At 36.7% G+C, this 288,358-nt stretch overlaps 2 protein-coding genes across 7 annotated transcripts; one reads left to right on the top strand and one right to left on the bottom strand.

The window, feature by feature from the left end:
* Window positions 1-60,288: 60,288 nt before the first annotated feature.
* Window positions 60,289-266,547, bottom strand: PARP8 (poly(ADP-ribose) polymerase family member 8). 6 transcript variants are annotated; one of them, XM_030926745.1, is made up of 28 exons: window positions 266,378-266,547; window positions 265,260-265,361; window positions 264,296-264,350; window positions 169,932-169,969; window positions 162,306-162,395; window positions 161,676-161,746; window positions 160,131-160,208; window positions 158,797-158,891; window positions 138,205-138,265; window positions 137,686-137,776; window positions 127,995-128,061; window positions 126,276-126,281; window positions 121,893-122,018; window positions 120,805-121,369; window positions 119,182-119,232; window positions 118,981-119,076; window positions 98,111-98,203; window positions 91,773-91,898; window positions 90,706-90,771; window positions 88,115-88,182; window positions 86,281-86,329; window positions 85,033-85,145; window positions 84,693-84,765; window positions 83,080-83,149; window positions 74,020-74,093; window positions 72,827-72,896; window positions 71,859-71,943; window positions 60,289-64,859 (listed from the first exon to the last, which is right to left on the bottom strand). In XM_030926745.1, exons 2-28 carry the CDS (start codon window positions 265,348-265,350, stop codon window positions 64,757-64,759), a joined length of 2,571 nt encoding a protein of 856 aa, XP_030782605.1. In that variant the 5' UTR covers window positions 265,351-265,361; window positions 266,378-266,547; the 3' UTR covers window positions 60,289-64,756. The 6 variants fall into 6 exon arrangements, with proteins under 6 accessions (XP_030782605.1, XP_030782603.1, XP_010362706.1 ...); XM_030926743.1 differs by lacking the exon at window positions 266,378-266,547 and adding an exon at window positions 265,446-266,018; XM_010364404.2 differs by lacking the exon at window positions 126,276-126,281.
* On the top strand, window positions 264,476-266,171 carry LOC115896383. Its single transcript, XM_030926749.1, has one exon. It carries the CDS (start codon window positions 264,513-264,515, stop codon window positions 265,113-265,115), a length of 603 nt encoding a protein of 200 aa, XP_030782609.1. The 5' UTR covers window positions 264,476-264,512; the 3' UTR covers window positions 265,116-266,171.
* Window positions 266,548-288,358: the final 21,811 nt, after the last annotated feature.

Raw genomic sequence — 288,358 nt, 5'->3', positions numbered from 1 at the left:
TTTTTAAGCAGAATATTTTCCCTTATAAATATATGTATTTTTCATTTTCTTCAAAACACAAACATCGACTAAGTAACCAAAAATCGCAATACATTTTATCTCTCTTTTAAGTTTCAGAGCTCAATTATTTCCAGATTTTCTGCTTAATAAAGCTATTAAAATCATGTTTGTCTTACTAAGTTTTTGTTCATATTGATTTATTCTGATTTTGTCACATTTTATATTTTCTTCCCTGAGGTCATACATTTTAATAAAGATCTCTGCCAGGCTTTTCTGTTTTCTTTGGTTGTTTGGGGTTGAGGACCATTCATTTCTTTGAGCAATTGTTCTAGAAATTATGGTATCTGTTTTTAAAACCCTTATTTTTAGAGCCACATTATGATTTCACACGGGTCATGCACCAATTCAATACTTGTTTAATGGCTGTATAGATTAAATCTCTTTACCCTCATATAAAACATGAAGCAAAGTTCTTGTATTTTAAAAAATGAAGTGTGAGAAAATCATATACATGCCTTTTGTTAATAAGAAAAAAATTATTAAATGAGTTTTAGGAACATATCTTCACACACATTGATAGATAACTTTGATAACTTTCTCATGTTCTATTTTCTTCTACACTTTAATGGAAGGGAGGCGTTTCATAGAAATTGTTCAGATCTGCCAGAATTCTGTCTCCCTCATATTTTTACTCCCTTAGGCTTTGGTTTCCTTATCTATGAAATAGGAGCTATAATACATACACTGCAGATAGGCTATTCTGGAGATTTGGGATGATGCAGGGAAAATATCACATAGTCTGTTCTTAATAATTGTATTTAATAATATAATAATACTGCTGGATTCTTTGGTTTATATTGTTATTCATCCACAGGCTGCCCCATTGCTACATTGTTTTTGTTTTTCAGACTGGAATTCAAACTCTAGGCAAGGTTTTTTTCACTATATTTTCCTACATTTGGCTATAGATAGTGTATTTGTTTCATAAGGCTGCTGTAACAAAGTATCACAAACTGGGTGGCTTTTATAAACTGGGTGGGTTTTACAAACATGATTTTAATAACCTTATTAAGTAGAAAATCTGGAAATAAAGAAGAAGAAAATTATTATCTCACAGTTCTGTAGAAGTCCAAAATCAAACTATCAGCAGGGCCATGCTTCCTTTGAAATCTGGAGGGGAGAGAGCTTCCTTGCCTCTCCTTAGCCTTGGTGGTTGCTGGCACTCCTTGGTGTTCCGTGGCTGATGGCTGCAGTGCTGTAATCTCTGCCTCTGTCATCACACAGTGTTCTCCCCTTATATGTCTGTGTCTCTGGGTCTCTTTTCCTCTTCTCGGGACACCAATCATACTGGGTTAAGGGCTCATCCTACTCCAGTGTGACCTCATTTTATTTAACTCATTACATCCGCAGTCACCTTTCCAAATAAGGCCACGTCCTGAGGTACTGAACGTTAGGAGTCCAAGATGTCTTTTAGGGACACACAATTTGACTCATAATACATAATAATAAACCTAGCATATAAAATATTTAAGTTTTATGATTCCCATCTCTTATTTCAAGAAAACTTCTTTGCAAAGACTAAAGATTCATAACATGCATCCGGCTTTTTGTAATTCCTTCTGGAAAGTCTTTCCTCCCATAGGGGCATTTTCCCTAAAGTCTTAATTCCAATTTAAATGAAAATGACATTGTGACTTTGCAATCTGTTGCTGCTTCAGCAAGGTCAAGACTCTTTCTAATACAATGACTTCTTGCTAGTTGATTTGCTTATAAACTGTGTAGCAAATCACTTGACTTTTCTGAGGCCTATCAATTCATCATAATCATAATACAACTGTAAAAATCATGTTCATTGGCAGGTGAGCCTCTTAGGCATAAAGTCTCTTCAGTCATTGATTGTCCATTTTCTAAATTTGAATCAGACTATGATCTCTTATTTTTTTCTTAATTATCGATTATAATGTGACTTGTATGAGATGCTATAATCAAAATGCAGTAATTCAAGATTCAAAACCATAAACATTATGTATAGCCATAAATTTTATATCTTTACTTCATTTTCACCTCCAGCTACTATTCCTTCTTTTCTTTTATTTAAAATATAACTCCTTGGCAGAGTTGTCCATGCTATACCCAACACCTGCAGTTTCTCGCAATTTCTCTTCCCCTCCACGCCATTCTCCTGAATACACTCAAAGTTTTATCCCCATCAGTCCAGTAAAACTGTTCTCATCAAGATCATTTGAAAAAAAAAAAAACCCTGCATTTTGCTAAATCTAATGTTTATGTCTCAGTCCTCATAGTACTTTATCTAGTGTTATTTGGCATGATTGACTACTCTTGCTTCCTTGAAGTACATTTTCTCTTGGCTTCCAAGGCACAACATGTACCTTGATTACCTCCTACATTTTTGGTGACTCTTTCTCTGTCTTGTTTGCTGGGATTCCTTGTTTCCCCAAACTCTAAATATTGGAGTACCCAAGGTTTAGTCCTTGGAAGTCTTCTCTTTTCCATCTATACTAACTCCTTAAATGAAGTTATATCATTTTATGGCATTAATTATTATGTATATGGAAATGATGTTCAATGATTTTACCAGCCTGGATCTTTCACCATATATCCTGATATCTCCACTTGAATGTCCAAAGGCATCCAAATTTGACACATGCAAAACTGAATTACTAAACACCATTCCTGGGGGTGGGGCTACAGTGGGGAATCTTCCATTGCTATAATTTTTTCCCACTTCAGTTAAATAACGGACACTTACTGGAATACAATCAGCCCAACATCTTAGAGTCATTTTTTTCCCTTCTGTCATCCTCTGTATAAAGATTGTCACAATATTAATATAGAGTTGTCTCCATATAAATGCTGAAGTTGGATCCACTTTCAAAATATTTCTAGGTGTCTACCAACTTAATCACCACAATCAAGGCCAAAATCACCTCCAAATGCAATAATTAAGGTGGCCTCCCAACTAGTCTTCTTGCTTTTTCTTTGCCACACTGCCATATATTTTGAAGGCAACAGAAAAATTGATACTGTTGAAACAGAAGTCAAAATGATCCTGTTGAAACATAAGTCGTGTCATCTCCTTGCTTAAAAAAAAATTCCAATGACTCATTTATCTTAGTGTAAAAGCTCAAATCCTTACAAGATCATATACAATCTGTTACAAAGGTAACCGATTTGCGTTGCACCTCTAACCTTATCTCCTGTCCACTCCATCTTGTTCTCTTCAGAGTGGCCATGTTACCTCTTGGCTCTTCCTGGAACATTTCTGTCACAATCTTTCCTCAGGGCTTTTGCCACCTCTATTGCCTTTGCCTAGGACTCTCTTCACCTAGATACCAGATAAACTCCCAGGTAGAGCTCTGCCTGCTTCTTTCAAGTGCTTATTCAAGAAATCATGCTCTCAATTAGTTTTATCCTGGCACCCTATCTAAAATTTCACACACACATACACACACACACACACACACACACACACTCAATTATGTTACCTCTGAGTACTTATCACTATCAAACATACTATCTGTTTTACTCATTTATCTTTCATATTTTTTAATGTATGAGTTAGAAGATAAGTTCCATGAGAAGAGAGAATTTTTTCTTTTTAATTCATTACTATACCCCAGTACCAATCATAGTGTCTGGAATATAATGGTGGTCAAACATTTCTTTTGATCATTTATTTGCCACTGTGTTACCAGAATTTAGAATAGAACTTGATACATAGTAGATGCCTAGTAAATATTTTTGAATGAATGAATGAATTAATGAATGTCCTAAAATACCTGTATCATTGTCTCATTCTTGGAATCACTTGATAAATATTCATTAGACTATGAAAAAGTAGTTTTCAGGTCTTTAAAAATAATTTTCAATTGTTTTTAAATAATAATAATATCCTTAAAAGTTTTCTGAATATCTTTAAAAGCGATTTTAAGGTTTCCTTCCTATTATTTTGATTTGTCTCCAAAACTAGGATGACTTTTTTTCTAATTAATTGATACATTTAAAATTCAACTATCAAGAAAATTACTATAAAAGCTAAAATTGCCATATTCAAAGTCACTTGGAGATTGCAATATTACTTTGTGACGTTAAAAGAATAAAAAGTCACATAATTGTAGCTAAAAAAAATGAGATGTTTCAAGACCATCATCTAAAACAAGGTAAAGGAGATTTTCTCCTGAAGAATGTACCTGAAATAACATCACAATTTCTTCAGCAATATTCACTTTACCATTTCCAACCTTTCATTCGGTGCAATGGCATTTTAGGCATGATTATAGCAGCTGATATAAAGGTATAAAATGACAAAAAACTATGACTAAATTAAAATAAGTGATTATGTCTTTTCTTCCTTACTTAAAAATCTTATTTAAATAAAACAGTGAGTGCCTCAGGACATTTATATTCTACTTTACTGTATTTCTTATTATGGGAATAATAAAAAGTACAATAAGCATTGATAGGATTTGTCACTCCCTATACATAACATGAATGCACAAAATAGTCCATTGCTGAAATTCTTATTCTGGAAACATATCACTCTAAATGTTCACTAAACCCAAATCCTACTTACTATACCAAAGTAAGTTTATTTGGAGATGATTTATAAACAAGATACACATACTCTGTGATTAATGGATGTTACTGAATTTCTATCTTGAGACTTTAGTGCCATTATTGATATTTATTTAATGCGAATGTTCTAGTGTTCTCATTTTACAAATCTTTTTAGTTGGAAAAAGAGGAAAATAATAAAAGCATTCTCTAGTCAGGGAGGCATCTCTTTTGGTGTATTTTATATGTAAAACGGAAACAGTGATACCTAGAAAAAGGAAAAAATGCATGTTCAAAAAATGCCACATGAGTTTCTCAAGGCACACATGTTTCCAGTTGCAAAGCTAATAGCAGATCATTGTTTAACAACCAAAAAGAGCAGTGTAGAAATATATACAGTAACAATTAAAATTCTGTCTTCTCAGCCTTTGCCACCATTTCCATCTCTGCTATTCAACTTTCTCCTACAAAGCGAATGTAAACATTTTATTCTATACCTTTCTAGAACTTTTTCTATGTAGATATTTTACATATTTTTTAGTAAATGATTTTACACTATTTCACATGAAAGGTATTCTCAAACAATTCCTAAATCAAAAAAAGGAAATATTCAATAGACCTCAAGAAACCAAGTCAACCATATAATTAAGCAACTTCCATGTCGTAAACATCACTTTTCAGAAGAAGGCAACAGTGACACAGGGCAATTTTACCTGATAGCATCAGATTGTCAAAGATGACTTTTTTGACATAAACAGTAATATTCATGCTAAAGAATTGCATTGAGCAATCCATGAGAATCCCTGTAAAATAGTCATTACTTCAACAACCACAGAAGGCCAGGAGGCTCCACATTTATACCAGCTGCTTTAAAGATGGCATTTATCTTATCCTCTGTCATGGTCACCTCGTCATTGTGCAGAATGAGGGCTTAGTAGATGCAGGTAAGCTCGGAGATGGAGGCCATGGTGCAGGCAAGTCCAGAGTTGGTGCTGCCAGGCGGGTGAGGTGTTAGTTATCTACTGAAGTGAAGGTAAGTGAAGGTGTCACTCCAAGGCAGCCTTAGCATCCTCAGAAGGACAGAGCACCTTGGTGGCAGCTGAGAAAAGCCTATTTCTTGAGCTCTTGTTATAAACCAGGCTCTACACTCAATCTTTACAAACATTATCTTATTTAATTTTAACAACAATCCTAAAAAATAAGTACTGTTATTAATCCTGCCTTAGAAATTATTAGATAGGCTTACAGAGGTTAAACAACTTGCTCAAAGCAAAATAACAAGTGAAAAAGCTGAAACTCAAAAGTAGGTCTTTCTATTTTTAAAGTCTATTATTTTACTAGGATTTTTTTTTTTGGTACTTGACTATCATATTCTGCTCCCAAAACTTCTCAATTAATTATAGATATTTATTTCAATTAAATTATTTTTAGATGACTCGTTTATTTTGAATGAAGCCATTCATTAACACCGAGTTTCCTCAACATATTCTAAGAATTATATTAATTCCAATTAGCTTGTTGTAGCTTCCTGTGTACTGACTACATAAACCCATGTAGAACCAGGTAAAATATATACAAATGACCTGTGCAAAAACAGGAGAAAAGTTCACCACACTGTGTTCTTGGCATAGAGCTCACTCTAATTCTGATTAATCTTAGCAAAGTATAATGGTTAATTTTTTGTGTCAACTTGACTATGCTATAAAGTGCCCAGATTAAACATCATTTCTGGGTATATCTATGTGGGTGTTTTCAGATGACATTCACATTTGAGTCAGTGGACTCAGCAGATTGCCCTCCCCAGTGTGGGTGCACACTGAGGACCTGAATAGAACAAAAAGGTGGAGGAAGGAAGAATTTGCCCTTTTGTACTTCCTGCCTACCTACTTGAGCTGGAACATTGGTCTTTTCTTGTCTTTGGATTAAAATTTACACCCTTGACTCCTTTGTTTTATCAAGGTTTTTGGACTTCAACTGGAATTACACTGCCAACTTTCCTGGGTCACCAGCTTGTAGACAGCAGATCATGGTGCTTCTCACATAATCACGTAAGACAATTCCTCTAATAAATCTCTTCCTGTACATATATCCTATTAGTTCTGTTTCTCTGGAGAACCCTGACTGATATACCAAGCATAGATTATATATGAGGGCAAGGGTTGGGAGAATGAGACCTTTCCAAACCACCAGGTCTATAGAGGTCTAAAGCTTTCAGTGGTAGTTGCTAAAAATTGTCATGTGTTATAAAGCAATCTAGCCAAAAGAAATAACATATGTTTACACAAAAACATGTACAAAAGTGTTCATAACAGCAATAGTTATAAGAGCCAAAAAGTAGAAACAACCCAAATGTGCAGCAACTGATGCAGTGGTTATGTGTACAATGGAATATTATGTCATACATGAAACATAATAAAAGAAATGAAGTACTGATAAATGCTAAAGCATGGGTAAACTATGTGAAAAAAGCCGGTAACAAATGACCATATGTATTAGTCCATTTTCATGCTGCTGATAAAGACATACCCATACTCGAGACTGGGCAATTTACAAAAGAAATGGGTTTATAGGACTTACAGTTCCACCTGGCTGGGGAGGCCTCACAATCACAGCAGAAGGCAAAAGCCACGTCTCACATGGTGGCAGACAAGAAAAGAGAGCTTGTGCAGGAAAATTCCCCCTTATAATAACCATCAGATTTCATGAGACTTACTCATTATCACAAGAACAGCATGGGATAGACCTCCCCCCATGATTCAGTTACCTCCCTTCCACAACAGATTCAAGATGAGATTTGGGTGGGACACAGCCAAACCATATCACCATTTTTCTCTGATACCGTTTACATGAAATGTCCAGAAAAGAAAAATCTAGAGACAGAAAATAGATTGGCCGTTGCCAAGGGCTAAGGGGAGTGACTACTAATGGGCACAAGGTTTCTTTGGGGGTGATGAAAATATTCTAAAATTAGATTATGGGGATGGTGGCACAACTCTGCAGATACACTAAAAATGACTGAGCTGTATACTTGTCGGTCACCCCGCTAGACGATCAATAGACTGTGTGCTAGATGCTAACCGTGAAATAACTTTTCAGGGTACCTACAGGAGGTTTGCATAGCACAGCCAGTGCTCAGAAAACACATTCATGAATAGTCACTGAGTGACCTTAGAAGCCAATTTGACTCTCACTTGGCTTCTAGAATCGGCAAAGATGGTTCTTGATATGGTATCAGTTAGGCAGCCTAACAGAGCTGACTGGGGACCTTCAGTTCTCTTTATCTATTATTATTCTCCTATGATGTAAACTGTGGACTTGGTACTCAAAATATCCAGGTTTATTTATTTCAAAGTTGTATTTTATTCTGCTGTACTTGTCAAGTTTATTTTGAAACACAAAGTAAGCAATGACTCAACCGTTTTACAATATCAAGCAGACCCTGAGGGTAGGACATACAGAAAAGTCCTGGCTGCTGCCTGAATGATAATAGGAATTTCAGGAGGAAAAATAGAAACTAGGGGGGTGAAAATTGCGGTTATCCTATCGGAAAAAAAAAAGTTTGTGTGCTAGACTGACTTCATACATAAAGTTTACTAATCAATGAACAAATGACTATCATGCTTTCTTAAAATTTTTTTTTTTTGTGTATGTGGCATGGATACAGCCCAATTTTAAGGGTGGTAATAATAGAATTTCTTGGCTTTAGTTTTCATATGTCAAGAAAAAAATTGTATAAACTTCTTAGGACAAGGATTTAGTTTTTAAAGTGAGATTTAATGATACTACAGGAAAGATAAATTCTCCTTCAGTTTTTCTTCCCATTAGTATTCCACAAACCCTCCAGTGCTTTTACTCATCACTTCATCCATTCAATTTTGAACTCCTGGGGATCAGTGATCCTGTCTTTTAGAGCCTGAACAATTATCACAAATGCTTAGACAGTATTCAGAAGAAAGGGGCTCCTATTAAAGGTTACTGCCTTGTTAACTGATTAACTCATGCCATGGAACACCTATAAAAACAAATACTGTGAGCTCCAAATGAGTTTCTGTATTTGTTTATTTATTGCAAAAGAAACCTTCTTCAGAGTTATTTGTGATTCAAGTTTAAGACAGGGTATTAAAAAATAAGGTAAAGGAAGAATAGCTCAAATGCCTTTGAAGACTATGCTGTTAAATAAAAACTTTTTCATTTTCCATGAGATAAATAGTCACACTAAGCAATAAAAACACAGCAATAATGAGTTACTTAATGGTTCACCCTTTAACCAGATCTCTTTATTTAAATATTTTCTATTTTTAAACAAACAAGCAAAAAACAAAAAGGCTCATTGACCTCTTTTCTCTTTAAGCTAGAGTCTCTCCATCCTCTTGTCCACAAACTTTCCCAAATGCTGGCCAAATTACAATGTTCCCATTTTTCTCATCACCCTCATTATCACACCAAAGTAGTTCTTTCTAAGAGCTTCAGAATACAACTGGCATCTTCAAATCTCATATTATTTGACTTTTCAGCATTTATTTTTACTGTAGATTATTTCCTCATTTTCAAAATCCTCTTTTCAAAATACTCTCCTTTGGGCTTCCTTAACACTTTCTTCCCTTGTATATCTTTGGTTACTGAAAGTCTTCTTTGCAAGATTATTTTGCAGGCATTAAGTGTTGAAACATTCAGTACCTTAGATTATTTCATACACACCCACAGCTTTGGTTATCCTCTGCAGGCCAATGAGTCTTTCTCCAGTGTGGACTTAACTTTTTAGCTTTGAATCAGTACATGCAACTCTCTACCCAATACCTCCATGTGACTGGTTGTCTCCAAAGTTCTTCCTAAATATTTCTCAAATTTGTTCACTTCTAGCTTCCACTGTTACTGCCCAAATTCATACTGCCTACTTCTTTCTCTGGGACTACAACACTGCATTTCTTACTGGTTTCCACATACACTGTTGCCCTCTCCAAGCCTATCCTCCAAATTGCAGTGAGAATAATCTTTCCAACACAGTAAGTCTCATCATGTTAAGTCACTCCACCCTCTCCTCCACACCCATCAAAAACCCTTCCTGAGGTCTCAATGCCCAAAAAAAAAAAAAAAAAAAAAAAAATTATAGAGTCTGACTACATCTCTAGCCTCTTCCCAGTTCCTTCTCCTTTTGAGTAGCTGCACTCCAGCCAGACCTTTCTTTTGGTTACCTTGAATGCTGTGTTCCCTTCTACCAGTGGGTGTCTAAGCAGTCTATTGCCTCCGTCCTAATATCACCTTGGAGAAGTTTACTCCTTCATGTGTTCCTTCCTCATGGCAGTATTTCTTGACTTCTGCTGCATAACAAATTACAAAAGACATAGAGCATTACAACAAGACAAATTTATTATCTCACAGTTCCCTTGAGTCGGGACTCTGGTTAACTGAGGTTAACTGAGTCCTCTGCTCAGAGTCTCACCAGACTTAAAAAAATTTGTTGATACATGCAAACTTATCTAAGGCTCAAGATTCTATTTCAAGCTCATTCAGGTTGTTAGTGGAATTTATTTCCTTGTGGTTGTAGGGCTGAGGTGCTCATTTTCTTTCTGGTTTCCATCAATAGGTAAATGAATAAACAAATCACGATATATCCATAGAGTTGAATGTGATTCAGCAATAAAAGCAGTGCACTCTTAATGCACTCAATAATGTGAGTGAAATTCAAGCTAATTATTCTGAGTGGCAAAAGCCAAACAAAAAGGAATATATACTGTATGATTCTATCTTTATTGTCAGGGAGAAAAGGTAACATCTTTTCCTCACGCATCACGAAGTTCATGGCTGAGGCTCCTATAGCAAAAATGCAGGTTAGCAAGAGAAAAATCATACAAATTTATTTAATATAAATGGTATGTGGCATGGGAGCCTTGAGAAATGAAGACTCAGAGAAATAGGGAAATGTGTGTATTTTTTAGGCTTAGGTTTGATGAACAGTGGACAATTGTGCAAAAGTATGATTGGGCAAAGGGGCATGACCTAATGGTGATCAACTAGGGGGATCTTGGGCCTGTTTGTTCAGATTCTTCTTAGTATCTCTGTGTTTTCAAGGATAAGGGTATCTCTTTCCTCTGGATGAAATATAGGAATGGTATCTCTAGAATGAGAGTTTCATGACCTACTTTAGGAAAAGATCATCTGGGTTTTATGGCCTACTTCAGGGGAGGAAGGGCGGGCAGAAGTTGATTTTGTTGCTTTTGTTGCTTTTGTTGTTTTTCAAATGCCATCACGCCATATTTGCTTTTGCTTGTTTTTCAAATGCCAACACACCATATTTGGTGGTGGCATGTCCTAAGCCCCATCAATATAAACTTCGAGAAAATTTGATCTATCATGGCAAAAAGCAAATTGCTGGTTTCCTGGGAATGGGGCAGATAGGGGGAGGGAGAATGACAGACAGGCATGAGGAATCTTTTGGGAATAACGGGTGGGCTTCTGATCAAATTGTAAGTTTTAAATATATGCAGGCATGTGCAATGGCTCATGCCTGTAATATCAGTGCTTCTGGAAGCCAAGGAGTTGCTTGAGGCCAGGAGTTCAAGACCAGCCTGGGCAACATAGTGAGACCCCCATCTCTACAAAAAATATGCAAAATTAGCCAGGCTCAGTGGCATGCACCTGTAATCCCAACTCCTCAGGAGGCTAAGGTGGGAGGATCACTTGAGTTCAAGGCTGCAGTGAGTGATGATCATACCACTGAACTCCAGCCTGGGCAATAGAGCAAGACCTAAACTAAAAAAAGAAAAGTTGTAATTGAAAATAAATAAATCATTTCATGCAATTTGTTATACATCCAGTATAAAGCTATGAAGAAAAAGAAGAAGAAGAAGAAGAAGAAGAAGAAGAAGAAGAAGAAGAAGAAGAAGAAGAAGAAGAAGAAGAAGCAGCAGCAGCAGCAGCAGCAGCAGCAGCAGCAGCAGCAGCGGAAGAAGAGGAAGAAGAGAAGAAGAGAAGAAGAGAAGAAAAGAAGAAGAAGGAGGAGGAGGAGGAGGAGGAACACCATAGGTTGTTTCATATGTCTGAAATCATTGTGTTCTCTCACCTCCCTTGGTCAAAACCCCTGGGCTCCTTTTGAGTGGTTTCTCTAAGTTCCCCGGACATGATCTTGGAAGTATACTTTGTCAGATGACCAACCTTTAATTGAAATCCTAGGAAAAGCACTGGCAATTATTTAGTCCAAGGACAATTTTGAGAATTGATGAACAAGTTTTAATCTTGTATGGTAAACTTTCATCCCTACCGAAGAGATCTATTCATACAGGGCTTTACACCAAATGGCACCTTGAACTAAAAATAAGGAATGCCACAAAGCTTTGCTGAAGGTACCAGGGAAATTAAATTCAATTTGTAAAATATCTTTTTTTAGTGACCAATAAGTCAATTCAAACTAAGCTAAGGGTTTTTCAAGTATGCACCCAAGAAATTAATTTTCACTGAAATCAGTTATATGTTTTCTGAAATGACTGAGAGGAACAGAACTAGAAATGTTCATATGTCACCATAATACTGAACCAGAATCCATTTATTTGATTCAGGTGGTTCAAGTTTTTGTTCCTGACTTATTCCCCAGTGTTACAGTCAAAACAATGTCCATGGTTTGTAGGCATCTCAGTGTAGCTCTCACTGGATAATATCCTAGTATAGAAAAATTATTATAATTCCCCAACTTGCATGGAATAATTCTCTAATAAATGCAACTGATTAAATTCTAGTTAGAGTCACACTAGGCTTCCAAGTACCACAATTAGAGTAAGTTTCACCTCCCAAATCTGAAGAAAATACCTATATGAAAGAAAACTCTAGTTACTGTCAACCACATAAATGAAAGTGCTTGAATACCACAGCATGCATACAATTAGCTAATAAACTTCAACTCAATAATTACCTGAAATTAGGAAAGCATAAAAGAAAGAAACGAATGTGCTGCATAACAACTCCACATTTTTCCCTAAAAGCCTTGCTCTCCAGTGGTGACAGTCACAACATGTTTGGGAAAATGTTATTGGACCTCATGGAGTTAACAATATAGTGTGGCTTTCAGCTGGAAAGAGGGCTTTAAAGCAGTCCTAAGAATATGGTGGTAATTGTGTTCCACACCAGGGAAAAGAAGTAAAACAGCAAGATGTTGAAAATAATACATTTTAATGGAAAGAAACATAAAACAAACTTCACAATGGTGCCCTTTTAATGTACTCATGATAACTGTTAATTTTGAAAATGTAAGTGGACTGTTTATAACATATTCAGAGGTAGAAGGTAAAGGTTAAGAAGAAACTACTTTGGGATAATAGAAAGTATGGTACTAAATCTTAAAGCAATAGCTACTTAAAATCTTGTCATTTTCCAAATTTAGTCCATGACCTAGAAAACATTTAAACGGATTGTACTGCAAAGACTACATCTCCAATAAAGTCACATTTGAGGTACTGGGAGTTAGGACTCTACCCTATCATTTTGGAGGGACATGATTTCACCCATAACACATGGATTACATAAAAAGTAAGATTTAGTTGTTTTTTTTCACTTGAATGGTACCAGTAAAATTTGTCAACTGGCCATGAGATGGTAACATCTTTTCTTTTGGAACTAGATACTGCATTGTTTTAATGGTTTGAGTGGGAAGTAACCTGTACCTCCTGCAAACTTACTAATCTCTAACTCACCATTGATTCTGTACCTAATAAAGTACCTTCATGTTGTTCATGAAAAAAAAAAAAAAAAGCATTTAAATACACAATGTCAAGAAAGTCTTTTGATTTAATTTTCTGCTTGTTCCACAAGATCTTGGACTCATATAAATGGCAAAGAAACATCTTTATTCTATGGTTAACATTTTCATCTGTGTTTAAATGGCAGGACAATTATTATTATTATTATTATTATTATTATTATTATTATTATTTGTAACAGTGAGAATGTTGCTCAGAAGACAAAAGAGTTTGCCAATGTTTTACAGAATTTTCTATTCAGGTCAGGCTACTATAACAAATTACCATAGACTGGGTGGCTTATAAATGGCAGAAACTTAATTTTTTACAGTTCTGGAGGCTGAAAGTCTGAGACCAGGGTGCCAGCATGGTCAAGTTCTGGTGAGGATTCTCTTACTGGCTGCAGACTATGGACTTGTTGTGTCCTCATGTAATGCAGAGCAGAGAGAAGCAAACACTCTAGGGACTGTTATAAGGATACTAAACCCATTCATGACATATCTTCCCTCATAACCTCATCTAAGTCTAATCACCTCCCAAAGGCCCTACCTCCTAAAACTATCACAACGGGAGGAGTTTCAACATGTACATTTGGGGAGATTGTGAACATTCAGTCCATAACACAGTGACTAGAAAAAGGAGAAAGTTGTAGCACATTTACTAGAACATTTATGGAGAAATAAAAGTAGGGTAATACCATGGTTAACAGGATGGCTGTGAAGTCTGATGGTTCCAGGTTAAAAAATCTGTCATTAGCTAATTTTATGATCCTGAACAATTATCCAAGCTGACTTTGCCTCATTTTACTCCTCAATATATTGGTGATAATACTATATTCATGTAGATATGAGAATTAAATTGGAAAATATTCCTAAAAGCTCATAATAAGCCTCCATATGTAATTGCTCTTATTAATAAACAATGGATGAGAGGGTTTGGAAACTAAATTACTACATAAGTATGAGCCCAATATTATATTAATAAGAACTATAAGATTCAAAACTTGTAATGATACCCAAAAGGAAAACAATTTGGAAGTAGATCCCTTTCATTTCACAATTCTTTCTTTTTCTTTTTTTTTTTTTTTTTTTTTTTTTCAGACAGTCTAGCTCTGTCACCAGACTGGAGTGCGGTGGCACGATCTTGGCTCACTGCAACCTCTGTTCCTGGGTTTAAGTGATTCTCCTGCCTCAGCCTCCCGAGTAGCTGGGACTACAAGTGTGTGCCACCACGCCCAGCTAGTTTTTGTATTTTTAGTTATAGAAGGAGTTTCACCATGTTGGCCAGGATGGTCTTAATCTCTTGACCTCATGATCCACCCGCCTCAGCCTCCCAAAGTGCTGGGATTATAGGCATGAACCTGCCACATTTTTTTCTTAATCATAATAATTTCCTCAGGCAAAACATAAATCATTTTTACCTTGACAATGAATTTGAGGCAAGTCACTTGTATTCACTTTTCAAGTAAGACTTTTTAACTTTCTTATTTTTATCACTTTTTTCTAATCATAAGCATAGAAAGTGTAAAATCAGGTATTTGTAGAAATTGGTCTTCGATATAATGTTGTCCAACCCTTTCATTTTACTGCTAAGAAATTGCTATCTAGAAAAGTTAAGTGATTTTCTTAATGTTAGATATTGAGTTTCTAACCAAAGAAGACTTTTTGACTCTGAGTTCAACAGTTACTGAAGGGTGGTAACTCTTCAAAATAATACTAACATATATTATATTGAGTCACACAGTATTGAACTTCCAACTGTTTTTTAACTTAATTTTCTGCCAAGTAAGAAGATTCCATTGGATTTACTAATAGAAAATTAATTGCAGCACCAACACCTGATATCCTTTAAAATCTCCCCATCGAGCAAGAGCTAAAAAGTACCTACCTCATTGGCACATAAACAAGTATAAATTATCCTAAACAGGCATAAATTATCCCAAATTGAAATTTAAAACTAAACCATACTATATTTATTTAAAAAGTAAAGACACCCCTAAACTGATGGTATAACAAAATGAAATTAAGTTAATGCTGCAGCCCTTGGCTAAATTCATGTACTCGATCAACATGACAAACTCACTAAAAGATAAAGTAAGAGACGGGATCGTTTTTAAGGTAATCAGATCTCTCTACATTAAGTTCTCTTGAAGACAGCCAAACCCACAATGCCTTGCATTATTTGTTTGTTTTTTCACTGACCAAGAGATTAAAAAGAAACTGATGTAATTTCTATTGACAAGGTTTCTAATCATTCTCACAACTCTACTTTCCCAAGAGTTTTGAGAATAACAGCCAGAGGAACTCTTGAAATGATGAAATTTAAGTAGTAGCACCAATTTTGGGAAGGATCTGTCTTCTCTTGGGGGAAGAAGAAGGTAGGAAGGAATAGTCTGGTTCTTGTCAAAGATGTGCTTCTAGGATGGGTAAATTGTTGACATTCCAAACACTTTTCCTGGTGTTAGAGGAATTGCAGAGGGCAGGTATCAGCAGAGGGAGAAATCTGTAGACACTAATAGGAGGAAGAGGGTCAGAGGCAGGACCATAGTAGAGGGACAGAGTGAGCAAGTGACTAAGGCTCAGCTGGCCTTTGTCATAGCATTAACTGTGGGCCTACAGTGTGGAATGAGCTTACACAGACAAACCTGTTGGGGAAAACAAACAAACAAAAACTCTGTGTTGAATTGAGGGAAATGACTTGCATTTGTAAACCATAAGGCTGAAATGGTATTTAGCTTTACCAATGCTTGTTTGCTTTTATGTTTAGAGTTTGCCATTTGTCACATTTTATCTATAGATAAATTCACAGGAAATGCATAGTCCCATGCTAGTTTACAGAACAATAAAAATAAGCTGATTCTAGTTGTGTGTATTTTAGCTTTAAAAAATGAAGCCAAATGCATATTGGTCTTTGGACTGAAGACGTTTTTAGATAATTTCCTTATTAATTCAGTCTGATCATACTGCAGGCCTGCTGGAGCGATTGTTTTGTGACACTATTCCATGTCTTGCATCTGATTTTTTCTCATTTTGGCTTATTTCCTTATTTTGTGGGAGTAAACTTTCTTTAATTTTATTTTATTGTGGACATTTAACATTAGATTTGCCTTCTTAACAAATGTTTACATGAACTATACATTACTGTTGACTATAGATACCATGTCATGCAGCACATCTCTAGAACTGACTCATCTTGCTTGACTGAAACTTTGTGCCCACTGATTAGTAACTTCCCATTTCTCCCCTCCCTAGCCCTTGGCAACTACTTGAATGAATCTGACTATTTTAGATATCACATATACGTAGAATAAAACAGCACAGTATTTGTTTCTCTGAGACTGGCTTATTTCACTTAGCACAATGTTCTCAAGATTTATCCATACACTTGCCAGGCGCAGTGGCTCAATGCCAGAAATCTCAACAGTTTAGGAGTCTAGGGCAGGAGGATTGCTTGAGCCCAGGAGACTGAGACCAGTCTGGGCAACATAGTGAAACTTTGTCTCTACAAAAATTTTAAAAATTAGTTGAACATGGTAGCACATGCCTGCGGTCCCAGGTAGTTGGGAGTCTAAAGTGGGAGGACTGCTTGAATCCAGGAGGTAGGGGCTGCTGTGAGTTGTGATTGTACCACTGCACTTCAGCCTGGGCAAGAGAGTGAGATTCTGTTAGGAGAAGAAGAAGAAGGAGAAGAAGATGGAGAAGAAGAAGGAAGAGGAGGAGGAGGAGGAGAGAGGGGAGGAAGAGAGGAGGAAGAAGAAGGAGATGAGGAGGAAGAAGAGAAGATTTATTCATATTATTGAATATAACAGAACTTTCTTGTTTTTTGAGGCTGAATAGTATTCCATTCTATGTATATGCTACATTTTTCTTTATCCAGTCATCTGTCAATAGACATTCAGATTGTTTTCACATCTTGACTATTGTGTAAGGCAATGAACAAAAGAGTGCTAATATTCTTTGAGATCATTATTTCTATTCTTCTGGGTAAATGCACAGAAGCAGGATTGCTGGATCATATGGTAGTTCTATTTTCAACTTTTTGAGAAATCTCATACTGTTTTCCACAGGAGCTGCACCATTTTGCATTCCCACCAACAATATGCAAAAGTTCAAATTTATTCACATCATCACCCACTTGTTTTCTTTTAGTTTTTTGATAATAGCCATACTGACAGGGGTTAGGAGATATCTCATCATGGTTTTAATTTGCCTTTCCCTGATGATTAGTAATGTTAATGACTTTTCACATACCTCTTGGCTATTTGTACATCTTCTGATATGGTTTGGCTCTGTGTCCCCACCCAAATCTCATCTTGAATTGTAATCCCCACAGTCCCCATGTTTCAAGGGAGGGACATAGTGGGAGGTGACTGGATCACAGGAGCAGTTTCTCCCATGCTGTTCTTGTGATAGTGAGTGGGCTCTCATGGATCTGATAGTTTTATAAGCATTCAACAGTTCCTCCTTCACATGCTGTCTCTCAACTGCCACCATGTAGGACATGCCTGCTTTCCTTTCTACCATAATTGTAAGTGTCCTCAGGCCTCCCTAGCCATGTAGAAATGTAAGTCAATTAAACCTCTTTCCTTTATAAATTACCCAGCATCAGTAAGTTCTTTATATCAGTGTGAAAACAGACTAATGCATTTTCTTTGGACATGTCTATTCATTACCTTAGCTCATTAGAGGCATCACACATAATGATTTCAAAATATATTACAACGCTACAGTAATCAAAATAGTATGGTACTGGCATAAACGGTTGCATATATGGTCAACTGGTCTTTGACAAGGGTACCAAGAATATGCAGTGAGGAAAGCATAGTCTCATCAACAAATGGTGCTGAGGAAACTGCAAAAGAATATACATATAAAATAACGCACAGGCAAAAGAATAAAATTGAACCCTTATACAAAAATCAACTCAAAATGGATGAAAGACTTAAACATAAAACCTAAAACCTTCACAACACAGGTTTTGGCAATGATTTCATAGATAGGACACTGAAAGCATAGAAGACAAAAACAAAAATAACTAAGTGGGACGACACAAAACTAATAAGATTCTGCACAGCAAAGGAACCAATTGACATATGAAATGGGAGAAGATATTTGCAAACCATATATATGACAAGGAGTTAGTTTTCAAAATAAATAAGAAACTCCTACAACTGAATTACTTAAAAAATCAATAACTCAATTTTCGAAAGGAGCAAATCTTCAAATAGCTACTCATGAGAAACAGTACGTGGAAAGTTAGGTGTTTTTTAGACCATTATGGTCTCTACAGTTAACCCTTGAACACCACAGGTTTGAATGGCATGAGTCCCCTTATAAACATTTTTTTACATGAATATATTGGAAATTTTTTGGAGATTTGTGACAATTTGAAAAAACTTGCAAACTGCATTGCCTAAAAATACAGAAAAATAAAACGAGAAAATGTTATGTATGACATCAACATGTAAATTATACATAGCTATTAGTCTATTTTATCATTTACTACCATAAAATATGCACAGATCCATTACAAAAAGTTAAAATTTACTAAAACTTATGCACACAGACTGTACATGATGCCATTCAAAGTCAAGACAAATGTAAAGAAATGTAAAGATGGAGTATTATTAAATCGTAACTGTATAAAATTAACTGTAGTACATACTGTACTACTATAATAATTTTGTGGCCACCTCCTGTTGCTTTTGCCTTGAGCTCAAGTGTTGCCAAGTATCCTCTTAAAATGCCATGTTATGCTCATCATCTCCCTGTGAGCAGTTCATCTCCCCAGTAAAATGCAAATCACAGTAAAAAGTGATCTCTTGTGGTTCTGGTGTATTTTTCATGTATAGTGCAATACCATAAACATTGAATAACACCATAGGACCCATACGAAGTACCTCTAGTGATGCTAGAAGTGCTCCCAAGAAGCAGAGAAAAGTCATGATATTACTAGGAAAAGTTGGATTGCTTGATATGTACCATAGATAAGATTTGCAGCTGTGGTTGCCTGCCGTTGCAAATAGACAATTTATCTTGTAAACAAGCAACACAAACTTACAGTATGGATAAATACAATACAGTAATGTAATGTGTTTTCTCTTCCTTATGATTTTCTTAATAACACTTTCTTTTTTCTAGCCTATTTTAAGAATACAGTATATGATACGTATAACACACAAAATGTACTAATAGACAGTTTATGTTATGGGTAAGCCTTCCAGTCAACAGTAGGCTACTAGTAGTTAAGTTTTGGAGTAGTACAAAGTTATATGTGGATTTTCAAGTGCACAGGGTGTCAGCCTCCCAATCCCCTACGTTTTTCAAGGGTCAACTGTATTTTTTCTAGTTTCTTTTTTTAAAACTTCATTGAGGTATAACTGATATACAAAAAAACCCACTGCACATATAAAGTATTACATCTATTGAATAACATAAATCTATATAAAAGAAACAAGTAAATCACAAGATAAAATGACTCTTGAAAAACAAAAAATGTGTTACCCGTTAAAAAAATGTATATAATTTTTGAAGATAATACTGAAGATATATTTCAAAAAGTAAAACCAAAAACAGGTAGGTTGAAAATAGAAGAGTCCAAATACATGATATTAGAGGATCATTGTAAGATGTCCGGCACCCAAATAACAGGACTTTCAGAATAAAAAGAGAACATAGAAAATTTAGTAATGATTATAAAAATAATGACAAAAATAATAAATATTTCTGAAGTAAAAGGCAAAAGTTTCCATCTAGAATGAGCTCTCTGAGAGCCTAGCATCGTAAGTGAGAAATGACTCATACCAAGTCATGATATGATGACATTTCAGTTAATGGGAAAAAAGATCTTAAAGCTTCCAAAGAGAATAAAAGTATGTCCTGTATAAATGATCAAGAATCAAAATGACATTAGAATTCCCAGAAGTAACACAAGAAGCTAGAACATAGTAGAGTAAAGCCTTCAAATTTTTGAAAGAAAGTGAATCAAACTTGTAAATCTGTAAGTAACTGAGTTATCAGCTGGGTATAAAGTTAAAGAAATAAAATTTAAGATATTAATGGTCTTACCAGATAAATAACTTTGAGATATCTGCTGTAGTGTCTATAGTTAACAATACAGTGGTATGCACTTAAAAGTTGTTAAGAGAGCAGACCTCATGTTAAGGGCTCTTACCACAAAATAAATAAATTTAAGTTAAAAAGTAAAGGGACACAAGGAAACTTTGGAAATGATAGATGTGTTTATTGCCTTGATTGTGGTGATGGTATCCAGGTGTATACATATGTCCAAATATACATTAAATATGTGCAGTTGGTTTTTATTTGAAGCAGTGAAATGAAGGGAAAAAGAGCATTGCATGGAGGGACAAATTATTCATAAATTCATGCAGCTGAAATGAATATGAGTTATATATATATGTTGGGAGTGTGAGGAGCAGATGCAATGGGAAAACCAGGCTGATGAAAGAATAAGAGTTCCTTTGAGGCACTGTGGAAGATGGTTCAATGGGAGCCAGTTAATTGGGGTCCTTGAAGGCTGAGTTGCAGAATTTGAAACAAGTACAAAAGGCAGGGGGGAGCCATTAACAACTATGACTCATGGTGAACCTTGCATGTCATTGAGCAGGGAAGTAGGAACACCAGTGAAGTATCTTTTTCACATGGCAGATGAGAGGTGGTGACAGTGATAGTGAGGCTGGGAAATCTCAAACGAACTAGAAATGAAGGATGAAAGAAAGATATTGGGAAAAGCTCTTAGGAACTCTAGATGATAACTGCTAGGTGCTAGGCATCAGCCTATTACAGAAAGGTCACTTTCAAGTAAAGAGTAACATCAAAGAACCTAGGGCTTGTCTTTATGATTCTGGAATGTCTGCATGAAAAGTAGAGTGCTATTGAATTGTTCAAATATTTCTGTGGACAAGCATTTAAGGAAGATTTGGGAGATGGACAACATTACACACTTCTGATAACTGGTAGATTTATAATACTTATGTCAAAGGCCACCAGAAGAGAGAATACTTCATAGCTATAGAAGAGAAAATCCTTCCACATGCAGACAGAATCCTCAAATATGTCCTATGTTACCTAGCAAAGAAGTGATGCTGCAATTATTTCACTAGAAAAGTAGATGGGCAAGATCAATTCTTCAAAAGCTACCAGGTGGAAGAAAATTGATTGCCAGTATAGTCTTAGACATGGTTATTTTTCAATAATGCTTATTTTATGACAAATAAGACAAAATTGATAATAATTATGGACCCATACTGGTTTGACAACAACAACCAGATTTGAGGTTAGGCATACTCGAGTACAAAAAAAGGTGAACAACTAAAGTGAGATTTTTTTTTTTCTTGATTTTGTACATTTATAGATGTTCAGTCAAAAAACCTAATTCGGGTATAAACTGGTGCTTCTTAAAGTACATTTTTTTGCTCTGGCCAAGTCAAAGCTTTTCTCCTGAAGTTACAATGGTAATTCAATCAGACACAGTGTAATGACTAAATTAACATTTGGTGGGAATGTTAGGACCAGCATGTGAGTCCCCAGGGAAAATAACCCTCAGTTATTTATGGACCTAAGAGCAGGTGCTCAGTTTTATCTCCTCTGAAAGTCTGCTGTTTCAGCAATTTAGCATCTCTCGTCATCACAGCCGCAGGGAGTCGATTAGTGTGATATTGAGAAAAAAAAAAAAAGATGCCACCTACAGAATAATCAGTTCTATTTCTTTACTGGTTGGCAAGAGGGTAACTGCTACTTGTGCTACTTGTCCAGCTTCATGAAGGAGAGAGGACCAACTCACAATCGTTCTTTCTACCTGCCCTTTATCACACTCCTCTCTCCATGAGAACCAGAGAGAGTCTGGCTGGGTAAGCTGAAGCAGTCTGCTGCCTCAGGAGGAGTCTTTCTTACCTTGGGAAGTTTACAGCATGAAGTTTACAGCAGGAACTTGGAACTTTACAGCAGGAATTTACTTGGGAACTTTACAGCAGGAATGAACCTGAGAGTGGGTCACTGTGAAGGCCAGTTCTGGTAGACATGTTTAACAGGGGAAGTCAGATATTCATATTGCCCCAACTTTCTCTCCTATGAACCCCTCTATTGTTAAAGAATGCATCTAGTTCACTTTTTACATCACCCCAAAACCTTTCTTCTTGGGATTTATCTTTTTATTTAAAAAAAAACCTCAACATGATCATAGCATTCCTTAAAATCAGGCATGTGTGTCACCTCACTTTTAGGATTAAAATCAAAATTATTGTCATGGCCTAAAAGACCTCCATGATCCAGCCACTGGCTGATACTCTGTGCAGCCTCATCCCCATCATTCCCTTTGTAGATCACCCTGTTCTGCGCAGACAGCTTCTTTCTGTTACCCCAGTCCCCATGGTCCTTCCCACCCCAGTACCCTACAGGGGCTGTTTTCTCACTGGACAATGGCCTCCTCTCATTTCTACCTGGCTAATTCTTCCTCACCTTTTCAATCTGAGGTCATGCCACTTCCCACAGAGGACACATTTTACTGCCAAATTCAGATTAGATTCTACTTAATATACCCTCTGATACACTGTAGTTTTCCTCCATGACACTTAGCAAAATTGTTGTGACATAATACTTATTTGGTAGGTGGGGTTTTTTGTTTGTTTTTAATATCCCTCTCTCCTACACAGATGTAAGATCCATGGGACAGGAACAGCATGTTCTCTGTTACCACCAAATCTCAGCATGGTGCTGATACACAATTAATGCTCACTAGGTATTTGGTAAATGTAGGACTTCACCAAATGCTTTTATCCCCCACCAGGACCTGAAAGAGTAGTAATACTGTTAGTATCCAACATTTTGTCACAAGTAATATGTATCTTAGTAGGACTTCTAGAAAAATGAGTTTAAAACATCATCTAAACAGTAAGATTTGCAAAGACTGTACTAGGACTGAGTCCTGACTTCAAAAGTCAGCTCTGGTCAGTTGCAGCATGCTCATGCCTATAATCCCAACAATTCAATAGGCCAAGGAGGGAGGATCCCTTAAGGCCAGGAGTTCAAGACCATCCTGGGCTACGTAGTGAGACCCTGTCTCTACCAACAGTTTTTAAAAAATATTATCCAGGCACAGTGGCATGTGTCTGTAGTCCCAGCTACTCAGCAGGCTGAGGCAGGAGGATTGCTTGAGACCAGGAGTTTGAAGCTACAGTGAGCTATGATCACATCACTGCACCTTAGCCTAGGTGACAGGGCAGGACACTGTCTCAAAAAAGAAACAAACAAACAAACAAACAGTTCTGACAGCATTTCAGTGTTATGCATAGAATGCAAGGATAAAATTACTGCTGTTGAGAGTAAAGTCTACTGATTTTCAGTGAGGGGTTCAGGAAAGGTTTCGTGGAGCAGGTGAAGTTTTGATTAAAGCTTGAAAGATGACAAAGCTTAAAAAGGTATAAAACGGATGATAGAGTAGAGGTGACTCTAAGCAGGAAGGATGTCTGAAGTTAAGAAAGAAATTTTGCCCTGAGCACAAAGTTCCCATGGGGAGAACTAGGCAAACAACTGGAGCAGTTTGGGATGAGACTGCTGAGGACTTTTGATAGCATCCCGGGACTTCAGCATTGAAGAGGAATCAGGGTGCTAGTGGTCATATGGACTGAGCAGCAGAGTTGATGCAATGGAAATGGATACTCAAGAAGGGATTGATTGACAGTTGGAGGCAGAGGCTGCACCAGATCAGGTGGGCAACTCTTCATTGGAGAACAGATGTGGGAAGAAAATGGGAAGGGATTAGAAGCCCAAGCTGATCTGATAGATCATTGGCAGCCTCTCATGGAAGTGTCTGAAGAAATAGGAGTGCAGAAAAGGGAGTACAGAGGACTTGTTTGTCCACAGTTGAGGATGACTGAGCTGGCAAATGTAAGGCCACTGATGGGGCCTTTGGCCCTTGGTCCTTCCCTGCTCTGTAGCCCAAAGTTGCCCCCTCCACTTGCAGAGACCTGAAACTTCAGTAAAAACCAAAGACTGCAGCAACAGTCTAGTCTACCCACCTGCCATAATAATTAAAATTAATATGTTTCTAGGAGAGGGGGCCCAGAAGCTCAGGGCTCTAGCTGAAATAAATATAGGTATATAATTTCTCACACATTATGCTTCATTTATTTTAGAGAAAAGAATACTAGAATCCAGAGAGGTCAAGTGATTCATCTAAGACTGTACAAACTACTTATGGGTGGATCAAAAACTACAATATATGTGTAATGTTTTAAGTTATGGTTTCAATGATGAGTCTTTTAAAATTCTGCTTATTCTATGTGCTAGCAGGTTTGGAAGGCTAGAAAGTGAATTCAAAATCATTCGTTATTGATGCCTTATATTTTCCCCTGTTAATAGCCTTCTATGTTGCTGCAATATCTATGATTTGCTTGAATCAGTTCTATAGGTTAAGAACTAGTTGAAAGAGAGCAACAAGCAGTCATCATGGTTGGAAATAATCAATTCACCCCCTACCCTCCACCCCAACCTTTATTTGGGAACTCTATAAAGTCCTTTATATCAAGATAATGACTTCTTACTGTTTCTCTGTTACCTTAATGATGAGTTTATAGGGGATAATAAATACTAATTGACTGAGGAGGAGAAAACCACTCTGAAAACCCAGTGCTGGAAAACAGTTATAAATAGGAGTCCAGGCTGGTCCAAAGGCATGCTTCCCAGGGCCATGTACCTCAAGCAGACAATAGCAGCAGCAAATATAGTGTCAGTTAACCATCCCTCTTGATGACTGTGTGGGTTGAAGAATTACCTTGTGTGTGGAGAATAAAGAGCGAAGCTTGGGATATTTCAAGAACTTCTGAATTTATTTTGAGTCATTGTCATGGCCTGAGATTAGGTTATTATTACAGGATAGTGTCCTGACATGAAGTCCCACCTCCAGTTTGCCACAATAGACAGCATGTGGTCAGGGACTAGCTCACAGGTCTTGTCACTCACGGGTGTGACAAGAAGGGGAAGGCCTCACTAAAGGGCCTCTATTTCCTGACATAGTACTACCAGCTCTGAGAGGACACCTGGGCCCTGAAGAAAATGGCAGTGGCATGCCATTTTCATTCTGCCTGTTTTTGTTCTGACTTCTCTTGTCAAAATCCCAGATAAGTCCAAGTGCTCTAGATTTGGAGTCATAAAACCTGGGTTTCCTGCCACTGGCCAGCTGTTACTTTTAGCAAGAGGTGCTCCTTCTGCAAAATGGGCATAACAATATCTACCTCAGATATCAATTGTAAGGATTTAATGAGATAATGGGTAAAGAATGCTTACTCTGGGACCAGCAGCCTATGAAAACTAGATGTCACTAGGGTCACTTTGATGACAAGGAAACTGATGCTTTGAGCAACTAGCAAGTGCAGCATCTTGAATTCAAACCCACACCTCTCAGACTCCTACATCCATAGCCTTCACTGATACCCTACATTGCCTCCCCTGACACTCAATAACATTGTTTAAAAACCTCCACTCTTCTCCCAAAGGAATAACATTTACTGCATTTTATTCTCAGCATTCAATATAGTCCTTTTTTAAGGGGAAAAAAAATTAAATCACATTTATAAATGTTTCCAGCAGCATTCCTGATACCATTTTCGTATTCTAAAAGTGTCCTTCTTCCTACTTCTCTTTCCTTTCTCTGTCTCCCTGTCTTCCATCACCTACTAACCTAGTACACTTAGTGCTTAAGCTATCATTACATCTCCATATTTCTACAGAATGTATAGACATTGTGGTGCCAGCAAAAGAGTAATTCAAAAATATTGAACAACTCTGATTCTATAGTAGAAGTTGTAATATCGCAATTCATTTTCAAGCCTCATTCATGCCTTCAAATGGCACTTTAATGCACATACAAATTATATCACAGAAAATAAGTTTTCCAGTTTTTAAAGCACAATGGAGATAATCTCAAACACACTTTGTCTCCTTCAAGGTTTTCCTAGGGCTAGTGCTAAACCATCCTCCTAATTCCTTATAGGATAGCCTATAAGGAATTTTGTGTCTCCAGTAGAAATCTTGTGTCTGTAATTTTGTGCTTCCATTTTTTTTCTTTTGACTCCTCTCCCAAACTCAGATTTATGAAGAGCATAATGTTCCATTACCTGTCAAAGATTTAGGTGCATTAATTATCTTCCTTCTTCCACTGCTCTCACCAACTTTTCATTTTCCAGGCCTCTATTGGTGCACTGCTGCTGCTGGTCAGAGCTTCAGGAAGGTTTCCACACACGGGGCACCTGGAATACTTCAACAAACACAAATCAGATTTTTGACAACAACCAAATTGCTTCTTTCCAATGCTGAGCCACTGACATGGTACCAGAGGCATGTTTATAAAGGCTTTTGGGTCCCATACTTCATAGGGGAAAGATTCATTTCAGCACACTTCTTTTCAAATTCATAGTTTAAAAACAAAAAACAAAAAACAAAAACCCTGCTCTTTTGGAATTTTGCCTTAAGAAAGTTGCTCATTTGTCCTTCAGCTTATAAGAAAGATTGAAACAAATGTTGATTTATAATAAAACACATATAGACAAAAACTCTGAGCATAGGGAAAAACATAATGAATTATCTACGCCAAAATACTGTTTGTGAATGTTTTTGAAGGAGGAAGAGAACAAATGTAAGATAATCATAGCTTCACAAAAATACTGATTTCAGACCGAGAAAAAAATCACATGAATCATCTTGCTCAGATGCTTCATTTTATATGTGAGCAAATGAGGTCCTGAGAAGGTGACTGATTTAGCCAAGGCCACCTGGCCACTGAGTGACACTTATTTCAGAATAGTGCATCTGAATGCGAAACTACCACTGTGCTGTATTCTTTGGTTACTATTTGAAAGCAATTGCCCTGGAAATACAATCCCTTGCTCTTACACGATTGCAAGGTTCCTTAAGCCTAACTGATTATTAGTACTAAAGGGATCACTTTAATACTATTAGAGTTAGCTAATGTTCAGGGGCTCACTACATTCCTCATCTCATGGATGCAAATCTTTTTTTTTTTTTTTTTTTTTTTTTTTTGAGACAGAGTTTCATTCTTATTGCCCAGGCTGGAGTGCAGTAGTGCAATTTTGGCTCACTGCAACCTCCACCTTCTGGTTTCAAGTGATTCTCCTGCCTCAGCCTCCCTAGTAGCTGGGACTACAGGCGCCTGCCACCACGCCTGGCTAATTTTTGTATTTTTAGTAGAGACGGGCTTGCAACATGTTGGCCAGGATGGTCTCAAACTCCTGACCTCGTGATCTGCCTGCCTTGGCCTCCCAAAGTGCTGGGATTACAGGTGTGAGCCACTGTGCCCAGCCAGATCCAAATCTTATCCAGGTGTATCTTGAGGTCTCTAGGTAATACTCATTCATCAGTCTGTCAGCACCATTTTCCTTTTGTTATCTACTGACCTGATCCTCAAGGTCACTTCCAGGTGTTCTTGAACACTGCCACCACTCACTGTGCCCTCCGTTAGAGTACTGGTGGTTCCTCATTAAATACAAAACTACCTTCCTCCTCTTTAGGTCATAGGTGTACCTCTGTGACCTCAGGTTTCTAGTGTATCAATATCACACTTCTTTATCCCTCTCCTGACCCAGCTTTTCCTGCTTTCTTTTTACTTGGCAAACTCTATTGCTGTGACTACAATGTAACTGTTTATAGGATTGAGCTCCATGGAGAGATTTCCTGAGTGTTCTGGAATTTCTTCAATTACAGATTAACAGGAAAGAAAATCAAAATGACCCATCTTAAGTAGGATGTCTACTTCAGGTACAAAGGGATTCTATCATACAAAATATCTATAGGACACCTACCTCCAGGGAAAGAGAGTACATTTCAAAGAAGTGGAAATGGCCAGTAGGCCGAGCAGCTATCAGATGGACTTGTTATCTGCGGCAACCTCAATTCTTGCCTTCTCAGAAGAAAGAATTTGACTGAAAGGCATAAGGCCAAAGGAGAGACCAAAGCAAATTTTAGAGCAGGAATGAAAGTTTATTAAAAAAGCTTTAGGGCAGGAAGGAAAGAAAGTACACTTGGAGAGGGCCAAGTGGGGAACTTGAAAGACAGTGCGCAGTTGGACCTTTTAACTTGCAGTTTTACACCTCGGCATACTTCCGGGGTCTTGCTTTACTTCTACCCTGATTTTTCCTTTGGGGTTGGCTGTCTGCATGCACATACTTGAGCTCACTTTCCCAGCTCCTGAGATCTTATCAGGAAGCTGCTGATCACCGGTTTCAGGTGTTTCATCTGTTAGGAGCCTGCCTTTCCCTAGAACCAGCTGTGACCAATTATTATTTTAGAGAGACAGTTAACAACAGCCTAACTATCACCTGATAGTCGCCCGACATTCCTAATGTGTGCGTGTGGGGCGGGGGCAGCCCTCTCCTGCCCTGCTCATGTCTGACCTGCTACTTACCGTAACAGACTCATTGTGAGACACATATCTGGGTCAGATATGATGCCCATCCCAATTCCCTCCCTCTCTTTTTTGCTGCACGAAAACTTGCCCCTGTGATAATCAACAAATATAAATGAGTAGATGCCACCTATTTTTTCAACCTGTCAGATAATCCTGAACATCCACCAGTGAGCTGAATATGGGTTCAAGCTCACACCTTACTGCATAAATTAGCCTCTCAATATTTAAAATAATAATTGTACAGTTCACCCAGAAAATCTCATCCATTTAATAATTTGAATTTATAATAATAGAATAGTTTGCATGGTTTAGATCTCTTGAATATGGGAGAAAACACCCCAAGCCCATACTGACTGAATGTTAGGTAGTAAAAGGTAGCCTTCTGCCACACCTTCTCCACTCTTCAAAATTTACCTTAGAATTCTTGTCTTTGAACCACACATTTGAACCATAGCTCTTCTTCCTGTCCAAATACTTCAAATATCCAAGTGTAATTTTAAACACCAATGTGTAATTTCCTATAAATTAACTCTCTCATTTATTTACTGACAAAACATAGTAACTCATTTTTATAGTTCTAGAAAAGAGAAAATCTTCCCTTGATCTCCAAATTAGTCATCCATATAAATGGCATATTCCATTTTTTAATTGAATCAGACCTTTTTCAGTACCCCCAGCCCAGAAGACACACGCAGGGCTGTGCTGTTCCAGAACAGCAAAGCTCTCATCTAAGGTGCTTGGCTCTGGCTTTTGGGATAGGCTTTCTCAAGCCAAGTAGTTTCTCCAAGAGAAGAATAATTTGGAGAGAAATTCGACTCATTTGTTGTAAAACATGAAAATGCAATTATGTAATTTGCAATGAAAATGAGGCTTTCAATCTTTAAATTTAAATTGCTGAATCTCTTAAGTTGGTGCTTACATATTGCCTTATATATTTTGTATTTCCTGATATTATATCTCCTTTTCCAAGTGATGGCAGAGACCATGCATTAAACTCTTTACATCCTCCACAGCTATATTTATGTTACCTTCTGTATAGTAACATCAATTGCCTATTGACTTAAACGGGGCGTAAAGCACTTACATTTTAATTGCATTTTTTAGAATAAATTGAATCCTCCAACTGAACACTGAAGGGCATAAACACAATGCTATTTACCATTCTTTATTTTGTGGAGAGTATATTTTGATATATACTTTATAAAATATTAAACCTTCAGCTTTCTACTGAATCCAAAGTATTTTAAGTAAAATAGAAGACAAAATTATATCAGACCTAAAGTGTAAGTTGCAATCAGCAGTCCTAGGTTCTGTTGCCAGCTTCACTTGAATTTATCCCTTCCTCTGAAACAGTTTTCCCTAATTGGAACAATCTTCTCAAATGATAAGTGGAAGCACCCACTGAGAGATGCTGATCCAAGATTCTTCTGGGTAAAGCTATTAAGGTAAACACTTGGTAGATACTGTGTCACTCAAACTCTGTTTATCTGCTGACGGACATTCCCTTCTTGGGACTTTACTCATCACAGAGCAACCTGGACCAGGCCAACAGTCTATCAGCAAGAGTCAGAGGGAAAAGCCAATGTCTTCCCTATTGAATCTTTTATGTTGAAGAAGTTATTAAGATGCATCCATTTGCTCATTTTTTTCTGAGTGGAAGAGTGTCAGATAAGGGCCCAGTGTTGTTCTGCTGATCAGGAGCGGGAAAAATGAAGGGGCCATAACCACCAGGACGTCATTAAACCAAATGTATCCCCGATGTTTGAGGTGGATGTCAGTTGCAGATAAGGGGTCATCCTCCATCTTAGGCCACTAATAGAGACCTCTAAAATTTGCTTCTTGTCTTCATCCATTTGTAATATTTTCCAAGGATAGCTCTGACTCTTGGCACATTCCTTCTCTATAGAATAATTTTTTTTTGAAATTCTACGTATAAAGAAATCTACTCTTCAAGGACCAGTAAACATCCCATATTTTACATAGCATTTTCGTTAATTAAAAGAATTAAAGGAAACCCCTCCTATCTCAGCATTGCTTATTATGTGTTCTGTGAGAATAAACTATATTTCAAAGGACATCATAGTATAGCTGTGTATACACATGTCTAACGTTCCCAGTTAGAATGTAAACTCTCAGCAGGTGGGAACCAGGTCTTAGGTGGTTTTGTTTTCTCTTTGGTGTTTACTATAGAGTCTGATCCCCCTGTATTTAAGAAATAAATATTTCATACTTGCAAAATGTTAAACTGATGTAAAATACACAAATTTCACTAAGATTTTTAAGAATTAAAATGAATTAAAAACATGCAGGGCAAATTAGTGTTCTTTCAAAATCCCTTTCTATTATAATGCATTTATGCACAAATTTCTTATTTTCAGGAATCAAATAAAGTTCTTTCCCCTGGATTTTGAACCATAATAACATTTTTAATAGAGTAGATGGTTGGAGATAAGATTTATTTTCATAAAACTGAAATATTGCTTTGCAACATCTTCCGTGCTGTATGTAGCAGATAGAGCGAGAAATCTTGCTCCTATTTCATTCATATGAACATTATTGCCTTAACTTCTATAAATAGAAAAGCCAGGAGAGAATTTTTAACATAGGAAAAATAATTGCTCAGGAAATCTTGTGTAAATGGTCAATATGCAAATCATCTAGGAAGTATTAAAATAGCCATGTTCTTAGGACAGGAAAAACAAAGAGTAATCCAAAGAAAACAATCTGAAACCTTAAGGTATTATGTACTCAAAAAGTTAGGGGATTTGGAGAATTATTCAGAGGGGGAAAAAAAGTACTGTGCTTCCTTATCTGTGTCCTTAAATTCAACTTAATCTTACAGCCTTATTGGGTTACTTTAAAATTCCATTCTGCAGGTGATACTGGGGGCAAAGACCAGGAACCCAGGCTAGATAAAATAACCAGCAGAGAAGTATAGATCAACTGACTACTCCTACACCCCAACCCACACATCTGATAGAGGAAGTGTGTCTCCCATTTCCTCATCTGTTTATTCATTTACACCATTATTATAATGCCAGAGACACTGCTAGATATTGGGTATACACTGCTGAATGCAAAGACCCACCACCTACCCTAGTACAGCATTCCAGTTTTAGTGGAGCCAGACAAGCAATAAAGAAGCAAATGGACAACTATAAATAAAAACTGTGACTAGTTCAGGCCATGAGAGTATTTCTGCTTAAGAATGTATGGAGGGGTTCTATGTAAGGCAGTATGGTCACAGGAAGTTTTGTTGAGGAAGGCACAGTTAAGTTGTTGCCTGAAGAATTAAAGGAGTCAGACACATCGGTAATGATGGTTGGATGTGTTCCAGGAAGTGGTATAAAAACTTGGAGACGAGCTCAGTGTCTCTGGGGAACTGAAAGAGATAGTGGGCTGACGCATGGAGTCTGAGGATGTGATGCAGATCTAGGTGAGGTTACAGAGACAGAGAAGAAATTATGTAGGATTTGTCTAAGCCATGGTAAGTAGTATAGATTTTCTTTTTTTAAGCATAAGATGAAATAAGAAGTTATCAAAGATTTCAAGTAAGAGAATAACCTGATTCTGTTTATATTTTCAAAAGATTATTGATGCTGTTTTGCTGAGAACAGAAAGAGGGGAAGGAAGGATGCAGAAAGACATGTGGGAGGCTGTTGCGGTTGTCAAGGTCTAGGGGAGGAAGGAGGGTGGTTTGGGCAAAGAGACAGCCATGGGGCCAGAGAGAAATGGATGGACTTCAGATATATGTTGAAGGCAGAAGCAACAAGACTCAGTGATAGGTTCACTGTGAAGGGTAACAAAGAGATAAGAATAAAGGATTATGCTTAGGTTTTGGATTTGATAGTAATATCATTTTTACCAAGGTGGGGCAAACTAGATAAGGAAAGAGAAGGAGATTTTGAAGTGAGATTAAATGTCACTATGCTTTTAAAACTTAAATGTTCTTTTTTAAAAATAGGAGTGTTATACAGTCAAAATGCATGCAAAACTTCTATTTCTCTCTTTCATGCATGCATTTTCTCTCTTTCATACGCAGACACTTGAAAAAACTACAGACTTAGCACATTTTGAAACTCAATCTTCAACTGGTAGCAGGTAGTAAATGCAGTCACAATCTCTTGGATAGAAGTTTGCCCACTTTCTCAGTACATGGTTCCTGCTATGTTCTGAATGTTTGAGTCTCCCCAAAATGTATATATTGAAACCCTTATCGTAAAAGTGGTGGCATGGGAGGTAGGTGATTATGTTGTGAGGGAAGAGCTGTCATGAATGGGATTAGTGCCCTGACAAAGCAAGCCCCAGAGAGTTTGTTCCCCTTCTGTCATGTGAGCACACAGAAAGAAGGTGCCATCTATGAACTAGAAAGCAGACCCTTACCAGACACTTGATCTGCTGGTGCCTTGATCTTGGACCTCTCAGTTTTCAGAACTGTGAGAAAATAAAATTCTGTTGTTTATAAGCCACCCAGTCTATGGTATTTTGTTATAGCAGCCCAAGCAGACTAAGATGGTACCCTTGGTGTCTCAAAAAATATTTTCATGAGTGTGCATACACACATATACTGGAAACAATTTTATTTTGTTTCATCCTTAACCAATACCATTTACTAATGGGTTGCATGTGTGCACCTCTTGGGCACTGCACAGCTTCTCAAACCTGTAAACAGATTGGACACTGCCACCTTTCTTTCCTCTTTTACGTTGAATTCTGCAGGTTACTTGCCTTTTATCACAGCGTCCTGAAGAAAACTCAACTTTTCAAAGTTATTACATTATTAAGAGGAATGCAGTACAACTCAGTGATGCAACTGGGAATGTATTTAAGCTAATAATTTGCTTGTGTCTGACAGATATGGTCTTGCTTCCCTTGAAAATTTAAACTATTTGCTGTTCCCCTACGAGTTTCCTGAGATGCCCTGGGACCCCTTGGTGATAGTGTGGGAAATGCACCTCAGTGAGATGCTAGGAAAGCATGTAAAACTTAACCTATGTTCTTTGGCAAACAGCATTCAGGGACAACATTAGCATAGTCCAGATCTTTCCCTCAAATCAACTTCTCCTCACTCTATGGTACCAACTTCCCAAGATTATTTATTTCTCCCAAGTCATTTCCATTATAAATCTTCCATACTCATGAGCCTCCAGTGGATTCCGTTAGTCCTTTTGGATTTCAGTGCCAAATTTGGACTCTTGACTGGAGATCCTGCATCAACTGACCATCTTTGTCACCGTTCTCCCAACTCCCTGCTGTAATGCCCCATGAACACCTCACTTCAGCCCAGGAAGTCTTTTCTCCACTCTTTTTTGCACCTTTCTCCTCGAGAGCTTTTGCTATTTCTCATTGTGTAATCCTTCGTACCTTTCTACTACCTGTCAATGCTCCTTCAGTGCCTAAGAACCATTTCATCCACAGGCTTCTCTGAGAAAACTCTGGGTGCAGCGTACTCCACGCCATCAAGTGCCTGAGCATGGAGTTTCTTGCCAGACTGGCTGCATGTTCATCCTGTCTCTCCATGTATCAACAATACAGTCTTAAATTACCAAACTTCGTATGCTTCTGTTTCCTGAGCTGCAAAATAGGGAAGAATATTATGTACATCAGAGGGTTGTGGGAGGGTTAAATATTTCCTTACTGTGAAATACTTAGATCAGTGCTTGACCCAGAGGAAGCACTTGGTAACTGCTAAATAATGACTATTATAGTTGTTGTCTTCTTTATTTTAATTACAAATTAAATGTGCTTGTTTTTCTGTAACTAGAGTAAAAGGTCCTCCTCAAAGAACAGTTTCAAGTTCGGAAATTGAGCTTGACTGGAACAATAAATCATTTTTCTAGATGATTGTAAAATGATCATGTAAATAAGTGCATTACTTATGTGTACTCGTTTTTCTGTAACCACAGTAAAAGATCCCCTCAAAAATCAACATCACAGTGTTTCAAGTTCTGAAATTGAGCTTGAACTAGAAAAATAAATCATTTTTTGAGATGATTGTAAAATGATCATATTAATAAGTACATTATTTAATTAGCAATCTGAGTTTTATGTAAATGAAGTTTTCTCAAACTGACTTTTACCCATATTGTACACTAAAAACTTTTTTTAAAAAATGTTAACTTATCTACTTGGAAGCTTTCTAATATACTCATTTGCTCTCTTAAAGAGAGGCTACTGACTATAAGTTAAATTAGTTTTGACTCATCATTTTCAACACAAATATCCATCACCACTCAGTGACTCTGTCTAGTGACCTTCCCACCTGTGTCTCCTCTGCCATTTCTCTTCTCATCTTGTTTGCCTGAAACTATCACTTTCTTTTAGTCAGAGAGAGGAAGACCCAAGAGGCTATTTCATTTGTATCCTTACTTTCCAAGTAAGTGGTTTGTTTACCACCACAACATGTGGTGGCCTGAGAAGGCACCTAATTGGGCTTGGTGAAGGATAGAAGAATAAATTGGGACCAATGAAGCCACACATGATGGCTGAAACAATGACATCTGGGTTTATAAAGCAGAAATTTTACAATAACGGTTTCAAATTATCAGAGAAAAGTTTGCTTTTTTGTGTGTAGTTTGGTTCTGAAGATTTGATATTGCCAGTATATGAAGTACAGAAAAACAAGGTCTTTCCCTATTTTTACAGTATGGTGTTTTAAAATGGTAGGGATGGGGTGAGGCCCAGTTGTGAAGAATCCACTTGCACCAGGGCATGGTTGGTGCTCCATTTCATTGCTATACTTCCAAACATTTAGTTTGAAGGAAGGGTTCAGAAGCCCCCTATTTTCAAAATGTGAATCCACTACTTTAAAATGATGATGAGACAGAAATCACATCTTCAGTGATACATAATGGATTAAAAAAGCCAGACTAATGCAGGAGGCTGTGTTGTGTGGTTCTGTGCCTGCAGTAAGCGAGCATTTAGTATGCATATCCGTTCTTTGTGTATCCTTCCCGGATGTATTATGTAGCTAGTGCATGTAGAAGAGATCATTATGGTACTGATTATTTCCACATTAACATGGCTGTACAACAGATTGGCTGACATCACTACCTTTATTAGATGCTTAGCAGTGGTTAACTAACAGCAAGAACATGAGCGGTGCCCTTGGACATAGTGTCACAATGGGTTGCCACCACTTTACTGTAAAATCCACTTTTGATGGCTAATTTTATATGTATGTCAACTTGACTAGGCTATGATGCCCACTTGTTTGGTCAAATGCCAGTCTAGATGTTGCTGTGAAGGTATATTTTAGATGTGATTAGAATTTACATCATTAGACTTTAAGTAAAGCAGATTGCCCTCCAATCAGCTGAAGGCCTTAAAAGGTCCTTTGACAAGAGGATTTCTGCCTCAGTCTGTCTTTGGACTCGGGACTACAGTATCAGTTCTTCTTGAGGTCTCCAGCCTGCCAGCCTGCCTCGTACATTTTGGATTTGCCAGCCCTCACATTCATGTGAGCCAATTTCTTAAAAGAAATTGATCTCTCTCTCTCTCTCTCCACACACACACGCACACACAGACACACACGCATACAAGCACGCACACACACACACCCCTTATTGATTCTGTTTCTCTGTAAAGCCCTGACTTATATAACAGCAAACCTAGCTGACAGCTACTTTTAATCTAGCTTCTTCCTCTGATTAAGAGGGAATGTTTCTTTCCAAATATAGAAGCCAATAAACTGATGTGTTGTAAATGGCTTCCACTTGGGTTACTGCATTCCAAAATATTATTGTTATTACATAAATCAAAACAAATCAGAAGAGTAGCACTGAATGCACGGTGTCCTCCAGGATACCGAAGAGTGTTACTTCATACTAGGACAAAGGGAAAAGCTCTTCCAGGTTCCTGTGATAACACCACTCCTGCTACATCCCACATTTAAACATCCCAGTGTTTATATGGAGAGATAAATGAGACCCCACTAGACAACATCCATTGTTACTACCTAATGAGGATTTCACCAAAAACACAGGAAAGCAAAAGTCTTATTTGAAATTATTTGAAATTCTACTTCTCCAAAGCAAGAAATATTTTTCTCGTGACCTTTGCAATTGATGGAATATTCGGTTGGATACAACTCATCTTTTCATTCTCTAGATTGCATTTCCTTAGAATAGTGACCAAGAGGAGCAATGTGGAAAGAAAGGGTGATTCCTGACATATAGCAGCAGATTGGCCAAAGGAAGTTGGGAATTCTGTGAAAGAGAGGAGGAGTGAAAAGAGAAAATAAAACTGGGAAATCAAGATAAAGCTGTAAAAGGGAAGCAGTAATTTATTTCCATTCAAAATCTAGACATTTCTAAGAATTTGCAAAACTTGCAGTAGTTTCGTTTTGTTTTGTGTCCGATCAGCAATTGAGGCTGTATTTTTTCCTTTCAAAATAGAACCATCAGTGTTGTTATAGTCTTCAAACTATGCAAATAAATGGTTGGATGAATTTCATTTCACCAAGTAAGGGTTTATGCTGAAATTTACTTCAGGCAGAGAAGTTAGATTCATAACGATATGTCAAATTCTCCAGGCACTTGTGAGGAATTCTTACAGTGTAAAACTGCTCCCCACTGTTGTTTGTAGATAAGGACTTTTCAGAGTGGTCTGTGGATTTGAGAAATAAAGTAAATGGAAAATTTCTCCAAGTGGGGCATATTTCTGATGACTAAGATGAGTATATTATATCTATTCCAAGCTAAGTCAATAACGAATTGTTCCCAGATAAGCATACAAAAATGGGTTATATGTAACTTAGAACTGAAAGAGCTGACATTAATTAACTAATTTAGTTCACTATAGAACTGGTCCAAAGAAACAAACAAAAAACTCCCAAAATACCCCTCAAAATAACTGACTGTGATAGCATGACTTTCATCAAGTGATTTCATTAAGGTCACCAATAAATGCAGGACATGACGAACTCGTTCTAGTTTCTGTAGAACAGCAAACAGTGTGGATTCTGAATTCCATAGTGCTGTTTATCTTTCATGTTTTCTTGTTTTCATGATCCAAGTTAAAAAGCTGAGCACTCATTATATGAGAGGAAAATCAAACTATAGAGTAGGTCATGAATGTGGACAGAACTGGATTAGAAAGCACATTTTGAAAGAGACATCACTGTGACTGATGAGAAAAATCTCTTAAAATCTTTGTAAACCGTTTTTCATTGAAGATTTTTAAACCTTCTGATTTTGTTTTTAACAAAATTGTTATTGGTTTTAAAAGGGTCTCAAAAGCTAGGCGTTTAAATGGTAGCTTTCCTAATTCCAGAGAAACTGAATTTAAACAATAATTTACCTGGAATTTAAGTCAGCATAGAATGTCCCTGTTTTGCCTCCTTCCATGGTAAACCTATGTCAGTAGAACCATGCATTTTTCTTTATATTTTAAAACTATAAATATTTGAAAATGCTAGTGCTTTTCAAAGTATAATCAAAACTATAAAATGGAAGTGAAAATGGGTAGCCTTTCTCTCATGAAAATGGTAATTATAGCTTACCTGAAACTTATTTCACATGGAATACATAAGACGCTTATGACAAGAAAAGAGAGGGAGGAGGGAGCTAGATTCTTGGGGTAGAAGATGAAAAGTGGTCTAGAGATGAAAACAGACATGTTCTACCTAAGAGAATTGTTTCTCCAGGAAATACTTCCTCTTGTAAAAAGATATTCCTAGACCACTTCCTAGAACTGGAAAGAAACCCACTTTCCTGAATGTAAAGCAAGGAACCCAGGTGATGAGTCAAAATCCTTGCATTATGGTCATCTGTTTATCGCTAGTGAATCCACATGGGTTGTTCCACCTCTCTATGCCTCAGTTTTTTAAGTTGTCAAATGGAGAGAACATCTTGTCTAAATATTTTATTGAGTCGAGGAAAAGAAAACTGAGATGCTATACATGGAAGACTTCTTAAAGTAAAAAAACAAAAAACAAAAAACAAACTGCTTGATTGCAATATTTTATTGCTTTGATTCCTCTACTTCAATAGTTTTTTTTTTTTTAGATCTTGCAGGTTTTTTTTTTTTTTTTTTTTTTTTTTTTTTTTTTTTTTTTTTTTTTTCGTTCTCCATCTCAACAGCAAAGCAAACATTTCCTAAACTCCAGTGGAGAAAAGAAACCTCTTCTGACAAGCTCCTGAATTTGCTACTCAATCATGTTCTACCACATCAAAGTAAAATTGCTTTTGGAAGTTAGTGGCCCCATTAAAGAGAGTGCAGCCAAGTATTGGAGTGAGATTCCGGTCAGAGGGTTGTGTTCAAATGTTGAAGAAACACTGAACACAAATAGAGCATAGGAAAATTCTCTCCTAGTCCTTTTCACATAAGATCTGTGCATGATTTCCATCTCGAATTCATTAGAGGTCCTTCCTTAACTCACAAAGTACAGAACAACAACAACAAAAATCACATTGTCTTAGTAGGAATAACACATTTTCTTTTGAGGAGCCGATGCTCTTCTGTCAAGTTATGGCTGAAAGGGCTGTCAGGAATCACCTAAACAGGTGGTTTCAAAACTTTTTTTAATGCAAACTTTCTTTCATCAAATGAGGTCTTACTCTGAACATGGATACATAAGATGGCATAGAAGTGGCTCTGCTTAGTTGAATCAGGGGAGGATGAAGTTATCTGTTCAGTCACTTCACCTACCCACTGGAACTGTCACATTTTCAGAGTCCTAAAGCTCGCGGTATGCAGTTTTAAAATAACTCATCTTTTCTCTTGTTTTACAGACAAGGGATATTAACTTGTGTCCCTGGTAGAGGGACCAGAGCCCACACTTGCTAACTACATCTAGTGTTCTTTCTATTACACTAGCCCTTTTCCTTCATTTTCTTCCAGTGTCATATTCTGCTGAGCATAAAAGAGTTGGTTAAACCCCTGTGAGTGTGCTCCATGAGGGATCCTGTGGGAAGGAGAAGACTCTGGGTCTGTGAACAAAATAAAAGAAAAAGATGTAGTGTGTGCATCATAAATAAGATTCATTCATTCAAAGGCAAAATAGAGAAATAAGGAATTAAATGAGGGTAGAGGAAACAGCAGCAGTTCACCAACTTTTGGTAGCACTTTAACATGTTCTAAATTACTGAGGATTCAAAAAAGCCTTGGCTCTTGTGGGTTTTATTTTTTTATGTTTACCTAAGAAGAACATGACTGAAAAATTGTAACGTATTTGTTAATTTATTCATTTAAAAATCATGTCAATAAACTGTTATATATTAACATAAGTAAGGTATTTTAAAGAAAAATAATTATTTTCCAAATAAAAAGATAGTGAGAAGAGTGGCATTGTTTTACCTATTTGCAAATTTCTTTAATGCCTGACTGAGAAGAACACAGCTGGATTTTCATATCTGCTCTGCATTTGAGTTGATATGAATGAAATCAGTTGATTTGAGTTATCACACACCTTGCAGTCTCTGGAAAATGCCACAGTAGGTTCAAAAGAGCATGAGAGTACAAAAGACAAATAGCATCATAGTAGTATTATGTAAATAACTTTGACCCTACAGACTCCTGAAAGGTGTTCAGGGACCCAGACAGGTGCTTGGATCACACTTTGAGAACTATTGGTTTAGACAGACCAGATACACCATGGGGATAACAAATTAGATAAGAAGTAAGACAAAGATAGCGCTTTTCAGTCGATCTTTCAGCAGTGATGTCTCCAATTGGAAACTGATAAGAAGTATGAATCAAAGCCAACAACAACAAACACTAAAGTGGTATTCGAAACCCAAGGCAGCCCAATCAATTTGCTCTGGGAACTAAAAATATATAAATTGGCCATTTACTTTTAGACTGTGTAAGGAGAGTGAAGAGTAAGTATAAACTTTGTTTCAATTAAATAAACAAAAATAAACAAAAGGCAGAGTTTACTGCCACCACTCTACAACACATGTAGAAAGAAGCCGCAGTTCTAGGACAGGCAAAATTTCTAGAATTTCAACATGGAGTTCCTGAGTACAATATTGTAAGAAATCTATTTTACTTAGAGAGAAACGAAACTCTTTAAGAACCTTTGTAATTTGTTATAACATGTGGTCATTTTTATGTACTCCATACCAGGCTTGTAGAGTTTAAGATCATCTTTAGAGTGACTTGTAAGTGTTTCTACAGGGACACTCTGGACTGAATGTTAAACCTTCCACCACTATTTTCTTTCCTTTCAAAAATTTGCTGCATGCTGAGCCAATCCACTTGTCACCATGATCTCAAGTTTGTTTTGTATGCTCCCACATCCAGATTCTCAAAAGTGTACAAAGCCATGTGCCCACAAGACAATTTGAGGAGGTCCCCACAGGGGCACATGTTGTGAATGACTCAACCTGAGAATGCTGGCTCCATCCTTAAGCCCCTCCTGGCTTGGCTTCAGGCGCTTGATTCAGGAGAACAACCATGATGCATTTTTAAATGTGAAAATGTAGGCTTTATTTCTCTTTTCTTCTGAGTGAATGGCCAAGAGAATGATAAGAGCAATGATGCTGCATTAGAAATTCAACTCATGGAACCCTATGTAAGAAAGAGAATCAATCTTACTAAAGCAAACATATTTGTCAACTTTGCCTTTTCAATATACTGCAAATGATACATTCAAAGTATTACAAATAATACCTTGTTGAGGGAAAATTGATAAAAAGAAATAAAAAGGAAAGAAGAACGATATACAAGTAGAAATTGGAGAAACTGCATAGACAAAAATTTGCTTAAATGCATTTATTTCTTTTGGTTCTATCCACTCTATGAAACTCACTTCAGGCCAAAAGAAATATGAATGCATTTGAAGGTGAAAACAGATTATAATAGAAGTATCTCCTTGATTACTTTTGAAGCTTCAAGCCTCCACTATTTATTTTTATTATTTGAAAGTTATTGTGGCAGATACAACACTAACACTTGCAGAATCTGATAGAGACACCAACAGTGGAGTAATGCAATTGCATGCAAATAGAATGTCCCAACAATAAGAAAGTGTCAGGTGAATAATGACACATATCAGAATCCTGTTGGCATTTAGGGATTACTTTAATATGGAAAAATAATGAGGCAAACAGAAAAAAATACGTAGGTGAATGTTTCCTAGAGAAATACTGGTCTGGAAAATTTACATTAGCCTTTTCATTTTTCTAAACTAAAAATACATAGTGTAGTCTTACTGGAAAAAATTGTGTGCATATTTTTAATAGGAGGCTCTGGTTTGCCATGTAAATTACCCATCAGGGAACATAAGAAGAAAGGACTGGCTATAGAATTAAAATGACCTCAGTGGAAGCTGACACAACACAGAGGTGAGAATTTGTTGTGCTCTGTCATTGGAGTCCAATGATCAGTACCAGAGGACTGTCGCCTTTTGGGGTAGAGACTGGAGCAATGAAACCAGAGTGGTTTTTCTGTATGGTATTTACGCAACTGAGTATAAATATATTAAACCTGACTTGAGATTAAGGAAGCAGAGAACTTGTATTCTAATTCCTAGCTCAGTTGTTTTAGCCTGTGGCCTTGGGCAAGTCTATGAGCCTCCTTATCTTAGTGACATATGATGACAATAATAATGCACTCAAGAGCACCAAGTAAGACATAGGGATGTGAAGTCTTTCTTTTTGAGTTGCTGCCAATCTTCTGTCTTCTCTTTCTTCTACAAGGGTCAGGTGTTCTGTAGGCATCAGTTCAGTGCCATCATAGTTTGCACACCAATATTCACAAGTTTTTTTAAAGAACTTCAAGACTTTTGCCTAACAAAGACTTGTAACAAATAGGGTATTTGCTCAATAAATACAAAATAAACATACAGCCTACATATTTAAGATTCTGTCCACATATACATACAGACTCTTCAAGAGGTATAGAAAAGTCTGCATTAGTTGATTTTCAGAGAGAGTGGATCAATGTCTATCCAGAGACCTGGGGACATGATTGGGACTTGGTGTCAAACATTTTTTCTCCCATTCCTTCACCCCGACTCGTTCAGTTTCTGTTCTTTTCTTATACATTGTTTAACCTTCCTTTGGTTCCGGGAAGCTTTTCCCTTCTGTTTGCCAAATATGTTTATAACCCCCACCCACCCCTGCCTTGAGGGTGTGCGTGTGTGTGTGTGTGTGTGTTGTGTTGTGTGTGTGTGTGTTGGGGCAACATCTGTGTTCATCTTTCTTTTCATGTACTACTTATGAAGTTTCTCTTTTTCTTTTGCAACTATTTACATAGTTTCTATTCCCAACTTGCAAACAATACTTGTGCTTTGCTGTTTCTACTGTAAAGCATGAAACTCACTTGCCCTGGAGATACACAGTGGCCATAGATTTGCGTTTGGTCTGCACCAAAATTTGCCTTCTAGAGAATAGAATGCTTCTGGGGTTTTCTTCCCCACTAATTCTTGGCATGATTGAAGGCCAAGAAATTGGTCCCAAAGAAATTCTGTCTACTGAGTTTCCTGGCAAGTGACTCTGTGAAAAGTACACCCTGAGGAAACAAATCTCCTCTGCTGATACTTTCTTGTTTCATTGGTTTTAAACATCTTTCATACAGCTCAGAGACAGCAGCAGAGGGACTGCTGTGAGAAGTAGCCGAAGCTCTTTTACCCTGTAGTCTCCTCAATCTGGGCATAGCTTATAAAATAACACTGAAATTTATAAAGCCCTATAACATTTGATTTACTTTTAATCCACTCTTGGGTTGTGTAGTGATAAAAATTCAGGCAATGATAAGGCAATCTTCAATAAAACAATATTTTATGGCCAGAGAGCTAGCTCATGTAAGCCCTACTCTAAAATCACTTGGTTTGTAACTCCAGGGAACAACAACAAAGAACAGACACCAAGGTAACTCCCTCTTATGTATAATTCCCCTTCCTTAATTAATAAAAACTGTAAAAATGCAATTTTAGAGTATCTTCTAAATACTCAATATTACATAAGGTTTAGAAAAAAAAAAATTCACTTGCAAGTTACTACTACCATACTTTGAGTTTATTTCCTAACATGGTGAGCACATTATTTTGCATCTTGATTTTTTTTTACATAGTTTATCCCAGAAATCTCTTCCATATTTCTATGAAGTCTTTATATCTGTCATAATTAATATTAATATAACTTTTTATCTTACTTCAGCAATGAGATTTCCTTTTGTGACTCCATTTCTGAGTTACTCTAATTGATAAAGAGTTACGAGTTGTCTCTTCTTTACTTGATGCATTTAGCACAGAAGAATTGTTTTACTCAGTCTGTGGCTTTAGTGAAGGCTTAGAAGCACAAAAGGTGGGGCAAGGCCTGTAATCCCAGCACTTTGGGAGACTGAAGCGGGCAGATCATGAGGTCAGGAAATCAAGACCATCCTGGCTAACACAGTGAAACCCTGTCTTTACTAAAAGTACAAAAAATTAGCCAGGTGTGGTGGTGGGTGCCTGTAGTCCCAGCTCCTTGGGTAGCAGAGGCAGAAGAATGGCGTAAACCCAGGAGGCGGAGCTTGCAGTGAGCTGAGATCACTCCACTGCATTCCAGCCTGGGCCACAGTGCAAGACTCCATCTCAAAAAAAAAAAAAAAAATGGTGGGGTGAGGGGCCAGAGAACAAGTCATGGCAAGGAGCTCTAAAAGGTTTATTTCAATGCTATGCCTGCTACTAGGAATCTCTTCCTGGTGTCTCAAGATGGCAGCACCACACTAGTCCATTGGCATCTCGGAAATGTTCATAGAGTCCCCTGGCTTCCAAATAAGTGGTCATGACCTTGGTTCAGGTCTAATACAGACCACCGTTCTTAATACAGACTAACACTTGTCAGAGAAACCAAAGGAGCCATAACATGCACCTGTCTTCGAAATCTTGCATGAAATTGAATCAAGGTGCTTGAAACAAACCACTTCATTAATATTTCAGCAGAGCTACCTTCTGTTGCTGAGCTTGGAATGGTATGTCAAATAACATGATGCCTCAACCAATATCCTCAAATAGTCCAGATCACAGCATCACTCATCATTTATCATTCACGAAGGCTTGTCAGCTTGGCCATTCCCCTATGGTGCTAAAGCACATTGTTGAAAGCTCAGGCAAGTCTATTTCCCTGTCATCCCCATCATGAACTGAGGTGAATGCAGATGCATGCTTAGGAATTACTGATGTTAATCCATGTGGGAAGTAAATGTCACAGTCTCTTTTTATTGCATCAAGATCTTGTACTGGATTTAGGATATTTGGAAACATTGTCAAGTCTTTAACGCAGTCAGGAGTTCCTCTCCTAAAATCATAGTCAACAAATTTTCACTCCTGAGACGATATGCCAAAATTAATTTTAGATAGATAAAAGGGTAAAAAGTGAAAGAAAATGATAAAATCATTTTTTAAAATCTAAAAGAAAATATGGAAAAATGTTTATCTGATATTTGGAGAAGGACAGACTTTTGAAGCTTTATGTAAGGGAAAAATCACAAAGGATTTGACTTAAAAAGTTTATATATCAACATTATAATTGAAATTTAGGTCCATCAAAAAGCTGGTAAAATATTTGCACCAGTACGGCATTGTTAATAGTCTTAAACAATAAATAGGCAATGAAATAAAAAATAGTAATGATAATTCAATAGTTAGAAACATAACAATCTTAAGCAGAACATTTGTGAAATAATAAAAACAAAAATTCACAAAAATGAGAAATCAGTGGACTTCCACTTCTAGGAAGATGAAGTAGACCTACTTTCCCTATTTCTCTGCTAAGTACAGCTAAAAACCATTATCCATAAAACAAACATAAGAAGTCTATGAAAGGTGGACAAAATATGGCAGACTGGCTAGTGGCCTGGGATCTCAAGTGACAAAATAGCGGTGAGTTCTCTAGGATTTATTTATTTTTTTTCTTGTATATTCTGACTTGGGAGCTGAAAAAGCTAGTAACCTGGAAACATCAACAGACACAGACAAATGAAACCCAAACAAGAGTCTGTTCTCTATAGTCAAAGGACCAAGAAAGAGGCAGCTTAGCATGAAAGAGAAGTTTTAGATAATAATCACTCTATCCTTGACAAGCACACGCCACAGACCTTCTTGGGAGCCTATACTTCATTCTCATCTGGCAGACATGAAATAGTCTTTCTAATTCCTTTCTACTAGGCATCCAAGGATACCTAGTAGAGTCAGGGCTTCCATTACGGCCCAGGGATGGTGAGGACAACACCACTCCATGGTTTCAGTGAATATGAAAAGCAGTAACAAGGCACTCTAGCCCCTCTCAGCCAGGGAGGCATCCATGGAGGCCTAGTGTGAGCCAGAACTCCCCACTCATCCAACAGTAGCTAGAAGTCCACCTGCTCAAGTCTCTATGGAGACTGAGTGGGCAACCTGAATTTCTACCTGACTGGGCACTAAACAGGTAGCACCCCTCATTCTCCAGCCAAAGAGATGGTGGGGTGGGGTGGGGGGACAGCTAAAAGTAAAATAGGAGCTTTAGCTAAATCTAAAACCTTAAAATTTAACACCCAAAATGTCTGTTTCAATTAAAAATTATTTCTCACACAAGAACTAGGAATATCTCAGACTGAATGAAAAAAGACAGATGTCAACATCTACATGGTAGAGAGAGTAGAATTTTAAACAAGCAATTATAAAAATGCTTCACTGAGTACTTATGAACACGTTTGAAACAAATGAAGAAGTAGAAGCTGTCACAGAGAAATAGAAAGTCTTAGCAGAGAAATAGAAGATATTTTAAAAAGAACCAAAAGGAAATTTTAGACCTGAAATACAAAACTGAAGTAAAAAGGTTAACAGCAGAATGGAGGGCACAGAGGAAAGGATCAGTGAACTGAAAGGTAGAACAATAGGAAAGATCCAATCTGAATAACAGAGAAAATAACATGGAAAAATGAACAGTGCCTCAGGGACCTAAGAGACTATAAAAAAAGATGTCACATTCATATCACTGTGGGTCTCTGAAGAGAGAAAGAAGATGGCAGGGTTGAAAAAGTACTCAAAGAAATAATGGCTGAAAATCTCTCAATTTTGGCAAATGACATAAACCTACAGACACCAGAAGTGAAGTAAACCCAAAGAAATCCATACCGAGATACATCACAATTGAACTTCCGAAAAGCAAAGGCAAAAAGTCTTAAAAGCAGCTCAAGAGAAATGACACCTGATCTATAGGGAAAAAGCAATTTGAACGACAATGGACTTCTTATCAGGAGTCATGAAGCCACATGGAAGTAGCAAACATTTTCAAGTGCTGAAAAAAGGGAACTCTTAACCCAGAATCCTTGGATATCCACTGGAAACAATTCAGGAATGCAGGACATTCTCAGATAAAGGAAAACTAAGAGTTTGTCAACAGCAAACGTATCCTTCATTTTCTATTAATGCTTTTGCGCAAGCATTTCCAGATAGCATAACAACAGGTGGGGTTAGGGTGATGGTGGACACTCCCTCTGGAGTAGCAGTGCAAGTTTCCTGTACAACATGGGTCCATGAACCTTACAAAGTTGGCTTATGGTTGGACTTTAGAAAGGTCCATAACCTCCCAATATTGTATGCACAATTTGTTCCCCATGTGGATTTCTTTGAGGTGATAGTCAAATGCTTTCATTAGATTCTTGAGGGATCCAGGACCTAAAGATATTTAAACCATAGTAATATCCCCAATGATACAATGACTTACATTGATGCCATATGTTGAATTAACTGCTTTGAGAAGTTTTGTCTTCATTTGAGTTAAGATGGGACATGGTAGATAAGCTAAAATAAAGATACATTCATTTAAGAAGCTGGAAATTGTATCATTTAAATTCCTTATTAAGTATTATAGTGAGGAAGCTGAAATATAGTGGCATGGATAGCTGATGAAGAGCCAGTGAGGAAACCCCAGGGACAGGTGACTGAAAGGATTTAACAGCACAGAAATTGTATACATCAGAGTCCAGGAGGTGAAGCAGACCTCTTTACATGAACAGTCTATAGAAATCTTGAGTAAGGCTTTGTGTTTCCACAATGCATTGACCTAGGCATTTAAGTCAATCATATCTAAAGTTCAAATGGCAAGGAGGGCATCAAAATATTTTTTAAAATCTTTCAAAGCAGGTGGTGCCACAATCTCTGTGCTTCACAAATCCAAGTCATCATTATTGGCTACCACTCCTCCATAACCACAGGCAATAAGTCAAGTATTCCTTCCAGCAATTGGGGCTATAATGTAAACTTAGCAAAGCTTCCAGATTAACACAGTTGTAAAAACAAGGCTTCCTAATAACCTGTCATCTTCTTTCCCAATTTCTCTTTAATTTTAGTCTGTAGATGACATTCTTGTGGAGTTTTAGGTGACTGCCATATTGCAGCCATCTGGCAGCCTGTTTAAGAAGCACAACTCTGACATTATAAGATGATGCATCAGTGGTTAAAAACAAAACAAAAGGTGGTTGATGTTTACTGTAATAGAACCTCATAAAATCTGAGAGTACTAACTAATTAGTATTCATAAAAGCATCTTCAAACTGAAACATCCATTACCATTGAAAATCATTTTAGCTAGATAAAATATTTCCCCAAGTTGTTTCTTTGTGACACAAAATAAACAAAAAAAGTAGACATTCAATGATTATAAAATGCTTATTTTGCTTTTAGAACAGGCATATGATGAATATCAGGGTTTTTGTGTGTGCTTATGTAATTTCCTTGCTAGTAATTTTTCAATAATTCTGTACAACGTATCTCAACTCCTTAGGTTGGACATGAATTCTTTTGTAGTCTAAACCTGATCATCTTTTAATTTAATTCCCACAATACTCAGACAGTAATTTTATATCCTACTTGTGAGGAAATACTAAGTAGGGTCCTCCATACCTTTCTTATACCTTTCTCTTTTTTGTCTTTTTGTCTCGATTCATGTTTTCTGATATATGAATTGCTGTTGCTTGTTGTTGACCTGAAAATTTCTTCTTCAAAATTCAGATTTTCCTATGTTCTCAAACACACCAAGAATTTTTTTCTTCTGTGTTCCTGTAGTGCATATCCATTTAATCATGTATAATGTATATATATTATAGTAATCTGTACAACTATTGCACCCCATTTATCTATTTGCTCATTTAAATATGTGGAAGGGCAGGGTGTAGTGGCTCACACCTGTAATTCTAGCACTCTGAGAGGCAGAGGCAGGTGGATCACTTGAGGTCAGGAGTTTGAGACCAGCCTGGCCAACATGGCGAAACTCCATCTCTAATAAAAATACAGAAATTAGCCGGGCATGGTGGCTGCACCTGTAATCCCAGCTACTCGAGAGACTGAGGCAGGAGACTTGCTTGAACCTGGGAGGCAGAAGTTGCAGTGAGCCGAGATTGCATCCCTGCACTCCAGCCTGGGTGAAGAGTGAGAATGTCTCAAAAAGAAAAAAAATATTATATATATATATGTGTGTGTGTGTGGTAGACTCACAAATAAGCATGTGGTAAGACTCTGTTCTAAGGACAAGAAATAAGCAGTTATCTTAATCAGGGTCTAAAATAAAAAGTATTTTGAATATTTACAACAGAGGAGGTTTAAAGTGGAGTATTGGTAGTTCAGGTGATGGAGGAGACTAGAATCCAAACAGGGCCCATGGAAGCAGCCAGAAGTTAATAATAGGAAACCACCAGCACCCCAAGACTGGCGAAGCTGAAAGAGGAGATGCTGCAAGAGCCCAGGAGCTGGGGTCACTCTTCATAAACTGGAACCATGATTACCTGCCTAAGAAAGCTACTTGCTTATGAAAGCTACCTGAAACCATGCGGGAGAAAGAGCCTCTATTGGAGAGGCCATCATGGAACAAACTGAGGGAGAAATAGCCTGGCTGCTCCTTTCTCCTGTTCTTCAATCTATTAGTCCTTTCCATTGTTATTAGTTCATTTTTTTGCCCTCGATTAAAAGAGCCTGAGAAGTGTCATCTGTAGGTTTGTCTCCCACCATGGTACAGAGCACAACAGAGGAAGAGTGCAGCATGGGTCCTAAGGCAAAAATGCCCCGGATTGGAACTGTGGTGAAAAATCAGAAACATTTTCTCAGCCTTCACGAACAGTCTGAGCATTTCGTTCTATTTCATCTCTGTTTTCCTAACTCCTTTTGTGGCAGTTGCACATTATAAGTGGCAAATATACATCTTGATTACCTTAATAGATAAATGAAACAGGTACAAAATACATAATCATTTTGATCTCACGGTTCCCTCCACAACTCTGACAAACTGCTTCACAGGAAGACACTTTGAATGGCAGTTTCATCACATGATATCAAAAAAGCAGGACATAGCTTTCACTTCCTTCGTGGGCATTTTAGTTCTCTATACATATTGAATTTTCTCTGGTGTTTTGCTTTAGGCCTCATAAATCTGATATCCTTCCAAGGCTTCATAGTCCTGAGGATTATCAGTGTCACTGTATTCCAGGTGATGTAAATTGTTGTGACAATTTCCCGGTTTCATTCTGTTGTATTTTGTAGGACAGGGCCTGTCCCAACAGCCCTTCTTGCAGATGTTGCACTCAATGTTCTGTGAGAAGATCATTGGATTCACCTTGTGCAATCTGGGCATAAGATGGGCATTGGAATCAATCACAAGCTTTTCTGGAGCAGACATTTCCAAGATTCTGTTGAACTTGTTGGCAAACTCTCTAAGTGTTATGAGTAGCATTTACATTAGCAGCTGTTCCTCTTATTCCTATAAGGATTTTCTCCCGGGCCAATGTCTTTTTCTGAGCCATTCTAAATGCCAAAATTAGTTCAAAAAATGTGGATGGAGAGATTGTATGAACCCTCCTTACAAAGTGATTCAGTTCAATAAACATTTTGGCATGTGGATTCTGTGCTTGGAACTGTGCTGAGCAGAGGGTGAGGGAAACAAAATCACAGAGCAGTTAAAAATGTGAGCTTGAGTTGGATGGCTTTGATTCCACTGTTCACTGAATATGTAACCTAGGGCAAATTGCTATGTCTTTTTGCATTGGTCTTCTAATACATAAAAAGGGGATAATAATGGTATCAACCTAAAAGATTATTTTAAGTGTTAAATGAACTTAGCCATGTGGAATGATAAGAACAATACCTTGTGCATAGTGTTGGTCATCATCATCATCATCACCCTTAAAAGCACTGCAGAGTCTGCATACTGCTGAAGGGCAAGGATTGAGGTGCCTTTACCTTGGCATCCCCCCAGTGCCTAGCAGAGTACCTGGGCCACAGTAGCTGTTCCCATTTTTTAGAAGTATTCAGATGTAGTGAAATGCTTCAAATTGCTTACTATATCCTATTAGAACATGCCCTAATTTTCATCCCTGATTCATTCAATCAGGAGAAAAGAGCCCTTCACCCAGCATCCTGGCCTTTAGGCTGACTCCTGGATCTCTCATTCTCTGTCCACCTTCAGTTTGCATTTCAGAATAATTGCAGTTCAAGAGGAGAGTGGAGACAACAAGGGAAGCCACCAGTGATGAGAAAGGCAAATTCAAAGTAAATATAGTGTGCCAGAGTAGGATGACACAAATCCTGGCACCAAACAGGAATAGAATGAATGGAAACTATACCCTTTCCAAAAGCTTGCACACTTTAAGGGTTTCCACTCTCACGAAGGCTTTCAGGTAGGTCTAATTACTTAGAATGCCTGCCCCCTCCTTCCTCCAAGCATCCACATCCTAACTATCCTTTTTAGTCCAAGGATGTATTTCTCCTGGGGCCCACAGGAGTATTTTCAATACAGGACATAATTCCCTTATAGACATGAGTAGGTATTGCTTAGAGGCCTCCAAATTTAATCTTGTTTTCACTTAATTCATTTTTTCACTGGGTAACTAGTTCATTTATCAAGGTATATTGAGTGCCTTGTCTGTATCAGGCCCTGGGCTAAAGCACAAGACACAGGTGAATAACTCCAGCACTTTGATCTCACAAAACACAAAGAGACATCATTGTATAAACAGTTAAATTTGTGAGAAAACTTTAAGCAGAAGTATATATGAGTGCTGTGTGGGCAGAGAAGTAGGCATGCCTAAATATTTTTAATATAGACTTTTTTTGGCTACAAATCCAGTCTTTCTTAAATCCTAGCTTTCTCATTCTCTTAACATTCAATTAACTGGTCAGTTCAGTTTGCTCATTCAATAATTGTTTATTGAATTCTTGCTGTATGCTGACCTGTGCAGAAATCTAAAGTATAAATGATGTTTCCTTCCATGTAGGACTTTATAAAATATTAGGGAGATAAAATAAAAACTCACAAAGCCCCTCTAAACAATAGAGGTTATAGTTTAAAAAGAGTTCATGGAGGGGGCGGACCTTAGCTTGGGCCTGTGGGTATTTACAGGAGCCTGGTACCTGGAGGACAGAGGAAGAGGACCTTCTAAGCAAGGAAGATGACTCAGGGTCCTCCTGAGACTGAATAGGTTCATGCTGTATTGAGAGGACATACAGAAAAAAGAAAATCATTCAATTCAGGGAGTTGAGAAGGAGAGGTGATAGGAGATGAGGTTGGACTGATGGGAGGGATCAAATCATGTAGGGTTAAAAAAAATCTCAGAAAAAAACTGTATAATTAATTAGAGTATCTCATGCATACTCAGTGCCCAACACCCCATTCTACACCTGCCAGGAAAACAGAAGGCAAATAAGTGAATTACAGATTTTCTTTGACAAACTGAATACACTAGATAGTTCCATTGTGAAGAGAAGTTGCTATCTTGTAGCCTGAACATAATGTTTAACTTCTTGTCTTTGCCACCTTTATTAAATGTCAGCCGCTGTCACCGCCTTTAAACCTTTTCACGTCGATCTCTCGGTGGTTGTGGGATCTATTGGTGGTCACGTAGAAAATCGTGCTGGTTACTGGATTCCTAAGCTGTGCTCACATTGCTTGCCTTTTATCTGCAACTCTTAAGATGGTGACACCTTGTCAACAGTGTCACAACCCAATATGGGCCAACTTTTTACCTTGTCACCTTCCAGACTGATGTTTTTGAAAATATGTCAACATGATGCTTGCAGGGCAGTTGCGGAGGTGAGGGTGTGGGTAGAACTGTGGTTATAGTCATGCTGAGGAAAAAGCTTATTTGTACAGACAAATGAATCACATCACAGAAAAATAAATATGTAATTTTTTTGACTTGAATAGCTAGACAATTTCAAAGGAATAAAAGCAGCAGAGCTATGAAGACAACCAAGCAAATTACTAAGCATTTAAACAAAAATTGAGTATTTATACAAAGTAGCATGAAAAATAAGCATGGAATAGAGTCAGGGTTCATATGGGGCTTCTAAGTAGAGGGCTGAGAAGTGAATTTCTCTTGATACTCTTCTTGGTTTCAGAGGGCGCCGAGATTATCTCAGAGGCTTCCATATAGCTCCGTCTCTCTCCCTCTCACTGCTGTTTTTGACCTGGGCTTCCCTCCTCTGTTGCCTGTGTGAGGAATAAAATTCAGGCTTCTACCCTCTTTCCTGGTGCCCAGCTTCTCACCTCACATCAACAAAGGAAAATACATGGCTGCTCTTCTAGGGTTTTCAGAGGGGTTCTCCAATCATGCCCTCAGAAAACTCCAAAAGTTTTCTTCTCCAAGAAAACTTCAGCCTCTTGGGTTAGGGACCCCTTCACAAGACTCTTTCTTTTCTCACCTGCAGAAGAAAAAGTAGCCACACGGAGACCGAAATATCCATTTTAGTTAGTCTCTTGAGACTTTCTGTGGAAGCTAAAACAGGAAGTTTGAGCCAGTGCAGATGAGGGCAGGAGTCAGTGGAGACTGGAGGCCGTACAGCTCTCCAGGAAAGGAGTCTCAGGGTTTAGCTTCTCCTTTTGACTCTCACTTCTGTAGCCAACAAACATGTTACTCTCAACCAGGCCAGGCCAGGCTTTGCTGTGAGGAAGGCATCAGACAGCTGTATTTCCAAGGCAAAATAGGAAACATGAGTAACAATCAGGATCTCGGGTTGAGGTTTGACATTTTTCTTTTTTTCTGAGAGAGGATTTCCAGTTGTTATCTGCACAAAAGGCAGCCATTTTGCTGTACTCAATTTGTAAAACAGAGTTTAGATATATTATCTGTCCTCAGATTAGTTTGGTACCATTGGTGTGCAAGGGCAGAAATCACATAAGAATGTGATGATGGGATACAGCAATACTGCTTTGCCTACAGAGTTTTCAAATTACATTTTTGAAAGTTTATTCACTCCAACATACTTGCTGATAACATACTACTTACTTGGGGTGGTGGAGGACACCAGGAAATAAAAATATACAATTTCTTACCCATAGGAGCTTCCAGGCTTGTGCAAGAAATGCTGGTGCTGTTATTCACAGCAGATATCCCCCATACCCAAAATACGTTTGCCTTAATAGCTATGAGATTGCAAGGAAGAAAGATTATGCCTGGTGAGGGGCTTCAGACAGGAAGTTGGATTTCCTTTGAGATTTTAAGGAAGCAGAATTAAAATAAACTCTTCTGACAGTGAGAATAGGTAGAATGATTCAAATCAAAGGGAAACAGTGAGGAAAGGCATAGAATTAACAGAGTCTATATTTTGTAGATTTGCAATTAGTGGGAACCCTGGCTTGACTGAAAATAAAAGGTATATGAAGTGATTTTGTCACACATTTAAAAAAAAGATGGATAACAGTTTTGTTTCTTCATAGAGGGCTTACATACAAGGATGTATAGTCTATATAGCAATGACAGCTGCAGGATTTATTGTACGGGATAGTACCTTGACAAGGTCTTTAAAGCTCAGTGAGAGGTTTCCTTCCATGTACCTATCCTACAATATCATGCATCATACTGGATTGTAACTGCTTCTCATATATACTTTTTTATAGACTGAAGGTTCTTTTTAAGTAAAGAACTACTTATTGAAAGATGAACTTTTAGAGAACACTAGTTAGAGCTTGGTACATATCATGGACTAAAAAAGTCTTTTGAATAAATAACGGAAAATATCACAGCTGACAAATATTGTACCAGTCCAGGGAAATCAGGGGTATCTTGGATAGATACTTGACAGTTCCTGGGGGCTGAGTGGATGGGGAAGGCAAGGAAGTGGTTTTCAACCTGGTGACTTTGGATGGTAGTGCCTTGGACAGAAATAAGATAGTAAGAAATTGTCACTGCTATTTTGATGGGAAAATGTGCTAGCACACTCTTCCAAAAACACAAAATGCAAGCTAAAATAGCATATCTGATCTCTATAAATGAATGACATCAGGTAATTATAAAACAAAATCAATATGCTTATGAAACTTAATGTTTGTTTACACATATATTTTTTAAGCTTCCATATATTAAAAGGTAACCTGTGCATTTGTCAGATGTTTTCTGAGTGTCAATATGCAACTTAATATCTTACCTCAGGTCCAATGAACAACCAAACTATTTTACCCTAAAAATTTTAAGAAAACTCCCATAGAAAGAATGAAACAAAAGTGGTGGATCTGTTATTCATTAAATTGTTATAGCATTGGGCTCAATGGTAACTCTGCCCTGTTACTCCCTACAAATTATCCTGGTGGAGACATTATCAAAGAAGTGAAGAGACTGTGGCTTGGCTTCAGTTCAGTGTCTGGACTCACTCTGTCACTTCCTTCAATACTACTAACTGAAATGTCAAATGCTATTTAATTATAAAGTTTTAAAAAGTTAAACGCTGAATATTTAACAGGTTAAACTTACAGAATTAAGCATAACATTAACAGAGAAATTGTTAGTGGTGGTAGAATGTGTTCAGGAATGCATTTTTTTACGAAAAGACCCCTAGAAATAGTGATAGCTATAAATCAGTGCTCCAGGAGAACTACAAAATGTTTCAGGTATTTGGAGCAGAAAGAGATCTTTTATGGTTAGAAGAAAAGTACAAGTATTCATGTACTCAGGAGTACATGAACTTGACCTTGAATTATGGGTAGATTTGCAACAGGCAGCAACTCAAAGAAAAAGAATCCAAATAATACACTATGGAAAGCTATTCCACTCCTGAGCTACTGTTATTAGAACTAGAAAATTGACTGTGCTGTAAGCCTACAACTACTAAGAAATACGTATCCCAGAAGTTAACCAGGAAACACATAAATAATAGAAATGTTCCCAATTACAGGGTTGCAAAAATTAAGTTAGATGTCGACAGAGAAAAATGTGTAATAAAATTCAGGTTAGTTACAATTTATACTATGTTAGAAGAATTCAATTCCTTTGGAAGAAACTTTATTTTCCCATTGACTTATAGTTATAGATGTGCTTAATTCCATCACTGATTTATTTTTATTGGTAATGAATATTATTGTACTATAGCTTTAAGTAGCTATTTTTCTTGTCATGTATGTCATGTAGTTAATGACCTGTAAATGAACTCAAGTATGTTAGGGAAGCTCATTATTTAAGGTAATTATTTAGCAAAGCAATGATCCTTGGGTTATGCAAATTACTGACATTAAATTATAAATTTGCAAGTATCTAGTTTTATGTTTCATTCTGGGCCCTCAAAGCGACCTTCCAATCCAGGTATTGCTTGATCTAAAGTTAAAATGAAAATATATACTTCAAGAGTGAGAGACAGTGTAGATGTTGCCAACATTATGAGATTCCTACATTTTCCTGCAGGTGATAGAGCTGGAAATGATGCCCAGGATGATAGTGATGATGGTGACCAGAACAGTGATAGCCTTGGCTTAACATGTCCCCACCATGGGTATTTATTTAGATTTATGAATCTAGTATGTACCAATAGAAGACATATCTAAAGATTTTCAGCTTTAATGCCACTTTTTTCGAAGACTGTTTTTCTCAGATAGACATTTGTAATATTGTGTACATGTACACCCACTTAAGTCCCAAACATTTTGTCAGTACTGAAAATAATCTGTGCATGGTGGCATGGAGGAAGGGTAGCCAGCGGGGGAAAAACAGGCAAATCAATAAACATTTTCAACACTATGTGCTAAGTGAAATAGATGAACGATGGCCAGAGACTTGGAAAAGATCTAGAAGGACCATTTGGTCTAGACTGGGAATAAGTTGAGAGTCAAAAGAAGTACAAATTGGAAATGGTGACCGGGGCAGAAAGAAAAAGCAAGTGAGAGGTGGGAAGCAATGGGCTGTTCTTGGAACTGCCAAGAATTCAGTTGAGTTGCAATGCTGAGTGTTCGGTGGTGGTGGAAAACGAGGCTGGAAAGGGATGAGAAGGAAGCAGGGGCTTGACCATGAAGGGTTATGTGTGAAAGGTTTGGTGAGAAATTTTTACTGAGTGAGAAACTGGGAGATATTGAAGGGATTTTAAGCAAAGAAATTACAAAAGTGGATTTTCATTTCAGTAAGATCACTTTAGCTCCAGCATTAAGAGAGGGCAAAGGGTCAGAAGGAGGTAGAGCCAGTTATAGCCTATTTAGCCGGGGCCAAAGTACAGGAGGAAGTTCCTCTGTCTGTTAAGCTAACATTTTTGTTGCTGCATCTGAGCAATTTGGGACTGGATGTAGTGTCTATTTACTAACATACAGAGGCATTCAGTATTTTATCAACCATAAGTGTACTATGTGCTAGCTGAATTTGTTCTCGGCAAAGGGTACTGGATTCAGTCAAGGAAAGTCGCCTGAAGGATATTGCTATAACCTACATGAATGTTAGCAAAGGAAGTCACAGGAGAGAACGAGACTGATGAACACAAGACACTCAACAAGAAAAATTAACAAGGCTTAGCTATTGATTGGGGGATGGGATTGAGTGAAAGGGAAGGGGATAGGGATAATTTATCTTCTCACTTGGGCAAAAGGGTGGAAGGTGTGGCCATTCATTGGTTCAATGATAATAGTGCAAGAAGAGTAGAATGGTGGGGGTTGGGGACATTGGTTAGAGTTTGAGGAGTCCTTGGAGCATTCAGGAAGAGATGTTTGTTTGGAGGTATTTGATCACGTAATTTTGAAGCTAAAGGGAAAGATACAAATAAGAGCTGCAGATTTAAGAGTACTCAGACTACGGGTCAGAGTTGGAGCCATTCACAGTGGGTTGTGTCTTTCAAGTGGAGTGTAAAGAGTACAATGCGATCATCCTGGGTGGTGAGTCGTTTAAGTGTTACCCAGGCTAAAATACATCACACACACACACACACACACACACACACACACACACACACACACACACGATAGATCTTGGAAATAAATCACATTAAAACAGACCTGAGATTTACTGCACTACTGCAACCATTCTCTTACAGATCTCAGTATTTAGTAAGCCTGGTTTTACAGGTGTAGGGGAGATTTGTTCTCAAACATGTCTCCATGTGATTCAGAATACTCCTCTCTTCTTTCCCTTCACATGGCTGAATATGTGCTCAGACTTCTTAGTGTACAGCCAGCATAGCCAAGTCATTTGTATTCAGTCAGTCCTTCTCGGAATACTCAATGCTATGAGAGAATCTTAATCGATCTCCAATAAAAAATCAAGGGGGAAATTATTCTCAATTTATATTATTATAAATTGGATTTCATTTCCTACTGCTTCTTCCTAAATATTGTTTCTTATATCCATTCTTTTTCTCAGTTCTTCTTCTCTAATTCCTGTCAGAATTACTACAAGAGATACAGAATATCTCTTCTTGCTTTCTGCCTCCCTCTCAGAAATTCTTTCTGCATACAGCTGCCAACATGCTTCTAAAACCCCACTTTCATGTCACTCACCCAAGGGCTAACAATGATTTTTCCATTGCCAATTACATCAAGTGCAGACTTCTTTCCTTCCAAGCTCTCTAGAATAAAATCACACCCAGCCTATACAATGGTATTTCAGGTTTCCCTGACACAGCTCTTCAAGGCAGTCAGCACTCCCTCTTCATGGACTCTTCTCACTAGTCTCCTATAATTCTTACCTTTGCTGTGAGTTTTGCCAAGCTGGGATCTCAGCAGTAATACACCTGGTTTATTAGAAAGCTCAGAGATGAGACTGAGAATCCCTGAGGCTAGCTTCGGAGCATAGTGCCCTCTTTGGAAAGGATTAGCTTCTCATCCATGATACCAGGATACCTACTAAGTACATTGCACATTGTCTTATTTTTGAAGACAAAATAAGACAATCTACGTGAAAGTGCTTTCTAAATTATAAAGTGCTATATAAAGTAAAAACTGTTTAATCAAAACTTTTATCTATCTGAAAGTGAAGAATACATGATTTTTTAAACTATATATATGTTGGTTATCTTTGAAAAGATGTCTTCTTAGATCCACGTTACAAGTCATTGTTATTTAAAATAATTAAAAACAGGGACCCAGAAGTTGGGAACAGAAATAGAGGCCAAATAAATTCAGACACTTTAAGTAACTTTTAACATTGGACTTCCAATAAAGCAGCCTGTATAGTTTTTCAAAACACAGGTGATTTTATCAGGCTAGCCAGTGGTCATTCAAAGTGGGGGGACCGGGAAAGGTAAATTAAGTTAACTGAAGAGTTAGAACTATGCTCTGAGCAGCTTCCGTGAGGGAGACAGATAAGTGTCACAGGAGTAACAAATATCATTAAAAATTTTAAAAATCAGCAAAAAATTAAGTGCTTTCTAATATATGTATGATCAACAACAAAGTACGTGTCTTGATTCCAATCACTCTAGAAATACTTGTTAAGAGCCTAGGATGCATCTTGACAGTCAGCATAAGGCCAAGAGATTATTAGATTTTGTTTTAGAGTTGCGAAGTGTCTGGTGATTAAATGGAAATTAATAATATTAACATTACTCACTAGTACTAATTTAAGGATTCAAGATATTAAGGGTGTAGTTTTCGTTTCAGTGAATGCAATGGTTTGTTATTTCCCCCAAGTTTTGCTTGCATTTGTCTTTTCCATTCCGCATTGTTCATCTTGTACTCTTCTAGAATTATTTCCAAATGTGTCTGCTTTCTTTTCACAAAAAAATTGGAGGTTCCTTAAGGGCAAGACAAAATCTAATACTCTCTAGTCCTTATATTTACTGTCAAAAATGCATACTAGATTCCCAAGTATTTCTAGAGTAACTGAAATCAAGTCTAACAAAAGAAGTTTGCTATCTAAAGCTTCTCAATTATGAATATATCATGAGTTAAAAATTATTTTACTTATTGTAAGGATATACAGTAAGCTCCTCATAAATTTTTACTATTAATGGGTTTATAAGACCCTATTTATTTATGGACTAAGATCTTATTCAGTTAATAAGATGTATTTTATAAAAAGTGGTGCTTTAAAAACCATTTTCTGATTACTTATCAGGTCAAAAATGCTTAGAAAATTCAGGACAGTTCATTTGAAATGCTCCTTTAGATATTATGGCCAGATGTTACAAACTGACATACATACAAACATATAAGAATCTTTTGTTTCAATGTTATACTTCTTGACAGAATTTAAAATTAAAACGGCACTCATACAATCAATTTAAGTCATTGAAAGTACATGGGGAATACTGAAAAGACTTTCTTTTTTTCCCTCATTTTAAAAACAAAAAGGGCAACATCAATTTTAGAGTTTCTTGAGACCTTCAAATACATAGTCCCTAGAAGCAAGATTCATCAAGAGGAGAATCTAAAGCCTAACTGAGCTTTCAAAATACTGCCCACATATACCGTACTTGTTGAACAAATTCAGATTTATTGAAAGCAAACATTTACATTGGCTACAATGTTGGAACTATTACAAAGCTGGATAAAAGAGGCTTTAGTAGCAATAGAAAGCAAGAGCAATAAAAAGTGAATAGAGAAAATATTTGGCCTTACTGATCTCTTGGCAGTATTTACATTATGTACATATTGTTAAATATTTGTAATAATTCTAAGGCACCAAAGGCTAAATAGCAGTTTGCAATACTATTCTGTGCACAAAAATCAAGAAATTTATTGTAAAGAGGCTGTATAAGTTAAAGAAACATAGGCATATCTTAATGTTTACATAAAGGAGTAGCTGCATTTAAAAAAATCTCAAATGATACATTAAATATTGGGCAGATCGAAGATACTATTTTTAGAACATTAAATTATATTGACTATGTAAATAAGCACTATTTTTTACTGACCTCCTGGTAAATGTGTAATGTAATCTATTCATCAACACAGCTTTTTTCACACTCATAGATATGTTTTGTCTAAAAACTACTTGAAATTCTTCTGACCTACAAAAACTTATCCTAATATTTCATAATGTATACAAAATTCCCAAGAAGAATTTCCTGGGTAATAATATACATCAAATCTATATATAATCAGACAAAAATTTAGCAGGCATTAAATGCCAAAATGCTTGAATATTCAGTCTACCATTCCAGTGTAGCAGTTGGGTGTTTTCATCCTTTAACTTTTTAGAGTGGGAGATAGTGGCTTTAGGTAATGGACATAAAATTGGCCCACGTAGAAAATCAATCTCAAAATAAACTAATTAATTTTAAATTTTGCAACCCAAATTCTTTCAGATAACTCACTGGGTGTTAACCCTGACATTGTTACCAGTGATTGAAATATAAATGTTACCACATTGTCCAGAAGTAACTGGCAACATCTGTGTCCGGTATGGTCTTACTGTTGAATTATTTGATGACTTCTATTTGCAAAATTTTATTTGTTCCTGACATTGAAAACCCAATTTACCTTACCAACAGTCTATCATTTGTCTTGAGGTAGTGTTATAATAAAGAATTCAGCAAGACAATAGAACATCATAATGTTTGCAAAATGTGCTTCAAATGCCACCATGAAATCCATATTTATTTAGATGGTAGATGACCCAATGTTGAGTGGCCCCTTCGTGACATATTAAATTACTATCTGATGAAGTTATCCAGACTCTTTAATGAGGATGATGAATTTTTCATTAAAACTTTCTCAAAGCCCCATGCACTAAGGCAAGTTATAGTTTTAAAAATATTTTTATTATATAAAGTACTGCTAAAATTCTTTCAGTTAAAGATTCATAGACTTACATATTATAGATTTTCTTTCTTTTAGCAAAGGGGAGAAAAATGAAGGAATTTCTTCTCCAAACTTAAATTTTCAAAGAAAAATATTCAGAGCATTAACAATAGCTTGGGTTGGTGTTTTGTACTACACAGTATTTAACAGTAACTTTTAAAATGTGGCACTTTTAAAATTAAACTTTAAATTAAAAAAAAAAGTTTCAAACCCAACATATGACTGAGATTTACTGAGCAACGAGTATAAAATTTATTCCAACACAGTGCACTCGAAGATACCAAAAGTGTCTTACTATAATGCATTTTATAGTACTAGATTATGTGTATATTATTACTTTTTTCCATTCTCAAATGTTCGTTTTCTTCTCATTTTAATACAGTGAAAGAGAACATATTATTCATAGTAAAATGTTTACAAAATCAGCAACATAGGAAAAAGTAGAACGTATAAATTAATAACTTTCTTTCCCTACTTCAAGGATGAAAATAAATGACTGCCTTTGCTTAGTGGGTTACTATCTAAGTAGCAACAGCTACACAATTAATAAAACCATTACAAAGCATCGGTGAACAGATTTCAAATAATTATAAAAACACAATACAATATCAAATGTTTGAAATCATCAAATAAGTGAATAGATAATATTTTAACGAATGACTGAATCAAAGCATGATAACAGTGTTCAAATCTCTAAATTGTATGGACCTGCTTGGATTTTGGAAGCACATTTATATGTTGGTAGTAGTAATTGAAATTAGATTCTTTAGAAATACAGAAAATCATGTCTATCAGTTATTATAGTATCCCCAATTTCAAAAAGTTCAATTAAAAAATAAGATTGATTCTCCTTAGAATATTTGCTTACAAAGTTCTGAGACAATTGTTTGAAACAATATCTGTCATTCTGCATCATGATACAACTCAATTAACTGTCATAACAAGATATCTTACTTTATTATCATAAAAGATGCCTAGCATTAAACTATCAACTACTTCCTCAGAGAGGTGAACCTACTCTTATTCTTAAGTCAGCAGGAACAGTTTTTATTATGCCAATTTTCCTTAAACAGTCTTTCTTGAGTCCTACAAGTTACCCTTCCAGTTCAGACTCCAATACTATATTCTTTACAGATCACTCAAATGTTAAGTAAAACCATAATGGATTAGGTCAGTGGCTTTTAAATTATGCTGGAGGCACTCTACAGAGCTTATTGGAGGTGCCTCAGTGGTCCTAGTGGTCAAAAAGGTGGAGTTCCAAGATTCCGTCTCCCAAATCGTGGTATTAGATCTTCATGTTTGTCATGTATAGGCTGTCTAATGTATAGACTAATTTCAAAAAAATAATTCTGTTGCTTAAAAATGTTTTAACAACACAGTTAAAGTGATTTGGGAGACGTGCAGCATCTTGACAAAAAAAAAAAAAAAAAAAAAAAAAAAAGCAAGGTCCTCATGTCCCACAGTAGTCTTCAAATAAGTGGTCACAAAACACTGGATATGATATTGTATCTTTGCCCTACCCCACTACTATTATCCCTCAGCCTAGCCCAGAGTTCAGAGCCACAAGTCAAAACAGATCAATGTTTTAAGTAGATACTATCAAAATGATTAATATCCCAGCCACTTCAAGCCTACTTTTTCTTACAGAAATAAGTGGCATATCAATTATTTGCAATATAACAAAACAAATGATTAGAAAATACTTCCTAAACTGCAACCCTTAACAACATGTATGACCTTTTTCTCACCTTTTATGCCAGACAAAGGAAATAAACACAGCAGTTATCACATTATACTTGCAAATGACTACACATTTTTATTTTTTTTCTACATAAATTAAAATCAGATAGAGCCTTGATTCAGGGTTTGAATAGAGTGGCAGACTCACTAATTAAACTGCTTTCATGAATGGCCTTATTCCAAAGACAACATGTGGGAAAATAAACACTGTCAATTAAAACTTGATGAATAAGAACTCTAGGACTCAAAGAATAAGAAATGATCTTGATGAAATTATGAGTCTTGAAAAGGAAATGCTGAGAGCTGGTGTTACTGTTTTCTATAAACTTATTTGTTGTCTTTTAATATAAAAGAAGCATCAAAGTTTGTGTTCTTTCTCAATATGAAAAAAATAAGCAGAGGTATTAGATGAACAAATACAAAAATGCTGGTGTGGCATAAATAAAATGGTAAAATGTTTTCTTGTAGTAAATAAAAAATATATATGGTTTCTTTAAATTCTGAGGTCTTTCAAATACATAATCATTTGAATATAGATTCCGTCTACCAGGCCATGTATGTTCCCCAAATTATGACTTTTAGATAACATTTTAAAAGAGTTGAATTTCTTCAGACAAACTGAAAAATTGTCTGAAAATATTTTCAGTGAATGAATGGTGGTAAATTTGGCTCATATCTTGGTTTATGTTCAAATTTATTGCTTACTAAATATTATCTTCTTTCCATTAAATGAGGATAGAATTGTGAAGCTAAGCCATCTTTCTTGTCAAAACATACGTGTGAATATACACAAATATATTCACAACCACACATTTTGATGCATGAATCTATAGATGTGTATATTACATACTTTTTGGCAAAGCACTGCTTCTAAGACCTAATTGTTTTTGTATGAAGAAAAATAGAAGAATAGGGAACATCCCTTCCGAAACATTAGAATGCCCATACTGCTAATGATATAGCACATCAGAATGTGCAAACAGTATACTTATTTCAGAGTATCTGATTGATTTAGATGCCATTATAAAATGTTCTCAATTCTATTTTGGTAACCTAAAATGTCGGTATATAATACCAAATATCCAGTTAAAGAGTTTAATACAAAAATATCAGCACAAAACAGTTTTTTCAATCTGTTTATTGTGTGAGCAACCCAAACTTCAGTTTAAGTGCTGTTGAAATTTTATTACTAGATTCCATAACCCTACAATTGATAAATCTTATACCATTTTAGGTATTTAATGAGATACTTAGAAATACTAAGAAAAAAACCAGTATTCAAAGGGTTAATTTTGTTTATAATAGTAATAAATTATTTTATCATCTTCTTCAGTTCAAAATCCAGCTTTGAACCCGAGGAAGGCTTTCAAATCATGTTAATTAAATGGTGGTCCTTTAACCAGTAGCAGTTTGATTACCAATTACTCGGAGGATCTCTTTGTGAATGCCTCCTTCTTGTGTATTAATATTTGCATCTCCCACTTGGCCGTCTTCATAGCTGAAATACAAAACATAAAAATATAAAAACATTTTAAAAGATGGCAGCATTTAAAACAGCTTAGAAATGCTATTTGATACCTAAAATATAGCCCAAGAAAATAAAAAGCAAATTATACGGTTGTTTTTCAGGTGCATTTAACAACGTGTCCTCATTGTGAAACACAGAACAGCCCATTCTATGTCATGCCTAAATTTTCCCTTCTTGCATTTTTTTTTGTCCCCTCATAAAGCACTGTCTGAGTTGCAAGAAGTTTCTCAGTGTCTTTGGCATTGCAGGCATTTCCCACAGCAGCTGCTATGAAATCTACTATAAAAAAAAAATAACAGCTTCAACTTTATGTTGCTAAGATTCTGGACTTCTTAACTCTACTCCTACTTCAATCATTTCTTTACTTTCTGACTGACGACACTTCATTTTCTACCACTGCTTCTTTGCCATGCCTGCCTTCTAATAATTATTCAGCCACAATCAGTGCTGATCTTTTTTCTTATCACTGGTTGCACTATTTAGTCTGACTGTAACATATTCTTATTTATGCGGTACTTCACAGAAGAATGCAAGCCTGCTAAGTTTACTTTAGCAGTAGAAGGGAAAATATAATATTAAAGAACAGCAATTACTAAGTTCTTTAAAACTAAATAATTACATTTTAGATGGTAATTCATTTTTCTCAAATAAACTTACTTGGGAAATAAGAATTTCCTAAGAATGAATTTTCAAGCTTTCATGATCATATCCAGAGGCGAACAAGTGACAAATTATTTTTACTTCATAAAAATGGCTTCAAGACAGAAGCTTTAGAAAAGTGGTAATTACTTGAAAACAGATAACCAGGGATATAAGCACAACATCTCAAAGACTAATACTAGCCACTATCTTTTCCTGAAATAGCACAATATAGGAAAATGAAAAGATGACATACAGCAAAGAGAGCCAGGCTCCTTATGTAATCCACTGCTTAACCATCAAGTGATAACTGCATTTGTACCAAGTCTAAATTCTTAACTAAATGACCCAAGGTTGTCTATTTGGCTAATTCTTATTGCTGTTTTAGATATACTCAGCAAGTTTCAACTTACATATACATGGAAATGACACCTCGTGGTGAAACATCACCCTAAGAAAAAGAATGGGATATGTGGTACACAGCCCAATTACAAGTATTTTCTCAGGACAGTAAGTGCTCTGTTACTAAGATTAATTCTCAATCATTTTATTGCATCCTTTTCCTTGGCCTCTCATTTCAATGATGGTTTTATAAATGAATCACACTTCAGTTTTCTCTCTTCTCACGACATGCAAAATCAATTATTTCAGCCCCTTCCAAGTTTTAACTATCACACACATGCTAATTCCTAAAACTCTACCTTCGATCCTTAAATTTTTCTCTCTATATAACTTTCCTACAGATAACACAAATTCAGTATATTCAAAGTCCTTATTTTTTGACCCTGGGACTGCTACTTTTTATTCCATCCATATCTCAATTTGATGTACCAGCATCCAGGAACACAAAACCTTTAGTCATTCTTGGCTCTCTTTGTGCCTAAATCCAATTAATTACCAAGCTATCTTGCTTCCAGTTTCTTAAACTTTCTCTCTACCTGACGCCATTACCTTTGTTTAGGCCTCCATTGTCATTTGTCTAAATGATTGGTTTTCAAGTTGCAGGTTGTGTGTAACTAGTGGGTTTTGAAATTAATTTAGGTTGTCCAGACCAGCATGTTAAATGACTAATAGAATAGAATAGAATAGAATAGAATAGAATAGAATAGAATAGAATAGAATAGCGAACACTGACTTCACTACAGGTAGAAAGAATTATTTTTTTCTAAGTCACAATGTCAAACACATTTCTTTTTGTGGTGAGACAAACTGACCTAGAGTTGTTACAACATTATAACTGATCTCTCTGTCTCTACACTTATCCCCATCATCTCTCCTACAAGATCTATTCTCCACCCTGCAAAAGTGATAGAAAAATGACCACCATCTCACTTACAGAACAAAATCCAAGTTATTGGCAATATGAGTTCCTTCATCATTCAAATACAGACTTCCTCTCCAGTCATGCCCCATCACTCCCCCATCACTCTTTTCAGTCAGATGGAAGGGTTTGTCTACCCAAATATTATATGCACACTGACATTTAAAAAGCATTAGAAGTTAGTGGAGAAGACATGAGACTCAAATTATTTGAATAAAGGATAATAATTTAAGACTGAAAGAGCACAGAGGAAGAGAGAGAAGACAGCAAAAGTGGGAGTGAAGGCAAGAGTGAGAACTAGAGAGAGAGAAAGAGAGAGAAAGAGAAAGAAAGCATGTTTAAAAGTATTAAATAAAATGTATATTTTTCTACAGTCTAGGAAACCCACAAGGAATCACAACAGTTGTGGGTTGAATGACAAAATTGACCAAAGGCATTCAGGTGTTTTAAATTTAGTGCATATATAATAATCAAGAAAAATCAAACATCCATTTAATTTGGGCAACTGGCAAGGCTTAGATACATAAGTTGATAGTGGCATTAGGGCATTTCTTACAATAGAGTATACAGAACATGTCACAGTTATTTATGATTTAAGAGTAAAATTCTTTTATGTCTGGAAAACAACATAATTTAAAAGAAATAGAAAATGAATGATACCACTAGGGAGATGATACATTTGACTGGGTTTTGGTAGAATGAAAAATGAAAACGTCTAAAAGGAGACAAGAATTACTCATATTCCCAGGAGTGCAAAAAGATTACTAAAATTTTACTGAAAAATTAACCATTTGCTTTAAAAATAATAGAAACTAGGATAATAGATGAAATTTAGCTGCCCAGAAATTTCTTAGGTATGTCAGGACATTTCATAAATAAAAACTTTTGAAATTATTGACAACTTGATGGGAGGATCACTTGAGTCCAGGAGTTTGAGACCCATCTGAGTAATACAGCCAAGACCTCATCTCTACAAATTAAAAAAAAGGACAAGGCAGCCTGAGCTGTCCAAACACAGGATGAGCAGAATTCAGAGAAAAGACAGAATCATTTCAGACTGGGAGGTCAGGGGAGGTGCCAAGGAAAAGACTATGTTTGAATGAGCCTTGAAAAATAGGCTAATGGTCTAGGTGGTAAGAAGGTCAAATCATCTGGATTGACTGAGCAAAGGCACAATAGTGGGAAATATAACTCCAAGTTGTTTTTAAGAAACAGCTTGGACAACAATTTCACTTAATCAGTGGTTTGTGCATATAACTGAAGTAAGGTAGAAGGGACTCTATATGTTGGAGAATGCCATGTTTCTATTTAACTATCAGCCTGTCTGGGCAATGAATAATCAAAACACTGCTTTAGGGAGATGAATATGGTACAAATGGTATGATCTTAGGATTTTATACGCATAGGAATGTAGGTTGTACACCAAAAGATTAATCCTAGTTAACTCTAAATGGGGATAATATGGAAATTTTTCTTTTCTTTTTTTTTTTTTTTTTGCTTATCTTCAATTTCTGAATACTAAAGAGGTATATCACTAGTGTAATAATGGTAATGTTTAATAAATCTTGCATTGCACAAAGGAGGCTAAGAGTGATGAAGAAATTAGAAGCAGGGAGAACTAATAACCCTTTGATATACTCTGGGGGGACAGAATAATATATCCATGGGAATAAAGGCATTGGGACACAATTGTGAAAAGATAAACTTGGGAAGTGATGACTATGGTGAGCAAGGAAAAAGAAATGGAAAACTACAGCTCAGGTTTCGAGTCTCTTTGACGTATAAAGTTACTGCACAGATTGAAGAGGTGAGATGTTGGCAAGGGAATTTAAATAATGGGTTCTTATTTGCATATTGATTTTAAGGTATTAGCAGGCTTTTCGAGGGCAAATACTCATCAAACAGTTATAATGTTTGACTTTTTTCATTCCTACATTCATTCCTCACTTACTCATTCCTATATTCACATCTCCAGCCGTTTTAAAAATGGCTACCTAATTTCTACATACAGGTTTTAATGTCCTAGTGCACATGCGTTTCAAGGTTAGTCATGTAATCAAGTTTTACTCACAGTTTCTAGAAACTAGGAATTGGCTTGGATCTGTTCATAACATCTGAACTATTACATTTTGCCTGGAGCACTTACATTTAATTAAGTTTCTTCATTTTGGAATTCTCCAACAAAAATTTTTTGAACTTCTAATTCTCTTCTTCTTTTTTTTAAAAATTGTTATTTTCCTTCAAATTTTACTTTAATTTTTTTCTGATACACCAGCCTGTTCCCTAAAATTTCCCTCCAATTGTTCTCTCATTTTGTGCTGCTTACTTGCTGGAAAACATGTGATTAGCATACTATGTGACTGTTTTATCAGCTCAACCATGGGAATCAGATTAGCATGGGAGTTATTTTAATTTTCAATATTGTTACTTGATAATAGATTTTTTAAAAAGGTAACCATGTTAACTCATATCCTAGGCATTAGGCAAAGTTTCTAACATCCAGGATCACATAATGTATCACAAAAATTAAAAAGAACAGAAATTGAGTTTTTGTCTTATCTTCATTCTCATCTATTTATTCTTCTTCTAGGTGTTACCACGCATTAGGGAGGCTCACCACTAGTAGAACTCTGTGATCATATCTTTTATAGAGAAAGAAACTGATGGTTGTAATTAGAATGTACATTAATGAAACAGATTCTCCTTTTGATGTGTTTTGAATTTATCAATTTTCCTTAATGAGTCTGTTTTCTCCTGAGGGTACAGAAAGGATGAAATCTAATTTGTGTTCATAAAGCAATGAAAATGATCTTAATATGATAATATGAAATTTTTCCTTGGATTATTTAGGAAGTATACGAGTGTACTTCTCTTTTCTTCATATGATTTATCCTCAATTTTTGCCTATGAAATACAGAAATTATTTTCTCCAGTAAACATCCCCCCGCAACATGTATATCCCTACAGATAGGCTTTATGTATAATTTATCTAAAAGTTCAAAAGAAATAATACTTAAAATGGTACTGCCTATTAAAATATCTAAGGTTGTTTATTTAGCTTAATTTGAATGTTAGCAAGACACAGAAGGAGTAAATGAACTGATTAGATGACAGGCTAAGGAAAGGACTCTAGAGTTACTTTTCTGCCAAAATCTCAAGATTTCTCAATGAAATAACTTGGTGACTGAAGGTTTCTCTTTGGAAGGCCAACCATCTAACAGTGGATAACAAGACAGTTAAGAAAGAAAAGACAAAAAAAAGAATATTTTATAAGCCTTTCAGTGGCCAAGACCTGCCCTGTGCTAAATTAATCCTCATAATAAACTTTAAAGGCACTGTGTGCAGATAGCTTCTCTAGGAGCCCCCAGGATCCTCTTGGAGTCCTTCTCTGCCTTCATTCTGCCCCAGGAGCCTGACCTGTAAGAACTTTCTCAATAAGCTCCATTGTTCTCTAGCTTCTGGCAGGGTTTGGCCAGTGGGGCTTCCCAACAGGACTGCTTCCTGCCTGTGTCTTTTTGTACCTCAGAATGTATAACGTGCTAACAGATCCAGGTTACTACACTGGAACTGCGGTTTCCTTATAACCATATCCTTGTAAATAATCTAACTGGGGATGACCCAAAAATATTTTTCACGGGTCATTTGTTTCCTGTTTGGATTGTGACTGATACAGGTATACTATGATCATTTTACTGATGAAGCCTAGATGGGTTATACAACTAGTCAATATCGCCTTACTAATTACTATTCAGCCAGGATTCAAACTATCTGATCAAAAGCCGGCTCTTTCTACTATACTCACTGCTGCCTCACTGTTAAGAAAGAAATCTATAGCCAGTAAATATCTATCGTAAGAACCATCACAGTTTTCAAATCATCCAAAAGAAAACCAGGCAGCTCCTAAGTTTCACTGTGAATAGTCTCTCAACAAGGCAACAGATCCAATGCTGAATGCACAGGTTACTAGGGATATACAGTATACTGAAGCAATCTTAACAGTTCAAATTTTCAGCTTCTTTTAAGACTACATAAAGTACAAAACAGATATGCTCAACTCTTCCCTGAAATACTTTCTGTGACAAGATCATGGATAAGGTGGGAACAGCATGGGAAAAGGTTGGAAGCCAAGGGTAGCGTGAAAATTAGACTGGTCTATTGCACCCATTATTTAGGAGTGAAAAATAATGCTTTTATATTTTAATGCAACTCTTACGATACAGCTATGCCAAAAAAAAAAAAAAAAAAAAAAAAAAAAAAATCCCCACATCGATATGTACTGCATTGCCAGCTTGTATTATATGCAATGTAGACCAATCTTTTATAGGACAGACCTTTCCATTATTTGTATTCTTCATCCCAGTTCTAATTCTTTAAAATTAACAAAAGTATATGTGTGTATACATGAGTTTATACACATGTATACATATATACATACAGAGAGATGGCTAGAGAGACAGAGATAATGTTTTTCTTTCTTTTTTTTTTTTTTGAGACAGATTCTCCTTCTGTCACCCAGGCTGGAGTGTAGTGGTACTATCTTGGCTCACTGCAACCTTCATCTCTCAGGTTCAAGCGATTCTCCTGCCTCAGCCTCAGTAGCTAGGATTATAGGCATGCACCACCACACCCAGCTAATTTTTGTATTTTTAGTAGAGATAGGGTTTCACCATGTTAGCCAGGCTGGTCTCAAACTCCTGCCCTTAGGGGATCCACCTCCCTTGGCTTCCCAAAGTGCTGGAATTACAGGAGTGGGCCACTGCGCCCGGCCAAGAAGATGTTTTTTTAGTTGTAAGTTAACAGCTGTTTTTCATCAGCTCTTCTAAGTTAATAGCATTTAAAAATTATTTAGATTTTTTTAATGGCTTACTGAAAATAAAACAAAATACTAGTTGATGTTAAACTCAATTACCTGTTATATTTTGGCAGCTAAAGAGACCAAATGATAATTCAGTCACCACTAGCCCATTTGTGGCAAAGACAGTAATATACAAATTTGAGCATCCACTTACACGAAAAAGAATCGTGTGCAGACATGGTCAGTATTGGGGACAACCCATATCTCTCCATGTTTGTGCAGGTCGGGTGAGGTGATCACTGCAAGTAGAAGATAAAATTAAAGAACCACTTTATTCTAAAGAAATCCTAGTCCATTCTGGCTTAATATATCCCTTCTCTTTGAAATCTAAAGCAAAAATATAAGCACTAATGAACACATAAAAATTGTTTAAACTTACTGTCTATGAAGAAATATAGATAAAAACAGTGAAAGGCCATGTAACAACTTTCTAATTTGAATAACAACTGGTATAACAACAAAAAGGAACTCATTTAAGTATTATCAAAAGCTGACAGTCCTGACTTAAGAACTATGTAGACAGCAAGTTCATGTACTATATAACTACCATGTGTTGAAAACTTAAAAGACGGTTGACAGTAGCTACTAAAACTCCTAACATAAGAAGAAAAAAATGAATTTTTAGTCAAAGTCAGATTTTAAAGTAAGAATAAAGAAAAGTATATGATTTTGCAAATCACCCATCAATTTTTCTGTCCTAAGTACAAAATAATATAATAATTTCAGTGTAGGAACAGAAAGACCTAATAGGTTATATTCTCAGTGCTTGGTTTATCTTTCACATTTTTCATCGTGTCACATATTCAAATACCAACTTTAAGAGGAAGACAGCACATTAACTAAAGAGATAAGCATTACTTGATCAGAAAGATGTAATTACCATTCTGGAAACATCTGCCTGAAATAAAATATATCACTGTCTGAATTCTTGCCAATTCTGCAATTTGGTTTGAAACTTTATGATCTCTACTATACCCGTTTTTGCATTTGTGCCCTTTGAGATGATCACAAGGAATAATGCTTTCCCTATTCCACTGTAAGCACTCTGTAAATATACTAATATTCTTAATTATAGAAGAGCTAAGAACTAACACTATGAGGTTTGTAAAACTTTCAACTTACCTTCACATAAGGCTATGCATTTTAAGTTACGGCTTTGCAGGAATTGGGATTGCTGTCCTTTTTTCTGTGACTAAATTCCAAAAACAATTAACACTTAGAGTCAGAATGGAACACTTAGTGAAAAAAACTGTTCATCATCAAAAAGTAATAGTCACTGAGGTGGCTCCAGGAAAAGAAAAAAAAAAAAAAATGCCTATTTAGACTAGCATCAATTTCCTTGCACTCTCTTAATATCAAGCTATTTTTATTTAATTTCTGTACATAATCATTACTAAATCTGAGATGAGTGAACTGAAAAATGCTAAATTAGGGTTCAATAATCTCACAACATGGAATTAGAACTCAAATTTATTTTTACTAAAAGCTTGGGCTCTATTTTAAGGTAAACAAAACTAAATTTGCATGATCTTTTCCAACATCAAAATCAATTATTTCAGATCATCTACTCCAAAACCAACCCATTTTTTAATGGCATCATTTACTAGGTTACAGAGGTTTCAGAAACATCTCATGTAGAAAATCTGGGATGTTTTCATTTTCAGATATTAGATTAGTTATCCTCTTTTTAAAAAATTTAAAGTCACATTATTTATCAGATGAATTTTTAATTTTCCCAGAATATACTTGTTTTCTCTGAAACAACATGAGATTGATGGTCATTCTACTCTCTGCCCAGAATGTTCTTTCTCCTAGAGAGGCACATGGCTCAGGTACTCATCATCTGTAGGTCTTGACTCAAATGTCACCTTCTCAGAGTATCCTTTCCTGACCATCCTTTTTAACATTCATCCCAGGTCCCTCTTCCACCCGAGAGCATTAAATGTCTTATTTCCCTGGTTTATTTTTCTTCATAATATCTAGCATTCTATCTATCTAAATATGTATTGTATTTATTTATACCCCACAGTAGAATGTAGGCTCCAAGAGAGCTGGAATATGTGTCTACTTTTGGCCATCACTATACTGCCTAGGAGTATCTCTGGTACCATAGTGGGAGATAAATACATATTTGTTGAATAACTATTGTATAGAGGCAATTCAGTTATTGCATTTCAAAGTGAGTTTTATTCCTTTATAAGTAATGACCACATTAAATAATTTTGCAGATTTAAAAAGCCTATTTTTCCAAGCTCTGCTGGCTAATGAGGCCACAGTTCGCTAATCATAAGCAGTCACTAAAGTCACTACAACACCTGTGATGCACTGCTGCTTTTACTGCTTGAAGCTGGTTCGTCCTTGGCTGACACCTTCTGTTTCTTGTTCATCCCTGAAAACATCAGCAAAATAATAATTTAGGGACAAAGCTGTCTGATGCAGCTCAAAGTACAATCCACCTACTATGCAAAGTTCCATTCTAGGTAAAGGTTTGATCACATCAGGAGACAGTAACAAAGGGTTGTGCCCTTAGCACCTGAGGTGGAAGATCAGTGGGTTTTGGAGTCCTGGGAAAGTTATTATTATTATTATTATTATTATTATTATTATTATTATTATTATTTTGCATTGAAAGCAAGGATAGAAAATTCTTCTGCATAAAATTAATATAGTTTAAAAATTATTAAAACTTGATTTTAAAAGGCTTTTAGAACCTAACTGTCATTCCTACTATCTGGCTAGGAGAAGGAGAAAATAAAGGGTGGGAAATATGAACAATGTCAGAAAAATATATTTACATTACAAGTTAACTTTTCTGTTGTTATTTGTTGTTAAATTCTATGTAGAATCTAACATTTCTTCTAATTAAAACAAATTATATGTTCTTTTTTCTGTAATATTCAGAAATTTTAGCTTACTCTGTAAATGCCATAATTTCTTACTGTGAATATTTTAGAAAAGCAGAACTAAAATACCCATGTTTTAGAATATGTAGATTTGTATCTATACTTTACTAGAAAGTGTTCATCTACTGTTACATCAGAAGCGGATATAGGTGTTGATTTTTGTGGTTGTTTCAGCAAATGGCCTAATGAGATGGGGAAAAGCCTGTTTACAAATTTGTGAAGTACATTTATCCAACTTTTTCAGGTCTTCCAAAAAGGTGCTGGGGTGGATGGGGACAGGTTGAGGAGAAGGCCTTAGGATTTCAAACACATTTCTAACCAAAAAGCAAAGGGTATATATGCAGAGAAGCTGTCCTGTTCTCTTACCCCTACCCTTTCAGCCCTTAAAATCAACTACAGATGCTACGTCATCTTACCGTAGTGATTCTTACATTTGTCTCAGATCAAGAGCCCTTCAGGAATTTGAGGAAAGGTATGCACTCCCTCTCCAGACAAATGCACATATACACAGACAAATTTTTACATCCATTCACACGGTTTGTACCTTTCCTCAATTCTTTCCATGAACCCATCAAAGGAGTCTATATACCAGTATAAAAAACAGAAAATCACAGTACTTGATGATTTGCTGTGCTTTTTCTTTATCTATGCTGAGAATGTACTTATTTATTTCAGCTGGTTTCTTAGCTTTTTATTTTGTAGTGTTTTAGCAAGATTTAGAGTCTGATTTTAACCGATTTCTTCTTTGTTACTCCATTTCCTATCTCTACAGTATTTCTTTGTTAACAAGAGAAGGAGTCTAATTCCCCAACTCTTGAATATGAGTCAGACTGTCTCAGACCTGCCAGTGCAGCCCATCCATCAACTGAGTGCCATTCAGTGGATACTTCAAGGGGCTAAAGAATCACTTAGCCAGGTCCCATCCCAGATTGCTGACCCAAAGAATCTATGAGCATAATGAAGCTGTTATTTTGCCCTAAGGTTAGGGTGCTTTGTTGAACAGCAATAGTTACTTGAATAATTATGTTTTAATTTTTCATATATTTCTAATTTTTCTTTTTTTATTTACATGCAACCTTCTAATTTTTTAAAGTTTTCTTTTCATCAGCATTTTACCATTTATCAATGTTGCTGTTTTCTTTTAGTATTTCTAATTATAAATCTGGTTTTAAGCGTTCCAAGTTTCCTATCACTGAGAAACAACTTGTTATGGCTGGAAGAACATGAACTTTGGTAAATAAATTAGGAAGTTCTTTTTAATGTTCACCTAGTTATCAGACCTTTCTTACTATCCTTTCCTATAACATGAGGATATTAAGACTTACCATTCAGGCACCATGTGAATGACATCTCCTAAAGCGTGTAATGTGATCGCGTAATCACACACACACACACACACACACACGGAGAAGCACACAAGCAAAACTAATTACATATGCAGTTATATGTATATAAAACCACTTAAAAGTGTGAAGGAACATACGTAGAACAATGAAGCTGTAGTAAAGGAGAGAAAATTTTCATCTGCTACTTCAAAAATTCTATGTAGCTTGAATTTATACAATGAGCATAATTATTTTATATTTAAACCAGAATAGGTTAGTTGTTATATAAATCATACTGATCATTGTAAAATATTCCAAAATCTTTTAAAGTGTAAAGAAGAAAACATCACCAATTTCACCAAGGATAACTAATGCTAATAATTTGGTGATCATTTTTTTCTACATTTTTAACTCATCAGGCTCCTGCACAGCACAAGCTTTCAATTTATTCCAAAGTATTCTTTCCCACAATCTCACCAAATTTACAAAAAGTTGTTAATAAGAGAGATGATTTTGAGGGTGTTTTTCTACTTCTAATGTTTCCATAATGTTCAAAGCTTCTTTATGGATAATATAATAATCCAAAGATAAGAAATTAGCATGATATAGAATTACACTTAAAGATATTATGTATGTGTACTTTTCAGGGCCCTACATAGTGCTTTGCATATACTACAGTCTCAATATTCATTTATGGAAGGAATAAATGTAAGAAATATTAAATATTTTTTTTAAATTGATAAAACATATATTCTATCTTGTACACTAGGGAGAGTATTACATATTCATCTTGACATTGTAAATTTAATAAAAATACATATAATAAGGCACAATAGAAAGCTGTGCATAGAGTATAAACAATAATAAAATTAAAATCTAGGGGGCGGAGCAAGATGGCCGAATAGGAACAACTCCAGTCTCCAACTCCCAGCGCGAGCGACACAGAAGACCGGTGATTTCTGCATTTTCAACTGAGGTACTGGGGTCATCTCACTAGGGAGTGCCGGACGATCGGTGCTGGTCAGCTGCTGCAGCCTGACCAGCGAGAGCTGAAGCAGGGCGAGGCATCGCCTCACCTGGAAGCGCAAGGGGGAAGGGGATCCGTTTTCCTAGCCAGGGGAACTGAGACACACAACACCTGGGAAATCGGGTAACTCCCACCCCAATACTGCGCTGTAAGCATACAGGCATTCCAGGAGAATATATCCCACACCTGGCCGGGAGGGTCCCACGCCCACGAAGCCTCCCTCACTGCTAACACAGCAGTCTGCCGCGATCTATCCGCAAGGCAGCAGCGAGGCTGGGGGAGGGGCGCCCGCCATTGCTGAGGCTTAAGTAGGTAAACAAAGCCGCTGGGAAGCTCGAACTGGGTGGAGCTCACAGCAGCTCAAGGAAGCCTGCCTGTCTCTGTAGTCTCCACCTCTGGGGACAGCGCACAGCTGAAGACCAACAGGGGAAGTAGCGGGAGCCGGTGCAGACGCGAACGACTCTGTCTGACAGCTTTGGGGAGAGCCGCGGATCTCCCAACGCGGAGGTTGAGATCTGAGAACGGACAGACTGCCTGCTCAGGTGTGTCCCTGACCCCTGAGTAGCCTAGCTGGGAGAAATCCCCCACTAGGGGCAGTCTGACACCCCACACCTCACAGGGTGGAGTACACCCCTGAGAGGACACTTCCAAAGGAAGAATCAGACAGGTACACTCGCTGTTCAGCAATATTCTATCTTCGGCAACCTCTGCTGCTGATACCCAGGCAAACAGGGTCTGGAGTGGACCTCAAGCAATCTCCAACAGACCAACAGAGAGTCCTTCTGACTGTCAGAAGGAAAACTATCAAACAGGAAGGACACCTATACCAAAACCCCATCAGTTCGTCACCACCATCAAAGACCAGAGACAGATAAAACCACAAAGATGGGGAAGAAGCAGGGCAGAAAAGCTGGAAATTCAAAAAATAAGAGCGCATCTCCCCCTGCAAAGGAGCGCAGCCCATCACCAGCAACGGATCAAAGCTGGTCAGAGAATGACTTGGACGAGAGGAGAGAAGAAGGCTTCAGTCCATCAAACTTATCAGAGCTAAAGGAGGAATTACGTACCCAGCGCAAAGAAACTAAAAATCTTGAAAAAAGAGTGGAAGAATTGACAGCTAGACTCATTAATGCAGAGAAGATCATAAACGAAATGACAGAGATGAAAACCATGACACGAGAAATACGTGACAAATGCACAAGCTTCAGTAACCGACTCGATCAACTGGAAGAAAGAGTATCAGCGATTGAAGATCAAATGAATGAAATGAAGCGAGAAGAGAAACCAAAAGAAAAAAGAAGAAAAAGAAATGAGCAAAGCCTGCAAGAAGTATGGGATTACGTAAAAAGACCAAATCTACGTCTGATTGGGGTGCCTGAAAGTGAGGGGGAAAATGGAACCAAGTTGGAAAACACTCTTCAGGATATCATCCAGGAGAACTTCCCCAACCTAGTAGGGCAGGCCAACATTCAAATTCAGGAAATACAGAGAACGCCACAAAGATACTCCTCCAGAAGAGCAACTCCAAGACACATAATTGCCAGATTCACCAAAGTTGAAATGAAGGAAAAAATCTTAAGGGCAGCCAGAGAGAAAGGTCGGGTCACCCACAAAGGGAAGCCCATCAGACTAACAGCAGATCTCTCGGCAGAAACTCTACAAGCCAGAAGAGAGTGGGGGCCAATATTCAACGTTCTTAAAGAAAAGAATTTTAAACCCAGAATTTCATATCCAGCCAAACTAAGTTTCATAAGTGAAGGAGAAATAAAATCCTTTACAGATAAGCAAATGCTTAGAGATTTTGTCACCACCAGGCCTGCCTTACAAGAGACCCTGAAGGAAGCCCTAAACATGGAAAGGAACAACCGGTACCAGCCATCGCAAAAACTTGGCAAAATGTAAAGACCATCGAGGCTAGGAAGAAACTGCATCAACTAACGAGCAAAATAACCAGTTAATATCATAATGGCAGGATCAAGTTCACACATAACAATATTAACCTTAAATGTTAATGGACTAAATGCTCCAATTAAAAGACACAGACTGGCAAACTGGATAAAGAGTCAAGACCCATCAGTCTGCTGTATTCAGGAGACCCATCTCACATGCAGAGACATACATAGGCTCAAAATAAAGGGATGGAGGAAGATCTACCAAGCAAATGGAGAACAAAAAAAAGCAGGGGTTGCAATCCTAGTCTCTGATAAAACAGACTTTAAACCATCAAAGATCAAAAGAGACAAAGAAGGCCATTACATAATGGTAAAGGGATCAATTCAACAGGAAGAGCTAACTCTCCTAAATATATATGCACCCAATACAGGAGCACCCAGATTCATAAAGCAAGTCCTTAGAGACTTACAAAGAGACTTAGACTCCCATACAATAATAATGGGGGACTTCAACACTCCGCTGTCAACATTAGACAGATCAACGAGACAGAAAGTTAACAAGGATATCCAGGAATTGAACTCATCTCTGCACCAAGCGGACCTAATAGACATCTATAGAACTCTCCACCCCAAATCAACAGAATATACATTCTTCTCAGCACCACATCGCACTTATTCCAAAATTGACCACATAATTGGAAGTAAAGTACTCCTCAGCAAATGTAAAAGAACAGAAATTATAACAAACTGTCTCTCAGACCACAGTGCAATCAAACTAGAACTCAGGACTAAGAAACTCAATCAAAACCGCTCAACTACATGGAAACTGAACAACCTGCTCCTGAATGACTACTGGGTACAAAACGAAATGAAAGCGGAAATAAAGATGTTCTTTGAAACCAATGAGAACAAAGATACAACATACCAGAATCTCTGGGACACATTTAAAGCAGTGTGTAGAGGGAAATTTATAGCACTAAATGCCCACAAGAGAAAGCAGGAAAGATCTAAAATTGACACTCTAACATCACAATTAAAAGAACTAGAGAGGCAAGAGCAATCACATTCAAAAGCTAGCAGAAGGCAAGAAATAACTAAGATCAGAGCAGAACTGAAGGAGATAGAGACACAAAAAACCCTCCAAAAAATCAATGAATCCAGGAGTTGGTTTTTTGAAAAGATCAACAAAATTGACAGACCGCTAGCAAGGCTAATAAAGAAAAAAAGAGAGAGGAATCAAATAGATGCAATAAAAAATGATAAAGGGGATATCACCACTGACCCCACAGAAATACAAACTACCATCAGAGAATACTATAAACGCCTCTACGCAAATCAACTAGAAAATCTAGAAGAAATGGATAATTTCCTGGACACTTACACTCTCCCAAGGCTAAACCAGGAAGAAGTTGAATCCCTGAATAGACCAATAGCAGGCTCTGAAATTGAGGCAACAATTAATAGCCTACCCACCAAAAAAAGTCCAGGACCAGATGGATTCACAGCTGAATTCTACCAGAGGTACAAGGAGGAGCTGGTACCATTCCTTCTGAAACTATTCCAATCAATAGAAAAAGAGGGAATCCTCCCTAACTCATTTTATGAGGCCAACATCATCCTGATACCAAAGCCTGGCAGAGACACAACAAAAAAAGAGAATTTTAGACCAATATCCCTGATGAACATTGATGCAAAAATACTCAATAAAATACTGGCAAACCGGATTCAGCAGCACATCAAAAAGCTTATCCACCATGATCAAGTGGGCTTCATCCCTGGGATGCAAGGCTGGTTCAACATTCGCAAATCAATAAACGTAATCCAGCATATAAACAGAACCAAAGACAAGAACCACATGATTATCTCAATAGATGCAGAAAAGGCTTTTGACAAAATTCAACAGCCCTTCATGCTAAAAACGCTCAATAAATTCGGTATTGATGGAACGTACCTCAAAATAATAAGAGCTATTTATGACAAACCCACAGCTAATATCATACTGAATGGGCAAAAACTGGAAAAATTCCCTTTGAAAACTGGCACAAGACAGGGATGCCCTCTCTCACCACTCCTATTCAACATAGTGTTGGAAGTTCTGGCTAGGGCAATCAGGCAAGAGAAAGAAATCAAGGGTATCCAGATAGGAAAAGAAGAAGTTAAATTGTCCCTGTTTGCAGATGACATGATTGTATATTTAGAAAACCCCATCGTCTCAGCCCAAAATCTCCTTAAGCTGATAAGCAACTTCAGCAAAGTCTCAGGATACAAAATTAATGTGCAAAAATCACAAGCATTCTTATACACCAGCAACAGACAAGCAGAGAGCCAAATCAGGAATGAACTTCCATTCACAATTGCTTCAAAGAGAATAAAATACCTAGGAATCCAGCTTACAAGGGATGTAAAGGACCTCTTCAAGGAGAACTACAAACCACTGCTCAGTGAAATCAAAGAGGACACAAACAAATGGAAGAACATACCATGCTCATGGATAGGAAGAATCAATATCGTGAAAATGGCCATACTCCCCAAGGTTATTTATAGATTCAATGCCATCCCCATCAAGCTACCAATGACTTTCTTCACGGAATTGGAAAAAACTGCTTTAAAGTTCATATGGAACCAAAAAAGAGCCCGCATTGCCAAGACAATCCTAAGTCAAAAGGACAAAGCTGGAGGCGTCACGCTACCTGACTTCAAACTATACTACAAGGCTACAGTAACCAAAACAGCATGGTACTGGTACCAAAACAGAGATATAGACCAATGGAACAGAACAGAGTCCTCAGAAATAATACCGCACATCTACAGCCATCTGATCTTTGACAAACCTGAGAGAAACAAGAAATGGGGAAAGGATTCCCTATTTAATAAATGGTGCTGGGAAAATTGGCTAGCCATAAGTAGAAAGCTGAAACTGGATCCTTTCCTTACCCCTTATACGAAGATTAATTCAAGATGGATTAGAGACTTAAATGTTAGACCTAATACCATAAAAACCCTAGAAGAAAATCTAGGTAGTACCATTCAGGACATAGGCATGGGCAAGGACTTCATGTCTAAAACACCAAAAGCAACGGCAGCAAAAGCCATAATTGACAAATGGGATCTAATTAAACTAAAGAGCTTTTGCACAGCAAAAGAAACTACCATCAGAGTGAACAGGCAACCTACAGAATGGGAGAAAATTTTTGCAACCTACTCATCTGACAAAGGGCTAATATCCAGAATCTACAAAGAACTCAAACAAATATACGAGAAAAAAACAAACAACCCCATCAAAAAGTGGGGAAAGGATATGAACAGACATTTCTCAAAAGAAGATATTCATACAGCCAACAGACACATGAAAAAATGCTCATCATCACTGGCCATCAGAGAAATGCAAATCAAAACCACAATGAGATACCATCTCACACCAGTTAGAATGGCAATCATTAAGAAGTCAGGAAACAACAGGTGTTGGAGAGGATGTGGAGAAATAGGAACACTTTTACACTGTTGGTGGGATTGTAAACTAGTTCAACCATTATGGAAAACAGTATGGCAATTCCTCAAGGATCTAGAACTAGATGTACCATATGACCCAGCCATCCCACTACTGGGTATATACCCAAAGGATTATAAATTAGTCTACTACAAAGACACATGTACACGTATGTTTATTGCGGCACTATTCACAATAGCAAAGACTTGGAATCAACCCAAATGTCCATCTGTGACAGACTGGATTAAGAAAATGTGGCACATATACACCATGGAATACTATGCAGCCATAAAAAAGGATGAGTTTGCGTCCTTTGTAGGGACATGGATGCAGCTGGAAACCATCATTCTTAGCAAACTATCACAAGAAGAGAAAACCAAACACCGCATGTTCTCACTCATAGGTGGGAACTGAACAATGAGATCACTTGGACTCGGGAAGGGGAACATCACGCACTGGGGTCTATCATGGGGAGGGGGGAGGGGGGAGGAGGGAGGGATTGCATTGGGGAGTTATACATGATATAAATGATGAATTGATGGGTGCTGACGAGTTGATGGGTGCAGCACACCAACATGGCATAAGTATACATATGTAACAAACCTGCACGTTATGCACATGTACCCTAGAACTTAAAGTATAATAAAAAAAAAAAAAAAAAAAAAAGAGAAAAAAAAAAAAAAAAAAAAAAAAAAATTAAAATCTAATAAATTTGACTTTAGAAATGAAATACAGGATTACCTGAGTAACCAAATGATATGCTGGACATTGGACTAAGATAGATTCCACTTCCATACATTGCACCATGGAGCTAAGATGGGAAGAGTACGAGAGAAAGAGAGAGAGAGGTCTGTTCATGGTTTAAATGTTAATATTTGACAAAGCAATCAGTTTCATGTCAGAACATTCAGTCTTAGAAAAAAATGACAGAGCTTTTATTCCAAGGTCTAATTTGAAAACAGTACTAACAGCCTTGTGCTTAAAACTCAGAGTTTATATATGAAAAAACGATATCTAGAGGAAAAAGATTCTTAATAAATATTTTCCATCCTACCAGTAATAAAGACAATCACTTATTATAAAGTACACTAGCAGGCCTTTATTTTAATGGATCTAAAATTTTAGAAATTAAACTTGGTCTGAAAGACACAGTAACACATTCTGATTAGGATTTATATATTAGTGTATAAACAAAGCGTCCTGCTCAGATTTTCATTAAATAACACTTGTCATCCTGCTCTTATCCTTTGTTACATTTTTGAAGTTATATAAGTTTCATTAACCAAAACCCTTCAACTGGTCTAAGAAACTATACTCAGATAACTAAACTTCTTTCTTATTTTCTCTGTGTTCTGGGCCCTCACACGCTATTAGTATGAACTATTGAATACTAAACGCATTTAACACTTAACATTTAATTGAATCATCTAAAATGTCATTGTAATATGAGATCTAGCTCAAGTGACTGGGTTAAGCATCTCATTTTCTTAAGTCCTTATGCTGTCAGATGAAAAAAAATTCAGCTGCATGAGAGTGAAGTGAAATGTGCAGGATAAAAAGCATAAATGAAGATGAAGATGACAGCCACGATATCCTGCTAACACCAAGTACTGTCCTGGAGGCGGAAAAGCAGGTATTAGATGGCTCTCTAACATCCAGTCCACTTATTTCTACATTTTATTCTCCAAAAGCATTCATATTGAGGCCCAGTACTCAAGAAATACACACTGAATTAACAGAATGCCTCTATGATTTTACTTTGTGCATAATGTTTTTCTACCTAAGTTAAAAGTGTGATTTGTTTTATTGTTTTATCATAGGGAATTAAACTCTCTTTTCTTCTTCTTTTTTTTTTGAGACAGTCTTGCTGTGTCACCCAGGCTGAGGTACGATCTGAGATCACTGCCACCTTCACTTTCACCTCCTGGGTTCAAATTATTCTCTTGCCTCAGCCTCCCAATTAGTTTCGACTGTAAGCATGTGCTACGAAGCCTACATAATTTTTTTTTTTTTTTTGGATTTTTAATAGAGACAGGGTTTTGCCTTGTTAGCCAGACTGGTCTCAAACTCCTGGCCTCAAGTGATCTGCTCACCTCAGCCTCCCAAAGGGCTGGGATTACAGCTGTGAGCCACTGTGCCCATCCTTTCCCTTTTCATTGTATTACCCATTTTTTGTTTAAATAATTGTGTATAGATCAGTTCTGCTTCAGTTCTAGTATGCCTACTACAAATTCCATATAATGTTTTACTCACATGCTTCCTCTTTTGCAAGTAAAAGCCTAACATCGGGGTTGCTTACTGACTCTCAATTCTGAAGAAAAATGAGGTCTTGTTAAAGCATTCAGAAAATTTACCTGCAGTCGTGTATTAGAAGCAACAACCAGACCATTCCTCAGGATGGAGTGCCAGTTTTCAATGTGCGAGCCACTAAAAAAAAAGACGGAAGGGAAAAAGCAAAACCAGAAAATTAATTATCTTCAAAGTGGTCACAATATAACAAGTCACGATGCCTTCTGAAGGTTCTGGATTGCTAAATCAAGTATTATGTAGTTGACTTCATAACCAGATACTGAATGACCATCTATTGAATGACCATTTGCTGAATAATCATTTACTGAAAGACAGTGATATCTTCCCCATACATTTCTGGAAAACTGGGTGGAGCACACCCCCATAACATTAAGCCTTACTCACTGAAATGCAAAGGTGCTTCCAAAGAGTTTTTTAGCAGCTCTAAAATTGGATTCTTTGGCTGGTGGACTGCTGAGAAGGAGGAACTGATGTGGAGTATGCATAAACTTCAATTGCTGCCATTTAAAATAAAGAAAAACAAAAACATGTAAAACTTAACATATATTCAGGCTGATGACAATTTCAAATTTTATTGGCTTAAGAATTACCCAGTTTCAAACTATAGCAATTCTACACTAACCACATTAGCAAGCTAAATTGTATAATGTTTTAAAAACTCTACTTAAGTGGTAAGTCACATGGAATTGCAAATATGAAGAACAATTCTTTGGGCAAATGGGAAAGGAGTAGGAAACAGACAATCCAAAGTCATTTATATTTAGCTTTGGAATACAGTACGCATTCATGTTTAAGCAGATCTGCCTTCTTAATTACATTTCTTTTCATGCTTTTATTATTGAGTCCCTAAGTATATACTAGCTATTCAACTGGGGAAATATTCTGGAGTTTGCTAAGCAGAAAAGTTTATAAAACTGCAAAAATTCTCATTATGCTTTATTTGCATATATTTATAAAATTGAGAACTTTTGCCTACATTCAAATATAGTCACCTGCTTGGTCATGGAAAGAAATGAAAGCAGAATCTTTTGGATTCATAGCTTGATAACATCTTCTAAGTGTTTCCCTTTCTCTTACCAATATAGTTATACAGGAATATAAGGCACAGGAATCTCACATTTAGAGACTCATAGGTGGCAAAAATGAGATTTTTTTAGGTATAGCTCCTAGGCGATGATCAGAACTGAAATCCACAGTCTATTAGCTTTTTACAAATTATTATTTTTTAAGTTTACTAGGCTGATAAATAAGCTGTCTGAGGTTAACAGTTTCTCAGTTATAGAAAAGTGGAAATGTGCCAACATTAAACTGACAATGATTACTAAGCACATTAACTTCCTTCTGGTCAATCTCCATATAATATTTTTCAATTGCTTGTGGAATGACTAAATGATTTCATATTGATGTTTTTATTTACTTAACAGGTCAGGACAACAGCCTCAATTTGAATTTGTTATCTGGAAAGATTTGGAGCTAGTGAACAAATGGCTATTTCAAACTAAAGAATGAGATTTAACCTGGGTTTACTTCAATTCTTGGAGAGGCTGGCTAAAAATCACGAGGTAGGTTCTCCCAACTGGTAAGTACTCCTCCCATTTCTGTATGTATATGTAAAAAAACAAAACAACTTACCCTGTTAACTGGCAGTTTCACAATATGTGATCTATTACTTGATATAACCCTGAAATTAAAATTATCCATTAGTCACAAATATATGCCAAATATATTTAAAGTTCTTTTTCTTAGTTGACAAGTGATTAAAACTTATTTTTGCTGTGCCATAAACTAAACTTGGAAATAATTTCATTTAGTTGCATAATTTAGGTTTGCTTCCTGAAACAATTTAAAGAGCTTATGTAAGAAAAAAGATAACATTTTAATCCGAGAAAACACACTAGAAAGTCGTTCTCTAAAACTTAAGACATAGTTTTTAATAAGCATAACCTCAAATATCAGCAAAATGAACATTTGAACATTTCTGAATGTACTTTCAAATAATGATAATCCAAATACAAATATGAGCAGTGAGTCATGGATCTGCTTCTTTTATTCCTCTCTTAAATTACTTAAATTAAGGATACATTCTTATGAAGCTTTTTTTTCTTTAAATATTTGAGGATCTCTTTGAGCTGATATATACAACGGTTTATATACAAAAATCCAACAAACGTAGACACTGCAGTTGAAGAAAATTAAATTCAAGTATCTGAAAGGAATTGCTCTATACTTTCAGCACACAAAATAAGTAGGGAAAAGTACACAAAGTTTTGGTAGACTCTCTTCATATTGAAAGAAGAATGACTAACAAGCTGAAGGAAATGATCACAAGAATTAGAAGTTAACCATCTGACTGCAAGGAAAAAAAGAAAGCAACCAGATATCTGCAATTTTTACCTTCATTCTGAATATAATAATGAGAAAAATTTTAAGGTTACAATGGAAATTTAGTGTTATTTTGCTTAAATCTGTCAGAATTTAGTAACAGATCATAAACGATACAAAGAAGGAAGGCTTCTATACCTAATTTTTGTTATAATCTTGTTAGACTAAATTAAATATGTATTACACAATTTTAATGAAGTGAAAGTTAAGTAATCAGAATCTTGAAGAAGCCAGATTATTTTGCATCTGCCCACCTTTACATATTTTTAAAAACTTCCTGGTCGCAGCCTGGTATAAGTGCTTATGCATATCAATCTCTTATAAGCCGTACATTTTTATTACTGTATGGTAAATCTCATGGAGTTGGAGTTTTCAAAGTTAATTCAAAGAGACGTGTATATAAAAGCCTTCTAAGGGATGCTGAGTAGAAACTAGTGTCTTCATTTTGCAAATGAGAAACAAGAGAGGAAATTATTTGAAGTAGAAGGGGGCAAATTATTTGAAATGGGCATCACAGCAAGGTGACTTCAAACTACCTTTCCTCTTCATCGTCTAGCCCTCCTTCTAGAATTCATGCTGGGATAACACTGTATCCCTCACCAGGCTCACTCTGAAACTGTGCATCTCCTGCAGTGAGCAAGCAAAGAGTTAATCATATTTATACTGCCGTTGTTAAGGGGGCAAAATATAAAATATTTATTTTGGATTAGAAAGATTTCAATAATAAAAGTTGAAACACTGAGTTTGATCACTTAGTCCTCACTGAACTAGAAAATTAAATGAACCAAAATGCTTTTGCCAGATAACCTAGTTAATCACATCTTGAAAACTATAGGCAAACTGCTGTCAAATGCACTATTTATCCCTGGTAGTGCGTATGACAGCATTCTCTTCCCCTTGTGATGTATAAGTTTTAATTAAAGTGAGAGTCATTATGGACCCTTAGGTTGTAAAATCACTAGGTCTCATAAGCTTGTAGAACTGTAGCACTGCAGGGCTTGTAAAACAGGCATTTTTTTTTTTCTTAAAGCAAGCAGTAGAAAGGGATGCTGTTTTCATTATGAGGAAAACTAAAATTTTATACCATTGCAGTAAGGGATGAGCAAGGGGGTCCTGTTTATCCATCTGCTTCTTGATTTCCAGATATGGTGCCTGAAAAAAAATCATAATACTTCTTGATTTTTCATAACAATTCATTTTTCCCTTTTTACAAAAGGAAAATCAGACCAAACAATATGCCTAATCTAGTAAGACTTAAAATTTTATGGACTTAACATGGGAACAACAACAATTATCCTAGTCTTTTCTCCCAAGATGATGGGAACCATGAACTTCCAAGCCACCAAAATGACTTGTCCAAACACTGTATTAAAAGACTTGTCCAGATTTTAGCCTGGCTTCCATTTACACTAGGCTATGTCCCTAAAGATGACCACTCTCCGGCCCTCTGTTGAGTGTCTGCTCAAGAAAACGTGAGGCTGACAAACCACAAAACGTATACTGTACCAACCCACTTTGGCAAACCATGTTTGGTAATTCTCCACTTATTCCCTTCTGTAACTTTCCATTTTTACATAACTCCCCTAGTCCCATCTTCTTTTCCTTGCCTTTTCACGTACTTGTGGTGCCTTTTGCTTCCTCTCCTCTGCCTTTAAAAACTTGGATCACCTTTGTCTTAGTTGAAGTTGAGCTCAGTTTATGCTGCAGTCTCTCTCCCCCACTGCAGTGCTCTGAATAAATCTTTCTTGCCACCTTTATAAGTGTCCTGTAAAGTTTCTCTTTCACAATGACCATTTTTAACTGATAACTAATATGAAAGCAAAGCTTGTGAGAGCTACCACTCATGCTCATATCTGACAGTCCAGACTTAGGTGTAGATCTTTACATTAAAAATTGGACACAATTTACCTAAGACAAACCCTTCCCTAAAAAGTATTTAATGGGATTTACCCAGACAACCATTTCACAGAACAAAGAGCAATCTCTCTGTGACAATTTAGGGCTATGTACAGGTCAGTACATTCTAGAAAACAGCACAGTATAATGTTGTATTTATTCAGAAAAGTTTAAAGAATTTGACACAATGAAGCCTGACAGCTTCCCTATGAAGTACACATTGGAAGAGGGCACAGCATTACTAATTCCACCTTAATTGCACCAAGCAATTAAGCAACTTGCCCAAGGTCACAGGCCACATTCATTGATAAGTCAGTTATACAATTTTGGCCTCTAACTTCCTAGGCTGACGCTCAGTTGTCTACGTTGCCTCCTATTAAAATAGCTTACGCATGACCCAGAATAAAGAAAGCAATTTTTGGCAGAGAGCTGATTCCAGAGTCAGAGTTTGTAGCTATTTTTAAATCCAAGAATAATCAGGGTCTAGGGTATAGTATAAATACCTTATACCAAATTCTTTTTCATGACTAAAAATGTTTGTATGACTTAGTGTAAGATATTCCAATACGTTCTTTTTTTCTCCTAGGTGGAAATACATTTTATTGTTTTCTTTACCTACACAGATAAGGAGTGTTCATCTGAGAAAGAATTCAGATAATACAGAAAGGTACTGGCATAGAAAAACAACCCGAAGGGATGGTGATTTTTTTTAAGCCAATAATAGCATTTGTGAATTAAAGGATCTCTTGTTTACTATTTGCCAGACACACACTATTTACTGAGTGAATGAATGAATATTTGACTACATGAATAAATGATGATCAAAAGAATCAAGAAACAAAATGGAAATGGAAAAATGTACTTTTTAAGTACTCTCTTCCTACAGAGGAGTACAGATAACTCTGGGAGTTGGTGGGGGTGGGGAGAAAGCAGCATAGCAGCTTAGTGGGCCCTGGGACAGAAGGATTCCACTATTCCCTCCCCAGAGAAAATAAAGGACCCAGGGTAATACTCATTATAGGCCTGCAAGAGTCTCTAGGGCAGTGCAATCCTTGAAACCACTACATGCAAGCTGCACACATAATGTGTGTTCTCAATCTCGGATTATTAATTTCTACTTGCAATGATGAGTTTTAAACCTCTCTCCAAGTCTTTGACAGTGGAAAGGTCTCAATAATTCAACAGTGTGTGCTTTTCCAAGTGCTAGACTATAGCCCAGGGATGTGTTAGATTTTCCTAACAAACGCTGATCCTTGCTCATCAAACTATTTCCACCAAAGCCTCCCTTAATGACTAAAAACATAAACACATACTCTCAGGGAGCCTGGTATCTTCCGAAGTGGTTTTGGGATTTTGCATTATATAAAATATTTATGGAAATTTTCCATTTTAAAGAATATTTCTGTTTTTATTTTAATACTCAAATGATGTTTTGAAATTGCTACCATCAATTAAAATTGACAGTCAGAAAGATGGTACCAGATTTAACCTTTGCCTTAAAATATCCCGACATACCTACGTGTACCCAAGCTCTTGCTCAAGTTTGAGGGCAGAGTATTAGGAGTACAATTATCTTATAATTATCCACTTCCTTTCCTGAAGTCACAGTGTTACATGCTAGAACACTGATGTGATTTAATTAAAACATCTTAATACCGCACAAATTTTTAAATGAATTTAGTTATACCCTGTATAATAGAAAAGTCTACATTTCACTACATAGCTAGAACTCTCAAACATTTTAAAAATATACTGTACAAGACCAGATGACATACTTACTTGTGTCATTTCTCTGATAGACGTTATGCTATCCAGTGCTTTCATTACTCGATCATAGTTCTTTTTCTGTTTAATGAAAAAGTAATGTTAAAAAACGGCATTTGCTTATAAGCTGTTGCAAGTCTATTTTTCACTAGAGAAATATATTATTTCCATATGTGAATTTTCCCTTAGGGTCAATTTGAAGGCAATGACTGTTTTGTGCACATAAAAGGGAAGACTATTATAAGATGGCTCCAGGACTTCAGTCAGAGAAAAGGAACAAAGAAAACAATGCCAATCCTTCTATAAGTCATGGGAGAAAAATCTAGAAACACAAAAATGTTATGGGGCTCCTGATTCAGGCTTTCACCACTAAAACACTAAGCCATAATGAATAAAGTCAACATAGAATCCTTCTAAAATATAAAAACCCACTTCAAATCTCACAATTGCTTTTATTTTATTTTGATTTGAATATTGTTAACAAAACAGTATGGCTGAGAGTATGCAAAGGATAGCATACTGTCATGTAGCTGACAACTCATTTTCAAGCAAGATCTAAGTATGTGTGCTGTTGCCATTTATGAAGAAATAAAGTTCTTCTAAGAAAATTGTATACAGTTGTTTCTATAAAATTATTTCAAGCTGAGTAGTAATAGAAACTGAGGCAATTTTAGCTCTTACGCAATTTGAAAGTTTTGTAATTTCAAAAGGATTCTGCCTTATCTTTAGGAACATTTATAAAATTGCTTCCTTAAGAAAGGCAGGTCCATTAACAATATGAACTAAACTTTCACTAACATTCAGACAGCTGGGGAGGAAGAAGGGAAAGGGGAAAGGAGGGTTGAAGTGAAAATGCAGAAAAGAAAGGAAAACTTGTCTCTTTACCCATGATCTTTAAAATCAAAATGAGGTTATATAAGTCAGAATACCCAAAAATATATGATGAAATTAAAATACTCATGGATATGCTTGATGAGATAGAGACTTAGATAGAAAGAGGAAACCTAATGAGACTACAATCTCAATGTTGTTGTTATTGTTAAAGAAAACTTTGTGATTGGTGTGCCAGGATAACAACTTACCCTGGGATTGAAGGCCAACATCTGAGGATCATTAGGATCTACCACAGAAGGATATGGCTCGAAAATCACAACTTTTCTAGGAGATTCCAACGCAGACCTACACATGGATACTAGTAGATCTACCACCTTGAAATATACACATAAGATAGTTACTACCCTTCAGGTTTTATCCAGTGCTTTGCCATTATTTCTCCCTCTCAAGGTAGCATAAGTTAATGAGGAAGATCCAGGACTGCTACCAGTCTCTCAAATGGATAATTCAAGACTTGAGACCATATTTGACCAAAGTTGACCATCAATTCAAAATAACAAACGTGTGCTGCCTCTCATTACTCACAACTTAGTATCTCTTTTTCAAGGGCACACATATGCTAGCATTGTTCTATGCCCTATGGTAAGACACGGCACAAGACAGACAAGTCCCTGCTCTGGTGCAGTTGACAGTCTAAGGGAGAAGATACACAATAAAATATTAGTTAAACAAGTAGATGCTTCAGTAGAATTTCTGATACTGTTATATGTTACATTAAAAAAAGTAGGCAACAGAGAATAATGCAGAAAGGGACACTGTTTTAGAGTGGCTAGGAAAGGTGGTGAATCTCAACAGACCTGTATGGGGTCCAGGAAGGAGACATGCGACCATCTGGGTAGATGTTCCAGGTGAAGGAAGCCCCATGTGCAGGAAAAGACTTTGGCATGATCCAGGAATAGCTAATTGCCTGACAACATCTTGCCCATTCCTATTCTCCTCTATCAAAGCCCACTAATGACCTTTGATTGGCTAAAGACAATGGCTTTATTCCTATGTTATCCTATGATTCTTCCGCACACTCTACTAGGAGGCAGTATTATATAGGAGTTTGATAGCATGGCTATCCTTTCCAATCCCCAAAACAATATATTCTGGCCACTGAATAAAGAAAACTGATACTGTCTAAATGGTCAGAGTTCATCTAAACAGACATATCTACAACGTGAACACAAGTGACTTAATAAGGAAGCAGCAGGTTTTAAATACATATATAGGGAAAGCTATTTCTAGAAAATCTTTAGACAGGCATTTAAAAAATGCACAGTAAGAGGGGACCAATTTTTGATTATCCTGCTTTTAAGAGAGGAGCATTGTGACCTAATGACAGTAGGGCTCACTATGTTGTGTGGGTACTAACAAAACACATCCACCGAATCATAGCATTCAGAATTTCCAGTGACCTAAAATAATTAGCAACGCTCAAAGCACCAGACATAACATGTCCCGAGTACATAGACATGCATATCCACAAGACACATTCAGAAAACATTAGAATGGAAAAAGCTAATGTTCCTGACACACTATTTCATTTATGTGTGTGTATGTAAATACATGCATACGTATAGATAGATATATGCAAGAAGTTATATTCCAAGCAATAAACATAATAAGGACATAAAAAAAAAACCCTCCTTTTTGTCTTCCACTCCCAACCTCACATTCCTTCTACCCTAGAGATGCACATTAACCCTGATACAGATTGTTTTCAGCATTATCTGGTCTCTAATGAAAACCCAAACAGGAACTCCTGACAAACAAGAATCAGTAAGATAAAATAGCCTTGTTGGGCGTGGTGGCTCACACCTGTAATCCCAGCACTTTGGAAGGCCAAGGCAGGATCACCTGAGATCAGGAGTTTGAAACTAGCCTGGCCAAAGTGGTGAAACCCCATCTCTACTAAAAATACAAAAATTAGCCGGGCATGGTGGCAGATGCCTGTAGTGCCAGCTACTCAGGAAGCTGAGGCAGGAGAACTGCTTGAACCCGGGAGGTGGAGGTTGCAGTGAGCCAAGATCACACCACTGCACTTCAGCCTGGGTGACAAGAGCAAAACTCTATCTCAGGAAAAAAAAAAAAAAAAAAAGATAAAATAGGCTTTTCTGACACCCTGTAGGGAGGAGGGGAATGACACAGATGGATACTCTCTCACTAAAACCCTTTAAAAATTATGTCCCGCTAATAAAGCAATTGAAGTTTTATAAAAGTCCATGCATTTTTGACCAATATTTTTACTAGTATATTTAAGTAAATTATAATGTAATAATGGGTAGTAAATTTAATTGGTAGAATATTTCTGTTAATATATGTCCTAGCCTAATTTCAAAAAAAAGAGTGTAACTACTGTGACTCAATTACATGGGATGCACCAAAGTTTGCAACTCCATGCTTACTTCCAGGACACAGCGCTAATGCCTGGAAGCAGCTTCTCAGCAAGGGATATTTCCACCTTTTTGTCTGAATAAGGTCTTATGACTGGCTTTCACCAGATCATCAGTGGAAAGGGGCTGACCTGATGCAAAGAAAGGTATGCCTTCCTCACTTTCTCTACTATATGGCATAGAGTAAAAACTACATGATGTATATCTTGTATAACTCCCCAATGCAAGCCCTCCCTCCTCCCCCCTCCCCCCTCCCCATGATAGGCCCCAGTGCGTGATGTTCCCCTTCCCGAGTCCAAGTGATCTCATTGTTCAGTTCCCACCTATGAGTGAGAACACGCGGTGTTTGGTTTTCTGTTCTTGTGATAGTTTGCTAAGAATGATGGTTTCCAGCTGCATCCATGTCCCTACAAAGGACGCAAACTCATCCTTTTTTATGGCTGCATAGTATTCCATGGTGTATATGTGCCACATTTTCTTAATCCAGTCTATACAAGATATAAATGATGAATTGATGGGTGCTGACGAGTTGATGGGTGCAGCACACCAACATGGCATAAGTATACATATGTAACAAACCTGCACGTTATGCATATGTACCCTAGAACTTAAAGTATAATAATAAAATAAAACAAAACAAAACAAAAAAAAAAAAACTACATGATGGAAGGGGTTCAGTTCGCCCAGTCACTACACAGAAAGTGGCCCATAAAACATTCTAATTGGAGTGTGCGAATGACAAAATGCTACCATGTTAAGCTGCTGTGATTTTATGGTTTATCTGTTACAGAAACTAGCATTAGACTTTTTAAGAAGAAAAGCACTTATAATACAATTTGGATTTATATTCCTTTGCATATCTTAATTTTTCCAAATATCTCATGGACTAAAACAACCACTTTAAAAAATAAAAGGCTGGGCGTGGTGGCTCACGCCTGTAATCCCAGTAATTTGTGAGGCAGAGGTGGGAGGATCACTTGAGCCTAGGAGTTCAAGACCAGCCTGGACAACACAGTGAGACACTGTATCAAAAAAATAAATAAATAAAAATGTAAGAGAGGCTGGGCATGGTGGCTCATGCCTGTAATCCAAGCACTTCAGGGGGCTGAGGTGGGAGGATCCATTGAGGTTAGGAGTTCGAGACCAGCATGGCCAAGATGGCCAAATCCTGTCTCCACAAAAAAATACAAATATTTGCTGGGTGCAGTGGCGTGCACCTGTTATCCCAGATACTAGAGAGGCTGAGGCAGGAGAATCGCTTGAACCCAGGAGGCAGAGGTTACAATGAGCCGAGATTGTGCCAATGCAGTCCGGCCTAGGTGACAGAAAGAGGCTCTCTCAGGAAAAAAAAAAAAAAAAAAAGAAACAAAGAAAACAAACAAAATAAAATAAAAAATAAAAGTGAGCACACAACTATGACTTCTCTCTCTTTTTTTTTTTTAATTTTGGCCTACATGATATATTTCCCCATTCCCAACATTTAAAATTAAAGATTCTAAATAGTATCTTAGTATATATGATGCATGCCATAGGCAACAAGTTACACACATATATCTGCTTTCTTTGATTGAATAATATAACTGAAGAAGCAATTTGGAGGCTGACTTAGATACTTGGGATAGAAATGCAAAGAAATATTAAGTTTAGGCAAGAAAAATTAGGACATTTGGTAAGTGAGGATAAAAAGGTCTGTGAATTTACAGAATCAGGTGCCTCCAAAGGACATTACATTACCTACAATTCAACTGGCAGAGCAACCCTCCCCACACAGACCCCTTTCAGGCATGAAAGAAAGTCCTCCAAGCTCTTGCAAATGAGAAAAATTCAGTCATTAGTCTTTAGCCATTAGTCTTTTACTAACTGGAAGTCCATGTGACTAAGAAAGGCACCTACAGGAATAGCCTACAGGTATACAATGTAGTCTAAAAAAGGAAGCAGATTCAGAATTATAAACCAATCATTGTCCAATATTGCAATAGTAATTAAAAAAAAAAAAAAAAACTCTCTTAAATGAGAGTCCAATATCTAAACAAATAAAATGGAACTATTCTGTTGAAGTAGTATTTGGGGTGCTGGAATGGTAGCTGCTTGGACCGCAGGACACTGTTGTTCCAGGTGAGTCCCCTGCAGTGATCCCGAGGAATGTCTTTGCAGCCCCCAGAGCACCACTTAAAATGTGGGGGTAAACTGAAGCAATGAGACTCTGAGGTGGTTTCTTTTTGTTTAGAAAAAGAAGTTATTTCCCTGTAATCCTTAGGATTAAGACCAGAATACTGGGGCACCTGTTTTAAGAAATAAAGTATGAAAAAAATGCTGTCTTTGAAGTAGAATGACTAAACTTTCTGATCTTTGGATATTGATTTTTAGAATTACATCACTAAATTGAGCTGATCAAATACTTGCACTTTATATCAATCATAATATAATTTGAAATTCATTTCTATTCAAAACCATTAATTTTAAGATGTAACAACGATTTTAAAAAGCCAACTATTATTCTATCAGCATACCATACGGTTAGCATGTTACTTTTCCTTCTAATTTATAATTTACTATTTCTAGCCTTTAATTTCTTTTTTAAAGGGAAACTTGCATACAGTAAAATGTGTAAATTTTAAGTATACCATTGAAGAATTTTTAACATATATGCACATACATAAATCTATATAAATATACATGTGAGCATATTCATACAACATACCCCTTGTAAGGTTTAAATTATTTTTACATAGCTATAAATACCATATATATTAAAGTGCCTTTTTTCTTCCTTTTAGCAATATTATTCCCAAGGGACAAGAAAAACTTTCACATTTGAAAAAGAAGGATGGAAAAGAAAAAGGCTCTCATAAATTATAGTCAGATATAATTTAGTAATCCTCTAAGTATAGGCTAGCTATTTTCTTAGTTTTAGGAATGCTCAGAACCTTTAATATACAAATGTGTACATGTTGGATGTGGGAGAAATACAAAGCTATAGTTCAGAAATTTATTTTAATCATGGAATCATTTTTTTCATAACATATAAGACTAATATTCTACTGTTTGTATTATTTGTTTCATTTATAATTCAATTATATGAAAAATACTGCCCTAAATATTTCATCAGGTGGATGCATCATAGTTTTAGTTAATCAGTAAAATGACTAGGCTAAGGGGTGCTTACATTCCTAAGCTCTAGGCTACCATCTGTATTATTTAACTGTTGTGCCTTCATAAGCCTGATACACTGCCTCAGGCTGTGCATGTTCAATTTTACTGTCCTATAGTTTGTATTAGTAAACAATTTTTTAAAACTAGGTATTTGTTAAGCTATCTAGAATTTGTTTTTGCACACAGTGTAAGGTAAAGCGCTAAACCAATTTCCCCCCAGTACATGCCATTTGTTTCGACTTCACTTACCAAATAACTCTTTAGTAAGTGAGGAGGTGAAACCTACTTTTACATTAAATTTATTCACAATTTGATCCATTTGGGAGATAATCTGCCATTGATCTGTCACACTATTCTTTGCCAATACTATATTTTGTCAAAACGTTATAGCACTGCATATGTCTCTGTATGTGGTTGGTCTAGCCTCTCTTAATTAATGTTCATTCATTTTTTAGAGTTTTCTTTGATTTTTTTCTTATAGATGAATTAGTAGTTTAATCAGGTTCTTTAAGTGGGGAAAAAAAAAACTTGAAATTTTGATGGAATTGCTTTTCTTCCTGTCTCCTAAACACTGCTAATGTAAAACTGAATGTTCTCTTTTTATTACGTATTCTGCCTATTATCTTTTCACCTAATGTTTAAAAATAAATTGGCTTCCATTTGATGGCAGTATATCTTTACAAATAAATTTTACATAAAGCATGCACGAGGGTTTCAATATTTCCACTTCACCATGTAAGAAGAAATTACAATTATTTTTCATACAATAGAAAGTTGGTTTAATTTCTCTCCTTGGCAATCGTGAAATGACAAAACACATATTAGATGAAGAGAGAACATCTCGTTTACATATAAAAAATATCAAACGCCAATTTGCCACTTAACAAGAAGTTATCAAATATTTCCCCCAAAGAATAGTAGAATGAAGATAACCAGTGGACTGGAACACATTTTTCAAAGCAAAATGAGAAATAATTAGTATCCTGTGTTACTACCTGAGCTCCAGTTGCTATTTCATCAGCAGCTTCATTCATTACTCCCAGGGTTTGAAAAGCAAACACACACAGCTCCCGTTCACACACAGTAGGCTACAAAAGAAAAGGGAATCAATATTAATCACAAAACTTTTTCCCAACTCTCAATTTCAAAATTAAATTCGTGACATTTCACATAATAGATAGAAAATGCAGTTTTAGTGTTTTTTAAAAAGGAAATCATACCACTTTAACAAGAAATAAATTCTTACATTTAGGTAACAATTAGCAGAGTCATTTACTAATATAGAGTCAAAAATATTATTAAAAAGATCCTTTTCAGTTAGTTTTAGACACACTCAGAACAATTTAGCAGTAAAAAATTCCTTAAATAGGAAAATTTATCTCTCGTGCTTTCATATACATTTGCACATGAGATGTATAGAAAACATAAATACCTAAGCTGGTGATATAACAATAAATGAGTTTAAATATGAAAGCTGTATAAAACAAACATATGAAAGAGAATTCCACTTTGTCCTATGAAATTTTGTTTGTAAAAAACAAAACAAAACAAAAGCATGATTCTGTTTACTTGCTACCCAGCTCTTGAAAGATTCGTTTTGTTGCAAACACTTTTGACTTCAATAACCTCGTGAAGTCAACAGCACTGAAATATACACTCTGCAATTACTTTGGAAGAGCTCTCATCTTTCAAATCTAATATAGTGTCATCCCTCTGATTTATCTTATCTCCCAAGTTACATTGCATTAGGTAGCTGATGAAGCCTAACACGATGCAATCCATGGTGCCTCTGCACAGCAGACAAAAGGCATTTGTTAGTGCCACTGTTCCTACGCTCACTTCTTTCAGAGGCCAACTTGGTCTCTTGCTTAACCAGTGGGGACGTATGGCCCCATTCTGAACATAAAGGATGTTCAGAACGCGTGGCTTTGTAGATAGAAAGCCATATGCGTGGCTTTGTAGATAGAAAGCTTGACCAATTACAAAGCTTTCTGGTTGACTTTGCTCCAAAAAGGATTTTAGGGGAAAAAAATGAATCTATATATTTCCTTTGTCAGACTTAAAAGTGCATTTGATTCCATTTTCAGAAACTTCAGAACCATGAGAGGAAGTAGAGAAAATTCTTCATCCAGACTCAAGCTATACACTCTGCAATATATATTTAGATATACATACAGCAAAATGTTCAATTTCAACAACTTTTCCTTTAACTTGAGTGTTTATTTTTAACCTTCTCCAATTTTTTTGTGTATCTATATGTGTATATGCTTTACCCTCAATTTTCCCCATGGATATTATATTGCTTCTTTTGTTCACTTTCTGGGGCTTAGAGCATGGTATGATCTGAAATAAGGCAACCACTTACTGAATATTTATGATAGTGTCAAACGCTCGCTATTCTGGTGCTTGAAAACAATGAAACAGTACACAAACAAGAATCCAAGGAGAAGATAAACCTTAGATATCATAAAAGGCCCTGGGAATTTATTTTTATATCAGCTACTGAGGAAGTAAACAGTGACATGTGAGTTAATAGGTGCAGCAAACCAACACGGCACATGTATACATATGTAACAAACCTACACTTCGTGCACAGCTACCCTAGAACTTAAAGTATATTAATAATTTTTAAAAACCCAACGCAAATAAAATGAAATAAAATATCTTACCACGAGATTGAAAGTTCAAGTAACTTTCAATCCAGGAAAAATGTCAAAGGAAAGGAAAAACGCAATAGACACAGTTTTTATTATAAATCTCTATCAATACACTTTGTTACCAATCCTAGGTATTCATGTGACATTCTGGCTCTGTTGCAAATGATTTTTAGCAATTTCAAGGAGACCTCTCTATTTCCTATCATGAATAACAAATAAGCAAAATTTCAGCACTTACTATAATGCTTTTTTTCTGCATTTCTGTTTCAATGCCCTCCAACCCTGATCCATTTATATTCAAATCTTGAAAGCTCTAAATCGGCAAGATGGCCGAATAGGAGCAGCTCCAACCTCTAGCTCTCAGCGCGAGCGACATAGAGGACAGGTGATTTCTGCATTTTCAACTGAGGTACTGGGTTCATCTCACTGGGGAGTGCCAGACAATCGGTGCTGGTCAGGTGGTGCAGCCCAACCAGCGAGAGCTGAAGCAGGGTGAGCCATCGCCTCACTTGGGAAGCACAACAGGGAAGGGAATCCCTTTTCCTAGCCAAGGGAAACTGAGACACACAACACCTGGAAAATCGGGTAACTCCCACCCTAATACTGCGCTTTACCAAGGGTCTTAGCAAATGGCACACCAGGAGATTACATCCCACACCTGGACAGGAGGGTCCCACGCCCACAGAGCCTCCCTCATTGCTAGCACAGCAGTCTGAGATCTAACTGCAAGGCAGCAGCGAGGCTGGGGGAGGGACACCCGCCATTGCTGTGGCTTAAGTAGGTAAACAAAGCCGCCTGGAAGCTCGAACTGGGTGGAGCCCACCGAAGCACAAGGGGGCCTGCCTGTCTCTGTAGACTCCATCTCTGGGGACAGGGCATAGCTAAACAAAAAGCAGCAGAAACCTTGGCAGAGGTAAATGATCCTCTCTGACAGCTTTGAAGAGAGCAGTGGATCTCTCAGCATGGAGGTTGAGATCTGAGAACAGAAAGACTGCCTGCCCAAGTGAGTCCCTAACCCCAGAGTAGCCTAACTGGGAGACATCCCACACTAGGTGCAGACCGACACCTCACACCTCACACCTCACACAGCAGGGTACAACCCTGAGACAAAGCTTCTAGAGCAAGAATCAGACAGTAATACTCGCTGTTCAGCAATATTCTATCTTCTGCAGCCTCCACTGCTGATATCCAGGCAAACAGGGTCTGGAGTGGACCTCAAGCAATCTCCAACAGACCTATAGCTGAGAGTCCTGACTGTTAGAAGGAAAACTAACAAACAGAAAGGAGAACCACACCAAAACCCCATCAGTTCGGCACCATCATCAAAGACCAAAGGCAGATAAAACCACAAAGATGGGAAAAAAGCAGGACAGAAAAGCTGGAAATTCAAAAAATCACAGTGCATCCCCCCCTCCAAAGAAACTCAGCTCATTGCCAGCAATGGATCAAAGCTGGACGCAGAATGACTTTGAGGAGTTGAGAGAAGAAGGCTTCAGTCGATCAAACTTCTCAGAGCTAAAAGAGGAACTACGTAACCAGCGTGAAGAAACTAAAAATCTTGAAAAAGAATGGAAGAATGGATAACTAGAATAATCAATGCGGAGAAGGCCATAAATGAACTGACAGAGATAAAAACCATGACACGAGAAATACGTGAAAAATGCACAAGCTTCAGTAACTGACTCGATCAACTGGAAGAAAGAGTATCAATGATTGAAGACCAAATGAATGAAACGAAGTGAGAGAGAAGTCTAGAGAAAAAAGAGGAAAAAGAAATGAACAAAGCCTCCAAGAAATATGGGATTATGTGAAAAGACCAAATCTACGTCTGATTGGTGTGCCTGAAAGTGAGGGGAAAAATGGAATCAAGTTGGAAAACATTCCTCAGGATATCATCCAGGGGAACTTCCCCAACTGAGTAAGGCAGGCCAACATCCAAATTCAGGAAATACAGAGAACACCACAAAGATACTCCTCAAGAAGAGCAACTCCAAGACACATAATTGCCAGATTCACCAAAATTGAAATGAAGGAAAAAATGTTAAGGGCAGCCAGAGAGAAAGGTTGGGTTACCCACAAAGGGAAGCCCATCAGACTAACAGCAGATCTCTCGGCAGAAACTCTTCAAGCCAAAAGAGAGTGGGGGCCAATATTCAACATTCTTAAACAAAAGAATTTTCAACCCAGAATTTCATATCCAGCCAAACTAAGTTTCATAAGTGAAGGAGAAATAAAATCCTTTACAGAGAAGCAAATGCTTAGAGATTTTGTCAACACCAGGCCTGCCCTACAAGAGATCCTAAAGGAAGCACTAAACATGGAAAAGAATACCAGGTACCAGCCATTGCAAAAACATGCCAAAATGTAAAGACCATCCATGCTAGGAAGAAATTGCATCAACTAATGAGCAAAATAACCAGCTAGTATCACAATGACAGGATCAAGTTGACACATAACAATATTAACCTTAAATGTAAATGGACTAAATGGTCCAATTAAAAGACACAGACTGGCAAATTGGATAAAGAGTCAAGACTGATTAGTTTGCTGTATTCAGGAGACCCATCTCACATACAGAGACACACATAGGCTCAAAATAAAGGGATGGAGGAAGATCTACCAAGCAAATGGAGAGCAAAAAAAAGCAGGGGTTGCAATCCTAGACTCTGGTAAAACAGACTTTAAACCATCAAAGACCAAAAGAGACAAAGAAGGCCATTACATAATGGTAAAGGGATCATTTCAACAGGAAGTGCTAACTATCCTAAATATGTATGCACCCAATACAGGTGTACCCAGATTCATAAAGCAAGCCCTTAGAGACTTACAAAGAGACTTAGACTCCCATACAATAATAATGGGAGACTTCAACACCCCACTGTCAACATTAGACAGATCAACGACACAGAAAGTTAACAAGGATATTTAGGAATTGAACTCAACTCTGCACCAAGCAGACCTAATAGACATCTACAGAACTCTCCACCCCAAATCAACAGAATATACATTCTTCTCAGCACCACATCACACTTATTCCAAAATTGATCACATAATTGGAAGTAAAGCACTCCTCAGCAAATGAAAAAGAACAAAAATTATAACAAACTGCCTCTCAGACCACAGTGCAATTAAACTAGAACTCAGGACTAAGAAACTCAATCAAAACCGCTCAACTACATGGAAACTGAACAACCTGCTCCTGAATGACTACTGGGTAAACTGAATCCAGCAGCACATGAGAAAGCTTATCCACCATGATCAAGTGGGCTTCATCCCTGGAATGCAAGGCTGGTTCAACCTACACAAATCAATAAATGTAATCCAGCATATAAACAGAACCAAAGACAAAAACCACATGATTATCTCAATAGATGCAGAAAAGGTCTTTGACCAAATTTAACAGCCCTTCATGCTAAAAACGCTCAATACATTAGGTATTGATGGAACAGATCTCAAAATAATAAGAGCTATTTATGACAGACCCACAGCCAACATCATACTGAATGGGCAAAAACTGGAAGTATTAGGTATTGATGGAACAGATCTCAAAATAATAAGAGCTATTTATGACAGACCCACAGCCAACATCATACTGAATGGGCAAAAACTGGAAGCATTCCCTTTGAAAACTGGCACAAGACAGGGATGCCCTCTCTCACCACTCCTATTCAACAATGTGTTGGAAGTTCTGGCTAGGGCAATCAGGCAAGAGAAAGAAATCAAGGGTATCCAGTTAGGAAAAGAAGTCAAATTGTCCCTGTTTGCAGATGACATGATTGTATATTTAGAAAACCCCATCATCTCAGCCCAAAATCTCCTTAAGCTGATAAACAACTTCAGCAAAGTCTCAGGATACAAAATCAATGTGTAAAAATCACAAGCATTCTTATACACCAGTAACAGACAAACAGAGAGCCAAATCATGAATGAACTTCCATTCACAATTGCTTCAAAGAGAATAAAATACCTAGGAATCCAACTTACAAGGGATGTAAAGGACCTCTTCAAGGAGAACTACAAATCACTGCTCAGTGAACTAAAAGAGGACACAAACAAATGGAAGAACATACCATGTTCATGGATAGGAAGAACCAATATCATGAAAATGACCATACTGCCCAAGGTAATTTATAGATTCAATGCCATCCCCATCAAGCTACCAATGACTTTCTTCACAGAATTGAAAAAAACTACTTTAAAGTTCATATGGAACCAAAAAAGAACACACATTGCCAAATCAATCCTAAGTCAAAAGAACAACACTGGAGGCATCATGCTACCTAACTTCAAACTATACTACAAGGCTACAGTAACCAAAACAGCATGGTACTGGTACCAAAACAGAGATATAGACCAATGGAACAGAACAGAGCCATCAGAAATAATACCGTACATCTACAGCCATCTGGTCTTTGATAAACCTAACAAAAACAAGAAATGGGGAAAGATTCCCTATTTAATAAATGGTGCTGGGAAAATTGGCTAGCCATAAGCAGTAAGCTGGAACTGGATCCTTTCCTTACTCCTTATATGAAAATTAATTCAAATCAGATTAGAGACTTAAATATTAGACCTAATACCATAAAAATCCTAGAAGAAAACCTAGGTAATACCATTCAGAACATAGGCATGGGTAAGGACTTCATGTCTAAAACACCAAAAGCAATGGCAACAAAAGCCAAAATTGACAAATGGGATCTAATTAAACTAAAGAGCTTCTGCACAGCAAAAGAAACTACCATCAGAGTGAACAGGCAACCTACAGAATGGGAGAAAATTCTTGCAATCTACTCATCTGACAAAGGGCTAATATCCAGAACCTAGAAAGAACTCAAACAAATTTACAAGAAAAAAACAACCCCATCAAAAAGTGGGCAAAGGATATGAACAGACATTTCTCAAAAGAAGACATTCATACAGCCAGCAGACACATGAAAAAAATGCTCGTCATCACTGGCCATCAGAGAAATGCAAATCAAAACCACAATGAGATACCATCTCACACCAGTTAGAATGGCAATCACTAAAAGTCAGGAAACAACAGTTGTTGGAGAGGATGTGGAGAAATAGGAACACTTTTACACTGTTGGTGGGATTGTAAACTAGTTCAACCATTGTGGAAAACAGTATGGCGATTCCTCAAGGATCTAGAACTAGAAATACCATATGACCCAGCCATCGCATTACTGGGTATATACCCAAAGGATTATAAATCATGCTGCTATAAAGACACATGCACACGTATGTTTATTGCGGCACTATTCACAATAGCAAAGACTTGGAATCAACCCAAATGTCCATCTGTGACAGACTGGATTAAGAAAGTGTGGCACATATACACCATGGAATACTATGCAGCCACAAAAAAGGATGAGTTCTTGTCCTTTGTAGGGACATGGGTGCAGCTGGAAACCATCATTCTCAGCAAACTCTCGCAAGAACAGAAAACCAAACACTGCATGTTCTCACTCCTAGGTAGGAACTGAACAATGAGATCACTTGGACATGGGAAGGGCAACATCACACACCAGGGCCTATTATGGGGAGGGGGGAGGGTCGAGGGATGGCACTGGGAGTTATAACTGATGTAAATGACATGTTGATGGATGCTGACGAGTTGTTGGGTGCAGCACACCAACATGGCACATGTATACATATGTAACAAACCTGCACGTTGTGCACATGTACACTAGAAATTAAAGTATAATAAAAAAAAAGAAAAAAAGAAAGTTCTAAATCAACTTTATTGACTTGTCAACTGACTCATTATTTTAACTAATATACCTGCATTCCTCAGGATGAAGCTATGATTTGATTGGTTTGTGGAAACACTTTTCTTTCCTGAATGTTTTTGGTTTAAAAATAACCCTCTTCCCATCCTCAAGTGAGTAAGGCAGATTTCTAGGTATATTCTGCTACTCCAATAGTTTGAAGAAGGAAATCAGACAGAAATCAGGCACCCTAGAAAATCTGCTTTTTGGAAACAAAAACCAAAACACTTTGCCATCATACTAAAAAAATGAGAAGTAAAAGGAAGGACTATGTTCTTATAAAAATAATTTTATCTTTCCTTTTAAACACAGCAACTACAAAGGTCATGATGTAATTAATTTATATACCATACACCATACTAGGTAAATGCTAATACATTTTTAAAATAACAATTCTGTATCTCTTGCTCATTTTTACTAGAAGGTTCAAGTAGTATTTAAGATGTAAGACACAAATGACTTTATTTTGAGGTGTTTGTATATTTATTTTTGTAGAGTAGTAATCCTTCCTTTTCCTTGTTTATCCGCACTTTATTTCTGAGAAGTTCAAAGTGTTAACACCAGCTGCTGCACTAAAAGAAAGTTATCAAATTATATTAAGTAACTAGATGTCTCTTTCACTCACAGAAGGAACATCTTATTCAAGGAAGAGAAACTGAATCACTCCCTTAAAGACACACAAGTAGTTATATTGTGGGCTAGCCTTATCTTATTCCCACCCAATCCTCCACCCTGACAAATTCTACTATGACTATGTTATTTACACGGAAAATGTTAGCATCAATTCAAAACAGCACATGGTCATTTTAAGAACTATTACCAGTTAAGTGTATTGCCATGTTTTATTGTACATAATTTAATACAAAGTATGTATGCCTAAATAAAACCAGGTGTTATATTACTTATTAATTCATTCTGAGTTTACAAAAAAACTATTAGTTCCAATTTGTAAAATACTACCTATTCTTAATATTATATTGCCTGGAAGCAATTAACTGCTCTAATTTAGACCGTAAAACCATAGCAAGTCCCTCTATTATCAACACATACATATTTACTATAGAATATTCATTAGGCACTATTTAAAAGCACGAGGAACGTATTTATATATGTCCCTAAAATAAGACATATTTTAGAAGTTTTCAACTAAAATGAATACATTTTTAACTTTATTTGAATCAAAGCAATTTAAATGTGAGCAATAAAAACATGTTTCAAAAAATGTTTTAAGCTCGGAAGAATATTTTAGAACCTAATTGTATTTTAAGAAATTTACGTTTTCCATGAATTTAAATTATCCTCTACTGGTAATAGAAATAATACAACTTTAAAGAATCTAGCTATGTATTTATGTAGAGAAAAGCATGGTGTAGGTTTTCAAATATTTTTGCCATGGTCTTTTTGTTTAAACAAAATATTTCACATAAGTCCAGTATACAAAACAGCTAAAAGTGGAGCTTCTTCTTGTTAGAGCACACGTGCACAGTTCAGTTTTCCTATCTATAAAATGGGGGTAAAAATAGTATCTAGCTCTCAAATTGATAAAAATACCAAGTGAGATAAGGTTTAAAAAATATCCTTGAGGTATGGAAACCTGTTTAAATATTAACAATATAAGGGAACCTGGAGAAGCTAGTTCTACTGCCTTAACTCAATGTGTATACAAAGATAAGTATTTAATAAAAAATAGTTTTCTTTGAAGCATATTATGAAGTAGCATTTTTATTTGTATATCCACAGTTTAAAACTATTGCTGCAATTTTTCTTACTAAAAATGAAATAAGCAGAGTAAATATAAATTCCTATTTAAAAACTGGTATTGAAAAATGCAAGAATAATTATATGAATATCTTCTAGAACTACAAACTTAGAAGCCTTTAACTCTCTGTATTTACAGTTTTATAGTCAATGCTTTGGGTTCTGTTTGTGGTCAAGACACACATTCAGGGTGAGGAAAGGTGTGCGGTCCATGAAGAGAGAGAGAATCCCACAGCAATTAAGGCAGATCCACAGTAAGACAGCATCAGGTCTAATTAGGCCTAAACATGCAGTAGTCTCTATTTGTCTCATACAACTAAAGATGTTGTTTGAGTATTAAAACTAATTTCTACTTAGTTTGAATTTTTTTTTTTTTAAACAATGTTTTTGAACTAAAGGTTTTTTGGCATAATTATTATTTTAGTTAGTATTTCAGAAGTTGATATCGGAACTTCCATGTTGAAGGTTGGGGGAGGGTTTTAACAGGTTAAGCTTTTTCATCCATTCTTCAAATATTAAAATCAGGTCTAAATACAAGCAGACCTATCTGTTTTACTCTTAGAAGGTAAAATGTGACATACCTAGGTCTATCCTCATGCTCAGTTTCTCATGAATTTTCATGGCAATGTCTTTGTGAAAGAAAACAGAATCAAATCATGAGACCCCAAACTCACTATGCCAAAGGGAAAGTTAAGCTTGGGAACTGAGTCAGGCCATACTGCTTTCCCTTTGTTCCCAAACTGATAGCTGTTATTTCACAGCTCCGTGTCATAGCCTCACCCATGAGACAGGTTTCCACGACAATACAAGGTCACACATCTCCCCAGATGGCCTCCCTCACAAGGAAATTCCTTGAAGCCCCCAGATCTTTCAGGAGACATACCCACTATAAACTAGCCCTAAAACCAAGTTCTGCTGAATCTCATCCTGACAATGTCAATTATTAGCTTATCTTCACAGGGTGAGAGCAAGGACCAAGAACAGAGACATCCTTGTGCCTACCCTGTGATTAATACATAACTTTTTCCTCTACTCCCTCTTTTCACATGTAAAATGTAGATTTACTGAGGCTAATCAGAGCCTCTTAAGAATGTAACCATTTGCCTCATTACCTACCCATCCTCTTCCTCCTGCCTCAGTCATTTTTTGGTTAACACCTAAAACTGGACCAAATTATAACTGGGTGTTGTTAATTTCACTTGCAAAATAAGAACCTTAGTTACAAACATCTGTCTAATGCTGGATACACAAAAATATAGATTCTCAGGTTTCTCAGTTGGCTTTGCTTCAGTAAGAATGGGCATTACTCTAAGTGGGTGACAGACATATGCAAACATATTTGGGAATCAGCAGACTAGAATCTCATGCCTCATCAAACCACTCAGAGCAAGTAATCCAGGGCATTTCACATGATAGGAGAAGAGAATGAAATCATAACTCTCATATCACATGCTGATGTGGGAAATGAGAAAGTCTATTAACCAAGGACACACAGAATGATTGCCAAGTATCAAAGACAGAAGCCCAGCTTTGCAAGAACTGTTATTCACACAGCCACATGGTTTTCTCCAGCAGAGTTCAGCAGTTCAGCAGCGTACACAATTGTACCAATCCACAATTGGGGTGATTAAGGTAAGTATAACAGAAAAGGGCATTAGGAATTTAGAGGCTGATAAAACTGGCATTTCTGACAATAAGTCCTTGTTTTATTGTTTTTCAAAAACACCTGAAGACACAAACTACATTTAAAAAGCATCTCTAAAACAATTTGCTGCATTAACACCCTAGTTGATTCCACAATGGAGAGAACCACACATTTGGTTTTGGTTTGGTTTTGTGATGACAGTATAAATGACACTTTTAAATTGAAAATTGAGGACTTCCTGAACAATTCTTGTGATGTTAATGTGAGCGTTATGCAGATGCAAAATGTTATGTGTCAGGACTCAAATCTGGAAGTGACATTTACAACTTTTGTAAACAAAAGTGAAGAAGGAGCAGCAGGGAGTTTCTAAGTACGTAGTTTAGTTCCCTGTATTGCAGAGAGTGTGACATGCTAACCTAGACCTCTGAGTGGAGTGACAGATAGTGCAAAAGCAGTGACTAAAATTTTAGGACTTTTGGAGAATAAAGGTTAAAGAGGATTTGTGTCATCTAGAAAACAATCAGGCTGAAAGAAAAGAACAAAAAAAAAATGGGAGAGCCTAAGTTTGGAAAGCAAGATCTAACAAATGTAAATGTAATAAAATAGACTGGGCATAGAATTCTATAGAAACCTGAGTTTTATCTAACCTGTTTAATCACCAATGGGTTATAACTTACACTCTTTATGTCTCTGAGACTTACTACAGACTGTAATATGTCGGGCTCAATAATGATCAGTGAATCAGTTAGTTGGTTAATATCTCTTAAGAAATTATATATTACTTTTTATATATTACTCTTAAATTTACAGCCAAACATATTGCAATGTAAATACAAGTAAGATATAGAAAAAAATGAGTGAGACCAACTTAGGTAAAATATCTGTTTCACAGAATCAAGAGGTAGTTCTTCCTGTGTCTACCTTTCAACGTGAAAAGTTTCTTTAATTTTCATTTCCTGATCTGATTTCCTATGTCACTTATCTTACTATTTAAGAAAGTTTTCTGATATTCTTAGGTATCAGTCTACATCACAGCAACAATAAACCATCTGATAATCATCCGTATTTATTTAGAAAATGTTTTCTCTCTTGCTTATATAAAAGCATGGCCATTTGTAGAAAAATACAGCAATATTCATTGTTGCAGATATAGATAAAGTCAAAATTTCGAGTGAGACACCAAGAATACTAATAATAACTATAATATTTCCACTACTTACTATAGGAATGAATTGCCCACAATTAAACTACAAACAGTGAACTCCCAACAATGTGTGTGGTACATTTCCAGAACATAAATGTAGTCAATTCAAGTCTATAAGTCAAGAGTAAGAACCCCTGCCTGGTGCCATTCTATCAGTATTAGAATCCTATCTCTATTACTTACTAGCACACTAACACTGAATAAATTACTATTTTCTTCACCGTAAAGTGGGGATAGTAATAATATATACCTAGAGAGTTATTAAGAGGATTATACTTGAAAATCCACATAAATAACTTTAAACATTCGGATTACATAAAAAACATGCAAAAAGCATTTACTTTTGATAACATTACTATTATCTTTTGTGGTAGAAATGGCAATGCTATAGAGAAAGCAATAGATCGATATCAACAGGTGAGCACTGACAACGTGAAAACATAGCCATCTAAGTGGGGCAGGTTCAGATGACCAGAGAATTCTCCCTATTCTCATCAAAAGGACACATTTCCCTGTATCAAATGGAAATGGCAAAATTGCAGTTATTTAATAATTAAATGCTGATTTCGTTGATTTTGGTTTCAGAATAACATTATATCTCTGAGAGTAAAGTTGACTGGAAAAAAAATAGCACATGGATTGTTTCCCTTAAGCAAAAAAATAAAATATCTGATAGATGATTGTGTTATTAAATGGCTACCAGAGATGTTTTTTAAAAGTATAAATCGTGAAATACAAAAAAACATTCTAATAGAATTATTGCTTTCCAAGTTTTGTGTTTTATCTTTTCAAACACATATTCCAAACAGCAAGACAGGTTTCTTTTAAAAAGTGTAACAGAATCTAGCATGGTGCCTTCTACTTATCAAATATTAAGTTAAATGTTTGTGATGCAGTTTTAAAATCAGACAGAATTAGGTTCAAAGCCAAGCTTCTACCTATATTTTCTGGGTGGTGTTGAACAAACTGCTTAAACTCTATAAATCTTAGTCTCCCTATTTGCAGCATGAAAGCAAAAGCACCTAAACCACAAGAGTTGTATGATGATCAAATTAAAAAAAATGCCAAATATCTACCCACAGTGTCTGGCACACAACCCTCAATAACCTCCTTTTCTCTGTTAACTATGATAGATATTAGCTCAATCATTATTTTCATATTTATCTACATTTCATTATTTCTTAACTCAAAAGCTGGACATTGAATACTATGCAGATATGGTACAATGTACTTGCTTGTTAAAAGCTTTGAAATAAGGAATGATATCAGCAAAAAAGGCTGAGTGAGGAACCCAAACTTGCACCTTTCTATAAAATCTTTAAAAGAAACTGGCAAAAATGGCCTGAGTCAACCCTTATGATATTCCGGAAATTAATTTAAAAACTTGCAGCAACCCAAGGATCAACAGCTGAATTTTGGTAAGAACTACAAAACTTGTGACATTTAACCTTTTTTTTTCTGTTTTGGGGAAAAAAAAAGTGCAGTTCGTTGCCAGCGCTTATTTAATTCTACATAAACACACTCTTTGAGGCTGAAGCAAATCTGATTTTCAATCAATGTGAAAATAAAATATAAAAACTGTTCTCAGAGCTATTTCTAAACAGAACTAACATCAGAATAGTCTGAACCATTAGAATCGTCTATTTCTGAAAAATCAGATTCATCAAATGAATCTTCAGCCAACAGCTATTTCAGAACAATGTTAACATTACACGTACAAATGCTATGTTTTCTAGGATTTGACATTTTCAGTAATCAAGAATTACTACTATATTTTGTAAATGGAAATACCACTACTAAAACCAAAATGCTGTAAGTAGAATGATGTATTTTGTTTCCAAAGTAGATATACTAGAGCCATGCAGAAATAATAATAAAAGTGACAGATTTCATGGCAAAGTTATCTCCGGATAAACACTATAGCTGCAAGTGCTGCTGGCAAGTATTGTTGGGGCAAATGGGAAAAGGGTTAAATTTACCCTAATCCAATCTTCCATTCGCGAGCTCAGTGGTAGCCTTAAAAACAATAGCCCGCATTTCCAATAATAGAGGGAGCAGAATGGAACTGATTCACAAAGAGATATCTGATAGTTCTCTGGAAGACATGCTGTAAATACTTGTCTTTATTTCTGCCTGACTTGGAACTCAACCAGTACTAAAACATTACCTGGAGTGGGGATTAAAAACATTTCCAGTAAGTGTTTTAGTTGTGTGAGGCAACAGATAACAACTGTGGCAAACAACAGAATAACCAAAAAGCTTAGAAGAAAGGATTGGGAAAAGAGATGTCCATAAGGACTATGAAAAACTCACACATATTCCTGGAAATCCAGAAGACCATATGCTTGCCCATGTCTGTGTGCATGCTCAAGAAAGACTTTAGAAGGCCTTAAATCTCACCTCTGGCTGATCTTAACACTCTGGACAAGCAGGAATGAAGGTTAAGGCCTGCCAAAACAGTTTGGCTGATCTAAATCCCAGAGTTCCAGCATTATTATACTTAAAATGTCCAGTTTTCAATTAAAAAAAAAGAGGCATGCAAGGAAATAAGAAAGTAAGACCTATTTACAGGGTAAAAAGAAACCAATAGGAAGGATCCCAAGGAAAGCATAGATGTTACATTTACTAGACAAAAACTTTAAATTGGCTATACTTAAAACATTCAAGAGCTAAAGAATATCATATCAAAATAAACAAAGAAAAGACAATGTCAACAGAGAGTATCAATATATAGAATTTATAAAAATAAAACTCTGCAGTTGAAAAATACCATTACTGAAATAAAAAATCATATTTGAGCAGGCAGAAAAAAGAATCAGTGAACTTGAAGATAGGTCCATTGAGATTAACTAATCTAAGGAAGAGCAATAATAATAACATGAAAAAAATATCAAGTGTAAGAGATCTATGGGGCACCATCAAGCATACAAACATACAGATAATGGAAATTCCAGAAGGAAAGAGGAAAGAAAAATTGCAAGAGGAATATTTGAATAAATATGGCTTAAAACATCTCAAATTCATTAGAAAAAATTAATCTACACTTCCAAGAAATCCAATTAACTCCAAATAGGATAAATTTAAAGAGGCACTTAGACACATCAAAATCTAGATGCCAAAAACCAAAGACAAAGAAGAAATCTCAAAATCAGCGAGATAAGCAATTCATCACATAATAAGGAATCCTCAATAAGAAAACAGGTCATTTTTCATGGGAAACCACAGGCAGCAGGATGACATACTCAAAATGCTGAAAACAGCACAAATCACAAATCCTCCTCCACCACACACACAAATTTTCAACCACAAATTCTATATCCAGCATAACTATCCTTCAAACAGCAAAGGAGAACGTAAAACACTCCCAGGTAAAGACCAACAGAGTTCATCATTTGCAGAGATTTCCCACAGGAAATAATGAAGGGAGTTCTTCAGATTAAAATGAAAAGGACACTTCAGATTAAAATGAAAAGTAACCATATATACAGGTAATACAAAGGACTGCACACAAATATATATATTTTTAATTTTAAACATAGATATAATACATTTTTTTAACATTTAAACATAGATATAATACATAATACAATAATACATTGATACATTTGACTTTGATTTTTTTTCCTGATTTTTTCTGGTTTGGAAAACAACTGCATAAAGCAATAATCATAAATTTACGTTGATGAGCACATAATATAAAGATATAACTTACATATTTATATATAACAGCATTTATATGTACTTCCACTCTGGAGTGGAGTTGAAACTATGTAGGAGCAAAGTTTTTATATATTATTAAGGCTGGTTACAGCGGCTTATGCCTATAATCTCAGTAATTTGGGCCAGGACTTCAAGACTAGCCTGCTCAACATAGCGAAATCCCATCTCTACAAAAAACTTTTCTAAAGATTAGCCAGGCATAGTGGCTTGTGCCTCCAGTCCTGGTTACTTATGAGGATAAGGCAAGCAGGAAGATCACTTAAGCCCAGAAGTTGGAGGCTTCAGTGAGCTATGATCAGCACCACTGCACTCTGATCTAGAGGACAGAGCAAGATCTGTCTCTTACTAAAAAAAATCAAGTTAGTATTAATCCAAACTAGATTTTTAGAAATTAGGATGTTAACTGTAATCCCTAGAGCAATCACTAAGAAAAACTGAAAAGCTACAACATGGGATTAAAATGGTACACTAGAAAATACCTATTAAACACACAAAAGAAGGCAATAAGGGAGAAACAGCAACAAAATGATATAATACAAACACAAAATGAATAGCAAAATAGCAGAAGTCTTTCCTTATTAGTAATTATGTTTAAGTAAAAAGTTTAGCAAGCATTTAAAAACAAGATCAACAATTTGCTATCAACAAGAGATTCACGTTAGTTTTAAAGACATTAATAGGATAAAAACATAAGCATGAAAAAAGGCATCCCATGCATATAATAACCAATAGAGGGTTGCAGTGGTTACACTAATCAGACCAAATAGACTTGAAGACAAAAATTGCTATTAGAGACAAAGAAGGACATGAAAAAAGAGTCAAAACATCAAGAAGATAAAACACTTACAAACATACATGCATCCAGCAATAGATTTCCCAAAACACATGAATCAAATATTGAAAGAACTGAAGGTAAAAACAATTCAACAATAATAGTCAGAGCCTTCAATATCCCCACTTTCATAATAGTAACAAAGAATAAATGAATTTGAAAGAGAAAATAGAGAAACTCAATGAAACGAAGAATCTGTTCTTTGAAAAGGTAACTAAAATCCACAAGCCTGTAGCAGGACCGACAGAGAGATGATACAAATGTTCAACATCAGAAATGAAACAAAGAGTATCACTAAAACTCTGCAGACATCAAAAGGATAATAAGAGAATACTAATAAATTACTCACATACATTTGACATCTGAGACAAAATGGACCAATTCCTCTAAAAGCAAAAAATATCACATTTCACCCAAAATAAAATAGATAATTTGAGGCTGGGCGTGGTGGCTGACACCTGCAATCCCATCATTTTGGGAGGCCGACTGCGGGTGGATCACCTGAGGTCAGGAGTTTGAGACCAGACGGATCAACATGGAGAAACCTCGTCTCTAATAAAAATACAAAATTAGCTGGGTGTGGTGGTGCCTGCCTGTAATCCCAGCTACTCGGAGGCTGAGGCAGGAGAATCGCTTGAACCTGGGAGGCAGAGTTTGTGGTGAGCCGAGATCACACCAGGGCAACAAAGGCAAAGCTCTGTCTCAAAAAGAAAAAAAAAAAAGATAATTTGAATAGCCCTATAACTAATAAAGAAATTGAATTCATAAATTAAAATTTTTTTCACCAGGTTTGATGGCTCACACCTGTAATCCTGACACTTTGAGAGGCTAAGGCAGGAGGATTTCTTGAGCCCAAGAGTTCAAGACCAGCCTGGGCAACATGGTGAGACCCCATCTCTACAAAACATTTTAAAAATTAGCTGGGCATGGTGGCATGTACCTGTAGTCCCAGCTACTCAGGAGGCTGAGGTGGGAGGATCACTTAAGCCCAGAAGGTTGAGGTTGCAGTGAGCCATGTTTGCACCACTGCACTCCAACGTGAGTGACAAAGTAAGACCCCTGTCTCAAAAAAAAAAAAAAAGAAAGAATGTAAAACAGCAATCTCCAGGCCCAGATAGTTGTGATTGCATATTAAAAAATCAGTGTAATACATCATATTAATAGAATAAAAGAAAAACATAGTAATATCAAGAGACACAGGAAAACAAAAACAGACAAAAATGCTTTCATTATTATAAAACCACCTAACAACTCGGACTAGAAGGGGATTTTTCTCAACCTGGTAAGTGGTATCTATGAAAAATCCCCAACTTACAGTGAAAGGCTGAACATTTTCCCCCTAAATCACAAGATAAAAATTTCTTTTCTTGCCACTTCTAATCAGTCTTGTATTGAAGGTTCTAGTCAAGCACATTAGGTAAGGAAAAGTAATAAAAGGCATCCTGATTAAAAAGGAAAAAGTGAAACTCTCTCTATTTGCAAGAGACATAATTTTATATAGAGAAACAAAGAATCCAAAAATAACTTAATAGAGCTAATAAATAAGTTCAGCAATGTTGCAGGAGAAAAGATTAACATATAAAAATAACTTCTATTTCTATATAATAGCAAATACTGTTCTGAAAATGGAATAAAGCAACTTAATTTACAGTAACTTCAAAAATAGTAAAATGCTTAAAAACAAACTTATCCAAGATAATGTAAGACTTGAATACTGAAAACTACAAAATAGCATTGAAATAAAATTTTAAAAGCCTAAATAAATAAAACAATCTGGTGGACAAAAATTGGAAAGGTTAATATTGTTAAGATGATATCTTGGTCTATTCCAGCTGCTATAATTGAATACCATAGGCTGGGTGGCTTATAACAACAAATATTTATTACTCATAGTTTTGAAGGCTGGGAAGATAAAGATGTCAGGAGATTCAGTGCCTGATGAGGGCCCATCTGCTGATTCATAGACCATAGTGACAGTAAGGCCACAAATTAATCTTCTTGCTGTGTCCTTTCATGGTAGAGGAGTGAGAGAGCTCTCTGTGCTCTATTATAAAGGCATTATTCCTGTTCATAAGGGCACCACCCTCATGACCTAATCGCTTTCCAAACAACCCATCTCCTAACACCATCACATGGGAGTTAGGATTTCAATATATGAATTTTGGGGGGAACACATTCAGTCTACAGCCAATGGCAATAGTCTTCAAACTGATTTACAATTCCAGTGCAACCCTATCAAAATTCCAACGGCCTTTTTGCAGAAATGGACAAATGAACCATAGACTGATAGAGAAATGCAAGAGACCCCTAACAGTCAACGTAATCCTATAAAACAAAAGCAAAGAGGATTTGTGCCTCTTGACTTCAAACTTACTATAAAGCAACATTAATCAAGAAAATGTGGTACTGGCCTAAGGAGAGACATGCAGATCAGTAGAAAAAGACTTGAGGGTCCAGAAATAAACCAAAACATCTATAGTCAAATAATTTTCAACAAGAGTGCCAAGATCATTCAGTAGAGAAAAAATAGTCTTTTCAAAGAACGGTCCTGAGAAAACTGGGTATCTACATGCAAAAGAATGACTTTGGACCCCAACTTAACACCATATACAAAAATTAACTCAAAAAGTATTGTGACTTAAATGTAAGACATAAATCATGAAATTCTTAGAGGGAAACATAAGTGCACTGTGTGATTTTGAATTAAGCAATTCATTTTCAGATGCAACATCAAAAACACAAGTAACAAAAGAAAAAATTGATAAACAAGACTTCCTCAAAATTAAAAACTTGTGTGTGTCAAAGATTACTATTAAAAAATGAAATGACAAACCACAAAATAGGAGAAAATAATTGCAAATCATATATGTGGTAAGGATAAAGTATTCAGAATACATAAAGAACTCTTACAACTCATAAGAATACAAATAACACAATTTAAAAATATGAAAAGGGTTTAAATAGGCATTTCTCAAAAGATATACAAATGGCCAATAAGCACATGAAAAGATGCTCAAAATCTTTTTAGCAGAAAATCAAAATATTTTATCATCTTTTAGTTAGTCATTAGGGAAGTGCATAAGAAAACCACAATAAGAAACCGCTTCACACATACTAGCATGGCTATAATTTTAAAAATAATAATAAATAGAGAATAATACATGGGGAAGATATATAGAGACTGTAACTGTCATACATTGCCAATGGAAATGTAAAATTATGCAGCAACTGTTAAAACAGGTTTGGTTGTTCCTCAGAAAGTTAAACAGAGTTGTCATATGTTCTAGCAATTCCATCAGCTGATGAATGGATAAACAAATGTGGTATATCCATAAAATGTATATTATTCTGCCATAAAAAGAAACAAAAGTACTGACATATGCTATATAGATGAGCCGTGAAAACATTATAAGTGAAAGAAGTCAGAAACAAAAGGCCACATATTATACAATTCCATTCATATCAAATATCCAGAATGGCCAAATCCATAGAAACAGAAAACAGGTTCATAATTGCCAGGGAATGATAGGAGGCGGAAATTGGGAGTGACTGCTAACAGCGTATTTCTTTTGGGGGTAACAGAAATTCCATTTTCTGGAATTAAATAGTGGTAATGGTTATATAATATTGTAAATATATGAAAAAACACTGAATTGTATACTTTAAGTAGTGATTTATGTGTTAAATTTTTGCAATTAAAAATTGCAAAAAAAAAAACATTTTAAAATTGAATACTTCTCCCCAAAATGCATGTATACACCGATTCTTATTTTCATATTCCCATGATAATGTCCCAAATGTGTCAGGATGTTAGCATTTTTGGAAATCTTTATTCTGATCCTCTTTCTACTACTGTGTACCTCTTTTAACATGTATAGGACCAAGACTCTCCTCTCTTATATTCGGCATCTTAAATTGTGGGGTTTTGAAGGGACACAGCCTAAGCATCCTTGTCACATAACCTTGTAAACACTGGTTCTTCAAAATTCCACAATTTAAGATGCTTAATGCTGATATAGGTGTAGATGGATAAATAGCTGTTAGATAAACATGTAAAAAATATAATAAGAAACATTTTCCTAATATCAAACTAACTGCTCTTTCACAGGCTACTTTAGAAGTAATACTAATTCATTTTGTCAAAATTATATGTCAATAATTTGCTCAATAAAGAGTATTTGCTTTAAACTGCATTTATTTACTTATTTTTATATTTCAAACCTTTTCTATATTTCTGTATTCTAAACCAACACTAACATTCTATCAGCAAGAACTTACCCTAAGCATAGGGCCATTTTGAAACACATGTGGCTCATCACATACCACACAGTATTCATTTAACACAGGGATCCGCTGTTCAGCAAACTCAATTGTCTGAATAAAACAGTAAGGAAAAATAATTAAGACAAGCTCATAAATGATTTTAAAACCCAGTAAGAATTAAAATATTTCTACAGTGGATAGAGTTTTGGCTCATACCTGCACGAGGAAGCCGCGGTCTCGTACTGGAATGCATTTTGCACCATTTGGCTATAAAAAGCAAAGTAAAAATAAAATAATAATTTCTTTAATTTAAAAATGTATAAATTACAGCCTTTTACTCTTTGCAATAGTGAATACAAAAGTGATCTAAGAGCACATGAAAAATGAATTGAGTCACTGATGATGACATCAAAATTAAAAACCTTTTTGTTCACTCTATAATAAATACCCTTTTCTACCATTACTAATGCAATTTTTCCCTACAGTAAATGAATAGCATTCTTAGTTGCTGATCTTCTAGCAAAAATGACTGGCATCTTTACATGATCACAAAAACTCATTTCTTCTGTTACTAATCAGCAAATGCTCATACTCTTCATTAGGGAACATCAGTCTTATTTTACAATTAGATACAATTATTCCTCCAAAGAAATATTAGACTGCTACTGAAAGTGTCATAACACAAAACTATGTATTATGCTTAGCCATATCGGAGGTCATTAAAGCATTTTATTTTACAGAATGTCTGAAATGATCTTTCTTGGATGAAGCTAACATGGGAAATATTCCACTGTGTAATTGTTCTACATTATTTGCTCTATGCCCTTAAAACTTATCTTTGAGTAGGAATGGGCTTCTAGGATGCTCATGTGAAACTGACAACATATTCAACTTTTCATAAAATAAATATACAGTATAGTTTACAATTTAATTTTAGAAATAAACCTATATAAGAATAACATTACTTTCCTAAAACAGACTTTATTTTTCTCAATTTCATCTCTTGCTGAGTGTGTATACACATTAATGGTTAGAGTTAAACACACACCCCCAACATACACACATATATATTTAGCAAAAGGAAACAAAACTTTTCATCAACTGTTTTGAATATGTTAATAATATACATAAGACAGATCTATGAATTTATCATTAGCATGAAATTGGCTATCATGCCAATCATGCTAGTGATAAATTTTGTGTAAGCGTTATTCTTGATAAACACCATCAAAAGGACTTTAATTATTAAAGTCATCTCCTGGTCCCATGTCCCCCAAAAACAGCTCCAGCATAAGGTGACTTCAGTATAAAAGGGACACTAAAGACAACTTTAAGTGAAGCTCTGGGATAAAGCGATAAATGCTACCTCTCTCCACAGGTAACAACATGCATGGGCAAAGTTCTCTTATATGTGATTGAAAGGGAATTACTCTTAATTTAACCACAAGAAAAATGTGGTCCTCCACCACTCATGTGAGAAGACCAGAGATTAGATACACATACTTAATGAAACATTAAAATTATATGCTTGTTTAATAAGTAAGGGCTTTGTGAATCCAATGCATTTCCTTCTGTTTTCAGTAGCATTTGTTACTATGACAAGAATTTGAACTGGACTACAAATGGGTAGCTACATTTATTTGTTTTCAGAACCAAAGGTGACATTTCAGTGCCAGTTGCAAATGTATGGTATGCAAAACAATATCCAAAAAGATATTTAAAAATGGTAAATTAAAACAATGTTTTGCTTCTTTTCTCCACCAGATCTTGTAAGAAAAAAAAAAATTCTACTGCACCTTAGCTAACATTTAAGAACTCAAGATGAAAATATTTACGCACAGCAGGCTGAGAAGATGAAGATGAAGATGGTGTTAGGATACCAATAAGCCCTGAGGTAAGAGAGAGCCTCCTGCCCTCTGCGTTAGGTTCCTTGAAAAGCTCAGTTTTGGATGACTTGGGGGCACTGGAGTAGGACTTGCTGAGCAATTTGTGATTTTTCAGTCCATACAATTCTTCCATTCTGAGATTACTAGAGTAAGACCTGCTTAACAGTTTGTGGGGCTTCAAGTTTGTGTTGTGCTCACATCGCGGATCTCCAGAACAAGATCGAGTCAATAGTTTATGTGACTTTAGAGTGAGGCATTCCTCTGACTTAACAGCTGCAGGGCAGGGACGGTTCAAAAGTTTGTGTGATTTAATTGTTGTCATAGCCTGCTCAGCCCTGGGATCGCTGGACAAGGAGCGGCCAAAGGTCCTGTGTGACTTTGTGGAGCAAACATCATCAGTCTTGACTGTGCTGGAACAAGTCCTCCGCAGCAGCTTATGCGTTTTGGAGATTCCGTCCTGCTCAGATTTCAGTTTTGATTTGCTTTTACCACAACCAGGCGGAGGATAACTTGGCGACCTTCAAAATTGAACAACAATTAATACAGGGCAAATCACAGGTATGGCAGACCATGAAGAAAGCTTGTCATTCTCAAACTCAACTTGACTGCTACAAATATTCTACCACCTCATTTTAACATAGCCTACCCAGTCAAAACTGAAATCAAAGGTATGTGCAGAATGATCACAGGACTTGAATCCCATTTTTCCTGAAAAGCAAAAAAAAGGTTCTAAGAATTTTTTTCCCTCCTATCTATCCCAAAGCCCTATAACGAAACTAACTTTGGTAGGAAAAACTCTAGGTGATTAAAAAGCAAAGAATGTAATTTTAGCAAATGTAACCAATGTTAAATAAATATTAATAAAAACTCTAAACAGAGAAATGAATATGTTTTTGATGGAATGCATCTAACTCAGTCTTTTCTTAGAGGTTATAAAGAAAATAAACAGATGCCAATACTATAGAAAGAATGCTCTAAGTATGAACTGCATCACACACTCAGCATTTAGTAAGACAATGAATGTTGTTGCCTGTTACCAACCTGCGCAAAGTAGAAAATAAATGCAGGGGAGACTTCACTTTCTTCTCTGACAACTTTTTATTGTGCAGGCAATTGGATTTTTCTTTGCTCTGTTTCCACTGCTGTGTAACAAATGTCTGCATGATTCTGTCAATCCAAAGGTAATTCTGTTATCACCAGTCCAGGGCAATTTCAATTAATGTTACTGTATTTATTACGTAGAAAATGCATTTATTAAATAAAAGCAAGCACATGGAAATCAGTGAGATGCTAATTTAGAATCATACAAGATTTTTCATCCATAGGAAAGCATCATATAGCAAATTCCCAGAACTTAACTGTGACTAGTTACATCACAGTAAACAATAATGATTACTATTTATTTAAATAATTAAATTATAACATTACCAGGATATAATTCAAACGACAGAACAATAAAGATATAAAGAGAATTATAAAGACGGCCTTCAGGATCAACAACTTGAGCTGAAGTGGCAAAAAAATCTAAATTTTTGGTGCTAGAAATTCAATTTTTAAGAACATTTTTGTTACTAATTATAATGCTATATATTAAGATAGAAGTAAAGCCATTTTCTTTTTACTTGACTTGCTTCAATATCTTCTTCATGAAAAGGAAAGTAAAGCTATAAAATCATACATAAAAAGAAAACATGCAGAACTGGCTCTATGCAGAAATATGTGCTCAGCAAATTATATCTTCAACACAGCCCATTTACTTTTGAATATACTATACTAAATTTTAAAAACTGGGTATCCTTAAATTTGTTTAGTTAATATCAGAAGGCAGGATGTTGGTAACTCCTAATCTTGATATTTTCTATGTCAAAATCACTCCATCAGTGCTTTATAGTAAAGAATTCCAGAATGTCAACTGTGGACTTGGACACACTGTTCTTATCTGGGAAAGGTCCCAGGCTTGGATGGCTTCTGTATATCTCCATTTTCCACACAGCAGTGGCCCTGAACACTAATACTTAAGTAGACATGAAATTTTACAATTAAACATCAAGCATGAAATAAACTTTTTTTTCTTCAAAAATAACTTCAGGATTGCCTGTTTTTTATGCTCTTTTCAGTTATTTCTAACACATTGCTTTGGGATCGGGAAAATGATACCAATATTTGTTTACCACTTACAATATGTCACAGAGTAAAACAGAAATGTTACAGGCACATTTTTCCCTCTAATTTTCACAGTACCCCCAGCAAGTAGCTGTTATTCCACACATTTCACAAATAAGAAAATGAAATCTGCCCAAGTTAGCACAGATGCAAGTGACAGAGCAGTAGTACGTATATTATCAAATGAGTTTTGATACGTATAACACATGTTATTCAAATGGGACAGACGTGACTCTTAGCACAATGCCAGTTATTAAGTTCTCAGGATCCTTCAGGTCTTAACAAACTAACTCATATGGCCAGAAAGTATATCACTTAGGTTTTTTTCTGCTAGTTTTGATAAGTTCAGAAGAATAAACAGTTACATATTGAATTATTTTGGGGTCCTTTTAGCAGTGGAAGTGGTGAGAAAAAGGGAATAAAACTGCAATAAGTGAGGCCATGATTCCAAATTCACAGTAAATTCGCTCATTCAGCACAAGAAACATTTTATTCATGTTTGAATTTTTTTTACCCAAAATTTCAGCAGGATTTAAATGTAATAATAAGATCATCATTTCTCCCTGTACCTAATTTGAAATTTCCACTGACACAACCCTTTGTATTAAGCAGAGTTAGATTTTCTTCCCACAGAAAATTGCTACTCCTATGCACCATTCTCTAAGAAAGATGGCAAGTGCTTGCCTAATCTTGATAAGCTAAGTGGAACAAAAAACCAAACAGGTCAAAATGGCTAAAAATTTTCCCACTTTTATATTACATTAGGATTCAAAGTGTGATTTAACATCTAAAATCAGTAATTCTTAAACTTGAATACCTAGGTATCTAGTTGTTCTTGGATGCAAAAGAAATTAAGTGTTTTCTTTTTTTTTTTTTTTTTTTTTTTTTTTTTTTTTTTTTTTTTTTTTGTTGAGACGGAGTCTCGCTCTGTCGCCCAGACTGGAGTGCAGTGGCCGGATCTCAGCTCACTGCAAGCTCCGCCTCCCGGGTTTACGCCATTCTCCTGCCTCAGCCTCCCGAGTAGCTGGGACTACAGGCGCCCGCCACCTCGCCCGGCTAGTTTTTTGTATTGTTTTTTTTAGTAGAGACGGGGTTTCACCGTGTTAGCCAGGATGGTCTCAAACTCCTGTCCTCGTGATCCGCCCGTCTCGGCCTCCCAAAGTGCTGGGATTACAGGCTTGAGCCACCGCGCCCGGCCGAAATTAAGTGTTTTCTAAAAGACGTTCAATGTTGTGTTTAATTTCAGGGGTAATCTGGAGTATACATATGAGCACATTTGGTATAACAACCACCTCCTTATAATAGAGAACCATGAAGGGACTTCAGTATTTACATTTAAGTTTGTGTTTACTATTGTGCTGGCAGCACCAAAAGGAACTACTACCATTGCCAGTGATTGGCTGATGGTAGGGGAAAAAAGTGAAAAATTTCAAGGTAAAGTATACATTTGCATCAAGTCAAGAGCAGATGATGTCATGGCCAACTATCAAAAAAGGTTCCAGGGCAGTGGAAAAAGCACGTACATAGGGATGACATCATACTATTTTACATGTTAATTTCAAAAAAAAAAAAAAAAACTGCACTAGCAGCCAGTATTATATTCGAATTGTGATGGTGAAATAGCTTTAGCAAAATAATATCATAAACAAAATTAATGGTATTGCTTTGAATTTCAAGTATTTTATTTTGATTTGCACTTAAGTTGCAAATTGAATTTCGTTTTACAAATGTAGGGAACTCTACATATGAAAAATTTATACCTAATTTTATGTTGCACATATATTTAAGGGAAAACTGAAGATCTGTAATATTTTCCCCCCTTAAACACAACTAAGGTTTGATCAGTGCAGACTCAACATAAAGTCATACAAAAACCGAAGATTATTTCCATTGTCTGTGATATGCTGAGCCTTTGAATGATAGGATACCCTATATAAGACCAATCACTATATCTGTGATATCTGTGTCAGGTCAGCCATGAGAAAATACATGAATACTTTTTCTTTTAGGCTATTTTGACTTCACATTCTCTCAATATTCATTCAATGCCAAACATATATTCCACGTCTTATCTCAAGCAAAGGAATATCCAGGATTATATGAGAGGCAGATTAGTTTATGGGTCATAAGTACTGGTTTGGAGTCAAATTCTGGCTCTATCACTTTCTTGCTGTGTGACCGTGAGCAAGCTGCTCAACCTCTCTGGGCTTCAGTTTCATCATCTAGGAAATATGAGAGTAACAAGACCTGTTTCATAGAGTTGTTGTAAAGATTAAATGTCTTATTATATGTTAAACACTTAGAATAGTGCATGACACATAAAAAGTACTGCATGAGCATTTGCTGTTGCTATTGTTGATAAGATTATTCTGCTGTCTGAAACCACCAGAAAAAAATTTTCCTGTGAAAAAGTTATTCAGTAAATAAGAGTGTCTTTTATTTACTGAAAACCAACTGATAACAAGGGGCCTAGATTCTAAATCTGCCTTCCTAACTTGCTGCATGTTTCTAAGAAAATAACCTCTTTATATTGAGTTTCTTTTTACAAAGTATTGTGAGGATGAAATTAGATTGTTAAAATTATGGGATTTTAGGCTGGCAGTGACCTTAAGGATCATAGCCAAATCTAATTATTTGTAATTAGGGAAACAAACATATCAGACCAAAATTTCTCAAGGATCATAAAAAAAGAATCTAATCTATATTAACAAATTTTCCACATAGCTAATATTTATCTTTAAAAGCAAGTAACTCTTTAAAAACATTAATCACTTGGATAGGGATATTAATTAAATAGGTTATATATGTTACTAGGTACTTAAACAGTGAAAAAGGCACATAGCTTTCTTTAACTTCTCAGAGTTGGGATTATATATACAATTTCTTTTGCTGAGCCTATATAATGTACCCAGAAGCCATTAAGGGTAGAAGGCTATTTATTCCTAGACTTGTGTGCTTTTCTAATTCTTATCTTACTTTGATCAGCTCCATGGCACTTAAAAAAAAAGTTCATAAATGGCTTGCAAAAGTACACAAAGTAGAACAGTACAAAAAAAAAAGGGAGGAAATTGAATGAGGAAAAAAATCATAGAATAAAGAAATGTGTCAAGGTGAAATGGTACTCAACTTGGATAACGCCATCCATGCTCATGATGGAGGCAGGCTCCATGCTCATCTCTCCAAGACATGCAGGATATGGGCACAATGCAGGAAACAAAATCCAATTAAAAAAACACAACCAAGTGCTCTGGGAAAGCATACCTAATCCTAGAATGGAAAACTGAGAAAATTTATCCTGTGAGTCCTTATAAGAGAACACTACATTACATAATATGCTAAACACATATTGTAAATTGAATTTAATTTTAAAGATGCAGAACTAAACATTAAGGGTTTATTATCTAATTTTATATTTGTATATCTTTGAACTCAATATTGGGAATTTATGAGAATGTTTTTTCCTTTCAAATGTGGTAGGCACACAACTCACATTTGAGTAGTGCTCCCTCAATTTAAGTCATAAAAACTTCAGAAAATTCTAGAGCTCTGTAATACATACAAAATCCTAGATATCATCTATATGGCTTCCTACATCAGGCAAAATGATCTCAGTAAGTCCCCTATTTCATATATCAAATATAGTTTCAATATGTTTTTCTTAGAATATTGCTCAGTAGAAGCCCACATATGATTTCAAATTTAAATCCATTAAAATAAAAGTAATCATATAGACTGCATCATTATGAAAGGCCTAAACCAGGCTTTAAGTATACAGTTATCTAATGGTCTTTCTTGACAAATTTACATTTAAGCTAAATTTGCAGATTTGGAAGAATAAATAATCCTCTGGGAATTCTCCATAAACACAAATTCTTAAAGCTGATATTAAGTATAGAATTTATTGTTTATATTCTGACCATGGCAAACTGAGGTACGTGCCTAAATTTTAAAATGCAGTTCAAATCGGGTGGCTTTATGTCTTCTTATGAAATCAAGGCCCATCTAGACTCTATGTCTAAAGAGAAAGCTGTATTCCCTCTGTGTGGAAGGTTGGCGAAGGAGACCATGTGGATGGCATCATTATTTTCTTCAGGGAAAACCACAACAAGCCCTCTAGATGCATACCAAAACACAGGCCAATGGGTCCCAAAGGTCTGTGCCTCAGATCACATCAGTGATCACCTGATTTTAGAAAAATTTGAGAGTCAATTCTTGCATCTGTAATTTATCAGTGTTCTCTATTTACTTCTAAGATGCAATTTTCTTTTTTTTTTTTCTGATGCCATTGTATCTTGGCTCTATCAGCGTTTTCTTTTTCTATTTTTTAAAAATACATTTTTATATAAAATAGACTTAAAGATCAGAAAACAAAATCAAAGTCCAAACAGGAAATAAAGTGTTTATTTAAAAAATGAATGTTTCAAAGTGGTAGGAATGGGAAGCAGGCATAGTGCAGGAGTCCAGGGCCAGTGGCTGCCCACCTCTGGGCCCCAAGGAATGAGCAGTGAGAGCCCTCAATGGAGCCCAGTAAGAAAGAAAGTCATGTACACGCTGCAGCCTGGAGCAGAGCAGCAGGCTTCAGTGAAAGGACTGGTCAGCTCAGGATGACCTTCTAGGGAGGAAACCAGGGCAGTAAGTACTTCCATCTTACTCTCCTTCCTCCCTCCACTGGTCATGTTAGGGACTCAGAACCTATGTCTACACAGGTCAGCCTCCCCAGGTAGAGTGCAGGGTGCTGGAGGAAAGAGAGTGGATCTGGGATGGCAATAGAAGGACCCTGGCCCAGGTGGAAAAGTAAGGCCTGCTAATAAATTATCAATGCAGCTCTTAGCATCAGGATGATTTCCTCTCTTGAGGGACTTGCTTCCAAAAGTTCTTACTGAATAGAAGGTTTTTGTTTATTTGTTTGTTTTAATGAATAAAACGAGAACTCGGTTCTCTTTAGCAGAAATTTATTTTTTTGCACTTTAGCAAACTTACTTTTTCAGCTGATGTCCCAATCCAAATCGCTCTTTTGTGGAAATCTGAAAGACATCAACAGTGGGCACTGGAAAGGAAAAAGGATCACAGTCACATATTGACTTGAAACTGAAACTCAACCATCAGCCAGGAAAAGGCTGAAATTGCATTATATATGTGCATATACATATACACACTTAAAAACAGTGCACATACAGTCCTAAACAATGCTATTTATGCTATATCCACACAGGAGATCATTAATGGTCATTATATATTAATATATAATATATGTAAATGTAAGAAAGAATGATCTCCAAAGTAAGCAACAGCTGAACTGGCTACATGTACGACAGTTAGTGCATTACTTTTTAAGTGGAAGAAAGACAACATGTTTGCATCTACACACATCATTTTTAGAATAAAACAATGGGAGATAAGAAGGCACAGGAGATTTCCTTTTCACGTGATTCATACTTTTACCAGGTGTATATATATATATTCAAATTCATTAAAATATATATATTTATATATGTTTAATAATATATATTTTTAAATATGCTAAAATATATGTTTATACATGTTTAAATATATATATTTTTAAATCGGTAACTAAATATATAAAAATACATATATACATATATTTCTTTAAATCAGTAACTATGTAAATTAATAACTTCTCTCAAAAGTCACTCATTTTTCATTATTCACTGGTTTAAAGAGTATTTCTTGTACTCATCACTCCAGTCATTTCAGACGGAAGTGTAAAAACACACACGAATATCCCTGTGTCCATGAAGTCGGAAATCCACTGGGAGGAGGAAGATGAAAAACAGATAGAAAAAAAGATACAATGCTAGATGGCAATAAAGGCTCTGGAGAAAATAAAGATGGGGAAAAGCATATGGGCTGCAGGCTATGTGGGCTCAGGCTTAAACGTTAGATAAGAACAAGCAGGAAGAAAATGTCCCAGCTAGAGCCAAGAACAAGGGCAAAGACCCTGAAGAGAAAATATGCTGAAATGTTCCAGGAACAGCTGGAGAACAGTGTGGGGAGAGGACTGAACAAGGTCTCACGTCAGGAGATGAGAGCAGGGAAGGAGCATGGTGGAGCTGTGCAGGATCAGTTGGTCAAAGAGCAAAGGGAAAAATAGGAAAATCAATCAGGAACTTATTGCAACAAGTGAGGCAAGATATATAGAACTTGGGTCTGTGGAGGTGATGAACATTTTGGATTCATACTTCTAGGAGAGTGGACAGATTTTGCTGGTGGACTGGATTTGAGGTGTGAAAAAAAGAGGAGTTAAGGATGAATCCAAAGATTATGGCCTGAGCAACCAGAGGGATGAAATTTACCAATTCCTACAATGTGAAAGACTGTAGGAGAAACAGGTTTGGAAAGGCAGATAAGACTAGTTATTTGACCAAATACTTTAAACTTGAGATGCTTATTTGATACTGAAATGGAAACGTTAAGGCAATTGGAGAAGTCCAGCATTTAGGCATTAAGGTGAGAGGAATGTACTAAAGATAAAAATTTGGAACAGTCAGAGTGTGTGTGTGTCTGTGTATTTATTTAAAGGCAGGAGGCTGGATGAGAAACCACTCAGTGAGTGTAGGTGGAGGAAAGAGAAAGTCTGAGGAGTAGGCCCCGAGCCCAGCTCAGCAAAGAAGGCTGGGGAGGAATGGCCAAGAGGATGGAAGATTCCAGAGTGCTGCTACCTGGACACAAATTCAAGTAAGTTTTTCAGGCCAGGCATGGTGGCTCATGCCTATAACCCCAATACTTTGGGAGGCTCAGGCAGGTGGATTGTCTGAGCCCAGGAGTTCAAGACCAGTCTTGGAAACATAGGGAGACGCCATCTCTATTAAAAAAAAAAAAAAAAAAAAAAAAAAATTAGGCATGGTGGCATATGCCTGTAGTCCTAGCTACTTAGGAGGCTGAGGTGGGAGGATCACCTGAGCCTGGGAGGTTGAGGCTGCAGTAGCTGTGATAATGCCACTGTACTACAGCCTGGGTAACAGAGCAAGACTCTATCCGGAAAAAAGAAAAAAAGAAAAAAAAAGAAAAAAAAAGATTTTCAAGGAGGAGGTAAACAACTGTTATGAAATACTGCTAAATCAATTAAGATGGTAACTCAAAATAGGTTATGAGTCATTTGGTAAGAATGAAGTTAGTGATGACATTGACAAAAGCAGTGTTTGAGAAATGATGGGACCAAAATCTGACTTGAGTGGATTCAAAGAGAGAAAAGAAAAAGGAAAATGAAGTAAGCTAATAGAGACAACTGTAATCAAGGAAATTACCAGTCAAAAGAAGCAGAGTATTAGGGTTCCAACTGAAGAGGCATTTGAGATCAAGAGGGTGTTTTTTTTTTTTTTTTTTTTAAGACAAGAGAAATATATGCTGATGTGAGTCTTCTAGGAGAAAAAGAGAAATAAATAGTACAGGAAGGAGGAGGAGAACTGAATTCTGGGATGGCGTCCCAATTAGGTGAAAGGGAACAGAAACTAGTCTGCAAATGAAAAGATGACATATGGGAGTTTAGATAGTGGCATTCATAGCAACAGGTGGGGCAGCAGATAATTAGAGCAAAGACGGTGTTGCTCATAGGACCTTCTCAGATCACACATGCTCTGTATTGTAAGCCAAATGGCATCCCCTGTTGGCCACTACTTTGGGACACAAATGCTCCATCAATCAAGGAAATTGGGTGTTTGTATCACCAAAAAATTAGTTCATTTCCTAAGAACTCCTTAATCTTTGTACAGAGAGTAAGGTATAGAGTAAACATCACTCCAATCCCACTTAACCCAAACCCAAGGCTTTCAAAATTCAAAAGTGAATAGAAACATTCTAACATCTTGAAAACCTCAGTGGAATTAAATGAGAAAGCACTGTATTTTCTCTAAGAAGATTGAAGAAGCTACAATCTCTTCAGAGGCAGACAGAAAAAGTGGGAAGATAAGGGCAGAGAAACAAAAGAGATCTACCTACAAAAATGTAGAAAAATCCAAAATGCACTAGAACTAATGCGTTTACTGAAGAAAACTGGGTATGATATATACGTAGAAAGAAAGAAGGGTTATATAACTAGATATAAATGTTTATCCAGAACATACAAATTATCCTTATAAATTGATAATACAAAGACCAAAACTTAATCATACTATGCATGACTAGAAAATAAGTATTAACATTTATCAAAATAATTTTTCTAGAAAAATATAAATCTCAAACATTGACTCCATTAATAGCATAAAATCTAAATGAACTATAACTTTGGAATATACTAAAAGAGTTCATAAAATTCTAAAATTTCCAAAATTCATAATTTGGAATTCATAAAATATTCCAAAATTCAAGTTCTAAAACACACATTACTAATAAAATAAATGTAATTAATTATATTCAGTGTATTAATGAAATATGTTAATAAACAGAGAAACAGGTGTTGGAGTTTATGGGACCTCTGTACTAGCTGCAATTTTTCTGTAAATTTAAAAACATTTTAAGTTCATTTTTAATAACGTTTTAAAAAATTAATACTTTCTTGATAATCAATAATGAGTTAGAAAATAAAATGAACTATAAAAGTCTAATTATCCAAATAAGTACTCAGGAATAAACATAGCTAAAATTAGTGATCTAAGCAAAACAAAGGAAACAAACAAACAACAATAAAAATCCCCAGAACTGTACCGATCCATAAAACTAGAAACTACAAATAAATGTTCTTTTATAAGAAAAGAACTTGACAGAAAGTACTAGTGACATATTTTCATGGTTTTAAAAAAGGTCAAAGTTGTTCAATGTTTTCTTATCTCTCATATAACTGCAGTTGGGAAGTGAGGGCTGCCCAAGATATGTGGAAATTATTCTAATGCACTGATCATGCAAGCACAGAGGTACCAATAATGAGACGATATGCACAGAAATCATTTTAAAGTATTGTTAGTTGTTTATCATTTTCAACTAAAAACAGCTTTGTCCTTGTGATGAAAAACTGCATCTCTATATCAGCAATTCCAGAAAATATACATTATCATAAGAGTGATAAATTATATCATATCTTTATTTAAAGTATATTTCCCCATATATAATATAAATAATCCTTATCTTTAGTTTCAAAGTGGATAAGGAGGTAGATGTCTTCAATTCATATCATTCCCGTTCTCTCACAGACATATTGTCAGATTAGCTGTAGCCAAATCTTGATGTTTAAATAACTGTTATTTATACATTTCCGAAATGTAGGAATAAATCCTTTTCAAAAAGAACTGTTAAGTAGGTCAGTCTAGATCTTGAATTAGCCATACATTTCTTGCAATAAATGCTGATACCTTCCAAAGACACATTGGAAACACTCTTTTTAAATCACTTAATTTTTAAATCGCTGAATTTTGTTATTTCAAAAAGTTTTCATAAAAAATATCAAATACCAACTTTTCATAAATATCACTGTAAAAGACTTTTGCATGAATTGAACCTACTAGTTATCAACAGCTAACATACTAAAGGGATTTGTAAGATAAACAATAATAAAATTCAAAGACAGGAAACACATTAGAAAAATAAAGGTTTGACAAAGCTACATAGAGAAGGAAAATTCTAAATGGTTAACAGATATTTGGAGAAATTCTGATGAGTAAGTAGAGCCACGCAACTGAAATGATGATGAGTATGTGCTCTCAGCTCAGATTAGACCAACCCACAAAAATTCCACTGTTCATAAGTTAACTGTCATAAAGTCCATAAATTAAGTTATTTAAGGACATTCTTTGCAGCACTGATTATGGCGTCAGGGATCTGACCATAATGTATGTGGCCACCACTAAGAAAGCAAATATGTAAATTGTAGTGGATCTATACTATAGTATATATTAGTGTACACAGAGCAACAGGGCCAGCAATTCTGTTGCTATCTTAGCAACAGAAGTGGTTAAGAGAATAAAATTTATAGCACAACAGCATTTATGTAAATTTTAAAATGTCTAACAGCATTATGCATTTGACAAGGATATACACATAAGCCATTGTGTTTTGTTTGCTCTCAAGTCCATTCCTCATTCTTCCACCTTTAGGCTGCATTTCCACAGTCCCTTGCCAACTACCTTCTGGTTAGGTTTGACTAATGGAAGCTCTGTTTGGACTTGAGGAAGAGACAGAGAAAGAGAATCAAGGTATTATTTTCCTTTTTTTTTCTCTCCTCCCTTCTACCCTATTTCCCTTCTCCCTCTCCCCTTCCCTCTTCTCTCTTTTCCCTCCTATTCCCTCATCTCTCTTTCCTTCTCCTCTCCTGTCTTGTGTGGGCATTTTTTAGCAGTTGTCATATCTTCTCCATGGTTGCAGCTCTTTACCAGACATGTCCTATTTCTGTGGCCGTAATTCCTACAGAGCAACTCCTGATATGGTTCTAGAACCTGTAAGATCTCCCTTATATTTGGATTCTGCTGCATACCATCCCTTTTCCAGTGTCACTCCAGCCCCAAGGGACTGTAGTGATCTCTTGCTGTCATCTTCCTTCGTGGTCTCCTCCTACCACTCTCTGGTGAGCTTCACCATCCTGCTTTTCTTCCCAACTTTTTAGCCACTGGTTTAACTAACTCTTTATGTTTAATTTTTTTACCTGAGATACTAGAGTGGTTTGTTTTCTGATTGGATTCTAACTGATGTAGTATCAGATATTGGGAGTGGTCTCAGGCAACACACCGTAAAATGGGATACTGAAATTGGGAAGTTCATCTGCTTAACCTTAATAAGGTGATAACCTATTTACAGATGGAAACTGAAATAATGGTATTATGTGACAGGCAGAGGCATTATGGGCATAGCATAAACACTCTTCATAAATATTTTCTCACTTTTTTATTTCCTAGCAATAATCCTAATCATAACTTAGGATAAAACCTAATTATTCTCCTGGAATAATAAGTTAAAAGTTCCTTTTTAGTAACACTGTCTCCAGTTCTATCCATATATTATATATTACTGCACAGTTTCAATCATATTTTCCTCAAATTTTCAATAAGAAAAAAATATCTTGGGGAGTTTACTAGTAAGATGGTAATGTGAGTGAATACTTTTGCACAAACACAGTCATAACCAATGCCTAATAGAAATAGGAGAAAACCAGTAAAAAAAGACCAGAAACTTGGAGTAATGCCATCCCCACTGTGAGAAATGCCCAGCAAATTTTGCACAGAGCAGATGGAACCAATCCTAAGGGGCCCTACAGGATGGATGCAAAACTCTCCATTCTATGAAAGAGACAGATGCTATAATATAAGTCAACCACCACTGACACCTCTCAGAACAGGGAGCAAATGAACCCTAAGGCAGAGAAGACACTCTAGATTGGTCTGGTAGGGCTTCCTCCCTCTGCAGATGCTACCTTTTTCATGACCCTGGACCCATCATCCTTAGGTCAAGTTCTCTCAGAAGCAGACCTTGAGTGCAGACAAGAGGCAAATAATGTACTCGGAATTGTTCTCAGGAGGAAACAATAAGAACAAGTGAGAAGGGGCTAGATAGGAAAAGAAAAAGCCAAGCAAGGGTACAAACCCAGGGAAAGTTCTAGTTTCCATCCCATCTTTGTACAGACTTGAAACAGAGTAGCTAGGCCACTGTACCCTCACACTAGTGACACCTCGCAAGAGTGAAGGGAAGATAAAAAAAACTGCCAAGTACTTACCTGCACTCCAACAGGAAAGAGAAAGCTTATATGTCCAAGGACAAGCTACTGAGGGTCTCAAGTGGAGTTGTTAGCAGCCAAGGGTGCAGAAATGGGGATGGGAGCAAGGGCTGGGAAAGGGGACCCAGGGGAACAGGGTGGGGTACCAGCAGAGCTCACACCCCTTCCCTCCAGCGGGCAGATCTCAGAGCTGCTGACTCCAAAGTAGGGTCAGTGTGGAATTCTCTTTCTTTCCTCTTATTAATGGAAGAAATTGTTCACACATCACACTAATTTCCAAAAGAAGAACATTTCAACTCTTGCTAATTGAGGAAAACAAAACTCCATCTATAGGAATAAAATGATAAACCTTTGACAATTACTGATTGATATTCACAACAAAACTCAAAATGACACTAAACAAATAAAACGAAAGCGACTGGTGATAAAGGAGGAATAATATAGAATCAGTAAAGAATATGGCCAAGTTAAAAATACAATGGGAACATTAAATTTAAGATGAAATCATGAAAACAATTCACTCAGTGGAGCAGAAGACAGATTGGAAAAAACATATAGTTTTCAGATATGAAGGATGAAACAATTAGAGAAATGAAAAACATGGAGGACAAAAGAGTTAGATCCAATCAGGATATTGGGATTACCAGGTAAAGAAGGAATAATAAATAATTACATAAAATGTACTTGAGGTGAATTAAGACTCAGTCAGGTACACCATGCAAAAATAAATACAGAAAAACTATTATCAAGGAGAAGAAGAAAAGCAGTCCAAAAAGTACACAACAAAACACAAACAAATCAAAACGGACTTCTTGCAAATAAAAAAAGTTAAAATACTTCAGGCACAAAATGAGAAGTTTCTAAAGCATTTTTGCTTTTTGTAGGAGAACTATGATGACCTCACTAATTTTACTTGGACAAGTTGTCTCATTCACAAAACAAAAGGTCATTCTCAGGTATGAAAAAAGAAAACATAATCCTCAGGTTTCCAAATTGTTAAATATATAAATCAACCAATATAGATGAAAGAAAGAGCAGATGAGTTGTGACACTAAAGGAATTGTACTGAACATTAAAATAATCTAACCATGAGTTAAAATGAGTGTTAAAATATTTACAAAACCATGCAAATGTAAAAAATCTTTAAAGAGATATTGTGAAGGAAAATATCTCCCTTACATTCAAGATTATATCAAAAAATAAGTATCAGAGGTAAGATTATATAAAAGCATGCTTCAGTATCATCTCACACAGATGCGGTTTGGATGAGTAGAGATTAACCAGCCCAATTTCATTCCTAAACCTAAATAAAGTTCAGACATAAGGATTTCCTTTTCTTTTAACCACCATTAAAATAAAATCAAATGAGTACATTTCAAATCACTAAAATAAGAAAAAAGTTAGCCATATGGCAGAATATGTGGGGAAGGAACAAGAACACATACAACTATGGGCTGAAATATTCTTCATATATTACAAATAATTCCCTTATGGCGGATTTAATGACTTGAGGACAGTCTCATGACTCAACATCAAGGTGCACAGCTATTTATAAAATTCTTTACCAACTTTATAAAAATAAATCATATACACATAGAAAATAGAAACAACACGAAGCCATTTAGCTTTCTCATTACAAGAATTATGAGAAATTACTTTTCTTTACATATTTATATATCTGAAATTATCAGAATAAAAATATTTTAAACACTTATTTTTTCTTGTCCAGCATTAAATCAGTTAGAATATGTAATTTATATTATGCATTGATTAATTTGAATAGAATGTATTATGCAAAGACAGAAAACAAGTAACTAAAAATGAAAGATTTTCCTGTGTTTTATAAATCTGAAAGAACAAGTATGTTTCCTATATGACAACAAACAGTAGATGTATATTCCCTGATATGCCTAAAGGAAAAACATGCATGACATCATAGTAACTTGTGTGGCAGATTAAAGATGCCCATGATTTCACAAAGTACTGTCTATGTTCCTGTCCCTTGATTCTAGGTGTGCTCTTCAAATGCTGTGATCAACAGAATACAATCAAAGACTCACTCTGTCTTTTCCCGGTTGCTTCTACATCCTGTCTCTTGCAACACTTGCATTTGCATCCCAGTCACCAAACCACATGAAGAAGCTATGTGTCGGACAGGCACTCTAGCTAAAAGCCTCAAACTGAGTCCTGAGATGACACACCTGCATCAACTGCTAGCCATTTGAACGTCCAGCATCGTGTGTATCCAACCCAGTGAGGCCTTGATTCGGCCCCAGCCCCACCCACATATGACTGCAAATCATGGGAAACTGCAAGCAAGAAGTGCCCAAATAGTGAGAGGTAAGTTTTTTTAAGCCACTAAGTTTTAGGATTTCTTTTTTAATGTAGCAGTAGATAACTGGAACAACATAAGTAGATACAATTGTGTATGTGTGCATGCATGCATGCATGCCTGTGTGTGTGTGTGTGTGTGTGTATGTGTGGTAGTAGGTAGGAAAAAACATTTTACCAAGTAAATTTTGGCAAGACTTATGATAGGGTCCTTTGTTGTAAACAGCTACGAGTTGAAATATAATAGCAACATTGTCCCTTAAAGATTCAGCAAACAAATATACTATTATAATCTCCATTTTCAAAGACAGAAATACATTGCATTAAAATTGAATCTCAGAATCAAAGAGAAGTAATTATATCTAAGGAAAACCCAAAATATATATATTTACTGAGTTTCTACTCCTTTGCGTTTTTTAAATGTTTGTATCTCAGAAACTTGTCAGTTTCTGAAAATCTATAAAAAGAAATAAAGAAATAAAATCTATAAAAAGAAATGTTATGTTTCTGTTTCCATAAGTTATATTGGCAATAAACCATCTTTCTTAGAATGCAAGCTTCTTTAAATACCATTATCAAGATATTTAGCACTTTTGCTCAGAACTGACAAATGAACATGCATTTTGCTTAAGGCATAGTGCACAGGTAATTAATATTAAAAATAATAAAGAAAGAAATAAAACTAACCTGGGCCATTTAAATACTGTGTAAGTGAACAGTGTAGTCGAACAATTATAGGTTCTGTTCGAATTACTTCCCAAGCCACAGCAATCTCCTCCTGCACAAATATATTTAAAAGATGAATTAATCATATTTTAGAGTTCAAAATGAAAAAACAAAAACACAAACGTTTAAAATTTATGTTCGCAAAATGCATATAACATGAAGGCCTATAAGTTATCTCAAAACCCACTGTTGTGTGAAAATATTGGCCTTCTATGTATGAGAACTAAAACTGAACACTTAAAATATAACAAAGTATTACAAAAGCCCATACATTTCAGATAACATTAGCAAAAACAATGCAAATATATATGTTTATAAAATCTCTGCTTCTTTGACAATCACAGCAGTTCTTCACAAAGCACCTTAACAGTCAATATGTAACTACCAGTATTATAAGACAACTAAAAATTAAATTTCCCCCAAAAATAAAATAAATGTATTTTAAATGCACCATTCATATTACATAAAATTGATACTTACATCAAGAAAGCTAACATCGATATGCAGATCAATATCTACATCATCAATGGCTCCATATTCCCTGAAAGCAAAAATTAACATTTTTTTTTTCATTTTAATGATGCTTAAAAGATGGTGTGTGGTAGGTTATTTTATTTAAAATTTTAAATCACTAATTCTCATCCTTGATTTTGACAGATAGCTCACATTTAACTGTGGATATGAAATAACGAATAAACTAGTTGGACTGTCATTTTTCTGTTTATACCACATAGATATATTTCTATTGTCTTGTACACGCACATGCATACATAAAATCGAGTTGCTTGGTTCATAGTTTTAAATATTTCGTTTTCTGTGGCAAATTAGTCAATCTTCCCATATGACTGCTTTGTTTTCACTACACTCTGAGGATAAGGAGCTGCTTCTGAAGACAAGAAAGGAGTTTATGACATGAGGAAGGAGTGTGGGGAAGACACACAATAATGCACCCATAATTCTTCCTTCTAGTTAGGCATCAGTGGTTCAGAAGCCAATCTAAGTGTTCTGCCACTTAAATGTCAGTGTTTTGATGGGCAGCTCTAAAAGTCTGATATTTAAAAAAAAAAAAAAAGTAACTGTAGTGTATTCTACAGGAAGGAATTATGAAGACCAACTTTTTTACAGCGCAAGTACTGCCACGAACCAGCATACTTCTTAAGCAAATGAAAGAATATAAAAACAAGTTTTAATATTCTCCATATATACACGTCTGTATTTTTTATATTCTTATAAAACTTTGAAGTTAGAAATGCTATACATAGTGAGAGATAAAAACCATAGAAATAACTGAAATGATAAAAGTTAATGACCAATATTTCCTCAGCACTGATGTGCCAGAAATTGTTCTAAAGATCTTACATACATGAGATAATTTGATACAGTACTAACAAAACACCTAAGGTACTACTGCCATCTCCACTTTATAGATGCATAAATTGAGGCCCAGAGTACTAAAGTAACTTATCCATCATCACTCTATAGCAGAGCTGAGACTTGAATACATGTATTTTAGTTACTATTCAAGAAACTAGTACTTTGTGTTCAAAAACAGGTCAAGCACTAATGGATGATCTCATTAGGTCTTCATCACAGCCTTGTGAGGTGGATAATATTACGACATTCATTTTGCCGATGTGAAAACTAAGATTTAAAGATGTGAAAAAGTTGCCAAATGAAAAGTAAGTTAGTGGGGAAGTCAGGAATTGAATATATGTCCAACTCTAAAACTATGTAAAGTATGGTATCTGGCATATAGTTAAGTACTCACTAAAAATTTATGTCTATTATGTATTCAAGTAATAGAATTATAACACATAATTGTGGCACTTTATAGAGTTCAGAGAAGAAACTTTTAATGACTGAATAACTTTTTGTGATTTAATGAATAAAGGAATCTAGGGGATCTTTTTGCTTTCTAATATAAATGACCAAAAACCAAAGCATATTAGAATATAAAGTAGCCTCTGTGCTTTCTCCATTCTCTCCTTTAAATATACATTGAAACATTTAAAATATTGAGCACATTTTCAACTTTTATGAAATTATACTCTTATTCTTTCATGGTTAATATCTTTTTTTTTTTTTTTATTTTGAAACGGAGTCTCGCTCTGTCGCCCAGGCTGGAGTGCAGTGGCCGGATCTCAGCTCACTGCAAGCTCTGCCTCCCGGGTTTATGCCATTCTCCTGCCTCAGCCCCCTGAGTAGCTGGGATTACAGGCACCCACCACCATGCCTGGCTAGTTTTTGTATTTTTTTAGTAGAGACGGGGTTTCACTGTGTTAGCCAGGATGGTCTCGATCTCCTGACCTCGTGATCCACCCGTCTCGGCCTCCCAAAGTGCTGGGATTATGTTACATAAAGAAACGGATAAAAATGATTTGCATAGGTATTCCTTTTTAAAAACCATCAAAGCATCATAACATCTGTGCTTTGCAAACTATTTTCAAACTATTCTAAAAATTTGAAGAGGAAGGAATTCTTCCAAACTTGTTTTATGAGGCCAGCACTACCCTGATACCAAAACCATATAAGGAAACAACAACAACAAAACTACAAGCCAATATTCCTGAAGAATACAGATGCAAAAATCCTCAACAAAATACTAGCAAACTGAATTCAATAGCACATTAAAAAAACCATACACCATGAGCAAGTAGGATTCATCCTAGAGAGTGCAAGATGATTCAACATATGCAAATCAATAAACATGATACATCACATTAACGGAATCATGAAGAAAACATTATGATCATTTCAACAGACAAAAGGCATTTGATAAAATTTAACATCGCTTCATGATGAAAACTCTCACAAATTAGCTATAGAAGGAACATAACACAATAGAGGCCAAATTTACAAACGTACAGCTGACATCACATTGAATAAGGAAAAACTCAATGCGTTTCCTCTAAAATACGGAACAAGACAAGGATGCCCACCTTTACCACTCTTATTCAACCCAGTACTGGATGTCCTAGCCAGAGCAATCAGGCAAGAGAAAGAAATAAAGGACATCCAATTTAAAAAGAGGACACCACATTGTTCCTGTTTGTGGATGACATGATCATATATATATAAAACTCTAAAGACTCCACCAAAAAAACTGTAAAACTAATAAACAAATTTAGTAAAATTGCAGGATACAAAATCAACACATAAAAAAATCAGTAGTGTTTCTGTAGACCACAAATGAACTATCTGAAAAAAACAAATCTTATTTACAAGAGCTATGAAAAATAAAATATATAGGAATAAATTAAACCAAGGAGGTGAAAGATTTCTACAATAAAAAATATAAAACATTAATGAAATAAATTCAACAAGACACAAAAAATGAAAAGATAATTGCTTGTTTACAGATGGAAGAATATTATTAAAACATCCATACTCTAGCCAAAGCAGCCTACAGATTCAATGCAATCCCTGTCAAAATATCAATGACATCCTTTACAGGAAAAAAAAAAAAAAAAATCCTAACATTCACATGAAAGCACAAAAGACCCCAAATAGCCAAGGCATTGAGCAAAAAGAACAAAGCTGGTGACATCACAATACCTTACAAAGCTATAGTAACCAAAACAGCATGGGTCCAGTGTAAAAATAGACATGTAGACAAATGAAACAGAATAGAGAACACAGAAATACATCCATACACTTAAAACCAACTAATTTTCAACAAAGGCTCCAAGAACACACCTTGAAGAAAGGGCAGTCTCTTCAATAAATGGTGCTGGGAAAACTGTCCATGCACAAGCAAAAAAATGAAACTAGACCCCTATCTTCATATACAAAAATCAACTTAAAGTGGATTAAAGATTTAAATGTAAGACCCAAAAATATAAAATTACTGGAAGAAAACATAGGGAAAATGCTTCATGGCATATGTCTGGCCATGGATTTCTTGAGTAAGAATTCAAAAGCACTAATAACAGAAGCAAAAATGGACAAATGGGATTACATCAAACTAAAAAGGAAACAACACAGTGAAGAGACAACCTACAGAATGGGTGAAAATATATCTGCAAGCTATGCATCTCATGAGGGGTTTATATCAATAATATATAAAGAACTCAAACAGTTCAAGAACAAAGACAAACAAACTAATAATCTGATTTTAAAAGGGGCAAAATGCCAGGTGTGGTGGCTCATGCCTGTAATCCCAGCATTTTGGGAGGCCAGGCCGGGCAGGTCTACTGAGGTCAGGAGTTCGAGACCAGCCCAGCCAACATGGCGAAACCCCATCTCTAATAAAAATTCAAAAAAATTAGCCAGGTGTGGTGGCACACACCTGTAGTCCCAGCTACTCAGGAGACTGAGGCATGAGAATCGCTTGAACCCAGTAGGCAGAGGTTGCAGTGAGCCAAGATCGCACTACTGCACTCCAGCCTGGGTGACAGAGTGAGACTCTGTCTCAAAAATAAAAATAAAAGGCAAAAGACCTGAATGCGCATTTCTCAAAAGTCATACAAATGGCCAACAGGTACATGAAAAAATGTGCAACATCATTGATCATCAGAGCAATGCAAATCAAAATCACAGTGAGATATCACTTCGCTACAATTAGAATGGCTGTTAGCAAAAAGATAAAACATATAACAAATGCTGATGTGGATGTGGAGAAAAGAGAATCCTTTTGCATTGCTGGTGGAAATGTAAATTGGTATAGCCATTATGGAAAACAGTATGAAGGTTCCTCAAAACATTAAAAATAGAACCACCACGTGACCCAGCAGTTCCTCTACTGGGCAATTAACCAAAGGAAATGAAATCAGTCTGTCCAAGAGGCATCTGTGCCCCCATATATACTGCAGCACTATTCACAACAGCCAAGATGCAGAATTAACCTAAGTGTCCATTATTAGATGAATGGATAATGAAATGTGGTACATACACACAATAAAATACTGCTCAGCCATAAAAATGAAGGAAATCCTGTCATTTGCAGCAACATGGATGAACTTGGGGGACACTGTGTTAAGTAAAGTAAGCCAGGAAAAGAAAGACAAACACTACATGATCCAAGTCATTTGCAGAATCTAAAAAAAGCTGATCTCGTAGTACAGAGTAGACTACCAGAGGTTGGGAAGCATAAAGGGATGATGAAGAGGAGAAATTGGTCAACGAGTACAATATCACAGTTCAAGAGGAGAAGTAAGTTATAGCACAGTAGAGTGACTATGGTCACTAGTCTATACACACTAGTATAATATATATTTCAAATTAATCAGAATAAAGGATTCTTGATGTTCTCACCACAAAAAAAGATCAGTGTTTGTGGTGATGGATATGCTAAACACCATCATTTAACCATTACATAATGTACTGAAACATCAAATTGTAAACCACAGATCTGTACAATTATTGTGTGTCAATTAAAAATAAAATTTTAAAAATTGTGTAAAGCACAGTATCTGGCACTAAATAAAAATTTCTATCAACTATTCAAGTAATAAAATATAATCCCTTTTATAGGGTTCAGAGAAGAAATTTGTACTGATTAAATGGTTTTATGTAATTTAATGAGAAAGGGAATGTGGGAGATTTGTTTGCTTTTTGATATCTATGATCAAAATAATGTCAGCATATCCAAATATAAGGTAGTCTGTGTGCTTTCTCTGTCCTCTCCTTAAAAATATATTACAACACTGGTCGGGCACAGTGGCTCATGCCTGTAATCCCAGCACTTTGGGAGGCTGAGGTGGGTGGATCACTTGAGGTCAGGAGTTTGAGACCAGCCTGACCAACATGGTGAAACCCCATCTCCACTAAAAATACAAAATTAGCTGGGTGTGGTGGCAAATGCCTGTAGTCCCAGCTACTTGGGAGGCTGAAGAAGGAGAATTGCTTGAACCCAGGAGGTGGAGGTTGCAGTGAGCCGAGATCGTGCCATTGCACTCCAGCCTGGGCAACAAGAGCAGAACTCCATCTCAAAAATTAAATAAATGAATATATATCTATATATGTGTGTGTGTGTGTGTATATATATATATATATATATATATATATATATATATATATACACATGAGAGAGGGCACATTTCCATTTTTAAGGAAATTGCACTTTTTATTCATGGTAATATTTTTATAGGTTACATAAATAAATAAATATTTACATAGGAATTAATTTTTAAAAACCGGCAAAGTATCAATAATGTCTGTACTACATGATAAACATTAATCTTAAAGGATAAGATTATGTGCAAATTTTGATATGAAAGTATACAGAAAGTACGACAAGAATAAGAGCCAAGCAAATGAACATTTTCATCTCTGCCTTTAGTTCAGGGTACAACAAACATTTTCTGTGAAGATGAGACAAGAAATATTTTAGGATTTTCAGGCCACATACAGTCTCTGTTGCATCTTTCTTTTCTTTTCTTTTCTTTTCTTTCTCTCTTTCTCCCTTTCTCCCTTCCTCTCTTCCTCTCTTCCTCCCTTCCCTTCCCTTCCCTTCCTTCCCTTCCTTCCTTCCTTTCTTTTTTTTTTTTTTATTTTTGGTTTTTTATTTTTATTTTTTTTTTTTTATTATACTTTAAGTTCTAGGGTACATGTGCATAACGTGCAGGTTTGTTACATATGTATACTTATGTCATGTTGGTGTGCTGCACCCATCAACTCGTCAGCACCCATCAATTCATCATTTATATCATGTATAACTCCCCAATGCAATCGCTCCCTCCTCCCCCCTCCCCCCTCCCCATGATAGGCCCCAGTGTGTGATGTTCCCCTTCCCGAGTCCAAGTGATCTCATTGTTCAGTTCCCACCTATGAGTGAGAACATGCGATGTTTGGTTTTCTCTTCTTGTGATAGTTTGCTGAGAATGATGGTTTCCAGCTACATCCATGTCCCTACAAAGGACGCAAACTCATCCTTTTTTATGGCTGCATAGTATTCCATGGTGTATATGTGCCACATTTTCTTAATCCAGTCTGTCACAGATGGACATTTGGGTTGATTCCAAGTCTTTGCTATTGTGAATAGGGCCGCAATAAACATACCTGTACATGTGTCTTTGTAGTAGAATAATTTATAATCCTTTGGGTATATACCCAGTAGTGGGATGGCTGGGTCATATGGTACATCTAGTTCTAGATCCTTGAGGAATTGCCATACTGTTTTCCATAATGGTTGAACTAGTTTACAATCCCACCAACAGTGTAAAAGTGTTCCTATTTCTCCACATCCTCTCCAACACCTGTTGTTTCCTGACTTCTTAATGATTGCCATTCTAACTGGTGTGAGATGGTATCTCATTGTGGTTTTGATTTGCATTTCTCTGATGGCGAGTGATGATGAGCATTTTTTCATGTGTCTGTTGGCTGTATGAATATCTTCTTTTAAGAAATGTCTGTTCATATCCTTTGCCCACTTTTTGATGGGGTTGTTTGTTTTTTTCTCGTATATTTGTTTGAGTTCTTTGTAGATTCTGGATATTAGCCCTTTGTCAGATGAGTAGGTTGCAAAAATTTTCTCCCATTCTGTAGGTTGCCTGTTCACTCTGATGGTAGTTTCTTTTGCTGTGCAAAAGCTCTTTAGTTTAATTAGATCCCATTTGTCAATTTTGGCTTTTGCTGCCGTTGCTTTTGGTGTTTTAGACATGAAGTCCTTGCCCATGCCTATGTCCTGAATGGTACTACCTAGATTTTCTTCTAGGGTTTTTATGGTATTAGGTCTAACATTTAAGTCTCTAATCCATCTTGAATTAATCTTCGTATAAGGGGTAAGGAAAGGATCCAGTTTCAGCTTTCTACTTATGGCTAGCCAATTTTCCCAGCACCATTTATTAAATAGGGAATCCTTTCCCCATTTCTTGTTTCTCTCAGGTTTGTCAAAGATCAGATGGCTGTAGATGTGCGGTATTATTTCTGAGAACTCTGTTCTGTTCCATTGGTCTATATCTCTGTTTTGGTACCAGTACCATGATGTTTTGGTTACTGTAGCCTTGTAGTATAGTTTGAAGTCAGGTAGCGTGATGCCTCCAGCTTTGTCCTTTTGACTTAGGATTGTCTTGGCAATGCGGGCTCTTTTTTGGTTCCATATGAACTTTAAAGCAGTTTTTTCCAATTCTGTGAAGAAACTCATTGGTAGCTTGATGGGGATGGCATTGAATCTATAAATAACCTTGGGGAGTATGGCCATTTTCACGATATTGATTCTTCCTATCCATGAACATGGTATGTTCTTCCATTTGTTTGTGTCCTCTTTGATTTCACTGAGCAGTGGTTTGTAGTTCTCCTTGAAGAGGTGCTTTACATCCCTTGTAAGCTGGATTCCTAGGTATTTGATTCTCTTTGAAGCACTTGTGAATGGAAGTTCATTCCTGATTTGGCTCTCTGCTTGTCTGTTACTGGTGTATAAGAATGCTTGTGATTTTTGCACATTAATTTTGTATCCTGAGACTTTGCTGAAGTTGCTGATCAGCTTAAGGAGATTTTGGGCTGAGACGATGGGGTTTTCTAAATATACAATCATGTCATCTGCAAACAGGGACAATTTGACTTCTTCTTTTCCTAACTGGATACCCTTGATTTCTTTCTCTTGCCTGATTGCCCTAGCCAGAACTTCCAACACTATGTTGAATAGGAGTGGTGAGAGAGGGCATCCCTGTCTTGTGCCAGTTTTCAAAGGGAATTTTTCCAGTTTTTGCCCATTCAGTATGATATTAGCTGTGGGTTTGTCATAAATAGCTCTTATTATTTTGAGGTACGTTCCATCAATACCGAATTTCTTGAGTGTTTTTAGCATGAAGGGCTGTTGAATTTTGTCAAAAGCCTTTTCTGCATCTATTGAGACAATCATGTGGTTCTTGTCTTTGGATCTGTTTATATGCTGGATTACGTTTATTGATTTGCGAATGTTGAACCAGCCTTGCATCCCAGGGATGAAGCCCACTTGATCATGGTGGATAAGCTTTTTAATGTGCTGCTGAATCCGGTTTGCCAGTATTTTATTGAGAATTTTTGCATCAATGTTCATCAGGGATATTGGTCTAAAATTCTCTTTTTTTGTTGTGTCTCTGCCAGGCTTTGGTATCAGGATGATGTTGGCCTCATAAAATGAGTTAGGGAGGATTCCCTCTTTTTCTATTGATTGGAATAGTTTCAGAAGGAATGGTACCAGCTCCTCCTTGTACCTCTGGTAGAATTCAGCTGTGAATCCATCTGGTCCTGGACTTTTTTTGGTGGGTAGGCTATTAATTGTTGCCTCAATTTCAGAGCCTGCTATTGGTCTATTCAGGGATTCAACTTCTTCCTGGTTTAGCCTTGGGAGAGTGTAAGTGTCCAGGAAATTATCCATTTCTTCTAGATTTTCTAGTTGATTTGCGTAGAGGCGTTTATAGTATTCTCTGATGGTAGTTTGTATTTCTGTGGGGTCAGTGGTGATATCCCCTTTATCATTTTTTATTGCATCTATTTGATTCCTCTCTCTTTTCTTCTTTATTAGCCTTGCTAGCGGTCTGTCAATTTTGTTGATCTTTTCAAAAAACCAACTCCTGGATTCATTGATTTTTTGGAGGGTTTTTTGTGTCTCTATCTCCTTCAGTTCGGCTCTGATCTTAGTTATTTCTTGCCTTCTGCTAGCTTTTGAATGTGTTTGCTCTTGCCTCTCTAGTTCTTTTAATTGTGATGTTAGAGTGTCAATTTTAGATCTTTCCTGCTTTCTCTTGTGGGCATTTAGTGCTATAAATTTCCCTGTACACACTGCTTTAAATGTGTCCCAGAGATTCTGGTATGTTGTATCTTTGTTCTCATTGGTTTCAAAGAACATCTTTATTTCCGCTTTCATTTCGTTATGTACCCAGTAGTCATTCAGGAGCAGGTTGTTCAGTTTCCATGTAGTTGAGTGGTTTTGATTGAGTTTCTTAGTCCTGAGTTCTAGTTTGATTGCACTGTGGTCTGAGAGACAGTTTGTTATAATTTCTGTTCTTTTACATTTGCTGAGGAGTGCTTTACTTCCAATTATGTGGTCAATTTTGGAATAAGTGCGATGTGGTGCTGAGAAGAATGTATATTCTGTTGATTTGGGGTGGAGAGTTCTATAGATGTCTATTAGGTCCGCTTGGTGCAGAGATGAGTTCAATTCCTGGATAACCTTGTTAACTTTCTGTCTCGTTGATCTGTCTAATGTTGACAGTGGAGTGTTGAAGTCTCCCATTATTATTGTATGGGAGTCTAAGTCTCTTTGTAAGTCTCTAAGGACTTGCTTTATGAATCTGGGTGCTCCTGTATTGGGTGCATATATATTTAGGAGAGTTAGCTCTTCGTGTTGGATTGCTCCCTTTACCATTATGTAATGGCCTTCTTTGTCTCTTTTGATCTTTGATGGTTTAAAGTCTGTTTTATCAGAGACAAGGATTGCAACCCCTGCTTTTTTTTGTTCTCCATTTGCTTGGTAGATCTTCCTCCATCCCTTGATTTTGAGCCTATGTATGTCTCTGCATGTGAGATGGGTCTCCTGAATACAGCAGACTGATGGGTCTTGACTCTTTATCCAGTTTGCCAGTCTGTGTCTTTTCATTGGAGCATTTAGTCCATTAACATTTAAGGCTAATATTGTTATGTGTGAACTTGATCCTACCATTATGATATTAACTGGTTATTTTGCTCGTTAGTTGATGCAGTTTCTTCCTAGCCTCGATGGTCTTTACATTTTGGCATGTTTTTGCGATGGCTGGTACCGGTTGTTCCTTTCCATGTTTAGGGCTTCCTTCAGGGTCTCTTGTAAGGCAGGCCTGGTGGTGACAAAATCTCTAAGCATTTGCTTATCTGTAAAGGATTTTATTTCTCCTTCACTTATGAAACTTAATTTGGCTGGATATGAAATTCTGGGTTTAAAATTCTTTTCTTTAAGAACGTTGAATATTGGCCCCCACTCTCTTCTGGCTTGTAGAGTTTCTGCCGAGAGATCTGCTGTTAGTCTGATGGGCTTCCCTTTGTGGGTAACCCGACCTTTCTCTCTGGCTGCCCTTAAGATTTTTTCCTTCATTTCAACTTTGGTGAATCTGGCAATTATGTGTCTTGGAGTTGCTCTTCTGGAGGAGTATCTTTGTGGCGTTCTCTGTATTTCCTGAATTTGAATGTTGGCCTGCCCTACTAGGTTGGGGAAGTTCTCCTGGATGATATCCTGAAGAGTGTTTTCCAACTTGGTTCCATTTTCCCCCTCACTTTCAGGCACCCCAATCAGACGTAGATTTGGTCTTTTTACGTAATCCCATACTTCTTGCAGGCTTTGCTCATTTCTTTTTCTTCTTTTTTCTTTTGGTTTCTCTTCTCGCTTCATTTCATTCATTTGATCTTCAATCGCTGATACTCTTTCTTCCAGTTGATCGAGTCGGTTACTGAAGCTTGTGCATTTGTCACGTATTTCTCGTGTCATGGTTTTCATCTCTGTCATTTCGTTTATGATCTTCTCTGCATTAATTAGTCTAGATGTCAATTCTTCCACTCTTTTTTCAAGATTTTTAGTTTCTTTGCCCTGGGTACGTAATTCCTCCTTTAGCTCTGATAAGTTTGATGGACTGAAGCCTTCTTCTCTCCTCTCGTCCAAGTCATTCTCTGACCAGCTTTGATCCGTTGCTGGCGATGGGCTGCGCTCATTTGCAGGGGGAGATGCGCTCTTATTTTTTGAATTTCCAGCTTTTCTGCCCTGCTTCTTCCCCATCTTTGTGGTTTTATCTGTCTCTGGTCTTTGATGATGGTGACGTACTGATGGGGTTTTGGTATAGGTGTCCTTCCTGTTTGATAGTTTTCCTTCTGACAGTCAGAAGGACTGTCTGTTGGTCTGTTGGAGATTGCTTGAGGTCCACTCCAGACCCTGTTTGCCTGGGTATCAGCAGCAGAGGTTGCCGAAGATAGAATATTGCTGAACAGCGAGTGTACCTGTCTGATTCTTCCTTTGGAAGTTTCCTCTCAGGGGTGTACTCCACCCTGTGAGGTGTGGGGTGTCAGACTGCCCCTAGTGGGGGATTTCTCCCAGCTAGGCTACTCAGGGGTCAGGGACACACCTGAGCAGGCAGTCTGTCCGTTCTCAGATCTCAACCTCCGCGTTGGGAGATCCACGGCTCTCCCCAAAGCTGTCAGACAGAGTCGTTCGCGTCTGCACCGGCTCCCGCTACTTCCCCTGTTGGTCTTCAGCTGTGCGCTGTCCCCAGAGGTGGAGACTACAGAGACAGTCAGGCTTCCTTGAGCTGCTGTGAGCTCCACCCAGTTCGAGCTTCCCAGCAGCTTTGTTTACCTACTTAAGCCTCAGCAATGGCGGGCGCCCGCCCCCAGCCTCGCTGCTGCCTTGCGAATAGATCGCGGCAGACTGCTGTGTTAGCAGTGAGGGAGGCTCCGTGGGCGTGGGACCCTCCCGGCCAGGCGTGGGATATATTCTCCTGGTGTGCCTGTATGCTTACAGCGCAGTATTGGGGTGGGAGTTACCCGATTTTCCAGGTGTTGTGTGTCTCAGTTCCCCTGGCTAGGAAAACGGATCCCCTTTCCCCTTGCGCTTCCAGGTGAGGCGATGCCTCGCCCTGCTTCAGCTCTCGCTGGTCAGGCTGCAGCAGCTGACCAGCACCGATTGTCCGGCACTCCCTAGTGAGATGACCCCAGTACCTCAGTTGAAAATGCAGAAATCACCGGTCTTCTGTGTCGCTCGCGCTGGGAGTTGGAGACTGGAGCTGTTCCTATTCGGCCATCTTGCTCCGCCCCCCCTTCCTTCCTTTCTTTCTTTCCTTTCTTTTTCTTTCTTTCTTATTTCTTTCTTCTTTCTTTCACTTTTCTCTCTTTCCTTCCTTTCTTCTTTCTTTCTCTCTTTCTTTTCCTTCCTTCTTTCCTTTCACTTACTTTATCTCTTTCTTTCTCCTTCCTTCCTTCTTTCTTTCCCTCCCTCCCTCCTTCCTTCCTATTTCTTTCTTTTTCTTTCCTTCCTCTCTCTTCCTCCTTCTTTCCTTCCTTCCTTTCTTTCTTTTCTTTCTTTCCTCTCTTCCTCCCTCCCTCCCTCCTTCTTTCCTTCCTTCCTTCCTTCCCTCCCTCCTTTTTTTCCTTCCTTCCTTCCTTTCTTTCCTCTCTCTTCCTCCCTCCCTCCTTCCTTCCTTCCTTCTTTCCTTCCTTCTTTCCTTTCTCTTTCTTTTTCATTATTTCTTTCTTTCTCCAACCCTTTTAAAAAAGTAAAACCATTTATAGTTCACAGGACTGTTCAAAACAAACCTCACAGCCCAACTGTTGTAATTTGAATGACCCTGAACACTGGCAAATATTTAATAAATAAAATAGATCCGATATCCATCGTGAGGCATGTAAAAAGAAAGAGCCACTAAACTGAACAATGACAAAGGATGACAAATGGTGTTTAAGAAAAGTTTCGGTGTGTGAAGAGGTCCTGTCTACAACCACACTTCACATACATAAGTTAATCCTAAGAAAATAGTAACAAATATAATCAAAGTCTTACCTACAGCCATGTGTGTAAGAGCAGAAATTGAGAAAATAAATATAGAATAATAAGGAAACAGTTAAGTAAACTATAGCATGTTGTTAGGAGAAAAAAATACCCATTAGTGAAGGAGTCGGTACAAAAATATTCATATCCTGGGGGAAATGTTGCAAATATACTGACAAGCAGATTACCAAAAAAGCATGGAAGCTAAAATGATATTTTTAAGAACATAGAAATAGGAAAATCAAGAGTAAAAACAGTACTTATATATCAACTCTAAATTGTCTGTGAAACTTATTTTATGAAAAATGCTATGATTTTCTAAAAACATATGCCTATTTTTTCTGGTTAAAAAGGTAATGCAGGCTCATTATATAAAATGTGAGAAATTTTTAAATGCACAAAAATAATCTGTCTTATCACCATATGGACATAATTCTTTTTGCTTATATCTCATTCCAGTCTCTTCCATGTATACAAGAATTATACAGTGTAATATATAAAGATTTCGATTCTGTTCTTTCACTTCTTCTATGATCAGCTGTTTTTCCCATATTGCATTATATTTTATATGGATTTTATATAAAATTTTATAATGTAAAATTTTACAATTTTATACATAATTGTATAATAAAATATTTGGTTCCTTTTTATTTTTTTACACTATAAATATTGGTAAACAGCAACTGGATGAAAAAAATCTATGTGCATCAGTCTTCTCGTAGAATCACTTCTTGAATCACTGGCTTAAATAAACATTATAACCATATTTGGGATTCTTGATGTATATTGTTTAATTACTGTTTTAAATGGCTACAACAACTTATAATTACACCAGCCAGTTTATCACAATGACCTTTTCCTACATTCTCATCATCATCAGACATTTTTTTCTCTCGTCTTTGCCAATTTTATGGGAGGAAAACACAAAACATTTTTTTTGAACTTATTTACATTGGCAAAACGCTGGTATATTTACAGGCAGGAAGATTAAAAAATATATATATCAGTATGACCCTTATCCACAACTGTTTTCTCCATAAATAGTTTTTCAGATTACTTCAACAGAATTTACCATAAAAGAATAATCAGAATGTGCATACATGCCTTTAAAACCACTTACATGTGAATTTCTAAGTATTTTGTATATGAGTTCTTAAATGACGTTTTGGTTAAAAGTATCTTCCCAATTTCTAATGCTCCAAAAAAGGAAAATGAAGGGTTGCAAGTGCTCCTCTTCTTTACCACAGCAGAGCATGAATAAAGAATTTTAAGGAGGCAGAGGCCCTAAAGGTTTGCAATTAACTGGATTCTGTAGGTGTAGATCTAGAAATAGTTATACTTTTTTGTTTGTATGCCAGATTTCAAAGAATTTACAAATGACTCTATGTATATGCAAACCCATTTCTGTTGTGATGCCCTTTTTATATAATGCCAATAATTTCATATTTCCCACTGAGAGATTACAAAGTGTGATTACAGTTTGTCCAGATGCAGCAACCCAGTCATCAGGATTGCTTCTATATCTGAGTAACTTTCAGCGGCCCAGGATCTCATGAATAGCAAATGCAGAATCAAGTTGAATGCTTGAAATATGACTACAACTTGAATTGTGAAGCTAGATACCTGATTGTGTCCTGAATGTAGTATTCGATATATAATAACTCAAAATAATTTCATGTGCTGCCTATATATCTTCACTGTGAACAGATCACATCAAATTGAAGAATTCAAATTTTTTTAACATGAGGGAAACAATACAGAAATGATCTAATGAAATTGTTTCATTCTGGTCTGAAAAGAATGCCTCCACAAATGTTCTTTCCTGACATGTAGTGACACATTAAATTTGGGGTGAGCTACTCTTTTAATCTACATTTCTTGAAATCTGGTAATTTGATTTTGGATATTTAAATATGACTTAGCTCATTTAAGCATATATGTATAAAGTTTTTTTTTCAATGAATGTGGACTTTTGAGCCACTGTGTTAGAATTCTTAGCAATTTGTTCTCCTATTTTTAATGGAACTACTGAAGACAATATCCTCACACATGAGACATTCACATACACACTTACAATATATTAACATTTAATATATTGGTCCTCCTTTATCTATAAAGCTTCAGCTTATTCATTACACTGTTATGATGTGTTATAATGCAGCCTGATCAAAATCAGCAGTCATTGTGTTGTTTATGAAAATATATTTCAGATATCTAGCCTTCCTGTATGGAAACACACACACACACACACACACACACACGTGCATGCATGAAACTCTACCACATGTTCCTAGGAAGTAAGCCTCTATTACTACTTGGTTATTTCTTCTTTCAAAAACTGGATGGTTATATTTTGAGAAGACAGATATTTTGTGAAGATACATACACCTTCCCGTGTCATCTGAAACTCAACAGCTTGCATGTCTATCTCTGCATGCCTACTCAGTGTGTGTTTTTTGCCCAGCGTGGGAGACATGTTTGTGAATGGGCCAAGAAATATGCAAACTCAGTAGTCAGGAAGAAATTTTGGCAGATTAAAGCATTTGCAAGACTGTATCCAAGGTAGCTATACATTTCTCTAAAGAACAACAGGGCTGAGAAAAATTTTAAAATTAGATCCAGATAAGAAAAGAAGCTCATGTAAAATTGTGCATAAGAGGTACAGTATAAACAACTGCTAGAACTCTGCAGTCAGCTTAACAATCCTCAGTTTTGCTAGGAGAAAGTCCTTGCGTTGGGAGTAGTGGTTAGTGTTTAGGAGCTGAGCACCTAAAGCTTACATCTAGATTATGTCCCCGTGTTTTGGGAAAATGCTCTCTCCTTTCTTTCCCCTCTGTGCCTCCTGTCATCACATCCCTGATTTTCAGAGTCAGACTGTTTTTTATTCTTTGGCTTGGAGGCAGAGGGTGAAGACTCAATATGCTAGAAAGGAGATTACAAAACATTCAATCCAAGATCTTTTTTGATGAATGATATACATCTATGTAGGCTAAGGTATGTTGTGGTAATAAGCATTTTCAAAATCTCAGTGGCTCAACATGAAAAAAGATTTGTATCTCACTCCTACCTTATGGTTAATATAGAATTAGGGGTTAGGGTGGGGCAGCTCACTGTTGTCATGAAGGGGCCCAAGGAAGCAGAGCTGAGGGGACATGGGAACCAACACACTAGCACTTGGCTCACATATGACTGGCCAAAATTAGTGATATGTCCATGCCTAACATTAAAGAGTACAAGGAAATACAATCCTACCATAAGACCAGAAAAGGAGAACCAGAAGATATGTAAGCAGTCCTACTGGCCACTACAAATGAGAATTCAGAAGTTTAGAGAATTTAAAGCAGTGCATTCTGAGGTATGCACTTTTTTCTTTCCTTTCATTTACTGTTTTTGTTTTTTAAAGGAGATATATGTTTGGTGGGCATGAGTAACGTGATATAGGTTCCTCAAGCCACCCCAAATCCTCAGAATGCTTGTTTCCCAAACATTACCCTCAAAAGGCCTGATTACAATTGTCTGTGCACAAAAAGTGATCGAAATAGTCACAACAGTTGACTGTTCACAAAAGAACAATCACAATAGAACAGTCACAATTTTAGAAGCTTCCAGCCTACACTAAGCATTAGTCACAATAAAAAGGTTAGACTATTACTCATATGACTTAAATTTTCTAAATGAAAGATGGCATGATCATAAGGCAAAGAATATTTTATATTAAATGGAAGTTTTAAATTTCACAAAGAAACTATCAGGATCATTTCTTTCCTAAACAAATATGAATTTTCTGATCTGTAATTCCCTTTCTAAAAATACTAATTTTAATTTATTTTCCAATGACACTGATCAATTTTATTTTCATAAATATATAGAGAGATACATTTTATGAAAAACACAAAATACATTTTGTTGAATGATTCAAGATGACACTTATTCAGACTGATCACAAAAGTTCATGTTGCCCCAAGACCTAACTCACTTCCTATACAAGAGACTATAAATCAGAATTATCGTCAATGTTTACATGTATGATTCAACAGCCAGTAGTAGGTTTTTTGGATGGTATGGCGAGATAGAATTGTCATTACCTACTTAAGTAATATATCTATCATCACTCACTTTTTCTACACCGTCTTTCAGCCTTCTTTAAGAGGATTTTGCCTCAACAACCTCAGGATTTTGCCTAGGCAATCTCAGTTACTTCCATCTCTTACATAGAACTTAGATGTGGTTAGCTGTCTTTCTCATTAGACGTTGCTTTAAAAAAAAAAAAAAAAAAATACTCCTAATAGCCTGTTGTGCTTATTGAGGTACTTTTGCTCTTCAAACTTCATTAAGTTCTTGTAAGCCCCAATTAGGTAAAAGAACAGCTAATTAGAACAGTCTGTTTTCAACAGACTTAGAACTTGGCAAGGAAGATGATTTCAAGACCTTCTGCCTAACTACCCACCTCTTTTCCCTTGAATCCAAGCCTAAGTATTTGAGACTAGACAGTAAATTCATCCTCATTTAAGTAAATCAAACTAGTCCTGCTGTGATTCACCTTTATTCCATGAAGCCTCTAGGAAGTTATTTATTTTGGAAATATCTTCTACAGCTAGAGAAAATCTAGAGCAGGCAGGAACACGGCTTACATTCATTAAGATTTAAACTGGACCAAAACTATTACAAGTGAAAAGGGTAAGGGGAAAAAATTCAAAACACTGATATGACTTTAGATACTTCATTTGACTGAATTTCCAAACATTTTTTAATCTAATTTCAGCAGTGAACAATTATCACTAACTTTAATAATAGAAAATACTAATGCAGATCATCACAGGTACTTAACAAATGCTTGGCGAAGAAATAAAAAAAGACCTTCATCTATACATGGCAATATGACTGGTGCCTAGACAGCATGGAAATATGTTTTAGAAAAACATTAAACTATAAAAGAAATCAACATGTGCTAAAGTTGTCCACTGAACAAAAATACATATTTCTTTTTTTTTTTTTTTGAGACGGAGTTTCGCTCTTGTTGCCCAGGCTGGAGTGAAATGGCACGATCTTGGCTCACTGCAACCTCCGCCTTCTGAGTTCAAGTGATTCTTCTGCCTCAGCCTTCCCGAGCACAGCTGGGATTACAGGCACCTGCCACCATGCCCGGCTAATTTTGTATTGTTAGTAGAGATGGGGTTTCTCCATGTTGGTCTGGCTGGTCTCGAACTCCTGACCTCAGGGGGTCCGCCTGCCTCGGCCACCCAAAGTGCTAGGATTACAGGCGTGAGCCCCCACATCCAGGAACCAAATTATATATTTCTTTTTCTTTTTTTTTTTTTTTTTGAGACGGAGTCTCGCTCTGTCGCCCAGGCTGGAGTGCAGTGGCCGGATCTCAGCTCACTGCAAGCTCCGCCTCCTGGGTTTACGCCATTCTCCTGCCTCAGCCTCCCGAGTAGCTGGGACTACAGGCGCCTGCCACCTCGCCCGGCTAGTTTTTGTATTTTTTTTTTTAGTAGAGACGGGGTTTCACCATGTTCGCCAGGATGGTCTCGATCTCCTGACCTCGTGATCCGCCCGTCTCGGCCTCCCAAAGTGCTGGGATTACAGGCTTGAGCCACCGCGCCCGGCCCAAATTATATATTTCAAATAAAAGGAAGTTGAAGTCTATGTTGTATTATGATTGTTAGTTATATCCCACAGACATACTTTGGTGTATATAGAGAGGGAGATTATTGTGCTTAAAATTAAAGTTGTAAGCTTTCAAGCAAAGTTCAATTACTGTTAAAAAACAAAACAAAACAACAAACAGCCATTGTTTTGGACTATGTATTGATAGTCCCAATTGCCTTCTTCATATATTCATTCTATAACACTTACAAATATGCACATTACCTAATCTGGAGTCATAACAGAGATCAGTGTGAAATTATTGAAGCTAATTTGCTAAAACTTTGAAGTTTGCAAAGACTCGCTTTTCCAAATATAATCCCAACACTTTCACTCAATTGTAGCCTAATATACCTTCATGAGTAGAATAGAGATGGTCTGGGTACACAATCCCAGTTTATCTTAGACTGCAGATGGTAGGGAGTTTCTGTTTCTGCAGTTAAAATAAAATGTTTGGCAATTATAAATTACAGCTGTGCTGTACTTTCCAATTAAAATTATTTGTGCCGGGCGCGGTGGCTCAAGCCTGTAATCCCAGCACTTTGGGAGGCCGAGACGGGCGGATCACAAGGTCAGGAGATCGAGACCATCCTGGCTAACCCGGTGAAACCCCGTCTCTACTAAAAAATATAAAAAACTAGCCGGGCGAGGTGGCGGGCGCTTGTAGTCCCAGCTACTCGGGAGGCTGAGGCAGGAGAATGACGTAAACCCGGGAGGCGGAGCTTGCAGTGAGCTGAGATCCAGCCACTGCACTGCAGCCTGGGTGACAGAGCGAGACTCCGTCTCAAAAAAAACAAAAAAATTATTTGTTTTTCCTCTCAAAATATGTATATGTCCATTGAAGAAGTTACAACCAGATAATGTGAATGTCTTTTTTCAGATGCTGCCACTGAAAACAATCAGGATGCCAGCAGCCTATATTTCATGCATGTCCTATGTTATGCTAGGTACCACAATACATGAAGAATTAAAATCCAAACCAAAACAAAACAAACAAGAGAAAGCACTGCCCAACCATTCACAGAGTTCAGTCTAGATGGGGAGACGTAAGTCAAATAATTAAAAGACATGAGATGAATAATAAACAAGGTAAGAGCCAAATGTGATGGGAGTCCAGAGAACAGAGTAACTTATCTGCATTGGAGATTCCAAGAAGGCTCACAGAGAAGCTGACCCATGGACTGGGGCTCAAATAGAGACAGCAATGGGATTTGAAGAGACGCATTCCCTGATCAAAGAATTGCTTATGCAAATGCCCAAAGTGAAGAGGAAATATGGCATATTTGGGTAGTCTGGGTGCATAAAGGGGCCAGTCTGAGTTCAGGCTACGAAAGGGGTCTGGAATTCCATGGAGACTTCGAGACTACACTGTAAGCAAAGAATGGAAATCTGAAATAACCAGAGCTGATTCCTGGAAACTATTATGGTGGCAGAAAAGGTTTTTTCTTACATTAAAGAGAAAAAAGAAAAGTAAGGATGGCGGGGTCTTCTGAATGATTAAAAGCAATAAAAATGATGTGTAAATTTATCACCAAATAATAGGTAACTACAGAATAAAATACATTATCATTCAAACAAGTACTGTGCAAAGTTACACTTTTTTTTTGAGGGACCAGATAACAATGTAATTTGGATACCAGTAGGTAGGCATCATTTACTTTTATCCTTCACAAGCATGTGGCCATGATTTACGATAACAGCATGGGCCCAGTGGGCCAAATCTATTCTAGGAATTAATTATGACACTACTTAAGATTGAAACGTCTTCAAACTAACTCTCCAAAATAATTTTTAATGCAATCGATGTACTCTTAAACAACATGTATCAAAAAAATAGCCATAAATATGTCATTTTGTATAAGGAGAAACAGTAGACTCTCTCTAAAACACTTTAAAGTATAATTAAAACCCCAAATTTGTCCTTTAATTTAAATTACTCCAAAAGCAAATTTCAATGACTCACCATAAAATTTTAATTTTATTCACCAGTGATATGTATTTACCTGAGAGAAACTGCATGTGGCCCATATATCTCTCTCACTGCTGACAAATCAGATTCTAGTTGTGGGTGCTTGTGCAGTTCCCCATCATAGTTCACCTGATGAAAAGGGATAATTTAAAAGTGTCTCAGAGGAGAAGGGAATCAAAAACCTAAGCAGCCTTTTGAGATAGGTCTCCCTGTGTGTTTTGCCATGGGCATTTTTAGCTTCATTAAAGTAATATATTCACTAATATCCTTAAGTTCACATATGACTAGAATAATTGATTATGGTTGGAACTTAAAGTTAGTTTATATTAATACAAAGAAAAAGCAAGTGTAAAAAACTAGTGAAGTGTCTGGCAGATAATCTAAAAAACTTCTAGAATGAAGATCAAGACTAAAGAAAATCATTTACTTCCCCTCTGTAAGAATTAGTAAACAAAAATCAAACAGGAGTGATTTTGCATAATGTTAAAATGTTATATTGGTAAATGAATCATTTTGTTGGGAAAACTATCTCATTACTAGAAAGACATTCCTGGAGAGAGGAAAGCCCGTTTTATCATATCATCTCTCTGTAGCCTTGCACATGCTTGATTGACAAATTACTAATTTTTCATTCTGAATAAATAAATTTACTTGCATTATTTTACATAATTTTGGCTTTAATGTCCTTCTTTAACATATTACCCTCCCATTATACTATCCAACTTATAAAGCACATTTGCTCAAGGAGTTTATAGAAATAGAACCACATATTATATAGCCACACCCTAAAATCAATTGCTCAGTTTTAAATTTTAGCATTATCCTGTAAACTTCTGATGAGTTCTTCTATATACGTGGCTAGGCTATTCTCATATATTTAAATTATGATGATTCTTCATAACAATTTTTCAACACCAAGAATTCAATGGCAATGAATACAAAAAACAAATGATGAAGATGCTCAGTAATTTCGGCCCATCAAATTTAATAAAGGTTAACCAGCTTCTATTTAAAACTAACAATATACACTTTTATTACAAGTGTCATTATCTCAAAATAGTGACTGAACACAACATGCTTAAGAAATTCAAGTCAAAAGCATAATAAAATGCTATCTGTAAAATCTCTGTAATGAATTAAGATGAACTTCAATGTAAATAAATGATTACAATTAAAAGGACTGCAAGGGAAACTTAATTTCTAAAAATAGGTAGAAAATGTGCAAAGATAAATTATATAGATTTTCTAGTTAGTTACAGAACCCTGAATAACACACAGGTACCTTAACTCTCAGGCACAGATTACCACTAGGACAACATGGCTATTAGAATTCTAAGATTAGGTATTTGTAGGACCAGGTTTCCTTACCTGCCCTCCGTAATAAAATTCTTCGGAATCATTGTCACCTTCAGAATCTTCCTCCACTGTACTATTCTGTCTTGACTCCTTAAAATAATAAAGTAAGAAAACAATTTAATGATCAAATTATTTTATCTTTCTAAAATAGCAAGTGGCTATAATAGGCAGGTCTTGAGCATATATTATGGATTTTATATATAAAACACTCTTGGTGCAGTATAACCCCAAAACAAAAGGTAGTGGGAGACAAATGGCTTTGTGAGTGTACTCAGCAGCACATCTGTTTTGAAAATTCTCTTTCACTGATTTTATAGGAAATGCACAATTCAATATTTGATGTATATTAAAAACTTATGTATAATCAATTATACCTTCAGTTTTGCTCTGATAAAACATTTGGCAAGCTTATACTAATTCAATTTTATTAAAAAGCTCCTCAGCATTATTTGTCCCAGGCTGTTCTCACTTCCTCTGCCAACTCTAAACAATGGTATGAAAAAAAAGAAACTTTAAATGCAATAATATAAAGTCAAATTATGAAAATAAATATGAAACATATTATGAGAACTTTTGATACACAGAAACTATTTGTTTCAGAATTCAGATTTCAACAGGGTATTTAATTTAATATACTTCAACTTGAAGTTTGAATTTCTAATTAACTGAACCACATCTGCCATGTGTCTGAAGTACAAACAATGAAAATTCATGGGGGTATTCCTATCACTGGCCCTATTAACACAGGAGAAATGTAGGTATTTGGACACAGGAATCCATTCATCCAGTGCTTTGTAACCATCCCTAAACTTCTAGACTTAATTTCAAGTTCTTAAGGAAAACAAACAAACAAAAAAATGTGCAAAAGAAAATTTGGGTTTTATAAAATTCTAACCATTTTTGGTTTCAGCAAGCCTTTTGTTCAACCAATAATTCTCAATGTGGATAAAGAAGGGAACAATGAATGGTGCAACACTAACAGGAAGAAGAGGGTTGGATCAAATGCATAATTTTGAAAGCAAAGAATTGCTGGTCCCATTGCACTCATTTTGTTTGTTTAATATCCTGATATTTATTTATAGATTCAAATAAAGTATTTGGAAACAGAAAGAAAAGATGAGCTTGTGTTTTTAAATACTGACAGAAAATAAGACTATGTACACCCTCAGTGTCACTTTGGCTAAAGAAATCATCTTTTAAAATTTTAAGGATCCCATCAAAATCATGTATAGCCATGTGTACCTATAAATCAGTTACATAAGTGTTCCTCAGTTAATTACATTGTTTGATGAAAGAATACAGAATAAGTTAAGCTTTATATACATTTTATTTAGAGTTAAACCAGACATTTCTTTCTATGATTTTAAAGGGAACTTTCTTCTCAAAGTTAATTTTAGGCCACTTCCTATCATAACAAACACCCCTGAGCCATTAGTTTGAGTTTCATTCACCATATACCATTTTAGTCTCACTAATGATGCTATTAACTACACATACCCAGTAAATTTTAAATGTATCTATATTGTTTCTAGAAAATAAAAAATATAATTTACATACCTCCCCATTTTCCTTTTGTAATTTGGATTTTATGGATAAGCAACAGTTAATGTCATTTGTTTTTCTTAATTCTGAAAGAAAGTTATAATTAAAAAATATATCATGGTATTTAGTATGCTATTCACCAAGCATTCATGAGTTTTGGTATAAAACCACCCTTTAGGTGATTCCATCTCCTTCGAAAATGAATTAAGAGATATTTTGAAATCACGTCATGTTGAGGAGTTACACAATATGCAAGCTATTCTGATTTTTCACTGTGCAGAAAGATGTGATTAAAATAAACAACCGCTTTACAAATTCCTTCAGCTCTCACTCTATATTTCATGGTATCTTCATTGCTGTTAAGTGTGCTTTTAAAATATTTAGTCTGTCATTATGTAAGAAAATATTTTTACAACAGCAATGTCAGCATAATACATTTAAACAGAACTTTTTAAAACTACTTTAAATTTATGCGTTTACAAAATTGTTAAAAAATATACTTTAGATAGAAAATTTTCATGGAGACTGGATTTACAGATACGGAAGATAAATATCTGTTACTGGCTAAATGAAACAAACAAACAAACAAAAAGGATAATGCAATTTAAAAAATTAACCTAGAATAAAAAATAATATTACTATTACCTGTTGCTATTCTATGAAAAATTACTGGTATTGGCTCTGTAGTAACTAGCACATCTTCATCATTCTCTGAACTTGACACATATGTATTATCTGCAAAAAAAAAAAAAAAGGATAATTAAAGGCATAAGTTTAAAAAATACATCCTTTATAAAAATAATAGCTAATTTATATGCACATCACTTTAGTTCCAACTCTCATAAAGCACACACTACTGTTCTGATTAAACTCAAAAAATATGATAAAGTAAATTGCAGATTTATTTGTGAAGTAATTGTAAATAGTCTCTTTAAAGACATTTGTATCTCCTGGTGAAATACAGATTTTGAATAGAGACTATCCAGGTACATCTCTAATATCCCTTATGGAAATGAATCATTTGGATGCAACTCGGTACTTTAACTCACTGGACAGGGTCCTTCCCAATATTAGCGTCTACTATAGGGAGCAGGGTTAGTGAGTAGAGAGAGAAAACTAAAGAAAAGCACTTGCTGCAATTAAAAAAAAAAAAAATCATTAGTGGGCTGGACGCGGTGGCTCACGCCTGTAGTTCCAGCTCTTTGGGAGGCCTAGGCGGGCGGGTCACTCGAGGTCAGGAGTTTGAGACCAGCCTGGCCAACATGGTGAAACTCCCCATCTCTAAAATAAAAAAAAAAAAAAGAAAGAAAGATTCATTATCAAAACATTCAAATATCTGAGCTGAAGACTTTGTTGTAAATCATACCTTTCATATTGCTCTAATACATATTTTAAAACTGATAAAGTCTCACAATTATCATTCTTTCATGAATTAAATTATCTACATGCATTATACCAGTTGAGTGCACAGAACACTAAATCAGTCCATAGAGTCCTTAAATTTATTATTCACTATTTGTTTCCTCTTAAAAAAATAACATTTTTATGAGTTTAGCACTCTTTCTCTGATGAATACAGGTCTCCAAGTGTATGGTAATACAATTCCTAGGTATTTATTTTTCTTTGCTCATTGATGATTGCAAGGCATCTCTCAGAAGAGCTTTTCAACACACACTTCATCAATTCATTAATAATGGTCCTATAATGCACCCATCAATGACCTACTAAATAGTATAAAATAGCACGAACACATAATAGAAGCATGGATCAATTTCTGCTAGGAAAAATTAGCTGTTCTTATGACACAGTGAATGCACATTAAAAGATATTTTTGAGCCCAGTTTTCATAATATTGTGTCAGTACAGAGAGAACACAATTTTTAATTAATACATCTCTAAGTCATTATTTCCAAAGAAACATCTGTAGCATTCTTAGACCCCGAGTAATGAGTGAATGATAGTGATCTGTATGTACAGATTAGCTGCAAAAGATTGCCAACAGACCTAAGGCTTTAACAGTCAGGGAGCTAAGCAGGAGTGGATATGAATTAGATTTGAGACAAAAGACGTTTGCCTCATTATTTTGATTAGTGCAACCACAAATTTTGCTTTATTTAGTTTTCCAATATTTTCACGGAGGATATGAGGTTTTCATGCTTATTGAGTGGGACCACAGATTAAGAAACAGGTTTAATATAAACTTAATTATCTCATTAGTTGAGACTTTGATCACTTATCTAGAGTCGCTTCTGTTGGGAACCTCATACTTTCAGTATCAAAAACGCCTATTAGAGTCAATTTTTTATTTTTTTATTTTTTATTTTATTTATTTATTTATTTATTTATTTATTTATTTATTTATTTTATTTTTTTTTTTTTTTTGAGACGGAGTCTCGCTCTGTCTGCCGGGCTGGAGTGCAGTGGCCGGATCTCAGCTCACTGCAAGCTCCGTCTCCCGGGTTGGGTTTACGCCATTCTCCTGCCTCAGCCTCCCGAGTAGCTGGGACTACAGGCACCCGCCACCTCACCTGGCTAGTTTTTTTGTTTTTTGTATTTTTTAGTAGGGACGGGGTTTCACCGTGTTAGCCAGGATAGTCTCGATCTCCTGACCTCGTGATCCGCCCGTCTCAGCCTCCCAAAGTGCTGGGATTACAGGCTTGAGGCCACCGCGCCCGGCCTAGAGTCAATTTTTTTTATTATGTCTTAAACCCTCACTCAGAGTCTCACTGATTTGAAGTCGGTTGCTACTTAATATAAAACCTAATTATCTGTTTTCCCTGTGCACAATGGATTCCCTGGAGCTAACATTTAGGAGAGAAAGAGTATTAGAAGGGAGCATTAGAACAACAGAAACAAAAGCTGGCCACCAATTAGAACATACAGAAGAATCCGTAAGGTGGATAGCATCATGCAATTTCACAGTATCATGGAATGACAAAGATTTTACTAAAACATCAAGAGGCAAGTTAATTAAGACATTATGTTTAACAAAACAGGGGAGTGAATAACTAAATAGAAAGGATTTTCTATCAAAATGGCTTTACGTAAAGTGTCAACACTGGAAGACAGTGAGATTTGATTCAAGAGAATATAATTTGGTGACTATATGTTGTATAGGCTAGACAGCATTACGCCTTCAAACATAACATTTTCTAAGAGATTCTGTATGGTTTGTATTTTGATTAGTGTTTAGGTATTAGAAGACATGTAATTTCTTATTTTGGCTTAATTTACCCCAAATAAAAATGTTTCCAGGTTTCATGATATTATTTATTAAATTGCCATTATTACATAATAGGCCAGATCAGATCACAGAGATAGACCCAATTTATGATCAGAAACATAGGACAAGAAAGAAAGCACATCAGATCTAGAAGCTGGTTCAATTATTTGAAAGAATTCACTTTGCTCTGAATTCAAAGCACTCTGGTCCTTGGCTTTTCCTTTTTGGAAGATTTTTGATTACTGATTTGATCACTTTACTGATTATTGGCCTGCTATTATTTTATGATTCAGTCTTGATAGGTTGCATGTCTCTAGGAATTTATCTATTTCTTCTACTTTACCCAGTTTAGCAATCCTTTTAAGATCCAGAGGAAATGGAATCAGTATCTTGAAGCGATATCTCCACCACCATGTTCACTGTGGCATTATTCACAATAGCTAAGAAGTGGAAACAACTTAAGTGTTCATCAATGGATGGCTGCATAAAGAAACTGTGGTACACATATACAACAGAATATTACATTCAGCAACTAAAAAAGAATGAAATCCTGCCATCTGCAACAACATGGATGAACACAGAGGACGTTACATAAGCCAAGTGAAATAAGCCAGACACAGAAAGATAAATACTGCATGATTTCACTTCTATGTGGAATCTAAATAAGTTGAACTAGTATAAGCAGAGAGTAAGAACAATGGTGGCTAGGGGTTGGGGGACACAGGGAGATGCTAAAGGGTACAAACTTTCAGTTAAAGCTATAAAATCAACAAGTTCTGGGACCTAATATATAACATGGGTGGTGATGGATATGTTAATTAATTTGATCGTGGTAATCACTACATATGTATACATACATCAAATCACCATATTGTATACCTTGAATATATTCAATCTTTGACAATTAAATATTTTAAGATTTAGAAAAATCTAGACACTACTGCCAACTAGCTGTTGATCTCCTTTAGCCTAAGCCACAGTTATAGCTATAAAATGAGAGGTTTGCACATGATCTTTGATGATCATCCCATCTGTATGAATCCATTCTGTTGGCTTTTTGTTGTTGCTTAATTCCTTCTAAATCTTCCTCAAATTATTTTGACATTTGTAAAAATAACATATTTGTTTACAGGAGAAAGTGGAGTGTAAAAAGTTTTAAAGAAAGGACTTAAAGTAATAGAATGAGTAAGTGACAGAATAAGAATGTTTTTAAACTCAAATTCCTTCACTGGAATTCTCCATCTTGACTTCTAAGCTCCCCCCTTTTTTTTTCTGAAAACCTCTGGGGACAGTTAGATTTTTAATGTGTATGTTTTATAGTATTTAGTATTTCTTAAACTGTTGCTTTTATTCTGCTTCAAATACAGCATCATTTAAGTCAAGTCATTCCATCCCTCACTGCTATATAACTTAAGATAAATAATTATAACTCTAAAAAATAATTATATTGAGTTCATGTTACATTCTCGATATTTTTGCTGAATTTTCTATATAATTTCACCTCATCCCCTACTGCAGTCAATTATTTTCCCTATTTTAAATACTAGGAAACTAAGGCTCAGAGAAATTAAACACTTTGCTCAAATTACTTATTAATTACCTATACACTAGCAAGTGGTAAAACTTGAATCTGCCTAAATCCAAAAATCAATGTTTTGTCACTATACCATGTGCTTTTCTAAATATGGAAAGTATTGTCACTAAAAAGTTGCAATATCTTATAAAATATAAATGCTTATTAGGTATAAAAACAATTATATTTTCAGGGCTGTAATTTGATATAGACTGTATAGGATTCTAATTCTCACTAAAGAGGTTTATTCACAAGTTATACCTAATGCTCAAGTATATCATGTAGGTCAAGACTCTTTGGACTCACAGGTAGTAGAGGATCCAGAAAGTACCCCTTCATTCCTCTACTAGGGATAAGAGAGTCCACTCCCAACAGTAGGTAAGCCTTCCCAATTAAAAGTGGAAAGAGAAAATTAAAGAGTTCTGCCATTATAGCAGAGCCAACCTGTGACTTGTAATACACACAACTATTGTGTAATCCATTCTCTTACATTAACAAAAAAAAAACTGTCTTCAGTATAAAATACACAAAGAAGTACAAGTAAATCAGAAGGCTGCTCTATTTCTTCACTTAATCGTGAACAGTCAACATACTTAGTATTTCACTTATATACATGCTATTATGTATGCTGACTCAATAAAGACCCTCTAAATTTTCATTTCACTAAAACTATGAAATAAATTTCAATAGATGGCACAAGTTAATTAATAGATCACAATTATAAAAGGACAAATCTGTTCCTAGGGACATAAGCTAGAATGATGTAATCTTGACTTTGGAGGATAATACTGATACATTTTCATAGAGCAAAGAAAATTTCATATGTTCAGACTTAGATGATTAGTTAATTACTGATCCAAATAATCCAGGAGAAGGTGGCGGGGGGGGCTAAGCTATATTATTAGAAGGAATTAATAAATGTTATATCAAGATTACTGCATTTAGAAATTGGATGCAACATTAAAAAGAGCTATTTGTTTGAAGTATTCTTTTAAACGGGCAAACTATTTGGAAGACAAACCAACGGAGGGAAGAACAAGAACAAATTTAAACAATAAAAACGGGCCAGAAGAAATAACCAGAGACATGGAAGATTTTTACAATTACAGAACAAATACTATACTTTTGCTAAAAAATTTGGACATTTCACCAACACAGAAACTTTCAAGAAGAAGACGTATTTTAAAATGACTAAGAAATAGGAAAACAGAAGAGATAATAATCACTGCAGAAAAATAAGACAACTGCCCCAGAACCATCCCTAAAAAGCTCAGACAGATTTGTCTGCAAGTTCTAGCAAATGCTCAAAGAGTTATTTAATTCCTTCAGCAACTTAAGGTCTTTAATGTTAAAGTATATGACAAAACACATAATTCTCATAGATCAACATTGAGTTATTTGCTAATATAATTTGTTACTTTATTGTTTAAAGGAAAAAGTAGATATGACACCTCAACAGATGCCAAACAGTAGTTTGATAAAGATTTAATATTCATTTAAAAAAAAAAAAGCTTGGTAAATGAGAAAAAGAGTAATTTCCTTTCTGAAAACAACTGGAAGCATGCTCACTAATTTTGAGAAAAGATACAAAGCTGCCAACTTTCATATCTATTATTAAAAATTATTCCAGTGCCAACAAGAACAGGTATAAATGTTGGAAAGGAAGAACAAACATATAAGTTATAAAACAAGATGCCTACCTAAAATGTCAAGCATATTAACCAACAACTCTTAGTACAAATAAATGTAGATTAAAATTTAATAATGGAGAAAACATTATCATATTAATGTTCATGTGAAGAAAGCTCCATAAAAATACTAACACTACTTCCCCAGAGGCAACGGGAATCAGAACTGAATTACAGACTTGATTTTATCTCCAAACTACATGTCTTAGGAAAATGTTATTTAATACTTACCATCTCAGCACACTTCTCTCAGTATGAATTTACATTATAAACTGCCCTGTTCTGCCTTTCATACAGACTGGCATTGAGAATCAAATGAAATTATGTATGTGCAAATACTTGGAATACTGTCCACTGGACAGTGTATTTTGATATACTGGTTACATCAGCCAACTGAAAATTCTGCCCCAGTATTTAAACCAGAATGCACTAATCTTCGTCTTCTGTAATTGTATTTTATTGTAGCATAACAACCTACTTTCACCGAACAGATTAAATATATATACTTACACTCCTTCCTTTTGGAAATGAAGTTATATTGAAAATTCATTGCAAACTTGCTCGAATTAGACAATTCAGCAAAAAGAGCACAAATGATAATCAATACTTTTTTTTAGAATTTCAATGTTTGTATATTGGCATTTCCAGGTGGGGCTCCCTTAAAGTGAGAAAAAGCCCAAGTAATACTTCTTGACCACAAGAGGGAGCTAAACACTTGGTCCACTTGGTTTACTGAAGGCATCCTCTACCATACATATTCTGTGCTACAGATTAATTCACTTAGTGTCTTCAACTTGGGCTTTAATTTGTACTATTATTTCTATTACTTTGACTTAAAGTCCTGTACCTCTCATGGCTGACATCTCTATGATCTGCTTCAGATGAAAAGCACATTAATTTTTATATTTACAATAAAGAGTGGGGCCTCTATTTTCATAACATACTTGGCAAATATAGCATCAAAAACATGCTATACTATCAGACAGGGCTGATTGCCTAACCATCTACAAAAAGCATTTTTCTTATAAATACTTCTTGTATTGGTTCTTCCAGTAAAATTTCTCTAGAACACTTTTTGTATTACCATTAAATATAGGCATAGCCTTAATGAATAACCTCACTGTATAACTGTACAACAGTTTTATAGAATACTATGTTTAAAACATTTGGAGAGCATAGCAAAATAATTGCAAGGAAGTTTGTGATTTAAGAAAGTATTTTCAAATGTAACAATCTTATAAAATGATTAAATGCTTAATGCAAACTGCCGCAGAAAATACTTAAATGCTAAACAAGTAAGTTTTACATTATCTCCATACCAAACTATGAACTAATCATTATTTTTTAGTACTAAGAAGAAAAAATAGATACACACACACACACACACTCACTTAGAAAACTGACTGAAAAATATGTGTTACCTATTATTTTTACATTCTGAAAGGCCAAATGATGTTTGAAACTAACAATTAGACCATTGAGAGAATCTTTATTTTAATTGTAATGACGTAAATGTACAGGCTGGAACCATCATAGGAAATTTTTTTTTTCCCATCATAGGAATCTTTAAAGAACTTTTCATTGGGAAATTATTTTGATTCTGCACTGTGTCTCAGAGTAACACATGTACTTCACAGGCAGTCGGCAGAATTCTTCTATAGCTTTAAGGCTTCCCCTACCAATGTTTCACCCCTTGATATATTTATATGTATTTTACATATCCAGAAGAAAAAAATATTCAAAGGAACCCTGATATGAATATCTGTAATAAAATGAGAAAAGCATACCTGGGTAATCTTCAGATACATGTACTGCGTAGGATACACTGTTAAAACAAGAAAACAGGTTCAAGTTACTGCTAAAGTAGACAGGCTTTTATAAAAGACAGACCAACCCAATATTATCCATTCAGTTATACAGATATAAGTATAAAACCACTTTTACATCCGACATAAGAAACTTACATGTTTTTTTAAATACGCTTTCCATTAGTCTAAATGAATCTTAGTCTAACAGTTTTGAAATATCTTTCTCCCTACAAGGCTTTATCTTTAGATAGGTCTTTTATTTCAGCAAGGTCTATTTTTCCTATTATATGATCATTTATTTTCTTTGCTCAGATTTCATCAAATCATCTTTTCTTACCAAAAAAGTATTTCTCTTATTGAGTATAGCACCCGAGAATTTAAACATTTTTAATATTGTTTCCCCAAAATATGAAGTACTTCGGATACTCTTGGTTTTTTTCTAAAAGAATTAACAAAATATAATGGAAGTATAAGTAATATTATCAATCTTTCATCATGCACGCACATGCACATATATATAAATAAACTTTATTCTGTTTTCATAAGGATTGAGTTGTTTCAAAACAATTTTTAAATTATATTTTAACAATTGCACAACTCCCTTCTCAGTAACCCCGCTGCCTCTATGCCCTTATCTCATATGACATGAAAATTGAACATATTTATCTGTTCATTTTCTATCTCTGTCAACTAGATAGCAAGCCCCATGCGGTTAAGATCTACATCTATTTATATTTGTAGTGTCATCATTTATTTTGGTGCACGACACACAGCACATGTTTAACATTAGCTATCTGACTGCATCAGTGAAGCTGCCACCTGCCACAGAAAGGTCAAATTTTAGTTTGCGTTCAGCCAAATTATCTGCCTGTTACGACAAAAAAAAAAAAAAAAAAAAAAAAAAAAAACTATCTTTAAACGAACATACAGAAGACAGAATCTACTCAAAGCATCATTCACAGGGTGAATCCAATATGATCAGAAATCACTTAATATATGTACAAACAGAAAAATGTAACCTATTTTCAAGAGAAAAGAAGGTCCAAGTGTTGGGATTAGCCCACCATAATGTTAAAACAGTTATCATAAGTATACTTAAGGATGTAAAGGAAAAACCAACCTGAAGAATACAGAAACGAACAAAAACAGACTATCAGGGACTCGTGGAGCACTAGCAAAAGAGCAAACATTTGTGTATTAGAGTTTTAGAAGGCTGAAGAAAGAATGAATAATGCAGAAAAATATCCAGAAGAGCTGAAAATTTTTCAATTTGAGTGAAAGACAAAGATATGTTGAATAAAGAAGCTCAGAAAATCTGAAATAGGAAAGCACAAAGCAAATTACAGCCAGGTACAAGTAGTCAAACTGCGGAAACCAAATGTAAGGAAACATTCTGAAAGAAGTCAGAGAAAAATAAAATGACACATTACACACGAGGAAACAGTGATAAGAACCAATGTTAACTTTGGGGGACGGGAGGAGACAACTGTCCAGCCAGAATTCTCCATTCAGTCCACACATTATACATACGTATGCACCAAAAACAAAGGCAAAATAAAGCAACTTTCAGATAAAATAGAATTGTGAAAATTGGTCCCCAGCAGACCTGCAGTATAAGAAGTCCTAAACAAAGCTCTGCTGGATGAATAATACCAGATGGAAAGTCAAAAGAATCAAAAGCACCGAAAACTGTAAATACAAAACACGATTTTTTTAATGTTTTAAAAATATATTTGACTGTCAAAAAGTAAAATTATAGCACTTCACACACATATGATTATAGCATTGTAACAGGGATGGGTAGGATGGTCTTAAACAGTTGCAAGGTCCTTGCATATTATGTAAAATGAAGTTGCAAAATCCTTACATACGATGTAAAATGATATATTACCCCTAAATAATAACTATCAGAAAAGTTAAGGAAATATCCCTATAGCAAGTACACATGAACACACACACACAAACTGCTTAAAAAGCTAATAGATAAATTACACAATAATTCTAAAAATCATTTTGGAGCATTTAATCCAAAAGAAAGCAGGAAAGGAGGAACAAAAAACAGAAGGCACAAATAGAAAACAAAAAGTAAATACAGCCTGAATCTAATCATATCAATAACTGCATTGAATGTTAATGGAATAAGACACACTGAATAAAAGGAAAAGATTACCAGAATGGATAAAAAAGCAAGGTCTATGCTATCTTTAAGAGGTCCATATTAAATATAAAGACACATACAGATTTAAAGTAAAGAATGGAAAAGATACTCCACGCAAACAATAAGCATCAGAAGATTGAGGACTGAAGATATAAAGAGATCATTCATAATGATAAAAGTGCCAGTTTGTTAGGAAGAAGGCATACCAATCATAAATGTGTACGTACCTAATAACAAAACTTCATAATATATGAGGCAAAACCTGACATAAATACAGGAAAAATGAACAACTCAACAATCATAATTTGAGTAATTAACAGAACCAAACAAAAAGAAGAAAAAATTAAAGACACAGAATATGTGAAACTGATTTTCATAGAACACTATAACTGCAGAATATCAAGATAGACCATATATTGAGCTATAACACAAATCTCAATAAATTTGAATGGATGGATGAACGTTGAGTCAACACAGCTTATACCCTGGGTTCCCTGGCTCATCTTGTCCTTATGACAGTTGAGTCTTAAGTCCTTGAATAGAGTTCCCAACTCCACCAATCAAATCCCTGGCATGCTGCTCAGTCCTTGGAAAGAGATTAGGCAGAGACAAAAAAAAAAAAAAAAAACCTGAATAAGTAGATGAGTAGAAAAGAAGTATGATTAGTAATGAGCCCAAGTTCGATACATTTTTCTTTCATAAAGCAAATTTGTTCAATTTTTAAAAAAATTTTTTTAGAGATGAGGCCTTGCTCTGTTGCCCAAGCTGGATCATAGCTCACCGTAACCTCAAACTCCTGGGCTCAAGCAACTGTCCCCTGAAGCCTCCTGGGTAGATTGGACTACAGATTTGCACCACCACATCCAGTTAATTTATTTTATTTTTGGTAGAGATAGGGGTCTCGCTATATTGCCCAGGCTGGTCTCAAACACCTGGCCTCAAGTGATCTTCCTGCCTCAGCCTTTCAAAGCACCGGGATTAAAACCATTAATCCCAGTGTTAACTCAAGGACCACTTTTTGGTAACCTGGTATGAGCCAAACATTGTGTTAATGCCAAATAAGATTTAAATAGAAATATATATATATATATCAGAGGCAATACTTTTGGATGATTAATTTAGAGGGAACCAGAGAATATGATACATAATAAATATGACAGATAAAGGAACTTGAACATTTTAAAGCACAGTAGTATTTTTTTTTTTTTTTTTTTTACTTTTTATAGAATATAGACTCACATAAATTTGAAAAGACTGCACAAAGGTCTCATGTATATTACCCAGTTTCCTTCATTGCTTACATGTTATGTACCTACAGTAAATATCAAATCCTGGAAATTGACATTAGTGCAAAGTTTGAGTATATAGTTCTATGTTATTTTACCACATGTGCATCACATACCCATTACAGCAAACAAAATACAGAGCTATTTGATCACATAAAAATTTCCCTTGTGCCACCTTTTTTAGAGACATATCCATCTCCCTTCACCTAAGCATCCTTAAGCCCAACAGCCACTAACCGTTCCCTAGCTCTAAATTTTTTATCATGTCAAGAATGATACACAAATGGAATCAGACAGTATGAGGCATAATAGTATTTCCAGGCAGAATTAGTATTTTGAACAAGGTACTCTGATAGCTAATATTTAGGATAGATTGAAGAAAAGAGAGATCAGACTAAGAAGCTATCATAATAGTAAAATATGAGCAAATATCAGTGAAAAGGTATGTATTGGGAATAAGAATGCAGGAACAAATGGCAGATGTTGGATCCCAGCCAATAGAGCAGCTTTGGAAATCATGGTCCTGAATCAACATGCCAAACATTAGAAGATAAAATATCCATGACAACGGTGCCCCAAACAAGCTGGGGGAAATGTACACTATGACCCCATATGAATTCATTTTCCTGTGATCGATTCCCTTATACTGTCGAATGGTACTATGTAGAAATAAAACTGATGATCAAGGCACCCTTCTGATCTGGCAGTGCTATGTGACAGAAGCTTGGCAATGCCATGCCAGAGATTATACTCAGTACTAAGCTGAATTAATTCCCGACAGCCTACCATCTCAACCAACCGCAATGGGCTTCATTTTTCATCTAAATCAATGTCTGAATCCAAAATGAGGCCTTAATTCATTCCTTTGTCTACCTCCAGTTAGAGGGCCTGTTGTAGTTCAAGACAGACAAATAGGAGTCCAATGCAGCTTTGAGGCTTACTAGCTGGGAGGCATAAGAAAAGTTAGTTAAACACCCACAGACTCAATCTCTATTTAGTAAAATGGAAGAATCCATACCTACCTTAACAGCCTGCTGTGATGATTTAATGGCTTAACAGGTGTAAGGACCCCAGGACAATGCCAGACACATAGCAGCAGGTGCCGAATAATTTTAGTCAGCTTCCAGTACAAGCAATTAAAATTTATAGAAGTGAAATTTACATGAATGAATGTTCTCTCGGGTACTCAATTTGCTAAAAAGTACAATATACTACATTTATCAGAGACCCAAACCAACACTGATTATTTTATTTTATGGTCTTATTGTCCTCATGATATTAGGAGACATTCCCATGTTCATGAACATACCTAATTTTTCAAATGGAAAATAGCAAACAGAAATCTTGTTAAATGATTCATCAGCCCCTTGTGCGACAGCATTTTCTTGGTAGTATACCAGAAGGAAAATCACCAGGACTGTAAAATCCTAATCAGTTTCACTTTGTGGCTTACAGAGTTCTAAGGGAAACAATCTAGTATAAGCAGACATGGATGACTGGCTCAAGGATCTAATGTGTAGTACCAAAAAAAAAGTGGAAAGAGCAAAGTTTAAAGTAGATTGCAGAGTACTGTTAGTATGTGCTGTACATAATAAATACCATATAGCAGGCAGAAAATATTGTCAAGAAGCATAAGTCAAAGTGAAAGAAGGTGGACATGAGAAGAAAGCAAAATCTGGAGCAACCTCTGAATTCCTTTTAAAAGTCATACTCATCTTTTGTCCTCACATCCCTGGAGCAAGCTCTGAATTCCTATTCAGAGAAAAAAAAAAGCCTTCAGAATTTTGTGATATGCTGACTTACAATTAATTACACTGAGGTGCTTTGCCAGAGAAACTCAGGTCAGTCAAATATGTGTTTGGTATACATTATAAGAACAGCGTGATGCATGGTCCTTAAAGTCACAACTTTGAAACCAGAATCTAAAAATTATTTTATTGCACCTCAATAATTTTTGAACAAAATGGTTACTCTCACCTCTTTTTTCTCTGAAAGCATCTGGCCCAACCAAAGACATCTCCCAATAGCCAACAACTACCAAAGGAGTTCCCAGAGCAGCCATCAGTTGTTCTATATCTACCTAATCCTGTATTTTGTTCATATATTTGTTTAGTCCTATAATTGAAACCATTTCATAAGGTCATTCTTATATCTACACTTCCCAATCACTCCATTACCATCCTTTTCCTTCTGAAATGTCTGCAATGAGCTAAGAACAGATAGATAGAGTTTGGTCTGAACTCCCAAGTTCATGGACCTAAGAAGAGTCTTTCAAAAGTAGTGGAAGATGGTAGTTCTTATGTAATAAAGATTGGAACTTAGGCTTGAACATGAAAGAACTTTAGACTTAAAAGACTTTTTCAATGCACCAAATTCATTATCTGTATTTTATAAACAGGGCCCATAACTGCCATCTGTAGCGTAAAACTCCTGGATCCTCAGTTCATGCTTTTTCAACAACACTCAGAGGTTTTGACAGTACAAGTAAAAACCAGTATTTTATTGCACATTACCTTTTTACTTACCAGCTAATATTTAAAAGAATTTCTCCAATAAACTACATCCTCGTATCTTTTATCCTTCCCAGCTAGATCACACTTTAAGAATTTAAATAGAGCTCGGGCGCGGTGGCTCAAGCCTATAATCCCAGCACTTTGGGAGGCCGAGGCGGGCGGATCACGAGGTCAGGAGATCGAGACTATCCTGGCTAACAAGGTGAAACCCCGTCTCTACTAAAAAAAATACAAAAAACTAGCCGGGCGAGGTGGCGGGCGTCTGTAGTCCCAGCTACTCGGTAGGTTGAGGCAGGAGAATGGCGTAAACCCGGGAGGCGGAGCTTGCAGTGAGCTGAGATCCGGCCACTGCACTCCAGCCTGGGCGACAAAAGCGAGATTCCGTCTCAAAAAAAAAAAAAAAAAAAAAAAAAAAAAAAGAATTTAAATAAGAAAAAGCAAAAGGCAGAAACAAAAACTTGCACATGACAAACAATTCTCTACCCTAGCTAAGATGCTTATGAGTACAGATCTCAATTTTATTTAATCAATTTATTTTTAATCTTATTTATTTATTTATGTTTTGGAGACAAGGTTTCACTTTGTCACCTAGGCTGGAATGCAATGGCCTCAAGTCTCCCAAAGCTCTGGGATTACAGATGTGAGCCATCATGCCTGGTCAGGTCTCAGTCTGTTCACTTGCAAGTCAGCAGTTAAAACCTGAGACCACATTTCACCCCCAGACACACTGGAGCTTTCTAGAAGAAAATTCACTCCAGCACTTATAATTCTGTCTTCCTTACTCTTCAAGTGCTGTAGAGTGAAAGAGATTCTGTCCCACTACCCACCTCCAGACCCAGCTCTAGTGTCTCAAGCTAGAAGGTAATTTGGGGCATGCTAGAAGCTCACCTTTGCTACTTTAATGCCATTCAGTTCCCAAAACATTCACTTTCATGTTCATCATCATTTCATCTTCCAAAATCATTTTCAAATTGTGCAGGTCAATCAGCTACAGCATCCTCATTCTTTACCATTATGAGCTACAATCTTTTTGTCATTTATCCAGAATTAGAGAGTTCTAGGACCTTCTTTTCCTCTTTACTAAAAATCATGACATCACTCACATCCGTTTGGACAACGTTAAGCTGCACATAGTTCCATGGCCTCGTCTCCCTTACCTCTAGCTCGCCAAATCTCCAAATGGCTATACCTTGAAGCTTGATTTGGAGTGAATGGCTCTCCTTCTAAAATCTGAAACTCCCATGCCCCACTTTTTAACCACAATTTTATCATTTTCCAGCTCTCACTCCTTTCCTCCTACTTCTAACATCCTTAAACAATGCATTCACTCTCTGTGTCTTTACCAGTCCCTCTGGGCTTCATTTTCATCTTCCCATGATTTTAGATACCTAACTGCTCTCTCCACAGCATCTTCAACTCCTTCAATGTGCAGCCCCTACCTTGCCCCTGCAGACTACCTGATCCTACCAGCTCCAAACTGCAGATTAGGTCATATTTGGCATGCTCAGCTCCTGGACCTGGGCTCTGAATGCTGCTGGAAAAGACAATGAAACTAAGGTGCCTGGTGCCCTATAGACATGTGGTTCTTGATATCATCTACTAACAACTCTGCTCAGTAACCTGAGAAATCCATTCTTCATAGACCCCCTTACTTTTTCTTCTCAGTTGGTGTTGCAAATTTTCACAGCTTTCCAACACCCTGTAACAACCTACTCTTTCACTCTCATCAAAATGCTTTCTTTCCACATTAAGAGAGATTATCATATGGTTACTTCCTTAAGACATTCCCTCTATTCTGTCTCCCACCAACCACCTACAAGCTCATATCCCCTCCCTGTATTCAGGAAGAAGGAAGTATCTGTCCTTGTAATCTAAGATTAATCCATCTACTTGCTGCACAGAACTCATAAACCCATATTCCATTTGGGACTTTGTTCTATTAATTTAATCTAACAATTTCACAATTTGAAATCTATCAAACATATGTAACCATGTGAGTGGGGGAAAAAAAAAACTAGCCACAAACATATTAATGGTAGCACTATTTAAAATGAAAAAATGTGTTTGTTTTTAAGTCAAACTGCCAAAAATAGGATTATATGAACTACTGCACACAGTATCTGCTCCTATCCTTCTTCGGAACCACTCAACATGAAGACAAGAACACTAAGTTCTCATTCTAGAAAATAAAACACAGCCAAGTGTGGTGGCTCACGTCTGTAATCCCGGCACTTTGGGAGGCCAAGGCGGATGGATCACCTGAGTTCAAGAGTTCGAGACCAGCCTGGTCAATATGGCAAAACCCTATGTCTACTAAAAATACAAAAAATTAGCCGGGCATGGTTGTGTGCACCTGTAATGCCAGCCACTCGAAGGCTGAAGTAGGAGAATCACTTGTACCCGGGAGGCAGAGGTTGCAGTGAGCCGAGATCATGCTATTGTACTCCAGCCTGGGCAACAAGAACGAAACTTCACCTCAAAAAAAAAAAAAAAAAAGAAAAGAAAACACATCTTTCTCACCTATGAAATAAATTACATATTACCCTTTACTAAGGTAAAAGGATGAAGATTATTGCCCAACAAACATTAAGTTAGTTTCTCAATAATATGTTTTCCTATTTTCAAAATTTATTTTGGTAATTTTTTAAGTTATACTTTCAGGAAGTGAGGTAACAAGATCAAAAGTAATGTTTTTATTTGTTTGTTTTTTAGGGAAGCGGTCAAGTCAGCAACTTCTATGCTTAAATATTACACTGCAAGTTAAATGTTTGGACTTCTAAGTAAGCTATTTTCTTAACAGGGAGGAACTTGAGCGAACTAAGTCTGACATTGATTAGTAACATTGATGCATGCTTTGTTAATGATATTTTAAAAAGCAAGTGAGAAAAATGGGTTTTTTACACTACCTCAGTTCCATGCAAAAGACAACATTATATTTAAATAAAGCTGTGCTTCTTTTTCTTTACTCATGACTACAATAAAAGGACATAAATACAATTCCAATAAAATATGAATAGTAGATAATCATGTCAAGCCATCAAATGCTGACACCTCGATTAATTATATAAATATCATTTCCATATTGCATCCCAAAAGTTTAATATCTGAGCTTTTCTTTACTGAACACTTTGGAACTATAAGTAACTCAGTATTCTTTTGATAAATATTCAGTAACATGTAGATGTTTTTACCTTCACTGTTTTATATCTAAGTTCAAGTTTAAAGTGGTCATAAAAAGTTTAAAACGGCTATAAATGATCTGCCCAGCATACCAACATGGAAAAACTGAATATGACTGAATAACCCTATAGATGAATTAAGGCTTTGTCAAGTCAAGGGAACAAACACTATAAATATTTACAGAGAACTTCGACAGTATAATACAACCCTCAGCATCTTAAATACTTAAGGCAAATAAAGTAAGTTATTTCCAAGTTAATTTCTTGTGGAATATCAAATATATAATCTTTTTTTTATTATTTTTACTTTTTTTTGAGAAAAGCTTTCACTCTGTCACCCTAGGCTGGAGAGCAGTGGCGCAATCACGGCTCACTGCAGCCTCGACTTTCTGGGAACAAGTAATCCTCCCACACCAGCCTCCCGAGTAGCGAGTACTACAGACCCAAGTCACCATGCCTGGCTAAGTTTTAGAAAAAAATTTAGTGTAGAGATGAGGTCTCAGTATGTTGTCCAGGCTGGTCCCAAACTCTTGGTCTCAAGCACCTTCTAAAATGCTGGGATTACAGACATGAGCTGCCATGCCATGCCACGCTCAAACACAATTTTAATAACATCTAAAGCCCCACCCAGCAAGACCTTGCCTATCTACGTATCTCATCTTCATTTTGCCTCACTGTTCTGTGTTCTCTCTATGCTCCAACAAAAAAGACTCCTTTCAGTTCTTGAGCATGTTGTGTTCCCTCTGCCTGGAATTCTCTCTCCCCTCCTCCTCCTCCTTTTGACCTGGTTAACTCAGTCTCATCCTTCAGTTCTCAATTCAGATGTCACCTCCTAAGAAAAAATTTTCTGATGACCTTTCCCAGACTTGATCAGCTCTTACTAAGGAGCAGTTACACAGTTTGTAAATATGGCTAATTGTATGACTTACTAAGATTTGCTTCCCCTGCTAAATCCATAGAGTAGAAGGCACCTGTTTTCTTCCCGTTGTATTTCCAGCACCTACCATCTACCTAGCACATAGTGGGAACACTATAAATATATGTAGAATGAATGCTTGTTAAAAATATATAAACCCATGCCAGGTGCAGTAGCTCATGCCTGTAATCCCAGCACTTTGGGAGGCCAAAGCAGGTGGATCACGAGGTCAGGAGTTCAAGATCAGTCTGGCCAAGATGGTGAAACATGTCTCTACTAAAAATACAAAAAAATTAGCCAGGCACGGTGGCAGGCACCTGTAATCCCAGCTACTCAGGAGGCTAAAGCAGAGAATTGCTTGAACCTGGGAGGTGGAGGTTGCAGTGAACCGAGATCCGAGATCACGTTACCTCACTCCAGCCTGGGCAACAGAGCGAGATTCCGTCTCAAAAAAAAAAGAAAGAAAGAAAAACTATACGCACACACACACACACACATACACACACACACTCTCTATATATATACACACACACACTATATATATACACATATATATACACACACATATATGTGTGTATACACACACACACACACACACACACACCCATTGATCTTCCAAGTCTGAATAACCTTCTTTACAAAATTATTGTATAAATAAGAATTATTTTACAACCAGGAAAAAGAGCACAGACTTTAGTACATGATAGGCTTGAATTAAATTTTGCCTTTACTATAATGTAAACCTCAGAAAATTAAATTGGCTAACCCCTTTCTGCTTATTTGGAGAGATAATATCTACTCCCCTAGTGTTGTGAAGAGATTACAAGGAAGATGATATATGGAAGAATGCAGCTTATGTAGTGAGAGATGATCCAAAAAAATGATTTCTCAACTCCCTCCCCACCCCCATCCCCCTGCAAAAAAAATCAAAGAATGGGTAAAAGTAGAATAAATCTGTAATGGACATCCAAAGGCCTCCTGAATATTCCGCTCCTTCCTCTCCCTCTTCATATGGAAGTCCTAAGGTTTTCATGAGGAGAATCCCTTCTCCCAGGTGGAGAGGAAGACTGAATGACTGGATAAGCCATCAGGATAACAGATCCCCCTCAAATGGAAGGAAAGAGGAGTTACCTAGCCTGTGTCCTACACTTTGGCCTCAGTGGTTGTTGGTTCAGGGTGCTCCATTCAGAGTAAAGCTTGGGACTTTGATTCAACACCTGTGGGAAGTTTCTTGCTCCTCCTAGATGTGAATGAGGAACCAGACAGCTCTGGTCTCTGCTGTTTAGCCTTCTCACACCCACGAGCAAGCCGGGCTAGGAATGTGCTTGATACAGGAAAAGGTGGAGCTTAGAAAATGTCAGAGACAGAGGCAGAGCCCTCATTTAAACTAAGCCTAAATCTCATTATCAATAATTTTTTTTTTATTACATGAACAAGTAACTATCCATTTTACTGTTTAAGCCAAGCTCATCCAAGCCATGACCCATATGCAGTCCAGGATGGCTTTGAATGCAACTCAACACAAATTTGTAAACTTTCTTAAAACATTATGAGGTTTTTTGCTACTTTTTTTTTTTTTTAGCTTATCAGCTATCTTTAGCATTAGTGTATTTTATATGTGGCAAAAGACAATTCTTCTTCCACTGTGGCTCAGGGAAGCCAAAAGATTGGACACCGTTGGTTTAAGCCAGAAAAAGTATTTTTGTTTCTTACAACTGAAATCATCCTAATTTTAGGTAGAGCTATTAAAGTGCTTGAGATTTTTCAACGTAAGCATCTATAAGCCATTTGCATTAAAAACGGAATGTAAACATATAGCTTTAATTTTATGATTTTTTACCTGATTATTTTAATGCAGTGAATACACACTAGTGATTTGTTTAGAGTTTCAAGTAATATTCATAAATTGTATAGAATAAATTTTAGGTCATGACCTAAAAACAACTGTAATAAATTAGACATTTATACATTACACAAGAAAAAACTGCAAGCGTACAGGTTTTAATATTTTTCTGCTCACCAAAGATAAAGTCATTTTCTTTATGATTTAACAATTTTTCCCCTAGTGGTTACATGCTATTTCAGGCCTTCATAGGTACTGATTCATTACTTTGTTTTAATACTATATGTATGTAAAGCTGGAGTTGGAAAGTCCTAGTCCTATCCATTGCTTTTCTTGTTTGTTTCTTTTTGGATATAGCCTTTTGGGAGAAGAGCAACTAAAGAGGGCAATAGTAATACTTTTACGGACTCCAGAATGGTATTTCTAAGTGGTTACTAAAATCAATTAGCCTTTCACTATTCATTAAGCTTTCAGAAAATGTTTTGTTCTCACAAGATTGTGTAAAATATAATTATTTGAATTATAAGGGCCCTGTGCTTAAATATGACATATTTTGATGACATATTTTGATTAGTAAGTATTTAGTTAGCAAATGCAACTCATTCTTCTCATTCTTAAGCCAATGAATATGTAACTAAAAGCCTCAATTACAAAAATCTAAGATAGCCGTGTGTATGGTTTTACCAAAGGAAAGATGGCAGTTTAACAAGATAGTTATGATTACAATGCCAATTTTGAATATATGTTCAAACTAAGCTCTAAATGTAGATTTTTCATATGGAAGCAGAAGACAGACTGTTGACCCAAGATCCAATGAAACAGGAACTACATAAGATTGAAATAACTGGTGAGTGACATTCAATTGTGGCTACTTGTTTAGATACTGTTGATACTGTTTTAATATTCTATTTTCTAACATATATATGAAGAAGTCCTTTTTAAGCTATATTTAATTCTGAATTTTGTGGATGCTGCTTTTCTAAACTAAAATAAACATTTTAAAACAGCATATGATTTTCACTGATTACTCCAGAATTCAGAAACTCCTAACGAGTGCCCTTATTCTCATGGCAAATAGAGTTATTTTCACAGGTTCAATAAGAATATCTCTTCTTTCATTATCAGAATGTCATTGGATAACTCTATTTGGTAACCAAAGCTATCCCTGGAGTATCATATTTAAAATAATTTTCATTTAATCAGGAATAGCAAGCAACTATTAAGGAACAAGGAATGACTTTATATGTGGAATAAATGCCTACACACCCCTCCCAAGAAAACTGGCCTAAGAACTAGCTGATAGGTTCCCAGACTTATAGATGGTGAGGAAGGTCACTTTCTGGCAAGATGAGAATCATAGTAAATTTTGGGAGCCTCAACCAGAAAGAAATTCACCGATTATATAGATAGGTACTGAAGATAAAAATCAGGTGGAGAGAGTTTCTTCATTTTGTTTTTCTAGCCTCAAGAAAGCACTTTTTAAAGTCACATGCCATCTTTCTTGTGAAAATTTCAGAGGAAAAGTTAATTTTATCACCTTGATCAGTAGCTGCTCAACAGACCATGGTTCTAGATTTGCAAACTCCAGGAAGCCTATATGGTTAATGAACACTCTGACTGCAAGTTTTTTGTTTGTTTGTTTTTGGATGAAGAATTACCTTTGGAAATTATTTATGATCACAGGAGAGAAACTGTAAAGGAAAAACTGTAAAAACCTTGAAAATGGGCAAAAAAGATCTTGGGTGTTTTTCCATTGGAATGATGGGCATAAGTTATAGAAAACTGGTAGTAATGCAAGTGATTCTTGTTCATGGCATTATAAATAAATTTTATCTGCTAAAGAATATGTATCTCAGTAAATTAAATGCCTGTACCTCCAATTCTCATTTGAACCATCTTTATTTAGTATGCAAACATAAGCAAAGAATCTTTGGAATCCATAAATAAATGTCTCCTTATTTAGGATTAATTTAGGTGCTGAACTGATTAAGTCAACTTTGTAAACACAGTAGACTTTGCTTAAAATACTTCTGGATTTTGAAAAGTTAGAAGTAATTAAAATGTTCACAGATAGGCATTGGTTAAGTAATAGCATATCCATTACAAAGATGCTGCACCATTACAAAGATGCTGTAGCCACTAAAAGAGATATAAAACTAGCTTAATGAGGCTATAACCCCATCTCTGTTAAGAACAATGCATACTCAAATGCATACAGATGCACAGAAAAGTGTCTCTAAGGACACAAAACAATGTGTCACAAATTACTCTTTGTATGGATTTATAATTTTAACTTTTTTTGCAGGGTATGCTTTCGGTGGGTGGGGGGAGGTTTCTTGGTTCACTGATTGTTGTTAATTGTTGTTATTGCTGATGGTGCTTGCCTTCCTTTTCTTTCTAATTTTTTGGGAATCAATTTTATTAATAGTAATCAAACATATTTACAGGGGGAAACCACTAGATTTAATTAGACACATAAATTCCATCTTCAAATGAGAATACATTCACTAATAAAATGGGGGAAAATCCCCTAGATCTCCTGCCTTGATCCTACTCATCCTTCAGGTATTAGTTTACAGTTTTACTTTCTTGAAACCTCCCCCAGCTTCCACCCCCATGGCCCTACCTTACCTAGATAGAGCTCTATACCAACCCCCACCTAAAACTCTTCTTAGTTGTAATTTGAATGAATATCAGATTAATGCTTCTTTCACCCACTAGATCGTATTTCTCTATGTATATCTTATTCACTGTTGTGTCCCAGATGCTCAATATATATGCAGGTTGCATCCTAAGAGATGTTCAAAATATATGTGTAGCTCCCTTGCCAGGGACACTGAATGATTCTTAAAAATGGCAGAATATAAAGTATTTTATGTCTTATCAAAGATAACCTGAATACAATTAACTTAAGTCTGTTTATAAGTCTGATTTTAGGATAGATGGATAACACTTGTCTTTCACTCATAAAACAGATTTTTAGCATATATAATATTTTAAGGGTTATAATTTGGCCTATGATGTGTCTGCATGAAATAAATCATTGTAATAGAATTTGATTATACCATATAATGTAAAATTAGAACAAAGGAGTCAAATTGTCCATGTATACATTATGTACAGAGCATTCAAGTGCATTTATCTATAATTCAATAAGCCCAAAATCATGAAAATATTATACTTCATATTTGCAACATTGATTACAAAATCTGAACAAGCAGCAATTGGCACTTCAAAGTCTTGAAATGTCAATATTTGTAGGCCATGCAAATATGTTTAAAATATATTCTGTTTGGGGAGATACCCAGAAGCCAAACAAAAGTACACCAGAATCCTATTATAGTACAGTACTAACACACAAGAGAAGCAAGCATCAATCTATCTTACAAAAATGTTCTTCCAATCACTACATATCCTACATTGCCAATGATGAATTTCTATTATAGTAATGTTATTACTAGATATAACTATATATTATTCTGCATATTTTAATATTAATTGTTATGATTTGAATTTTAGGATGGGCATAAATAGCCCACTGTCTCAGCTTCCCTTTCTAGGCACTGCAGGTCAAAGAGTAAATCCACGTCTTGGCCTCCGTTATTTTGGCATTATGAATTCACTGAAGAAAATGAGAAAACTCCAATACTCATGAAAAATTCACTTCTCTATCTCTAAAAATAAATATACCTCTAGCTCCAGATAAGTCAATGAAGAAATTTCTCCAGCTACAGACTTCAGGGAAAAGCAGACAGCAAGAGAGAGCACTAAATATTTATTTGATCAATCAATTTGAGATAGAAAATATATATTAGTCATCCCGGAGACATCTGCAATTTAGATGAGAATTATATAGCTCTAAAGACATAAAAAAAGAACAGAGACTCAATTTTACATACCAGTTAATATATTACTGACAAATTAATTTGTTTGAAATGATTATGTCATTTCCAGCAAAGCATTCACCTACATACTGCCCTTTGTTATCATGAAGGACTAAATATATGATTATTGTGACTTTAATTCTCATGACTTTAGTCCTCCAGAGACAGCCCAAAGCAAATGAAGAACTGGCCACTCCTACACCATCACACAAACCTTTCCTTCTCCTTTTCCCCTTTCTTTTTCTGAAAAGGGCTGGGGAATCATGAAGGGAAGGAAAACATAAAATTTCCTTCATGACATTTCCCAACGCTCATCCTACCCCCCAAAAAGAGGTCCATAATAAAATATAGATTTCACATATAACAACTGACAAGATAAACATCCAAATGGGATCTGAAATAAGACCTCCATAAAAAAGGAAGATGGAGCTCAATGTTAAAAGCCTTTTTATCAATCTTTCTATATGTTTATATTTAACAACATTAAATCACAGAATTTTCTAAATGCTTCCAAAAGTATTTTTCATAACAAAGTATGTCACTTAAATTCATCTTCCTCATTAGTAAAGATATCAGTTACTGTTCACGGTATGAAGAAAATAAGGAAATGCTATACATAAGACAAGACAACTTAAGTTATGCTTTTGGAGGGAAGTGTGAAGTATTTGAGAACATACCAGAAACAAGTAAGTACTACAGATTTAAGGAAAAGATGGACAAGTGAGGGAATCAGACCTGTAAGAAACTGTAGGGAATCTGGCTTGATAATAAATAAATAATCATATTAAATACTAAAATAAAGCCTCACATGATTTAAAAAAAAAAAGTTTGAATATGATGTAAAAACATTTGATTCTACCATACATATAGAAAAATTGCCCTTTTATACAATTTAATACAACTAATTGTGAGGTTGTGAGTCAACAACTGAAAAACTATTTTCTAAATTATTCAACCACAATTTCTGTCCCTGAGTATAGTTTAGCTGACATAAATACTGCTATCTGTAGCTTCATGTAGTTTTTCAAAAACTGATAATTTAAGAGTATTTAGCTAAAGTCAATAAATCAAGAAATCATTTAGGAGGTTTTAAAAAACTACTTCATCAAGAATTCTAAAATGTGAAAAAGATTTTTTAAGAGAAAAAAACTATTTTAAAAAAACTATTGGTACTAACAGTTTGAATTTTCAATTTTTAAAAGTCAAGCTGCCCATCAGAGACTCCAATAGGTACCATCTGTTAGGTCAGGAACAAGTTTTTCACCCATTTACTTTTGTTTTGTTTTGTTTTGTTTGTTTTTTTGAGACGGAGTCTCACTCTGTCACCCAGGCTGGAGTGCAATGGCGCGATCTCGACTCACTGCAACTGCCACCTCCCTGGTTCAAGCAATTTCCCTGCCGAGTAGCTGGGATTATAGGTGTACACCACCACGCCCGGCTAATTTTTTTGTATTTTTAGTAAAGACGGGGTTTCACCATGTTGGCCAGACTGGTCTCAAACTCCTGACCTCAAGCAATCCACCTGCCTCGGCCTCCCAAAGTGCTGGGATTATTACGGCGTCAGCCACCGCGCCTGGCCTTTCACCCATTTTTAATGTCATCTATGACCACAGATGAGAAATGTGAAAACTATGTGAGTATGTGAAAACTACTCACAGTTTCATTTCCTACAGTTAAAAGAAAAAGATGCGGCCGGGCGCCGTGGCTCACGCCTGTAATCCCAGCACTTTGGGAGGCCAAGGCTGGCGGATCACGAGGTCAGGAGATCAAGACCGTCCTGGCCAACACTGTGAAACCCCGTCTCTAATAAAAATACAAAAAATTACCCGGGCGTGGTGGTGGGAGCCTGTAGTCCCAGTTACTCGGGAGGCTGAGGCTGGAGAATGGTGTGAATCCGGGAGGCGGAGCTTGCAGTGAGCCGAGATCGCGCCTCTGCACTCCAACCTGGGCGACTGAGCGAGACTCTGTCTCAAAAAAAAAAAAAAAAAAGGAAAAAGATACAATCTGCTGAGTCAAAGCTATTGCATGTCATTTACATTTATCATTAAAATAACGACTTTTACTACTTTGTTCTCAAAGCCAAATTAGTCAACGAAATACTGAATGTTTCCAAAGAAGTGCTTTAATTAGTTTTTAATGCAAATATCAGTCGGCATATCTACTATTTCTATTCAGAATTTCTTTGAACTATTTTTAGCTAATCTTTACAAAATATTGTTAGAATTCACAACTTAAACAGAAAACTGGTTTTAAAAATTACAAGTAATGTACAGTAATTTCTACAGATACTACTATCATATGTTTTGTGCTTGTTAAGGTTCCCTTCCATATTGTATATAGTTCATTTTTCCAGATTCTAATTCCAACCCTTCTTAGAACTACTCACTAAATTACTATGTATTGTATTGTATTTCTACTGCAAGTGATAATAAGTAAGAAATCAATGTTCTCATGTTCACATACTAATTCTTCGGGAAAATTTATGATGATAAAGATCGTCATTATCTGCATCTTTTATCTAATTACCATCAGTTTGTGATATGAAACCCTGGTGGCCTAATGTGCTTCAGATTTCAGAAATTTCCTTCTTTTAGAAAAGTAATCGAGTGCGTATTTTACACAAAACCCTCAGTGAGAAACCGTGTCATTAAAAACAATAATATATCTGTAGGGAGATGCACGAACACTCCCACTATGTGGCAAACATATGGGATATTTATAGATAGGGCAAACTATATATAATCTCATGTCTGTTTGTCTGCTAAATATGTTTGACACAAATTTACAAAATAACTTGGTTTGAATTTTCAGAGCTTTTAAGAATCAGAAATTCTGGATAAGGAACTGTATCCAACCTATATATTTCAAGTTTTAATACCTAAGAAGATTACTCATGAGACTAAGTTCTGTAATTAAGCAAATGCATAACTGAGTATAGTAAGAAATCTATAAATATACCTAAGTGTTGAGTCCTATACCTTATGGTTTCCCAACAACTGCATCCAAAAAAATGAAAAATATCTGAAGGGGATAATTAAAATTTCCCATCATACTATGATCAGAATGAATATATCTTTACAATGGAAATAACAAAAAGCTGTCTAGTGACCCTTTATTCAGGGTACAAGCACATATTTCTTCTTTAGCATATAAATAAATTTAAACTCTACCATATTTCCCAGATTTAAATGAACCAGACCTGTACAAGCAAATGCACACTGCTATGAATTTCCTATTTTACATTTTCATTTGACTCAAGTCCAACAGACCAACACACTCATTCTTTTGGACAGAAGAGCAAAAGAGAACTCAATTGAAAAAAGAAATTCAAAATTGAGAGATTTTTTTATTTCACTCTCTAAAGGCCAAAGAATAAAAATTTTGGAAATTTGGAAAAAAAATGTACATGTGATCTTGATTTCACAGAGTGTTAGGTTGGAACAGAAGTCAGAAGTCACCCAGTTGCACATCCCTTATTTTACAGATGAACAAACATAAATTTAAAGAGACTCATTCAATTCCATGTGGAACCAGAAGCAGAGCCAGGTTTTCTGACATTTTCCTCTAAGTCATCAGACTCTTGTGATTTTCGCACTGAGCTTTTTTGCTTATGGCAAGAAACTTCTGATTACTTTGGACAAGATCTAATCTTTCTTGCTAAAAGTATTACTGAATCTACAGTCAACAGTGTAAAGTTACTGCCCCATGTGAGGCAAACTTCACTGGGTAATCTGCCCTTGCACATTACTTCCTTGTCTTCTGATTAATATGCCTAAGTATATGCAGTAATTTCTCGTCTATTAACCCTCACTTTTGATCATTATTAACAAAATAACTTATTCTTATTCAAAAAGTATAAAATCATTTTCAAAGGAAGTCACTTAAAATATAAGAAAAATATCTCAATAATCTTTGGTTTTCAATAAATATTCCATCAACTAATGTACTGGTTCATATTAGCACATAATACATTCAGTTGCGTCACATCAGCTCTTTTTAAGAAATAAGAATTGGTTTGTGAAATGGTTGGGCTGTGTCCGCATGGAACTCTCATCTTGAATGCAGTTCCCATAATCCCCACGTGTCATAGGAGCGACCCGGTGGGAGGTAATTTAATCATGGAGGCGGTTAACCCGATCCTGCTGTTCTCATAATAGTGAGTGGGTTCTCATGAGATCTGATGGTTTTATAAAGGGCTTTTCCCCCTTTTGCTCCGCACTTTTCTCTCCTGCTATCATGTGAAGAAGGACATGGTTGCTTCCCCTTCTGCCATAATTGTAAATTTCCTAAGGCTTTCCCAGGCCTGTTGAACTGTGAGTCAATTAAACCTCTTTCCTTGATAAATTACCCTGTCTTGGGTATTTCTTCATAGCAGCATGAAAATGGACTAATACAGTTTGACATTTATAAAATTATACAGATTAACAAAAAAAAAATTGATAAAATTTAGACAAAACCAAATCCTGTTAAAATTCTCCTACAATCTGAATTGAGGGCTCAATTAAATTACATTAGTTTTTAAAATCTACTTCAATTTTAGAAGAGGAACTATACAAGGTGCTTCCTAATTAGTAGTACACAAGCAAAAACACTTTCTAATATCTTAATGTATTTCTGTATGTGCTCACTTTAAGCAAGCATTTAAAATGTTTATTTCACAATGCTTGCATTCTCAAATGCATATAGCTCCCTTCTTTTCTCATTCTGCATTGTAAAATGAATTCTGTTCAGCTAACCAACATTTAATAAAAGATAGACAATGATTCAAGGCCAAGCTTCATAGTCCTAATGTGTACTTTTTTTCCTTTTAAAACCAATGAGTATTTTTATGTTTAAAGTCTGCAAGGTGACAAGACACTGATGATACTGAAGCTGTCATCACTGTCAAGAAGGAGTCCAAATTTATCAGTAAAGAAGAAAAGAAAAACATTTGAGACAGCTAATCTTGAAGAGATGGATGGGAGACACCTGCAGGAGATACTCACACCTAACTGAAAAGAAATTACTCAGAAAGAGTAAGCTTTCTAATGGTAAGAAAAACAAAATTTATTCCCAGAACACTCACAGACTTAGACTTACAAAATGGAGCATCTATCTGTTCTTTCTATTTTACAGGCAAGAAGATTAAGGCCCAGAGAGGTCTATCAATTTGTCCCAGTTACACACCACTTGGTGCAGAACTTAGGTCTCCTTTGGTCCAAATACCTTTCATTACATTTTATCATTTCAACAATTGTCTAATTCAATTTGTACAGCATATTTAGTAACTCATCAGAAATCAATTTAAAACAATTATGCAATGTATTAAACAGCCAAGCGTGAAGAAAAAGTTTTTTTCCCCTGTATGTTCTTTCCTTAGCAAAGCAACTTCTGTGAAAGGAGGCATATCTAACTCCATTTGGCATTACTTTTGCAAATTGATTAGTTATCCAGAGTTCCTATAACAATGAGATGACCCTGTTAAAAACTATTTTTACTTTAGTTCATAGTTACCAAAACAGTATGAGAGCAAACATTTATCTAGTTTTATTTTGTTAGGTGAATGAGATTTTCACTTTAGAAGAGGAACAATTTTGAACAACTGCACGTTAATGTGTTTCATAAGACTGGACCATAAAATTATCACATATCTAAGTAAATTTATGAGAAAAAAATGTTTAACTGTCAGTCAGTTCCAATAAAAAATGAGCTAATAAGTTGCCTTTTTCAACATAAACAAACATCTTTGAGTTCTCTCATCACATTTTTAAGTATTTTTCAGGTACACATGTATCTCCAATATAAAATATGGAAAAACTTAGTTTAAAATATTTAATATACAATTTCATTTTAAGAGTGAGATCAAAATTATACTTTACCAATTATGCAACATTTTAAACTTTGACGGAGAAGCTATCAACTCAAAAACAGCTAACTTCTTTGATATCAAAATACTTTAAATATTAAAATATTAGTTTTGCTTTCTCTTTGGGAAGTATTTCTAATATTAAGTAGTCTCAAAAAAGGAAAGACAACAAATTCTGGGAAAGCAGTAACTGACTTATTTGGGTGCCAAAAACAAAAACAAAAAAAAAAAAAAACAGTCTGTGTATTTCTTTAGGAACTGAGGAAACTACGGAACGTTAATTTAAAAGTGTGATTCCTATGATAATAATAGGGCCGGGCGCGGTGGCTCAAGCCTGTAATCCCAGCACTTTGGGAGGCCGAGACGAGCGGATCACGAGGTCAGCAGATGGAGACCATCCTGGCTAACCCGGTGAAACCCCGTCTCTACTAAAAAATACCAAAAACTAGCCGGGTGAGGTGGCGGGCGCCTGTAGTCCCGGCTACTCGAGAGGCTGAGGAAGGAGAATGGCGTGAACCCGGGAGGCGTAGCTTGCAGCAGTGAGCTGAGATCTGGCCACTGCACTCTAGCCTGGGCGGCAGAGCGAGACTCCGTCTCAAAAAAAAAAAAAAAAGAAAAAAGAAAAAAAAAAGAAAATAATAGATAGATTGACAGATAAACTGCAAATTAAATTGTACTCAGAATATCATAGAGAAAAAAACGAAAACGATGTCAGTTTTAAAAGACTGTATAAAAATAAATCAAAATGCTACTAAAAGTTTCTCAAAACTCAAAATGTTAAGATCAACAGAATCATTTTTATGAGCTAATTCACAGATAAATTCAAGTCAGTCTAATTGCAATAGCATCAATTCATCACTTATACTCAACTCTAAAGTTACAATATCAATGAAGCTTCTACATTGGATGTTGTCAATTAATAAAGGGAACAGGATAATGGCTTAGAAATAGTAATTAGAATTGATAGGAAATACTTAAGTCATCATTTACTTCTACCTAGAAAAATGACACAGAAGTAATCAATGCTGGCAGTCCCAAAGTCTTGCCAGTGCCAAGACCTTCCTTCTCAAATATACACCATCCTAACTCATTCCAGCACTCACAAATATGACTCTAGGGAAGCCATTCAAAGTGATGGTCCCATTATGACTAAAAATACTACAAAAGACAACTTTTAAAAGCACACATGAGAGGTTTTATAAATCTGACAAATAGGAAGTCCTTGAGATAAATGACATTCACAGAGTGAAAAGAAGTATTAAGAAACTGAACTCAAAACTTAACTCTTACCAATCATTGGTAGTTGGAACTCACACATTCATTCAACCAATTATGGAGTAAATGATTATTGAAGACCCACTGTGCCAACACAGGTGGAAAGTAAAAATAGACAGGGGCCTTGAATTCAGAAGTTTCTAGTCCAGCAAGGGAAAACACAATTAAAATATCACCCAAATAAATGAAAATTACAGTTGTTAATTTTCAGCTCCAAAGGAAGACTACATCATGTATTGTGGCATCACATAAGGGCCCATAACTTGCCAAAGGGTACCAGGAAAGTTTCCTTCAGGATGTGATGACAGGACAAAAATATGTGGATGAGTAAAAGAAAATAATTGGGGAATTTGAATATACCATCCTCATTCTTCAAAATTTTCACTTTTTCAGCCTTATAATTCCAAATTAAATGTCAAATCCAAACCTCCCTTTAGCAGTTATTATATTTTATTTCTCTATGTACTGGTGGCCCCTGGCACAGTGGAAGGTATAGACCATAACTGACCTTCACACGTTCTGTCGAAATTAACTGAAAACAAGCCTACAAGCCATGTACATTAACAGAAGTATTTTACTTTTGAACAACATAGTCCACATGTACTCTGGCCAAAAGCTGGATCAAAGCAGTTGACATAGTACCTAAACAAAGAACAAAAATATGAAAACAGGGACAAAGTTTGAGTGGATCCATGTCCATCTTTTCAAAAGAACACCAAGTTCAGGTGGGAAGTGGGAGCAGGAGCAGGGACTGGGTACACTCCAACAACAGAAGGGAGTAGTTGGCACGCAAAAGCCAGGTCTGACTCACAACGTGTCTAAATGTGTCTGCAGTTCTTAGTACAAGGAAGTATCTCAAATGTTCATCTAAAGAAGGGTGAAGGAAGTCATAAAAATACTATAGCCCACTGATAGATAGAAAACTAAAGATAAAACGATTACCAAAAACTATTATCAACGCTACACCCTGTCCCTCACAAAATACTACTGTATCGAATACAAAGGAATTGCCTGTGTTTTTCTGACAACCTTCAAAAAGACCCTGGGAAATCTCAGATGGTTTTGATTTATGACTATAAATGTCATCTTTACCAGATAGCATGAGATGGCCTAGTCCTCAAATGAGAGAGTAGTTTCTAATGATACAATTTTTGGGTTATTTCCACAAAAAGAATTAATATAGGAAACAGAGAGATGTGTTATTCTAAAACACAAATTTCCTCTACAGTATTTCCACTCAACCTTCCAAATAAAGGAGTCTTGCTTTAGAGGCAAGCAGAATGGCCTGTAGCATGGGGACAGAGATTCACAGTTGACAGGCCCCAGGCAGTCCCCTTTGTACTTGCATATGACCAGCCTGCACAATTCCCGGTGGTTTTGCCCTTCTCAGAGAATATTCAGGAGCCAGCAAGTCTACATGAGACCAGTGTGCAAAACAGCTCCCTTGTGGGGTTTCCCACATTGGGGTAAAGGAATTTCCTCAATCATCGCTGTGCTCAAGCCAACTTTGTCAAATGGGGCTTTGTTCCCAGTGGATTTTTAATTGAGACATCATTGGCAATATACAATATGCTTTACAGTGGTTAGTGATGCTAATCATGTGGCTAAACAAGAAAAAGCAGCTTCCCTTCTTACAGTTCGTGATCAGATCTGAGGTACTCCTATCAATAAAACATATTTGTAAAATGTGGGGAAAAAGTAAAGCTTGAAAAGAAGCTAATGAACTAGATTACACATATGTCCTCCATTGGATAGATTTTTACTAAACACCTTTTTTGTACTAAGCACTTAATATTGTCATTAAATAAAACACCATAAATTCACTGTTATTGTACAGTCGAAGAAACAGATTCCCAAGTTTAGAAATGCTCCCAAAGTCACTGTGCTACTAAGGGAATTAAAGTAAAGCTTCAAACCCAGGTCTGCCTGACACATAGCTAAACTAAAAAATTAAAAATAAATAAATAAATAAGTAGCAAGGAGGACAATTTTAACAACATGGCATAAGCTGTGGAATAACCACATATAAAGCAATCAAGTTGTCAGCTTTCAAAAATGAGGCATCACAATACCATAGGAGTAGGTGGCATAACCATAAACAGCTCAGGCTCTAAAGGATGCATCTCGGTCATGATTTGAAGGAAATCTTGTGTATATGCACAAAATTAGAAAAACTAACTTTATATACTATCTAAGCAGTATTGCTTACAAGCTGATAATGTCAACATTAGCAGTGTCATTTCAAAACACAAAAACCAACAGAGAAGAACATACTGATTATATTTTAGAAAGACTATCTTAAGATCCAGCAGATCTACTTCTATTGCAATTTAACTAAACTACAGACAGTTGACTGAGCACAAGTGTTGTATACTGCGTAAACAATGGAAACCGTTTGCCATGGAAAAAACAATCAGCAAATTTAAAAAATATCTTTTAACTTCTGTTAGCTAGCCCACTAATTTTGCTTTAACAGCCATATTAGCAGTGAACACATGAAATATGATTGAATTTCACAGATACCCTGACCGAACATGCATTCATGTTAGGGAGCAATATTCAGCCAATATTTTCCCAGATTAAAAGTGAGGATTTAAATACAAGATTTTTATGTGAACCTGTGTATAACTAAGTATCTTGCTAGAAGTACAAACAGATGAATAATTCACTAGTTGCCTTTTCTTACTTTAGACATTAGCCATCATTTGATGCAACATAAACATTATGTAAGATGGTTCATGAAAAATAATGAAACGTATTTTATTGGTATTAAACTATTACATCGACAAAAATTAAAAAGGCATTTAAGTACTGTAAAACAATACACATGTTAAATAAAATATATTAAAGAGTATCATAATATATTGTGCAACCAACCAAAGTGCCCATCGATTAATGAGTGGATAAAGAATATGTCTTTTATATATATGTATATCCACATACACACACATATGTGTTTAGTGGCAGAATACCACTCAGCCACTAAAAAGGGATAAAATAATGTGTTCTACAGCAACATAGATGGTACTGGAGGCCATATTCTAAGTGAAGTAACTCAGGAGTGGAAAACAAAACCGTATGTTTTCACTTAAAAGTGGGAGCTAAGCTATGAGTACACAGAAGCAAACAGAGTGATATAATGGATTTTTGAGACTCAGAGTGGGAGGGAGGAAGGGGGTCTGGGGATAAAAAAAAACTACACAGTAGGTACAATGCACACTACTCAGGTGACAGGTGCACTAAAATCTCAGAATTCACCACCATGTAATTCACCCGTGCAACAAAAAACCACTTGTACCCCCAAAGCTACTGAAACAAAAATCAATAAAAAGAGAGCATAATAATATAGTCAAAACTGTAATATGTATTGCTTTTCCCAAAAAATTAAAAAACAAGTAACAAAATTATAATATATTCCTTAATAAAAGAATAAATTACAGACAGATGGCAGAAGAGGAAAGAATTATCTCACATTTCACCATATATCATAAGCAGCCATTTCTGACAAATTGTGGAAACTCATCTACATATCAAATAATGTAGCTGCAATTTTTTTTCCCTGAACCAATCAACTTCTGTTTTCAGTAAAGAATAACCAAACTGATTTTTTTTTTCCATTGCTGTGCTGACACATACACTGTGTCATTTAAAAGGAAATAAAGCAACACATTTGATTAGCTATAATTTATTTTAAATGCATCTACTGAAAACTTAGCAATTTGCCTGCTTAATGAGGTAGGTAAAAGTAAAGAATCAATTTTCACACATATAATATAATTTCACTGAGCTATATTTATTTGTTCATTCCAAAAGCAAAAAGGAAAGGCATATAATGTAAACAGACAATCGTATTTTCAAGATTTTCTACAGCTGGTCCTGAAGAATATTTATAGGCATGTTATTTTATAGTTAGATGTTTGAAGGAGGGGTGCCTGTAGTCCCAACTACTCAGGAGGCTGAGTAGGGTGGACCACTTAAGCACAGGAGTTTAAGGCAAGCCTGGGGAATGTAGCAAGACCCTCTCTTTGTGAAAATGATTTTTTAAAAATTTAAAAACAAAAGTTTGCCTAAAGAGAATAATTTCTCCTAGAGGATTTCAAATACTCTACTTAATATTTAAAAGGAAAACTAAATTTCTCATCAACAAATTTTAGAAAATAATTTCAATGCCTTACGAATTTAAAACTTTGACCAAGTAGAAAACTTTTTAAATAATTCTCACCTTCCTCCTAAAAGACTATTTTTTTAATCTAATAAAGAATAGTAAAAAGCTTGTTTGGCGAAATCTGAAAATATTCCTTACTAATATATAGTTTTTTCTTATGTTTCCTTTTTTGTCACTTAGTTTTGTCTTTTGGTTTTCTTTCTACATACCTTCAAGAACTTAGTTTTTCCTCTAATTGTAAAAAGAGGTTAAGAGGTTTATCTAATGTCACACAACAAGGTGACATAATTAGCACAAAAATCTAGTATGCATCCAGAACCACACCTACCTAAATGAAATTAAATACAAATCAACCACAAAAAAAAAAAAAAATCACTTCTTTCAGAAAAGAAAGGCCTCTTCTCATCTTCGATATCCAAACACTCAATCATATTAATATTGTAACTGCCATCATCATAATCTTCATCACCAAAGTCTTGAGAAGGCAACTGTTTAATTTAGAAAGTGAAAGACAACAATCTATACCTAGTAGAGAATACAATGAATTAAACACTTTAGAGATATTTAATACCTTTCCATTGCTTCCTAAGAAAGACAGGACTTCACTCTGGATTTCTGGAGTGAGTTTTGTAAAACATGAGACTTTTGATGTACCCAATTATAAATATTTTTTAATTTATCAAAAATTTATCATTCAAATTATCTAAAAGTTGATTCTCAAGAGAAAGAAACGTTTAGCTTACTACTAATATTTGCATGTAAAGGAAAAGTTCTCATATGTAAGAGGCAAGAATACATTTTAACATTCATCAAGTGAAAAGGCTGGGCAAGATTTAGTAACTCTTATCTTTAATCAGCAAATCATTTCAAGTGGCATCTGATAACTGTTCACTGCTGCCAAGTTGCATTAGAGATCATTCCAGTAAGCAGGCTATAAAACAACACAATTAGATAAGTTAATTATCTGCTGCAGAAATATTCATAATGTAGAGTCAACTGAAATATCTTCTTGATGCTGGATTGTCCCAAACACTCCTAGTGAGTACACAACTCATATCACATTACAGGGTTAGGAGAGAGCTGGGATAATATCAGATGCATAGAATCTTTAAGCACATATAACATCCACATATGAACATTTTAACAAAATATCTGTCAGAGACAACACTCTATCTTCACCAAATCCCATTTCTATTTCCTCCAGGGAACACAGCTGGATTCCATGAGACCAATGGTCTGAGAAGCAGACAGTTTTTTGGAACAATTCTTATATGACATTAGGTAAATACTATAATAAACCTAGATTTCAGAAACTTAACACAATACAGGCTGACTTCTTGTACACATCATATCATATGAAGAAGAGTGGGGGACTCAGCTCCATATAGTCCCTAAGGGACCCAGGCTGACTGACCGTTGTGTCCTACCATCAGCTAAGGCTTCATCCTCCTCTGCAAACTACTAGGGAAGCTGGGAAATGGAACCTAGCTGTGCCCAAGGGGAGAGGGATTAGTAAACACATAGAAGTACATACCTTAGTCATACATTTGGCTTGTTATAAAATGTATGAATATTTACTTGGAAAACTCTTTCCTTAACTATCGAACTTCGGTTTCAGCGGCAGTGACAGAAATGAGAAATGAATGGCAAAGATAAACAACTACATATAATTTTAAAGCAGATCTCCATAAGCCTGAAAACTTTCTCAAAAACAACTGTTCAGTCCAGCTGTCCCTCATCCTTCAAATATTATAATAAAACATTCACTAAGAAAACTGTAACATATTTTAATTGGACACACAAAAAAAAGGGAACAGCTTGGGCACAAAAACATAAAATTTGATTCATCTACTTAGTCATGTTTCTTAATATTATTACAAAGCTATACCATTTTTAGGGCATGATATAGATACAGGAGAACATAAAATATAAAAAGAAGAACAGAGTATCTTACAAGAATTACCTGTAAAAAGAAGACAGAAAAAAATCAGAATTGCTTTAGCAGTTTTTTAATCATTACATTTTGAGTACAAAAGCATAGTTCTTATCAACCAATAAGAACTTTTTCCTACAATGAGAAAGCTCTTTTATTAATTCACTCACCTTTTCTAGCTAAATAAGACACTATTATGTTTAAAAATAACATATAAAGAGTCACTAAAAGGGAGACAGGTTCAGCCACAGAACATCATCAATCTAATTCTGAGAATGAAGGCTGTTGCAGCTATACTCCACCCACCTGAATTAATCAGCCACAGAAATGGAAGGCACAGAAAAATACAATTGGTTATTTAGTAAGTCACCGGTCCTTGACTTTTAGAATTAAGAAAAAAGTGGGAGGGAAAGATTCACTGAATTGAATATTCTCTCTCTCAATTCTGTCAGTTCTGAACTCTGTGATAAATTACAGAATACATGGACTACAACAGAAGGCACAATAACTTAATACTTCTTAAATAGCTGGCCAATTTTTATATGCCAATAAATCATCTCAAATATGGTAGTATTACAAATGCTAACTCTACCTGGGGTGATGGGGGATGAAACTGTAGCCTCCTGCACCCATTGGTGTTTAAATGACATGTTTTCTCAGAGGAAGCACTCACAGCTGCAGCCTCCTAATGAAAGCTATACCCAGGTGAGACAGATTTCACACTGAAGGCTATAAGAGGACTGGAAATACTTTATCCCATCTCAGAAGTATTTCATATACACCCCCTAAGGAAAGTTAAAAAAAAAAAAGTTATTTTAATTAGGTCATTAGATGACTCTTCTCCCCACATACAGCAGAGGACACAGGAGATGTATCAGAACAAAGAAATAGGGCTGTCATGTATGGCCGTGCAGAATGTGCAATGCACAAGGGCTCCAAGCTGAACGTTTCCCAAGAAGTGGCTATCTAAGTTGTATTCTGATTAGTAAGACTTGCAACCTAGCACAGGTTGGTCTGAAAGAAGAGATGCCACTTTCCCATTTTCAAAGATTCCATGTCAAAGAATCTTTGACATGAGGGGAAGAGAAAGAGCAAAGGTCAGCTCCAGAGCATGGTGTATTCCAAGGAAATGCAGGCTTTTGTGGCATCTAGAGTTGGATGGTATGGCAGATACTACTCGAGCCCAATACTTATTTACATCTTTTTCTATAGAACCCTGATGTTTAGCTTAGAATACGGTGCACTGAATCAAGAATCCCAGGCTCCTCTGCTCTAAAGAATTATGATATAATTAAGTTCTGGCCAGTATGGTACAAAGAAAAGTATTCTGCAACAGCTTCTGGGATCTTCCTTTCAGAGGCAGCTGGCAGATGGCTCTGCCACCTTCTTCTTCCATTCTTCCCTTTTGTCAGAAACAGGGATACCACCCAGGACCATAAGGAAGAGGTGAGCTGAAAAGGGGGCTGAGGGCCGCTGAACAGAGTGACCAGACCAGGCCTGAAAGACCTAAAGGAGAAGAAAACACTTCTTATTTAGGGGTGATGTTATCACCAGCTTTTTGTTATTATAATTATTGCCAACAAATTGTGATGTGGAGCTTTCGGTGGCTCAAGCCTGTAATCCCAGCACTTTGGGAGGCCGAGACGGGCGGATCACAAGGTCAGGAGATCGAGACCATCCTGGCTAACCCGGTGAAACCCCGTCTCTACTAAAAAATACAAAAAACTGGTCGGGCGAGGTGGCGGGCACCTGTAGTCCCAGCTACTGGGGAGGCTGAGGCAGGAGAATGGCGTAAACCAGGGAGGCGGAGCTTGCAGTGAGCTGAGATCCTGCCACTGCACTCCAGCCTGGGCGACAGAGCCAGAGGGAGACTCCATCTCAAAAAAAAAAAAAAAAAAAAAAAGAACTGAAAACACACTAAAGGAGATAAGAGGGGCCCAAACTATACTACTTCCCAAATCCCCACTGAATGCAAACTGCTGCCGCGAGTTAGATCTTGACAGTGATAAATCAAATGTCTTTTTTCATGCAAGCAATGCAAACAACTATATAAGGATGCTTTGATTATATAAGAAACAATAAAGGAAGATTTCCTAAACATATTGCTTTCGAAAGGTTCTCCACCAATGAAAATCAGTATATTGTGGTTGGTGGGACTCATAACAAGGAGAGAAGCATGTCAGATGTTTTTTAAATTTTGCCTGAAGATTTTATGCTTTATAACAATTATACCTGACAAGACACTACAGATTCTGTTAAGTCTTTCAGAAGTTCAATTAACAGCATGAAGCTGATCTAGGATAGGCTTTGATTTTTCATAATGGAAATCATTTCTGAAGATGTACTGCATGTTTTGTTACCAAGGGGTATTCTTTCTCTGGAGAAGCTGTGAAAATACTTCTTTTTATAATTTCTCTCTTTATTCTTTTAAAGTACCAAACTTCTAAAAGAAAAAGGAAACCACACATTTTAATAGGATTCCTCTTAAAACCTACAACACAGGAGCCAAAAATACCGCCAATATTTGGATGGAATAGGGAACCCACAAATAAATCCATGCGTTAACAGTCAACTTATTTTTGACAAAGGTGCCAAGAACATACATTGAGGAAAGGACAGTCTCTTCAATAAATAGTGCTGAGAAAACTGGGTATCTATATGAAGAAAAATAAAACTAGACCCCTATCTCTTGCCATACACAAAAATCTAATTGAAATGAATTAAAGACTTAAATCTAAGACCTGAAACTATGAAATCACTAGAAGGAAACACTGAGAAATACTCCAGGACATTGTACTGGGCAAAGATTTCTTAAGTAAGACATCAAAAGCATAGGTAACCAAAACAAAAATGAATAAATGGGATTATATCAAGCTAGAAAGTGTACAACAAAGCAATCAACAAAGTGAAGAGACAACCAACAGAATGGGAGAAAATATTTGCAAGAAAATACTTGCAAACTACCCATCTGTCAAGGGATTAATATCCAGAATATATAAGGAGCTTAAACAACTCAATAAAGAAAGTCAAATAATCCAATTTAAAAATGGGTAAAAGGTCTGAATAGACATTTCTGAAAAGACGACATACAAATGGCCAAAAGGTATTTAAAAAAATGCTCAACATCCCTAATAATCAGAGAAATGCAACCCAAAACTACAATGAGTTACCATCTCACCCCACTTAAAATGGCTTCTATTGAAAAGACAAGCAATAATTAATGCTGGAGAGCATGCGGAGAAAGGGGACCCCTTGTACCTTGTTGGCAGGAATTAGTACAGCCACTATGGAAAACAGTACAGAGGTTCCTCAGAAAACTAAAAATACAAATACCATATGATCCAGCAATTCCACTGCTGGGTATGTACTCAAAAGAAAGAACATCAGTATGTCAAAAAGTTATCTGCACTCCCATGCTTACTGCAGCACTATTCGCAAAAGCCAAGATATGGAAGCAACCTAAGTGTCCATCAGCAGACAAATGCATAAAGAAAATGTGGTACAGATACACAATGGGAAACTATTCAGCCATAAAACAGAAGGAAATCATGTCATTTGCAATAACATGGATAGAACTGGAGGACATTATGCTAAGTAAAATAAGCCAGACATAGAAAGACAAAGACTACATATTCTCACTCATATGTGGGAGCTGAAAAAAAACCTGAACCAAATTACTGCTGGTACATCTTCAGGGGGAAAAATTACATATATAATTATATATATATACACATACACACACACGTATACACACATACATACACATACACACATATATGTGTACATATGCCTTCTCCATGGTTTTAAAAGCAGTTTTTATTTAGTCAATAAGACATTTACAATTTTTATCAATAAGTCATTACGCAAGATTGCTTCTTAGAAAGTTATAAGGTTAATTTACCTGTATTGTTTAACAATTTACACTAAAATTGTTTTATCAAAGCTCTTACCTAATGTCAAATTCCCAGAATATGAATTTTCAACTGGTCACAACTGTGTAATTCCTTGATGATTATATTCTCACCTCTTCAACTTCACTTGTGAAATTTTTTAAAATTCCCCTTATTTCTGAGATCATTTCCATTACCTTCCAAACATACTCTAGTATAATCAGCACTCCAGTATAATCTATTTTCTGATATAACCTAGTATAATTTTTCCAAGCTACCATCCTATTTCTTTGTTCTACTTCCTACAAATATTGCTTGAATGAGTCCCCATACTCACTACTTCCATTTTTTCAGTTTCCATTTTCCTTTTAAACCAATCAAACTGGGCTTCTGCTTGTTAGTATAATCAACAACCTCCATGATCCTAAATCCATCAGTCACTTCTCTCTCCCTACCACAGCTGAACTCTCAGTAGCACTGAGTAGTTAATGATTATGCAAAATTGCTTCTTGAAGAGAAGAAAGTAATGAGGTCAACTTACCTGTATTACTTTCAAAATTTGATGTGCAAAGATCCATTGTTTTATCAAAACACTTTTGTTGGCTTCTATGACACCATCATCTCTCTTAGTTTCTATGCCTATGGTCCTTCCTTAGTTTCAACTGCAGAACCCATCTTCTTGTTTAGCCTCTAAATTATGGGAATATTCCAGGGTTCAGTCCTGGGACCTTTTTCTCTACTTGCACAGATATTGTATCATCTACTCTTGGGCTTTAAATGCTATCTCTATTGCAATGAAACCCAAATATACCTTCCCTACACACTAACCTCACACTTAAACTCCAGACTAGAAATCTAACTTCCGATTTGACCTGCTGATTCCCCACTCCTGAAATCTATTCTTCCCATGCTTCTCTATCTTTAGTATCTACATGCTTGCTCAGGCCAAAAGCATTATTCTCATGATTGATTCATTTCTTTCCTTTACCCCTCATATCTGTCAATTCCATCATAAATCTCATGGACTACTTTCTGAGGCTGCAGCTTTGCATTTCCCCATTTTCAACCCCAACTCAAGCCACCATCATCTTTCCCCTGGACTCCTTTAATAGCCTCCCCCCAGACTGTTAAATTCCTTTGTTTCTCCAAATAATCCACTGCATGCAGAAAATTCCGAGTCTTCTATTTACAAATTATATAATTCAGTATATACTTACAAATTATGTAACTTTTCTACATTAAATCTTCCAATGGCTTCCTTCATAGTTAGAATAAAATCCAAATTATTTAATATGCTCTACAGATTCTTTCCTCTGCCTACCTTGCCTTGTTCATTGTTGTAAACACAGCATTGTAAACATACTGAACAGTGGCTGATACATAATCGGTGTGCAATCAGTATTTGTTAAATGAATTAATGGATGGAATACATATAAAATGCATACTAAACTTATAGTATGTTTATTCAAACACAACTTACATTCACTAGTAGGAAGAAACTAGATATTTTACCACTGTTTTAATCTGAGACTCTTAATGTTATGTAGGCATTAGCTCATTTAATCATCAAACGCTTTGATGAGCAGATTACAGATAATATTCACTATATTGACAAAGGTATTAAACCACGTTAAAGAAATTTCCTACCACAGATCACTGTTCTGGATTAAGCTCCTGCACTAATCCCAAAGACCAGACAAAACTAGAATGGAGTCACTCATGCCAGGTGTCACATAAGCTGAATTTTAAAATGGACCAGTTTTCAAAAGAAGATAGGAGATTCCAACAGAAAAGGGCCTAGTCTACCTGAGCCAGCATGATAAAGAAATCCCCTCTGTTTTTACCCTGTAGGGAAAGTAACTTTGAAACGATCAATCTGCTTTTTGTTCTTAATTCAGCCCTTTTCTGCCTGTAAAGCCAGCTCCCTCTGCTCAGCTCAGCAGAGCACCTTCCTGTTTCACAGAGTTGAGAAGCCGCCCAATCCATGAATCACCAATAAAAGCCAATTAGATCATTAAACTCAATTTGTTGGAACTTTGTTCTCTGACAATCAGAGCTACCCTATATCGTATAATTATTGTCTCACTTGTAAAACTCTATGCCACATCAGAGTCATCTTCCTTTGTAATTTAACTTCCTTTGTATTCTAATGTAAGGAATAACCAGCCTCTTACTTCTCCACAGAAGGCTCCACGTTAACAATTCTCAGCCTTTATGTGGAAACATGGGGATATAACATGATCATTTGAATCACAGCAAGTTTTTGGAAAGAATTACTCATTTCGATAAAGCATAGTAAATTTGGGATTCTTGCCACAACATCAATTTTATTCATTCATACGTACTTTGTCCAAGTGGGAGTTAAAGAGGAATGGAATTACAATGAGAAAGCTGGAAACTGAACCCTTCAAATTAGGATCCAATAATAGTGTTTATCTTTGTCCATTATGTACGAAAAAGGTAGTATTTAAGAAAAAAAAGGTTATATTATTCTTGAGACTGAACAAGAAGGAGACAGAAGCTCTGGACATAACTGTTTCTAAAAAATCTAATAGTTTCAACTGCCAATTTCATACAAGCATAGAAATTTGCTAACATAAGTTAAAAAGTAAACATACTATGTATTATAATTTAACACTGAAGTTTTTTATATTCTCTCAATATTTACCTATTCCCCTTGTTACTACTGTCTGTGGTGTAGAGGTCTGAAAAATAATTGTTTAAAAACACAAATTTTAAAATTTTGATTAATCATGTTATATGTTATTTATTAAGTGACCAATTTGGTCATTTTTATTTGCAGTAATCACAAGCTTTTACAGTAGATCCTCATGAATACCATGACACTCTGACACACACAACCCCCCGCAAAAAGTATGCACTACAATTTCTCTTCTCTCCTCAAATATGAGGAAGGAGCTCATAAAAGTATAAATATATTCCTAGAACAGTTATAAAAATATAGGTGTATTCATAGGAACTTATCCAAAATATGAAACATATCCATTATACATATTTTGACAGAGTTTGTAGAAGTATTTTGCCTCCTGCCTACTGTTCTACTGTATGGAAAGGTTACTAAAGGGCGGTAACTGTGGGAGCTTTCATAAAGACCATGTGAGATGCTTTTGTACTGTGGTCATGTTGGGTGAATTTAATGTTACTGTTTGCAGTCTTTTGAGAGTGCTGAAGTGAGAGGAGGCACTGCCATGGGTCAAAAATTGATATGCTGCTTGAGTTGGGAATAGTTAGCTGGCTACTGATGACTGTTTCCTGATGAACTCTTACTAAAATTACAGAAAATGAAGGGGAAAAAAAGCATAAATTAACAAAGACAGCAAGAATGAAAGAGGAATCCATGGAAGACAGATTTCTAACACTTTTAGAAAAAGACAAGGGGCTGGAAAAATGTGAAGTGATTTAACAGTATGGCAAAGCTAGTGGTGGGCTTCTTACAGGAATGACAGCTAAGGATAACAGAAGCAGTGGCTGCCTTAAAGACCCCGGAAAAGCCCCAGTCTTGTACACACACAGTCAGCTGCAGGAGGGAGGCTAAAACCAGGATTTGCTTAGAAGGCTGCACACAGAGTTGTAAGGTCCTGGGTCCTTCTCTGGGTGACTGCTTCCATCATAAAGTCTATCAGTCCACAGCCCTGCGCGCACCCCAGTTTCCAATAATCTTGGCAATAACTTAATCCCCCAGAACACATTCCTTCTTTTATGACATGGAAATAATGCTTATTTGCAACTTTTTTTCTATTGATATTGTGAAAAATCACCAGTGGCTACCTAATGCATGCAGGGCTTAAAACCTAGATGAAGGGTTGACAGGCGCAGCAAACCACCATGGCACATGTATACCTATGTAACAAACCTGCACATTCAGCACATGTATCCCAGAACTTAAAGTAAAATAAAACAGAAAATTAAATAAATAAATGGTTAAAAAAATAGAAAAGAAAAACTGTAATTCTGTTCTAAGAGGATTATGGAAAAATAGTAATAGAATTTAATGTCTTATTTCCTATCTCTTCTTCCTAGCTTGAATTTATTTGTCTTTGTTGAGCCAAGCAGCAATTGGTGTTGGTGAGCTGTTGTGTGTAAGGTATTGAGTTCCAAAAAGCCTTGACAGAGGAGAAAATGTGGGGCTCTTTCCAACATGGGCTAAGCACTGTTCTGAAAACTAGACTCAGATACCCTCAGAATAAACTTTGTGCTTGATGAATTCTGGGATTAAAAAGAAAGAAAGAAAGAAAAACAAAGAAAGAAAAGAAAAATCACCAGTGGCTTAAAATGCCACAAATGTATCATCTTACAGATCTACAGGTCAGAATTCAAATTAAATGGGTTCAACCAGACCAGAATAAAGATGTCAGGGGGGCCACATTCCTGCCAGGAGCTCCAGGAGAAAATCCATTTCATTTCCAGGTTCTAGAATCTACCCACATTCCTTGTCTCAGGGTTCCTTCCATCTTGCTAGGCAACAGCATAGCATCTTCAGATCTCTGACTCTATCCCTCTGGTTCCTTCATCCCATCTCCTTCTCTGACTCGCCTGCCTCTTCTAAGGATCCATGTGATGACGCTGGGGTCAACATCATTATCAAGGTATTCCCCCCATCTCAAAATCTTAATTTAATCATATTGGCAAATTCCTTTTGGCCATGCAAGGTAATATATTCACAAGTTCCAGGATTAGGATGTGGACATCTTGGTGGCCATTATTCTGTCTACCACATTATATTATCAGATTAATGAAAAAATTAAATGAGATTATCCAAATAATAATAATAGCTGGGTATGATGGTTCACACCTGTAATCCCAGCACTATGGGAGGCTCAGGGAGCAGATTACATGAGTCCAGGAGTTCAAGGTCAGCCTGGGCAACAAGGCAAAACCCCATCTCTACAAAAAATATCAAAATTAGCCAGGCATAGTGGCACATGCCTGTAGTCCTAATTACTTGGAGGGCTGAGGTGGGAGGACTGCTTGAGCCCAGGAGGCCAAGGTTGTGGTGAACCAAGATCACACCACTGCACTCCAGCCTGGGCAACAGAGTGAGACCTTGTCTCAAAATAATAATAATAATAATAATAATAATAATAATAATAATAGCTAATGTTTATTGAGCACTCAATATGAGCAAGCATTCTTGTAAGTCCTTTGAATAATCAACTTATTGAAACATCACCACAGATCTATGATATATAGACGACTCTCACAGCCATTTTACAAATGGGGAAAATAAAGCACAATTAATATACCTAAACCTAATAACACAGCAAATATCTGACATGAGTGGTTTTAAAAGTCAAGCCATCTAGTGCTTATACTCACTCTTTTAACTGCCACAGAAACACTGAATGAATTTTACTTGTTATTATTACATCTCTGCATTAAGTTTATCATAATACCTTACTTCACGCCACTAACATAAATAATAAAAAAGAAAATATCCCAAACACAATAAAATCAAGCCTAATATTAGCAACAAAACTTAAAAGAAAAAAAACAAAAAACTTTGTTCCTCCTACTTTCCTGTTTTAAACAGTCCTTATACCAAAATATCTTTCTTCTCCTTCTCCCCACCAGATCCATACTTGTTTCTTTCTTATCCTGCATGCGCCCGTGGCTCCTTGCACTTACCTTGTCACTTATGACATTATATTATAATGTCTGCTGCTTTATCTCATCCCTGCTCTGTGAATGCCCCTCAGTACAGGGACTCTTCTATATTCAGGGTGGCCTGCAGAGCCTGGTCCTCAGTGCTTACTGAATGAGTGAATGAAGAAATCATGAACTACAATAATTTAAAAATCTGGTCACTTGTTTTGCCAATAATCTTTGCAACTTTTACTATTTTTTACATTTCTTACAATAAAATGTTGTCTGATATTAACATAAAATCAATATGAAGTTGAACAGATTCTAAAACGCTCCTGTTAGTTTCTGCCATCAACAGTACGATAATCAAAGCATGAAAAACATGAACAACTCATTCTGTTGTACTATAGGTGCTCCACAAAACAGTACATATTCATTGTAGAGAAACAGAAGATTTCCCAGAAGTTGGGTTTTTTAAAGTATAAAATGCCAAATATCTATTTCTAAATATATAATCCTAGGAGAAGCCTACAAAATGGTAACCAACAGCCAAAGGTCAGCATATGCTGTTCTTATTATTTTGGACAAAACATAATTTAGTTTCTGACATTTCACTTTGTAATCTATTTCAAATCACTTTGAATAAAGTGAAGATTAATAAAACTTACTACTCTTTAAATTTATAAAGAAGAAAATTATACTGCACCATAAATATCTGTCAGAAATGGAAGAAGTAATGAGGTCCTTCAGGATGCAGATAAATCAACTTTGCAGAAAAATCATTTAGGTTTTTGTTTCTCAGAAGGTTTATTATTACTATAGTAATGCTAGACAAATAGCCTGGCCTATGATTTACTCTACTCACTTAAAAGAGAGAAAAGAAAGGTTAACAGATGTTAATAATCACTATGGAAAACAGAAATAAAAGGTAAAGCAGTGATGTGTCTCAGCAATAATGCTTTTGGCTGCAACTGTCAAAAACCTACACTGAATTGACTTTAAAAATAAGGACCTTGATTTTCTTATGTAAATGCAGAAATGTATGTTGGATGATGGCAGGAGGGTTGGGGGGTCGATGGGGAGGAGGTCCATGATTAATTCAGCAGCTCAACCAAGGACTCAAAGACTCAAGTTCTGCCCATTTTTTTGTCTTTCTGTTTCTCACAGTATAGCAGCAGTTTCAAACTACCTCGGGGCTAACTTCCTGTGTGGCCCACATGACGGGTGCTGCAGTCCCAACATCACATTCAGACATGAGAATGAAAGTCAGCCCCAGAAGCCACAGACCAAACTCCTCACATTTCACAGGCCAGAGAGAAGTTCCTAGCCAGCCCTGAATCAATCAGTTAGGGGAGAAGGGAGAAGGCAAGCCACAGGGACAAGTCACGACTGAATTAAACTAATGGGCTTTTATTCCTCAGCTGGAGACAGGGCCATGCATTTTCACTAAGGTGTGATTTCTTGAACAACACCGGTGTTCCCTTTGCATGGAAAAAGGTAGTAATGAACGGCTGATAGACAACAATATTTAAAACAGCAAGATTATCAGAAGATTCAGCTCTACAACTGGCCTAATTCCCAAGCTCTGAGGAGGTAAAACGAGGGAGGAAAGTTTCATAATAACATAACTGTTTATCAGAGGAGGAATCAAGATGCCATTTTATAGACCACCAGTAGCAACAAACAATTCACCACAAGGTAGTTAAACACACTAATATATGCTGAGTCTAGGAAAGCATTCAAATATATATATTTGATTGTATGCACAGGCACATTTTTATATGTGTTTATATACAGATAGAGATACAGATATGGATAAATGATTGATAGATAGATAGTTATAAAGCTACAGATAGAAACAGATACACTGAGGCTAGGTAATAGGTCATAAAAGTAGAACCTGATATAAAAATGTTCAATCATATATGTAGGTTGCAGACACAGAAACAAAAATTGTGTTATTTTTCAAAAGTCTACACCAGAGTTACACTGCTAAATCTGTTATATTTAACTACTGCTACTTTGAAAAGGGGGAATGAAGTCCAAGAAAATTCACACAATAAAGGAGTATCCACGCAAAAATAAGCTGATCCTTATTTCTAAGAAGGTTCCTACCAGACTAGACCAGAAATGAGAATTAGCAGGAACCAGTAAGATCTAAGTACCATCATACCGTCAGGTGTTGAACCCATTCTAATATCTGATTCTTCTAAATAAAAAAAGGTTTATTTAATTTAAAAAAAAAAAACTTTTTTAAAAAGGTTTATTTGATTTAAAAAAAAAACTTTTTTTAAAAATGTTTCCTTCTAAATAAAAAAAAGATATAAATAAGAAGCATGAAGCATGTGAATGTTTCCCTATTACTATTGCTGATAAAGTCTTAAGGCAAAAGCAACCATTGCCTCAAAACTTACCTCAAAATATAGATAAAAGTCAGTGGGAGATGGAATCTAAGAAAAGAGTCATGAAAGTACAAAAAAAATCAATTTATATTTCAGATTAAATCAGACATGCAAATGGATCTCCCTATGATAACAGCAGCAGAAATGTGCATATAAGTAATGAACTAATGGAAGGTGCTAGTTTCATCACCTTTAAGTAACTGAGAAAATACATGAGGAGCACAATGATGTAATAAAATGAAAGTACAATAATTAGCTCCAGAAAAAAATTGTTAATATGAATTTTCCCTCTGTCATTTTTTTCTGTTCAAAATCTAAACAAAGTTTCTCTTTATTAAAGGGTCATGAAGCACATTTCACAAATATCTCATACATATATATGTGTGTGTGTATATATGTGTGTGTGTGTGTATATATATATATATATATACTCTTTCTACCTCATATTCTTATAGTCTCTCCCCCCCAACACCCCAACACACACACATACACATACACACTTGTACACACAGTCCATCCATCCATCTCTGACTCTGTCTATTTATCTCTCTTTTGGTTCCTTGGTCTTTTTCTTTTCTCATTTTTATATTTTTGCAACAGTACCAGGGCTTAACAACACTGGCATTTTTTTGTGGAATGAGTAAATTTCATCTCTGAATGAGTCATAATGAAGACACTGTAAGCCTGTGGCTACTGCACTCAAGAATTTTACTGATTATCTCCTACTATGATGCTTACATTATTATTAAAATATGTTTCCCACTACCTTACTTTTAAATGTGAATAGACAGTGAAAGATCAGTAGACATTTGAGAAAACCCTACAATGTGAATATGAAAGATAAGAACAAATTAAAAAATGACACTTGGAGGAAACAGAAGCAATGAAAGAAACAGAAGAAACTTAAATTTACTTAACAGAAATATAGATAACCAGAATATACTTGGCACATGAAACAAGAACAAAATGCTCTAAAAAACATTTTCAAAAGAAAAAGAAAAAAAAATGAAAGAAATTAAAAAGAGCCTTTGGAAATTTAAAATATGTCAAAACTTAAAAATTCAACAAAATGGTTGGAACATAAAAATGAAGAAATCTTGAAAAAGCAGAATAAAGAGATGAAGAGGTGAAAAATATGAAAGTAAACATAAGAAACTGAGTATCACTACAGGAATTTCAATGGTAGACCCCAAAAAAGGAGTAAAAGGAGGCAAGAAAATATTGTCAAAGCTATAATACAAGAAAATGTCCTGGCCCAGCATGGTGACTAATACTGGTAATCTTAGCACTTTGGGAGGCTGAGGTGGGAAGATTGCTTGAGGCCAGGAGTTCAAGACCAGCCTGGACAACATATTGAGACCTCATCTCTACAAAATAATAAAGAAAAAATCAGTCAGGCATGGTGGCAAGTGCCTGTAGTCCTAGCTACTTGGGAGGCTGAAGCAGGAGAATTGCTTGAGCCCAGGAGTTTGAAGCTGCAGTGAGCTATGATTATGCCACTGCACTCCAGCCTGGCTGACAGAGTAAGACACTGTCTCTAAAAAATAATAACAATAATTTTTTTAAAAATTTCCTAAGACAGGAGCCTCCACAATGAAGGGTTTTGCAGTAAACACCAAGCCTGATAGATATTTTTTATAAATTTACATCAAGTCATATCAATGTAAAATTTCAGAACTTCAGGGATGAAAAAGAGATTTGATAAACTTCAAAGATACGCAAAGGCAAGTTACCTATAAAGAAATTAGAAAAGTACTAGATTAACCAGCAACACTGCACAATAGTAGGATATTGAGCAATCTTCAAAATTATGAGGGACAATGAGTTCTAACACAGAATTCCATACCCTCTCAATCTATGAATTAAAATGAGGGTAAAATAAAAGTATTTTAGACATGCAGAGATTCAAAAAAAAAAATGACCTTCAATACTTTTCTTTACAAAGAATAAAGTTTTCTTTACAAAGAGTGTTATGTTTCAGTAAAACAAGAATATGGCATCCAGAAAAGAGAATATGACACACGACCACAGATGTGCATCACACTCTCAAAGAATAAGGTTCAGACTCAAGAAAAAAGGAGAGTTCTGGGAAGTTCTCTAGGGTGGAGGAGAAGGCAAAACTAATTCGTTATTGATAATTGATTTGATGTGCTAGACTATTTAGGAAAATTATTGAGAACCATGACTAACGTTTTTAAATTATTGGGGAAAAAACAATAATGGATACACAGCAAAATACAAACTAATGGGAAAAATCAAAAGCAATGTTTAACTCTAGGAAAAATAAAAAGTAGAAGGAAAAAATATATACTTATGGTGTAACAGTGCAGTCATTGTAATATGCTGATTAGTGATGCAACCAAAAATTCTGAAGTGGCTGTGGTGAGAGATAGTGTGGTAAGGAAATGTAAGAAAGATAAATACTCACTAATATAACAGGCATTCAATAGAAACTGTCTAAAACTTATGTCAGTAAAGTGCAACTCAAGCATATTGTTTTAAAATATGTTAAATATATGGTTGATATAAGACTCTTACTACTGTTGGGTTTTGTAATCAAATATGTGCTTACTTGAAGAAATACATAAATTTTTGCCTAACTCCCCACAGAAAACAAGAGATCAGGCAACTGTAAGACAATAGAAGCAGGATAATACTGGCATCTCTCTCTCTCTCTCTCTCTCTCTCTCTCTCTCCTCCCCCCCCCCCCCATCTATCTCTATCTCTCTATCTCATATCTCTGTGGAATATCTTCCAAAGGGTAAATCTTCAAATCATTCAATTAATTGCATTCAGATTTTAAAAGGTTAGCTTTAATGACTTAAGAATTTTAATTATACCTTCACAATTTGCCACTGTTTTTGAGAAAAAGATTATGCATTCTAGGTAGCTGTCAAGTCTACTTAATTGTTACTGTGAAATGAGTATAAAAAATTAAAAATCTAAATTTAAAGTTCTATAGAATGCAAAAACGCTTTAGGAAAATCATTAAATGAGCAATAATTTTAATTTATATGTATCAAAGAGAGTTTCTTTCCTGCAGGAGTTGAATCTTGGGAGATAAACTACTGACTGATTATATATTTATGTTAATTGAATGAGGAATTATATACTCCATCTAAAGAATTATGTTTACGTTATATATAAACAACAATTTACACTGATGCATGTCTGACAATAGTCTGATTTATTAAATCAGTAAATGTTCTTATAAATGTGTACAAAAAGGTTTTATATCAGTTTACAAAGAACATATTGATTTAGTGAGCTACATAAATATATGCAAATCTAACACTTAAACAAGACTACCCAATAAAAAAGCAGCTATATAGATTTTTGTATAAATTATGAAACCCCTGAGTAGTGATTTCACAAGATATATGCATACCAGTATATGAAAATTACAGAAATCAATCACTGTATGCTAGCATCATAATGCACTATTAGAATCTGAATTAGGTGATGCTCAAATTAACCAAGTTTCACTTAAGTAAAAGCACTCTGGTAAAAGGTATCTGTTTTTAAAAATTGAACATACTTGGTGCTATTCTCTTTCTTCTTATTATTACTTCAAATTCTTGCGGGATACTGTCCCAAGCTCTCTGGTATTTGTACATGTGAGTGTGTGCTTATGTATATTATAACATACTGTTATTCCTATTCAGAAATTGGAAAGACTAAATAACTGTTCAATTAGAGGTATAATATGCTGAGAAAATAGTCTTAAATGCAAAAACAAAAAATAAATAACTACCCAAAATGATGAAGATCTTGAACTCAAATCCAAACTTTTGAGCTCTTAAAATCTAAATCACTAAAATTACTGTTAAGTACGCTTGTTTCTGACATTAAAAATCCTAAGAAGTTTACAATCAAAAGGCTCCAGCTATAGTCAAATGGGACAGGAAGAGAATTAAATAATTTTTCAGGCTAGAAAAATTGATACTAGACATGAAAACTTTTATATCCCCAAAACCAACCGTTTGAGAAACATAAAGGTTTCCTAAAAATTACTCAGAAAAAAAACATTTAAAACTCAATAAAATATATGTAAAAGCATATGAAACGTCATAGAAATAAAATTCCAAACTTTCAATAAACTGTAACCCAAGCTCACTAATAATCAGTAGATATAAATTAAAATAACAATGGGATATGATTTAACATATAACACTGATACCAATTTCAAAATATAACATCAGTTATTAGCAAGAATTGGGGAAAAAGTACCTTTCTTCCTTGAGTATAATTTGATAGAACCAATTTAGAAGCAATTGTTAAGCATGAGCATATCTTAATCCAACTAATCCATTTTAAAACCTACCCTCAAGAGAGTCTAGCACAAGTATACAAGGACACATAAAGATTCTCACTGAAAGACTGTGCATGATAAATGGGTGAAAACCTTCTAATTGACCCTCCATATGGAGAATGGATACATAAAAGTAGTAAATTGAATAAACTAGACCTACATGAAAGTCTCAGACGAATCTCAAAAAAGTAGTAAAAATGCAGTTTGCAAGAAAATATACAGTGCAAAAGGGTTGATGTAAAAATTAAAATACGCACAAGGCAATATTATATGTTGTTTATGAATACATGTGTAATCAAAGCATAATATGTACTTGGAAATGGTGTTTGACAACTTCAGGACAGTGATATCCTCTGGAGAGAAAGGAAGCTGAAGTGATGAGAGGGTGGGTTTTAATATATCGGTAACATTTCTTAAAGAAAAGGACATCCAAAATATGAAAAAACCTACTTAATCTCAAAAGTGAGGATATTATTTTCAATACATTATTTTTGTGTTTTTCTGTATGCTTGAATTTTTCGAGAAAAAAACAAAATAAAAAGAAACTATCTCAAAGAGGTGTAGTTATAAAACAGTAAGATAAGTGCCTATCCTAACTTGAAATAATCATAGAAGGTGGACAATTCCACTATAATGAAATTGACATAAGGTCATCCAATGGCTTGAGCAGATACACATCATGGTTTATGGAATAGATTTGTGTTTCTGGTATGCTGTACTCAATATATATGTTTAAATTGCGTCTTCACTTTAAATATAAAACCAATTCATTAATGACTATCTTCAAATAACACACTCCAGTACTTTGAAACACACCTAGTATTACTGAAGAGTTCCTTTATGTATATGCAGTGAAGAAACTGCAATGTAACTAATGATTCCTAATTGATCTGTTTTTCTGAGTATCAGGGCCTTGAATTAATACAGGTCCTATATCTAAACTAAAAATCAACATGTTGAAGGTTAAAAATACTTCTCCTGCCCAAATCCAAACAAATATATCTCAAAGATTTAAAATTCAGCAAATCTTAATAATTTAAATATTCCAGAAGTATGTGTGTAACCTAAGCTCCAACTACCTTCTTCATGGTCCTTTTATTAGGACATAATAAAGTACTTACATTACCCACAAAATGCAAGCTCTTCAGTTTTCAGTGCATTTGCATATGTTGTTCACTTTTCCTGAAATGTTGGATCTAATTCTCCTGCTCAGGTCTAGCCACTCATCTTTCAAAATCTTTCTTCTTGAAAACTTTCCCAAACTTTTCTCCTTCCAAAAACCAGCAGAACTCCTCTTTTGAGGCTAGCTTCTTTCAGTACTTACTATTTTCTATTGCAGCTATATGTTTACATGTTTGATTTCCTTAACCATACCATGAAATTATTAAAAGCACAGATGCTGTTTTTATTTATCCTTTTATGTATGAATACATGGCCTCAGGAAATTTAAAATAATCACCTTAATACTACTGAAACCATAAATATAAGTCCATCCAAACAGGTTTATAATAGGAATATAGGTTGGTATTATTATTATTATTGCTTGTACACCACTACTACTACTATTATTACCTCGGTACTATGGCCCAGTAATCACTCTGTTTCCTCATTTTTTTTTTTTTTCTCAATCTGTGAGGGTCTCACTCTGTCACAAAGGCTGGAGTGCAGTGGTGTGATCACAGTTCACTGTATATTGGGCCCAAGTGATCCTCTGGCTTCAGCTTCCTGAGTAGCTAAGACTACAGGCACGAGCCATCACATCAGGCTAATTTTTTAACTTTTGTAGAGACGAGGGTCTCAATATGTTCCCCAGGCTGGTCTCTAACTCTTAGCCTGAACAATCTTCCTGCCTTGGCTTCCCAAAACACTAGGATTACAGGCATCAGCCAACCACACCCAGCTGATGTAAATTTAATATAGTATCTATGAAAGCTGTTCCAACCACCAGCAAGCAAAGGATTATAACAATAATCTTGATTATGAACACTATGACAATCACCTCTTAAAGGCCACACTCACTCATAGTGACCAACCCCACTGAGCATCTACTGAGTCAGTCATACGGTAGCAGTCATACAGTAGCAGTCTACGGTAGCAGAATGGGCTCTGGAGCCAGCCTGACAGTTCAAATCCCTGTCTGCCACTTCCTACCTGTATTACCTCAGACAAGTCACTTAATCTATGTGCCAGTTTCCTAATCCATAGAGGTAGTAAGAGTACTTAATTTAGTTAACTAATGTACTAAATAATTTTAAAAGTTTTTATACTGTACTAAATAATTTAATAGTTTTTATATGTAAAACAATCCAAAATGATGCCAACATATAGTAAGTACTCATCAAGTATTACATGTCATTATCACATTTCTATTTTGTCTATGCATGAAGTTTGCCTTACTTATTTTAAAAGTTAGCAGTACTACCTGTCAGTGAAATATATTAAAACGTTTTTACGGTAGGCAATGTTGTTGCCAAAAGTGTGCCTTCTTCCTTTCTGGAAAAAAACAAAATTATATTTTTTTCTTTTTTTAAAGGTATCCACTTCTCTCTTTTTCAGGACTTAAAGTAATACATTCCCATTCTTTGGTCCAGTGAGAATAAAGGTGAAGATCTGAATTCCTGGCTTGTGTGACATATTTCTTCTTATACCTTCTGTTGAACCGAACCTGAACAAGGAAGCAAAGACAGTGTCTATTGTGAATGGTAGTCATCTTGAAAACAGGAGCAAAGTAAGCCTCAGGACAAGGCCTGCATAGCCAGGTTCCTGATGACATCGCTTAAGCCCCTGATTTTTACCCTGACTACAGCTTACTGCTGCTGTCTTCTAGTCATTTGAGATAATAAATGTGCTTCATATTTAAGCCAGTTTGAGTCCAGGTTTTCTGTTACCTGTTGTCAAAATATTATAGAAGCAAAGGCCGGGCATGGTGGCTCACACTTGTAATCCCAGCACTTTGGGAGGCCGAGGCAAGTGGACACTTGAGGTCAGGAGTTCAAGACCAGCCTGGCCAACATGGTGAAACCCCATCTCTACTAAAAGAAATACAAACATTAGCTGAGCATGGTGGTGTATGCCTGTAGTTCCAACTACTCAGGAGGCTGAGGCAGAAGAATTGCTTGAACCCGGGAGGCGGAGGTTGTGGTGAGCCAGGATTGCACCACTGCACTCTGGCCTGGGCTATAGAGCGAAACTCCATCTCAAAAAAAAAAAAAAAAAAAAAAAAAAAAAAAAAAAAATATATATATATATATATATATATACACACACACACACACACACACACACATATATATGTATATAAAAAATAGAGACAGTGTGTATTTTGCAGCATAGGGTAAGCTGACAAAGATACCAATCCCTGACATGATCACTGCATACTTCACCACCACTGTAAAAAAAAAAAAAAAAAGACATATTTCATTTAGGGCTAATATTCCTATGTGCTTTACATACTGTTGCAATTACAAAATATGAAGAAAAGACTCGCTTAAGCCCGAAGACTGGAAAGTACGTTGCCAACATCTTAACTACTGACACAGAAATAGTTGGTCCCAATCAGCAATAAAAAAGTACTTTGTAAATCCCAATATTATGCCGTGCATGGCTGGCTAGAGTTGTATATTATACCAATCGCTAAGAACTTGTATTGCACATTCATTTTACTCGTTGCTGAAATACTTTACATGTAATCACATATGTCAAAAAGAAAACTTAACCAGATATATTCTGGCATACCTTATAAAGGTTCTCACACTTTAATGTTCTCAAGATTCCACTGAGAGGCAAGTTAAAACACAGATTTCCAAGCACTGCACCCAAAAAATGTGATTCAGTTGTTCTGCAGTGGGATTTAGAAATTTGCATTTTTGCGTGCACTTTCAATAATTCTAATGCAGCCTAATCCTGAAGCAGATTTTAAGAAACACTGCCCTAGACCAAATTAAAAATATATCAAGGAAATGCAGGCAAATGGCAACAGATCAAATAGTATAAGTAGTTTATGATGAAAGTCAAGTCCCAGCCCAGTCCCATCAACTCTTTTTTTTTTTTTTTTTTTTTTTTGGAAACAGAGTCTTGTTCTGTCACCTAGGCTAGAGTGCAGTGGCTCCATCAGGCTCACTGCAACCTTTGCCTCCTAGTTCAAGAGACTCTCATGCCTCAGCCTCCCAAGTAGCTGGGATGACAGGCGCACACCACCATGTCCAGCTAAATTTTTGTATTTTTAGTAGAGATGGGGTTTCACCATATTGGCCAGGCTGGTCTCAAACTCCTGGCCTCAAGTGATTCACAGACCTTGGCCTCCCAAAGTGGGATTACAGGTGTGAGCCACCGCACCGGCCCCATCAATTCCTTTTAAATTTACTTAGTTTTAGTTCCTCTCTGGTTTTCTCCATATCATTTATATCTTCTTATTTTACCACCTTCACATTGTTTATATATGATACAGACACTATTATTTTTAATCTTTCAACTGTTTTGCACTTTGGTGATTTGAAATAATATACTTTTTTTTTTTTTTTTTTTTTTTTTTTTTTTGAGACGGAGTCTCGCCCTGTCGCCCAGGCTGGAGTACAGTGGCGCGATCTCGGCTCACTGCAAGCTCCGCCTCCCGGGTTTACGCCATTCTCCTGCCTCAGCCTCCCGAGTAACTGGGACTACAGGCGCCCGCCACATCGCCCGGCTAGTTTTTTTGTATTTTTTTTAGTAGAGACGGAGTTTCACCGTGTTAGCCAGGATGGTCTCGATCTCCTGACCTCGTGATCTGCCCGTCTCGGCCTCCCAAAGTGCTGGGATTACAGGCTTGAGCCACCGCGCCCGGCCGAAATAATATACTTCTATCCCCATTTCTTTGTTCACCAATTTTTGTCAGCAACCTGGCTCACCTCTTCTCAAAGCAGAGCCAGATATTACAGAAAATAGTTTCTAGATGTTTGACCAAAAAGCATTAACATGTTCTTTATATCTTTTACTCCTAAAATCACATATTCTCTTGAGCCATGCTGCCTGAGACAGAGCAACTGTTTTAAACAGTAAACTATTTTTGAAAGTAATAGAAGTACTTACTTTTAAATTTTCATTTTCAATTAATTTCTCTCATATAATGGTTTGAGACTTTTATATCCTTTACTGCAGGCTTCTGCTTTTAAAAATACTAATGAACTCAGTTAAACAAGAATAAGTCAGACATCCTTATCAAGTTAGTATTTTTATTTTCTCACTCACGTGACACATTAAGAAACGGCAATTAAAAAAAGAAGCAAGCTGATTAGCTACCGTGGCTGCTCTCCTATAATCAAGTGCAAACTTGCAAGTAGAAAACCCCTTGATTTATTTTGATGTCCAGAAACTCATCAAAGCATAACACAGCCAAAGTAAACCCCTATACAGTAACATTCAGTTTAATAATCACAATTTTAAAGTAATAGTTTAAAAACTGTTTAAGACTAAAATTTCTACCAAAACATATTCCATTGTTTACATTAGTCTCAATCTATATTGAGCAGATAATCTGGATGGCAATGAAGACACTGCTTTGTCCAATTTGAAATTTGCCCATTTGTAAATGTCATATTCCTCCCACATGCAATATTAAAGCTTTCACTTGCTTTACAATGAAGTAAATTATTGATCATGAAATAGTTCTAAATTTACGCATTACACTGCTCTAGAGTAATCTTACAACTCTTCAAATAGATCAACGAATCCAGGCTTCCAAAACCATTTTGAACATTCCATATGCATTCCTATTTTAAAGCAGTACTGTCCAAAAGAAATATATTGCAAGCTACATTGACAATTTTAAACCGCTGCATTAAAAAAGGTAAAGAGTAGATGAAATCAGTTTTAATAATATGCTTTATTTAGTCCAATATAGCCAAAACACTATCATTCCAATATACAATCAACATGACAATGTTAATGAGATATGTTACATTCTTTTTATTACACTAAGTCTTTCAAATCCAGCGTGTACTTTAACACTTAACAGCACATCTCAATCCAGTCACATTTTAAGTGCTCAAATGCCACTTTTGGCTAGTGGCTACCATTTGAGGGAGGGCAGAGTAAGAAATAACTTTCAGAAATAAAATGTTAAAATTATCACTGCAAGTGTTTAGAGGTGAGCACATAAGGAGTGAAGATTCAAATAAAGGAAGTGAGCATGGGCTCACTTAGGTAATTATATCTTGGTCAGAGTAGTTTTTCAAAGACGGCAGAAAAATCAACAACATTTTCTGATTATGCCCTGATAGAAGATAGTTAAGTGGCCTTTTTGACTGTCAGATTGGTGACCAGGATCCACATATACCAGGAAAACTGTGAGGGTATCTATACACAAGAGCTAGCCCCAAGAGTCAATAAATATCACACCTCTCAGGACTTAGATATGCCTCAAGTTTCAAAAGGGAAAGGAGGCTAAACTCTCCAGCTTAAGGCAGATTTGGCAACCTCTCTGCTAGTGCACAAGCTGGACAATTTCTCACTGCAAAAACAGATTGAATGTGAATTAAGAAAACAAGTTAAACAAATGTTAAATACACTTCAAAAGATTAGCTACAATAAAATAGATCATAATAAGTAATCAATTAAATCTTATATCTTGCTGTATATGGTAGGCACTTTCTCCTACAAATCATGTTTAAACATGGAAAATTCATGTCGGAAGAATGAAATTAAAAAAAAAAAAAAACAGGGTCTCATTTTATCACCCAGGCTGCAGTGATAACTGCAGCCTCAACCACTGCAGCCTCGACCTTCTAGGCTCAAACAATCCTCCCACCTCAGCCTCCAGAATAGCTGGGACCACAGGTGCACAACACCACACCTGGCTAACTTTTAAATTTTTTGTAGTGATAGGGTCTCCCTATGTTGCCCAGGTTGGACAACAAACGAACAGAGTTAGATCATCATACAACTGAGGGGCCTGGAAAGTGGGTTTTATTAAAACAGTGGAGAACACACGGCAAATTCATTGAGATCAAGGGATTTCACAGCTTTGTTCTCCCAAGTGAGAACAGAGGCTGAAATATATCAGGCCCTCAATACATATGTATGGAATGATGAATAAGCTGAGGCAGTGAATCCTTCAAGGAAGAAATCAAATGCCCTCAAGGAGACCTCCAAGAAATGATCTCACTGAACAGGACAGTTCAAATATCATCTCTCATATCCATACATAATAAATGACGAAGACGAATTATTTCTTAACCAGAAATAGCATTTCCCAGTGATTATGATATCATCATGTTAATCTGCCTTTGGAAGATTTTTTTTTTTGTTTTTTTTTTTGTTTGTTTGTTTGAGACACGGTCTCACTCTGTCACCCAGGCTGGAGTGCAGTGTTGTGATCACAGCTCATTTAGCCTCAATTTTCTGGGCTCAAGCAATCTCCCCATCTCCACCTCCCAAGAAGCTGGGACTTAAGGTGCAGGCCACCACACCCCACTATTGTTTGTGTTTTCTGTAGAGATTAGGTTTCGCCCTGTTGCCCAGGCTGGTCTTGAGCTCTTGGGCTCAAGTGATGCTCCCGCCTCAGCCTCCCAAAGTTCTGGGATAACAGGCATGAGCCACATCACCCGGCCTATAACACTTTTTATCTTCTGTAATGATCTGGTTTGTTTGTACAATTGTCTGTCTGCTGGTCCCACTTAGATGCCAAGCACCATAAGGACAGGGTTCCAGGCAGCCCTGTCACCACTATGGCCATGTGCCCAGCACAGAGGAAGCACTTAAGGAATGCCAGGAGAATTAAAGACAGATAATTTCCTCACCACTTCCTCTTCTTTGTAATGGACGTGTTCACCTAATGGTTGCTTTACACTAAGTACTATGTGATACCTCAATTACCTCTACAGGAGAATTAAAGAAGGCTGACACTACACTAATTAAAGACACAATTTCTACTATGTTTGTTAAAGTGAATAGAAACTGAATCTAAGTGGAGGGAAAGAGCAGTGCTGCAGCAATGGAATTTTAGATTTTATACATTTTCTAGTAGTGCTAAGACTAAGATGTCAAATGCAAGAACCTCATCTTCTAAGTTCTAAGTTTTGAGTGAATCAGGGCATTTTGACTTAGAATGAATTTAGAATACTTTTTAGAAAATAAAAACGCCTTAGAAGGAATTTAAAATACTTTTTAGAAAATAAAAACGCCTTAGAAAATCACATAACAAAATGAGAAGCCCTGAAAATTGTCATTTCAGACTACTTTCAATTCTCCAGGAAGGTGTGAGTTTAAAGGTGGTAGTTCCTAGTGGTCACCTGTAAAACAGGAACATATTTATCCCATCAAAGGATTTTTCTACTGTTATGTTTTATCAGGGATCACAGATCAAGTTATTTATTGTCACATGATAAGTAAATTACTGCAATTCTGTGATCAATTATGATGCAATACTTATCTTTTTTCAAAAAAAGTTAATTTATTGTCCTTCCTTAGTGAAATTAAAAAAGATTTAATTGATGTTAAATGTAATTTTGTAAAAGTTAAGAGAAGATGTTCCTTTTATTTCTAAAGAAAAAACAAGAACACTTACATAAATAGTACAAGTAAATAGGAATACATTTTCATCAGGTTTTAAATTATATATTCTGCAGGAAAACTTCATGTCATTTTATTAAGAAGGTCAGTTGTCAAAGCAAGAAAAATGTAATAGTTTATGTTTCCAAGCTAAAATAATCATAACTCCCTAATTACGCCCATTATTTTCATGCATCAGAACTATAAGAACAAGGTCAAATTCTTGAAGTTTTTAAAACAAAATTATGATATAAAAGGATCTTAGGTTCTAAAAAAAAAAAGGAAGAATTTCTAAATGCTTGTATATAACCGTGTTATTGACCAACAACAACAAAAAAAAAACTCAGCAGGTACCCTATCTGAAGCCCCTTGAGTGAAGCAAGATTTTTGTAGGCTGTAGCTATATCTATGCAGAGAAGCAAACAGTTTATTTTGGAATTATTAATCAACACATTTTTTAAATGGTCTTTCCAAACTAACTTTGTCTCTTTAACAACCTCATGAATTTTCCAGATTTTAAAACAGCCAATCTTATTAGCCAAAGTCACTTCTAAAATAGTTATTCAAACTGTAAATGGAGTTACATAATTAGAAATCCATATATATCGCATGCCACTTATGAAAACTATGCAAAGGGGAGCAAATAAATATTTATAAAGAGAATTCAGATAAAAAGCATATTCTTTTTGTTCGAAGAATTAAAAACTTTATCCTCGGATAACCAAATTCACTATGCTTTGAGTTTTGTTTTACTGACGTACCATGATTGGTATCCCACACATCCAATCAACACCAATTCCTGATAATTCCGCAGTAAATGTTTCTTCAATCCATCCACTTATACATATCCTTATAGCCATTACCAGAACAGTCTTCTATTATTAACAATAACTATATGAAACCCTTTCCATTTTATCATTCTTTTAAGAAAAAGAAATGAGTGGAGAGGGAGTCAATAATGTAGACTGTCAAATCTTTAATCTGTGTTCATTAAGCACTCTAAGATTAAAAATCTGTAAAGTCAATTCATATCTGGAAACCACATTTAAAATTAGAACAGGATATTCAAACAATGTAAGATTTCAATATACATTCTAAGAGAAGAAATTATCCGTGGAATTTCCATTGTCTCACAGATAAAGAAATTCAGAAAACTCCAATAGCATCAAGAAGTGTTTTAATGGGTACTCAGATGGATCTGGAGTGCTGCTTGGAGGATTATCTATTAACTACTTCAAGTATGACGGTGAGGATTACTGAGCATAATGATTATCTGAGAGAAGGCTTTTGCTAGATTAAAAAAAGACATGGAAGTTTATGAAGCAGTAGCTGAGTTAGCATTACTACATTAATATTGTATTCGCAGGGAGAAAAACGTAATTTTGAGTAATTATGCCCCAACACAAATATTCAGTTATTAAATATAAGCAATAGTCAAGAGACTGCAAACACAGTTAAAATAAGAGAAAACCAATCCAATTCTTACTAATTTAAATACTTGCCTTAAAACATTGTTTAGTAAATTTAGATCAAAGTATGTTTATTTCCTTGTAGTTGATCAAATTAAGTCTCCAATTTCACTACATTACAGAAACATCAAACAAAAAGTTACGATTGGAAACCACAGGCTACTGAAGGAAAGAAGTTTTTATCTTTAAACTTATTATCTTGTCTCCCAACCGTGAATGAAGTTATCTACAGAATAATCAATAGTTAGATGAAACTTGGTTTTCGCTACAGAGAAGCTTTATCCTCTCAGAGAATTTTAAAGAGGAAAACCATTTAAAGATAAGTTCACTTTTCAGCATAGCGGCAACAGATAAAAAATATTACCTTTTCACCCCTAAACCAGTGCAATTACTGTTTCCAGAAGCTGATTCTGGCACTTCTGGGCCTTGGTATACGGGAAAGAGGACAAAAAATGATTTAAGACTTAAATCCCACTATTTTATTGAACAAGTGAACCATCAAAGACTAATGTTTCTCACCAGAATGTCTAATATTTGGACTTCTAAAAATGAACGAATATTTAGTCTAGTTTACTTCACTAATTTTAAATGAAGACAGATTCCATGAGTCATGCTATCTATCCTTTTTTCAAGTTAATGGAACTTTTACTCATCCAGTGGGTGATGATGTTATCCTGTCAACAATATATCAGGCAGAGTAGAAACCAATGGGCCTCAGCTGCACCCAGAGACCTCTTATGTCCTAGCAACTTGATATTAATTGATCCTCAAAATATGGTCCATAGTCCAGCAGCATCAGCTCACTTCTAGTAGCTTATTAAAAATATGCCCATCCCTTCTTGGCCCATCTCAGATCTTTCAATAGATCTGAATCTGCATTTCAATAGATGCCCATGTAATCACATTCAAGCCTAAGATTTATTTCATAGAGCACACCTGTGTTTTCATTATACTGATAATACAGATGGCTGTAAATAATTTGGGTGACCCACAATAGCCTCTTTAGGAATGCATGTGGGAGGAGCCTCAAGTCAGTGATAATATGGTAATGAAGATGGCTAAGTAAACCTGTTTCCCCTGATCTCACCATCTCTCTACACTAATCTGCTCAAGGCAACAGGGAAAATGAGGTAGCTAGGAAACAAAAACATATGAAAGTGTTATGTACAAATACTTTGAAAATGGTAAAATCTTAAATAACTTCTGGTATTGCGATTATTTCCAAAGATTCCAATACTGTCAAGATCCATGTTCTTTAGAGAATGGACTTAACATAGCAAGGGAGAAATCCAAAGAATCAATGAACCCAGTGCTCCTTTCTATGCTCCAGTGCTGGAGGCCTTTCTTAATTTTCCATTCACTTGGGCAGTCATTTAACACACACTTTACTCAAAACTGTCTGTGTAATGCCATGTTTAGTAAAGGTACAGTCAGGTGGAGAGTGAGAGAGACAGGACCCCACTTAAATGGAACTGAAATCATCATGACTGTAGGATAGGTTTTAACCTTTTCCAAAAGGACAATCAAAACCCAATGACACCACTGTGTCCTTATTTCCTGAACAAAGGAATGTGGAAAAGTATCTTTTCACTATAGTTCAGAGGAGGCAAGGTTGGAATTTTTTTCAAAATAAACTTTTCTTTTTTGTAAAACAAGGTAAAATCCTGCTCTAACTCTTCCCTGGGGGAAGGCAAACAGGTCTTGAATACATTTATTTGGTACATTTATAGCTAACTAATTCAAAGATAAAGATCATTTTGGCTGGCATAGTTTATTAAACATCTACACTTCTAATCCTTTTCTTTCCCTGAACACTTTCAGGGAACCCCTGGTCCCATGGCTTCCTTTTGGGATGTTTCTGGTTCACTTTTAATTTTTCCAGTGGGTTCTCAATCCATTAAGAGAAAGGATAAAGGTACTATCTCATCAGAATAAAAGACTGATTATTCTTTTATTGGGTAGCAGTCCTTGGCTTTTTTCCTACTCTCCACTGTGCTTTGGGGGAAAAAAATTGTATCATCCTATTTCCACTGAGATTCTGCTACATTTAAAACTCTCAGGTATAATTTATGGCTTTATATAAAGCACAGGGTCATTTTATCACAGTAATAAGAAGTAAAAAGATGCTAAGGAATAAGAAGGGGATATGAAGAACCTGCTGGGAGAGAAATTCATTCCTAAGTATTTCAATTATAATATTCATAAATGTTCTAGGATTCTCAGGTAGCCCTGAAAACAATAAGGAATGCTTTAGATTAACATGAACACTTCAAGTACAAAGGTCATGTTGAATTCACCATCTGCCATAGTGGTAGACACATAAATCAATTAGGAAATGTTTTACATGTTTTGTTCTCTGAGGTTTTCTTACCTAAACCTCCAATTTAATTGTGAAGCCCAAACTCATTCATATATTAACTCATGCATTCAATTGAGAAATATTCCGTGAGCACCCATCCACATCCATGACACCAAAAGTCCTCACGAAGTTCACAGCCCAAGAAATAAATTGAACTTTCATCCAATAGTCATATCTAAATGTGTAAAACTAAATGTGTAAATCTAAATGTGCAGTTGCAATGGTATGAGAAAACTCCAATAAGGAGATTTAACCTAATCACAAGGAGAGAGAAAGAGACAGAAGGCTTTTCTTCCTGACACTGAAGACGTAACCTGAAGAATACAAAGCAGATGAAAAAGGAAGTGGTGCCGCAGGACCAGCACAGTGGTTATTTTCATTATTAGTAAAGTTGACTAAAGTAGCAACAGTATATATGCCATATGCTGAAACACATTATTGAAGACAAATGAGAATATTACTTACTTAAAAGATATAGCTTTGAATATCCTCCATCTATTACTATCAATGTTTTGGGAGGTAGAGGTAGGAGGACTTCTTAAGGCCATGAGTTCAAGGTCAGCCTGGACAACAAAGCGAGACCCTGCCTCTACAAAACATACAAAAATGAGCCAGGCGTGATGGCATGTGCCTACACTCCCAGCTACTCAGGAGGCTAAGGCAGGAGGATCGCTTAAGCCCAGGAGTTCAAGGCTGTAGTGAGCCATGATTGCACCACTGCACTCCTGCCTGGATGACAGAGCAAGAGTTTGTCTGAAAAAAAATTTAAGAAAAAGAAAAGATAATGATAAATATAATTTGGATTTTTTTCTGAAATTGATAAGCCTTTTAATTTATTAACATACTGATTTAAGTACTGATTTTCTTCTTTAAAATACTGATGCACAGGATTTGAAATATGAGATAGGATTTTCATATAAGATTCTGGCATTCTATTCATTCAATAACTTTCCAAACCCCTGAGAATTTTTTTTATTCTGAAGGATATGAACTTGTTTTCAGACTTATTCTTTTTTTTTTTTTTTTTTTTTTTAATTGAGACGGAGTCTCGCTCTGTCGCCAGGTTGTAGTGCTGTGGCACAATCTCGGCTCACTGCAACCTCCGACTCCCTGGTTAAAGCGATTCTCCTGCCTCAGCCTCCTGAGTAGCTGGGATTACAGGCACGCCCAGCTAATTTTTGTATTTTAGTAGAGACGGAGTTTCACTGTGTTGGCCAGGGTGGTCTCAATCACCTCACCTCGTGATCCATCCGCCTCGGCCTCCCACAGTGCTGGGATTACAGGCGTGAGCCACTGCGACCGGCACAGACTAATTCCTCTTAATGTCCTAGCTGAGTGGCAGCCATTGTTGGGTCTCACTACCATAAAGGAGAGTAAGAACACCCAAGGCAAGAACAGTTAAATCCAAGGGCACAGAGGTAAGAAGGTTAAGTCCTGAGGGGCTGGCAGCAGCTAAATTTGCAAAAGAAGAAATTCCAAAAGCTACCATCAATTAAGAAAGAAGCAACAGATGAGGGGGCAAGTAGATAAAGAAGTACAAATAGAGAAATGGAGAAACCTGAGAAGTGATTAGAGGTGGCGGGAAACAAACAGAACTAGGAGAAAGTGATGTCAGTTAAGTCAAAGGAAAAAAAGACTTTTCAAAATGAAGATGCAAAATAGAAGGTGGCCAAGCAGAGTAGTAAGGACAAAGGACAGATATCACAGCAAAGGGAAAATGAAGAGCATGAAACGCTGTTGCAGAGGGAGCAAGAGAAGTCACTGGTGGTTAACAGGATCCTACTTTGTATTTAGATAATATAATCATGGCTGCCTTATCATTTTTATCCTTCCAAATGGAAGATTATGGGCTTCTTGAATGAGGATTATTCAAGAAATTTAATGTATACTTCCACATACATTAAACTGTTGTACCTTGGGAGGTCAAATTTAATTTAAAACTTGGGACAATTTTTCAGTTACCCAAGTTTACACTATTCTTTAGCACAAAACTTTTAGCTTTCACATAGGTAATGATTAAATAAATTCTGATATAATGTATTTTCTTTTTGCTATTTCTCTAAAACAGCCCAAACAGTCTAAAAAGTGATGAAAAACTAATAAAAGATAGATTAACCCACAGAAAGAGCTATGGTATAGTTTGACTCACCTTAATCCTAGGCTACATTATATATCTAAGATTAATTAGATGTAACTGTTTCTCTTCTCTTCATTAAAAGCAAAATCTTTACTCTCTCCTTTATAAGCATTAAATTATGTTCTCACAGTGCTGGTGTACAGATTTAACTTTTAAGATTTACATAATTCCTAACAATAAAGAGCATATATTTCCTTCATCTCAAAATCATGTCTTTGTTAAAAAATTAACAGTAAATTCAACTCAAATATATCAAGATAATGTATAGTGGAGAATGATTTTGAATTCATCCAAGTGAAAAATTTTGAAATTTATAATTCCCATAGCAGCTCTAAATTACAAAAACATTGTTCAGGTACACTAAAGCTTGAATTTTGCATATCCAAATGTAAATCAAATTGCAGTGCTTCAAGGAATAGTAACTCCGTATCTGATGAGTTATTTTTTAATCAAAATAATTTATTATTAGAAAAAAAGTTTAGAAATAGTCCATTACTGAACTATACAATGAAGCAAGGATGCAAATATTAGAATAAAATTGAAAAATAATCACAGGATATAAATGACCATATTTATTTTTTAAAAGAGCCACAAAAGATTACCTTATATAACTGTTTTGCCCTTTTGTTGACAATAATCATTAATTAGTGCACATTATTAGTACAAATTATGGCATTTATGAAGTGTGTCTAATAAATACTCAATTAGCTAAGCTGGTCAGACTCCAACAATCATTTACAACCTAGTTCATTAATTTAGGAGGCCTGAATAACTAAGCAAGAACCTGCACGAAGTTGTTACTTTAGTAATTTTCTAAGCATTGGGTGTGCTACATCAGGTCATGGTGACACCTATAGTTCAGATCTACATGATGACTGACAGTTCAGTATTATTATCAAGGCCCTTGCTACAACGTAATATTCTCACTCCATTTCTGTACTTGGGAGCTGATTAATTCATAGATTCTATATAGCCAGTGTGATGGTTAATATTAAGTGTCAACTTGATTGAATTGAAGGATGCAAAGTATTGTTCTTGGCTGTGTCTGTGAGGGGGTTGCCAAAGGAGATGAACATTTGAGTCAGTGGACTGGGAGAGGCAGAGCCACCTGACTCAATCTGGGTGGGCACCATTTAATCAACTGCCAGCATGGCTAGAACAAAGCCAACTTGCTGAGTCTTCCAGCCTTCATCTTTCTCCTGTGCTGGATGCTTCCTGCCCTTGAACATCAGACTAGAACATTAGACTCCGAGTTCTTCAGCTTTTGGACTCTTGGACTTATATCAGTGATATGCCAGGGGCTCTCAGGCTTTCAGGCACAGACTGAAGGCTGCACTGTTGGCTTCCTTACTTTTGAGGTTTTGAGACTCAGACTGGCTTCCTTGCTCCTCAGCTTGCAGATAACCTATTGTGGGATTTCACCTTATGACTGCGTGAGTCAATACTCCTTAATAAACTCCCCTTCATATATACATCTATTAGTTCCGTCCTTCTACAGAACCCAGACTAATAAAGCCAGGTACATGTGGTTCTAGTTTCTAGAAAGAAATATCTCAATTTGCACTGCCAGGCTCATAGTTAAAACTGAGGTTCTTAAAGTCACCCTACGGAAATGCCACAGAATTTATAAAAGCAGGGCTGAAACCCCTTCACAAGAAATGTGGTTACAAGACCCCTTTAGCAAATGTTAATTAAACCTAGGAGAATAAAGTAAACATAAAAACATTTTCAAATTCATTATCAAATAAATATAAATTAAATAAATGCAAATTAAATTAATAAATCAATATCAAATAAATGCAAATTAAAACTATAAGGAAATTCAACTGACAAGGAATTAAAAAGAATTCTAATATCCCACACTAAGTCATGAGAGTGCTGGCAGGAGTTGATGTCACTTCCATAAGGGCAATTTCACAACATGTGTCATAAGACTCAGAATTTTCACTTCTAGACATATAGTATGAGTAAATAGACAAGTGAAAAAATGTGTAAGTACAAGGATCCCTGTTCATTGCAGGATACCGGAAGCAACATAAAATGTTCACAATAGGTGTTTCAAACATAAAGAATGGTACAGAAAGAAGGTGTAGACAATTATTTACTGCTACGGTTAAAAAGTCTACTTGCAAGACACCATTTAGGGGTTTAAGATAATCCTTCTTTATGCATAAAAGTGTGAGAGTGAGAGAAAGCAAGTAAGTGTGTGTGTACAGAATAAAGGGGAAAGACATATATCAAATTGTTAATACATTACCTTTGGGTGCTTATCGTTACATAAATTAATGTAAATTAATAATTGATTATATAATCTATCATACAATTAATCCACATAATCATATAATTAATCCACATAGCTTAATTATATATTTATATAATGTGATTATATGGTTACATTATATAATTCAAATGGTTAATTTATATAACTTAATTTACATGATTGATTTGTGTAATTTAATTATATAATTAATTTATGTAATAGATTAATGCAAATTATATAAATTAAGTGCTTAAATTATAGGCAGTTTTACTTTATATTCTCTGCATTGTCATAACAAGTATGCATAACTCTGAAATCATGGGCAATGTAGACATGAATATAATTTAAAAACCTTAGAATTAGTCTATATTGCCCTAGCTGAATTGAACTTATGATTCTATAAATGTTATGTTCTATCTTGAGATAGGGTCTGACCTCCTAAGACAATGGACACAACTAGCAACACCTGGAAAGGTTTAATTTCCTAATGGCTTCAGAACAAGGCTTAGATTCAAAACACTGGCCAAATGTCATTCATTCTATGCCTGGGAATCCTCTGACCTGCAATACTAAGGGTAAGAAAAGGCTGAGCCGTAATAGCTAATTCCCATGCTAATTCAAACTTTACTTGAGACAGGCCATTTAAAAATCGATAGGGAAATCTATGGCCAGTTGGTCTAAATAATTAAGGCAAGAAAAAAAGCATTTAAAATTCTCCTTTCAGTTATCAACTGATAACTTGGCTTAAAATCTTCCTTTGGCATTTTAGTTTGGTAATCATTTTAAGAACTTTGATGTTTAACTTATACGAAGAATTCCTAATGGAGGTCCTCAACACCCTTATCATAAAAATTTTTAAGATCTCTTTCCCTGAGTTCATCATTTGGAAACATAGATAAAAAAAAATATAAAGTCCTGCTTCAAAGAACTCTCTGTTGAAGTCTCTCTCAGTGAAGAAATGAATGAATACAGGCAGGAAAACCAATAATTATACATAATTGTTTTAAGTGTTATAACAGATAACACAAGATGCCAAGGAGGTACAGAGTGCCTCTAAGAGAGGGGAATGAAGAGCCAGGTGGGACTACTTAAGCTGAAATTTAAGAGAGTAAGATTTAGTCCAATGGATTAGAGGGAAAAAAGGTATCATTTTTTTACCAGCCTATGAAAGTAAGAAAAAGAAACCATGCGGACAAAGAGAATTCTCAAGGTAGGGTTGTCTAATGAGGTCCCAAGAGCACTCATTCCTTCATTCAAAAGCTTTGACTGAGTACTTCTTTAAGTCAAACACTGTACTAAGAAAGAAGAAATAAAAAATAAAATAAAATAAAATAAAATAACACTGTGCAAAGAAAGAAGAAAAAAACTCTTTTTCTGCCTTTAAAGAATAAAAAAGACAAAGTCATAAATAGAAACTTTAATCATGTGATCACTATCCCCAGATGACTAAGTATTAGGGGCTATGATAGCTCCTAGAAGAGATGTTTAATTTTGAGAGTCTTAGGGAAGACTTCCACTGAAATAAAGAGGAATAGGCAATGTAAAATAAAAATATATTAAAAATTATAAATAATATGATAGAGATTTGTGAATTAAGGCTGGAAAGGTCAAGAGATGCCAGATCACAGACATTTTTGAATGACATGACAAAGATTTTAGATATCACTGTGCGGTCAGCTGAATAACAAGGAAGGGCTTTAAGCAGAGGAAGTAATATCATCAGATCTATATTCAATAAAGATATTTTTGCTATGCGCTGAATGGAATAGAATGAAGCAAAACTGGATAAAGAAAGACTAATCTGGAAAAGGCTTTTGAATAGTCAAAGTAAGAAATGGCGGTGGTGGTTGGAATTAAGGTAGAGGAAGTTGGAATGGAAAGTAGATACCATTCAGTATCAGCCATTTGACTGATATGATAAGAAATAATTAAAATCATTAAGGATGTGCTCATTAATTGTAAGTAGGCGCTGTGGGAGATGAAGACATCTTAGGTGCCACCAGGTTTTTGACATGAGTAATATGGGTGACTAGTGGAGTCAGGCACTGGCATGAGAAACTTGGAAGGTGGGTAGGTGATGAGTTTAATTTTTAAAATGCTGAGTTTAAAGATTCTTAAACTGTCCAATTTGTGGTGTCTAGTAGGCAGTGGATACACAGAACATACATCTAAGCTGAAACACAGATTACATAAGAACAGAGTTACAAGGCTTCAGGAATTTGGGGGATCTCTGGGATGTGGTCTAACCAACACAAAGGAGTTGATAGAGATTTCCGAGTGTATGGAGTAGATAAAGATGAGGAAACAGAAGGTGTCATTACATTACACTGTCATTTAAAATACTGAAATAGAAAGTGGAGTTCTATAAAAGGGGCCTAGCAATGAGATGTGAGGCAAAAACCAGGATTTCATCGCAGCAGCCAAGAGAGGAGCACACTTCCAAAAGGAGGGCATGATTAACCCCATCTAAGGAGACATTCCACCAGTGAAGTAAAATGAAAGCTGCTTCAATGGAGTCCTGGAGGCACTGACAGACGGCTGTGAGGCTGAAGAGATAACCTGAGGATGGAAAGAAAAGAATATAAACACTTCTGTCTGAGAATCTGGCTTTGGAGGGGAGGAAAAAAGGAGCAAAGGGCGAATGGGGAAACCAGAGAGGTTTTACTTGTATGTTTACCGAATTTTATATGTTTTTCAAGACAGAAAGAAGCTGCTAGTGACAAAAAGCTAAGTGAAAGGTAAGTCATTCAATGGATTTGTGGTGTCAGGCATTAGCCAGAGGCTCCTTTCCAGTGAGATTTGAATAAAGGAAGAAAGGATGATGAGGACATGTTAGAGTTGTAGGTATCTGGCGAGAAGTAGAAAGAGCTGCTACCTTTTGGATATTGACTTCTGTATGAGTTTCCCATTTTGAAGAAGGTGGAGAAATAAGAAATTTGAGAAGTACAGAGAAGGGAAGTAGAAACAGCATACAGAACTACTATGGATAACAGGGAAGAGAACTGAACAAAGAAATAGAGTATTTGTTTCCCAGTATTTCATATATGTATACCATGTATGTAGTGTCTGATATGTGAGGGTTCGGTTGGGGATGGAAATCATGCATTTAAAAATATCAGTTGCCACTGATGAGTTTCTATCTCCAGAAACGCTATCAGTCTGGGCATAGGATTGGACTAGGTGAATAGATCTTTAGACATAGTTTTGCTAGATGGGTCCAATAAAAGAATAAAAAAACAAAGAAGCTGAGCTGCCATTGGCAAATGATGGAACACAGCTAAAAAAGGAAAAGGTAAGATTGAGAGGAAGTTAATAGAGTTAGTTGGACGAATTCAACTGGGCACCAAAGTCCTCAAAAAAGGAGGGAGAATAACCAGGAGTTTGGTAAAGACCAGCAAGAGGGAAGAGAGAGAGGCTGGCCAAAGTAGAGCTTTAAAAGAGAGAATTTTGCACAGGATGAAAAATAAAGCAACACCAGGGATCTCTTCCTCCTCCAAACCTCTTCACAGTGGCTTTTCCAATTTTTCTACTCTTCTTAAGTTCTCTAATTCCTCTACTTTCTTCCAAAAAGAAATGGAGGCCATCAAGTAGGAATCCCTTAACGTACAATCATACATAATTCACTGATCCTACCTTCTAGTTGTAAAGAAAAGGGGTATAAACTTATGAGGCGCCCTCCTGAGAAGCTACAGGAAGAAGGATGGCCTCAGGCACAGCCCAATCTTCACCTAAGGCTCAAACCAAAAAGCTGGAGTTTGTCTACTGGTTTGTTTCCCATGTTGCAGAGGACAGAAAAGTCTCCCTTGTCCCCATGGGTTCACAGAGAATTAGAAGAGCAAGGGAATGAGAAAACAGAAATAGATGGATGATCAAAGAGCTTTAGCTATTGAGTAGGAACCAAGAATGGACATGAGGTACAGTGGAATGTTACCAAAAATGCCAGTCCCAGCAGCCTTGGGCTGGAATGACAGTGTTCCCAAAAGAGCCCTCCAATAGAAAATATCTGCAATCCAGGTGCATGGTGGGACCTATGCTTCATTTAGAAGTTACCTAGATCTGTGGATTCCAAGAGACCCTTCTACCAAGTGAGGAGGAAGACAAGGAAATGAATTAGATCCCATCAACCTCATGAAGTGTTCAGAAACTGTAACATTTTGTAGGTCATAGAAAAATACAGCATGGGTGATAATGCTCACCAAATATTCTTTTCGCTCCTCTTCACTGCAACCCTTACAGTCACGTATACATGACTAATGCGAGTCCATGAAATGTGAGAGGAAGTGATGTGTGTCACTTTTGGGCTGAGGTAGTAAAATACCCAAATAGAATTCCCCATTTTCCCTCCTTCCCAGAAATGGAGATTAAAGAGGGAGTGTTTCCAAATAATGTACACACAAGATGGTGGTTCTTCAATCTGACTCCCCAAGTGATTAAATGGAGCAGAGGCCATAACCAGCTGAAGATGGATACAGAGAATAAGAATAAGAAATAAACCTCAGTAGAATTAAGTGGCTCTAATTTCACAGCTATTTGTTTTTTGCAGCATAGCCTAGGCTACAGTTAGTAAATGCAGAAAACTTCCATGTTGGCCAAGAAAATCAAAGCTGTGACAGCTAACAAGAGTGGATGGGGTGGAAAGAAAGGACAGAGAACACAGCTTACAGTTTCAAAGAGCCCATTCCTAGAAAATCACATCTCAAATAACAGGTGGATTAAGGATCTCTTTCCCAGAAAGCCAGAGGGTCAAAATAACAGCTTAAGAGCCTCCAGGAACAATGCAGCATGCCCTAAATAACTTATAAAAAAAAAATCATTCGTATTTAAACATCTTCTCAAATGCCAGCCCATTTTCTGGCACAAACAAGGAAGCAGTTCTCAGTGATACTATCGGTCCAAGATCGAGTGCACTCAAACCACTATTTTCTTGTCTGAGTAGCTTGGGCTACCGCTCAACCAATAATACATCATAATGTTCTTAATTTTCTAAACTGACAAGGCTATATAATAAAAGGTACAAAATGTATATAACCACTCATCATAGGTAAGTGGCTGGTTTTCTCTCAGTAAAGAATTTAAATACTATAATACTTCAAGAGTCAAGCTAGACTTACTTTCTAGGTATTATATTAATGTTAATTGAGAACTTTGATAATTACTTCCTATATAAAGATGAGAATTATCTGACGTCGAATTTCTATCATATTAGTATATACTTTAAGCCACATATGTGGGTTTGAAACCTACATCAATAACACCATATAAGTTCTAAATGAATTGTAGAATATTGTCCAAAAAATTATTTACATATCATTATCCCCACCATAAGCATTGGAAGGAGGTTATTCATTATGCCATATTCTGGTATATTTCCCAGTGAATCTCTATCTCTTGTGAAGTTTCTTCTTATGCAATGCCTGCTCACCAGGGATCTATGAGGTTCATGATAGAAATACTAATAGCAGTTACTGAAGTCTGAGCAGACTTGTGTGTTGCAGATGCTGTGTGTCAGAGTGAAGTATTCTTACACAGTAAAGTACATTTACTTACTTAAGTCCAACTGTTCACTAGTTTTCCAAGGTCAAGGAAAAAAAAATGAGCTATAAAATGGAAATGGAAAAACTCTATCTGGTCGGCTTTGTGGTTACTGCGCCAATATCTATTTCTTAGAAATTTTCCTGCTGGTCAGGTACAGTGGCTCACACCTGTAATCCAGAGCTTTGGAAAGCCAAGGCAGGAGGAGCCCCCTTGAGCCTAGGGCTTCCAGACAAGCCTGGGCAACACAGCAAAACATCATCTCTACATAAATGAAAACACAGCCAGTGTGGTGGCTGTAGTCCCAGCTACTTGGGAGGTTGAGGCAGGATGATCATTTGAGCCCAGGAGGTGGAGGCTACAATGAGGCAAGATTGTACTTGATATGGTTTGGCTATGTCCCTAACCAAATCTCATCTTGAATTTCCACGTGTTGTGAGAGAGACCCCGTGGGAGGTAATTGAATCACGGGGGCGGTTCTTTCCCATGCTGCTCTCCTGATAGTGAGTAACTCTCAAGAGATCTGATAGTTATTATAAGGGGAAGTTTTCCTGCACAAGCCTCTTTGCCTGCTGCCATCTACGTAAGATGTGACTTGCTCTTCCTTGCCTTCCGCCATGATTGTGAGGCTTCCCTAGCCACATTAAACTGTAAATTCAATTAAACCTCTTTCTTTTGCAAATTGCCCAGTCTGTGGTAGTCTTTATCAGCAGTGTGAAAACAGACTAATACAGTAAATTGGTACCAGTAGAGTGGGGGGCTGCTGAAAAGATACCCAAAAATGTGGAAGTGACTTTGGAACTGGGTAACAGGCAGAGGCTGGAACGGTTTGGAGGATTCAGAAGAAGATAGAAAAATGTGGGAAAGTTTGGAACTTCCTAGAGACTTGTTGAATGGCTTTGACCAAAAACCTGATAGCAATTATGGACAATGAAGTCCAGGCTAAGGTGGTCTGAGATGGAGATGAGAAACTTGTTGGGGACTGGAGCAAAGGTGACTCTTGTTATGGCTCAGCAAAGAGACTGGTAGCATTTTGCCCCTGCCCTAAAGATCTGTGGAGGTTTAAACTTGAGAGAGATGATTTAGGATATCTAGTGGAAGAAATTTCTAAGCAGCAAAGCATTCAAGATGTGACTTGGGTACTGTTAAAGGCATTCAGTTTTATAAGGGAAGCCGAGTATAAAAGTTCAGAAAATTTGCTGCCTGACAATGTGATAGAAAAGAAAAACCCATTTTCTGAGAAGAAATTCAAGCTGGCTGCAGAAATTTGCATAAGTAACTAGGAGCCGAATGTTAATTCGCAAGACAATGGGGAAAATGTCTCCAGGGCATGTCAAAGGTCTTCATGGCAGCCCCTCCCATCACAGGCCCAGAGGCCGAGGAGAAAATGGTTTCATGGTCCAGGCCCAGGGTCTCCATGCTGTATGCAGCCTAGGGACTCCATGCCCTGCATCCCAGCCACTCTAGATCTGACTAAAAGGACCCAAGGTATAGCTCGGGCTATTGCTTCAGAGGGTGGAAGCTCCAAGCCTTGGCAGTCTCCATCTAGTGTTGAGCCTGCAGGTGTACAGAAGTCAAGAATTGAGGTTTGGAAACCTCTGCCTAGATTTTAGAGGATATATGGAAATGCCTGCATGCCCAGGCAAACGTATGCTTTAGGGGGCAGGGCCCTCCTGGAGAACCTGTGCTAGGGCACTGCAGAAGGGAAATGTGGGGTCAGAGCCCCCACACAGACTCCTTACTAGGGCACTGCCTAGCGGAGTTGTGAGAAGTGGGCCACTGTCCTCCAGACCCCAGAATAATAGATCTGCTGACAGCTTGCACCATGTGCATGGAAAAGCTGCAGACACTCAACAAAAGCCTGTGAAAGCAGCCAGGAGAGGGGCTATACCCTGCAAAGTCACAGGGGTGGAGCTGCCCAAGACCATGGGAACCCATCTCTTGCATCAGTGTAACCTGGATGTGAGACATGGAGTTAAAGGAGATCATTTTGGAGCTTTAAGATTTAACTGTCCTGCTGGATTTCGGGCTTGCAGGAGGCCTGTAGCGCCTTCGTTTTGACCAATGTCTCCCATTTGGAATGACTGTATTTATTCAATGCCTGTACCCGCAATGCATCTAGGAAGTAACTAACCTGCTTTTGATTTTACAGGCTCACAGGTGGAAGGGACTTTCCAAGTCTTGGATGAGACTTTGGACTGTGGACTTTTGAGTTAATGCTGAAATGAGTTAAGACTTTGGGGGACTGTTGGGAAGGCATGATTGGCTTTGAAATGTGAAGACATGAGATTTGGGAGGGGCCCAGGGCAGAATGATTTGGCTGTGTCCCTAACCAAATCTCATCCTGAATTTCCATGTGTTGTGGGAGGGATCCAGTGGGAGGTAACTGAATCATGGGGGCAGGTCTTTTCCCATGCTGTTCTTGTGACAGTAAGGCTCAAGAGGGGAGTTTTCCTGCACAAGCTCTCTTTGCTTGCTGCCATTCATGTAAGACGTGACTTTCTCCTCCTTGCCTTCCGCCATGATTGTGAGGCTTCCCCAGCCACATGGAACTGTAAGTCCAATTAAACCTCTTTCTTTTGTAAATTGCCCAGTCGTATGTATGTCTTTATCAGCAGCGTGAAAACAGACTAATACAGTACTCCAGCTTGGACTACAGAAAGAGACCCTGTGTCTATAAAAATAAAATAAAAAATGTTCCTGCTATTCAATACTATATCATATCTTCCTCAGGATAGTTAATTTAGGAATCGCTAAGTTTATCCCTGACTCTAGGGATGGTACATGGAATTTACACCTAAAATAATCAGCTTCTGAAAGCTCCCCTCTCTGGAAATGGAAAAGGAAGAACCACAGAAGTTGTATGCAGCTGCCTTGCAATCCCATGGGGAACAATGCTAGCTCACAGGAAGTCAAAAGCTGACTGTTGAAAAGAAACCAAGCTCTTGAAGACATTGTTAGACCCCGAAACAATCAACCCAGAAACCCATTTACCACTGAATCTAGAGTTAAATAAGCAAGAAAATCCCCTTTTATTTAATAAAGTCTGAGTTGGGTATTCTGTCATTAGTAAATGAAGGCATCCTGACATGTGCAAATATCAAGACACACAAGCTCTTGTGCAGTTTTCCATGCATGGGGACAGTGCCCTGGCATTCTAGAAATCCTGGCTTACTTATCACCACTCTCTAATCAACTACAAATAACATTTTAAAACTAAATGCAAAGAGAATGATTAGGAATATCATAAAATCTACATTTCTTAAAAAAAAAAAAAAGGAGATTACAGTGAAGTAGTCTCAAGCAACTGTTTTCTAAGTGGGAAGGCTGAAGCAAGAGACCTTAAATCACTTGACCGTCTCCACAAAACAGAACTGAAGCAGAACCAGAAGTCCCCTGACGGCCCTTCAAGCACACCACCTACAAAGACACTATAATCCCTCATACCCCATACGCTACTTCAGGGAAAGGGACAAGAGGCATCTTGTGACACTTCCTAAGCTCCTGGCTTCACAGTAGCCATCCTGATAATTACTTTTTGAAGTCCACAGTTAAGTGAGTTATGGAAATCATTCTAGATACTGGTTCACCAGTAACATCAGTTTAGCCCTAAATATTGTCATAAGTTCTCTGACAGGCTCATGTGATTTAAGCTGGTGCTCTGTCAAGACTAGACTTAGGCATTTTATCCTTTTTATGACCTTATGTATGTTGAAGAGAGCATATGAAAATACTTTATATATATGAATATATATAAAACCTTCATTATCACATTATTCTCAACCAGCATTTTTTCAGCCCCTAATTTGCATGTTAATTCAGCATTCTTACATCTTTACAGATTTTCATCTAAGACTACATTTCTATTGTTTTATATAATCAGCCCCCCTAAGATCAACATGTCTACATTTCTTGGCAAAGACAAAGGCTACTGATTTCAGGACCATTATTTTCCTTTTCCAAAAGCACAAACCCAAACTGAGAAATAAATCAAGAGAAATTCACCTCTTTTCTATGCTAATTTAGGAGTAGAGTCTATATTTCTTTTCAAACCCAAAGAGAATCAGATATACAATATGAATGTATCTACTTTCACTTGCTCAGACTGAGATGAAAGATTAATATTTTCAGGCTGGTAGTCAAAACTATTCATTCAAATATTATGTAATAAAATCCAAGAACCAGCTAAAAAGTCACTTAAGCTAAGAAACCTTCACCACCAGCCTCATGGGAAATTGTGTACAGTTTTCTACTAGAATAGCCTATAAATGCTTACTGAAAATGTCTAAGTTCATATCTTGGTAACTAACATTTTAATTCAATCTGCAGAATAATATATGCTTCTTTAGTGCTAAGATATGAATATTAGAGGCTTTCTTTCTCAAAAGTTCTACATAGTTATATTTTCACAAATAACTATATAATGTTAAAATTCTTCTGTATGTGGCATAAAACATACTTTAATAGAGAAGGTAATGTGTAGTGAGTTTATTAGAATTTGTGTTTATTCTTAGTTTAAAAAACTGCACTGATTACAATATAGAAAAAAACAAAATTATGTTGTATATCTCTTAGAGTAGAAGAAAAAGAGTAGTTCTAAATTTAGAAAGGAAAAATGAATATACACAGTGAAAACATGTGTCAGTGATGTTAATCAAAGATCAACTATTGCTGAGACTGGCAATATTAAATCCCTGCACAATTGCTCATATTATAATGGGGATTTTAAAAAGAAAATATGATCACATAACATAATGAGGGCAGAAGTCACTCTCATCCTTCATCTTTGTATTCCCAATTCAGGAAGCTGGTATAGTGTCTTCATTATAATTACTATTCAACAAACATTTGTAAAATGAAAGAATAAGGAATGAATGATGAGAAAAATGATAAACATCTCCCTCTGTCTCCTGGGAGTTAATTGCACCACTTTCTTTGAAATTTAATTAATCCTCACTGTCCTTGTAAAATAGCCAAAGGGAAAATATATTTACATTGCTCTGAATATTGATGGAATCTACAAAAAGGGTTAAACAACTTCCTCAAAATACATAAAATGTTCACAATCCAGCTAGGATAAAAGGATTTAAATCATTTCCTAGGCAGAGGGCTTTCAATTAGAGCCCCTGCTGCATTAACCATGGGAACTCATCTCACTCTCTTCATTATGGAGCCCTGAGTGTTGCTGCTAACCTGCACTCTACCATTTTAAGGTAGCTTTTAAGGTTCCTTTTCAGCCCTTCCTCCTCCTAATCCACAAATACGGAGACCAAGGCGTTTTTGGGGTCAGTCCTAATTTCAAGCATTCTGTCCTGCCCTGCCCGAATGTACTCACACTTATTAGACCATATGTTCCTATATTAGTTCAGAAAGGGGAAAAAAAAAGCATTAATCACACTTGTATATAAGAGATCACAGAAAAACAATTTACTAACCTGTGAAAATACCATTCATTCTCTGTTCACCTCTGGCCCACAGCTAAGCAATCAGTAGGATATAAATGTACCCTATCTTCACTATTCAGTATTCATAAGGATACTACTTATGAATTGGAAATCTGACACAACATTTACATGACCTAATTTTGAAAATTTAAAATAGTGTAAGGCCCCTAGGCTTAATTTTACAAGGCAAAGATTAAAGGGACACAAACAAGCATATATTCTCTCTCTATGCTATTGGACACTGGTAATTTTTTTTTTAACTTAAAATATTTGATACTTAAAATGCCAAACTTCTACATTTCTGCAGTAAAAAGGTAGTTATCACATTGAAGACCATTTCTTTCTCTCCAGGAAGTAGAGTTAATATTAGCACATGAACTGAAAATGTTTCAGTGATTATAAAAAAGTCAAAATGAATTCATTACAATTTAGCTTGGCAAAATGTTAGTTTCACGTCCTTGGTAGAAGTCCTTTTTATTTATATTCAAATGAAGTGAACAACTTACAAGCAAAGGAAATGGCATCAAATATTTGACACCCTTCCTCCCAAGATGTACTGATTTATCATATTCAAATGAAGTAAACAATTTACAAGCAAAGGAAATGACATCAAATATTTGACACTCTTCCTCCCAAGGTGTAGTGATTTATGTTTTTGCTCAGATCTAAGTTTCTCCACTCAGGAAAAGTGGAGAATGTACCTATATTTGGGAAAACAAGTTTCTAACAGCATAGTTTTGATCAAACAGCAAAACTCTATCCATCTATATATTGCCATCTGCCAATATGACAAATGGTCCCATGTGCAATATTCACACTACATTGTAGCCAAACCTGTAAGTCAAAGGATATGAAATAATAGTAACCATACATTAAGCACAGAAGAAAACGAAACAAACAAAAAGGTTTTAAACCATCCAAAAGTATGTCTTATTTTGGATGTTCTATATGTTCTTACATTCCCTCAGGTCTTTTGTGTCATTATGAACACAATTCTAACAAGCTTGATTATTTTATTTCCATTCACATATTACAAGCAACAAGCTGAAAAAGTAGAATAGGGTGTAGGGAGACAGAAAAACAAAGTAGAGATTGGGGCTTGAAGTGTCCCTGACCAGTTGACAACAACCACATGGAATAATAATAATAAAAAAGGAATGTTACCATCCCTCATGCTAATCCTTTTCATTTTAAATAAACAGGATCTAAAAATAATAATAATGCTTAGAAGTCCTAACCACATCAAGAATGCTTCAGATCAGTGACCCAAGGAACCTTCGAGAATGGATGAAATGGACCCAAAGCTGAATTCACCTAATTTCAGGCCAAAAAAAACCCAAAAAACAAAACAATACCAAAAAAATCTTCAGATACTGGGAGAACAAATCTCAATTGCTCAATTGTATCTTATGAAAACAATTTTTCAAAATAGAACAAGAGATATTTAAGATTCATTAAGTTCTTGTCATTTAAAATTTTAAGAAAAATACTTTCTAATGGAATTACATATATTTGTATGATTCTTCTAGTTACATCCATGGTAATAAATAATCTTTTTAGTTGGAAATAAAACCCACTTGTGCTCTATTATTAGAGAAAATATCTACATAAATTAGTTTTTAAGATAACTAAAGTCTATCTTTTGAATTCATAAGCATAAAATTTTAACCACTTGCAAAATTTCTTTTTTTTTTTTTTTTTTTTTTTTTTTTTTTTTTTTTTTTTTTTTTTATTATACTTTAAGTTCTAGGGTACATGTGCATAACGTGCAGGTTTGTTACATATGTATACTTATGCCATGTTGGTGTGCTGCACCCATCAACTCGTCAGCACCCATCAATTCATCATTTATATCATGTATAACTCCCCAATGCAATCCCTCCCTCCTCCCCCCTCCCCATGATAGACCCCAGTGTGTGATGTTCCCCTTCCCGAGTCCAAGTGATCTCATTGTTCAGTTCCCACCTATGAGTGAGAACATGCGGTGTTTGGTTTTCTCTTCTTGTGATAGTTTGCTAAGAATGATGGTTTCCAGCTGCATCCATGTCCCTACAAAGGACGCAAACTCATCCTTTTTTATGGCTGCATAGTATTCCATGGTGTATATGTGCCACATTTTCTTAATCCAGTCTGTCACAGATGGACATTTGGGTTGATTCCAAGTCTTTGCTATTGTGAATAGTGCCGCAATAAACATACGTGTGCATGTGTCTTTGTAGTAGACTAATTTATAATCCTTTGGGTATATACCCAGTAGTGGGATGGCTGGGTCATATGGTACATCTAGTTCTAGATCCTTGAGGAATTGCCATACTGTTTTCCATAATGGTTGAACTAGTTTACAATCCCACCAACAGTGTAAAAGTGTTCCTATTTCTCCACATCCTCTCCAACACCTGTTGTTTCCTGACTTCTTAATGATTGCCATTCTAACTGGTGTGAGATGGTATCTCATTGTGGTTTTGATTTGCATTTCTCTGATGGCCAGTGATGATGAGCATTTTTTCATGTGTCTGTTGGCTGTATGAATATCTTCTTTTGAGAAATGTCTGTTCATATCCTTTCCCCACTTTTTGATGGGGTTGTTTGTTTTTTTCTCGTATATTTGTTTGAGTTCTTTGTAGATTCTGGATATTAGCCCTTTGTCAGATGAGTAGGTTGCAAAAATTTTCTCCCATTCTGTAGGTTGCCTGTTCACTCTGATGGTAGTTTCTTTTGCTGTGCAAAAGCTCTTTAGTTTAATTAGATCCCATTTGTCAATTTTGGCTTTTGCTGCCGTTGCTTTTGGTGTTTTAGACATGAAGTCCTTGCCCATGCCTATGTCCTGAATGGTACTACCTAGATTTTCTTCTAGGGTTTTTATGGTATTAGGTCTAACATTTAAGTCTCTAATCCATCTTGAATTAATCTTCGTATAAGGGGTAAGGAAAGGATCCAGTTTCAGCTTTCTACTTATGGCTAGCCAATTTTCCCAGCACCATTTATTAAATAGGGAATCCTTTCCCCATTTCTTGTTTCTCTCAGGTTTGTCAAAGATCAGATGGCTGTAGATGTGCGGTATTATTTCTGAGGACTCTGTTCTGTTCCATTGGTCTATATCTCTGTTTTGGTACCAGTACCATGCTGTTTTGGTTACTGTAGCCTTGTAGTATAGTTTGAAGTCAGGTAGCGTGACGCCTCCAGCTTTGTCCTTTTGACTTAGGATTGTCTTGGCAATGCGGGCTCTTTTTTGGTTCCATATGAACTTTAAAGCAGTTTTTTCCAATTCTGTGAAGAAAGTCATTGGTAGCTTGATGGGGATGGCATTGAATCTATAAATAACCTTGGGGAGTATGGCCATTTTCACGATATTGATTCTTCCTATCCATGAGCATGGTATGTTCTTCCATTTGTTTGTGTCCTCTTTGATTTCACTGAGCAGTGGTTTGTAGTTCTCCTTGAAGAGGTCCTTTACATCCCTTGTAAGCTGGATTCCTAGGTATTTTATTCTCTTTGAGGCAATTGTGAATGGAAGTTCATTCCTGATTTGGCTCTCTGCTTGTCTGTTGCTGGTGTATAAGAATGCTTGTGATTTTTGCACATTAATTTTGTATCCTGAGACTTTGCTGAAGTTGCTTATCAGGTTAAGGAGATTTTGGGCTGAGACGATGGGGTTTTCTAAATATACAATCATGTCATCTGCAAACAGGGACAATTTGACTTCTTCTTTTCCTAACTGGATACCCTTGATTTCTTTCTCTTGCCTGATTGCCCTAGCCAGAACTTCCAACACTATGTTGAATAGGAGTGGTGAGAGAGGGCATCCCTGTCTTGTGCCAGTTTTCAAAGGGAATTTTTCCAGTTTTTGCCCATTCAGTATGATATTAGCTGTGGGTTTGTCATAAATAGCTCTTATTATTTTGAGGTACGTTCCATCAATACCGAATTTATTGAGCGTTTTTAGCATGAAGGGCTGTTGAATTTTGTCAAAAGCCTTTTCTGCATCTATTGAGACAATCATGTGGTTCTTGTCTTTGGTTCTGTTTATATGCTGGATTACGTTTATTGATTTGCGAATGTTGAACCAGCCTTGCATCCCAGGGATGAAGCCCACTTGATCATGGTGGATAAGCTTTTTGATGTGCTGCTGAATCCGGTTTGCCAGTATTTTATTGAGGATTTTTGCATCAATGTTCATCAGGGATATTGGTCTAAAATTCTCTTTTTTTGTTGTGTCTCTGCCAGGCTTTGGTATGAGGATGATGTTGGCCTCATAAAATGAGTTAGGGAGGATTCCCTCTTTTTCTATTGATTGGAATAGTTTCAGAAGGAATGGTACCAGCTCCTCCTTGTACCTCTGGTAGAATTCAGCTGTGAATCCATCTGGTCCTGGACTTTTTTGGTGGGTAGGCTATTAATTGTTGCCTCAATTTCAGAGCCTGCTATTGGTCTATTCAGGGATTCAACTTCTTCCTGGTTTAGCCTTGGGAGAGTGTAAGTGTCCAGGAAATTATCCATTTCTTCTAGATTTTCTAGTTGATTTGCGTAGAGGCGTTTATAGTATTCTCTGATGGTAGTTTGTATTTCTGTGGGGTCAGTGGTGATATCCCCTTTATCATTTTTTATTGCATCTATTTGATTCCTCTCTCTTTTTTTCTTTATTAGCCTTGCTAGCGGTCTGTCAATTTTGTTGATCTTTTCAAAAAACCAACTCCTGGATTCATTGATTTTTTGGAGGGTTTTTTGTGTCTCTATCTCCTTCAGTTCTGCTCTGATCTTAGTTATTTCTTGCCTTCTGCTAGCTTTTGAATGTGATTGCTCTTGCCTCTCTAGTTCTTTTAATTGTGATGTTAGAGTGTCAATTTTAGATCTTTCCTGCTTTCTCTTGTGGGCATTTAGTGCTATAAATTTCCCTCTACACACTGCTTTAAATGTGTCCCAGAGATTCTGGTATGTTGTATCTTTGTTCTCATTGGTTTCAAAGAACATCTTTATTTCCGCTTTCATTTCGTTATGTACCCAGTAGTCATTCAGGAGCAGGTTGTTCAGTTTCCATGTAGTTGAGCGGTTTTGATTGAGTTTCTTAGTCCTGAGTTCTAGTTTGATTGCACTGTGGTCTGAGAGACAGTTTGTTATAATTTCTGTTCTTTTACATTTGCTGAGGAGTACTTTACTTCCAATTATGTGGTCAATTTTGGAATAAGTGCGATGTGGTGCTGAGAAGAATGTATATTCTGTTGATTTGGGGTGGAGAGTTCTATAGATGTCTATTAGGTCCGCTTGGTGCAGAGATGAGTTCAATTCCTGGATATCCTTGTTAACTTTCTGTCTCGTTGATCTGTCTAATGTTGACAGCGGAGTGTTGAAGTCTCCCATTATTATTGTATGGGAGTCTAAGTCTCTTTGTAAGTCTCTAAGGACTTGCTTTATGAATCTGGGTGCTCCTGTATTGGGTGCATATATATTTAGGAGAGTTAGCTCTTCCTGTTGAATTGATCCCTTTACCATTATGTAATGGCCTTCTTTGTCTCTTTTGATCTTTGATGGTTTAAAGTCTGTTTTATCAGAGACTAGGATTGCAACCCCTGCTTTTTTTTGTTCTCCATTTGCTTGGTAGATCTTCCTCCATCCCTTTATTTTGAGCCTATGTATGTCTCTGCATGTGAGATGGGTCTCCTGAATACAGCAGACTGATGGGTCTTGACTCTTTATCCAGTTTGCCAGTCTGTGTCTTTTAATTGGAGCATTTAGTCCATTAACATTTAAGGTTAATATTGTTATGTGTGAACTTGATCCTGCCATTATGATATTAACTGGTTATTTTGCTCGTTAGTTGATGCAGTTTCTTCCTAGCCTCGATGGTCTTTACATTTTGCCAAGTTTTTGCGATGGCTGGTACCGGTTGTTCCTTTCCATGTTTAGGGCTTCCTTCAGGGTCTCTTGTAAGGCAGGCCTGGTGGTGACAAAATCTCTAAGCATTTGCTTATCTGTAAAGGATTTTATTTCTCCTTCACTTATGAAACTTAGTTTGGCTGGATATGAAATTCTGGGTTTAAAATTCTTTTCTTTAAGAACGTTGAATATTGGCCCCCACTCTCTTCTGGCTTGTAGAGTTTCTGCCGAGAGATCTGCTGTTAGTCTGATGGGCTTCCCTTTGTGGGTGACCCGACCTTTCTCTCTGGCTGCCCTTAAGATTTTTTCCTTCATTTCAACTTTGGTGAATCTGGCAATTATGTGTCTTGGAGTTGCTCTTCTGGAGGAGTATCTTTGTGGCGTTCTCTGTATTTCCTGAATTTGAATGTTGGCCTGCCCTACTAGGTTGGGGAAGTTCTCCTGGATGATATCCTGAAGAGTGTTTTCCAACTTGGTTCCATTTTCCCCCTCACTTTCAGGCACCCCAATCAGACGTAGATTTGGTCTTTTTACGTAATCCCATACTTCTTGCAGGCTTTGCTCATTTCTTTTTCTTCTTTTTTCTTTTGGTTTCTCTTCTCGCTTCATTTCATTCATTTGATCTTCAATCGCTGATACTCTTTCTTCCAGTTGATCGAGTCGGTTACTGAAGCTTGTGCATTTGTCACGTATTTCTCGTGTCATGGTTTTCATCTCTGTCATTTCGTTTATGATCTTCTCTGCATTAATGAGTCTAGCTGTCAATTCTTCCACTCTTTTTTCAAGATTTTTAGTTTCTTTGCGCTGGGTACGTAATTCCTCCTTTAGCTCTGATAAGTTTGATGGACTGAAGCCTTCTTCTCTCCTCTCGTCCAAGTCATTCTCTGACCAGCTTTGATCCGTTGCTGGTGATGGGCTGCGCTCCTTTGCAGGGGGAGATGCGCTCTTATTTTTTGAATTTCCAGCTTTTCTGCCCTGCTTCTTCCCCATCTTTGTGGTTTTATCTGTCTCTGGTCTTTGATGGTGGTGACGAACTGATGGGGTTTTGGTATAGGTGTCCTTCCTGTTTGATAGTTTTCCTTCTGACAGTCAGAAGGACTCTCTGTTGGTCTGTTGGAGATTGCTTAAGGTCCACTCCAGACCCTGTTTGCCTGGGTATCAGCAGCAGAGGTTGCCGAAGATAGAATATTGCTGAACAGCGAGTGTACCTGTCTGATTCTTCCTTTGGAAGTGTCCTCTCAGGGGTGTACTCCACCCTGTGAGGTGTGGGGTGTCAGACTGCCCCTAGTGGGGGATTTCTCCCAGCTAGGCTACTCAGGGGTCAGGGACACACCTGAGCAGGCAGTCTGTCCGTTCTCAGATCTCAACCTCCGCGTTGGGAGATCCGCGGCTCTCCCCAAAGCTGTCAGACAGAGTCGTTCGCGTCTGCACCGGCTCCGGCTACTTCCCCTGTTGGTCTTCAGCTGTGCGCTGTCCCCAGAGGTGGAGACTACAGAGACAGGCAGGCTTCCTTGAGCTGCTGTGAGCTCCACCCAGTTGGAGCTTCCCAGCGGCTTTGTTTACCTACTTAAGCCTCAGCAATGGCGGGCGCCCCTCCCCCAGCCTCGCTGCTGCCTTGCGGATAGATCGCGGCAGACTGCTGTGTTAGCAGTGAGGGAGGCTTCGTGGGCGTGGGACCCTCCCGGCCAGGTATGGGATATATTCTCCTGGAATGCCTGTATGCTTACAGCGCAGTATTGGGGTGGGAGTTACCCGATTTTCCAGGTGTTGTGTGTCTCAGTTCCCCTGGCTAGGAAAACGGATCCCCTTCCCCCTTGCGCTTCCAGGTGAGGCGATGCCTCGCCCTGCTTCAGCTCTCGCTGGTCAGGCTGCAGCAGCTGACCAGCACCGATTGTCCGGCACTCCCTAGTGAGATGACCCCAGTACCTCAGTTGAAAATGCAGAAATCACCGGTCTTCTGTGTCGCTCGCGCTGGGAGTTGGAGACTGGAGTTGTTCCTATTCGGCCATCTTGAACCACTTGCAAAATTTCTAACACACTTAAGGTACTCAGATGCCTTGTCAAGTAGGGTAACAAAAATCATTTTCACCTGTTTGTTTTAATAACAGAGAATCGATTTTATGAAAATCAGGTATGCCCTCAGGTCCTAACAAAGTATACAAAGCTGACTGAATCTATGCCAAATATGCCAGATTTTACTTTCTTACTTTAGTCTGATTTTATACTTCTGTCCCCTTTCTTACCACATGACTTCCAGTATCACTTACAGACTAACCCTTAAAAAGGGGAACACTAAGTTACTAACATTTGGAAGGCTTATGAAAGTGAAGCATACTTATGAGCTAGTAATGTTTTTATTTATGGAATGTATGTGAGTCATACACTTCAGCAAGCCTTGGGGAATGAGAGTTGGGGGAAATCAACTCTTTTATTTGCTAATTGATATTTCCTTTAAAAGATAGATTTCCTCCAGATTTTAACTGTGTTAATAGTTACTCTAGAAAAATTGGAGATTTATGTGCCTATATTTTATGTTGTAAATAGACACACACCCAGAGACACTGAGAGAGACAGACAGTAAACAGAGGTGCACTAACCACAAACAGTTTACAAATGACCTTTGTGCTCATTCACCCGTCTGTTCCCCACCTTGCCTTTTATAGCAACTATAGCAACAGCCATGAGAGTCATTGTGGGAAAAAAAAAAAAAGAAAACTAAAAAAATCCTGGAAGCTTCTAAAGAATGTGAGTAAAGGGGAGGAAGCTGTGAAAAAAAACGAATAAAGGGCACGGGTGAATCCAGAGTGCTGAAGGAGGCAGACTGGCCAGCCAAGCAATGAGTGTCTGGTACCCCAATATCCTCTCCCACAGAATGTGAACAGCTTTCCCTTTATGACACTGTTTAAACTTAATTGAAATTATCAAACAGACACTTTCGTCAAACATATAAATCCTGAGGCAGTTCATTCAGGCTGTCAGTATGTATGAAGTTGCTCCAGCCACCTTTTTCTAATGGCTTCTCTGTATCTTTTACATAGAGACAATGAGAGATTTGCTTGGGACAATTTGACCGTAATTTAAAAGTAGGAAATGGGAAGTATTTGTATCTTCTTTGCCTAACTCATATTAGTTACTCAAGTAAGCATTTCTTCCATTGTTGCATTTTCTTGATTACAAGTTTTATGTTTTCTCTAAAACATGTATCAAAAGAAACTTCCTAAGCACTATGTAGGGGGAAGCCATGACATTTATCTGCCACTGTCAGCAAAAACATGAACTTAGTCCTCAACAGAATATTTCACTTCATTCTAGTGTCACCTCTGCGTCACCTGCACTGGAGTCACCACTTGCCTGTTGGGTAAAACCAGGATGCACCACTGAAATAAAAAAGAGGTCAGACAATACAAGAAAAGCCAGTAGAAACTGCCAAATGTATCAGAATACACACAGGCTTTCTAAGGATATGGGAGAGTGGCCCAAGTGAGAGAGACCTGCCAAGAGAAAGGCACTTCAGCCCACCCTGAAACAGGATTTTTTACTTCACAGAGAAATTATTTAATTTTCAATAACACAATTCAATTAAAGAAAGGGAAATACAAGGCTAAACAAATAAGAAATGAAGACAAAAACCCAATCTTTCAAATCTAAAGAAAATAATCTGTTTTAAAGACACATGTGAAGATCAGGAACCCAGAACAGGAGAAAGGAAAGGCAATTAATGCTGGCATCTGATAATAACCAAAATATGGAGTCTGGAGAATCGCTGGACTCTAAAAATTATAAAGGTTTAGATTTAAACTTTGTACACTGAGGAAAAGAAAACTGCATGCATTTATATTGATCCATGTACACTACTGCTGCTTTTTAACTTTTGTGGATATGTAGGGTAGATTTTTTTTAAGTGAAAGCAAGTTTATTTAGAAAGTAAAGGAATAAAAAGGTGGCTACTCCATAGGCAGAAAACTAGTGTAGTTTTTTATTAGAAATTATTGTTCAATAATAGTACATGTTACAAATAAATACTATTTTAAGCTGAAAAAATTGTAGACTTTCAAATCAGTTAGGGTGGTCACCCAACAAAAGGGCATTTTTTCCCCCTTAGTCTCCTTGTTCATGTTACTCACAACAAGAATTGGGCTAATGCTATGAATAATAACAAACACTGCCTTCTGTCAGGCCCTGTGCTGAACACTGTCTGAATATGTATAGGAAAGGGTTAACTCAGCAGGCCTTGTTTGTTCAGACTCTGTACATTTCCAAGAAAGGCCTTTAGGACTGGTCCTTAGCCAGCTCCTGGAGAATGAGCTCTCAGCTCTTAGAAAATTCTACCTGGTAAGAGTAGTTTTGTATGTTTGAGGTCTTGGGCCACAAAATAGCAGTTTAATCAGATAGTTTATGTTAACAAACGTGATTTATGGCAAACATAGATCTCTAATCTCCCTTTCTCTCTCATATATCTATATAGCTATATTTATCTATCCATATCTATATACCTATCTATATCAAATACGAAGATATGTCTATAGCAATTGTATATACATAGAGAGATAGTATGAAGAGAGACACGGATATTATTCTTCATTTTAGAATGTTATCTTGGTATGTTTAAAAGGAAAAGCTTAAGATGTGTTGCAACTGCAGTACGTGTTTCAGGTATGTACATGTTATGTGTATGTGTGAGAAACACACGCAAACACATTTCAAACATGTTTTATGTTTAAGCTCAATATTCAAACACAGAAATATAACATCCATTCTTAATACATTTTATGTAAGTATTGCAGCAGTATTATTAAATATTGTATTTCTATGGTGGTTGAAAATTAGTAGGCAGAGAATTTTTGTAATGGTTCTTAATAATTTTTGTAATAGTAAATAATTTTTGTTTAGTATAGTTTTATAATCTATATATGAATAAACTTGATAATTCTATTCATATAAAAATGGGATTTACTCTCATGTACTTATCTACATGCTAAAACCATAAGTTATCAATTTTAGTTCTGTGCCAAGGCACTTTTACTGAATAAAAATAATTAGCTAATTTTATATTTTCCTGATTCAAATTTATATGCCTGTGTAATGCACAGGGGGTTTTTTTGTTTGTTTGTTTTTTTAATTTCTGTAAATCAGAATCTTCAGATGTTGAAAAAATCTTTGCCTTAAGATTTAAAAGGTACCTTTGAAATGCAGCATATCCCAAAATGCAACCCAGAGGCTGGCAATGTCAACATTTTTCTGTTTTAAAAAATCTCTTATGAAAACTATTGCCATACTAAATTTTTTACTTGCTGATGACTTACAGCTGGAAAGGATTCTGTACATATAAGACATCAAATATTGAGGATACTGGAAATTTTAAATTAATGGCACAGAAAGTCAACAAAGGAAGTTCATATGAAATCAAACTAGTAATATGATTATGAAAAAAAAAGTTTAAAATTTTTCTTGGCCCCAGTCTCATCATTTCTGAGCCAAATACAATTCTCATTGAAATCACCTAACTGAAACTGAAATTACAATTCTAGGCTGGCTTTCCCGTAAAGATGGACTGCTCCAAAAAGGAGAATCAAGAAAGAATTTGGCTCACAGTGAATTATTAAAACTTTGTCTAAGTTAACTAAAAATAAAATCTGTTAACTACAGAAATCATTTCAAATTCTGTGATGATAATAAAGTAATGACCACTTTTCAGCTGGAGGAACTAACTTTTTTGTGTGTGTGTGCTGCATATCTAGCTGTGGTGCATTTTAATAAGAAATGATGACTGCATCAGCTTATATCCATGGAGCAGATTTTAGCATTCAGCTTGGGTCTCCCAGTCAACATCTATGAGTCTCTTCTTAAGGAGATCAATGACACAGACACATATAGACTAACAAATGTGATGCCAACAATCAAGAATTCACTCAGTTAAGATTTCGCACACTGATTTCCACATGAGACACCTAGAATTTACTAGATTCTTGTACTTGCGAGGCTCCACTCATTTCCCTGAATCACAAAAGCTAGAGTATTTAGATAGAAATACACCTACTCTTAACATGAACCATTTTAAATATATGTATTACCGTGTCCACAGGAGTACACTTTAAAGCAGGGACTTCACTCTTCAATCTCTCCAATCATGCATTACCCAAAGTAGCATGTGGTTCCCTAAAGCTTAACAACTGACATTGCCTAAAAAAAGGGGTTTGCTTCCCGACTAATGCAGAAAAATTCTGAGAAACGATTTTAAATCTTTCACTAAACTTCTCATTTGGTCACATGGAGGAAAATGATTTCACCAAATAGATACTCTCATTGATTTTTTAATGTAACTTATCAAAGAAATCAAATATTTAGATAAATTCCAGATTTTCCCCACCATGAGCTTCTCCAAAAGTACACTCCATCATAGACTGCTCACTAAGAAGCTCTACTGCAGTCAGTGACCGAATTTAAGAGGACATAATGACTACTTCTGCTACACAGAATCATTATTCACCTCTAACACTTCCCTATGAGACAGAAGACGGACTTCTAATCAGGTACCAGAGAAGGCTCTGCCAACTTCAGGGCTTTGATGAATAAGAAAGGTTGAGAGTCCTTATCATAAATGGATTCAGTATAACTGAGTGAGAGAGAGAGAGAACCAGAGAAATAAATCCTCATGTAGAAAAGTTAGGGGCATCAAATGCCAAATGCCAGTTAACCAAAGCTTTCTTTGTCATAAAGCAACTTCTATAAAAATTGCTGAAAATAAATTCTTCATGGCTCAATATGAATCAGTAATTTCCATTTCTATTACACTGTTGTTTACCCAGAAACTATTTTTAATGAATAAGACTCAGAGTTTGCCAAAGTGTTTTCCACAAAACAACTGTTTTGAGATATTTCAGATCTGTAATCAAGTAAGTCTGAAAAACCCGAAATACTTCATTCACCTCTTGGATATGCATAAAGAACACTAATATATAATGTTCTAAAAAGCCAATCATTAAAACTGTTTTATATTGTTTAAGCATTTCCTAGACATATTTGGCTACAAATCTAACATCTACTTTAACAGTTTGGGAAATGCCAACACATAATGTAGGAATACTACTCTGTCATTTAAGAAACTAGAAAGTATTTACGGCCGGGCGCGGTGGCTCAAGCCTGTAATCCCAGCACTTTGGGAGGCCGAAATGGGCGGATCACGAGGTCAGGAGATCGAGATCATCCTGGCTAACCCAGTGAAACCCCGTCTCTACTAAAAAAAATACAAAAAACTAGCCGGGCTAAGTGGCGGGCGCCTGTGGTCCCAGCTACTTGGGAGGCTGAGGCAGGAGAATGGCGTAAACCCGGGACGCGGAGCTTGCAGTGAGCTGAGATCCGGCTACTGCACTCCAGCCTGGGCGACACAGCGAGACTCCGTCTCAACAAAAAAAAAAAAAAAAAAAGAAAGAAAGAAAATATTTACCATATTCTAGGCAGTTGGCTAGCAGTTGGAGTTCTAGTCTCTAAACAAAATAGGGACTTATTTCTTCGACTTTTTTGTTTTAATGTGACATCACTCTTTTAAGCAGCTCTGTGCTTAACAATTTTTTTTTCCTGGTTTGTTTTCCACTTTTGTCTGTATTTTATTCCTTCACAGATGTGAAAGGCTAACAAATGTAAACTAGTTATATTAATCAGCCTCTGCCTCAGCTCTACACTTCAAATACAGTATATATTCTATCAACAATCCTTGAATAATAACAACTTGTACTTGTTTTTTAAACAATAAAACAGGCCGGGCACCATAGCTGGCTCATGCCTGTAATCCCAACACTTTGGGAGGCCAAGGAGAGCGGATCACCTGAGGTCACCTGAGTTCGAGACCAACCTGGCCAATATGGTGAATTCCCGCCTCTACTAAAAATACAAAAAAATTAGCCGGCTGTGGTGGTGCACACCTATAATCCCAGTTACTGGAGAGGCTGAGACGGCAGAATCGCTTGAACCCTGGGGGTGGAGGTTGCAGTTAGCCAAGATGGCACCACTGCACTCCAGCCCGGGTAACAAGAGAAAAACTCCATCTCAAAAATAAAATAAACAATAAAACAATGATAAAAACACAAATAACTACAGCACTTCAGAGTTAGTTGACAAATCCACCTTTTCAATCTATATTTCAAAATGTTCAGAAAGATACCATCCTAGGGGAAGTCAACCAGCAGCAACCTCTCTGCTAATTTTTGTACACAGAAATTTGACCTGACTGCACAAAGGTTTCAATAGATGTCTCACTCTAAAATTAATATTGAATAATTTATCATCTTCCATTTAATACCAAGAGGGTATCAGCCACAAACAGAAATATCACTCATATGCAAATAAATAACATTCAAGGCTTTTATCGTTGTGGTTATTAATCTGTAATGGATGGACATAAATCTATTTACATTCTCACCCTATCCTCAAATTTTACGATCCTCTCCTCTCATTCTTACTTTGTTCTACTCATATTGTTACTCTATCCTCCTATGCATAAAACGTTATGTATTCTAATGAACAGAGATGCCATTCGTGGGCAAGGAAAAAATACAATGAACTGCTCTTTGTGATAAGAACCATGATCTTGGCTGGGCGCGGTGGCTCAAGCCTGTAATCCCAGCACTTTGGGAGGCAGAGACGGGTGGATCACGAGGTCAGGAGATCGAGACCATCCTAGCTAACACGGTGAAACCCCGTCTCTACTAAAAAATACAAAAAACTAGCCGGGCGAGATGGCGGGCGCCTGTAGTCCCAGCTACTCGGGAGGCTGAGGCAGGAGAATGGCATAAACCCGGGAGGCGGAGCTTGCAGTGAGCCGAGATCCCGCCACTGCACTCCAGCCTGGGCGACAGAGCGAGACTCCGTCTCAAAAAAAAAAAAGAACCATGATCTTGATATCCAAACCAATCATATTATGTGACACAGATGTTATCAATCAATAAACTTTACACAGCTTTATACTAAATTAATACAAACTGCTGTTGAGTGGACGGTGGATGGTCACTAAGCAAACAGAAGCATGTAGGTGTTAGGAAGCATGCGAAACGTGTATCAGTGGACAGGGAAGGCAGCCCTCAAAGGCCATGAATGTAAGTTTTAGGTCTATATGGAAAAAGCTGTGGTCATATTTGAAGGCTTCTGAACAGAGGAATGATTAATTTCATGCTTAAAGAGTTCAGATGTAAATAAACTGGATGGATAAGAAACTCAAAATCAAGAATTTTAAGACACTGGGTTAAGGTGATTGATCTAAGTCAAAGCCAACAGGGCATGGGCTAAATGTTAACATGGGGTGGGATGAAGAGGCCAAAAATGTTTCAAAGTAGAGGTTGGTGGAGCTTCAGGAACGAGAAGAGGAAGACTTGACGTGAAATCTGAAACTGTAATCCCCATACCTGGCTCAAAAGATGTGATACTGACTAGAAAAAGGCGGGAGAGAGAAGCTCTTTTAAAGAGGTAATAAGGGATTGTTTTGATGTGCTGGGTTGAGGTGAAAATGACAAATATGCAGGTGGAAATGTCCAGCATTCAAGTAGGATAACTTGGAACAGAAAGCCCAAATTATGTCATGGTGAAATGAGGATAATAAGTCTTATTAATAAAAACACACCTAACTAGTCTTTCCTGGGGAACATGAAAGATGGAATTTCAGAAATTTAGAGAATGAAAAAGGAAAGATTACAAGGCAATAAGTTGATTAAAATAGACTAAAATAAACTAATCAGTGGCAGCTATCTTAAAGCAAGCTATATCTTCTACAGCACAAGCTACCCAAATGCAAATCTGGGCAGAGAATTACAAAATATTTTTAGGATTGATAAAATTTCAGCTATATGTCTGCTTAAAAATGCTACAGAGAGAAATTATGAGAAATTTAGATGGATTGGCCAAATATTTGCATAAGGATTCCACAGCCAGTGTACATACTTTTCCAACTATTATGGTTAGCACTGGCCAGTAGATTTTCAGTATGGTCCCTGGCAGACATCCCATTAGGAATCTCTCCCCATTCCCAAACATTCCCAACTATTCTAGTCATGCCAATTCAACCAATGTCCCTTAAGGCTTACATAAACAATTACTTACACTGAATTGTATCCTATGGCTCTTACTAACTGTGACTTACTTAAATCACCCAAACCTCTGTTTTTCCTGCTATAAAATGTGAAGTAGCTGACAAAATGCCTATTTGTATTTTTTGGAAACACGGGATAAGGCAAGGCCAGCAAAGAAAACAGCAGAGACAATGCTTAACAAATATCACTAGTAGGATCACCTTAATCCATGAAGAAAATGGAGTTTAAATTTTTTAATACAAAAAAACTCAATAAAGGTATACTTATGTTAAATTGGTGGTTATTTTTGGTCAGTGGTTTTAAAACTCAACAATGAAACTGTTTTCAAAATAAGTTGTTATACATAACAGAAAAAAGCAGCCGCAATTTTAAAAAAGATATGAAGACTCAGATCCTCGCTCACTCATTCAGCTCCCTTCACACTCTTCCCCACAGCTACCCCAGTTCCTGAGGCAGGTTCCCAGGGCGCCAAGGAACACACTTTTAAAAAATCAATATTCTGAATATATAATAAGTGATGTAAAAGTATGGTGAGAAAGTCCCCATTGCCAAGAGAAACATGTTAATTAAAAAAAAAAAAAAATCACTCTTTTCATTGTGACATCTTGAAGAACACAGAATGGCTTCAAAATAATTGTATATGCCAAGATTTCTGGAGTGGGCACGTTTGATCTTCTTTCATAATGAAAATTGACAAACCTTTTTAAGGGGATAGTATTGCTTCTTTATCCTCCCCCTCCTCACCCCTGCACACACATACACTTCTCCTTTCTGGGGAACTCCAAAGAAAACAAAGGCCTTTTAGCAATCAAGTAGATTGTCTCTCTTAATGGCATCCCACGAGTTATGGAATTACACACTGGGGGCTCATGTGGATTAGGGCCCCTAGAAAGTTTTCTTGATCACCAGAGTGCTGTCAATTTTTTTAACTGAATTAATTACTCTTGGAGTCCAAACTCTCCAGTGAGCCACAGTCGTCATCACTCCCTAGTATCTGAAATACTGCATTATCTGTCCCCTAAAAGTATTTGAACACGTGACCCAGAGAACAGGACTTATAACTTGACTAGGCAACTTCCGTCACGCTGGATTCGTATGAAATTCCATCGCAAGTCACATCACCAGATTGGGGACCCTGAAGTGTTTGAGTCTTCACATCTGGTCATTTAGGCTAGGAAATTCCTTCTTGTCTGCCAGATCTATTAGCATTCATTTTGTAAGTCATTCAACACCTACTTACTGAGAAGGAATACTGGGCTAGACAGCGTGCTAGGGGCTGGGGAAACTGCAATGCATAGGAGAGAATTCCCATCATCAAGAGGCTCACAGTCAAACAGACATAAATAGGCAATTACAATATACTGTAACAACATGATTTTAGAAACACCTAGCAGAATCATACAGACGAAGATGCCAGGAAAGGCTTCTCAGAGAATCTGGCTTAGCAACTATCTCAACAAAGGGGGCTGAGCAGGGATGGGCCGAAGGAGAGGATGGAAAATAGATTGTGGGTGAGTTTTCCAGGCAGCATGTGCAAAGAAAGGCCCATGAGAAAGAGGAAGGAGCCTATGCTTTGAGGAATATTCGATTACTATTATCAGTGTCACACTTGCTATTTATCTAGACAGAAGCTCCTGAAACAAAAAGGATACACTTCAAAAGATGCCAATATATCCGTGACCACACAAAAGAGTGTCTAGTCATATAATAAAGGGTGTACATATGCAGGCAACTCACAACATCCTGCCAAATTTAATATTAAATTTCTAATTTCATTATAATTTCTAATAAAACATTAGACTTATTATTATAGAGAGTCATACTCCTTGATTGGGAAACTCTCAATAAACATTCTTTAGTCTCACATATTTTCTAAAGGAAAGAAATCAATGTTATATTCTTGGGTGAAAAAAAGTGGTCTCAAAAGAGTTAGGGATGCATACATATTTTATATGCATATAGACTCATAAAAATCCAAAAGAATAAATTTTAATATGTTAACAGAAGTCATGTATTTTTTACTTTCTTCTTTTGGGCATATCTCTTTTTCTAACTTTTTCTTTTTTTTTCCCAAAAAATAATTCTTATTTGTGTACTTTTAAAACCTCACAGTAATATTTTCACAATACATTCCTGGCTGAAAGTTCATACTCAGAATGCCAGAGCAGTCCATGGCCAGGCCCACTGGGCTCCCCTTGCTCTCTCCTTGGCTTTGGTAACCACTGGCCCCAGGGACTCAGCCTGCTTTCCTATCCATCCTCAGTAGCTGTCACCATGCAGCTTACCCCTTCTGTTTCTTCTGCCACTAACTCCATGTCTGACTGCAAGTGAAAGGAACAGAAGCCCAAACCTTTGGGTGTTAAGGAGTTTATTGCTAATCAGTAAAACAAAAAGAGACAGGAGATAAGCACGACAAAGTATAGGGAAGAAATGACTTTTGCCTAAACTTCCAAATTGTGTACAATTGAAGCCTCTGCTTTATAGTTCTTAGCACACCTCTCAAATAAGAAGGCAGTACTGGGAAGGCTCCGAACCTGTGGCAGAACCACTGATAGCTGTGGAGCTATTCCAACGAGTCTGGGAATCAGGAGGATTATCAAGATCATTGTTAGAATAAATTAATCTTACCATATATATAGCACAAGTTTTCAAGCATATGTAAATGCTACTAATAACTAAGTAATTGCACCTTGTTTTTCTTTAAACTGTAACTCTCAAGTATGCTTCTACATAATTTTTTTATGGTAAAGTGTCTGCATGCTCAAAAAGCTTGAGAACATTAATGGAGAAGAAGGAGGTCTCAGGAGTGTGACGGAACAGGTTTACATGGCAGCTTCATTTAATTGGCAGAAGTGACTATGGGTCTTCAACTCTCTGAGCTTCAGTTTGCACATCCAAAAGCAAGGATAGAATTCCATGAACCTTTCTACCTCAAGTCCACAAGGCAAAATAGCAAGATATTAACTGACACTCTGATGACCACCAAATAAAAGGACAATTTATTAGGCCACTTGCCAGTATGGACACAATCGTCTCTTGGCATTTCTTATTATCCACAGAAAAATTAAAAGTATACATGTAGAACAAAATGATTGTATTATTTATTTTTTTTGAATAGTAACATGTAAGATCAATATTTGTCTTTAAAGATACTGCGTAACTCATTCTTGGAAAATGTCAAAAAGAAAATGGTACAGTACGTTTTATCTACAACTTGAATTAAAAATTATTCTTGAAGTATGTTCTTAATGGTTAGATGAAATGGTAATTAAATACAAATAGAGATAATCATATACTCTCTCTCCATAAGGCTCCCAACTCCTTCAGTGAAGTCTAGTTCACCTAAAGTGACACTATTAATTCAATATTATAAGTTGATAAGCACATTAAATCAAAATACAGCAAGATTATTTTAAGAGTCTGACTGAAATGTCAGGATGAGAAATAGATTAATAAATATTGGTTTCTAATGTTGGTAATGAAAACAAATATGTTATTTTCAGAAAATAAATGGTATTCCCCATTATATACAAATTATAAAGGGATTATCTACAGTTACTACACTGTAACAATTTTTTATATATTGCATTACAGAACAAGCTTTTGAGATAACAAAGCAACACATCAGCAGTTTAATCAATTGTCTTTCTCTTTTAACAGGCTGGTCTACATTAGATTAGATATAAAAGGCCCAGGTATACTTGCGCTCGATCTTAGCCAAATGGCTAAGAAACATCTAGGTACATTTAAATCAGTGACAAAAGGAAACACTATCCCTTAATAAAATTACATAAAATAGGAAACATCTCTTACTTTAAGAGCAACCATGGTACTTGTTCCTATGGTGAAAACTGATGTTATCTTGATTAGTTAATTATTCATCCCAACACCTGGCCTTGCTCCCTTTTCCACCTCTAGCTATGTTAACACTAGAGTTCAATAATTTGCTGATAAAGAATCTTAACTGCAGTATCTAACAGATCTTAGTGATTAAGCATATGACTTACCCTTTGATTGCAGATAAGTAAACTGAGGCCAAAAGAACTAAGGTATCTTATTAAAAATCAGAAAGCTAGTTAGTTGAAAAGCCCACCTGTCCTTCCTGCCCACGTCTCACCAGAAAAACAGCAATGGTGAAAAGTCAGCTCTGTTTTTAATGGGCCACTTTGTGTATTTTAACTGTTAAAATAATGGAAGAGGATACTAGTCATATACGAAGATCCTTTAGATATAATGTGTAGGACCAGCGTTAATTTAATCAACCAGGTCTCCTCTCATTGAATTATTAATTCATAATTACAAAGATGACATTACAGTAAATTAAGAAATACTGTAATTTCATTCTCTCCCAAAAAGTATACACTGAACTTTGGTGATTCACTGTTACATTTTCAACTAGTAAATCAATGTGCCAATTCTGGGGTTTAGGCGTATTGTATATACTCGAATGATATTCATTTTAATTAAATTTGTTTTGAGATGTAGAATGTAATACAGATCCTACGTGTTTTTAAAAGTTCACATCAATTTCAAGCTTTTAAAAATGTATGCACACAAGAAAGCTTCTTTTGCAATTTATATGTTTATAAATGTTTCCATTAGCTAAGATATATTTTGGAATGTGATCAAACAATATTGAATTTGACGTTAAGTCTTAACAGCAGGGCTGGTCTAAGGAATTCCCTCTAAGCTATATCTGATACTTCTCATATGTGGCTACTGCTCTTTTAAACTACTGTGTCCCTAAAGGGCTAAAAGGAAGAAAATCCTAAGTTAACAAGTTAAGGCAGCAAGGCATAGTATTTGAATGGCTACCTTTCATTTTAACTCTACTTCCTAAATTCAAAATTGGATTTGGGTTTGTTTCAAGTTGTTCACAATTTACTAACGAAATATGCATCTCTCATTCTTCCCCCAAAAGAAAGAAGTCATCCACTCCAGCTACATATAAATCTCCAATTTCTTTCTTACAACTAAACGTGAAAACCGAAATACCACTCATTGAAAAAAAAAAATGTATAGAGAATTGGCAGGCTGCATGTTTACGTGAACCTTCAGAAAACATGGAAACAAGCAGCCCCAACTCACCAGGAAAATCAACACTTGTGATCAAACTATTTTGTGACATTTTGTGTATTTTATACATTTCACTTAATATCCAGTATTCCAGTTTTGCACCGGCTTGCCTGTATCAACCCCAAATCGCCTAAGAGTAATCCAGTACTGTAGGAGAACAGTTTCAACGCTCATTGCCTGTGGCGTGGTCTTCCAAACAGCTGAATCAAAGACTGATTCCCCTCCCCTCGCTATTTAAAACCGAGGGACGTCAGGCTTCGGTTGTGGGTCAAGAAAAGCCACAATAATCAAACAAACAAGCAACCAAAATACCCGAACACGGAACACGCTAAGAACAAAGGAAACACAAGCGTGTGAACAGGAAATGAAGCAACTCTATACACATAAATACCTTCTGGAGCCGCCAACGTAGGTAAAAGTAAAGGTGGAGTCTGAGTATCTGAAATCTGAAACAGAAAGTCCTGTTAAAAGCTACCCATGGAGTGGATTTGTTTTAACCCCGACCATGACTTGGGCCCCCCATTCGGTGGAGTCAGGGGAGGCCTGGCCGGGCGGGGGGCGAGGGCTGGAGGGCGGCTAGGAACCCTCTCCGCGCCGCGTCCCAGGGGATGCGGCGGGCCCCTGACTGGGTGCAGCGGGAGGCCGCCCCCCGCAACAAGTGCCGGGTGCCATGGCAACGGCGGGAATTTCCCGGTCAGGGAGGCCGGAAGCAGCACCCGCCGGGCTCGCGGCAGCCAAAGCAAAATCCGATCTCTCTCACGGGCGAGCAAAATGGACGAAAGGCGACCACCAGGAAGGGGCGCTGGGTGCCTTGGGAATCCGAGGAATCCCTTCTCTTTGCCAGTCGGAGGGGACTAGAGGGCGCCGAAGGGGCCGAAGATCGGCCGAGCGCTGCCCCCAGGGGTCGTCGGCGCCGGGCGCAGCTGACCAGCGCAGCGCAGCGCAGCGGGCTCCCTTCCCAGCCGCCGCCGCTCAGCCCATTGCGCAAACCCGGCGGATCCAACCAACCCCGCTCTGCAGCTGCTGCTGGAACCCAGGAGGCGTGCTTGGAGGTTTTGGGCACTACGCGGGACTGGAAATACCACGTACTGTCCTTTCGCCTAGACCCCCGCTCGGGCCACGCGGGTTCTGCCCTCAAAGCTGGTGGCTGCTCCAGACTTGCGGGTGGGGGGAGGGGAAGGGGAGAGGCTGGCGCCCCCTCCCCCTTTTAGCTTCCGCGGTTGCAGCAGCTGTTGCCAAATGAACCCCAGAATGGGGACGTGCGACGCTCCACCCCACCCCCAGCCACACACGTCGCGGTCAGAAAACTGGGAAGGGGGCGCTGGGTCCAAGGTTCTGGAAAAGCAAGAACTCACCTGCAAACAGGCAGTCCTTCTCAGCTCTGGACTTCTGGATCACGACGTCGATATCCTTCTGAATTCGCTCTTGCCTTGAACACATCCCCATTAAATAAATCCCTGGAAAAGAAGCAGCCGCTATTTCCACCCCACCCCCTCCTCGCACGCTTCCAGCTTTCGTAAATATTCAGTTAAAAATGAAACCTCTGGCCGAGGCAGGGGCTGAAAGCGAAGTGGTTTCGGAAGTGATCCTGGGTGAGAGAAGAGGAGGAGGTGAAGGAGGAGGAGGAGGGGGGGGAGGTCGGCTTTGCATTCCCAGATGTGACCGCCCAGCTGCTGCTCGCCGCTGCTGGATTCCAATTTCCTCCCCTTCTGACAATGGATGGTGATGACACTGAGTCTCACTTTCTCCCTCCCCCGCCCGGACCAACGGCCGTGGGGGGCCGAGGGTGCGGGGGACGGCCGGAGAGCGATCACCGGCGGGCGCCGGCGAGGGGCGAGCCCCGCTCCGGCTCACGCGCGCACACCCCTCACGGCCCGCACGCCGGCCTTCCACACCCGCGCACACTCGCGCCCGCGGGCGGCGGCGGCCGTGCCCAGGCTGCTGCAGCGCCGCCCGCCCGCCGCAGACCCTCCTTGCCCGCCGCCTAGTCACCCGGCCCGGCTGCGGGCCGCCAGGGCTCGTAGAGTATCAGCCATCCCGGGCGGGAGCCGCGTGTCCCCACCCCGACCTCCACTCGTGCTGAGAGCTGAGCGGCAGTGTAGGTAGTGAAGACTCCCTGGGGCTCCCAGCCTTCCCTCTCCGCACCCCTCCCCCCATCACTTTTATGAATTCGACTCCACTTTCTAAAGGAATTATGAGTCAGGTGGCAAACCCAAACCGGAGTGGCTGGGAAGGGAAAAGGGGGGAAAAGAAAATATTGAAAAATTTAAAACATAGTAAGACGAAAAAATCTTTCCTTGTTGCCACATCACATAACACGGAAAAAGCCTTGAAATTACTCCAGACGTACACCCTCCCTTTCCCTCAGTGCCTGAGTCTTTTTCCTCCAGATGGAAGTAGTTCAGCTCCTTTGGGGCGCCGTTTACGAAACACAGCCCCTTTTGAGGGACTTCCGCCTCTTGAAAAGACTCACCAGTTCTCACTTCCTAGGTGTTTCTGTTCATGAAAAATTGTCAGAATCAACTGGCACGTTCCGGGGTCTTCCGAAAAGATGGAAACCTGTTTGGCTTGATTTTTAAAACCACCTCCTTTGACAGTCAGTGAAGGGAAAGCTACAATCCAGATGCTCAGAAATGAGATACAGATCTGATTCTCACTTTCTGTTCTGCCTAAGGACACCTCAGGCTGACGTAGCTGCCCCACCTCTATATTGGCTTATGCCCTAGGAGAGGTCTTCAGCAGGCACTTCTCTTGTTCATCTTTTCTCCACTGAGAAGGCTCCCACCAGTAGACCGTGACTCGTTTAGCTTTGCATTCTCAGTGCCATGTACAGCGCCTGGAATATAGGAGGGTGACCTAAATGTTGGCTGAATGCATGAATGGTCATTTCTTGCAGCCTCTTTTCATTACTCTGTCTCATCAGCTTTCTTATCAGCATAAGGGCCCAAGAGTTGCCAAACTGTTTCAGACCCTTAATCAATTTCGTTCTGATTCTGACCGTGACAACACGTTGTTCAGCACGGTAGGAATGACTGCCATCCCTGAAGGAGTCTTAAGATTTTGTGTAATTAAAGATTCTATGTTCTAACTCCTTTATCTTTCAGGAAAGAAATTATAAAATAGTTTCGTTGTCCAGCCATATTCACTGTGAGTTATAAAACGAAACATTCTTCTGCATTATCGAGATCCACTGCAGCCTTTGATGTAGTAAAGCCACAGTCACAACAGGCTATATCTCCTGCTCAGTCCTCTCCTGAAATGCCTCCTGTTTAGAGTAGGACAGGTTCAAGCCCTTAGTCCTTACTGGATATGTTGCTTTGTGTAGGTCCTTTGGCTGCCAAAAACGCTTTCTTCTCTTCCACATCACCACTGAGAATCATGAGTATTTCTTCTTCCATTACATGCTCTAACTTCTCTAAAAGTCTGAAAGTCTATTAACTCACAAGAATTTATTTTATAGTTATCTAGCCACAAGGCTTGCATCTTCCAAGTAGAACCCTTACTACAAATAAATGTGAAATCGTTTTAAAGCTACCAAATTTTTTTTGTCTGGATCAGCTCTTAGTTTACTACTCCTTAAAATAGGCCTTCTTGTGACTTGTCTGATATTTGATTTTTTTTTAAGCTTCACGGGCTGCCCTGTTTTGGTTAAACAAAGCTAACCTCACCCTATTCATGCCCTTAAGGTGTGATGTATTTAATAAATATTTTTAAATTTAAAGGAGTAAGATTAAAAAATAAAAACTAACCTATCTAGTATGTATTTCTGCAAGATAAATTTCTTTAATAAAAACTATACCAACCTAGATCCTTCCAAGGATCTTCCAGGCTAGATCCTTATGGAACAATTTGCTCAAAGTAAGTCAGCCCATATCCAGGATCCTTTCTTTACCTTGCCCCATCTCCAAATATTTAAGTGTTTATATTACATGTGCTCAACATACTTCCTTTATCAAAAACTATATGCACCTTTGAGATGAAACAGTCTCTCCTTAAACACTCATGAGCATACAACATACACATGCATTCAGGAACATGGCACATAAGAAACCCTTCACCAATTTGTTAAATAAATAAAATCAATATTCACAGTGAGGGAGAACTCAGGTGGTATCCCAAACTAAATTGAAGATAATAATCTACATGTTGGATGATAGACTCTACTGAAAAAATTCCACCAGTTTAGAATAATAATTCTAGGCTGGGCACGGTGGCTCAAGCCTGTAATCCCAGCACTTTGGGAGGCCGAGACGGCCGGATCACGAGGTCAGGAGATCAAGACCATCCTGGCTAACACAGTGAAACCCCGTCTCTACTAAAAAATACAAAAAACTAGCTGGGCGAGGTGGCGGGCGCCTGTAGTCCCAGCTACTCGGGAGGCTGAGGCAGGAGAATAGCATGAACTCGGGAAGCGGAGCTTGCAGTGAGCTGAGATCCGGCCACTGCACTCCAGCCTGGGCGACAGAGCGAGACTCCGTCAAAAAAAAAAAAAAAAAAAAAAAAAAGAATAATGATTCTAAGCCAACAGATAGAATTTATTAGCGAAAACCAGAAATTTTTTGCCTATGCCAAAAGACCCAACTGTGGAAGTGTAAGGTAATAGACATGAGGCATTAAGTTCAATAATGTGATATGGGTATTAATAACTAACATTTATCCAGAACTTATTATTAACATTTATGCAGAACTTATCCAGAATTCATTAACATTTATCCAGAACTGCTAGAAACTGCTTTAAAAGCTTTACATATAGTAACTCATTTAATATTCACAATAACTGCATATACTAGCTGTTACTTTTCTCATTTTACAAAAGAGGAAACAGGCACAAAGGGATTAATTCATCTAAGATGAGACATGGACTACAAGAAACTTTTTTCTCTCTCTAAATCTTTCAGCAACTGAATTAAACTTAAAGGAATAAATGGGTACAGAAGCCACACTAGGAAGTAAACCGGCCCCCCCAATGGCTGCAGGCCAGGAGTGAAGCCAAGAAGCCCTGTGATGGATTCTGAGGAGGGCTGAAGCCTATGGACTCTAAAAATAGCCTCTGCTAGTGGCAGTTATATTTCCCTTTCTTGCATTCAACTTCCTTTCCCAAATGACCCAGCCATTAGTACAGTCTTAAGAAAAGTAAAAGCCTGACCTCTACTATTCCATGGTTATTAAGAAGAGGATAAGAGGCAGGATTAGCAAAGAGGGGAACAGCCTTCTTTGCCAAATGCATAATACTGTCATCAGTGGTAAATACCCATGGGAGTGCCTACCATCCTTGTTGGGCTGTGGAAACAGCACTGGGACAGTTTGCTTTTGTGGCAGAACCAGTGAAGGAGGGACAGAGTAGGGCTGAGGCATTGCTGTGAGAAGACACCACAAAGGGCCTTTAAATAAGGGTGAGGAAGTGGGATTTCATCTGAGAAAAATGGAGAGCCACTGGAAGGAAGATGATCTGAAAAGTTCCTTCTGATTATTAGACTGGTATAGTTTCTCCTTGTGGTGGTTCTGTAATGGAAAGAATGCCTGCTAAGGACCCAACTACCTTCTAAGTAGAGAGACTTCTGCAATTCTTTCCTTATAAAGCCGCTAGGCTGGCGTGGCAGCTCATGCCTGTAATCCCAGCACTTTGGGAGGTTGAGGTGGGAGGGTTGCTTGAGGTCAGGAGTTCAAAACCAGCCTTTCTAACATTAGAAGACCCCTGTCTCTACAAAAAATAAAATTAAAAAAAAATTAGCTGGTCGTGTGGGTGAATACCTGTAGTCCTAGCTACTTGGGAGGATCCCTAGAGCACTGGAATTTGAGGCTGCAGTGTACTATAACTACACCAGTGCACTCTAGTTGAGGTGATAGAGCCAGACCCTGTTTCTTAAAAAAAAAATAAAAATAAAAAAAATAAAAAACTGCCTTTGGAAACTAATCCTCCTTTTCTGATTATTAGACTGGTATAGCTGATAGGTCTACTATGAGAAACCAAAGTCAACTTTTAATAAACTTGACAAGCTGAAGGAGAATTTTAGGTGATGTATGGTGGAATTTGTCCCACTTTGGTTCTTACCATACCCCCGTTAAGTTTCTAAGGTCAAATGTGACAGCACAGCAGTGATGCTAAAGTTTTATGGCATCTAGCATCTTAACTAACCTAAGTAATACGAAAGCTACAGCATGAAACCTTAACTCTTCTTTCTAGTTCCAAATTCCACTTTAATTTAGATCCATTTTTCCTATAAAATTTTAATTCCCCTTTCTATCTAGAAGCATCCTAGACCATAATTAGATGAGATGCCTCACTGTGCCATGCAAGCAAACTCATTCTTAGCTTGTACTCACTCATATTAATTCCTTCTTTTGAATACTTCTTTTGCTTTTTCTTAGAAAGTACGTAAATACTATATGAATATATTCGCAGTGCAAATGGTTTAAGACATATATTAGAACATAAAGTAAAATGTGAAAATTCTTACCTATCCTGACCCCTAACTCCACTCTTCGTCCCAGAGGTAACTAGTGTTAATAATTGTGTGGGAATGTCTTGCGTTATTGCATTCTCATATTTTCACACAGATGTACATATGTTGACAGATTTATGCATATAAATTTTAATTTAGGCTGGGCATGGTAGCTCATGCCTTTAATCCAGCACTTTGGGAGGCCAAAGTGGGTGGATTGCTTGAGGTCAGGAGTGTGAGACCAGCCTGGGCAACATGGTAAAACCTCGTTTCTGCTAAAAGTACAAAAATTAGCCGGATTTGGTGGCATATACCTGTAGTCCCAGCTACTCAGGAGGCTGGGGCATAAGAATCGCTTGAACCCAGGAGGCAGAGGTTGCAGTGAGCCAAGATCAGGCCACTGCACTCCAGCCTGGGTGACACAGTGACTCTGTCTCAAAATATAATAATAACTTAATGGCACTACATAATATATATTGTTTTACAACTTGATTTTTTTTTTGAGATGGAGTCTTGCTGTGTCACCAGGCTGGAGTGCAGTGGCATGATCTCGGCTCACTGCAACCTCCACCTCCCTGGTTCAAGCAATTCCCTTGCTTCAGCCTCCCAAGTAGTTGGTACTACAGGCGTGCACCACCACACCCAGCTAATTTTTTGTATTTTAGTAGAAACGGGGTTTCACCATATTGGCCAGGATGGTCTCCATCTCCTGACCTCGTGATCCACCCCACTCAGCCTCCCAAAGTGCTGGGCTTACAGGCATGAGCCACTGCGCCTGACAACAACTTAATTTTTCTACTTGTCTTGAAGAGCTTTCTTTTTTTGTCATGGAAAGAGATCTAGCTCATTCTGTTTAGCCACCGCAGAGAATGATATTGAATGAATGCACTATAATAAGTGTTAACCACACTTCTACAGTCATGATGGCTTTTGCGAAATGTTTTGTGATTAAAACAATTTACAACAAATGCACAACTTTATGCACAGTTTCAGCAGTTTCTTTGGGAAGTGAATTGACTGGATCACAGGGAGCTGGCAATTTAAAAATTTGATAGATACAAGCCAATTGCTCTCAAAATTACTTTATCATTTTAAACTCCATTGTTTTTGAGAATACCTAATTCCCTACAACATTCCCCAACAGTATATAGAACTTGTCTTTATTTATTTATTTTTTTCTAACCAGCTAGGTATAAAGTATTCATCTTGTTTTTATCTGTAGTTCCCTAATTATTAGTGATACTGAGCATTTTGTCAAGTCAGTTTGTATAGTCTCTGTATGAATGCCTGTCATTTCCTCTATTTTTTAATTGAATTGTTTTGTTTGTATTATTTATTTGTAGGAAGTTTTTATATATTCTAAATAGCAATTCATTTTCTGTTATAGATACTCTTTAATTACACAAAAACCTTAAATTTTTATTTGTTAGAAAATAAAAAAAATACACTTTGGGAGGTCGAGGCAGGCAAATCACCTGAGTTCAGGAGTTCGAGACCAGCCTGGTCAACATGACAAAACCCCGTCTTTACTAAAAATACAAAAATTAGCTGGGCATGGTGGTATGCCCTTGTAGTCCCCAGTTACTCAGGAGGCTGAGGCAGGAGAATCACTTGAATCCGGGAGATGGAGGTTGCAGTGAACCGAGATCACGCCACTGCACTCCAGCCTGGGTGACAGAGCGAGACTCCGTCTCAAAAAAAAAAAAAAAAAAAAAAGAAAAGAAAAAAGAAAAAGAAAAAAATTTAAGCCAACTCCAGACCAAATGCTACCTTCTTCAAAAAAAATTTGTCTTGATTTTTCCAACTCACTAATCTTCCCTCATCCTTCAACTCCCCATTTCTAGACTATAAGTTCCTTGCATGCAGGAACTGTTTTTACTGATCTTTGTAACCGTGGAAGAGGTTATCATAGAGACTATCTTAACACACGAATGGTCCCCAACTTATGATAGCTCGACTTTAGATTGTATAACTTTACAATGGTGTGAAAGCAATACACATTCAGTGGAAACCTTACTTCAAGTGCCCACACAATCATTCTGTTTTTCATTTTCAGTACAGTATTCAAAAATTACATGATATATTCAACACTCAATTATAAAATAGTCTTTGTGTTAGATAATTTTGCCCAACTATAGGCAAAGGTAAGTATTTTGAGCACATTTAAGGTAGGCTAGGCTAAACAATGATGCTCAGTACGTTTATATATTAAATGCATTTTCTCCTTTTGATATTTTCAACTTATGAGTTGACTGGGACATGACCCTATCATAAGTTAAGGAGCGTTTGTAATGCACAAGGGGGGGGTCTTAGTTATTGTCTTTTATTGCTGTAGTTTTTAAATTCCTTGAGATTTGAATTCTGCCTGCTACTTCTTTGTTTTCACTGCCCCTAAATAGCCCATAGAATAACGTTTAGTAGGTTGGAGTCACACAATATACATGCATTGATTGATTGATTTTTATTTTGCACTCACTTTCAAAGTTTCATGTTTTCTTTATAAAAGAGAAGCATTTCCCCAAGAATGTTTTATAGGATATTAATTTCATATTATGTAATGAGGTTTTCTCCCAAAACGGATCTAGGTCCAAGTAAGTTTGGAGGAAAACAGATTAAATAAAGTTAAATAAATTTTTCTCTTAATAATTTTAAACCTGTAATATGCCTACTATGACATTTCAAAATGTTGTTTTTGTTTTTTGAGACAAGGTCTCCTACTGTCACCCAGGCTGGAGTGCAGTGGCACAATCACGGCTCACTGCAGCCTCTACCTCCTGGGTTCAAGTCATCTTCCCACCTCAGCCTCCCAAATAGCTACAGGCACAAGCTATCACGCCCAGTTAAAAAAAAAAAAAAATGTAGAGACAGGGTCCAACTATGTTGCCCAGGCTGTTCTCAAACTCCTGGGCTCAAGTGATCCTCCTGCCTTTGCTTCCCAAAGGGCTGGGATTACAGGTGTGGCCACTGTGCCTGGCCCCACAAAGTTTTAATTGACTTTTGAGTTTGTTCGGTTGGTTGGTTGATTTTTGCAGTGCTTTCTTAGGAATAGGATTCCATGTAATTTCAAAAATATGTTTTTGAAATTCAGGTAAAAACTTCTGTATTATTTTTCTCGTTTGTGATATTAATTGTCAAACAGTTTTAACACTCATCTCAAGAAAGACTTGTGGTGACTGGGATTTGGAGTAAAACAGACTCAACTTCTGACTTTTACTGGAGTGAAACGGACTGCAGCTCCTAGATATGTGAACTTGGGCAAGCTACACAATTTCTTACTACATAAAATCTCAGTTTTCTCATCTGAAGAATGAGGAGAACAAAGGTTTCTATCTCTTTATAGTTGTAGAAGAGAATAAAATGAGATAAACACAGGCAAAAAAAAATCTAAGTTGCTGAATAAGAATTATTTATTATTAAGGAGCTACTTTTATTCTCTCCTCACCCTTCTATACAATTGATTAATTCATCCTTTGTTTCCCCAGTTTAGCTGGTAGTTTTCTATCACGTTTTTTGGATTCATTTGTCTCAAGTAAATGGTAAGTCCCTGCATAGGGACTTCCTCTTATTTCTATTTGTAAACCCCATGGGGCTTGGTGTCATCTGGGAATGCAGACAGATTTAAGTCAGAGAGAGAAGCTTGAAGGAAATAGTAGAACAAGTCCCTCCCAGGAGGTACATTTTCTTATTGGCAGTCACAATCCAGTCTTGCCTTCTTGAGGCCTCATCCAGGGTCACTGTATTTGTCAGAAAACATTTGGTTGCATGACAGAACTGTAACTCAAACCAGCAAAGACAAGATACAATTTATTGACTGGTACAACGGCAAAGCATGCTTAGATGACCTAGCCGACAAAGCAAGAGCTGGAGGTCCCAGGGACTCGGAATTGAACAGGGAACTCAACCAGAACTTTCTCTTTTCCATTTCTGTTTGGCAGTTTTTTGTTTTGTTTTGTTTTGTTTTGTTTTTTGAGACAGAGCCTTGCTCTGTCACCAGGCTGGAGTGCAGTAGCACAATCTCAGCTGACTGCAACCTCTGCCTCCCGGCTTCAAGCGATTCTCCTGCCTCAGTCTCCCAAGTAGCTGGGAGTACAGGCACGTGCCACCATGTCCAGCTGATTTTTGTATTGTTAGTAGAGATCGGGTTTTACCGTGTTGGCCAGGATGATCTCAATCTCTTGATCTTGTGATCCACCCACCTCGACCTCCCAAAGTGCTGGGATTACAGGCGTGAGCCACCCTGCCTGGTTGGCAGTTTCTTTTAAGTAACAGGAAAAATTGTCCTGTGGTAATCCCAGATCTATGACATACCAGTTTAGTAAACTCAGTGGGGGAAGGATAACTTTTTTTTCTCCATACTCTAAATATTAATCTCAGGATAAAAATGATACCATTCACTACCCACATTGGATCAAGGGCCCATCTTTGGGACAAGCACTGTTGCCAAGTGGATGAGATAGTAAGATTTGCTGAGCCCAAGTCAAGTACCTATTCATGTGTTGAGGGGCACCATGTGGGAAAGGTGAAGGCAATATCTCTCACTGGTCTACTGCTAGTCTGATCAAAAGTCCTTTGCTACACCAGTTCACTGCATTTCCCTAGGCTGGATCTGGGATAATCACTCATCTTTTTGAGGGTGAATCATATTTTTTTAAAAAAGGATGATTTTGTTCCTCACAGTTTGGATTTCTTCTAATTTTACTCTCTCAGTGCAATAATTATAGTTGCAGGCTATGCTCCATGTTGGTGCCCCTCCTCTGTTCTTAGCCCAGTTATAGCGCTTACCACATTTACTGTTTGTCTGCATTTGTAAGAGGCTAAGCAAATGTGCTTGAAGCCTGAGTAATTTGCTCTCTTCAACAGTGTTTCTCCCAGACGTAAGCTAATGTGTGAAACACAGAGAGCACCCAATACATACTTGTTAAAAGAAAGAAACATCAAAACCTTCCAAGGTGCAAAATAGAACACAGACAAGAGGCGTAGAACTCAGATTGAATTGGAGATGGAGGTTTGGGGGTGTCAGAGATGCTGAGTGTGGAAGGAAGAGTAGGTGTGGAGAAAGTAAAGAACATTCTAGATAGTGGGGAGGCATAGAGACAGTGGTGCGCTGGAACTGGCTCACATAAAAATGCAAGAACACTTGTGCACTTCTCTTCCCAACTTCACTCTCAGGGATTTCACATTGGTAGGTGGATGTCAGCCATGGTGGGAGTATTTACACCACAGAAATTGGAACCACCACAAAGCACTGCTTCTGTTCTGTTGCCAGAGAGCTGACCATTAAATATTTGCCATGCCACCATATAAAAGCACAAAGGGGACAGGAATATTGCTATAGATGAGGCTATAAAGGTATCTGGAAATCAAGTCATGGAGGAACTTAAATTTTAAGCACAGGCTGGGTGCAGTGGCTCACCCCTGTAATCCTAGCACTTTGGGAGGCCGAGGCGGGTGGATCACCTGAAGTCAGGAGTTCGAGATGAGCCTGGCTAACATAGCGAAAATGCGTCTCTACTTAAAATACAAAAATTAGCTGGGCATGGTGGTGCGCCTGTAGTCCCAGTTCCTCGGGAGGCTGAGGCAGGAGAATCACTTGAACTTAGGAGGCAGAGGTTGCAGTAAGCTGAGATCGTGCCTCTGCATCCCAGCCTGAGCGACAGAGCTTTCTCAAAAGAAAAAAGAAATTAAGCACAGTCCTCTGAATTTCTTAGCCACTGAAAGATTTTGAAAGGGAAGGCATGACATGACTTGATCAGTATCTGCTGGCTAGCATTCTTCAACAATAGTTTTGCATGGCAAACTTGGCAGAAGGTGGCATAAATAGTCACTTTATATTAAATGCTTGCAGTTCTAGGGAAGTTATTACCTGTCCTAGCAAATCAATCTTATCCTACAGTTTACCCTAGAACTGTGCCAGGCCCAATCTAAGCTTGATTCCATCAGGGCCAGGTGTGGCCACAACAGCAGCACCACTTTAAATCTGTGCCAGTAGCTCATATATTTTATATAGTACAAGTTTATTTCCTCATACCACCTGGCACATCAGCCTCCATAATGTTGACATTAGCAAGCTTCCAACAAAAAGGTTGACAGCCCTAGCCATATTTTTTTCTTTTCTGTCTAGGTTATTTTAGGTGTGGACCTGCTTAATACCAGAGGCATGAACTAAATAGGTTTTCATATTGCTTCCAAATCTATGAATATATACAGAGAAAAGTTTATTCATGAAAGAGGGAAGGAAGGAAGGAAGGAAGGAAGGAAGGAAGGAAGGAAGGAAGGAAGGAAGGAAGGGGAAAATAAGTCAAGGGAGGGAAGGAGAGAGAGGGAGGGAGAAAGAGGGAGGGAGGAAGGGAGGAGGGTGAAGAACAAAAGAATGTGAAGGAGGAAGGAAGGATAGGATGGAAGAAATGGAGGATTGGGAGTAGGGCGTTACAAGAAGCTACAAGAACACTAAACCTAAGATGATAAAAAAAGAAAGAAAAAAGAAGAAAAAGAACAAAAATAAAGAAGAAAGCAATAAAGAAAGAAGAAAAGAAGAAAGAAAGAAGAATCATCAAGTCATCCAGGAGGAGGAAGAAGGAAGTGGAAGGAAAGAGAGATAGAGAAGACCAAATAGAGAATACCAAAAAAAGAGAAACAAAAGAAAAGAAAAAGAAAGAAAGAAAGAAAGAAAGAAAGAAAGAAAGAAAGAAAGAAAGAAAGAAAGAGTAAGTTAGTTAGTTATAATGCTTTTGAACAGGATGTGCCTCACCTGTTTGCGAAAGGAGAAGTGTTCTTCCCAGGATTGTTGAGATGGTAACTCTTAAAATGGTAAAAGGAACAGCAGCACATGCAAGTTGGATGAATTGAGGAACTGCATTGGAGCACTCTTTTCAAAGTCACTTTGTTGTTTTCCATTTAGAGTTTTGCTTTTATGGAAACCTGAAGTGTTATCAATATACAGGCTCTTGAAAACTTCTTACTTTTTTTTTTTTTTTTTTTTTTTTTGAGATGGAGTCTTGCTCTGTTGCCCAGTCTGGAGTGCAGTGGCCGGATCTCAGCTCACTGCAAGCTCCGCCTCCCGGGTTTATGCCATTCTCCTGTCTCAGCCTCCCGAGTAGCTGGGACTACAGGCCGCCCGCCACCTCGCCCGGCTAGTTTTTTGTATTTTTTATTAGAGACGGGGTTTCACCGTGTTAGCCAGGATGGTCTCGATCTCCTGACCTCGTGATCCGCCCGTCTCGGCCTCCCAAAGTGCTGGGATTACAGGCTTGAGCCACCGCGCCCGGCCGAAAACTTCTTACTTGACACTACAGCAGTTAAAGTGCCTTCTTTCCCCAGTTGCTAATCTCAGTTGCCTTGAATCTGGCTCTCTTCTCTTGGGGTCTTTGGCCTTTTGACTGCCCCACATAAGGAATCTGTGTTTAAAATTATTTCTCTAGCTGCTTAAACATCTTATAGATTACTAAGAAAAAAATGTAATAGAACCAGGAATTACAATGAACATTTCTATTGCTAGTTACTACCACAGAAAAACATTTGCAGGAAAACCTGGTGAATTTAAACCCATTAAAAATGTATTTTTCTTCCCCCTTCTTATGCAAGTGAGTGATCCATGAAAGAAACTGTCATAGGGCAAATTTGTGCAAACCAAAATGTAGTTACATTAAATTAATAATATACAATTACTTCAAGAATTTACAAAACAGGCTGGGCGCGGTGGCTCACACCTGTAATCCCAACACTTTGGGAGGCAGAGGCAGGCGGATCACATGAGGTCAGGAATTCAAGACCAGCCTGGCCAACATGGTGAAACCTCATCTCTACAAAAATACGAAAATTAGCTGGGCATGGTGGCATGTAATCCCAGCTACTTGGGAGTCTGAGGTGGGAGAATCGCTTGAACCCAAACCCGGGAGGCAGATGTTGCAGTCAGCCGAGATCGCACCATTGCACCCCAGCCTAAGCAACAAAGTGAAACTCTGTTTCAAAAAAAAAAAAAAAAAAAAAAAGAATTTACAAAACAAACTTACGATAATGTTTGTATTGAAATAGAATAGATTATATTATTCTTCAAAAATCCTCTTTCCCACTAATCTGCATAGGACAGGTGTACTTCTTATTGTTATTGGATGTGAGACCATCTTTGGCTTTGTGCCGGGTGGAGTGTGCATTGCTGCCCCTTACCTTCGAGCTGCCCCTTACCTTTGACTTGTTTTGATAAATAGGCTGTTTGCAGGTATAAAACAAGTAGAAGGTTGAAATGTGCTCATATGGTTGGACTTGCTTTCTTGTATTTCTGCTATTGCTATGAAAAAAAAACCCATAATTTAGGTAATCTGGTTGTTTCCAGAAAAATGACAGACATGCAGGGCAGACCTGGATTCAACTTGCAACTTGGAGACAAGTCCATCTTATTCCAGCCTCGATCAGGCACTGACACATGAATGAGAGGAAATGATTGTTGATTTTAAGTCACTGAGTTTGGAGTAGATTTGTTACTCAGCATTATTGTGGTAATTGCTAACCAAGAGAAATCAATAAAAATGATGCAAAGAGTTCACTGAAAACTTGCTGCTATGATTAGACAATTTTTTTCTGGGAAAGAAGACCCTTGTACAAAAATCACCCACTTTATGCCTGCAAAAATGCCTTCGTGCTTTCATGGTGGTGCTTTTTGTCATGCTCAGCTTGTGCCTTGTAAGCTGAAGGTGGAATCTGCAAACAAACTTTTGTAAAGTCAAATTATTGAAATCTGAATGCATAGTTTGTCTAGAAATTATACCAAAATGTTAAGAGTGATTATCTCTGGATAATAGCATTAGAAATATTTTTATTTCCTTTTTTCTTATTTGTAATATTTCAATAATAACATAGATTACTGGAATAATTTTTAACATTTTAGTTTATTTTAAAAGGAACAAATTTAGCCTGATTTCCAAATTATAGATTTCAAAATTGTCACCTATTTTTCCATGCTGGGAATTTCAAAACTCACAGCAATGACCAAGAAAGAGAGAGTTAATATTGTTATACTTTGGCAGGATGCTGTGGCTCATGCCTGTAATCTCAGCAGTTTGGGAGGCCGAGACGGGTGGATCACTTGAGGTCAAGAGTTCAAGAGCAGTCTGGCCAATGTGGTGAACCCCATCTCTACTAAAAATACAAAAATTAGCCAGGCGTGGTGGCGCATGCCTATAGTCCCAGCTACTTGGGAGTCTGAGATGGGAGAATTGCTTCAACCCAGGAGGCGGAGGTTGCAGTGAGCCGAGATAGCACCATTGCACTCCAGCCTAGTTTAAAAAAAAAAAAATTATTATACTTCAAGAAACACAGTATTTATTCTACTTTTACTCTATTTTTAATAAAATAAAATAAAAATATATTTTAAAATAAACTTCTGTAAAATTCTATTTTGAGGGGCACATTTAGATATTATTTATCTGACATTGGAGAAAAAGTCTGTAAATAATAGGGTATGTTTTACCAGGGTTGGAGGGCAGGATTTTGTCTTCTTTATAAACCTGCGCTCAACTCCCCACTCATCACACACACACACACACCCTTTTATCCAGTATCATTTGAGGGATGTCATTTTCCACCCCTACGGACACAGACAGGGATCACTTGTGGTCCTCAGGCACAATGCTGCCTGTGGTTCTGCACAGGGTAAATCTGCACAGGTCACAGAGGGGAATTTTAGTGAGCACCACCCCTGGGGTTAGGCAACATACTCTGCTTATGCAAAAAAACAATGGGAGTGCTGATCAGGCTCAGCTCTCTTGGGCCCCCAGCAATACCTCTCTTGCTGCAGGTCTTTGATGCAACATTCCTCATTCCTATCAGAGTGGCTCTTTCTAGGTCTTAAATTTCTTTCCACTTTGAATATCTACCCTCTCCTTCATTTTGATCCCAGAGGATTTTGGATTTGGGTTTGTTTTGTTAATTTTTTTTTTTATAAGAAGATGAGGTGACAGTCTACTCTGCTTCTAAATACCTTAAGTCTAGAATCCTCTTTATTTCCTCAGGACTTAGAACTTTAGAAACTACAGCCAGAAAACATTTTTTCTCTGCTTTATCTTGTCAAACCCCTCTCCAGTGGCAATGAGCACAGAGTGGTCTAGAAAGTACATGAAAGCATTGGATGAGAAAAACAGAGAATACAAAGTAAAATAAATTAATAGCAATATACAGAGGTAAACAGAGATATATGTTTAATAAATTAATGGGCATATTATCCCCTCATAATTACTTTTCTGTACTAGTTTTTAGAAGATCATATTTAGCTTTCCTCTTCTAGAAAGGATCACCTTCCTTCCACTAGCCTGCTGTTTCCCTGGCTAGAAAAGACTATGGAACTACTGGTATTAACTATTTTAGAGAATGTGCAGTCAATATTAAAGAAACTATTATCAAATGATACTTGTTAAAGCATGGTAAGTGCAGGCTGGGCATGGTGGCTCGCACCTGAAATCCCAACACTTTGGGAGGCCGAGGCAGGCAGATGGCCTGAGGTCAGCAGTTTGTGACCAGCCTGGCCAATGTAGTGAAACCCTGTCTCTACTAAAAATGCAAAAATTGGCTGGGCGTGGTGACAGATGCCTGTAATCCCAGCTACTCAGGAGGCTGAGGCAGGAGAATTTCTTGAACCCAGGAGACAGAGGTTGCAGTAAGCTGCCGAGATCACGCCACTCAACTCCAGTCTGGGCAACAAAGCAAGACTCCGTTTCAAAAAAAAAAAAGCATGGTAAGTGCTGTAGTTTGGATGCCTGTCCCCTCCAAACCTCATGTTGAAATTTTATCCCTAATGTTGGAGGTGGGCCCCAATGAGAGATGTTTGAGTCATGGGGGTGGATCCCTCATGAGTAGAGTAATGTACTCTCTGGACGGAGATGGAGAGTGAGTTCTCATTCTATTAGATCCCACAATAGCAGGTTGTTAAAAGGAAGCTGGCCCCTCCCCCTCTTTCTCTTTCTTGCTTCCTCTCTCACCATGTGATCTCTGCACACTCCAGCTCCCCTTCACCTTCCACCATGAGTGAAGCAGCACATGAGACTTTCACCAGAAGCAGATGCTTGGGCCATGCTTCCTGTACAGCCTGCAGAACTGTAAGCAAAATAAACCTCTTTTATTTATAAGTTACTCAGCATCATGTATTTCTTTATAGCAACACATAACAGACTAAGATAATAAGGAAAACTTTATTCAGGACCATTGCCATAGGTATAGGGAACACGGCAATGGCGTCTTGCATTGAAGAGAGATATTGGGCTCAACTCCAAATATGGCATGGGCAAGTGGGAATTTATAATCAAGAAGCAGTATGGGGTCAATGGGTAGAAAATTACCAAGAGAATCAGGAGCAAGAGGGAGATTCTGGCTAAACCAACCTAATAGGGTTCTTGCTGAAGATAGGCCTGGGTCATCAGACATCACCCGGGGTATGATGAAGGATGAGAAGCCTGATCAGATATGGAGGATGATCAGATATTGGAGATGGGGGGTTCTTGCTAAACTGACTCAGAAAGGTTTTTGGTTAAAGTTGGATTTTGCAAACTGACTAAAGTTTAGCCAAGCAAGGGATCTTTGTTAGTACTACTTCTTGTTTAAGGAAAGAAGAGACATTCATCTTTCCTTCAAATAATGTAAGTCTCTTTTCTTGTTTGATCACCTTTTATTCATTAAGGACCAGTTGAATCATCTGTTGGGACTTGGTAGCAGAGGATATTTCCTGGATAGTGTGAGCTATCAGACCTTTAATGTGGGAAGATTAGTTTCTATAAAAATAAAATAAAAAAAGATTAATAGTTGGAACGAAGTATAAAGACAGTTTCTGAGTCCAGAGGGCAGCTGATCAATAAGATTTCTAGATGCTGGGCTTGTAATATCTTCAGTTGGAGTGAGAAGAGGCATTGGATTAGTTTGCAGTTTGAATACCATAAAGACTGGCCACACACAAGCTGTTGTGGTAATTTTTCTGAAGCTTGGATCAGGTCATCCAGTTTCAGTTTGAAGGACTTCAAGAAAAGAAAAGTTTATAATTTTAGTGATTCGAAGCCAGAATAGCAGGAAAAAAAATGAAATATTAATTTGGAGTGTTGTAGCTAAATATTGTAGTAAACTAGAAAAACTTCAGGATCTATTGCAGATTACAGGTAGATAATAAAATCTCAGGGAAAAAAAAAAAACAAAAACAGAGCTAGAATCTAATATTGGGTGCACTGCAGTTTTCTCCCAAAGCATAGCTTTTCTCTCTATAGTCACTCTCATTTCTGTCAAAGATAATCAAAGTCAGATTGATTTGTTTGCTAAATAAGTTTAATCTCATTAAACTTGTACTGGTTATGCACACAAGTGCAGTAAGAGTAGTGATTGACCCTTTAGGCTCTTTTAAAGGTTGCTTTTGTCAGATAAGGTATCTCAGATTAAACTTTTTGTTTTTGTTTTTTTTAGACAGAGTCTCCCTCTGTCGCTCAGGCTGGAGTACAGTGGTGCTATCTTGGCTCACTGCAACCTCCGCCTCCTGGGTTCAAGCGATTTTTCCGCTCAGCCTCCCAAGTAGCTGGGGTTACAGGCGTGTGCCACAATGCCTGGCTCATTTTTTTGTATTTTTACTAGAGACGGGGTTTTCACCATATTGATCAGGCTGGTCTTGAACTCCTGACCTCATGATCCACCTGACTTGGCCTCCCAAAATGCTGGAATTACAGGCGTGAGCCACTGTGCCCAGTCAGATTAAACTTTTAAAAGCCACTTGAGGCTGGGATACAAGCCCAAAACTTGTCATTAGTCTGTACCTGTAACATTTATAGATTTAGATAAATTTCTCTCTTCTTGAGGTCCCTAAAATATCCCAAGATTTCCAGACCTGCCAAGAAGTGACATTCCTTACTTACCTGTAAGTCTGGGAACCCTAGAGCTAGTTTTTCCAAGATGGTACTTTATTGGTTCCATAAAGTCAACCTTAGTCCAATAAAGTCTTCTGGTCATATCTGAAAACATGATGTTTCAGTCAAAGCCTTGTTGATATAACCTGTGTTTCCTGTTTGTCCTGTTACAAAGACAACAGATTCTTATTAAACTTGTGCAAATAAATACATTGCCATAAAAATAAGAATATTCACAAATAGTTTCCAAATTCTGGAGGGATAAGTTAGGGAGAAAAAGTAAAGTAAATGTTTCCATTTTGCACAAAAGTATTCTTTACTGAATTCGTATAAACTAGAGATAGCTTAAAAAAAAGTTTTCTCAAATCTGGAAAACAAAACATTTAAAGAACTAGCATGCTTCAAACAAAAAGTCATTTCAAAAATTATTCTCATCAGTTCATTCAGTACCATGTAATTAAATCTTGTTTTGCTTGATCTTGGGTTAGTAGTTACATGAACCCATCAGTTTTATTAGAGTTCTAGACATTCTTACCAGTCCAATGGTATGATGTTAAAGTTGTTCAGAAACCTGTATTCCAGAATACTCATAAGAGCATTTTCTATAAATCTCCTTGAAGAAGAAGCCATTTTGGACTGTAGGACTGTAGCTAATTTCAAATGCTTTTAGAGAACAATTAAATTAAAACAATAACTGTCTACAGATGACAAGGACTTAAAATGTCCGTGGTTAAAAAATCTAATGAGAGTTCATTACAATGATGCCATTTATAAGAAAATTTGGTTAGCATGGCATACAGCAGTTTAATATAATAACCAAAATTATGACTGATAACATACTAGATTTCTAGGAATCTCATACAATTTTTGTACACTTATCTCAATAATACACTCATAAATATAACTAAAAGATGGCTTAGCATCACTTATTATTTGAATGCTACCCATATAATTTAACATATTAAATAAATCTAATTAGTTTAATGTCTCTTTCATACAAAAAAAAAATTCTTTATGGCTTTCTGAGGGTCCAATATGGAGAATCCTAAGTTAATTTGAGATCAAAAAGACTTAATTTAGAAGTGATTTTGGGAAGATTGTCAAAAATGTCAAAAAGTTTAAGACAATTAAATATGACCATAGTTATCTATTTAATAAAAGTGCCATTAAAAGATTTTAAAGGCAAATTCAGATTACATAGTTGTGAACAAGAACTTAGCTCCTTTAATATTGAGAAGACTCACTTTTCTTAAGTAACCAAAGACCTAATTAAACAACATGAAACTCAAGAAATTATCTTGATGAAACAGAGTCCGTGTTTCTGAGGCCAATTACTTAAAAGGAAAAAAATACCTTTTACATTCTCAGACCAACATTCCAAGAAAACTTTACCATTTTAATGGAGAAGATCAAATTCTACTTTTGAATCAATGTATTACTAAAACTAAGTTTTAATAAAACCTTATAAATAAATCTATGCAATCTCAGTCAGCTTAGACCATACAAGATATTTTCACAATCCTTCCAGACATCTTTTCTTATTTACTTTTGCAACAGACATACACAGGTAATTAAGCAATTTACTTTTACTATATATTCTATTCTTAGGTTGAATTTATGGTTTTACGGCCTTGAACATCTAACAGTAACAACACAAACTTGTCTAATCAGCAAAGCCAGGTAAAATAAGTGTATGCTGACAATTCTGAAAATGTTTCTATTTTTATTTTACCAACATTTTTTAAACTAGCTTTTATTTACTAAGGATTATCCCAGATTATGTGAACTTAAAAAAATTTGGGTCAGTTTCTACTTTTCTGAAAATTTTATACGTTCTTATTTGTTTGTGTGCTCATTTATACCTAGCCAATTTGGGTATTTTAGTTTGGTAATAACACTGGAGGTAGAAAAACATCATATATACATAACATAATAGCATAGATACACATGTAAACATACACAAACATACAGACTGGTGTAACCAGATCTTATGGCTTTTCATTTAAAAAATTGTAATCAGGCCAGGTGTGGTGGCTCATACCTGTAATCCCAGCACTTTGGGAGGCTGAGGCGGGTGGATCACCTGAGGTCAGGAGTTCGAGACCAGCCTGGCCAACAGGGCATAACCACGTCTCTACTAAAAGTACAAAAATTAGATGGGCGTGGGGCGTGGTGGCACCGGGCTGAGGCACAAGAAACACTTGAACCCAGGAGGCGGAGGTTGCAGTGAGCCGAGATTTCCGCGCTGCATTCCAGCTTGGGCGACGAAGTGAGACTCTGTCTCAAAAAATAAATGATGAGTTGGTGGGTGCCGACGAGTTGATGGGTGCTGACGAGTTGATGGGTGCAGCACACCAACATGGCACAAGTATACATATGTAACAAACCTGCACGTTATGCACATGTACCCTAGAACTTAAAGTATAATAATAATAAAATAATAATTTAAAAAGAAAAAGATTTTTAACCATGAGGCAGTAAAACAGAGTAGTACAAAAATACACAAACTCACTGGTTTCTCTCTACTTTATATTGTTATCCAAATTGTGTTTCTGAGGAAAAAGAGGTAAGTTGAGTTGACCTACATAACAAAGGCTAAAGCTTTTGACCAATATTTGTGGAGGAGGCTTTTAAGATTTTTTTTTTACTTTCTCAGTTTCCAAATAGTTCCTTTTTTTCTCCTATTTTCAGCCCCAGGTGCTTGTTTTTGAGGGGCCTCTGAGTCCCTTGAGAGCCTCCGCAAAGGAGGGTAGGATAGGGGTCCTGAAGTTCAGCAGAAAAGAAATGGGTCCGGCAAGAGTGGACAGAGAAATAGTCAGCAGAGACTTGAGAAGAGGGGTTTCAGGTGACAGAGTTCCCATGGGAGAAGCAGGATCCAACAGAGAGAAGAGAAAGAGCAGAGAAGTTTTACAGAGAGCCGGGAAGAACAATTTGCAGCCCAGGGAATCCGGGAATAACTCCTCACTCAGAAAAAAAAAAGCCAAGAAGAAGAGACTTCTAACCCAGGGACTAAGAGAATAGCCCACTCAGAACAAGAAGCCCACACGAAGACCTTCCTGCCCAGAGGATTCCTTTCAAAAGAAGCCTGGGACTCTACCCAGCTTCAGAGAGAATACTCATCCCTTAAGATTCAAAATCTGTCCTTAGCTGTCAAAGGGCTTTTGTCCAGAGCAATGGCTCAGGAATCTGATTCACCAATGAATCCCTAATCAGTCAGAAATGACAACAAAGGCTTCAAAGGCATGCATTTAGGGTCCTGAGTGAGAGGCCCAGGATCCAGTGATGAATCTGGTCCTATTTGAGTTTCAACACCATAATTGTTAAAGAAAAAATTATTCAGTGATACTTTAAAAGCACAGTAAAGAAGACTTTATTCAGGACCATCACCATAGATATAGGAAACACTGCAACGCAGTCTTGGAACTGGGGAGAGAGATGGGCTTAACTCTGAATACAGCATAGGCAAGCAGGAATTTATAGCCCAGGAGTAATGCAGGGGTCAGTGAATGGAAAATCACTAAGAAGAAACATCAGGAGTAAGGGAGATTCTGACTAAACGGACCTAAAAGAATTCTTGCTGAAGACTGGCCAGGATGATCAGACATCACCTGCAGAATGGTGAAGAATGAAGAACCTGACCAGATATTGCGAATGAGGGGTTCTTTGGTAAACTTGGCAGTGTTCTTTGCTAAAGCTGGATTTTGCAAGGAAGTGCACAGTTTAGCCTAGCTGAAGATTTAGAAACCTGACTAAAGTTGGCCAAGCAAAGAATCTTTGTTATCAACATATTTAATCAAGCCTCACATCCCTGCCTTAAATGATCAAACCATCCACACTCCTGTGTGCTACTGTTCTCCATGAAAAGTTACTTATTTGTCCTAACCAAAATCCAGTCATTCTAGAAAGACACCAGAAGACTTTCTGCAGCATCTAAAATTTCCCCACACTCTAGGCCCAGATCCTTTTCCTTTCCCTGCTGCTTTTAGATTCACGTTGTGTAACCCTCATCTAGAAAACTCATTAGATCCACATTGTGTAACCCTCATCTAGGAATCATTCTGTCTTTGTTTTTGTTTGTTTGCTTGTTTTGTTTTTGTTGTTTTGTTTTGTTTTTGTTGTTGTTGAGACGGAGTTTCCACTCTTGTTGTCCAGGCTGGAGTGCAGTGGCATGATCTTGGTTCACTGCAACCTCCGTCTCCCAGGTTCAAGCGATTGTCCTGACTCAGCCTCCTGAGTAGCTGGGATTGCAGGTGCCTGCCACCACACCTGTATTTTTATTTTGTATTTTTAATAGAGACAGGGTTTCATCATTTTGGCCAGGCTGGTCCCGAACTACTGACCTCAGATGATCTACCTGCCTCGGCCTCCCAAAGTGCTTGGATTACAGGCATGAGCCACCGCGCCTGGCCATTCTGTCTTTTTGTATAATGTAATTTGTACTTCTACGTAGTAAGTTATCACAATGGTGTCAGACACTCTGAGGAAGAGTATTTTACTATGTCATTCCCATTACCCAATCAGGAAGTCTTAACAGGCAGATTTTAACAAAAATATAATACACAATTATGCCCTAGCTTTTCTCACATACTTCCTTCCTTATACTTCACACATTTCTTTTTCTCAGCACCCACTCTTAAGTAATAATTTATTTCCCCTGAATATTATGTACCTTCTGTGGGCTACCTTACATATCATCTGAAAGCATGATCAAAACAGTTATATTTGTGAATAATTTTATTTTGGTTTGTTTCTTAGCAGAAGGAGGAGTTAATAGTAACATTTGTAATCTCCCAGAGATTGCCAAGGAAAACATTCTCCTGGCTGAATTTATGTAGAGTTCATCTTCTAAGCATAAAATATTTTATAAAGGAATGGGCCAATCAAATAACTGCTATGCAGTCGACACTATAAACCAAGTTAACTTAGTACCACTCTAAGTAGTTGCTGGGAATATAATGATTTTCAAAGACATAATCTCTAGAAATAAATAACTAAAAGAGAAGCAAGGTGTCATGCATTTATGCATACATATAAGCAGGGACTAGAGACCAAGAATAGAAATAAAGGAGGTTTTTACACTTGGGGTGGTAAGGTCACAATGATTTCTTTGGAGAGAAAGCAGAAACCCTTCTTTAGTAAATGCGAAGC

This window comes from Rhinopithecus roxellana, chromosome 3, assembly GCF_007565055.1.
Source record: "Rhinopithecus roxellana isolate Shanxi Qingling chromosome 3, ASM756505v1, whole genome shotgun sequence".
Taxonomy (NCBI): domain Eukaryota; kingdom Metazoa; phylum Chordata; class Mammalia; order Primates; family Cercopithecidae; genus Rhinopithecus; species Rhinopithecus roxellana.
Note: the sequence above shows the minus strand (reverse complement) of the source record. Positions and strands in the feature narration are given on the sequence as shown.

Bases quoted from the DNA above. Each gene is read 5' to 3' on its own strand.
- LOC115896383 (XM_030926749.1), top strand. From the start codon at position 264,513: ATGCGGCGGGCCCCTGACTGGGTGCAGCGGGAGGCCGCCCCCCGCAAC.
- PARP8 (XM_030926743.1), bottom strand. From the start codon at position 265,554: ATGCAAAGCCGACCTCCCCCCCCTCCTCCTCCTCCTTCACCTCCTCCT. The intron at 162,396-169,931 runs GTATGCTTTTCT...TTTTTTTTGCAG, and splicing joins TGTATCTGAAGATTACCCAG to ATAATACATATGTGTCAAGT. The intron at 158,892-160,130 runs GTAAGGAAACCT...CCTTTTCATCAG, and splicing joins AATTTTATTACGGAGGGCAG to GTGAACTATGATGGGGAACT.